Source organism: Eurosta solidaginis, chromosome 2 (assembly GCF_040869045.1).
Source record: "Eurosta solidaginis isolate ZX-2024a chromosome 2, ASM4086904v1, whole genome shotgun sequence".
In the NCBI taxonomy this organism is placed as follows: domain Eukaryota; kingdom Metazoa; phylum Arthropoda; class Insecta; order Diptera; family Tephritidae; genus Eurosta; species Eurosta solidaginis.
This window is the reverse complement of record NC_090320.1, coordinates 302,493,255-302,757,798: the sequence shown is the minus strand read 5'-3', so window position 1 is coordinate 302,757,798 and position 264,544 is coordinate 302,493,255. Positions and strand designations below refer to the sequence as shown.

Sequence of the window (264,544 nt, the reverse complement as noted above, 5' to 3'; positions counted from 1 at the left end):
TCCGAGCGTGATATATCAAGGTATGATTGGATATTTCTTGATAGACCATCATTCTCCGACCATGCGTATATCAGCTTCAACATCCCCCTAAAGAGGGTAGAGAAGGGAGGAACCTTTAGAAACCCTAGGTCAACGAATTGGACTAAATTCCAGAAACATGTAGAAACAAAACTGGGGCAACCCAAAGAGGTTGCTAATGTAGAGGAACTGGAGAAGTCGAATGAATTCCTAACAAGGACGCTTATGACTGCGTATAACAAAGCTTGCCCTCTAAGAAGATTCAGAGGAAAAGCAAAGCCGCCATGGTGGAGCAATGAGCTAAGTTTTCTAAGAAGACAGGTTAAAGAAATGTTTAAGCTCGCAAAGACCGCGGAAAGCGAAGCGTGTCGGGACGAGTACAGGGATCTACTGAGGATCTGCAAGCGTGAAATTACCAGGGCGAAGAGAAACTCATGGAAAAGTTTCTGTACGGACATAGAGTGCTCCAGCGAAACAGCACGGTTGAAAAAAGTCCTAGCAAAGGGAAACATAGTCCAGGGACTAATAAAGAAAGAGAACGGGGAATGGTCACGTAATAGTGAGGAATCCCTTGAGGTGCTTCTCGATACACATTTCCCATCGGGAGACGGTTTAGAGGAGCCAGCAGGCATCACTCACACTTCGATCACGGAGCCAGTAGTGCCGGGCTTGGTGACCGATACCAAGATCGAGTGGGCAGTGAAGACGTTTTCTAAGTTTAAATCGCCGGGCCCAGATGGTATATTCCCGGCCATGCTACAAGTCTCAAGTAGAGCAGTCGAGGAATGGCTTAAAATAATATTCGATGGGTGCATACGACTGAATCATGTACCGCACTCTTGGAGAACTGCTCGTATAGCTTTTCTACCAAAGGCGGGGAAGATCGGTCACATGTATTCCAAAGACTATAGACCCATTAGCTTGACATCATTTCTGCTCAAAACCTTTGAGAGGCTGATAGATGTGTACATAAAGTCCAACGTGGATGAAAAGCTGCTCTCCACAACACAGCATGCGTACACCAAAGGCAAGTCGGTAGACACCGCATTGCATAGGGTGGTAATAAGCATAGAGAAATCCCTGGAATATAAGGCGTATGCTCTAGGAGTCTTCTTGGACATTGCCGGGGCTTTCAATGATGTTGCAAAATGGGCGATTATGGATGGTCTTAATTACATTAAAGTACATCCTGCCTTAATCAGATGGATCGGCTGCATGTTAAATTGCAGAAAGATTACATCACAATGGGGATTGTACGAGGCCACGAAATCAGTGGACAGGGGCACGCCGCAGGGAGGAGTGCTATCACCTCTGCTGTGGACGCTGGTCATCAACCAACTGCTCAGGCAATTCGATGAGGGACCCGTAAAACTTACGGCTTACGCAGATGACGTTGCAATTGTCATAAGTGGAAAGTGCCTTCCAACGATTAGTTCTTTGATGGATCGGGCGCTTCGCGATATTCATACCTCGGCATCTAATGTCAGGTTGAAAGTCAATGCGGAGAAGACGGATATGGTCTTGTTTACAAAGAGGTACAAGGTCCCAAATTGGACCAGGCCTAAGTTAGGAGGTGTGACCTTACAGGAGAAACCTTGCACAAAATATTTAGGAATCATCCTAGACAGTAAGCTGTCATTGTCTTTCTCATTGGGTTTTTACAGCGATTGTAAGCCCTATTCTATACTATGGAGTTCTTGTTTGGTGGAAAGCCACACAAAAAACACCATACCTCAAAAATTAGAGGGGTATGCAGACTATCGATGCTTAGCATTACGGGAGCCCTGAAAACAACCCCGACGGCTGCACTGTATGCCATTTTGCACATCCCACCTGTAGACCTGGTAGCAAAGAACAAAGCGTTAACGACCGCAACCAGGCTCGGTGCTTCGGTGCAGCTTGAGCGCCGACCATATGGCCATAGTAGTATAGCGTCATCAATCACAAGACGAACAGACTACACGATTCCCTATCTGCGCTTCGAGGGAGATCTTAAGGCCACAATAGAGGTGGACGGTTAGCGCAAGGGTGCGCAAATGGCGGACGAGGCGATACATGTGTACACCGATGGTTCCAAAGTAGTGGAAGGAGTAGGGTCTGCGGTATACTGCGCTGATCCGGAAATAAGCAGATCCTACAGGCTGCCGGATTACTGTAGCGTTTTCCAAGCGGAAATATTAGCCGTAACCAAAGCAGTAGAAACCCTGGAAGAGAATAGCTTAAGCTGCAACCGTGTTAACTTTTATATTGACAGTCAAGCAGCAATTAAGGCAATAATCTCGCATAGCACAGCATCTAAATGCGTGTTAAGAGTGTAAGCAGTATCTGCAGAGAATCGGGACAGGGAGAAGCATACATCTATATTGGGTCCCAGGGCATATGGGAATAGATGGGAATGAAAAAGCGGACGAACTAGCTAAAAAGGGCGCATCCCTTGAAGCTTGCTCCGTACATGTCCCAATTAGATTGGGCGAGATTAAGCGATGGCGAGAGGTGCACATGATCAACCAAGCGTAAAAGGCGTGGGTTCAAGCGCGGGGCTGTAAAGTGTCGAAGATTATGTGTAGGTCTTACAACCTTAGACTAACACAGTTGCTTCTATCATTAAAAAGAGAGGACTGTAGACTCATGACGGGTATTCTGACTGGACTCTGCCTTCTGGCGTCACATGCCTTTAAACTAGGCTTGGTCAGTGATAGCAGATGTAGGAAGTGCGGGTTGGAGGAGGAAACGGTCGAGCACGTTCTGTGCTCGTGCCCTGCACTTGCCAGGCTAAGACTCCAGCTATTAGGAGTGATACAGCTGTCAGATCTAGAAGCAGCAAGTGGCTTAAGTCCTAGGAAGCTTATAGTATTTGCCAAGAGGACGGAGTTATTTTATAACATAGGTCCTGGTTTTTGATAGAGTTTTTCAGTTTGGTCGTTAAAACAAACTTCTGGTAACACTACGGCTCAATCAGTATATGTGGTGTCCTCATGGACCGGCCAGTTCAACCTACCTACCTAGTTCATTTAGTGTCTCAGTGTTACACGGACTCTTTCCTGAAAATTTGTTACAATCTAAGTCCTCAATACATAATCCTTAGTCGACTCTGCGCCAAGTATGCTTGTCCCTCCTCCAACTACAAAATATTTTCATGCTACTTCTACCTGACCGTATGTAATATTTATTCAAAATATGATCCAAATCGGACATCATAGGTCGCTTTCTATTCATTTATGTATTATGTGTTCCAAATATGAGCCAAATAGGACCACAAATACCATTTTTGTGAATATCTCGATCCTTGCGCCACCTAGCGGCGACTTTTTTATTGCATTGTCAATGGGTTCTGAACTATATTCCACGTTTCAAGCTTGTAGCTTATCGGGAAGTTACTTAAATTTCAATTACAAAATTCGTTCACAACGGCCGTGCATGCGGCCGTGAGGCCTGCCTGTCAAGTCAAGCTAAATGAAACCGTTTAATAAAATAAAATTGATTAATATAAAAATAATACAACGCAAGAAAAACAATTTTATTATTATTTTATTTTATCATCTAATTTATAATATTTAAAATAATTTGGTTTTATTCTACTTAAATATATCGTTAGCTTTATGTGAAAATGTGCTAAATCACTTTTTACGAATTTTACAGGAGACGAAAAAACTGAATAATTTTTGAAATAACCTTTCTTTTCAAAACTGTGAATGAGAATACCTTAGTCGCAATACTTTTGAGTGTAGAAGCTTTGAAAAAGATAAATATAAATCATGTATGCTAATCCAGCAGCTATTTTATGACTTAGCACAATTTCCTCACTCAAAACTGCTGACTTAGCACTTTTTACTCAATATGTTTCCCCATCACTCCTCCCCTTTAATGATTGATATATAACACTAAAACTATGTATTTGACAAAAAATACTATTTGTTTGTCAAACTATATCTAACGGTTCTGATCTGGACTCTTTTGGCGGATGGTGCGCAAACAATAATTTATTTTTAAATTCAAACAAATGCTGTGTTGTGTCTTATCCCAAAAAAAAAACCGCCGCATACTGTATCTACAAACTAAATGCTAAATCTCTTAATCGTTGTCAAGAGAGTTAACACTTGGGTGTAATTTTTGACTCCAAACTCTCTTTTTCTAGTCACATTGACTACATTGTTTCAAAATTTGTTGTAATGGTTGGGTTCAGTAGACGTAAACCAGTGACCTTAAGGACCCTATGACGTTGAAGGCACTTTATATATCCTTGGTCAGAAGTGGTGTTGAATATTGCTCAATAATATGGAATCCTTTCTATGAATCTAGCTCCGATAAAATTGAGGGAGTTCAAAATTTTTTTACAAATATTGCTTTACGTATGCTTCACTGGTCAGACGGCCTCCCATCACATACAAGCAGGCACAAATTGCTTGGACTTCAGGCTTTGCATGACAGAAGAACTTTTATCTCACTCATGCTTGCCTATAATGTAATAAAATTTAGCACGAATTGCTCTGATTTATCTAATTTATTCATTCCATATATTCCCTTGCGAGATCTTCGGCATAATAGATTACACAGGCTGACAGCATCTCAGACCCAGGAACCGGATTATATATTTTCGAAAGATTTAATGCAATGAATCGAAATCTGGCCTCAAAATTGCTCTATCAGCTCTGGTTTTCGAGATATCCTAACCCAAAAGTGCAAAAAACACCGTTTTTGCCCATATTTGAGGTTATGTAGCCTTGCAGATGTTTTCTTTCACCAAAATTAAAGGATGGCATCTTTGAATACAAGTATTATTCTTTCAAAGGCGTTGAGTTTGCTCAGTGGATACGGATGTTGATTTAACAGTAAAGTTGGTTGGCCCACTAGTGGTGTGAGATATCTAGATAAATAAGACTTATTTTAGCAAAAATATGCGAGTAAACGCTGTATGATAGGGGTTGTTTTTAGGGGTTAGGGCTGTGTGTGACTTGATACCCGAGGGTTAGATAGTGTAGGGGTGTGGTGAGTTAGCAAACTTATGGTGTGAGACAAAATTTTAAGAAAAATAAGACTCAATTCAAGAAAATTAGTAGTCGAATATATCATGTCTATGTTATCTCAATCGATTTTCAGGTGTAGGGAAATTTAGAAACTTGAAAATTTCAAAATGCGATATCTCAGCGAAAGAAAATGATATTTGAGCAAACTCAACGCCATTTGAAAGAATAAAGATTCAAAGATGCCATCCTTTAATTTTGGTGAAAGAAAACATCTGCAAGGCTACATAACCTAAAATATGGGCAAAAACGGTGTTTTTTGCACTTTTAGGTTAGGATATCTCAAAAACCAGAGCTGATAGAGCAAAGCCAGATTTGGATTCAGCGCATCATAAACCTTCGGAAATATATAGTCTGGTTTCTGGGTCTGAATAATGGTTGAATTTTGTCGGCCTGTGTTATTTATTGAAATAAATCATAAAACGAATTATGCTATGAATGAACCTATAACTAGGACTATACATCTACATAGCAAATAAATTCAGTAGTGTTATTAATTTTAATAACAGCTTAATTAATAATCTTGAATTTTTGTCTATTTTTAACAAGTCTGTGAGAAAGCATGTAGTTATCGACATGTAAAAATTGAGGGAAATAAAAGTCAGCGCAAAGCATTTATCAAACACCAAAGGCATGTCTCAATTGGGTGAATCCAATTTTAAGGGGTTGCGTTCGCAACTCTCTCAAGGGGTTGCCAGTGCAATATATAGCTTCTCCAACCCAATTGTCAACCTCACCTACCCGTGGCGAATCATGTTTCATTCACAGCCAAGACTCTGGCGACCCCAAGTTCCTCATGGAGCTAGGGGGTGGGGAGGGTGGGATGGCCTGGAAGGTTTAATGTGGTCATATAAATCGTTCCCGAGATGGTCGGGCTAGTACCTTAATAGTGCTTTGTTACCGGAACGTAGCGGATATATATCCGGCAAGGCACCATCAACATCGGCCCAACGCCTTCGGGGAGTGTCTTTTCCGTTAATACAACAACAAAGCATGTACTTTTTGGCTGAATGAATTAAATAAGTAAATAAAATGCGCGCACAAAGAAATGACTAGTAATTCAGATTGATATTATTGACTGGTTGACTTAGCACATTTTTTTTGAACAGCTGACGACTTAGCACATTTACACATCATTGCCCACAATTAAAATATTTTTTTTTGTGATCGTTGTATTTTGAATTCAGTTTTAAAACTGCAGTAAAATACAATTTCTCAAAAAAGTGACTTAGCACATTTGCACATTAAGCTAACGATATTTGGTTTTTTATTATTATCTATTCTACTTTATTTTGTTTTTTATTTTATTTCAAATTGATTTGATTAATATTGTTTTATTTCATTTCATTTTACCTTATTTTATTTTAATTTTATTTAAAAAAATAAATAAATGTAAGGCGCGATAACCTCCGAAGAGATCTAAGGCCGAGCTTCTCTTTCAATTTGCGTCGTGCTCCTCCTGATTTTCCCTACAAATTGGCCGGACGGGACCTACATGTTTTATGCCGACTCCGAACGGCATCTGCAAGGCAGATTAGTTTTCACTGAGAGCTTTTCATGGCAGAAATACACCCGGAGCGCTTGCCAAACACTGCCGAGGGGCGACCCCGCTTAGAAAAATTTTCTTCTTATTTAAAAACCTTATTTCTAAAATTTTGATGTTGCTTTGCTCGGGGTGCGAACCCAGGGCATACGGTGTGGTAGGCGGAGCACGCTACCATCACACCACGGTGGCCGCCAATTTAATTTTATTTATCTGTATTTAATTAGCGAGTCCTGCTCATATTGCTTTATACAGTTGTTTTTGTTATTGAATTTCACTTCTTGATCAGCTAGCTTCTCTAGAGCTGAGTATTGATTAAATACAGATGATAATATTGATTTTATAGTTAAGGACGGAAGTTCTGCTAATAAAAAGCAAGGCTGTAAAAATCCATTGTTACTAAGCTCTTAAGCGCGCCTAAAAACATTCCCCACAATTAGGATGAAATAACCCGTACCAGACACATATTTAGCAGGCGAGACTCTGGCGACCCAAGGTTCATCATGTAATTAGAGTCATAGTGAATCTGCGTTTTACCAAAACGTACCGGACCTAAATCTGGTAAAGGACCATCAACATCTAGAACTTTCCTTAAACTTTCGGGAAGTGTCTTTATCGCTACAAATACAACACCAGCAACAGGTCCACCAGAAGGATTTGAGTAATTGTGTAGGGCTACCCTCTCAAGTGGTTGCCAGCGCACTCGCACCCGTAGCGAAGGAGGTTGGATGACATAGAAGGTTTAATATGGTAATATCATCGTCATCGTTTCCACGATGATCGAGCTAGTTCCTTAATGGTAACGTAAATATGCCGCAAAGGACCATCAACATCGATAAAACTCCCCAGATCCTTTGGGAAGTCTCGTTAGCGCTACAAGAATATGAAGATGTAGAAGAAGTTCCACCCACCGTAGGGGAGACAGCACACACTCTTCCGGTATACCTTAGCATGCTCTTGTCTCGATTTTCGTTCCAACCTTCCCCGCTGACACAATTCTGCTGGATAGAAGTTTGTTAATGAGTTCAACCAGAGCCCTTAAACTCCTAAACAAAGCAGGGCTGATTCGTTAGCCCCACGTTGAATACTGATAAACGACCCATCGATGTGTATGGACCGCTGTATTTTTTTCACAATCAAATGGAGAGCTTTTTCCGTTATTTTGCCCCACAATAGATATAAAGCGATGCCGATGGCAACCTTCAAGGAATCTAGTTTCTAATGTAAAATCAATCACATCTCTTCGCGAGTGTTTCATCAATTCAAGGGACGGGAACATGCCCTTCATACGTACATACGAAGCGAGCAGTTTCCCGCTTGAAAGACGTTCAGTTGCAGTTCCACCTCTTATTGATCAGACAATATTACAATAAAGAAAACAAAAACAATTGTTAATAAATATATGTATGTTAGTATGAAAGTGCTTCCAATAGCACTCCCTAGCTACTAAAATTATCAATCCTGCATCCCAAAGGGGCGGACACGGAACAGACATCCAGGAGACACTTCAGTGAAGTCGCCAGAGACCACCTGCAAGTGGCCATAGTGGATGCTGACAGTCGATCGCCAGCAACAATTCAGCAGAACTGGGTGGAGATCGAGGTCGGGCTGTCGAAACTTGCCATGCGGCACGTGCGCGACAGCCGGACTGGACATCTCCCAGTCTTTGACTCCTCCGAGACCCTGAGAGGATACAGGATAATCAGGTACGCGGATCAGGTCTCGTTGGAATTTCTGACAAGGTGTTTAGCACAAATTAGCGGAGAGGTAAACAACCTCCAGCTAAGGCTAATACCTGTCTCAGAGGTTCCGAAAAGACCTCGTGCGCGCATTTGCCTCCCCCCCTGGAGGACGCGGGAGAGGAGTTGCTGGACTGCATCAAGCTTTACAACAGCAACATTCCGGCCATTGCAGAATGGCAGCTAATAAAAGAGGAAACGCCGTCGAAAACCAGCAAACCAATCCTGGCGGCCATTTGCGAGGAGTCCCTAGAGGCTCTGGCCAAGGCGGACTATAAAATCGCATTTGCTTTTCGCATGGCCAAGGTAAAGGTATTCCGCGGCGACACAATCCCTGATGAAGACGACCCTGATAAAGTTGAAGGGGCAGGTAATCTGCTGCAGGGTGTAAATATCAGGGACGGGGACACAACAGAAGTCTAAGTGTATGCAGATTAATCTGCAGCACTCTAAAAGTGGTACAGATAATCTTAAAATCCTTCTAGGTGAGGAGGACATCCACATCAGCCTAATCCAAGAGCCCTGGGTCCACAATCAGGAAATCAGAGGGCTAAACATCAGCACACACAATCTGTTCTTCAAAACGGATGCAGGCAAGCCAAGAGCAGGCATTTTAATTAAAAAAGGTATAAATGCTTTCTTATGTTCAAATTACAGCATATCAGACCTAACAGGGGTAAAGCTAGAGGGCGTGTCCAACGAGGCCATCTACGTGGTCTCGGCCTACATGGCCCATGACAGTATGGCTCCACCTCCAGAGCTGGCACACTTTATAAACAATAGCGGCGGGTGCAGCATAATTTTCGGGTGCGACGCCAATGCAAGAAACACGATATGGGGCAGCTCCTCAACCAACGAGAGAGGTGAGTCCCTTCTACACTTTATTCTTAATTCTAACCTCAGTATTTGCAACAGCGACCAAAAGCCCACTTTTATATTCCCTAGTTCAGATAGGTTTCAGGGCTGGGAGAAAGTCCTAGATCTAACTTTGACAACCGACGATGACCCGGCGCTAGTGGAAAACTGGAGAGTATCAGACAAAGCCTCTCCCTCGGACCACTGCTGGATCTTCTTCGACATCAAATTTGGATTTGGCCAAACTCACCGTTACAGAAACCCAAGAAGAACAAAGTGGGATAAATTTGTAAGGCTATCTACGCCAGCTTTAGAAATAAGCGAACCTAACATAAACAGCCCGCAAAACCCCGATGAGCTAGTCGGCAAGGTAGAGCTCGCGTTAACTAGTAAAATTCTGTCCAAAGAACACCACAACAATCACTTCGTAATAAGTGAGGCAGGCCTATGGTCAAACTCAGCAGAGGACTCCCTGGGCACACTCATCAATACTTACTTCCCTGGATGCGATCTAGCACCAGTAAAAGAATCTCTCTGCAGGGACTCTCAGCCCTCAGAAGGCTTACTGGACAGGATAATAGACAGTGAAAAGATCAGGTTTGCCATAAATATCTTCCCTCCATTCAAATCGCCCGGTCTGGATGGAATTATCCCGGTAATGCTACAAAAGCTAGGTGATCCAATGATCCTCTGGCTGGAAGTGGTATACAGAGCGAGTATCGCCCTGACCTATATCCCACCAAGCTGGAGAAAAACAAAAGTAATCTTTCTGGCAAAAGCGGGCTGACGCACACACGAAAATTCCAAAGACTACAGGCCAATAAGCCTCACATCCTTCATGCTCAAGGTCCTTGAGAGGCTTCTGGATATATATTAGATCAATAATAACAGGACCAAACCTGTCAAAAGCACAGCACGCCTACATGAAGGGAAAATCTACGGAGGCCGCCCTCCATGAGCTAACGGGTTTTGTGGAAAGATCACTACATTACAAATAATTCACACTAGCAGCTTTCCTAGATATAGAAGGCGCCTTCAACAACATCAAAACCGGCACAATTGTGAAAGCCCTGCAAAGGGACGGAGTTGACAACCACATTTGTGGATGGACTCAATCAATGCTGGAAAACAGAACCATACAAGCGGGCTCAGTGACAATGAGCCGCAAAGTGGGTAGATGTACACCCCAGGCCGGGGTCTTCTCGCCACTACTCTGGGTCATTGCACTGAACGAGATACTACTCGAACTCGACAAGAATGGTGTTAAGGCAGTATCATACGCAGACGACGTGATCATTTCAGTCTCGGGGCTTTTCCCTCCACGCTAAGCGACATCCTTCAGGGTGCGCCAAGCAGGCTACACACCTGGGCGGCATTGTGCGGCCTCAACATCAACCCTAGCAAAACAGAACTGATACTGTTCAGTAACAGAACGAAAATACCAACATTTCGACTGCCCTCACTAGATGGTAGGGAACTCTCGCTCTTAACTAGAGTTAAGTACCTAGGCGTCGTAATAGACAACAAGTTAAATTGGAAAACAAATATTGAAAAAAGAGTAGAGAAGGCGTATATCGCATCCTACTCGGGCAAGAGAATAGTCAGCAGAAATTGGGGACTAAAGCCAAAACTCATGATGTGCCTCTATACGGCGGTCATAAGGCCCATCCTGACGTACGGAGCCATAGCATGGTGGCCTGCCCTGAACAAGCAATACAACACTATAAAACTAGACAAAATACAAAAGGCAGCATGCGCAGGGGTAACAGGTGCACTTAAATCGTGCCCGACGGACGCACCCTAAATGTTATACTAACCTGCTGCCACTGGCCCTCCACATCAGATATACAGCGACCAGCTCAGCCATCAGGCTAAGGGAGTCTAGATGCTGGACAGAAAAACCATATGGCCACAGTGACATCCTAACAAGGCTCGCCGATGTGGATTCGACAACAGATTACCTCTCAAAAACACTGATCTTCGACAGAAATTACAAGGTGCAAATACCCTCTAGAATGGATTCGTCGGCCGACAAAATTGGCAGGGAGGGGTTCACATCACTCTACACTGACGGATCCAAAATGGAGTGCAGCGTCGGCGCAGGTGTCTTCTCCAACCAACTAAATGTCGCAATCCCCATCCGCCTTCCAAACACAGCTAACATCTTCCAAGCAGAGCTGCAAGGAATAGAGAGGGACTGCATCTTCCTGCTGCAGAACCGGATAGACGGTGAAGTAGTCATATACTCCGACAGTCAAGCGGCGCAAAAAGCGCTAGAACCACCGCACACATCCTCAAAAGCCGTCGATAACTCTAAGAGGGTGCTACGTGAAGCAGCTAACCAGGCGGCTATCACACTCAGCTGGGTACCCGGCCACAGTAACATTGACAGCAACGAAAAAGCGGATGAAATAGCAAAGGCCGGAGCATCGTTAAACTTCACGGAAGCAGTCGCATCGACCACTCACATCAATTAAAAGAGACATTTTCACCTACCTTAGGAAAATAGCAATCCATGATTGGTACTGTACGGACACCTGTAGAATCACCAAACTAATCTGGCCAGAGTACAACCAGAAAAGAACCAATGATCTACTAAATAGGTCTAGGCAGAAAATATACAGAATCACGGCCACTATTACAGGACACTGGCCGTTTGGCCCGCACGCGAGTAGAATGGGTATCCCCTACAATGAGAGGTGTAGGAGCTGTAGACAGGAGGGTGCCGAGGAATCGGTTATTGACTTCCTCTGCGAGTGCCCAGCCCTCGCCAACTTTCGGTCCCAAACTCTAGGCAACTATGTGCTTCCCGACTTAAGGGCGGTGTCAAACTGCCGCATCAAGGACATCAGTAGGTTTACAGTTTTAAACAAGTGGTTTGAGTAAAGCATTAGGCAGGGTACATCTGCCAACATATAATTGGTTCCAGGAGAAAGTGCATCAAAATGGCGCCTAGAGCGCTACTTGGGCCCGGCTCCATAGCCGGGCAGCACAGCAACTAACCAACCAACCAAGCCTGCATCTAATAACATATAACCAAGATCGACAATCTCCAGAGGGACTTCCCTCCACTATGTTGAGCATTTCCTTCAAAATAAGTTGACCGCAGTTTGTTGAGTTTGAAATGAAAATATGTAGGGTCCGCAACAAAATGCGAGTGGTCCTATTAAGAAGAAATAAATAAACACTAATAAACAAAAGCATCGTGTCAAATGCACGCCAGCTACAAATACAACAACAAACACACAAAAAAGTTGAATTAAGTAGAACAACAAATGAAGTTTTGAGATCCTTGCAGCTTGCACTTAAACAAACAAAAACAAAAATTACTAAGTTCCATTCTTTTAGCTTCAAATCGTACTTGCATAGACTCCTGGAAGCTGTGGCGAGAAACTAAACATTTTTTTAGAAAAAGTAAAAGTACCACCAGAGGAGCAGTGAGACGCCAAAAGCGGAAGTCGGAGTAAACGCAATGGAAGTGAAAGCGGAAAAGTTAAATTATGTTTGTGCCAGGCTGCCGAATTGTTTATATTGCTTTGAATGTTTTTGTTGTTTGCATTATTGTGCCTCTAGACAATCACTGAAAAATACCAAATAAGTACAAGCAAAAACAATGCCACTGCACGACGACATATGTCATTCGCATACTAACAATGGACTTGCGGACAAGCGCCCAACTTAGCCTCCAACTTTGCTTTCAACGATAAACTCGACGGGTAAGTTTCCATCTGCTTGTCAGATGCCGTTCGGAGTAGACATAAAAGATGTATGTCCTTCCCGCCAATTTGTAAGAAACACTAAAAAGGAGCACGACACAAATTGGAAGCAAAGCTTGGCCTTAATCTCCTCAGAGGTATATTGCGTCAAGTATTCATTTATTTTCGGCGAGCTACGCGCAGAATTTTCTTTAACGTGAGGGTCGAGAAGATAATCTTAGCAGCTGTAACGGCGTGTGATTTCGGACGTATGCTAATTAACCAAATATTTCCTTATTAGTCTTCAATTAACCACTTTCGTCCCTGTATGCACAGATTCACATATGCGCAGATTCACCTTCCTTACGTCATCCAGATTGTCGAAGATCTGTAAGTCCAGAAATCGAAATCGATGTCACATTGCATGCAGTCTAGGGCATTGTTAGAGAAATTTATCTATAGGCTCCGTTTCCTCCTCAGTTTGAAAGCTTCAGCAGTGGGGGCACGTTCGTACACGTCATTGTCGAAGCACCTCCGCGATAAAACAGTAATCTGTGTTGACACCCGCAACTATTTTTTGTTTGATAGTAAGGAAGACTATTCCCTTTCTATTCAAACATTGCCATACGGTTATTTAGACAGTTATCCCGATAGGATTACATCAAGCTCGTTGCTCAGCCTGTTTTCCAGGAGGTAACCAAGTGGTGATCGCACGGAGCCGTTCGCATCGTTTATATAGATTTTGGAACCTTTCCTGAACATCTTGTCAGCAAATTCATTCCCTTCAATATTGCAGTACCAGGGGACCCATCATAGGGTAACACTGAGATGTCCCGTGGATACCAGCTCGACATGTCCGTATGATATCCGATTTTATCAAGCTCGAAACTAACTATATTATGCTGTCAAAAGACAGAAAATCGCGCTTCTTCAAATTATAAAAAAGGTCGGCCTTAACACAATAAATATTCCAGAAATATATCCGGATGAAGTTTTTTCATATTTAACGTCTTTGAAAGAATCTTACAAGTACGGTCCTGATTTAATTCCCACTTGTTTTCTTAAAAAATGCGCTGAACACATTTATCAGCCTCTAACTGATTTATTCAATATGTCCCTAAAAAGTGGAGTCTTTCCTTCTGCTTGGAAGGAATCTTTTCTCATACCCCTTCACTAAAGTGGTAGTAGGTTGTGGATTATCGAGGAATATCAAAGTTGTCGACCATCCCAAAGTTGTTTGAAGCTATCGTTACCAATCAGCTAACATTTTCCATTTCTACTTTGATTGCAGAACCGCAACACGGATTCTGTAAAGGCAAATCTACCATTACTAATCTACTTGAATTCACAACTCATGTTTCTAAGGGATTTAGAGAAAATCTTCACACAGATGTTATTTATACTGATTTCAGTAAAGCATTTGACAAAGTATCCCACTCCTTACTTATCTACAAGTTGGATCGGCTTGGTTTCCAACCTGGTCTCACCCAGTGGATCTCGTCGTATCTCTGCGGTCGAACGCAAAAAGTTATTTTTAAAAATACTTTTTCAAATGTCATCCATGTTCCCTCTGGCGTCCCACAAGGCAGCCACCTTGGTCCAATTCTGTTCTTGCTATTTGTTAATGATATCTGTACCACTATAAAATATTCCAAAATCTTAATGTATGCTGATGATGTAAAACTTTTTAGGTCTTATGCGTCTATCGAAGAACGTCCCTTGCTCCAAGCGGATCTAAACTGCCTAGTTACTTGGTGCAACGTAAATTCAATGCCGCTGAACCTCAATAAATTCAAATTTATGTGCTTATCTCGAAGATCTTTGCCAGCAGCCTCTTACGTAATTGATAATTTTTGTCTGCTATCAGTAAACTATTTTGAGGACTTGGAAGTCACGATGGATGTTAAACTTAGTTTCAACCTTCATAATAATGCTACTGGTGTTCTTTCACTCGTGAAACGGTGGTCAAAAGAATTTATAGAATTATGTAACTAAAGCTCTTTTGCTGTTGTTGTTGTAGCAATGCTCGCCCCACCTAATAGCCGCGACCGATCACAAATTGTCATCAATATCCTCTAACGGTAGTCCAAGGAAACTTGCCGTTTCAACAGGGGTGGACCATAAGGAAAGAGGTGTTAGAGGCGTTGGTTCCACATTACAATTGAAGAGATGGTTGGTGTCATTTGGGGACACATTGCAAGCTGGGCATACATTTTGTATGTCAGGGTTGATTCTGGATAGGTAAGAGTTTAACCTGTTACAGTATCCAGAACGAAGTTGAGCAAGAGTGACACGCGTTTCCCTGGGGAGTATGCGTTCCTCTTCTGCAAGTTTTGGATAATTTTCGTTAAGTACTGGGTTCACCGGGAAATTCCCGGCATAAAGGTCCGACGCCTGTTTATGGAGTTCACCAAGGACCTGCTTGTGTTTTTTCACTTCATACGGCTGGGTTCTCAGGTGCCGTATTTCCTCAAAATGCTTACGGAGATGACTCCTTAAGCCCCTAGGCGGTGCTGGTTCATCAATCAGATGTCTGTTGGGATGCCCAGGTTTCTGGGTATTCAACAGGAACTGTTTGGTCAGCATCTCATTTCTCTCCCTGGTGGGGAGTATTCTCGCCTCATTATGCAGATGGTGTTCTGGGGAAATAAGAAGACAGCCCGTGGCGATTCTGAGAGCAGTATTTTGGCAGGCCTGTAGTTTCTTCCAGTGGGTGATTTTTAGGCTTGGCGACCATATGGGTGACGCGTAGCACGTAATCGGCTGGGTAATTGCTTTGTATGTAGTCGTGAGCGTTTCTTTATCTTTTCCCCAAGTACTGCCAGCGAGGGATTTGAGGATTTTGTTACGGCTCTGAATTCTCGGAACAATTGCGGCTGCGTGCTCACCAAAATGTAGATCCTGATCAAACGTCACACCCAAGATTTGGACAGTCGGTAGCGTAGTGCCATCGACGTGGATGTTCAAAATGGTCGACATTTGGGGCGTCCATGTCGCGGAAGATTTAGTCGGTAATAATGCCAGTTTTCGCGAGGCGAAAAAACTGGAGAGATCAGGGAGGTAGCCGTTTATTTTATTACATAGCGCATCGATCTTTGGGCCTGGGCCTGTGGCCATTATTGTGCAGTCATCGGCGTAGGAAACGATTGTGACTCCTTCCGGTGGTGAAGGTAGCTTAGATATGTAGAAATTAAACAAAAGTGGGGATAGGACACCACCCTGTGGCACCCCCTGTTTAATTCTCCTTGGTTTTGATGTTTCGTTTCTAAATTGCACCGATGCTTGCCGACCACCCAGATAATTTGCGGTCCACCTTTTAAGACATGGGGGAAGGGTAGACCCTTCCAGGTCCTGCAGTACCGAGCCATGGTTGACCGTATCAAAAGCTTTTGATAGGTCTAGCGCTACGAGTACTGTTCTATGGTGGGGGTATTGATTTAAACCGCAATTTATCTGGCTGCTAATGGCATTCAGCGCGGTGGTAGTGCTATGGAGTTTTCTGAAGCCATGCTGATGAGGGGCTAGCTGCAAATTTGCTTGGAAATAAGGGGGCAGAATGTCTTCAAGCGTCTTTGGCACTGGCGATAGGAGAGATATCGAACGATACGACTAACCTATGTTAGCTGGTTTCCCAGGCTTTAGTAGCGGGACCACCTTGGCCATTTTCCATTTCTCAGGTATGACAAAGGTGGAAAGAGACAGATTGAAGACATGTGCTAAATATTTGAACCCCTCTTTCCCTAGGTTTTTAAGCATCGGCATGGCTATGCCGTCTGGGCCCACTGCTTTGGATGGTTTAGCACGACCAATGGCGTCCTCAACCTCTTTAGCGGTGATGGTGATTGGTGACGCGCTGAATTTGTGTTTATGTGCGCGTATATTGGCTCTCCGTCTATCTTTGTCGACCGTAGGATGCATTATATATTGTCGGCAGAAAGCGCTCGCGCATTTTTTCGCGTCCGACAGCACTTTGTCGCCAAAGGCGATGGAAACTTTGTCTGTGTGCTTAGTCGGATTCGATAGGGACTTTACGGTGGACCAAAGTTTACCCACACCGGTAGAGAGGTTACAACCTCTTAGGTGCTCCTCCCATTTCGCCCGCTTGTGTTCATCTACAAGCAATCTGATGCGTTGGTTTATATCCCTTATTTGGGGGTCGCCTGGGTCAAGCTGTCTTATAAGGTCACGTTCTCTCGCTAAGTTTGCGGCCTCCGCCGGCAAGTGGGGCCGGATTTCGGGAATTTTCCCGGCGGGAATGAAATGTGCCGAGGCGGATTTAATGACCTTACGGAAGGCACGCTCCCCTTGGCGTGCATCAGTCGGGATAGGGAGGGCAGCTAGGCGGCTGTCTGTAAAGGATTTATATTCTTCCCACTTTCCTTTTTTGAAGTTTATGAAAGTGCGTTTTTCAGTGACGATGAAGTCGGCGTTACGCTCAAGCGAAATAAGTATGGGCAGGTGGTCGGATGCCAATGTTACCATCGGCTGCCAGTTGACGCAGTTTACGAGTTCTGCGCTCACGATTGAGATATCTTGCGAGCTGTGACAGCTTCCTACCATACGTGTGGGGGCGTCTCCGTTTATTGTGCAGAACGTCGTTTCTTCTATTTGATCCGCCAACATCTCACCCCTACTATCCGCCCGCTTGTTTGAATGCCATAGATCATGATGGGCATTGAAATCGCCTAAGATAATGCGATTGTTGCCAGTGAGTAAGGCCCTGATATTAGGGCGGTATCCACTGGGGCAACAGGTGGCAGCAGGGATGTAGATGTTGATGATTTCTAGGTTTGCATCGCCTGACCGGACAGATAGGCCTTGACGTTCTAAGACATTGTCCCTGCGGTCGATGCCAGGATCAAATATACAATATTGCACAGAGTGGTGTATGATAAACGCGAGACCGCCTCCATTTCCGCTTTCGCGGTCTTTCCTGTGGACGTTATACCCAGAGCAGGTCTGCAATGCAGATCTTGCTGTGAGTTTAGTATCTTGAATCGCAGCAATGCGGATGTTGTGCCGCTTCATGAAATCGACTATCTCCGTAATCTTCCCAGTTAGTCCATTACAGTTTAACTGCAGAATTCTGAAGTGCATAAGGGGAGACGTCGCCACTCTGGGGGTAAGTGACGGGTGACTACGCCTGGGTTGGGGAAGGCCAGGACGCAATTGCTGTTGTGGCCCTAGGACTGGGCGTCCTTGGGCAAGCATTGGGGTACCCGGATGATTTGGGTTTGCGGCCTGGCAACATGGCGCGATGAAACCCGTCGGGGGGTTGCCGTCGCGGAGACCAGAACATCTAGGGAAGTGGCACCACCCAAGGCAGGAGCTACATTGGGCGGATGTCGCAAACATATATATTCTGTGCTGGCAAACGGTGCAAACGGAGGTAGGGACTAAGAGTCTGTTTCCCTGACCTACACGATTGCTCCGGAAAAGAGGGGGGGGGGGGGGGGAAGACGGGGGCAGGGGCTGCTGCTCAGCATTGCTTCCAACTCTACAACGAAGATTGTAGTTATGAGTGGTAGCAGCTGTTTGAGTTGTTGGCGCCGTGGGGCGCGCGCAGCAGCGGGTACTTGTTGTGGCTTGCTGAACAGCGGGGCTGCTGGAAGGTAGTGGGGGGCGCTTAGACGTAGACTACGGGACGCCCTCGGGCGTGAACAGCAAGGAGCCACAAAAGATTTATAAAAGTTACGTGGACGTCGGGTTTTGGGATCAAGCCCAGAACAACCTGTCCGATGCAAGCATCCCTTGCACGAGACACACTGAACAGAGTATGACCGTCCTAAAAAGATTCTTTTCCGGCAGATGCAGCAAAACCATTTCTCAGGACCGGGGTCAGGAGACGGACCCGGATTGGATTCGATGCCTTCCCGGAGTAAGAGAATATGGAGCAGTCCTGCTGCAAGGAGCTGCTGGGAGGATGACAATTTGTGGGAGGGACGAAACAAATTAGATGGGGTCACACTGAAATGACAGTCCTTGGTCGGGAAAAATCCCGAGTCGCTCCGGTACATAGAACCGACTGCCTTGGAAAGCTCTTTTCATCACTTTAGTTAGACCGATACTAGAATACGCATCAACAGTCTGGAATCCACAATATCGAGTTCATGCAGATAGACTTGAATCAATACAAAAGCAATTTCTACTTTTCTTTTTAAAGAATTTTCAGTGGGACTCTGCGTATAATCTTCCACCTGTTGTTGTTGTTGTTGTTGTAGCAATGCTCGCCCCACCTAATAGCCGCGACCGATCACAAATTGTCATCAATATCCTCTAACGGGAGTCCAAGGAAACTTGCCGTTTCAACAGGGGTGGACCATAAGGAAAGGGGTGTTAGAGACATTACAATTAAAGAGATGGTTGGTGTCATGTGGGGACACATTGCAAGCGGGGCATACATTTTGTATGTCGGGGTTGATTCTGGATAGGTAAGAGTTTAACCTGTTACAGTATCCAGAACGAAGTTGAGCAAGAGTGACACGCGTTTCCCTGGGGAGTATGCGTTCCTCTTCCTCGAGTTCTGGATATTTGTCTTCAAGTACTGGATTCACCGGGCAATTCCCGACATAAAGGTCCGACGCCTGTCTATGGAGTTCACCAAGGACCTGCTTGTGTTTTTTCGCTTCATACGGGTGGGTTCTCAGGTGCCGTATTTCCTCAAAATGCTTACGGAGTTGACTCCTTAGGCCCCTAGGCGGTGCTGGTTCGTCAATCAGATGTCTGTTGGGATGCCCAGGTTTCTGGGTATTCAACAGAAACTGTTTGGTCAGTATCTCATTTCTCTCCCTGATGGGGAGTATTCTCGCCTCATTATGCAGATGGTGTTCTGGGGACATAAGAAGACAGCCCGTGGCGATTCTGAGAGCAGTATTTTGGCAGGCCTGTAGTTTCTTCCAGTGGGTAGTTTTTAGGCTTGGCGACCATATGGGTGACGCGTAGCACGCAATCGGCTGGCTAATTGCTTTGTATGTGGTCATGAGCGTTTCTTTATCTTTTCCCCAGGTACTGCCAGCAAGGGATTTGAGGATTTTATTACGGCTCTGAATTCTCGGAACAATTGCGGTTGCGTGCGCACCAAAATGTAGATCCTGATCAAACGTCACACCCAAGATTTTGGGGTGTAGGACAGTCGGTAGCGTAGTACCATCGATGTGGATGTTCAATATGGTCGACATTTGGGGCGTCCATGTTGTAAATAAGGTCGCGGAAGATTTAGTCGGTGACAATGCCAGGTTTCGCGAGGCGAAAAAACTGCAAAGATCAGGGAGATAGCCGTTTATTTTATTGCACCTTATACTAGTCGGTTGAAGCTTATCAATCTTCCAACTCTTGCAAGTCGTAGAGAAATGCTAGGCGTTATATTTATGGCTAAACTCCTGAATGGACTGATTTCTAGTCCAATTCTTTTGAACGAAGTAAATTTTAACGTCCCATCACGGGTGTCAAGACATTACAAACCTCTTCTTTTGAGGCAGTGTAGAACTAATTTCGAATCAAATGAACCTTTTCGGTGTTTGTGTCATAATTTTAACACACATTCTAATTCATTTGATATAACGGATTCACTTTTTACCATAAAGAAAACTGTCTTATCCTGTCTTAACTCTTACCAAAAAAAAAAAAAAAACAAATCAAATAAATTAAAAATGTTCACTTTTTTAACAATGTAGTATATGTATAATTTCTAACTGTTATATAATTTCTAACTGTTATGTATAGTACTCAGCTGATGATTTTTATTCTGTAACTGAGCAGTTTTAGATCTCGACGCTTAACAAACCTTCGCTTATCAACGACTCGGCAATAACAAATCCGTGCGTCATGCGGATGCACCCCTCGCGCCGGTCGGGCCGGCTTTGGAGGGTATTAATCCGTTGGGTATTATTATTATTATTATATACTACATACCTCCGCGGGAAAGACACTGCAAGAAATCGATAAGACTGTTAGTCCGCAGAGCTATCTGCGTCGACTGTAATAACGAACCACTGTCTCAGTTCTGCTACCACTACTGGCTCGAAGAGTTCTAAAGATGGAGGACACCAATCGTTGTCCTGGACGCTCCAGCACACAGTGTTGCTTTCGACAACCGTATTTGGGTATTCCACACCCCTACTGAATAAGTAACTCTTATGCGAATATCTGTCGATTAAGTTCTGAAACGCTAGAATTCACACACTTATTCAACTTCTGGTAATGTTTACGCAATCCGTGAAGGTTTTGGGGAGTATTTTCGATGTTGATCGTTCTTTGATAGATATTGATCCGGTATGTTTCGGTCGTTTGCACCATTAAGGTACCAACCCAACCTTCTTGGGGACGATTTGTTATGACCACGTCTAACCTTCTAGGACATCCCCACCCATTTACGTGGGGAACTATACCAGAGCCCCTCCTGCGAAATTAATAGGACACGCCACGCGTAGATGAGGCAATTGGATTGACAACTCAGCAGGAACTGCCGATTAAGCATATCGTTCTACTCGTTTATATTTAGCATTTGTTCTCCGCTATGTAGTTGATGTTGGGCTTGGTAACTGACAATTGTTATAGTTGTTTTCATTTTTATTTCATTCGCTTTAATGATTTTAGATACATATACTGATGAATTATTATACACATATTAAACATATTTTATATTTTATATCATTTTTTTTTAAACTAATCGAAGCTAATTAACTCCGCAGTAGCAGGTTCTTCTGGAGCGGCTGGTAGGGCGACCGGCTCCGGTTCCGTTTCTGGTGGTGCTGGTGCAGCAGCAATGGCTTGAATCTGAGATTGCTGTTGTTGTTGAGACTGCTGTTGTTGTGCTAGTTGTGGTGGAGCTTGCTGTTGTTGTGAAACTTGTGGTTGTTGTGGCACCTGTTGTTGTGGTGGCATTTGAACAGCTGTCGATATAGGTGGGTGATTTTGCAACACAGTTTGTTGCTGTAACATGACGTGGGGCAATTGTGGTGGATGTTGTTGCTGCTGTTGTGGCCCCATAGATCCTAAAGATGAATTCTGTTGTTGAGCTAAAAAATAAATCAATTTTTTAATTGCTTATGCCACGCACAATTACTTAAATGATTCTAAAAATTATCTCACTTACTTTGCATATTCTGCAAGCCATCAGTCATAAGTGGTGCACCTGACAACATGCCTTGTGGTGGCGGCATAGGACCTTGCTGCAACATCATTCCCGGATGTTGTTGATTTGTTAGGACTCCACCCGGCGCATACATTCCTTGCTGCTGCATTGAATTGGTACCACCCAATGAAGGTGGACCAGCCGAATTAATAATTGCGCTGTTTGCATTGAATTGCGCACCGACTGAACTTATTGTTCCCGGTGAGTTCGGATTAAACGCGTACGGATTGTAAACATTATTTAATTGATGTGAAGGTGAACCCTGTGGGCCAGCAACAGCACCTGACGGCATAAACGGAAATGCAGTCTGGCCCATTAGATATTGTGCTTTCTGCTGTTCTTGACGTAACTGCATCTCACGCTCTTGCTCTTGGATACGTTGTAATGCGAGTTGACGTTGATATTGCAAATATTCTTGTTTCTTTTTACGCATTATTTCCAATTTCTGTGCCATTTGAATTTGACGTTGACGTTCCTGCTCCTCGGCAAGACGACGTAGTTTCTCCACATGTTCTTGTCGTAGCACATCTAAAGCTGCGCGTGAGTCTTTAATTTGTGCCAATTTATCTTGCAATTGCTCATACCACATGCGCTTGTCATCCATTTCTTTGATATATGAAAGTTGCTGTGAATGCAGCGAAGTTAAATTCATGAATAGTGTTTGCACTGAAGAATCATTCGAAATGCTACGACCGCGGCTAGAGTTGGATTTCATACGATTTACAAATATATCAACTTGTGCGCGCATATTAGCGGCGAATTCATCAATTTGCACCTCATCAGCGGGCTAAGGAAAGAAGAAATATCTTAAAACAAATGTATCTAGAATAAATCATACATAAAGAGATTTTTTAATAAAATGGAAAATCAGAGGGATTTTAGAGTGTTGCCGACACAAAAACATAAATTATATATAAAATACGGTTAATAGTCACCTTTGGTTGAGCTGGTGCTTGCTGTGGTTGCGGTGTTGGCATAGGACTCGGTGCCGATGGGCTCGCCAAGGGTGATTCATTTACTTTACGTTGCTCCCAATATGAACGATTCAAATATTTGGCCAAATCTGGATTAGTCTCCTCCTGTTGATATTCCTTAGGCGCTGGTGGCGCCTCTGGACTTGGTGTACGTTGTTGCAAACGATAGGCAGTCATGGACTGAAATTATTATTCATTTATTTTTGTTGTGTTAATATTGCATGACCTTAAACTCACACTCTGTTGCTGCTGTTTTTTCTTTTCCTCAGCTTCTGATTGACTCAAAGCTAAAGCTAATTGAAGCTCTTCTTCCTCTTTCAATTCTTGTTCTGTTTTCCGTGGTGGTGTCTGTGAATAAACAAAATAGTAAGAATTTTTTTATTTAGAAAGGCTTCAACGCAAATTTTTATTGTTTTATATTGGTTTGGCACATCATGCGAACCTGAACTTGCTGAGCAAGTGAGCTGTTTAAATACTCTGCTGGCAAATCACTATCCGCAGTGCGCAACGAAGCTTTCGTTGATGGACGTTGCAGCGAAGCATAGCAACCATCACAAACGCGTACCTATTGGAATTTTATAATGAATGGTTGCAATCGATTTTGTTAAATTACAATAACATACATCTTTCTCGATTCCATATTTTGGTAAAGGACATTGTTTGGCTGTGCACTGACCACAAAAAACTTGTCCACAATTACGGCAATGATGTTTTCGATTTGTAAATGTAAATTCTACACGACAGCGATGACACACTTTACCATCAGACCAAATTGGTGCTGTATCTGCGGTAAACATTGCGTCTGCTTCTTTCAGTTCAGGAAATGTATATCCTTTAGCTTTTAGAATGGTCATGGTATCCTAGAATGAGAATTGTATTAATGTTTGTGCCGAGTTGTGTTTCCAGTATTTGAAGTTCTCTTCGTCATCTAAGCTCAATTCTGATTCAGAACTCATTTTTATTTTAGCGTATATCCCAAAATTGATATACAAATAAGCATATATCAAAAGTAGTTTCTTAAAAAGAGCGCTAATTAAAATAGATTCTGCAATGCACTTTGAACGAATTCTCACTCATTTGCACTGTACATGGTTTTTATTTGTTGTACATTCTTTACTCGTTACATACCTATGCTTAAGTATTTACCTTTATTGCTTGATACCTCTCTGATGACCGAAAGGCATAAGCCCATGTCTGCACCAATTCCAACATTTTCTGACGGACATTCTCATGCGGTGTCTGTTCCAAGAAATTACTAAACATTTCACAATTCTCTTTAGTAAACACTTCATCATGTACGGGTGAACCACAGTTCTTTACAACACTCTCCAATACCAGGAGTGCATAGAAAGCAGAATGCGGATTTGGTGAATTCATTTTTTTCTTGATAGCGGCAAAAGCGTTTTTGGCTCTTTAAAAATAAAATAGAATGGCGAAAATTGAATGCGCCTTTACATATATATGTAGATAATATGTTCACTTACGTTACATCTTTTTGATTGATTTCATCACAAATCAATATAATTGAAGGCCAGTCGGGCTCCAGCCGTAGATGGCTAGTAGCATTTTCTGTAATTGTAAATCGAAAAGTCGGTTAAAAAAATTGTGTGATTGTTGTTGTTGTATCGATAAGGACACACCCCGAAGGCTTTGGGGAGTGCTATCGATGTTGATGGTCCTTTTCCGGATGCAGATCCGGTAATTTCCGGTACCCAGCCCGACCATCTCGGGAACGATTTGTTATGACCACATGCGACCTTCTTGGCCACCCCCTAGATCCATGAGTTCGGGGTCACCAGAGCCTCGTCTGTGAGGTGAGGTTGAAATTGGGTTTGGAGAAGCTATATATTGCGCTGGCAACCTGAAAGGGTTGTGCTACACAGCCCTTGACTCTGGTATTTTATTCGTCTCTTACGACAGGAATACCTACCGCGGGTATATTCTGACCCCCTAGGGTCTCATAGTTTCCTAATTGGTAATACACGAAACAACTGCAGCAAAGGTGGTTCCCTGACCCACCCGCCTGCATTTGTTATCGAAAAATTTCATTATCTGATGAGTCACTGGGTTATTGGTTAGCAATATTAATTGCTCTGAATTTTTACCAAATGTGTTGCTTACCAAGATTCTTATCAAAACTCGATTTAAACATGTTTATTTGTGCTAAACATTTATTTTCTCTAGTATATGAAATGCACTTTTCTCTCGTTTCACTGCAAATTCTTTTCTACTTTTGTTGATTTGACGTTTTTGACAGCAACAAAAACATCTGGCAAATTGTTATAGAATTGTACAGAGTTGTACTGTACGTGACTACCAGGTTAACCGAATAAGTACCCTACAAAAAATTAGGTCACAAAACTTACCCGCGCCCAAGCAAATGTGATTATGAAAATAACCTATGACTGTCAAATGACTAGTCAAATGACGTGGAATGACGAGAGCGTTTTTGCAGGGTAACATCAAATAGTAAACATACGTTATCTCGGAACGGAACATTATTGAATAACAAAAAAGCTGTTTGTGTTAATGTAATTTTTCACAATTGACTAAAGTGCACGAGAGTGCAATAAATTTTTTGTTTCAAGCAAAACTGCATTTGTTTACATAGGGCATTGATAAAATAATTCCGAAGAAGCTTGCAAAACAATTTATATTCATAGTCGATTTAATTTACATTGATTTTAGTAAACATTTGAAAGGCTTCCCATTCCATACTCTTACTCAAAATTGAGCTGTACTGGCTTTCTTCTTATTTGAATGAAAGCAAAGACCCAAACATATATAATAATTGTTGATCTCAATTCATTAACGTAACTTCTGGTGGTTCACAACGCCGCATTTAGCTCCTGTTGTTCATTAATGACCTTCCGAGAGTTTTGAAGCACTGCATGCCTTTGATGTATGAATATGAATGTTTTGTTGAATGGTGTAATGTACACGGCATCCCTGCAAAAATTGTTGGATTACGTGTTCCATTTTCTTCATGTTGGAGTACTCTAATAATACTCCTTTGCAATGCGTTTGCGGACCACCATCAGCCGATCATTGCTCGTTTTTTAACGACCGTGATCACGACACGATGACGATCGAACAGAGTTGCCAAAAGTAAAATATTGCATGCAAATAACTGATAATAAAATTTTACTATGGCAACTCTGATAAAATGCGCACTGGTTTTATGTATACATACTATAGTATAGAGAGATATTAGTTTCTTTATTCACGCAAATGCTAAATAACATAAGAATATTCGTAGTAAAAAATATAAAAGTTGTATTGCCCCTCTTCATTTACTTTCATTTTAAATTAAATTCACTCCGATAATTCTTTCCGACACATTTCCTCATTAGTACTTTGGCATATGATCCTCTGTGGGTGCTCCATGGAGTACAACAGTGAAAGTACTTTGGAAAGTACTCTCACGTATGTACTCTATGGAATACTCACAAACAAAGCGAGAGTGGGATCACCTACTCCTCTCCTAGGATATCGCAATGTTAATTGGAGCACATTTTTTGTATGAATACAGATTAGTTTTGGAATACTCCTATACTCCTAAAGGAGTATTCCTTACATTATTTATGGAGTACTCGCGTTTTTTGAAGGGATGTCACTAATACCAGTGCGAGTTTAAAGGGCCAATTAAACTTCCTTCACCCTAACGCCATAGTCGTAACCATACCCATATCCATAACCATCTCCAATGTGATCGATTAAAGGTGCCTTAACCTAAAAATCGTAAAAATTTCATAAAAATGAAGAAAACGCAAAAAATTACAAACCTATTCCACAAAAAATAAGTCTCTTAGTCATAACTTATCCAAAACAATGAATAAAATATACAAAAATTTAATAAATTCACCAACTCAAATATTTTTAGGTTATGGATATGGCGGGAAACCAAAAACCAATTGGTTGGCTATGGTATGGTTATGGCGTTAGCGTTATGTTATGGCACCATTAAGGGCGAATTAATGGTGAATTATAACCATAAAGCCCTAACCAGATAAAACAGCTGATCGAACCTACCTTATGGAAATCAGTGTAATCGATTAATGGTGCCATAACATAACGCTAACTCGATTACATTGATTTAGATTAGGTAGGTGTGATCAGCTGTTTTATCTGGTTATGGCTTTATGGTTATAAGTCACCATTAATTTGCCCTTTAATCGATTTCATTGATTTCCATAAGGTAGGTTCGATCAGCTGTTTTATCTGGTTATGGCTTTATGGTTATGTCACCATTAATTCGCCCTTTAACCATAACGCCATAGTCGTAACCATACCCATATCCATAACCATCACCAATGTGGTGGATTAATGGTGCCTTAACATAAAAATTGTGAAAATTTCATAAAACTGAAGAAAACGCAAAAAATTACAAACATATTTCACAAAAAAACAAGTCTCTTAGTCATAACGTATCCAAAACAATGAATAATATCTGCAAAAAGTTATTAAATTCACCAACTCAAATATTTTTAGGTTATGGATATGGCGAGAAACCAAAAACCAATTGGTTGGCTATGGTATGGTTATGGCGTTAGCGTTATGGTATGTCACCATTAATCGATTACATTGATTTCCATAAGGTAGGTTCGATCAGCTGTTTTATCTGGTTATGGTTATAAATCACCATTAATTGGCCCCTAAACTTGCCACTTTGGTCTATAACGTAAAATGCGATTGGCGAAGTAACTTTTTTGACCTAGGTGTTACAATGGACCCTAAATTCATATTGAATATTGCGTAAATAGAGCTAAAGATACTTTGGATTTTGTTAAATATTGATCTAAAGAATTCATCAACCCGTATGTTACAAAAAGTCTTTATATCATTGGTCGGGCCTATTCTAGATTATGCTACGATAATCGAAAATCCGCGTTATCAGATTCATTCTGACAAGCTGAAATTGGTCCAGAAAAACATTTTTGCTATGTAACAATATGGAATCATTCAAAAAATCTTCCCCCCTACTGCAACCGGCTGAAGCTATTACAGTTGTTGTAATGAAATACCGTTATTTATATCGTACATGTTATCTTTAAGTCCTAGTTTTCATATTTGGCACGTAATTTAATTTTTAATTTGTACAGCCAATTCGTAATTATATATAGTCTGATTAATTGCTAAATTTGTAGACTAATAAATAAATAAATGATACATCTGCTCAGCGCAGATAAAATGCTACGCTTGAAAAAAATTTGTGAACGTATTTTTTAATTTCAACTTAAATTGAAATTTAATTTTTTACCCATTCGCAACATTGGAACACTTACCGCGGCTCAGCGTGTTCATCCAGAGGCTTAACTTATTCCGGCATGTAAAATATTGGGAATTCTTTGATTATTCCAAACCAAAGCGACAGCAAAGGCCAAGGTATGTGATAAAAGGACCTCAGATCTGAAGAACTGTCTCCAGTTAGCTCAACGATGAAGCGACTGGAGCGAGTTATTGGACGACCAAAATGGTTTGAACGGTTTAACGCCATTAAAGTAAGTCAGTAAGATCATTCTAGCTATCACTGTACTACGTGTTTTGAGTTAAAAGCTTTTTGCATCGGTTCTTTCATCTACTTAATAGCTGCACTACTGCGAGATAGGAGTTTAAAGTTAGTAAGTTGTATAAAAAGATCGCCAGTCACAAGGCTGAGGACCTTAAGAAAATATTGGTAGTTTTTCAGTTAATTTCTAAACTTCGGGTCAGCGGAGCTCGTTTTTTTTAGAAAGGCTAATTTTTTCTACAAAGAAATGTTTGTAAGACTAGTCAAAGGGCGAATTAAAAAATATTCGGAACTTTGTACATCATTTCGCTAACAAATCGGAAAACTGTAACAAATTAAGAAAATATATCATGTCACTACTGAATGAAGTTAAAATCCCCGCCTTACAAGGCAATAGGATCTCATTTGACCAATTCTTGAATGAATCGAAATGAAATTGTGGACGAGGAGACAAGGAAATGCCCTGAAATAAAAGCCGAAAGGGACATCGACCATCATAAAGCGATTTCGAGAGAAAGATCGAAGAACACCCTGTTGGAACAACGAAGTTGCTATGGACCAACTGGAACGATTGCGAGACATAATTCCAATGCTATTCACTTCCTTCTCAAAAGCGGTCAGTATGGGGATTAAGAAGAGTCGCTTCGTCACTTTCTTTGCCTATGTCCAGCACTACAAACAAAGCGACTTAGATTTCTGCGCCCACGTTTTTTATTTGTACTCCCACTTGTTAGGGAGGTGAATCTTTGTTGTAGTTGGTTGTTGTTTTAATGATGAAGACACCCTTCGAAGATTTAAGGTATTGTTATCAGTGTTGATGGACCTTTGCCGGATATAGGTGTTAAACGCTACAGCCCGACTATCTCGGGCCATCACCTCCCCCTATTTTCGCGATGAACTTGGGGTCGCTATTGCCTCACCTGACAAGTGTAGGATACATTCATATTTCTAAAAGGATTCGCTTCGAGTAGATGAGGCTAGCGATTGGGTTGGAGAAGCTGTGAAGGTATGAGGCTTTGATTGTACATAACAACCCTTTGAACACCGACGTGGTTTCAATGGAATTAATTAGGAATTGTCTGGTGCGACGAATGTACCCCAACCGGCACTCACGGTTGTGCTGCAGGGGATATTCTACTCAGACGTCGATAAAGTATTTTTTACGCTGTTTAAAAAAAAAACGTTTGTGTAAAAGTAGACGTGGCCGATGGGTGATTTTGTCGATTTATGATTCCTTACAAAATTTTTTATTTCATATTAAGGTAGGTTGGTTGAACTGGCCGGTCCATGAGGACCTCACATAGACTGATTGATTGCGTAGTGTTACCAGAAGTTTATTTTAACGACCAAACTGAAAAACCCTATCAAAAACCAGGACCTATGTTATAAAATAACTCCGTCCTCTTGGCAAATACCAGAAGCTTCCTAGGACTTAAGCCACTTGCTGCTTCTAGATCTGACAGCTGTATCACTCCTAATAACTGGAGTCTTAGCCTGGCAAGTGCAGGGCACGAGCACAGAACGTGCTCGATCGTTTCCTCCTCCAACTCGCACTTCCTACATCTGCTATCACTAACCAAGCCTAGTTTAAAGGCATGTGACGCCAGAAGGCAGTGTCCAGTCAGAATACCCGTCATGAGTCTACAGTCCTCTCTTTTTAATGATAGGAGCAACTGTGTTAGTCTAATGTTGTAAGACCTACACATAATCTTCGACACTTTACAGCCCCGCGCTTGAACCCACGCCTTTCCCGCTTGGTCGATCATGTGCACCTCTCGCCTTCGCTTAATCTCGCCCAATCTAATTGGGACATCTACGGACCAAGTTTCAAGAGATACGCCCTTTTTAGCTAGTTCGTCCGCTTTTTCATTCCCATCTATTCCCATATGCCCTGGGACCCAATATAGATGTATGCTTCTCCCTGTCCCGATTCTCTCCAGAGACTGCTTACACTCTAACACGCATTTAGATGCTGTGCTATGCGAGATTATTGCCTTAATTGCTGCTTGACTGTCAATATAAAAGTTAACACGGTTGCAGCTTAAGCTATTCTCTTCCAGGGTTTCTACTGCTTTGGTTACGACTAATATTTCCGCTTGGAAAACGCTACAGTAATCCGGCAGCCTGTAGGTTCTGCTTATTTCCGGATCAGCGCAGTATACCGCAGACCCTACTCCTTCCACTACTTTGGAACCATCGGTGTACACATGTATCGCCTCGTCCGCCATTTGTGCACCCTTGCGCCAACCGTCCACCTCTATTGTGGCCTTAAGATCTCCCTCGAAGCGCAGATAGGGAATCATGTAGTCTGTTCGTCTTGTGATTGATGACGCTATACTACTATGGCCATATGGTCGGCGTTGAAGCTGCCCCGAAGCACCGAGCCTGGTTGCGGTCGTTAACGCTTTGTTCTTTGCTACCAGGTCTACAGGTGGGATGTGCAAAATGGCATACAGTGCAGCCGTCGGGGTTGTTTTAAGGGCTCCCGTAATGCTAAGCATCGATAGTCTGCATACCCCCTCTAATTTTTTGAGGTATGTTGTTTTTTGTGTGGCTTTCCACCAAACAAGAACTCCATAGTATAGAATAGGGCTTACAATCGCTGTAAAAACCGAATGAGAAAGAGAGGGCGATAGGCCCCACGTACACCTCAGCATTCTTTTACATGCGTAGAGTGCCGTTGAGGCCTTCTTGACCCTCTCCTCCACGTTGAGCTTCCATGACAGCTTACTGTCTAGAATGATTCCTAAATATTTTGTGCATGGTTTCTCCTGTAAGGTCACCCCTCCTAACTTAGGCCTGGTCCAATTTGGGACCCTGTACGTCTTTGTAAACAAGACTATATCCGTCTTCTCTTTCATTGACTTTCAACCCGACATTAGATGCCCAGGTATGAATATCGCGAAGCGCCCGATCCATCAAAGAACTAATCGTTGGAAGGCACTTTCCACTTATGACAATTGCAACGTCATCTGCGTATGCCGTAAGTTTTACGGGTCCCTCATCGAATTGCCTGAGCAGTTGGTTGATGACCAGCGTCCACAGCAGAGGTGATAGCACCCCTCCCTGCGGCGTGCCCCTGTCCACTGATTTCGTGGCCTCGTACAATCCCCATTGTGATGTAATCTTTCTGCAATATAACATGCAGCCGATCCCTCTGATTAAGGCAGGATGTACTTTAATGTAATTAAGACCATCCATAATCGCCCATTTTGCAACATTATTGAAAGCCCCGGCAATGTCCAAGAAGACTCCTAGAGCATACTCCTTATATTCCAGGGATTTCTCTATGCGACTTGCCTTTGGTGCACGCATGCTGTGTTGTGGAGAGCAGCTTTTCATCCACGTTGGACTTTATGTACACATCTATCAGCCTCTCAAAGGTTTTGAGCAGAAATGATGTTAAGCTAATGGGTCTATAGTCTTTGGAATACATGTGACCGATCTTCCCCGCCTTTGGTAGAAAAGCTACACGAGCAGTTCTCCAAGAGTGCGGTACATGATTCAGTCGTATGCACCCATCGAATATTATTTTAAGCCATTCCACGACCGCCCTACTTGAGACTTGTAGCATGGCCGGGAATATACCATCTGGGCCCGGCGATTTAAACTTAGAAAACGTCTTCACTGCCCACTCGATCTTGGTATCGGTCACCAAGCCCGGCACTACTAGCTCCGTGATCGAAGTGTGAGTGATGTCTGCTGGCTCCTCTAAACCGTCTCCCGATGGGAAATGTGTATCGAGAAGCACCTCAAGGGATTCCTCACTATTACGTGACCATTCCCCGTTCTCTTTCTTTATTAGTCCCTGGACTATGTTTCCCTTTGCTAGGACTTTTTTCAACCGTGCTGTTTCGCTGGAGCACTCTATGTCCGTACAGAAACTTTTCCAGGAGTTTCTCTTCGCCCTGGTAATTTCACGCTTGTAGATCCTCAGTAGATCCCTGTACTCATCCCGACACGCTTCGCTTTCCGCGGTCTTTGCGAGCTTTCTTTAACCTGTCTTCTTAGAAGACTCAGCTCATTGCTCCACTATGGCGGCTTTGCTTTTCCTCTGAATCTTCATATTAAAAGGCCAAAAGAAATTGTGCCATGTCCATTTTACAAATATATGTATATATTGAAATTGAAGTTATTCAACATGAGCTTAACTGTTTCGACGACTGTTGTAGACGACATAAGCTAGTTCTAAACGTTGACAAATGTTACTTCGTAACTTACCACAAAAGGCGAATCCTCTTATTTCATTTCGAATTTTGCTCTAAATTATCTTACCAAAATTAAGGATATTGGTGCTGTGTTCGATTTCAACTTCTCTTTTACAGAGAATCTTAACTTTATTATACCTAAGGCTTATGCCGCTCTTGCTTTTATAAAACGGAATAGTCGTCAGTTTAAGGATCCCTACACGAAAAAATTACTTTATTATGCTTGTGCTAGATCGGTACTGGAATATGCGGCCATAGTTTCGAATCCCTTCTACGCTATCCATTCGAATAGACTTGAACGTGTTCAAACAACGTTCCTTCACTTTGCTTTGTTCCAATTAAGATTTGACTTGCCTATTCCGTCATATATTTCGCGATGTAGAATGATTGATATGCAAACTCTTGACGTTAGAAGGTCAATTTCTGGACTCTTGTTCCTGCATGGCCTACTCAACCGGAATATTGATTGCCCTCCTTTGCTAGAACTCATAAAGCTTAATGTTCCATGTAGATCTTTACGTCACTCTGATCTCTCTTATATTGATTATTGTAGGCGTAATTGTGCTCAGTATGAGCCAATAACTCGAATGCTTACTGACTTTAACTCACTTTACTATAATAATATTCATGTGGATATTTTTTCCAATTTTTTCTATTTTTAAGTCCCTGCTTGTTTAAAGTTTTTTTATAATTGTAAGTCAAGTTTTATGGTACTGTTATTATTGTTATCTAGTCTGTAAGGTTTTGTAATACCATAGACTAAATAAATATAAATAAATAAATAAATCTCGCTTATAATATGACGTAGTCAACTTCCCTGTCAGCCGGAGATATCAGCTTTTGGGAGAAACTGTTCCACCAAAGCGAAACGAAATTATTATTAGTGAATTACCCTCATCCCCCAGCACTGATCCTTCATAATAATAACACGTAATTACCTCATCAAATTGAGTGTGTTGCTAAATTTTTCTTTTAAAATGTTGTATGCATTACATTACTCCGACGTCATTTTATTTTGTAATAAAGTCGAATTACAATACAAAAACTATATATTCATTTTTAAATCGTCTGTTGATTTATTTTAACATTTGCGTGCCGAGCGTCATTTTTATGATCGTTTAACTATTACACTGCATTTTGTTAGTAATTTCGTTATTATTATCCAATAAATTTTTGTAACTTTTGCTTTGACTAATTTTAAATACATATCACACATATATTTACATATAAAAGTAAATGCATGTTTGTATTATATACATATGCATGTGTGTACAGTAGTAGGCAGTAAGTATTTAGGCACGAACGTCTGTCGTATCACACAAATTACAAATAATTCTTTATTAATCGCATTTATTTTTTATTTTGTAATTTACTTAAAAAAACTTATTGTAGTCTTAGACATGTATATTAACCTGGATCGATTTGTATGGACGAAAGTTAACCGATATCGCGCCATCGATTTTTCGATAGGATTTGGGCTCAGGAAAAAGAGTTCCACTACGCATACCCAAAAAAAAAATAATTTTCGACCCTGTGAAAGAAAAAATGGCGAAAGGGTAAATTTTTCACTTTCCAAAACCAAAAAAATCATTTTTTTTAAACTGTTGTAAAAACGTTGCCGATAACCGTTTTTTGAAAAAAAAAATATTTTTTGGGTTTTGGGGAGTGTTTTGGTCGAAATAGCCCAAATCCTATCGAAAAATCGATGGCGCGATATGGGTTAATAAATCTACACAGTCTAATGGACATATATAACTTAATAATGAATTTAATAAAATTTTAAAATTATAATACTATCACAAGTATGTTTTGTTATTTGCTTTTGTATCAATTAAGTATTTAGTTTGCGTTTGTATTTTTTTCTTCTTATATATATGTAAGTGATTTGATTTTTTCTTTAGTTATTTCTAAATGAGCGATGGCTTTTGATTTGATTTGTAACAAAGATAATGCATTTACTTGGTATGTACAAAATTTGTTGTATACATATATTTCTATGGCAGCAACGCAGCACAGTAGTCACCGGTCGCAACAACGCTGTGCATCACTGTTTTAAGGCTATTTGTTTTAGAATATCGATTTCTTTAACTTGCATTCTTTCTAATTTTTGGCTGATTTCTCATTATACATTTATATTGGTAAATAAAAATACCTAGCATATAAACATTTACTTTTTGTTAATAACGGTTTTCTCACATTTCAAAGCCACATAAATATCAATGTATGTATGTAAATAGATAAAATAATAAAATACACCCAAAAAAAATTTTACAAAAATATTTGTTATTTATGTATATATTTACATATCTGTATATAAAGGTATGTAGGTACTTAAGTATAAGTCGACGTATGTATAAATTTAGAATCTAATTTATGATCGAATTTTACGTTTAAGCGTAAAGTAAGCTAATCCTTTGAATGCCGACAACTGCAGGATCATAATTAAAATATTCATGCCGAAATTGCCATTTTCCATGCCGAAGCTACGTAATACAGTCCTGGGATTTCTATGGATAATAAATATGAAAGTTGCTTTTATAATGCAGCATTAGCGTGATTGAAATCTATAAGCAATACAATTACTTTGCCGGCGACCCCAAAATAAGGGACATAAACCAATGCATCAGCCAGTTTGTGGACAAATAAAAGCGGGCGAAATTGGAGGAGCATTTAAAGAATTGTAACCTCTCTGTAGGTAAGCAATGGTCTACCGTAAAGTCCCTATCACACCCGGCTTGGCACAAAGACAAAATATTCATCGTCTTTGGCGATAAAATGCTATCCGCCACATAGTTCGAAGAAGCCATCAAACATGCTAAAACACCCACGGCAGTGGACCCAGACGTTATAGCCATGCCGATGCTTAAAAACCTTGGCAATGAGGTATTGAAAAAACTAGCACATGTCTTCAACTTGTCTTTAGCCACCATCGTCATCCCCGAAAAATAGAAAATAGCGGAGGTGTTACAGCTACTAATGCCTGGAAAACTAGCTATTGTGGGAGACTCATATCGTCCGATATCTCTCCTATCGCCGGTATCCAAGACACTCGAATCAGACTTATAAAAAGCCTTTGATACAATCAAGAAGGGCACGTTACTGCAAGACTTGGAAGGATCCACTCTTCCTTCTAAGGAAGGAAAATGTGGAAAGCAAATTAACTGTCTGGTAGAAAAGCATCGGTGCAATTCAGGAGCGTAACATCTAAACCCAGAATAATTAAACAAAGGGTGCCCCGCTTTTGTTTCACCTCTACATATCGAAGCTGGCTTCACCACCAGAAGGAGGTACCATTGTATCCTACACTGGCTAGGCTACCGACATTTTGGCTAGCATGCATCCGCAACTGTACCTAAAACTCAGAGCCGTAGTAAAATTTTAAAATTTCGTTACCACTACCCCAGAACATATTTACCCAGTGGGGCGAGAGTACTCCCCATAAGAGAGAGAAATGAAATGCTGAACAAACAGTTTCTGCTGAATACCTACAAATTTGGGCATCCCAACAGGCATCTGATTGAAGATGTCCGGCCTCCCAGAAACTTAAGAAGTCATCTCCGCAAGAGTTATGAAGAAATACGGCACCTGAAAACTTCACCGTATAAAGAAAAAGAGCAGAAAAAGGTCCTCATAGAAACCCCCAAAACGGCGGACCTCTATGCCTATAAGACGCCTTTTCCTCTTATCCGCACTGTTGAAATTGCAAGTTTCCTTGGACTCTCGTTAGAGGTTATATTAGGTTGATACTGAATGTGTCCATAGTGATTCAAAATCAGTTTGACGACCAAACGTAAGAACCCCAATCAGGAGCCAGGACTAATGTTGTAGAATAAATCCGTCCTCTTGGCAAATACTAGAAGTATCGAGACCTGGCAACCGCGCCGCCCTTATTAGCTTCTCCCCCTCTATGGTTCCCCTCCTTTTCATCGCGCTCTTTTGCTCAATTTTCCTCTATAACTCAATCCTCGTTCACCGGTTTCCTATTTACATTCCTGCTTATTACTTTTTCCCCTTGTTACGTTCAACTTCTGGTAAATATATATTTTTTTAAGAACGATATATGATTACTTACTTAAAATGACAATACATAACATCTATCGGACAAGCAATATTCTCACGATCATTGGAATACATTGCCAACACCATACTTTCCAGAGCATAACGAATCGGTGAGAAATACGAAAGGACACGCATTAAACTGGACATGTGCGTGAGAAGTATAAGAAATCCGGAGAACATAAGCATGGTACAAGTCAATATGGCGCCAATAAACGTGCCATTCTGTAAGAAAATATAGACGTTATTCAACACACACTTTTTGTTAAGCAAGCTTTGCCTCTTAAGTATTTTCATATCACATATTTCCTTTAGTACTTCTTTTACATAGAACACTGAGGTCTAACATTATTATTATTAACGCATTTACTTACTACTGGGTTTAGTAATGTCCCCAAAAGTATACCCAATCCATCGGCGCATATAGTCACTATAACAGCTGCCAACATAAATTTCACATAACGTTCAATCTCGAATGGCTGATCTGTCATTAAGTAGGCGACCGTTATGTAAGTCATGGAAAATATAATCTGTGTAAGAGAAGTTCAAATATGATAAGAAGATTTGTATATCGTAGTCTAGACCACATTTATTATGATTAACTAAAAGTTAAAATAAATTTCAAGGTAACCATTGTCGCTAAGGCAGCAATGTAAAGCTCACTTTGCAACAAGACTGCCAAAGTCGGTTAACGCTAATAAGGGTTTGGTTATTTTTGCAATATCACTAAAATGCACTAGCCACTAAAAATTTAGTGATAGTGAAAAATACTTAAGTTATAGTAAACAAAAAAAATTTAACTATCACTAAAAATTTTGCATTTCTTGACCATTACCAAATAAAATTGGGATTCTAATAGGTAATATTTTGGGTATAAGTGCAGGTAATCTACATTTATACAAGGATGGATAGTGTTGTTTATGATGTGCTCAATACTATAACCTTTTTTTTCGTGCAAATAAAAACTGAAGGCGGTATTACACGTGGAATGGTAAAATAAAAATTTAGAGGTCAAATCCTCTCATTCGGTGTTAATTGATTCAGCACCATGTTTTTACTAAATTCGGGTTTTTCGCTCACCGAAACAGAGAATCGAAGACAAATACATAAATAAATAAATACAAGGTAACAAAATGGCAATGGACATTGCTAAGAAAATTATGCTTTAAAGATCTTATTAGATACAGAATAATTGAAGTTGGTTCATTCCATTTCAAGACAACCGGTCCGCGCGGGACATGATTTTTGATTTCGATGAAATTTTAATATGTTGTTCTTTGGTCAAAATAATGAAACACGTGTTGTTGTTTTTCCTCATAAAAATTTTTTTCCGCATTTATCGACAATTGAATTCGATAAAATGCAATCGATATTTTATTCACCTATTTTTTCAACTGTCAATAACTTTGTCAAAAATTAACCGATTTTCATGACTTTTTCTTTGAAATGTTCGTTATTACATTTGCTTTGCATAAATTTGTAAACAATAGCATATAGTTTAAAAATTTGTTTTTTTAGTATTTAGTAAAAATGTATGAGATTTTTCAAAAATTAATATCTCAAAAAAGATTATTTTTTTTTGTTTACACTTTTTCTATATTGAGTGAACAGTTTATATTTCAACTTGGCTATTGCGAATTAGCCAAAACTCTTTGTTTTCGAGAAATGAATTTTTTAATCTTAATCATTCTTTCCCCATTTATTGATGCAATGCATATCAGCATACAATTGCTTTGTCAAAAATTAACCGATTCTCATTATTTTTTCTTTGAAATGTTCGTTATTACTTTTAGTTTTATATAAATTTATAAACAATAGCATACAGCTTAAAAATTTATGATTTTTTTTCAAAAATTAATATTTCAAAAAAAGGTTTTTTTTTCGTCTAAACTTTTTCCATACTGAGTGAACAGCATATATTTCAACTTGGCTAAATGCCCATTAGCCAAAATTCGTTGATTTCGAAACATGAAATTTTGAATATTAAACTTTTTTACCATATGTGACCCGGTCTATGAAAAAGTAGCATTGATGCAATACATATCAACATACAAGGCGATCAATGCCAAAAAAAAAATGCTATACTATACTATATGCTATTGTTTATAAATTTATATAAAAGTAAATCCTGTCGGATAGCCAAGCAGCGATAAAAGCGCTTTCCTCGCCACACATTAACTCAAAATTAGTGTGCGCTTGTAAGCGACTCATATCCCAGTTATCCACCAATCTAGAACTACGCGTTCTCTGGAAACGAGAAAGCCGACGAGCTAGCACGCAGGGGCTCATCGGAGATGAACGAGGAAATAACCAGTGTCGAAGTAGGCATACCCTTAGCAGTAGCCAAGGGGAATATCCAAAGCTTCTACTTGAAGAAAGTACAAACAAAGTGGAATAACATCACCACCTGTGCAATATCAAAATCCATTTGGCCAAACTATGATGGAAAGAGGACGAGAAGTCTTCTGAACAAATCCAGGGCTAACACACGCAAACTGATAGCAGTATGCACCGGCCATTGGGCAGTAGGTACGCATGCGGAAAAGATGGACATTCCATATAACGACTACTGCAGAAGCTGCAAATATCCAAATGCCAGGGAGACAGTAGAACACTTTATGTGTAATACATTGACATTCCGTAGGTTTTTAGACGAGTTACATGGCATCAAAACGGCTTTAAATAGCTACTTGGGCGACCAGGGTCGCAGCCATTTCACCTACCTACCTAAATGCAATAACGAACATTTCAATGAAAAAATAATGAGAATCGGTTAATTTTTGACAAAGTTATTGACAGTTGAAAAATTAGTTTAATAAAATATCGATTGCATTTTATCGAATTCAATTGCCGATAAATCTGAAAAAAAAATGTTATGAGGCAAAAAAACACGTGTTTCATTATTTTGACCAAAGAACAATCATCGAAATCAAAAATCATGTCCCGTGCGGACCGGTTGTCTTGAAATGGAATGAGCCAGTTGCAGTATGACCAACAATAAACTTTAAGCATTAAAATAAGAGCTAAAAATGGCCTGTCCACTTCGCTAACAAAGTAGTGAATTATTTGGACTTGAAAGTAGGTTCCTTGTGGTCAAGCTTTAAAATATGTTTATCTGTCAAATAATTTCTAGAAATAAGAAATCGGCCTTTGATTTGTATACTCACATGCACCGGTGTCGAGGTGATAAGTGTTGCCATATAGTATGTGCGCAATTTATACCAATTGTTAAAAGTTTCTTTTTTGACGATGTCAATTTCTTGAGGAACTGTGAAGTAATTCAAAATATTAGCAATTAATTTAAAATCGATTTTTTTACATTTACGTACATCTTAATAGGCCCGGCATCATAGTCGTATACCACAAATACACACAATGTATTGTGAATGAACCTAAGTTTGCAATCTGTTTTGTTGCATTTGAACCAGAGTCGCCAAAGAGTGCACCAATCAACACAGCACAAACTACATGCACGGCTAACTTTAAGTAGGTCACCGTCTGTGATTTGCAAGTAGGAAGAAAGATAATACAAATTTATAAATAACAACAATGTGCTTAATCAGCGAAGACCTTTCACTAACCCAATCTCTAAAAAATTGTACATGACAACGACCGATCAACAGCCACAGACGTATCCATTCTGGCGGAGGGTAAATATGTTTTGTAGCTGACAAAGGCTGGGCTGATGTTGTTGAGGGGCGCTTTTCTTTATGAGTTTTCATCATTTTAACAATTTGTACACCGTACAAATCGCCTGATTGTAGTTCTTTGTCATGTCGCCATTTAGCTTGTCTGGCAGCAGCCGCTAAATGATCTGTGTAATCGCCATATTCTCCGTTCACGCACTCCATCACTAAAAAAAATTTTTTTTTAATATTTAAAACTGTTAATTTATCTATTTATATAAAGAGTTGCATGGTCTCAAGGCTTATCTACAATATTAAGAAATATGGATGATATCAATTCGGAGAAGTACATACAATTGGACTCTTTTTCACATTTAATTCGAAAATACGGAAAACTGCCTGCGCTAATGAGCGCTTAGTTTTTACTTAGCTCGATAGTATGCATTTCCAAATGGATAGGTTGGAGTAAGCTTGGCTTAGACGTAGGCGTGCGGTATAAAGATCCTGGCAAAGCTGACATAGTCATAATACCTTAGTCATGACCATTAGATTGGGTCGATTTATTAACCGATATCGCGCCATCGATTTTTCTATAGGATTTGGGTTCAGGAAAAAAAGTTCCACTACGCATACCCTAAAAAATAAATTTCGAGCCTGCGAAAAAAAAAATTGCGAAAGGGTAAATTTTTCGACCAAAACACCCCCAAAACCAAAATAATACATTTTTTTTAAATATGTTATCGCCAACGTTTTTACAACAGTTTTTAAAAAAAAAATATTTTTGGATTTTGGGGGGTTTTTTGGTCGAAAAATTTACCCTTTCGCCATTTTTTTCGCAGGCTTGAAAATTATTTTTTTGGGTATGCGTAATGGAACTTTTTTTCCTAAGCCCAAATCCTATCGAAAAATTGATGGCCCAATATCGGTTAACTTTCGTCCATACAAATCGATCCAGGTTGATGACCATATTTTTACTTAACCATATCTTTTGGCATCAGTTATTGGGTGCCCTAACCCTAAAAATTTGACAATGTCATAAAAAGCAAAAAATTAGTAACAAATTGCAAAATGGATAAGTCAAAACGTATCCAAAACAAAAAATTTAATATCAAAAAGCTAATAAATTCATCAACTCAAATATTTATAGGTTATTGCGAAAAACGAAAAACCAATTGTTGTTACTGTTGTTCTTGTTCTTGTTTTTATAGCGATAAAAGCTCTCACCGAAGGTTTTGGGAGTGATGGTCACAAACACTTAAGGTACAAGCCCGGCCATCTCAGGAACGATTTAATATGACCACATTAAAACTTCTAGGTGATGTCACTCGCCACCCCTAGTTCCATGAGGAACTTAGGATCGACAGAACCCCGCACTGTTGAAGAAACAGGATTCGCCACGGGTAGATGAGTTGACAATCGGTTTGAAGAAGCTATACATTTCGCTGGAAAACTCTTCAAAGGGTTGATCTACACAACCGCTTAATTCACGTACGTATTTTAAATTGGCTAATAGATTGGCTATGCTACGGTTATGGCTAGAGCTTTACGGTATGGTACCATTAACCAATTACATTAATTATCATAAGGTTGGTTGGATCAGCTGTTTTATATGGATATGGATATGACAAGTTTGCCAGACGCTTAACAATCTCAAAAAAAACTGAATACTTATAAACATAAATAATTTTTGTTTTACTATTTTTTAAAGCTCAGCATTATATACTTACAAAAATCAGCTGGGTTGTGATAGGTTGGACAATCCAAACCGACGGTTTTTAAAAACTCGATTGTATTCTGCGGCGTACCTTGGTACGTGCAACACCCCTTACTCAGCACATAAATTTGGTTAAATAAATTATAAATAGGGGACGAAGGTTGATGAATTGTACAAACAATTGTACGGCCCTCATTGGATAGAGTTTGCAAAAGTTGTATGGTATCGAAAGAGGCCGAGCTATCTAAACCCCTTAAATTGGAGAAAAATAATTAATAAAAGAAAAGTGATAAATCAAAAAAATTTAGGAATATTATTTAAACATGTGCACATATATCTACGAAAATATATACATTTGTATGCATATTAGGGTGAAAAAAAATTTTTTTACCTGACATAACTTCAAACAATTTAAACCACTCGACTGATAAAAAAGTTGCATTGTTAAAAATAAAAGAGTATTTTGAATTACTTATTTCGAGCGTTCTTATCGGCATCACAGCCATGTGCTCTAACTAAACATTAAGTTACGGCACCCGAAAAAATTTACTCGAAAACCTTTAATAATTCGGGACACTATCTGAAATTGAATTCAAAGTTTTCAAAATCATCGTTTTATTATATAAAATATTCATGAATTTTCATGGACAATTTCTTAGTTAGATAAGTAATTTCTTCTTAATTGGCAATGCTGAAAGAAATTGGGATATCTCTTTATATCATTTGGAGCAACCGAAAGATATAATTTTTTGAAAATTCTATTATCTTTTGCGTTTGCATAATTTTTTTCGCAAAAGGTTAGCGAAATATTGTGCAAGTTGGGTGTTTTTTGATTCATAGGACATGGATTTTGAAATTGTTGGTATCTATCCGGTTTTTATAAAAAATCTGAAATGTACCACTGCCAGAAACACAAACTTTGAGCTACGACTCATTATGAAACGGTGATGGGATATAACATTTTTAGAATTTTCAAATATCTAAAATCTTGGGAGGATGTACTAGAACAATTACGATTGCACGTTTCTGGGAACAGTTATTCCTCGAACATATTTTAATTATTTTAACACTATTCAGCCCAAACCAGTAATTTATCGATATCTAATCTTTTGATATTATGCCAATGTAAACTTTTTCACTATGAAGTGATAAGTGCAAATCTTAGAATCAACATTGCTATAATGTAGAAAATACTTTAAAAATGTACGTACATGAAAACGTCAACATTTTTTAACATTAAAACTACATGCCACGAATTTGAAATGTCACCGAAAAGGCATTTCGAATCTATAATTTTAAATGTAGGTGAAACGGTGAAAATTGTTATTGTAATGTGAAACATGACATTATTAATTCTATATTTCTGCTGTGAATTTAACGGGAAACACATTAAGTAATTAAGCACTATTCCTACAAAAGTTTATAATTTTTAACTTACATTGCAATTAGCATGAGGAATTGTTGCCTTTACACTGTCATTTTTTTCGTGCAGTGTGGCATTCCCCTTCCCCACCACTGGTTTTTTAAATCTTTATATCTATGACGCTATCTGAGCTATACTTTTTTATAAGGGTTATATAGATGAAGCTACATATAAAAAATTTCAGAAAAGTGGTGGTGGCACAACAACATCTAACGACATGTCTCGCCGAGCTCATAGTGTACCTATACCAAGTGTGTTCACTAAGCGATAAACGTCAAAACTACAAACAGCCTCGCTCACCTGATGGAAATCTCAGGTCTAGAGTCGCATTTTTGGTCTCAACGACAACATTTTTGACTACCAATCGTATCGATTTTTTCAATTTTTCAATCATTCGGCGCACTCGGTAATGGTATCCATTTTGAATTCGCTGTCATTCCGAATCCAGCGAGTGCCTGTCAGAATGCTTGACAGATAAGTCAACACACTTGTACTTGTACACTATGGCCGAGCTGGCTGTGAGAATAACTCGGTCTTTCACAACCACACGAAAGATCAGTAGCAAACAAACCACCAAGCGATCATAAAGGCCGTGACACAATGACATTTTTCATATAGATGCGTTTAACAAAAGCTTATGCATTCCAATAACATCGGCACAATCAACCAAATGGCAATTGAAGTTTATTACGCCTTGCCCATTCACATAAAAAATTTCGCGAATCACTGTTATAAACATTCTCCTTATACAACAAAAATACTTGCTAACATTTTTGTGTCGTATTCGATTGCTGTATTGCAGTTTTTAATTGCGAAAAATGATAGAAAATTTACCAACCAGTAGGAAAAATAATTTCACTTGCAAAGTGTGCCAACACCCTTAGCCAAAGCAAATGTCAAATTCTTCTTCTTATGATTTGCTTGGAACAATATTTGGGAGATGGCTACTTTTCAATATCAGATGGCGCCACTGTCGCTCATTTTACCGTTCTCCATAAAAATACGTGCAATCTACTCATAATGCATAAGCTTGTGTTAAACTCATCTATATGAAAAAGTACTTATGTGTCGGGGCTTTAAGTGCAGTTCGTTTGTGCGCGGATGTATGAAATAACCTACATATTTCATGTATGTATATATGTGTTTACTCAAATATGCGAGAACAAATTTCCTGTTTTTCTTTTGACCGCCCTAATGTACTTCAAAAACGAATGAAAGTAAAGCTCACGTTGTTGGCTCATCCAAAAATAGCACCGCTGGATTGTCAATTAATTCCAAGGCAATTGATAAGCGCTTCTTTTGACCGCCAGACAAATTTCCGCAGCGCGTTAACTTAGTTTGTGATAATTTTAAAGTATCCAATAAGTATTCGATCTAGATGAAAATAAGGAAATACATTCATTTATTTTTGTATATTAAAATATTTTTGCAACAATTTTATTATTCAAGAATATTACAACTAAGTTAAGTTTCGATCCCACAAAATTAAGTTTTTTGGCCCAAGCATCGGGGATTTTTTTAGCTTTCTAGCGACAAATTTATCATCTATATCGCAACTTAGCGACACATACTGCGTTTTACGTATTCTGTAAAATTTACCCAAAAAATTGTATCATCAGTACTTTTTAATAGTAACGCAAAGTTTATTGCGGGAGAACATAATCGCTGGATCAAATGAAAACACAGGCCGAAAATATTCAAAAATTTTTCAGATCCAGAAATGACTTGATAGTTTTCTAAGGGTGTTCGGCCTTCTGAATATGAATATCGACTAAGATTTTTCCATTTGAATCTGCTTTTCGGGATATTTTAACATACATAAAGGTACGAAAAGCGTGTTTTTACGCAATTTTGCCACGAAAATTAATTTTCATTAAAAAGCTACGTATTCCGGTTTAAATCGTATTCATTTAACTCATATTTAATCGCTTTTTCATTTCTCCGATATTCGATAACAAAAGCAATTTTAGGCAGATTTTCTTATATTGGGTTTTGAGTTGTTTAGGAGTAGTCGATATAATTTTCCTTTTAGCTTAAATGTTTAGTTTCATTAGTTTAATATAATTTTATTTCAGGTATGAATCTCCCTACAAGCAGTTACTTACACCAAAAAGTAGAATTCAAATTAGTGAAAAAATTTTCTATGGATAAAATATCGCAAACTCAATCCTACAGTTTTTAAAGAACAATATCTAAAATCGCAAAGGGAGCATTCCAAAAAATAATACTACATTTTCAAGCAAAATGTTTGCTTTTTCAAATGTTATTCGTTTTTTTTTTTTTTTTTTTTGTAATAAAAAGAAGTATTTGTAGCGAAAAACACAGTGAATGTAGAAAAACGTGTTTCCAGCACTTTCAAAGAAAACCAGAACCAATCCAAAAAATCTGACCCCGGTTTCAGCCTTTACAAAAATACAAGCTCTTTTCTGGGTCTGCAATTCGTCCACCTGAGTAATCGTTCGCCAAATAGGTTAAAGAATTGTACCAAGGGTCTTTCATTAATACCGTCACAGTTCCAGATTTGCTAGTAGCATCAATAAATTACAGAACCGGCATTTATATGTTTTATTTTTATCTTTACTTACCAACATTTTCTTTTCCTTCATATTCATTGAATCGTTTGAGATTTTCAATTGTGCTGCCAGCAGCATTGTCTCCTCGACCGTGAACCACGAATGAAAATGATCGTCTTGCATTATGTAACAACAAAGTTTACGTGACTTTGTCGGTGAATCGCCAAAGTTCACATTACCGCTAACGCCATTTTTGCTGTGGGTCAATAGAAAAGACTAACTTGAAGTTGAATGATACATATTAAGGTGGGTATCTGTTAGCTGAACCGTATGATATTTTCGAATTATATAGAAGCTTCTAAGATAAAATTTGGAATAAACTATAGTTTAAAAAAGAGCTTTGACTTCGAGTTTTTTTAAATAAAAAAATGTTTGTACATATTTTATTACACTCCAGCTAGGTAGGGCGTTCTCTTCCTCTTTTATCTGCTATGTCTTTTAAAACACCTACCAAAGTACATACGTAATTTATAAGTACTTTACAACGCATTACAAAATTTGGCATATATTAATATTACCTTGCCGTTTGAATACATATATTTATTTATTAATATTTTCTTAATGTTACAAGTTTATATGATTCTTTCCTTAAAACCGAGTAAATATTTGTATTAAATTATAAATCACAATTGTAAGTGATTGCCAACATTTACAGATGCAAAAATAACATTACTATTGTCTCAAAAATATAAATTTTATAAAGTTGTTGCAGTAATGTCGTAAGGTATGACACCGAATAAAAAAAATTTTAACCTAATGCTATTTTGTTAAAACGCAACAAAATAAGTTTAGCCATGATTATTTCTCTTTTTTATTATGTATTCATTCAACCGACCAAAGTTATAATATATTTTTTTATTAAAAAACATTTATGTTTGTATATAATTTGAATATATCAAACGAGTTAGCAAACATATTTTGTTCAAAAAATTTAGCCCACCTTAATAAATAAGAATACATATGCATCAGGGTGATCCGCATAAATGAAGTAAATAATTTTGTCCACCCACATACCCCCATTCTAAACAAAAATTCCGTGCGAGTTTTTCCCTTCTCCCATTCTTCGTATTCTAAACAAAAATTCCGTGCGAGTTTTTTCCCTTCTCCCATTCCTCGTATTCTGAATAATGTTCGAAAAAGCGGAAAGCGGTTATGTAGAACTCAGAATATTCACATTAAGAACCTTGGTTCAAATCATTCATACGAAATCCGAAATTTTAAATTTAATTTCAGAGAGTTTAAATTCAAATAGTCCGATATGGATCAAGTAATCAATTTGAAATCAAAAAATTAAATAATATTCAGAAGTTCTGGTTCAGAACATACATTCGAAATTTTTTCTTTAAATTTGGAGAGTTTGAAATTGAATTTCGAATTCGAAATAGGAAATATTATTTTTGTTTTCAGGAAGTTTGGAACATAAAATCAGAAATTTAGTTCAAAATTCCAAGAGTGCTAGTTAAAATTCCAAATTGTATGATCAAAACATCAACTCGAAATTCATTTAAAGTCAAAAATTACAAATGAAAGCTCAAAAACTCTATTCGAAACCTTCAATTTCAGTTCAAAACAATTTCAAATTTAAGTTCAGGAACTTAAAAATAGGTATTATGAATGTGAGGGAGAGGGAGATTTCTCTGGCATTTCATAGGAGTTTCTCCACTTGTTATATTAAAGGGAATGCATTAAAATAGTTAAAGGAAATTGGTTCTTTTAAGAAAGAATACTTATTTGTAAAAAAATTTGTTCTAAAATATGTATGTATATTCTACCACAATATTCTCACTGTTAATATAAGAACAACAACAACCATAATATTCTTTATTTTAAGTCGAAAAGTATATCATAAGCAACGGGAGAGCTCTTCGTATATTTGATGCAGCCATCCAGAAATTGCGCAATGATTTTTTAAGAAGGATTAAATAGATTTTGGCATATGGCGAAAGGCGAACACAATTGGACTTGGCCGCCAGAAAATTGCTTTGCTGGATGAAAGCAGGCAGCTCCGGCGGATTTGTGTTATCCTGCGTCTTCTTCTTATGCTGCTTTGTTGATATTGCTGTGGCACCAATTCATTACTCATTTCAGTGAATACCACATGAAATGGAATACTGCGCAATGTTTATATTTTATTTCTTAATTTCAAACAAATTCGCAACAATAATTAAACTCTTCTATTTTTTAAACAAAATAAGAAATGCGTAACAAAATTTCAATTGACAAAACAGCTGACTTCGAAAACTCGAAATTCCTATTCCCCAATTATTGTTCTCCCTAGGAGAAAAGACTTGGAGGAATTTTTCCGCGGGAATAAAAAAATCCGCGAGCACAAAATTCCGAGGGAATATTTATAACCGGGCTGAATATCAAGGGCAAAAATATCACACACACGTTTTTTTATCGAATGAAGATGGCTACGGCGTGTGGAACTGTGGTCAAATTTATAATTTTTTATGGGGAACTCAAAAAATTAATATACATATGTATTCTGTCTTCATAGGGCAATCTGAACTTGAACTTATATCGTCCACTATACTGCCGTCCATAGCAAAAAGGCAGTCAATGGACTTCCTTTCAGGAATTTTAATACCTAAAACTTTCTGCGATTACAATTTACTAATCAACTTAAAAAAATGATAATAAATACAACACGGTTTTAAATTTGATGTTTACTTCAAAAATCTTTAATTTCCCAATTTTAATTTTTAAATTTTCTCCGATTTGACTTTTTACACTTTACTGACATTACTGCCTTTTTGCTATGGACGGCAGTATAGTGTTATTGATTTTGGGTATTAGATACAAAAATTTACATATATTGAGAGTCCATAGAAAAATCTTAATTTTGACCCCTGTGCGACAGCCCTTAACCGTCACTATCCCGGACTAAAATTTATATATACATATATATTTTTGATCTTACTATTACCGTTTGAAGGGATGAGACTAGTGTTGTTACGATACGATTAGCTATGCGTACTTTGCGCATGTACCAAGATTTTTCGTAAGCCAATTACCGCAAAATCATAACCTGAAAAACGTTCGATTTCAAGTATATTTCATTCTGCCCATATGTATATTGGTTCGCATAAAAAAAACGTAGGAAAACTCGTTTCCCATTTAACCGGCACATAAAAACAAACGTAGGCTGTAAATTTGATCTTTCATATACTGAAGGAAATTCAGAGAAGTGGGAAATCGAAGGTAATAGTGAAATGTATGGGGCAAACCGCAAATGTACCCTTAAATTTACAATTGGGTATCCATAGGCGCGTACTCATTCCAGGATTAAGAATCCGAAGTTTGAAACCAATTTTGTTTTTTTTTACAAAAGCTATGTACAAAAAACCGTTGCGTCAGTAAAGAAACTTGTTTAAGTATCGACTCTTTCCCTCGATTCCTTCAAATAAGTACAGGTTTCGAGCACAAGGCGGTATCGGAACAACACTAGGTGAGACTGAAACATATTTTTATTTATAAGGATCACCCTAATGTACATATGCTATATATTAGTTAATGTATTGATAACAATAAGAATTAAGTTTTAATGTATGCATTTTCTATAAATCAATTAAGCAGTTGTTATTTTAATAACATTTGAACTTGCGCTAATGCTTAGGTCAAGAGTTATAAAAACAAAAAAACTAAGTAAATTAATAAAGTAAGTTAATATTAAATGACATAAAATAATGTGTAAGTTTGTACAATTTTGAACGCTTTTATCATAATTTCATCGAAGCACTTACGTGAGACCTGTCAAAATATTCATTAAGCTGGATTTTCCAGCCCCTGAGGGGCCCATTATCGCAGTCAATTGGCCGGAATGGAAAGTGCCTGAAATTCCTTTCAATATCGCTTTCTTCGCTGAAAATATTTAAAGAATGAAATTCAGTTGAAGAAAATGAAAAACGAAATGCGTAAAACATAGCTAATAAAAAAGTTGTTCCTAAGCGCTAAACAAATATTTATTTTTTAATAAATTGCTTCTAAATTAAATTGGCAAAAAAAAATTTAAATAATAAAAAAAATTAAGGCGCGATAACCTCCGAAGATATTTTATGCCGAGCTTCTCTTCCAATTTGCGTCGTGCTCCTTTTTTTAATTTTTCCTACAAATTGGCGGGATGGGACCTACTTCTTTTATGCCGACTCCGAACGGCATCTGCAAGGCAGATCAATTTCCACTGAGAAGCTTCTCATGGCAGAAATATACTCGGAGTGTTTGCCAAACACTGCCGAGGGGCTTATAGGATTTTAACCTCATTTCATAAAAAGCCTGCGTGAACTTACATACATACATACAAGCCTTACACATGAAATGTGTTTATGATTTAAATAAATAAACAAATCAGTTTATTATTTCTTCAATGAAATTCGAAAATAATGTTTAAATACTTTACAAGCGTCGAAATTACATTCATACACAAAAAAAGTCAAAAATATTATGTTTACATGTTTTAGGTAAATAAATAAATATTCTAATCATCATGACTAATCAGACCTTGGTGTCTATAAAATCCGTACTAACGGCTATTCTTTTTACCTTCAACTTGAAATTCAACATTTTGTTATTATATGAATGTATGTACCTAGTTTTTTTTTTTTATTGATTTGTATTTTAGCAGACACGTTTTATTAATACTTAAAAAAAAATATGTATGGAATAGCATTTAAAGCCAGAGTTTAATGGGCAAAGTCCAATATAAGTTTCAATATCAATATACATGTGACTAACAAAAGTTTGTTAGTGATCCAGAAAAAATAATGTTTCGAAATTAAACTCAATTTTTGGCCACAATAGAGATGGATGGTTGGCGCAAGTGTGCTCAAATGGCGGACGAGGCGATACATGTGTACACAGATGGTTTCAAAGTAGTGGAAGGAGTAGGGTCTTTGGTATACTGTGCTGATCCGGAAATAAATAGATCCTACAAGCTGTCAGACTACTGTAGCGTTTTCCAAGCGGAAATATTACCCGTAACCAAAACAGAAGAAACACTGGAAGAGAATAGCTTAAACTGCAACCACGTTAACTTTTATATTGACAGCCAAGCAACAATTAAGGCAATAATCTCACATAGCACAGCATCTAAAAGTGTTTTAGAGTGTAAGCAGTCTCTAGAAAGAATCGGTGCTGGGAGAAGCATACATCTATATTGGGTCCCAGGGCATATGAGAATAGATGGGAATGAAAAAGCAGATAAACTAGCTAAAAAGGGTGCATCCTTTGAAGCTTGCTCCGTAAACGTCCCAATTAGATTGGACGAAATTAAGAGAAAGCGAGAAATGCACATGATCGACCAAGCGGGAAGGCGTGGGTTCAAGCGCGGGGCTGTAAAGTGTCAAAAATTATGTGTAGGTCTGACAACCTTAGACTAACAAAGTTGCTTCTATCACTAAAAAGAGAGGACTGTAGACTTATGACGGGTATTATGCCTGGACACTGGCTTCTGGCGTCACATGCCTTTAAATTAGGCTTGGTCAGTGATAGCAGGTGCTAGCCCGACCATCTTTAGAACGTCTGACGTACATTTCCAATTCATATTGAGCTATCCATATACCTACAATTTCTTTTTAAATAGCTTAGTGAAAACTATTGGTTATTATTTTTTTTTTTTTATTATTGCTTTTTGACGAATATATGTGAAAAAAGGTGTTGGATTTTCAGAAAAGTTAAAGCAATTTACATTTTTTACGAGAGTCCTTAAAAACAATATTACCAGAAACACAACTAGAAAAATTTAAAAAATGTAAAACGGATTTAAAACAAAGCTTAAAAAACAGAAACCTTTTTCGAAGGGTATACAATACGGCGGGTCAAATTGTATGGGGAAAAACAAACTTCAGGTGCACATCCAGTTTCTGAATCTATGGGTCACACTAAGTAATATTGTCCGTGTGACCATATATCAAAATTTTCTCACTTGATTAGGGAGGCTTGAAATTCACTTCAGACCTATGGTCCCATGGGCAATATTACTCAGTATGATCCATAGATTCAGAAACTGGATGTGCCTTTTCAACAATAAATTTGGCCCGCTCTAGTATACAAGTTTTTTCAAATTAGGCAGATATGTTGATGCACAATCCTTATTTAGTAGGTATTGGAAAGCCCCAAACACAGTAACAACAGTCAAAACCAACAAAATATGATCCATCGGTGAAGAAGACGTTAATCCAATCTCGCTTTAAATTCTCTCTGGCCCATTTAAGTTAAATTATCACTTCCGGGTATTTAATTTCTTAAATCTGCATCGGATAGTAGCTGCAGATACTGCAACTCCCTTTTATAATAACCTTCCTCATTCTCCGCAAGCTGCCCCCTTACTTTCAGTTTTCTATTTTTGTTCAAAATGTTTTGGGGTGTACGACCTATGCACACCGCAGATTCGGAGTCGTCAAAATACTTGCGGCAACGTGAGTCTGGTGACTTTTCCAAAAGCAGTTTTCTCAAACATTTGCTAGGAAGCATTGTTATACGAAAACGAAAAAAAATTGATATGTTGGAAATATTAAAATAAAACTAGGCGACAATTTTCAAATCCAAAGTTCTAAAAATGCGGAAGGCGATAGTTAAACGTGCGTTTTGGCATAAATAAAAGTAAAAGGTTGATGGATAGAAACGAAAGTCATCATATCACGGATAGGATGAAAGCTAGACGCGTTGCAATGCCTTAGTAATATAGAGTTGTGAACATTATTTTTATGGAAAATTGTCAAAGTAATCGTTGTGCCATAAGCTTGTCAAATATAAGAACAAATATACCGTTTCACCCTTAGCATAGCATAGGATACAAATAATAATATAATTTACTATAATATAATTTAGGGTGAATTTTCACCCTAGGCTCTTTCCCCATTTTGACCGATATTTTTGAAAACTCAACTATTTCGTAAAACGATTGCTAAAGGTAAGGTCTTTTTGTGCTCAAAATGAACTAAGCGAACTCTTGTTAGTGGCCCCGAATTTTTTATTCTGCGAAATGTTTGTACATAGGTATTTGTGCAACTTATACAGAAAAGGTTATCCGAGCTTAACATGAAAATTAAAAAAAGTATAAAAGTAAGAAGTACATACTTCATTAATTATACATTATTAATAATCCATAGCAGCCAGAACTTGCGATCTTTTAGCTATAATTTTATTTTACTTTAAATTACCGTAATGACGGCCCGATTGGCTTTACTGATTTACGTTATACGTGGAAGTTTATATAAAAGTTTGAATAATTCTGTATTAAGTACATATATATATTAAATAATCAAAAATCAACGAATTCTCTATTGACCTTCATCTTTGCTTCTACAGATCTTCACAGCATAAACTCTGTGCCGAAAGACTATGAAGTGAACAGTCAACGAACTGAATAGACCTTATCAATTCAATGCGGCCGGTGTAACTCACAGTGTACAAGTACAAGTGTGTTGACTTCATTCTGACAGGCACTCGCTTATACGGCCCATACATTACACAAAAACCTTGCGCAAATTTGTGCAAATGAAAATTTTTACATACTCGTATAAAAAATTATTATTTATTATTGAATTTGTGTGAATTCCTGTTACAAGCTAGAGATGGTCCTTGCGCCTTCGATATTAACCAGGGATGCACCTTAACGTTAAGCTAATCGTTTATCAAAAAATTTCCACCGTTTCCGTTGAAACACTTCGAAATATTATCGATAAAGAAATTATCAAGATAAATTGTATCTCGTTTTTAACCGAAACGAAAAGCTTTCGTTAACGTTAAAAACGTTAACAAAAACGTGATACTTTATGTTTGAATTGTGCTGGCAATGCTATAGCCATGGTGAAGCCGTAAGGTGGCAACAACGAGCGCACATACACACACAAACTCTATGTAATTTGTTTGTGTAATTCGTTGGTGGTAATGTCAAAAATACTCTGAGAAATGTTTGTACTGTCAAAATTCATGAGAAAAGTTGCAATCAGCTTGGCTAATGCTTTCACCTTTAATGACTCCGCCATCAATGAGCTTTGCCAGCATAGTTTGAAATTAATAATCAACATAAACGATTTGATTTCGTTTGGATATGGCAGAAAACGAAACGAAATCATTTCGTTAATTTGACGATCTTAACGTTAATAAACGAAACGAAATGACTTCGTTTCGTTTATTAACGTTGATTATCGTAACGAAATGATATCGTTTCGTTGGTTAAGCATGCCTGATATTAACATTTTAAAGCAATATTTACTGATGTTATATTATCAGGAACCACAGGTAAACTGTGTAAGATTCACCACACACGAAGAAAAAAGCATGTGCAATATTTGCAGACATGCGTAAATATCAAAATCGTTTTGATTTTAGCGCAGTTTTCTGCGCAAATAGCGCAACCAGTGCACACACCGGGCAAATCATTGTGCAAATTGGTAATTGGCACAAGGATACTTGAGCCGTGTAATTGGCGTATTAAGTGATCATAACGGGAAAATCTGGGTTGCCATGTGGCTCGGTTGAAAATGGTCAATTAGGGTTCTGTGCAGAGACGTAAAAGATTGAAACAGGGTTAGGGGGGGTCAGAATATACCCGCGGTAGGTATGCCTGTCGTAAGAGGCGACTAAAATACCAGATTCAAGGGGCTGTGTAGCGCAACCCTGCAGGTTGCCAGCGCAACATATAGCTTCTCAAAACCCAATTGTCAACCTCACCTATCCGCGGCGAATCCTGTTTCACTAACAGACGAGGCTCTGGCGACCCTAAGCTCCTTATGGAACTTGGGGTTGGGGAGGGAGGGGATGGCCTGAAGGTTTAATGTGGCCACATAAATCGTTCCCGAGATGGTCGGGCCAGCACCTTAATGGTGCTGTGGCACCGGAGCGTACCGGATCTGTATCCGGCAAAGGACCATCACATCGATAACACTCCCCAAAGCCTTCGGGGAGCAACCTTATCGCTACAACAACAACAACAACATTGAAACAGGGTTTATGTAGTCACAAAATTATTGCTCCTGTCCACAGCATTTTAATTTTATATCATGGCGAAAAGTGTTCAGTTCAGAGTTATTGATTTTCATTAAAAGTTTAATTTATTACGGAGGGTTACTCCTTTAAGTGTAAAAAGCAGAGAAAACGTAGAGTTTTTCAAATTATTGTGAAAAACTTTTTAATTTGAATTTCTGTACCCAAGTTCACTATATTTGTGTAACACAAGAATCTGGAGGTCAATTCCTTAACTATGAAAAACTTAAAAATGTACACTTATTTAAAACTCATTTGCACACACAATTTACACTTTGAATTTAGTTGTGTTTTTACTCACAAAATTTTGAAACTAAAAACAAAATTTTCATTTGTCAGAAAAAATAAAGAAAAAACGGCCTAATGTCAAAAAACCCTATCGAAATACAAACTGGTTTGTTTTTAATGAACTACGTTGTATTTTTCTTGTATTTCGTTAGTTTTTTTAAATATAGTCCACACACTTACACCAGTACTGAAACCTTATTGGCTCCCTCGACAAAAAATATAACAGAAAATACAAGAAAAATACATAGAAAACAAAGTAGTATCATATAGGAGTTTGATTTGTTTGCACTTACAGCACCATTTTATTTGCAGGAGACTTCCACAGCTACAAAAATTAAGGCGGATTTACACAGACGCTTTGGTTGTGTTGCATTCATTAATTCATCTGTCGGGCGAAGTATCGAAAAATTTACATAAATGTTTTGGTTGCGTGACTACGCTTTGGCAACGCCATACGAAAAACAGTGAAAAGCTGGAGACATTGGTGCTTTATCGGCAACCGTATCGGTAACCTTTTAACAGCTGATTCGACCAACCTTATGAGAATCAATGCAATCGATTATTGGTGCCGCTAAGGTCGTAACCGTATCGTAGCCAACCAATTGGGTTTTGGTTTACCGTCGTAACGATAAACAGCTGATTACGTTAGGGATACGGATACAGCGATACGACATACGGCACCAATGACTCCAGCTAAACGCCGTACGTTATCTTTGCTTTGAAGCGACCAAAGCGTTTATATAATTTTGCCCTTATTCATTTGTGTAAGCAGCCTTAGATATGAAATTTTTCGATGTTACACGTGTGGCGCTTTATGTTTTGACTCTAATTTAAATAAATTTTGCTTTCCGTATGTTTCCGCATTGTTGCAGGCTACAAATCTTCTAGTATTCTTATTTCCGCGGAAATATATGCATCTATTTCATCTTTAAATACTACAAAGTTTTATTAAGCTATCAAATACAACTCAGCTTGAAGTACTCTTACGTACCAAAAATGCAACTCTAGACCTGAGATTTGCATCAGGTGAGCGACGCTGTTTGTAGTTTTGATGTTTATCGCTTAGTTGACACACTTGTATAGGTACACTATGGTGTAACTAACTGAGCTTCTAAAGCTAGAACTTAAAGCATCCCACAATTCTTGTACCTACTTGTATGGTTGTATGGTTGTATTAATGCGGTATATAGGATATGATATTTTGGCATCCCACAAGCAATTTTAAAACCCCGAGCCATTGTGAATCAAATTAAGGGTGATATCTTCTGCACAGACGTTAAAATTCCAAAGTGATTGGATCACCTGATTTGTAATTGACTATCGCTGTCTCATTCTGTATCTCTTTCTATCACCCGCTGAAGATAGCCGGCCATATGCTCCGCCATATTGAACACACTGTCAAAACGCTAAAAGTAGCCATATTGAACATGCTGTCAGGCAGTTGACAGATAAGATATCACACTTAGTTTGATTCACAATGCCCCGAGCAGTCAAAAATGGCAAACGTTTAAAATAAATATCGAGTAAATATTTGCTTCTCTTACTAAGAGTGAGTAAACTAAATACTTACTCCGTATCATGATACAAAAAATGGAGGTAGTTCCATTTAGTGTGACGTTAGCCACTTGACTTTTGCGGGGACAATGACAATTTCACCAAAAACAAGCTACCAGATTGAAAAATGTAGCGAACTTTTCTAATTTTGATGGATTTCAAATTAACAAATACGACTAAATTACTTTCTCAGTTATTTTAAATACAAAAAAAACAAATTAGCCGCATGCGTTGGAAATATTTTAATACGCAATATCAGCCTAGAAAAGAAGGTCTTTAATAAGTTTTTCGAGCTCCCGAAAATTGTTTTGGAGGAAGAAACATGGATCGAAGTATGCAAAGCAAGGGAATATAGCCTTATTAAGTGTCCGTATGTTTGCTCAGAATATTTTGACAAAACATACACGTTTGTCAATTGCTTCCTTAAAGGTCCTTATAGACCGACACCACAATTTCTTGATAAATTGGCTAAAAGTCCACATTTTTTTTATTTATTGTATAATAATTCAAGCGTTGCGCTTGAGGAGGGAGTTGTTAAACCATTTATTAGGGAAAACATTACCATGTAGCTCTGCAGGTTAGCCACTAGGTATGAGAGTGTTTTTGCCCGTTGTACCAGGGGTCACCTTGAGGCAGCCCCGCCTATACACATTCTGTGCCCTTTTAGCATTGACATAGATGTGTACACTTTGGAGGTACACTTTTTCTCAACATGCTTTGAGAAATATCTACTGTAGGGGCATGATAATAGGGCTATGCTAGAACAACCGGATTTTTCGTGTATTTCTTTCTGTCTAGGGGTCTATATCTTTGAAAATTGTTAGATATTTTAATACCATAAAATTGAAATTCAATATTTATTGAAAAATTCTTATTGCTACTAAAATATCAAAAAGACACATCCAAAAATTTTCTTTTAAACCCTGTAACATAATTAAAATAAATTTCAAAGTATATACCAAATACAGTAAATACCAATTGTATAAAATGAACAGGGTGAAGCTGCCATAAAGATATGAGTCATTAACCAATTTATTATTAATTAAGTTTTACTGTATTCTCAATCGTTATGTATGCACATAAATCGTGCTAAAGTATATTATTATTGTCTCAGATGACCATTGCGTTTTCATCCTAAAAGAAATTTCCATCCCGAAAAACCACAATTTCGCCTTAAACAGTAACGGTATGGCAACGCTTCTGGCAAAACAACAAACATTATGAAACTTCAAAAGTCCCCAAATACGTCAAAAAATTTTGAGTGGAACTAACTTCTTTTTTGCATCATGCTCCGTATAGGTATACTGCTGAGTAGAATATCAGTCTATATCGGCTGTCATTTCTCAAATTTCCCTATTTCATGATTTGCTTCAAAAACACTTTAGAAGAGAATTCTGTTCTTAGAAATGAAACACAGATATAGTTTCATAATACTTACATGGCCGCTCTTTATTTTGTCTGGGTTCCAAGCTAGAAAAACTGACGAGACTTTATCGGAACTTCAAAATACAAAAAAAAAAAATTTACCGTGAGAAAGCGAGACAACTATTCCCCCAAAATTAGTGAGTTTGACATGTTTAAGTTTATGTTTTAAATTTTTTTTTTTTTACGTTAACATTTTTAACAATAAAATGCAAATGACACGGGAAAATTATTTCGGTCTCTAATGGTACACTTTTTTCACAAGAAAGTTGACTTTAGTTGTGTTTTTGTGCACAAAATTTTCAAACGAAAAACAAAATTTTCATTTGTCAGAAAAAATAAAGAAAAAACGAGCGAATGTCAAAAAAACCTATCGAAATACAAACTGGCTCGGTTTGTTTCATGGCGGAACGATACAAGGTGGCAGCATGGTGACATACCTACAAACATAAATACAATTTCCATGTACTTTGTTTTTGTAAATTCGATGGACAAATGTCAAAATCGTACTGAGCCGGAAGTTGATGTATCAAATCAAATAAAAAAAATGTATAATCAGCTTCCCATGCTGCCACCTTGTATCGTTGCGCCATGGTTTGTTTTTAATCATGATGAAATGAATATTGACGTTTCCCCTTGACAAGTTCGGCATGCATATTTTAGAGGGTTGTCTATCATGCAGAACTGCCTTTGATTTCTACTACGATCGGAGTATATTTTACTATGCGTTTAGTAGAAAGGTATAACTATATAAGCCGCTATTGGAATTTTTTAGCCAAAAACTTTAACGTAACTTTTGTGTTCCCCAAAAGAATACCTATAGAAAAAATTTTGCAGAAAAGAAATTGTCAAGCAATCAAAATTTAATACTTTTGTAATATACAGAAGGAAATACTGCAAAATAGAGCTACCGAAAAAGTGAGGCTATGTTGTTGACATCACCTTTATTATTACATCATAGTTTTTAATGAACTAGGTTGTATTTTTCTTGTATTTCGTGAGTTTTTTGAAATATAGTTTACACACTTACCCCAGTACTGAAACCGTATTAGGAGGGAGGGCGACAAAAAATATAAGAGAAAATACAAGAAAAATACAGAGAAAATAAAGTAGTGTCATATAGGTATTATATTTACAAATGTAGCATTTTGCGCGATGGTGACGAGGTTCACTTTTGCACCAAAACTCGTGAACATGACAAATTTCATTTTGATGCGGTCATTAAAGATAATCCGCGCATTCCAATGAACAGTCGTCATCCAGATAAAAATTTAACATGCAAATGTAACAACAAATTGATCTATATGGATCACATTGTTGTTGCATGTTCATGCTAAATTTCTATCCGCATCTGGATCACGCTTCATTGGAACGCAACAAATAATGCATATTCCACTTATTGCATGCTTTTTGCAATATTTTGAAGGCGATTTCTTATGGAATTTTTTTTTCTTTATAGCTAAAATAAGTTCAGAATATTTCCAACAACTTTTATTCAGACAGTTTTTCTTTTTTCGAATTCGTTTTAGTAGAAAAAAATTTTCAAAAAAAACCTATATTTTCAAGTAATAAGCAAAAATTTTTTTCTACTAAAACGAATTCGAAATAAAAAGATGATAAAAAAAATGTTAAGGACTACCAAAAATGGACCAAAAATAGAAGGCAATTTTTCCTTTAATACAACTCAGTGCACGTCCTTGCATACTTTTAGGCGTACGCGACTTTCACCACGATTCCTTTAGATTTTCAGGCGTATGCGAATTTCGCCACGATTTTCAGATGTGCAAATTAAGTAGCTGACAAACGAGGTGGAATTCTCTTCTTATGATGCGAGGTGGAATTCTGTTGTTTTCGCCAGTGTTGTCAGAGAAATTCCTCTAATATTCTTAAATCTTGCTATTTTGAACAAATAAATAAAGATAAGAATTTTCGCTTAGGAATTACTTACATTACTAATCAATGTTGTAATTGCCTTTTTGTCGGCAGTACGAAAAAATTGAAAATAAAAAGATGATAAAAAATTTTAAGGACTACCTTTATATAAATGGACCAAAAATAGAAGGCAATTTTTCCTTTAATACAGACACAGTCTTGTTGAATTTTGACTAAAAAACTTTAACAATAGCTCTTGTAAAAGAATTTTGGGATTTAAAACTATAAAGGTGGAGCGGAATCTTTCAATTTAAGGCAAACTATATACGTGGGATTAACTAATTGATTATTAAAATTTAAACACGCGCTCTACCTTTATAATTTTAAATCCCAAAATTCTTTTACAAGAGCTATTGTTTAAGTTTTTTAATCAAAATTCAACAAGACTATGTCTGTATTAAAGGAAAAATTGCCTTCTATTTTTGGTCCATTTATATAAAGGTAGTCCTTAAAATTTTTTATCATCTTTTTATTTTCAATTTTTTCGTACTGCCGACAAAAAGGCAATTACAACATTGATTAGTAATGTAAGTAATTCCTAAGCGAAAATTCTTATCTTTATTTATTTGTTCAAAATAGCAAGATTTAAGAATATTAGAGGAATTTTCTCTGACAACACTGGCGAAAACAACAGAATTCCACCTTGCATCATAAGAAGAGAATTCCACCTCGTTTGTCAGCTACTTAATTTGCACAGCTGAAAATCGTGGCGAAATTCGCATACGCTTGAAAATCTAAAGGAATCGTGGTGAAAGTCGCGTACGCCTAAAAGTATGCAAGGACGTGCACTGAGTTGGGCCTTCAACGAGGTGGAATTCTACAACGCCTGCAACACTCAGGAGGCTACCCATGGACGTATAGCGTAATCTTCTAAGTAGTTCGACTTGTGCGTTACGTAGCTCACATTTTTTGATCAAACATTGCACTGTCACCGAGTTTTAAACTATATTTCAGGTTTCAAGTGTCCAGATATCCAGCAAGTTAGTTAAAAATGCTCAGATTCCCCTCGTTTTTTAGGGAGTTTTAATTATCTCAATTAGCGCGCCACCTAGCGGAACTTTGTTTTCTATAAATTGTATTGTCACCGGGTCTCGAACTATGTGCTAAGTTACAAGTATCTAGGTAACCGGGAAGTTAGTTAAAAATGGATTGAAAGGCTCCCAAATTAATATTAATTTTCCTAATATCTCGATGCATGCGCCACCTAGCGAAATTTTTTTGATCAAATATTGCATTGTCACCGGGTTTTGACTCACGACCCAAGTTTCAAAACTCTAGCTCACCGGGAAGTTACTTAAAAACCGATCGCAAGATTCCCTGCGTTTTTCAGGAATTTTCAGTGATTTTCGTTTATCTTGATTCGTCTGCCACCTGGGGCATTTTGTTTTCCACGAATTGTAGTGCCATCGACTCGCGAACTATGTGCTAAGTTTCAAGTCTCTGGATCACCGAGAAGTTAGTTAAAAGTCGATCGTAAAATTTCCAATTTAAAATTAATTTTCTGTATATCTCGATCCGTGCGCCACATAGCGGACTTTTTTCACTTGCATTGTGATGTCTCCCAGATCTCAACTATGCTCTAAGTATCAAGTGTCTAGCTCAACGGGAAGTTACCGAAAAGGACTTTTCCGTGGGTCAAAAATTCGTATGGAAATGAGGGGACAAACATGAAAGGGACTTAATATAAAGGTAATAATAAAAAAAAGAAGAACTGAGTGAATGAAAGTGGTTGGAAATGTTCTGAACTTATTTTAGCTGTAAAGAAAAAAAATGTCCATAAGAAATTTGTTAAAAATGATAATATAGTAGTTAAAAGTTATTTTTCAAAAACACTATAGATATTAATACAGATTCTGAAATGTACGTAAAATACCTTTAAAGTAAGCCCAATATGATATTTTTCCTATAATTCTATCAGAAGCTATGAAGATTTTTTGGCCAAACCCTACATTCAAATGCAAAATATCTATTTTGCAAAAGTGGGGACCTCGAAATCGGACTTAGAGCTATGGTGTCTTCAGCAATTTTTCTTAGAATCATCTGCAGATTACGTTTTTGCTATACTCCTGATGGGCAAAAAATTTGACCCGCTCTAATGTATATATATTTATTATGCTTTGCAAATTAATTATTTCTAATATTGTAATTTTCAAACAAATTAAACTAATTACCAAGAGCAACAATTTATTATTATCATATAAATGTCTCTATTATAACTTTGCATCTAAATCATTGTTAATAACCTTATTTTCTACTTACTCAAAAGGGACTCTTCTACGTTATCACGTTTTCGCAAAACTTCCGAAACGTGACTTGGCTATCAAACCTATTTTTATGAGAATTTTGCTACAAAATAATGCATTGTTATTGTTTAAATGCTTTCTGGACGAGTGTGAACGCACTAAAAGGCAAATGACCAGCGTTAACCTACAATCGCTTTTATATATGAACTAAAAAGCAAAATCATTAGCTATGTACGTAATATGGATGAATGTATAATTATAAAATACATATAGATATGTACATAAACACATGCATATATATGTAATAGTAAACACGTTAATTGTACTGAATTGCAAATTTGTTCCGCCTCAATCTATATACATTTTTAAGCTATTGCATAGATTTTATCGCGGGCTTGGCGACTAAAGCCGTAGTCATTGGTGCCGTATGTCGTATCGCTGTATCCGTATCCCTAACAAGCCAAGCTAATATAAACGCACGCATGTCATTTTCTGTCAAAAATGTCTCATGCACATACAACTTGTATGAGAGCAACTCAAATTGAATTTACTGCGTGAAAACCTAACTCGATTTCCAATTTTTGTTCTGCGTGACATTTAGATTTGACGTTTGCACACATGCTTTACATTGTCGCAACGCATGCTTATTTGGGTTAGGGCAAAAAACGCCGGTTGTTTGCGTGCGCTAAAAAAACGCAGTGCGGTTTTATTAGGTTGGCTTGTAACGTAATCAGCTGTTTATCGTTACGACGGTAAACCAAAACCAAATTGGTTGGCTACGATACGGTTACGACCTTAGCGGCACCAATAATCGATTGCATTCATTCTCATAAGGTTGGTCGAATCAGCTGTTATAAGGTTACCGATAAAGCACCAATGTCTCCAGCTTAAATCAAAAAAAAAAACCGTAACGGATATATGTCAAAAAAGATCCGAAAAGGCTCGAAAAGGTTCGAAAAGATTCGAAAACGTTCGTAAAGGTTCGGTGTTAGCAACAGGCCAAATACATAATATTGGATCTCTATCATAACCAGCGGTGGGCAGGGGGTCAATTCTCTAACTGTGAAAAACTGAAAAATGTACACTCATTGAAAACTCATTTGCATACACAATTTGCATTTTAAATTTTCATGCGATTCTGTAAATTATTGTGCACATTGTTTTGCTGAATGAGTGCTGAATGTAAAAGCCGTATGTCAGTGAGAAAATATTCATCAAACGCCATGAAAACAAAAATGGCATTCTGCAACAGTGCGTATGAGTTTTGAATGTCATAAAAATATACACTGGCTGCCAAGAAAACTCACGAAGTTTTTATCAGTGAGTTTTTTTGTTCACAGTTTTGCTTTACAGAATCAGAATTTCAAAGTTTACACAGTTTCTTGTGTACACTTTAAAACTCACAGTTAGCGAATAGGGCCCCAGGTTACCAAATTGAGAATGTGTTAGTAAACACGAACGCGTAGCGAGCACGAAAGCAAAATTATTTAGTTTGATTTCAATAATGGCGCAACGATACAAGGTGGCAGCATGGGACAGCTGATTTTAAGCTTTTTTTATTTGATTTGATACATCAAAATACGGCGCAGTATGATTTTGACATTTGTCCATCGAATTTACAAAAACAAAGTACATGAAATTTTTATTTATGTTTGTGGGTATGTCACCATGCTGCCACCTTGTATCGTTCCGCTATGATTTCAATGCTTGAACGGTGAATATGTGTCACACGCACTCTTTGGTACTCTGTTTTAAGCGCGCGTGCGACACTTCTTCACCGTACGACCATCGAAATCAAACTAAAAGAGCTGTCGTTGATTTTCACGAAGTAGCCATTGTGCTATCGCTTATCGTATACATATATGGTCGCTTACAAGCCAACCTAATAAAACCGCACTGCGTTTTTTTAGCGCACGCAAACAACCGGCGTTTTTTGCCCTAACCCAAATAAGCATGCGTTGCGACAATGTAAAGCATGTGTGCAAACGTCAAATCTAAATGTCACGCAGAACAAAAATTGGAAATCGAGTTAGGTTTTCACGCAGCAAATTCAATTAGAGTTGCTCTCATACAAATTGTATGTGCATAAGACATTTTTGACAGAAAATGACTTGCGTGCGTTTATATTAGGTTGGCTTGTTAGCAGGTGCTAAGCTCACGCCCACCCCGGATCATAAAGTTAAAGTTAAAGTGAATGTTAAAGTAAAACCGAAAGTTAAAGTTAAAGTTAAGGTGAAAGTTAAAGTTAAAGTGAAAGTTAAAGTTAAAGTTAAAATTAAAGCTAAAGTTAAAGTTAAAAATAAAGTTAAAGTTAAAGTGAATGTTAAAGTTAAAGCGAAAGTTAAAGTTAAAGTTAAAAATAAAGTTAAAGTTAAAGTGAAAGTTAAAGTTAAAGTTAAGGTTAAAGTTAAAGTTAAAGTTAAAGTCAAAGTTAAATTTAAGGTTAAAGTTAAAGTTAAAGTGAATGTTACAGTTATAGCGAAAGTTAAAGTTAAAGTTAAAAATAAAGTTAAAGTTAAAGTGGAAGTTAAAGTTAAAGTTAAAGTTAAAGTGGAAGTTAAAGTTAAAGTTAAAGTTAATGTTAAAGTTAAAGTTAAATTTAAAGTTAAACTTAAAGTTAAAGTTAAAGTCAAAGTTAAAGTTAAAGTTAAAGTGAATGTTAAAGGTAAAGAGAAAGCTAAAGTTAAAGTTAAAAATAAAGTTAAAGTTAAATTTAGAATGAAAGTTAAAGTTAAGGTTAAAGTTAAAGTTAAAGGTAAAGTTAAAGTTAAAGTCAAAGTTAAAGTTAAGGTTAAAGTTAAAGTTAAATTTAAAGTTAAAGTTACAGTTAATGTTAAAGTTAAAGTTAAAGTGAATGTTAAAGTTAAAGTTAAAAATAAAGTTAAAGTTAAAGTTAAAGTGAATGTTAAAGTTAAAGTTACAAATAAAGTTAAAGTTAAAGTAAAAATTAAATATTAACTTCTCATTTATTCAATAAAAGTAAAAAATTTGTTTTCTTATCGGTCACCACGCTTAAAAAGGTTAACTTGAATTAATATCAAAGACAAAACTTGAATTAATATCAAAGAAAACAAAATGTTGCATAAATATTATAATTGCATAAGTTGATAATATGCAATAGCTTTACCGTGGCAGTCCCCGAGTGCCACACGTCCTTTTTTATTTTATTAAAAATAATGTTCCTTTTGCAATTCAGCATAACGTTTATGTTTCCTCTGTAGGCAATTTTCTTCCCTCTTTCCGCAACAATAATATAATAGCTGCTCACATAGACCCATGCCTACTTATTTTGGCAAAATATTTATTCAGCCCATTAATTTCTCCGTTAGTATTTTTGTATGTGCATTGAAGCAGCTGACCTGTAACGGCCACTCATTGATGCATATCGCTTCGATATATGATTGACCTTAGCGCTAATTTCAATTAGATTTTCCGAAAGCCACACAACCCTTATACACACATATGTATGTATTCATGAACTAAACTTTTTTAACAAAAATCAGTGGATAGATTTATTGGAACTGATCATTTTTATTACATCAATTCGGTGGTGTTACTACAAAACCATTATTATAAAAAAATAAATCATCTTAAGCCAGGGCGCAGGAATATTTCTGCAATACACAGGACATGATATCTTGTTAACAGTTACATATATTGTGTCTACTATATTTCTCTACTCATAACATAACCTTAAATATTTATTTTAGCAATCCAAAATGCTGACTCTGCTCCAATCCAGTTTCCGCTTCGGTCTCGATTGCGTTTCTGAAGAGGCAATATCAACCAAAAACTATTTTTATTGACAAAAATAGGAGTATTCTCTCTGTCTAGAAACCATAAAAAACGTTGAAAGTTTTATATTTTACTGTCAAAAGTTTTCTACACGCAACAACAAAATACATTTGAGAACAGTTTTATACGGTGTCTACCTTTTCCATACCCACCATGTGCATGGGGGAATCACCAGGTGAAGTAAATAAAACAAGACATAAGATGTACGCTATCTTAAACGGTAGGAATATATGTATTTCGAACGGGCAGAAGAGGATAAAATGTTTACCCGCTTTGAAAAAATAAGAGTAGAAAAATAAAGACCTTGCTACGAAAGCCATTACAGAAAAACTATGATGAGCAGAAATATTCAATTGATGCGACCAAAGTAAACTGACCTCAATTTCAACTGCAGTTGAAACTTTCATTGAAAGCCCGAACATAGAAGGAAGAGGTGTTATGTATTTGAACTTTACTGCTTTTTGCGGCACTTCGAAAAGTTTTACAGTCAAACTTGGAACTGATGGTTTTAAATGTGTTTTTGTCCCGAAAAATCCAAAAAATTTATTTTATGCAAAATTTTTTCTATATTCTTTTGGGGAACACAAAGTTACGTTAATCCTTTTGGCTAAATAATCCTATAAGCGGCTTATATAGTTATTATATTACTAAACGTGTGGTGGCAAAAGACAGTGATCTGAACTTCACAAGCCTAGAGTATTCTATCTTTGGGGATACGACTAGCTTTGCCAGTTTAATGTCGTAATACACTTAACATCCCAGCCCTTGTCTTTTTTTTAGTCATCACGTTCATAATAGATTTGAATCTTATACCCTTCTTCCATTTCTGATTTCGGTATCGATTCCGATAAGCAATTTTTTAAATTCTGAAATTAATGTAAGACTGGAATGGGGCATAGAAAGTGACTAATCTTCTTTGTTTGACGATTATTGTGTATCATTCCATTTTTAAAAATTGAAAGTTTCAAAAAAGATGTTACAATATTTCTTGAATATACTTACTATACGGCACTAACGCGTTAGATATTTTATCTGACTACCGTTCTAGGTCATCCCACCGCTATCACTCATTGATCAAATAGACAGGTTAGGTTAAAAAAATAAAACATATTACACTGTTTTACAGGGTGCTTAAAAAATGTGTTTTCCAGTGTTCGAAGCCCGTGTTATTGCGCTCATATGAATTCAACCAAGTAGTTACGCGTTAGACGCTCGATTCTTCATCGATACTTCTTTCTTACATACGGAATTTATAGTTCGTGCCATTAAGTAATACACACTTGCCCACGCTTTTTTATCACTGACTCGTACTTTATTGCTATTGGTTACTATAATCAGTATTATTTTACACTGGTCGACGACACAGGTTCTGTTGCATGGGATTTTATGCAGGATTGCTTGTTATTATCTTACAGTGACTTAAGAGTTGATTCAGGAGCACTACTCTAATTGCTCCAGCAGTAATCAGCTAACATATGCGCGGTCCAGTGTCCTTGATATCGCTCGTCCATAGTGCGGAAGTCCAAATGAAAACGCTCGCACTAATCTTCACTGATATCGCCCAAATTTTCAGGAAAGCGGTCCATGTGGTTATAGAGAAAGTGCATTTTGATACATATGAGTATCTTTACATCCAGTTTTTGAAATTTGTTGAAATTATGCCCAGACAAGCTAGACAACTTCCTGTTTCTTAAGTAGTTTTTTACAACCTAAATGAACGGATTTTTCAGGTGCTTTCGCGCAGCTAGCAAACTTTGGATCACAAATTAGTTTTCTTATCTGTGGGCCATCGAATGAGATTCTCACTTTTTCAGAACTCAGTTTTGAAAATGATTTAGAAATGTATTTGAAACATATACCACTTTTGTCTAAGGCCTTTATATATGGGTCAGTTAGTGGGTTGGGATAAAACCATTTAGAGTAATTTCTGCGGTTAATTCCTATTATGTTTACCAAGCAGAAATACCAGTCGCTGTGATGGTCCTACGGTTCACGCCGTATCACAGGAGTTTGGTACTTGAAATGCTTTTTTTCCCCATAAGCGTTATGACTCAACACAACTTTTACATACGAAACTAGGGACACAGTGTTTTTATAAGTTTCATAAGGAGAACCGAATAGGTCCACATAAGCTCATTTCACTATGTCTGACGGTTTCAAATGAAATTCCTTCAACATATACGCGCCACAAATAAAACAAAAATTATTTGGATTGTTTACACGCATTCTCTTTGATGAACTCATAATAAATAACGCAATGGATTACAGCAGTTACCACATCTACTTTGGTAATATGTCAATTGATCTTTTGCATGATACCCGAATTTCAAAAACTCGAGCTGCTAGATTTGACGGTAGATTTGATATCAGCGACTCCAAATTAGTGAGAAACAAAAGAAGAACTCCATGCAACAGACAAAAAGTGCTATTTTGTCCACCAGTGTCATTGAAACATGCTGGTCTATTTTAAGTTGTTAGTCTAATCGACTTCCTATTACAACACAACTACATATATAAATCTTTTAACTAAATGGATGAACCCTTTACATTGTAGTAGTCAATTACAAAAAAAAGATAAAAATTACTTACTCTTTTGTGCTTGTACATAATAGGACAGATCTTTGAATTGAATATTCATGGGTTTGACGCGATCTTTCAGCAATTTACTATTTGATTCCAGTGACATTCTTACGACCTTTCTTGTATTTGTATATTTAGTTTTTTTTATTATATTTTAGTTTCAGTTTTATATTTCTTGTTTTTTTATCTATTTATTATAGTTTATTTGTTGTTTTTATTATGTATGATCACAGCTTATGAGAAGTTCTTGGAATATTTGAATTGAATTTAATTGCCCAATATTTGTGTTAAATAATATTTTAATCACAGTATTCTTTTTACACTTTTTGTTTCGTTTATTTCTCCATTTCTTTTTGCTTTTATTTGCTGTATGAACTTTTCTGTATATTTACATTTAAAAAGATTATATCGAATTCATTTGTTTCGAAATTTTGCTAGGAGGAAAACCTTTCTAGCTGCTCATCGCATAGAAACCTTTTGCCGGCGACAACAACATTCACCCTGGGTTTACCTATAATGAAATGAAAAGAAAATAAAAAATAAGTATTTACATTAATCATTCATAAGAAAACTAAAACGTGAATTCCTAGAATTATAAAATTCACACGCTTATATGTATGTACATATATAAACGCACATTAGATTGACCCTCTATTTAACCAATCATCGGTTGTCCACCAGTCTTTATCATATTTAGTTCGGAGGCAAACGGGATTTCAGTACGGAAGTCCTCGATCCATACTTGACAACCGACGACGGAAAGTCGTACGTGGGAAAAGTATACCTGTCTAAAAACCAACAAGACAAACCGATATTTATCGAAAAACTAAGAATTTGAAAAAAACGTAAGAGTTCACGCAACAAATTTTTTAAAAAGTTCAAAAATCAAATCCCACGTTTTATTGTTAACTGATGTAATGCAAAATTTTCATTTTTGGATATATTACTTATGATATATTTTTATAATTGACTGACGGACGACATTATGTTCAGTCTCATTTTAAACCTAATAATATTGTAACGAATTTACTGCAATTCTCCTTATTTGCACCCTTCTGCTAACGTTCGAATCACTAAACTGTTGAATAAATAACACCACTATTCAATAATGCAAAATGGCACTTATTAAAGTACTTTCAAAAATAACACTGCTACTGCTCGACAGATGCAATGCTTAAATCAAACTGATTTTCGTGCCTCTACTGTTGCGGCCTTTTATACTCTATGATTTCTCGTTTGCATTCTTCTAGGCTCTTCCAGAATTTACTTAGTTACTGCTATATAATTATAACTACAGATGCACGTGTATAGCTCTCATATGCGCGTGTATTTGGGAGCGTTGCTTCTCCGCTGCGTGAACGTACATATGTGTAGACATAATGATTGAATTATTGATGTGCATACAAGTCACTGCTTAGCATCGGCTTAGAGATGATAGTATCCCTTAGTGCTGCTAATATTCATAATAGCGGAAATAGATTTCTTTGCATCTTCATTTTATAAGTTTCGGCCACTGAAAATGCCTTGATTTTTGAATATAAGTTGAATTAATACCAAACAAATATTTATTCCAGTTAATTTTTTTTTGCTTTTATATGCTACACTGATGTATTCAAAAATACTCCGTATGAATTTGTTTTGGCAGAATAATTTTTTTGTAGTAAAGTGAATGAACTTTAAATGAAAAATGCAAAGAAAAAATAAATCGGATTCCACAAAATAATATCAATGTATTTTTTAATAATATATTAATCTCATAATTACAGTTTATCCTAGAACCTTTTAAATTGACGTAGCTACTTCAGTGCCCCAGAAATTAGCCGCAGAATTAAACTATCTAAAACGACAAAATTGCGTTTTTTCATTTTCCCACAAAACTAAAATTTTGCGTTATATCTCTTTACAACGTGAGTAACTCTTTTTTCATAAAGGGAAATGTTATCAATACTTGAGAGTTGAAATTTTTCAGTAAAGACGTGAAGCTGAAATATGTATGTACGTAATTTTAAGCCGGATATCAAGACGAATCCTAAAGCTTTTTGACGTTATATTAAATCTAAAAAAATCTGGTTCTAGTATTCCCTCCGTTGTATTGTACAATAAGGCGCTAGCAGACTCTTTACTTTATGCTGCAAATCTATTTCGAATTTTGACTCAAATAGGGCTCTACCTTTTGATTCTGCTATAAACTTCGATGCTCTAGAGCTTACAATAGATTATGTTGAAATAGGGAATCGACAAATAGAAATGTCATCATAGACTGACGTGGCTGGCTTGTCGCTTTTAACATTGCTTTGCCCGGGACTTGGGCCCAGGATCTTCGGTGTTGTAGACAGAGCACGCTACAACCACACCACGGCGGCCGATATATGTATAAGTTATTATTGAGCAGCATACGACACCAGTATGTGCCCTCTTGCCAGAGGACCAACTAACGAGGTTAAACGACACCTTGAGGCCTTTTCCTTATTACCACCACAATCTCGGCAATAGCAATGAAAACGGCTTGTCATACAATGTCAAATGCGTTTGCCGTCCATTTTTACCACAAACTGACACTTAAACTGGCCAATTTGTCAATTGCAAAACGGTATGACGAATTTAACCTTAAAGCTTCATTTGCCAAAATATGGGGAATTTGTTATAGTTTCCAACTGCCGTTGCGTCGTAATGATGGAATCGAAATAACCAGCGGGTCGGTTTAAGGTAGTTTTTGACGACTGTAATTTTGACAAATAATTTAGGTGAAGTTTGTTCGAACTATGTCAATAAATTTGTATTGATTTTCTGAAGGCGCTTGATGATTGTGAAAAGCTGTTAAAAAACATAATGCAAGTTTTGAAATAAAAAGGTATAACGCGCGACTCGTAGGCGATAAGTTGGTGAAATATTTATTAAAGCTTTTACCTTTGCAATTAAAAATATTGGCAGAACGTAATGCGTATAATTGGTAACTTTTTAACAAAAATGATTTAAACAATTTCCATATATGTATGTGTGTCTTCTAGACCTACTTTTCTTTGCAAATTTTGGCTTAATGTGCTCTGAACTTCAAAAAAAGAAAAAAATGGTATTTCTAATTTTGGCAGTCACTATAGATTTTTTTTTATAAAGTTTAGTCGTCTGTTCAAACTGGTGCAAACTGTAATTTGTTTATGGGAAAACCATAGTTAAAGTATATTGGAAGTTACCCATTTAAGCAGTATCTATTAGACTGAGTCGATTTATTAACCGATATCGCGCCATCCATTTCCCGATAGAATTTGGGCTTGGGAAAAAAAGTTCCACTACGCATACCCAAAAAAAATTATTTTAGAGCCTGCAAAAAAATGGCGAAAGGGTAAATTTTTCGACCAAAACACACACTCCTCAAAACCCTAAAAATATGTTTTTTTTTTCAAAAAACTGTTATCGCCAACGTTTTTATGGATGTATTTATGTATTTTCATATCATATCAGCTTGACATATGTGTGTACATACATATTTATGTGTTGTTGCCAAGTTAATGCAACATAAATGGTTAAGAATGCAAACATCTCTTGAAAAATACTCTTTCGTTAAAAATATTGAACATTTCCTTAAAATTCTTAAACAAAAGTTTTATTTTTTGGTATTTTTGCATGTATATGCTAATATTTGCGCTCTAAGGAAATTTAATTCTTCAATATATTTTTTATGCTAAGGTAATCCTGGGACGTGTTTGTACAATATGGCTATCAAATCGAAGCTGTTTATGAGTACATTGATACGAGGAATTTTTCGTACCCCTGGGTGACTAGGGTCTCGAGATATAGGCCAAAACGTGGACCCGGGTACCCCCAGAATGTGTTTATACAATATGGATATCAAATGAAAGCTGTTGATGAGTGCTTTAGTAGAGGGAAATTTGCATACCCCTGGGAGACTAGTGTCTCGAGATATAGGCCAAAACGTGGGCCCGTGTACCCCTAGACAGAGTTTATACAATATGGATATCAACTGAAAGCTGTAGATGACTGCTTTAGTACAGGGTAGTTTTCATACCTATTGTTGACTATGTTCTCGAGATATAGGCCAAAACGTGGACCCGTATACCCCTAGAGTGCTTTAGTAGAGGGTAATTTGCATACCCCTGGGTGACTAGGGTCTCGAGATATAGGCCAAAACGTGGGCCCGTGTACCCCTAGACAGAGTTTATACAATATGGATATCAAATGAAAGCTGTTGATGAGTGCTTTAGTAGAGGGAAATTTGCATACCCCTGGGAGACTAGTGTCTCGAGATATAGGCCAAAACGTGGGCCCGTGTACCCCTAGACAGAGTTTATACAATATGGATATCAACTGAAAGCTGTAGATGACTGCTTTAGTACAGGGTAGTTTTCATACCTATTGTTGACTATGTTCTCGAGATATAGGCCAAAACGTGGACCCGTATACCCCTAGAGTGTGTGTGTAATATGGATATCAAATGAAAGAGAGAGCTTTAAAGTAATTTTCATTGTGATATTCGATTTAGTCGCATCAACCTGGCAATACTGATAAATATGCATGCGAAGTCGAAATAAAGACATGAATTAATAATACCCACATACCTATTTACATACGTACTATTCGATTTGCCTGACATTTGGTATATAAATTTGCCTATATTTGTATTTATGATCCTTTTTTCCGGGAAGTAGACCAGAGACGGACTGGGACTGGAATTAGGATTAGGACTGGGCCTGAGACGCGGAGTGGTACTGGGACTCGGAATGGGACTGGAATAAAATAGATACCACCCTCTGGGACTGGCAATAAGGGATGAAGAAGAATGAGAAGAACTTGAGAGAAGAGAAAAGAGGGAAGGAGAAGGAGACTGAGAAAGAGATAGAGTGAGACGAAGATAGAGATAGATAAAGCTAAAAAGACGGTAGGAGGAGTGAATAAAAGGATTAAGAAAAAGTGAAGAGGGGGGAGGGCAGAGTTAGACTGAAAAAGATTATTAAAATGTATGCAGATAGACCAAATTTAGGGCAGAACAATGTCTGCCGGGTCTGCTAGTGATCTTATATGTAGTTCTGTTATTGAGTGGCTTGACTTCACTTTTCCCTAATGTGAAAACGAATAGAATATATTTAAAACTTGCTTTTGCTTTGCATTTCGATAAAATCAGCTAAAGACTTCCCATTAATTATTCAAAAAGAACAGATATGGGAACACTAGTTGTAATGCGCTCGTCAACATTTGTTTCGCAAATAAATTGTAAATATTTAACTGGTTTTACTACCCTTCATTTACAATATATCATAATAAATAAATTACAAAACATTCGCAACAATAAGAAAAATCTATAAAACTGATGCTAACGGCTTGCAGTGGCGTTAAGAAGTTTGATGTAAAGAGAGCTAACACAACATTTCGACTTTTGAAGTTAGGCAATATACGCTTCAATTCTGGACTTACCGAGGAAAGTCTTGATAAAATTTAAAAAAATTCCTGTAGCGGATATGAACGCAGCAGTCAGTTTAACGCATTTTCTGAACAAAGTCTTTTATTTTGATTTGACAGCTATTTGGATCTAAATTGGCTTTGAGTTATTTAAGTAGATTTATGCATTACATAAACATGTCAATTTCAAATCAACTTTACTAAGTAACAATGCTTTTTGAAAGGTCTTAATTAACAGTTTGACATTACAACATTGCAGGTATGAATATTTGTATAAATAGCAATTAGGTACCTCTCATATTTTTTCTGTAGCAAGGTTTATGATAGTAAATGCCCACTAAAAAACTTGCAATAAAATTTACTGTTATTTTTTTATACTCAGTTGAGCAGAGCTCACAGAGTATATTAAGTTTGATTGGATAACGGTTGGTTGTACATATATAAAGGAATCGAGATAGATATAGACTTCCATATATCAAAATAATCAGGATCGAAAAAAAATTTGATTGAGCCATGTCCGTCCGTCCGTCCGTCCGTCCGTCCGTCCGTTAACACGATAACTTGAGTAAATTTTGAGGTATCTTGATGAAATTTGGTATGTAAGTTTCTGAGCACTCATCTCAGATCGCTATTTAAAATGAACGATATCGGACTATAACCACGCCCACTTTTTCGATATCGAAAATTTCGAAAAACCGAAAAAGTGCGATAATTCATGACAAAAGACCGATAAAGCAACGAAACTTGGTAGATGAGTTGAACTTATGACGCAAAATAGAAAATTAGTAAAATTTTGGACAATGGGCGTGGCACCGCCCACTTTTAAAAGAAGGTAATTTAAAACTTTTGCAAGCTGTAATTTGGCAGTCGTTGAACATATCATGATGAAATTTGGCAGGAACGTTACTCTTATTACTATATGTACGCTTAATAAAAATTAGCAAAATCGGAGAAGGACCACGCCCACTTTAAAAAAAAATGTTTTTTAAAGTAAAATTTTAACATAAAATTTAATATCTTTACAGTATATAAGTAAACTACAGGGATGCACCTTAACGTTAAGCTAATCGTTTATCAAAAAATTTCCACCGTTTCCGTTGAAACACTTCAAAATATTATCGATAAAGAAATTATCAAGATAAATTGTATCTCGTTTTTAACCGAAACGAAAAGCTTTCGTTAAAGTTAAAAACGTTAAGAAAAACGTGATACTTTGTGTTTGAATTGTGCTGGCAATGCTATAGCCATGGTGAAACCGTAAGGTGGTAACAGCGAGCGGACATACACAAACAAACTCCATGTAATTTGTTTGTGTAATTCGTTGGTGGTAATGTCAAAAATACTCTGAGAAATGTTCGCGCTGTCAAAATTCATGAGAGAAGTTGCAATCAGCTTGGCTAATGCTTTCACCTTTAATGACTACGCCATCAATCAGCTTTGCCAGCATAGTTTGAAATTAATAATCAACATAAACGATTTGATTTCGTTTTGATATGGCAGAAAACGAAACAAAATCATTTCGTTAAGTTGACGTTCTTAACGTTAATAAACGAAACGAAATGACTTTGTTTCGTTTATTAACGTTAAATATCGTAACGAAATGATATCGGTTCGTTGGTTAAGCATGCCTGGTAAACTATGTCAAGATTCAACTTCAGTAATGATATGGTGCAACAAAATACAAAAATAAAAGAAAATTTAAAAATGGGCGTGGCTCCGCCCTTTTTCATTTAATTTGTCTAGGATACTTTTAACGCCATAAGTCGAACAAAAAATAACCAATCCTTTTGAAATTTGGTAGGGGCATAGATTTTATGGCGTTAACTGTTTTCTGTGAAAATGGACGATATCGGTTGATGCCACGCCCAGTTTTTATACACAGTCGTCCGTCTGTCCTTCCGCATGGCCGTTAACACGATAACTTGAGCAAAGATCGATATATCTTTACTAAACTCAGTTCACGTACTTATCTGAACCCACTTTATCTTGGTACGGAAAATGAACGAAATCCAACTATGACCACGCCCACTTTTTCGATATCGAAAATTGCGAAAAATGAAAAAAATGCCATAATTCTATACCAAATACGAAAAAAGGGATGGAACATGGTAAGGTAATTGGATTGTTTTATTGACGCTAAATATAGCTTTAGAAAAAACTTTATAAAATGGTTGTGACACCTACCATATTAAGTAGAAGAAAATGAGAAAGTTCTGCAGGGCGAAATAAAAAACCCTTAAAATCTTGGCAGGTATTACATATATAAATAAATTAGCGGTATCCAACAGATGATGTTCTGGGTCACCTTGGTCCACATTTTGGTCGATATCTGGAAAACGCCTTCACATATACAACTACCACCACTCCCTTTTAAAACTCTCATTAATACCTTTAATTTGATACCCATATCGTACAAACTCATTCTAGAGTCACCCCTGGTCCACCTTTATGGCGATATTTCGAAAAGGCGAACACCTATAGAACGAAGGCCCACTCCCTTTTAAAAATACTCATTAACACCTTTCATTTGATACCCATATCGTACAAACAAAGTCTAGAGTCACCCCTGGTCCAGAAAGGCCCACTCCCTCTTAAAATACACATTAACTCCTTTCGTTTGATACCCATATTGCACAAACGAATTCTAGAGTCACCCCTGGCCCACCTTTATGGCGATATCTCGAAACGGCGTCCACCTATGGAACTAAGGATTACTCCCTTTTAAAATACTCATTAACACCTTTCATTTGATACCCATATCGTACAAACGCATTCTAGGGTCACACCTGGTCCATCTTTATGGCGATATCTCGAAAAGCCGTCCACCTATAGAACTAAGGCCCACTCCCTCTTAAAATACTCATTAACTCCTTTCGTTTGATACCCATATTGCACAAACGAATTCTAGAATCACCCCTGGTCCACCTTTATGGCGATATCTCGAAAAGGGGTCCACCTATATAACTAAGCCCCACGCCCTTTTAAAATAATCATTAACACCTTTCATTTGATACCCATATCATACAAACAAATTCTAAAGTCACCCCAGGTCCACCTTTATGGCGATATCTCGAAAAGGCGAACACCTATAAAACGAAGGCCCACTCCCTTTTAAAAATACTCATTAACACCTTTCATTTGATACCCATATCGTACAAACAAAGTTTAGAGTCACCCCTGGTCCACCTTTATTGTGATACCTCGAAAATGCGTCCACCTATAGAACTAAGGCCCACTCCCTCTTAAAATACTCATTAACTCCTTTCGTTTGATACCCATATTGCACAAACGAATTCTAGAGTCACCCCTGGCCCACCTTTATGGCGATATCTCGAAACGGCGTCCACCTATAGAACTAAGGCCCACTCCCTTTTAAAATACTCATTAACACCTTTCGTTTGATTCCCATATTGTGCAAACAAATTCTAGGGTCACCCCTGGTCCACCTTTATGGCGATATCTCGAAACGGCGTCCACCTATGGAACTAAGGATCACTCCCTTTTAAAATGCTCATTAACACCTTTCATTTGATACCCATATCGTACAAACGCATTCTAGAGTCACCCCTGGTCCATCTTTACGGCGATATCTCGAAAAGGCATCCATCTATAGAACTTAGGTCCACGCCCTTTTAAAATGCTCATTAATACCTTTCATTTGATACCCATATCGTACAAACGCATTCTAGAGTCAACCCTGGTCCACCTTTATAGCTATATCCCTAAATGGCGTCCACCTATAGAACTATGGCCCACTCCCTCATAAAATACTCTTTAATGCCTTTCATTTGATACACATGTCATACAAACACATTCCAGGGTTTCCCTCGTTTCATTTTCCTACATGGTTATTTTCCCTTATGTTGTCACCATAGCTCTCAACTGAGTATGTAATGTTCGGTTACACCCGAACTTAACCATCCTTACTTGTTATTACTAATAATGACTTCAACTTATATCTACAGCTAATAAAGAATTAAGTAACACTTGCAATTGTATGTACGATAAGGTTGCAAACAAAACTTAATCGAAACAAAATAATAGATAATTAAAATAATCGTATTGCATTCCCTTGAAGTCAAATGAAAAGAACCTTTTACTTAATTATCAATGTTGCCTAATGTTAAGCATACGCTGCAGGAAAAAACGCAAGCTGCAGATTCAATATAAACTGGTTCATAATAGCTTTTCTCCAGTTAGAGCTTTATTCGCCATTTAGGCATCTGAAAGGATTTAACGTTAAATCTTGCAAGTTTTATGACGTAAAATTAAATCTCGAAACGCAGAACATTTAAACTTAATCTTCATTAAATATTCAATCATTAAAGTATTTAAGGTATGTTTACCTACAATTCATATCCCAAACGTGAGTAAAATAATAAAATTTTCAAAACAGAACATTCAGATATTTGTTTGCTTTGGGGAAATGTATGTATCTGTATTTAATTAACGAGACATGCTCAAATTGTTTGATACAATTATTGATATACACAATATTGAACAGCGGAAGTACTGCTTGTAAAAGCAATGCTTTAGACCCAATGTTACTAAGCTCTTAGAGCGCGCCTATAATTATTCCACACAATTACGATTAAAAAGCATATAGAATTAGTAAGTACTTAAATGGTGAATAAAGGAATAGCAACATAAAGGCAACACTAAGAGACCAATTTCAAAGCGTGCAGCGGGGCATTCATATGGCTGAGTGCCATTTGCCTTTACACTAGTATAAAGTATGAATGTTGGAGATCTCGAGTTCAGTACTCAGCTCCCGAAAAGCTAGCTGATGAACAAGTGAAATTCAGAAATATGTCCTAGTAACCATCGCCGTTTGTAAAATTTTGTAATTTTTCTCTAATATCAATAACGAACATGTATGTATTGTAAGGAATTTACTGCAAATACTCTTATTTGCAACCTTCTGCTAAGTTCGAATCACTAAACTGTTGAATAAATAACTCCAGTATTGAATAATGGAAAAATGGCATTTATTAAAGTACTTCACAATAACACTTATACTTTGCAACTAGCTTGCTTAATAACCAAACTGACTGATAGCTTAAATGAAACTGCTTGTAACGCCTCTACCGCTGGTGCTTTTATACTCTGTGATTCCTCATGGCATCTTCTAGGCGCTTCCAGAATTTACTTAGTTACCGCCATATAATTATAACTCCAGATGCACATATATAGCTTCTCATATGCGTGTATTTGTGAGCGACACTTCCACAATTACAATTGCATACTTTTGGGATCATCTCAGATAAGATATCTGCATGTGTTTGTCCATCTCTTCTCTGCTGCGTGTACGTACATATGTGTAGACATAATGATTGATTCGTTAATGTAGATACAAGTGACTGTCTGCTTTATTGTTGTTGTGACTTCATTTAAGCTGGAGACATTGGTGCTTTATCGGTAACCGTATCGGTAACCTTTTAACAGCTGATTCGACCAACCTTATGAGAACCAATGCAATTGATTATTGGTGCCGCTAAGGTCGTAACCGTATCGTAGCCAACCAATTGGGTTTTGGTTTACCGTCGTAACGATAAACAGCTGATTACGTTAGGGATACGGATACAGCGATACGACATACGGCACCAATGACTCCGGCTTTACTTAGCATCAGACTAGGGATGTGAGTATCACTTAGTGTCACTCATATTCGTCACAGTATGTATATAATTCGAAAATTAAAATTTTTTTTGTGGCTGAAAAATTTCACAAAAGTTGAAAATGTAGAGATATGCTATAAAACCAAACAATCTATTGCTACTTCTATGCCATATAGTATTTAAAAAAACCAATTATCCTAAGTTCGACTCCCTCTGTGTAGGAATCAATCTGCCTATCAGTGGGGAAAATCCACGGAGACAGCTATTCATAGCCCCCCGCGCTTTTAATGATATCTCAGGGGATTAAATAACACAGTACATCAAGCTTCAAGCAAGTTATGATTGGCATTTGGAGAGGGTACTTCTTCTCTCTTGTGGACCCTATTCATAGATGAACTCCTTCAGTTACTGAGAGCCAAACAGTGTCCAATAGCTTACAACAAGCCCTGCCAATCATCAAATGAATGTCTATCAATCCCAACAAAACTGTTCTAGTGCCTTATACCCGGAGGAGAAAACTGAGAACTGTGCCTAGCGAACTGAAATGTGTCTAGCGAAACGTCAAAAATATGCACTTTTTTAAAAATGTCTTTCGAAAGAATTAAATTCAATCAAAATCATACCAGGATAAACCCGTAAGAAAGTGGATTTTAGGTTTTTTGGGTAATATTTTTATTAATCCATCTAACGTTCATTAAGTAGTTAAGTTTAAGTTTCAATATTTAATCAGCTCAAATCCAGATGTTTATCCACCTTTTAATCGGTTTGTTCATGATGCAATAAAACCAGACAGGTGAAGTCAATATTACAAAATGGAGTCACATTTGACAATACTCACCCTAATAAGTTCAAGTGTTGCTTCTACATACATTTTTCCTGCTCTCATGCCATTCTGGGGTATGAATTAACGTACAGGAAAATAACGCCTGCGGGCTGTAATTCGCTTCGGGCGGGAGCTATATTTCATTTTTATTTATGAAATGGAGCCAGGTGGCACTATTTCCATTTTCCAGGCGTTCATTCCGCGGCCATTATTTCATTGCACCAGAATTAGGAAATGACAAATGTTTGTTCAGTGGGACTGAGTGGGTGGATCTTCAGAGTATCACATTGTCCACAACTAAAAAACATGGACACAGACCGTCGACATCTATGAAATGACTGACAATTTGGAACAATATCATGAAGGTGCTAATGAGAATCTGGGAGGCCTAGAATACGAAAACTCGGAATTGAGGTGTACAGATATAAAAAGCGGAAGATACGAAAACTCGGAATTGAGGTGTACAAATATAAAGCGGAAGAGATTTTAGAGCAACAATGCTTCATTATTCTGACTTTATCTATCCATCGGCTCTCATCTCTCCTCCTCTCCCCACCGCGTTTTCCATCGTAATATTATTCTTGCTCTTCCTGTTAACCTCTTATTTCTACTTTTTGTCAAACTTCCTCCTTTTCCCTTTACTCTTCCGATTTCTTTACATTTCCTTCCCCTGCTGTACTAAAGTAGAAAAAAGTACCGAGGTAGTACTAAATTTTCCTTCCTGATATTTTAAAATTCATACATACATAAGCCATAGTCTTACAATATTTTAGCCATAACTCAAGCTATGAATTGTTGTATTTAACACAAATTAGCAATGCAAATTTATAGACACAATTAAGATAATTGAAGAATTTTGTTGTTTTTTTTCACTTTTCTGCTATAATACTACTTTTTTTAAGTTCCCTTTTAACATTTCCTGTTTACTTATTATTGTTGGTATCACAAACTTTTTTCATTATTTTTATTATATTCATTATTATTATTAAACAATTATCTTTAAGTCCAACAACACACAATTTGTATAAACACACAATTAAAAGTAAATTAATCCCAAACTAAATATTTACTTGTCAAAGCAAAGACAAATCAAGCGCGACCGAAAATAAAAAGCGCAGTCTAAACACGAACTCGTTTAGCAAGTACCCGCTGCAACATCAAACTGCCGCGTGCTAAAAAGGAAACGAACCGTCTTACCTGGTAACCGTTTCGCCAAAACTACGGAAGCGAATCCAACACCGAATTGCTCAAAACCAGATGATTTCTACCACCTAAAACAAACAAAAATTAACAAAACAAAAAAAACAAGTAAGGAAGTCTAAGTTCGGGTGAAATCGCACATTACATACCCAGCTGTACACTTGAAATGCTGCTGTTTCTTTTGTGTGCTTAATCATGCGCGGTTCCAGGGGGGGGCGCACTTTTTTTGTATTGACTGTATTGAAGTATATAATACAAATATACATAGTAGTTTCTTATCACAAAACGCATTTTTACTAATTTTTAATTTTTCTTGCAATACAAACAAACCCTCCCCCCCCTGGAACCGCACATGGTTTAATAGTGTTACAAAGCTGCGCAAAATACATATACATATGGTTCTATTCTGAACTAATTTTTCATCGAATTATGGCTCCCGAAACATAGAAAATTGCGGAGTCATAAAGGGGCGGTGCCACGAACATTTTTTTAAATTTGAAGTTTTTCCTATTTATTGTTATAAATCCACTTTGGAAATAAAATACCATCGATATAAAGCGCCTTTTTGCAAAGATATAGCTTATTTCATTCGTCCACGACCCTTTTAAAAATCTTTTATATAAAAGTGGGCGTGGTCCTTAACCGATTTCGTTAATTTTTCTTCAAAGCATTCCATATAATAAAGGCAACCTCTTTGCCGAATTTTGTTACGATAAGTTTAACGATTTTTGATTTATGATTAATAATAATTGTAAAATTTATTTTATCACAAGTGGGCGGTGCTACGCCCATTTTAAAAAAATTTTCAAAATTTTTATCATGCGTCTCAATATCAGACCACACGTCAAATTTCAACATTCTAGGTGTATTATTTACTAAATAATCAGGTTTTTTGTGTTTTCCAAAATGTTATATACATATATAAAAAGTGGGCGTGGTTATCATCCGATTTCGCTCATTTCCAATACCAATCTATTCTGGGTCCAGATAAGTCGCGTACCAAATTTGGTGATGACATCTCAATATTTACTCAAGTTATCGTGTTAACGGACATACGGACGGACGGACATATGTAGCTCAATCAAATTTTTTTCGATACTGATGATTTTGATATATGGAAGTCTATATCTATCGCGATTCCTTTATACCTGTACAACCAACCGTTATCCAATCAAAGTTATAATACCATGTGTACAAGTACAGCTGGGTATAAAAATTAAATAAAACCCAAAACTCGGAAGCGTAAAAGCCTAGCATTTTCAGCACTTCCAGCACATTTGTTGATGCAAAAAATATTGCCAGGTCGAAGTAGCAAATTGCTTACAAAGAAAATATAAAAAAAAAATGTTTATTAAAATAATTCGTAAGTAAACACAAAACATACAAAAATAATAAAAAACGTAATGAAAATCAGAAGTGTTATATACACTTCTGTATATGTTTCTTCATTGTTGTTGTTTTATTTCTTATATTGGTGCGTTGATTTGTCAAGAATACAACGGCTAATAAGTCAGCATAAAAATAAAAAAACAAATATTAATAAGCCAACAACCTTCAATAAGCAAGGCAACTATGGAATTTCAAAATGATTTTAATTTAAATAAGAATATATGTACTTATAATTTATATATGTACATGCATATATAGTGTATATAAATATTAGGGCGGGTCGATTTAAAAATCGCTCATTGCTCTGTGAAAATCGTATTCTAGGGATCAAAATAAGAAACTTTGCCGAAGGAACTATACCTCTAAAACGAATTCTGATGTCCCCCCCTTTGGGTCGAACTTTTGGGTAGGGACAATTTCAATTCTACCTCCTGTGTGTTGTGGTGGCTTAAAAAAAACAAGACAAGCAATTTTAGGATCTGCAATTGTGTCACAGTGATACCTTCATTTTTTAAAACGGTTGAATAAAAAACCCACACAACTATATTTACGACATGCAAATGCATTACAGTGATGCGTTTGTTTTAAAAGGGGGTTGTATAACTAATTTCTAATAATTTTTTTTTATTTATTTTCTATTACTAAGTTAAATTCATTTTTTCATGTACATATGTTCTGACTAAATGAATTTCTAAAGAGAAAAATAATCTCCAAAAAGAAAAAACATAGGCATTTCAAAGTGGGATTTTTCAAAATTTGCCCCTACGACCCAAAGGGGGGACATCAGAATTCGTTTTAGAGGTACGCTTCCTTCGACAAAGTTTCTTATTTTGATCCCTAGATTGATTTTCACTGAGCAATGAGCGATTTTTTTGCCTCCCCACAAATCGACCCGGCCTAATAAATATACTTGTTGTACATACATACATATGTAGGCAATACAAAAGGTTAATTGATATAAATACACAATGCAAAATGATGCATTGCCAAAAAAGCAAATTATATAAAACTTTGACGGATTCGTTAAAATAAAGAAAATCCCACCGTTTCTAAAGATAATGCAGAATTTACAAAAAACGTTGAGAATGTAAAGAATGTTAATGGTAAATATGAACTTGGAGAATTATGCATATTAATATATAGATAAAAAAATATGCACGTAGAGGCTTTAGGGTGGTTCAAAAAAATGATGTTGGGGTTTTCAAACGTTCTTTTCTGAGTTTCTTTATTTTAATTGTTGCACCTTTATCTTAGAGGCTGATGAGCCCGAAAACTATCTCAAAATTAATCAAAGAACTGCCGAAATTCTCACGCAATAGTTCAGAAATCGTCCCGAAATCAACCCCGAAGCAGATCCGAAATTTCTCCTAAATTTTATGATAATTTCTAGAAATATTTAAAAATATTTCCAAAATGATTCCGGAATATTTCCGCATATATCCCGCAACAGTCCTGAAATGATTCCAAAATCATCCCGATATTATCACAAATAAAATCCGAAATGGTGCGAAATAATTTTTGGATTATCTTCAAAATAAGTCCAAAATGATGCCTCAATCGATTCCAGCACAGAATTAAGTTTGGGAAACGACCGTGCAGCTTTGTCTGTCCTTGTGAAATAACGTTGAGTATCAACATCAGCACCATACGGGTAGGGAAGGATTTCTTCTACATATTCAAAGCCGAAAGGGGATTCAATGCTGGACAGGTTCATTCTAGCAGCAGATCTTAACGGCATAGGTCTATCTCGCTAAAACAGCGTATACTTGCTTGCGCATGCATTGACCTTAATACAAAATGGGTATTGTAGTAAACTAGGACAACACTAAGTACTTGTTATGATCATAAAGATCGGGACATTGGGACCTTAGCAGCTATGTCACGGTTGGCGAGTATAAATTCGAAACTTTGAGGGACACCGTTTATCTGGTTACATGTAAAATCAGCGAAAACAATGTCAGGCCACGAATCCAACGAAATTTTAACCTTAACAACGAGTGCTACCTTGAACTGAATAGGCAATTGAAAAGTATGTATGTATAAGTCTCTCATGATATCTGCCCTGTTATATGGCTGAGAACAAACTCATAAAATAAACCAGGCATGCTTAACCAATGAACCGATATCATTTCGTTACGATAATCAACGTTAATAAACGAAACAAAGTCATTTCATTTCGTTTATTAACGTTGATTTTCGTAACGAAATGATATCGGTTCGTTGGTTAAGCATGCCTGAAATAAACTGCCTATGTGGAAACGTTGCCTCCCAGTGTATCACCGATGGACACAAAAAAAGTTGCTGAGTTGAACATCCTCTAACTCGGCCGCCGTTTCGAAAACACCCTGTCTCAGAATTAGTTTCAAAAACGCCCTTTTTGAGCATAAATTCAATATATTTTGGCAATGGTGTGGAGCGTTTATAAAAAAGTCCTGAGATAGGGCATTCTTCAATCGAATTCTGGGAAAACCCCATTTTTGAAACAAATTCTGAAATAGGGTATTTTTGGAAGATATTCTCAGACAGGGTGTTTTGAACTGGCAGCCAAGATAGGGTGATATTCCACTCAGCCGTTGATTTACCATCAAAAACTATAGGTGGCACCCATATTTATGTTTGGGTATGTTAATCCAGTTAGAGTAATAATTTATACCCTTGAAAAATTTTCTTCTAATAAAAAAAAAATTTTTCAATCATTTGATGTTGCTATGCCCGGGGAGGGAACCCAGGATATTCGGTGTGGTAGGCGGAGCACGCTACCATCACACCACGGCGGCAGTCAACAGATTAAAATCATAACTAAACGCTATTGTTTTTTTAAGCATAACTAATGTTTTTTTTTTCGTTTTTTCATAGGTAAATCCAAAGTCTGCAGGACTATGGAATTCTGAGTTGGTTAGCGGACTTAAACTCTTTAAAGGACACTCCACGAAGGCCTTGGGGAGTGTTATCGAGTTGATGGTCCTTTGCCGATGCAGATCCGGTACATTCCGGTACCAAGCCCGACCATCTCGGGAACGATTTGTTATGACCACATGCAACCTTCTAGACCATACCTCGCTCCCACCCCCTAGATCCATGAGGAGTTCGGGGTCGCCAGAGCCTCGGCTGTTAATGAAACAGGATTCGCCACGGATAGGTGAGGTTGACAATTGGATTGGGAGAAGCTATATATTGCGCTGGCAACCTGAAAAGGTTGCGCTACACAACCCCTTGAACCTGGTATTTTAGCCTCTTACTACAGGCATACCTACCGCGGGTATATTCTAACCCCCTGACCCGCTGGGGCCCCAACTGTATATATCTTTCTGTTCCTTGTTTATGCATTGGAATATTAGCATTATCTAGTGTTGGCTCATTATAATCTAAGAATTGTACCAAGTGATCGTATGGAATATTTCTTGTGAATGCGTGTTCGATAGTAAATATCTGAAGCATTAAAATGGATATTACATTTTTTGTAAACTCTGAATTTAATTAGATCAAGTATTTTTTCTCGATAGTATAACATTTTTTTGATAACTCTATCACGTATGGCTTTTCTATCATCAAATAACATTGTTAATAAAATGTTTTCTGGATGAGCGTAATATGAATTATTTTGGATTACACCATCTACAATATTAAGTAGGTATCGTGGTCAACGAATAAACTTTGATAAATGTACACTGCCGTATACAAAAGATTTATAGTATTTTACATTGAAATACATTGGCACATAAATTCTAATAATATAAACTGCTAGAGTTTTCAAATTTTCCGATGGTGTATTAGTTGTTGTATATAGACGTAATACCATGCTTGCTTTGGTTAGCCATCGAGAATGTACAGTTGTTAACATTTGTTTCCAAACGTGGTATAGAAAAATAGCGTAAAGGTGTTATGGCTGTTATAGCAGAAAGTCGTGAAAAACAACCACGAATGGAGAGCAAAAAAGATTTTAAAAAATAATAACATAACATTACTTTTATTTTGAAAAATACGTTAAAATGGTCATTTCTAAGTAAAAAAAAAATAATTTTTTAAATAAATTACATTAAAATTATAAAAATTAGATTCTGAAATGTACGTAAAATACCTTTAAAGTAAGCCCGATATGATATTTTTCCTATAATTCTATCAGAAGCTATGAAGATTTTTTGGCCAAACTCTACATTCATATGGCAAAATATCTATTTTGCAAAAATTGGGACCTCGAAATCGGACTTAGAGCTATGGTGTCTTCAGCAATTTTTCTTAGGATCATCTATAGATTACGTTTTTGCTATACTCCTGATGAAAAAAAAATTTGTCCCGCTCTAACATACACATAAATAACTCCACTTTTCAATAATGCAAAATGGCCTTTATTAAAGTACAATAACACTACTATTGCCCGACAGATAGCGTACTTAATTCAAAACTGATTCTCGCGCCTCTACTGTTGCTGCTTTTATACTGTGTGTTTTCCTCTTTGCATCTTCTAGGCGCTTACAGAATTTACCTAGTTACTGGTATATAATTATAACTACTCTCTTCACTTCCCCAATTACAATTGCATACTTTTGGGAGCATCTCAGATAAGATATCTGCATGTGTTTGTGCGTTGCTTCTCCGCTGCGTGTACGTACATATGTGTAGACATAATGATTGATTCGTTTATGTAGATACATAATGATTGATTTATGGATATGCATACAAGTCACTCTTAGCATCGGCTTAGAGATGACAGTACCCCTTAGTGTTGCTAATATTCGTAACAGTATTATATGCATATTCACATGATAATATTCCATACTCATTCATTTTTTTTAAGTTGAAATTACATATGATGTTGACTGTGGCGCACAAAAAATTTCCTTTGCTGCAGGACAAGTAAAGTAAACACAACTTTTATGAATCACATTTCGATTATGAAAAAGTCTCATGCACCACCGATTGCGCTAGACAGGCATAAAAGTTCTGTTCAGTTTATTCATAGATCTACTGACTGCATTTCCATATGCTCTTTGTAGGTACAACAGATTCGACTTACATGGGTTCTGTAATAACTCTGTAATGCCTAGTTGAGTCTAAGACGTCCAAAAAGGAGATTAGTTCACTCAAGCTATTCGACGAAACAAACGGAATTTACACATAAAAACATAAGAATAAAAAGAATTCCTAAAGGGAAGTTCCATGGTCACAATTAGTATTTCATCTTTTTTGAGCGATTTTGGTAAAACCATCCGGGGATTTCTGGTTCTGAAAGATAAGTTGAAACGATTAACATTCAAATTATAAGAAGTTTTATGATATAAGTTTTGGGACATACAAAGACGCTATTCAAGATGGGAACCCAATAGCGTAAAAGTAAGTAATTTTTCTTAAATGGTCTTATTGCTCCAATGTAAAATATAAGAGTCACGGGTTGTATATCATTTGACACGGGTGGGACATATTGAAAGAAGAAGAAGAATTTATTAACAGTAAATGAAGTATTCCAAAGGTTCAGAGTATGGTGCACGTCAGGAATCTTTTCATGGGCTAAATAAATTTAAGTTAAGGAAAGTTATAAGAATTTTCACTTTCATTTTTACATTTCAGATACAAGGTTCATGTCCCCATGAAACCTACTTCATAGATGACGTATTTTGATTAAAATTTCTACTGAACGTAATTATTTGATGTGTCTATTAGGATTATAAGGCCAACTTTTTTCTCACAACTGTTTCTGCTGACTTGTCACTGGTGGGACATACTTCATTGTTGAATAATTCCTCAACAATATAAGCCAAAAATTAGTTTTTGCACAAAGTTAAACCAGGTTTCTAAAACTTTGTAATAAAAAAGAACTTACGCAAATTTTAAAAGAACAATTTTTAACTTTTCTTGTCACGGGTGGGAGAAAGTCAATACTGTTCAAAAAATCTAATAATAAGAATGCAGGGGTTATTTAAATCAGCTTGAATAAAGATAGATGACGGTAGTTATTTTTCCTATTGGTGCCTCGATGGGTAAATGACAAGTTGTTTGACAGCTGTTTCAAAACAATCCATTTCAACCTACATATTTAAAACAGATGAATCTTTATTTTAAGAAGTTAATAAAAATTAAAGTTTAAATTTGATATTTTTGAGTTGACTGAAGGTTTTTACAACATTTTCAATGCTATTTGTAGTCTTTACCAAGCCCTCTCTAGTTGAGTGTAACCAATATTTAATAGAGTATATACATATTAGTGGGTATTCGATTGGGAAGTATGGGTAGTATGCATAACTTCAAAATTTCAGATTTTTGACATAACTTTCTGTTGATCTAGGTGTGTGACATGATTACCAACAAATTAATAGTCCCATTAAAAAAAGTAAAAAAAAAACGATGACGCCTTATAAGAGTTTTGTTTGACCGGTCTTATTATGGCATCATTAAAAAAATTTATATGATGATAATATCCACTTTTAAATAATTCTTTGTTTTCAAGCAAAAGGTGTGTCCTAGCAAAAGGCTCGCCTTATTGATGTTAAAGCAATCGTGTTTAAAGTATTGTGAATGAAAATGACTATGACAATAATGGCATATGCGAAGATCTTGGAAATGGAATTCGAGATAAATAAATGCTAACTAATTAACACCACCTGCCGGAAAGAAAGGGCTCCAAATATTAAGATTTTCGAAGAGGAACCTCTGTACTCAATTTAACCCAGATATCCCGAGCATATAGTAGTATTACACCTGTTATTTTCAAGATATTTCGTAAACAGTAATTTAAACTAAGTAACCAACCTGTCGCTGTGCTACTGTACAAAACAGGCATCATAGTTGGATTTGAAAAAAGTTTCTGTTGCAATTCCTTGATTGCCTTTTTTAAAATCAAAAATGCGAGTTTTGTGAAATTGTCAAAAGTGTGAAGATGTCGCGTAATATTTAAGAAAAAAATATTAAGCCCATTTTGTTTTGTTCTGTTTTTTGTATATTTTTATTAAAAATAGTTGTAGAAATTGAGGTACACCAGTAGTGGAAGTGTAAAACTCAATTATATGTAATTTTGTTGATTTATTTGCTGGCGTATTACATGTAGTACGCTCGGCACTTGAGTACAAAAAAATAAAAAAATAAACAACACATTTTTTTTTAGTTTTTAAATTTAAATGAAATAATAAGTACTCTAGTAGAATAAACACGATTTTTCCTCTATAATCAAAAATTACTACTTTTCCCTTGTGTATGTGCCTAGTGCACTACATGTAGTAGTACACCCTACAAAATCGTTTCAAAAATATTTTTTTTTAATTTATCTTAATTTTTGTAATATTTTATGTTAAAAGAACGGTACTAATAAAAATTGTGGAAATTGCTTCACCAGGAGGTCCGTCGGAATATCTGGGTTAAAGCCAATCGGTTCCCCTTACTAAATCTCAAGATAATCGCCCCATAAATAAGATTGAGTGCAATATGTCGGGCCATGGTCCACTCTCCGGAAAGAAAAGTTTCTCAAATATTAACTTGGTCAATGAAGCACCGCTGTAGCGAATTTCAAGCAAATCGCACTATACACATACTTTTTGGAAGAGATCGTCGAAGTTTCTCAAATAATAAACTAGTCAAGGAAGTAGTGGAGGAAGTTACCCTGTACAAAATTTTAAGAGGTCGCTCCATAAATTATTATTTTTTTTAAATAGGTCGGCATTTTATTCGCTCTCCGGAAAAAATGAAAACGGACCAAATTGTGAATCTAATGCATCATCAAATGCGATCAAACACACATAAAATTTCATCGAAATCCGTCCAGTCGTTTACGAGGAGTTCAGTCACAAGCACATATACAGAAAAAAGTATATAAATAAAGATTTTTATCGACTAAGTTTTATGCCTTCTCGCCCAGCATAGCTAATATCGAGCACTTTGCCGCCAGCCTTAACTGATTCGAGTCATAGGCAAGGTTTTTCAGCACTAGTTTAAACTTCAGTTAAAGTTGAAGAGAGTTTAACATTGTGAATCAACTAAGGCAAGGTGCACACGAGGCTACACGTCATAGACGCTGCAGGCGAAATTTGTGCACGTTGATGCCGAATACATGTATTTGAATGGAGAGCTGCATACGAGGCGTCAGCTGCATGAAAGCGACAAAGCATGAAATTTTCGTGTAGCTAAGCGTACAGCAATGTTGGTCGCTGAGCGTACGTACGCTTGAAAAAAAGGAAGAACAAGATGTTTGTTTACATTTTTTGTATGCAAATTTGTGTAATTAGTTAAAAAATGTTACTTTAGTTAATAAAAGGGCGTGAAAGGTATATTACTTATGCGAAAAAGAGTATTAAACACCACAACAGCTTGGTTAGACATTGTTGAAGCGTTTAAAAGGCTAAAAAGTGTTGGAAAATAGAAATCACCCTTTTATCTAGTCCGCGGTGGTTTAAAATTACCTTTCATAATTTACAAAGGCACGAGGATGCAAACAACGTTTAATACCTATTTTCCTTTGGTTTGGGGGACGGATATAGCTGAAGAAATTTAATTTTTTATTTTTTTCAATAATTGTTTGCTTTTTGTAGCGACGCTCGAAAGTAGCTTCGTGTGCAGATCTTGAAGCGTAGAGAAATTGTAGCTATATGAAATATCTTGTACGGGTCTATGACGCGTAGCCTCGTGTGCACCTTGCCTAAGTGTTATATCTTCTGCATAGACGTCAAAATTCCAAAGTGATTGGATCACTTGATTTGTAATTGACTATCGCTGTCTCATTCTGTATATCTTTCTATCACCCGCTGAAGATAGTCGGCCCTATGCGCCGCCATATTGAACACCCTGTCAAAACGCTAAAAAAGTAGCCATATTGAACATCCTGTCAGGCAGTTGACAGATAAGATATCACACTTAGTTTGATTCACAATGGAGTTTAACTTTGCCACTTTGTTCGATAACATCAAATTTTGCTGCTCATATCAGCCTTTGCGGCCTAAGTGGCAGGCTTAACCTCTAGTCAAATTCAACTGGAGTTAAGGCTCGCACTGAAAAACCGGGCCATAGAAGCAAAAGAAGTAAAATTTCCAGAAACCGATGAAATTTGGAAAAAAACGCTAACAGCCCATTTCTAAACGAAAATTCCGTGCGAGTTTTTTCCCTTCTCCCATTCCTCGTATTCTAAATAAAAATTCCTTGTGAGTTTTTTCACTTCTCCCTTTCTTCCTATTCTGAACAATGTTCGAAAAAGAGGAAACCGGTTATGGGAGAAAAGTAGGTATTATGAATGTGACGGAGAGGGAGATTTCTTTGCCATTTCATAGGAGTTTTTTCACTAGTTAAATTAAAGGGAATGCATCAAAATAGTTAAAGGAAATTCGTTCTTTTAAGAAAGAACACTTATTTGTAAAAATTTGTGCTAAAATATGTATTTACATTCTACCACAATATTCTCACTGTTAATACAACAACAACAACAACCACACTATTCTTTATTTTAAGTCGAAAAGTATATCATAAGCAACGGAAGAGCTCTTTGTATATTTGATGCAGCCATCCAGAAATTGCGCAAGGATTTTTTAAGAAGGCTTAAGGCCAGATTTTGGCATATGGCGAAAGGCGAACTCAACTCGACGTGGCCGCCAGAAAATTGCTTTGCAGAATGAAAGCAGGCAACTCCTCTGTTGATGTTGCTGTGGCATCAATTCATTACTCATTTCAGTGAATACCACATGAAATGCAATAATGTGCATTGTTTATACGTTATTTCTTAATTTCAAACAAATTCGCAACAATAATTAAAATTTTCAATTTTTTAAACAAAATAAGAAATGCTCAAGGAAATTTCAATTGACAAAACAGCTGACTTCGAAAATTCAAAATTCCTATTCCCCAATTTTTCTTCTCCCTAGGAGAAAAGAATTGGAGGAATTTTTCCGCGGGAATAGAAAAATCCGCGAGAACAAAATTCCGCGAGAATATTTAGAATTGGTCTGTAAATAAAAATAAACGTTTGTTTTTGCCTTAACTTTTTTTTTGCGTTGTGCTACAATGCAGTACATTGTAAGCTAATAGCGCTGATAACAAAATACAATCATCATACGATTTTATTTAATAACAAAAATTAATTAAAAATGGACCCTAATGAACATAAAACAAGCACGTGTTATCAAATGTATAATATGTTTGTTATTGTTGGTGCTTCTCGATCCTGTGAAAGGTTATAATATATGTATGTAGATATCACCGAACAATTTACAGTTATTATTTGAATATTTCGACATTTTAAGGCGAATGGGATCTCTTAGTCATTCATTATACTTAGCTGAGCAGAGCTAGGGGGAATCATGAAAGCATATAAACTTATAAGGTGTAAAATTATATCCATTTACACACGCTGTTATATGAACGCACCTAGTAATACTCTTGATAAACTTGATTGTTTATCAGCTGTATTATTGCCGAACAAAATTTTTTTTGATGTTATACAGATTAAAAATTGCCAAGATTAAGTGAAAAATCAAAACTAAAACGCATTTACTTGCTGACGTTGGAGATTTCTGATGAAAATGCCTGCTGTAATGTCTGCAAGGTTGCATTCCTTTGAGTTTACCGCGTTTACACAATAGGGGGACTCATGTAACCGTATAAATGCCTTATATAATGTGTAAACGTATAAATTTATCTAGTTTACGCAGGAGCTGTCAAATTTTGTATGAAAAATCATTTACACAATTTGTATAAATTTACGCGCACATTTCATTGTGTAAACGCGGTAAACTCAAAGGAATGCAACCTTGCAGACATTACAGACGGCATTTTCATCAAAAATCTCCAACATCAGCAAGTAAAGGCGTTTTAGTTTTATAGGCGTTTTAGTTTTGATTTTTCACTTAATCCTGGTATTTTTTAATTTGTATAACAATCAAAAAAGTTTTTTTGGAAATAATACAGCTGAAAAACAATCAAGTTTATCAAGAGTATTACTAGGTGCGTTCATATAACCGCGTGTGTAAATGGATATAATTTTACACCTTATAAGTTTATATGCTATCATGAGTCCCCCTAATGAAATGTGCGCGTAAATTTATACAAACTGTGTAAATGATTTTTCATACAAAATTTGACAGCTCGTGCGTAAATTAGATAAATTTATACGTTTACACACTTTATAAGGCATTTATACGGTTACATGAGTCCCCCTATTAAAGCCGGAGTCATTGGTGCCGTATGTCGTATCGCTGTATCCGTATCCCTAACGTAATCAGCTGTTTATCGTTACGACGGTAAACCAAAACACAATTGGTTGGCTACGATACGGTTACGACCTTAGCGGCACCAATAATCGATTGCATTGATTCTCATAAGATTGGTCGAATCAGCTGTTATAAGGTTACCGATACGGTTACCGATAAAGCACCAATGTCTCCAGCTTAATTTTGTTCGCATAACGGTAATCCTTTTAAAATACTCATTAACACCTTTCATTTGGTACCCATATCGTACAAACAAATTCTAAAGTCACCCCTGGTCCACCTTTATGGCGATATCACGAAAAGGCGTCCACCTTTAGAACTAAGGCCCACGCCCTTTTAAAATACTCACTACCACCTTTCACTTGATTCCCATATCGTACAAACACATTCTAGAGTCACCCCTGGTCCACCTTTATGGCGATATCTCGAAAAGGCGTCCACCTATAGAACTAAGACCCACTCCCTTTTAAAATACTAATTAACACCTTTCATTTGATACCCATATCGTACAAACAAATTCTAGAGTAACCCCTGGTCCACCTTTATCGATATCTCGAAAAGGCGTCCACCTATAGAACTAAGGCCCACTCCGTTTTAAAAAACTCTTTAATACCTTCCATTTGATACCCATGTCATACAAACACATTCCAGGGTTACCCTAGGTTCATTTTCCTACATGGTAATTTTCCCTTATTTTGTCTCCAAAGCTCTCAGCTGAGTATGTAATGTTCGGTTAAACCCGAACTTAGCCTTCCTTACTTGTTTTTTTTTATTTTTCAAAAAGTTGGATTATTAATGTATACTACAACTAGGCCATGGTTCAATTATGTACAGGTTGGCTCATCTCATCAGCTGATTTTATTTATGTCATTGCATGGTCGAAGGGATTGTCAAAAGGAGATGGCAAACTCAAAATGAAACCAACACATTGGCAACATTTTACTTACACATACAAAAACTGCTAAGTTTTATGTTTCCATTCCATACCATTCGCACCAACACCAATACACAGATTTTGACAATTTGAACAGACATATTTTGTTGCTTTACAGATGAGCCAACCTGTATATAGTTGAACCATGAACTAGGCTTGGCGCCAAACACCGGTTGCGGCGTTCTGTCTGACCAAAGTTCAACAATGCGTAATATCTGCAAATCAGTTGTATAAGAAATACACAAAATGTATTAAACAAAGTAGCAGTGAACTTGACAATTTCCTCTTCTCTGTAGGAGTTCTTGCGTCAAAGGTACGGATTAATATTCTCTTCCTTTTTGCCATTTTTCTTTAAACACACACACTTTTTAACCATTCAGCTCTAAAAAATTTTTAAATTATGTCACAAAATACAATAGCATAGCGCTCTACGATTGGCTGAAATGGGCTTAAGTAATTTTGATTTAAAGTTAAGGTAGGAATTAGTCAGCTTTGAAAAAAAAAATGGCTAAACTAGAATACATTTTTTAATCAATACTCATTGACAATGCTACCACACAAGATGGTACATAAAGTAAAATTAGTTTAACACTAAATATTTTAATATTTAATTGTGATATTTATGTTTGTAAAGAAATGTAACGATTCCGGGAAACAGCAATTTTATTAAATAAATTGTATATACCCCTGAAGAAGCTAATAACCATTAGCGAAACGTTGGGTTGAAACAGTGGAATTTACATGTTTTATTCGCATTAAAAGACATATTAGATCGGATTAGCCTACATAATTGGATACAAATAATTCCTAAAGAACCGATCGTACATCCAAAAGCATATAACTTGGTTATATTTGTTTATTTCAATATGATTGAGATTTGTCCGGTCAGTATATACCGCAATAAATATCTCGACAAATACTATATGCGGACTTAGGCAGTTTTGTTATGTATCGACTCAAATAATAGCATTAATTATTGAAATATAGCAAAAACTAATAACGTATGTGTATCCATTCTAGGAGCGCGGAATGAACTGCCGCCTACATCGAGCTCATCAAAGTAGAGCGTCAAGTGTGGATAGCCTCCGGCAGATTGACCTTTCAAGGTTTTAGTGCTATTGATTGGATGCTATTAGTGCTATTTTTGCTGACAGACAAGTGCGCTTATGTTCTGTGGCATTTGTCCACTATTCTAGTGGTAGGATCAATAGTCAGCGCAAACAGTTTCGAGTTGCTGTTACTGCAGCGGGAACAATTTTGTCTAGCCCCTGGAACTTTTGGGTCTGTGAATATGAACGCCCGCCATCCTGGAGATCATCGAGCGTTTTCTTATCCGTTATACCTTGAACATAAATTGTAACAAATTCACCTTCGAATAGAGCTATGCTGTGAAAACTGTTGGCTTGTGGGGAAAATATGCAGAAACGTCGTTTGTCGGAAGAATTTACTTTTAATTAAAATTTTTTATTTAGAAATTACTTTATTTCTAATCATCTCAAAGTTGCAGTAATAGGCAGGAGATATTCTACGTTACAACTATTTCTGAGATTATTCGCCCAAATAATTCTGGTTCTCAACCAGAAGAAGCCCAAAGAATTTATATTAATGCCTTTTGCGGCTTTATCAAATGATTTTTGGACGACCCAAAATTTATAGTAATCCCAGAAAGGGTTAATGCGCTCGTTTAGCCTTTTTTGGAGTAAGAACTCCTACAACAACAAAATATTTCAGGTGTCACTTTTACCTTGTTTGTTTTGCCTTGGAAACACATATATGTATTATAAGGAGGACGTCGATCTTGATGATTTTTCAAGGAACAATCTCTGCTATGAACGTAAGCTTCTAGCTGTTGAAATGTTGAAATGAGAAAAGTATTACGAAAACCCTCTTATCTGGACAATCGGTTGTGTGGTCCTGTCGGTTAGAACAAACGTCTAATCAGACATAAAAATATACCCAATTACCAAATGTGATTAAGCTATCTCAAAGACTGAAGGACTACAATAATAATAATAACAATAATAAACCCAACGGATAAATACCCCCCAAAGCCCGCCCAACCGACACGAGGGGCGCATCCGCATGACGCACGGATTTTGTTTTTGCCGAATTGTTCATAGGCGGAGGTTTGTTAAGCGTTGAGATCTAAAACTGCTCAGCTACAGAATAAATATCATCAGCTGAGTATTACACATAACAGTTGGAAATAATACATATACTACATTGTTAAATAAGTGAACATTTTATATAAACATTTTTTTTTTATTTTGTTACGAGTTAAGATAGGATAGGACAGTTTTCTTTATAGTAAAAAGTGAATCTCTTATATCAAACGAGTTCGAATGAGAGTTAAAATCAAGTCACAAACACCGAAAAAGTTCATTTAATTCGAAATTAGTTCTGCACTGCCTCAAAAGAAGAGGTTTGTAATGTCTTGATGCTCGTGATGGGGCATTGAAGTTTACTTCGTTCAAAAGAAAGGGGCTAGAAATCAGTCCATTCAGTAGTTTAGCCATGAATAATACGCCTAGCATCTCTCTACGACTTGCGAGAGTTGGAAGATTGCGAAGCTTTAACAGACTAGTATAAGGTGGAAGATTATACCCAGAGTCCCAATGAAAATTCCTTAAAAAAAAAAGTAAAAATTGCTTCTGTTTTGACTATAGTCTATCTGCATGAACTTGATATTGCGGATTCCAGACTATTGATCCGTATTCTAGTATCGGTCTAACTAATGTGGTAAAAAGGGCTTTAGTTAAGGGTCACTAAATTCTTTAGACCATCGTTTCACGAATGATAGAGCACCTCTAGCCTTATTGACAGTAGCCATAAAATGAAGGTTGAAACTAAGTTTAGCATCCATCGTAATCCCAAGTCAACAAAATAATTTACTGATGCAAGACAAAAATTATTAATTACGTAAGAGACTGCTGGTAAAGATCTTCGAGAGAGGCACATGAATTTACATTTATTGAGGTTCAGCGGCATTGAGTTTGCGTTGCACCAACCAACTAAGCAGTTTAAATCCACTTGAAGCAAGGGACGTTCATCAATAGACGCATAGGATCTAAAAAGTTTTACATCATCAGCATACATTAAAATTTTGGATTTTTATTGTGGTACAGATATCATTAATAAATAGCAAGAACATAATTGGACCGAGATGACTGCCCTGTGGGACGCCAGAGGGAACATTAATAACATTTGAAAGAGTATTTTTAAAAATTCCTTTTTGCGTTCTACCGCAGAGATACGAAGAGATCCACTGGGTGAGACCAAGTTGGAAGCCAAGCCGATGAATCTTGTGGATAAATAAGGAGTGGGAAACTTTATGAAATGCTTTACTGAAACCAGTGTATATAACATCGGTGTGAAGATTTTATCTAAATCCATTAGAAACATGAGCTGTGAATTCAAGTAGGTTGGTAATGGTAGATTTGGCTTTACAGAACCCGTGCTGTGAATCTGTAATCAGCGTAGAAATGGAAAATGTTAGCTGATTAGTAACAATGGCTTCAAATAACTTTGGGATGGCAGACAATTTTGCAATTCCTCCATAATTTTCTACACATGAACTACTGCCGTTTTTATGAAGGGGTATAAGAAAAGATTCCTTCCAAGCAGCAGGAAAAACTCCATGTTTTAGGGACATATTGATTAAGTCAGTTAGGGGCTGATAAATATGTTCAGCGCATTTTTTAAGAAAACATGTGGGAATAAGGTCAGGACCGTATTTGTAAGATTCCTTCAAAGACGTTAAATGTGAAAAAACCTCCTCAGAAGATATTGCTGGAATATTAATTGCGTTAACTGATTTAAGTTGATACGGGTATTCATTAGACAAGGAAATTAATTCAGGGGAATAGTTGGAATTGAAAAATTGTGTAAAGAAGTTGGCAATATCTTGATCGTCGCTAGAGGAATCATCGCGGTATTTCATATCAGAAGGAAACCCTTTAACCCTACGTTTAAAGTTTACGAAGTCATAGAAAGCTTTCAGCTTGAAGGAACGCGATTTTTTATTTTTTAAAGATTTCAGCTCTTTGGTAAACCATATTTGGACTAGTACAGTGGAAACACGTTTACGCTTAGGTACGTGTCTTTCCAGAATAGCGTGAATGATGGTATTGAAGTCCGAAACGCTTTTGTTAATATCTGCACGGTATTTGGGCCAAACTACTGTAGATAAAATTTGGTTAAGTTTATTAAAATTAGTCTTCGCGAATTCAAATCTAAAACTAGAGTCGTATACAGTGGTAATGCAACTCCGAGAACTTTTTTTCAATTCGTAAACTATTTCCAGGGAAGGATGGTAAGGGTCTTCAGGTACAGTAAGAGGTTCACTCCTCCCAAGAGTGAATTTTGATGCATCATCAACAAATACCAAATCAAGAACCCTCCCGGACATGTTTGGAACTATATTTATCTGTCTAAAGCAAAGGCCAGTTATTTCGGCTAAAAAGTCGTTGCTGGACAATTTGGAGGAAACAGGCACAATATCATGGTCAGATGTGGTCCATGAAACATGCGGAAGATTAAAGTCACCCAAGACAATTATAGAATCAATAGGTTTCATCATTGAGTTGATAGCCTTCAGCAACGAAATATAATTCATGTACACCGAGGGATCAGAAGATGGGGGGATATAGCAAATGGCAATATAGATGAAACCTATTCCCAGCTGGATTCTAATGCACTTAAATTCCGTTGCTTCTATAACAGGTAGATTAACCTCAGCAGAAGTTATAGAAGAATGTACCGCGAGCAATACTCCACATCCAACTCTTCAAGCGGTCATTTCTATATATTTGGTAATCATTGCAAAGAACCTCCGAATTAAAAATATGAGGCTTTAGCCAAGTTTCAGTAAGAGCTATGATATTGTAATTACAGTTAAATGATTTCAAGTACAGATCAGTTAGTTTAGTGTTTAGACCTCTTACATTTTGATAAAATATATGAAGGAAAGATTTAATATTTAGTTTTTTGCTGCAGTATTGTTAAGAGGAACGGTAGCAAGATTAGGAATATTTACGTTACGTCTATGTTTAAATTCACGTACAAAAGCACCGGGCAGCCAAAATGAATTATTTAAAATGGACGAAATGTTTCTAGGATAATTAAAATTAAATTTACGAATAGTCACATTTTCAGATTTAAGTTTATTTATGATGTATGACTTCAGGTCCTCTTCTGTAGTGTCTCTCTCGAATCTGGACACGAAAATCGACTTTTTAATGGGGGCAGTAATCAATCTATTAGCCGGCGGATCCGATTCCGTAGAGGGGTTGTGGGAAACCTGGTTCCTTTTTATGGAGGGTACAGTAGAAACAGTTGAAGTAGCCATCGATGTCGATGACAGAAGCACTAAATATTAAATGTGACCAGAACGGAATATAATCGAATGTAATTTTCTCTTGAGTATTCGAGCTGCCTAAAGCGATTGAGAAAGGTTTTGATCTATTTTTGTATATGTTGATTTAGCATTGTTTATTGAGAGTATTTCAATTATTTATATTGGGGCAGTTTGCTTTTAATGTCATCGAAAACACGAAAACGTCACATACGCGAAAAATGCTCTATGAACTATTTTGAGCTAATTTGTTTAAGACATTACTGGTCTAAAACCATATATGTATGTAATACTTCTATATTGCTACAAAAATCTAGGTACATTCCCAAACATCAGAGTGCCGATATATTGCTGTTTAAACGTTTTTGTTTTTGTATTCAATAATCGAATGTACCTAAATTTAAATTTTTTCTTGTCACACTTATGCTGCTACAATCAAATTATTAGGCTGTGTTTTCATTTCGAATTAAAAACACATTGCGAGCATTTTCTATTAGCAATATAGGAGTATTACATATATATCTAAAACCGACTTCAATCCCAGGATTTTTAAGAAAAATATTCTTTTAATAATTTGGAAAAAATTTAAACAACGTGACATCAGTACGGACCATGGTATAAAAAGGAAGGTAGTTCAACTCACAAATTTTTGACGTATTTGGGGATTTTTGAAATTTCATGTTTGTTGTTTTGTTAGAAGCTTGCCAAACCGTTACTGTTTAAGGCGAAATTGTGTTTAATGACTCATATCTTTATGGCAGCTTGACCCCTAGACAGAAAAAAATCCACGAAAATTCCTGTTGTTCTAGCATGACCCTATTATCATGGCTCTAGAGTGGATATTTCTCAAGGCATGTTGAGAGCAAGTGTACCTCCAAATTCTGCAGTGAGTGGTAGGTATTTAATTTGTTACGTTTGTGGGACGCCAAATCCATGTCAATCTGTATAGGCGGGGCTTGCCCCAAGGTGACCCCTGGTACAACGGGCAAAAGAACTCTCATAACTAATGGTAACCTGCAGAGCTACGGGGCATGTAGATTTGTAGCCAATTTATCACCATTCAATTTCATAAAAATTGCATTTAAGTATGCTAAACTCTTTAGAAATTGCGGTTTCGGTTTTTAAGGATCTCTTTTGGGCAACCAATTGACAAACGTTTATGTTTTGTCAACATGTTCTGAGCAAACGTACGGACACTCAAAAAGGCTATATTTCTTTGCTTTGTATACTTCGATCAATGTTTCATCCACCACAACAATTTTCGGGAGCTCGAAAAACTTATTAAAAACCTTCTTTTCTAGGGTGATACTTCGTATTAAAATATTTCCAACGCATGCGGCTAATTTTGTTTCTTTTGTATTTAAAATAACTAAGAAAGTAATTTAGTCGTATCCGTTAATATGAAATCCATGAAAATTAGAAAAATTCGTAAAATTTTTCAATCTGGTAGCTTGGGTTTGGTAGCTTGTCATAGTCCCCGCAAAAGTCAAGTGGCTAACGTCTCACTAAATGTAACTACCTCCATTTTTTGTATCATGGTACGGACAAGGCCACAGTTGTCACGTTCTTTAAATTTTTCTCAAATTATTAAATAAATTATAAATTAAAAATTGATTCAAGTAAATGTTTTCATACATTTAAAAGCAATGAGGGCAATCCCCGCTTAATTCAGACGAAAAAGATTCTTGTTGGGCTTTGTAATTTATTTTACCAATTTTCTTATTCTTTTATTTTAGGTATGCAGTTTTATAGATCATTAAGTTTTAGTACAATGAAGTAAAGGTTTCACTCGCTAGCAGTTCTCGTTTTAATAACAAAATAAATTTTAAAACCATACTGTTCTTAGGGAAAAAGCGACCCTCCCTAACAAATACAAATACAAAAACCAGCTAGATTGTGTGCACCGCATAAGTTGAATGTTGTAATTTCCTTGAACTTGTTGCTCAGCCACAATATACATATGTATGTACGTAAATAGATAAATAAATAAAACATGAAAAAGCTCATAAAATAAAATTAACTTGTTTGGCGCACGCTAAAATCTAAATTACGAATGTAAACAAAACCCGGCATGAATACAGAAAGAGGCGTAGAAACTAATACACAAAAAATAAAATAGTAAAAATTTTGAAAACTAAAGCACGGTGTGGTGTAAAATTGAATGGCCCACAGTAAATGACAAAAAAAAGCAACAACGTTAGAGGATTAGATTTAAGGCTTTTTTTGCCTCCAATTATGGGTGGACGGCTATTAAAATCAACCAGTTGCACAAATATGTATTAACTCACAAAATTTAAGCGAGTTTTTCTTTATTCATACGAAGATGAAGTGGATTTGTTCTAAAATAATTAGGTAAATGCAAGGAGATAAATAACACACATTTTTATATAGTTCACATACATATGTATAATGCAAAAAGGAATCTAGCTAGATTCTTTTATAATCTGCCTATATAGAAAATTCTATCGAGATGCTCTATGGACTATGACTATACTGAACCAGTTGTGGAACTGTTGGTATTTCTATTGTCTCTGTCGAAATGTACACGCTTTTTTTTTAATTTTTTGTGATAATTTCCATATAACAATATTCATTCCAGCATTTGACTGCGATTGGTGCCAATGCAAAACCTGGCGGCAGAAAAATTTTTATATAGGAAATCCGTGCCAATTACCGATGCACAAATCATTGAAATAGTTCCACACCATCTGGAGGTATTCTAGAAGGCATATCGCTATTTAGAATGAACAAAATCAGACGATAACTACGCCCACTTTTTATCTACATACTTATATAATATTTTGGAAAAATTAAAGAAAGTCTGTTTTCCACTTTTAATAACAATAAGCCTCGGTTTTACGGTAAAAATTCAATTCCGTTTGCCAGTTAAATTACGCCTAAACTAGTTATGCAGTTTTTCAATCAACTTAAACTGAAGTTTAAACTGAGCTTAAGCAGCCAATCTGGCAGGGTTAAACTCCTAGTTAACCTATTCGCGTTTTTGTTTGTTTCGATTGCAAAATATTAAATTAAACACATTCAAAAGTTACAGCTGACGAAGTGATCATTGTAATGCTGAGCTAAACTAATTAGCTTATTTATGCACAAATATTTTAATTTATACTTTTTACCTATCTGATAACAGCGTTTTTTCTGAGCAATGGCGTCAAATATGTTATAAAAAAAAGCCTGCTGTTGTTGCATCAATAAATTATTTAGATAATGAAAAACCAGTGCAGCCGTACAAAAAATATTACCTCGAAGGCGGCCTTAAACTGCACGCCCTGACAAAGTTGGCATATCCATATCCAAATCTATATAAAACACCTGATCCAAACAACCTTATAGAAATCAATGTAATTAGTCAACGGTGCCATACCATAACGCCCCAGCCATAACCATACCATACCAACCAATTGGTTTTTGGATTTTCGCCATATCCATAACTTATGTATGTATAAATATTTCAGTTGGTTAATTTATAACTTTTTGGATATTTTACTTATAGTTCTGGATACGTTTTGACCAAGTGACTTATTATTTGTGGAATTCATTCATATTTTGCATTTTCTTCTTTCTTATGAATTTGTCACACACCTATTTTAGGTTAAGGCACCAATAACCGGTGCCAATTGATATGAATAAGTAAAAATAAGGTTATGAATATGTCAACTTTGCTATGCCCTTGTGACTGAAAGGCTGCCCTCTAGTTTCACTGGAGCTTAAATTTGGCTAGAGTTAAAGCAAAGTTAGTTTAGCTTAACCAACTACTGGCAACCCAGACCAGGGGTGTCAAAAAAACATTGCAATAGAAGCTAACAACTGAGTATATAAAAGTTCGATTACAACAACTTACACTCCCTTGCTTCTTCCATTTATTATCTAAAAAATTACACAAATTGGTACAAGAGCATAAAATACTTTGCTATCAGCAAATATGGAATTTAGTAATTTTTGTTTCGTGCATTCAAAATTATAAAATACATATGTACTTTATTCGGCACATTCGCACCTACTTAATAAAACACCAGTTCAGCTTCAAAAATATTACTGTTTTACACTTGCATCACTAAGTAGGTATGTTACACTGATTAATTACTCATTATTAAAAGTAATTTAAGTAGCGCTCGTAAAACCGTAGAAAAGTTGTTTTTGAAAACGAAATGAATCGCCCACAAGTGCGTCTCTACTGTTGCTGCCACACGAAGCGGCCTAAAGAAACTAACTACTGAATTGGTACTTAGGATTGATGAACACATCAAAGTATTTGCACACGTACATACCATTCGTATATCTATTTTTGCAAACAGTGTAGCGCAAAACTTTATCATTTTATTTAAATTTCGCAAAACTTCCAGCAATCTTGCTTATAACTGAGTAAAAAGTGAAATGGGACAATTTATTTCGAAGGTTGTGATTCTAATAGTTATCTGGAACACTACGGCCTCATTCAGTCTATGCGAGGTCCTCATGGGCCGGCCGGTTCAATCTAATAGTTATCTGGATCACTAAATTAAAAAACAAATATTCATTTTGACAGCTGCCTTTCGAAAGCTGTGAAACCGCATTTTTTTAACGCACTGCTATTTGAGGCCCTGGAGACGACGCGTCGCGACGTCAGATTGTATGCGCCCACTAAAGTGATTGGCTATGTTGCCAAAGAAAGGCAAGTCATTGGTAGGTCATGTAAGACTAACATCACCTTAAATCCAAGTGTGGTAATGTTATACATTCGTACTATTATTTTGATCATAAGTGTAGGAATAGTCACCATGCAATTCGCGTAAAGAGCAAAACCTCTATTGTGTATACTATGTATGCATGTTAGAGCGGGTCACATTTTTTTTTCATCAGGAGCAAAAAAACGTAATCTACACATGATTCTAAGAAAAATTGCTGGAGACACCATAGCTCTAAGTCCGATTTCGAGGTCCCGATTTTTGGAAAATAGATATTTTGCTATATGAATGTAGGGTTTGGCCAAGAAATCTTCATAGCTTCTGATATAATTATAGGAAAAATATCATATTTGGCTTCGTTTAAATGTATTTTACGTGCATTTCAGAATCTGTATTAATATCTGCTACTATCGCCCGTGGTCGAAATTCGACCAACTTGTATTTTTTTCAACTCACTCTATGCATCCAGTGTTGGGGTAGTGCAATAATGCGTTAATAGTTGAGCAGTGGGTGGAAATATAGCAAACTGATCTATCTTACTTAAAGTTCTCATTAAAATTTTGAATTTGATCTAAGACGTTATAATCTTTGATTGTATTTTCTTAAATTTTCTACAAACTTTTCAAATGTAATTATAAGTTTTGGTATGGAGCTCCTTAAAAAAAATATAACAAATATGTAAAATCAAATGAAATTTACATAGAATTGTGGTGAAATTACTTGAAATTGAATTGAAAATTTGCTTTTTCCACACCATCCGGGAGATACGCCGTTGACGCGCTACCGAAGTTAGTTTTCGATGCTCGGTTCCCCAGTAGGCCTATATCACCAATATAAACTACATATACATATATCGCCCATTTACTTCAATAGGGTCATAATTCAAAAAATACGAATTTTTAGTTAAGAACGAAGAAATGTGCTAAAGGAATTTAACCTATTTCACACCACCGGTTAGGTATGCAATTGGCGCTTTACTATTACATATGTATTTATAATTAATTAAATTAAATTATAATTAATTAAATTAATTATAAATACATATGTAATATGTAAACGAAAACGAAAATTTCGAATAGAATAGAAGATACCTTCATAAAAAATAAAATAAAAATATAAAAATAAATTAGCATAAAAGACAATATACAAATTTTAATGTAATATCTTTGTAGCAAATTTAATATACAACGCGATAAAAGATAATATAATAAAATAAAATAAGAAATATCAAAATCAATTAGCATAAAAGACAATATACAAATTTTAATGTAATAACTTGTAGCAAATTTAATATACAACGTGATAAAAGATAATATAATAAAATAAAATAAGAAATATTAAAATAAATTAGCATAAAAGACAATATACAAATTTTAATGCAATATCTTTGTAGCAAATTTATTTATTTTTTGTTCACTATAAGACGTGCCATATCTAAAATGAGCATAAAATCTGGAAATGCAAAAAACATTTGGGTCAAATTTGCACTTAATAAATAAATTTAGTGAGATTGAACAAAAGTTGACTCATTATTTCTGATTTCATTTTTTTTAAAGCGCCTAAAATGAAAAACAAAGAATCTGTTAAATAAAGACCTATGCTTTTACGTGTAAGTAAAATTTGTCCAAAAAAATAGGCCGGTTAAGTTATTACTTCTCTTTAAAGTTTTTTTGTGCGCTAACAATTATTTTAGAACAATTTTTTAAGGATTTTTGTACAGACCAATATAGGTAATTGGCAACAATGGGAAACAATATTTTATTTCAACAGAAAATGAGCGAAGCAGTAGTTCTCTCACCGTTTGGCGTGTACAAATATATACATATGTAGAGATGAAACATTTGAGGAACGCTACAATTGAGAATTTGGAGCTATGTACTCAGGGGGATTTGTGAACATAATGCGTCCTACAGATGGCAATTTCGATAGTTGCACAGATTTTCGAATTTACAAAAAACTTTTTGTATTAATTATAAACAAATAGAGTAATATTTGTTAACAAAAATAGGCATATGCCTATGCCTATTTCCTATTGTATGGAAATTTTGTTAGCGTATTAATATATAGATAATGTTTTTCAAATTTAGTAGAGATATCACGCTTAAGATATGATAAATTAGCCTAAAATAACCTTTTAACTAATATATTATCATTTTTAACAAATTTCTTATGGAACCTTTTTTTCTTTACAGCTAAAATAAGCTCAGAACATTTCCAACAACTTTCATTCAGACAATTTTTCTTTTTTCGAATTCGTTTTAGTAGAAACAAATTTTCAAAAAAAAAAACTATATTTTCAAGTAATAAGCAAAAAAACACAATTTTTACAAGTTTAATGTAATTTATTTAAAAATAATTTGTTTACTTAGAATAATATTCTAATAATATAAACTGCTAGAGTTTTCAAAATTTCCGATGGTGTATTAGTTGTTGACGTATGACCATGCTTGCTTTGGTTCGCCATCGAGAATGTACAGTTGTTAACATCTGTTTCCAAACGTGTTATAGAAAGAAAACGTGAAGGTGTTATGGCTTTTACAGCAGAAAGTCGTAAAAAACAACCACGAATGAAGAGCAACAAAGATTTTAAAAAATAATAACATAACATTACTTTTATTTTGAAAAATATGTTAAAATGGTCAACTCTAACTAAAAAAATTTTTTTTAAATAAATTACATTAAAATTATAAAAATTATATTTGTTTGCTTATTACTTGAAAAAATAGGTTCTTTTTTGAAAATTTTTTTCTACTAAACGAATTCGAAAAAAGAAAAACTGTCTGAGTGAATGTTGATGGAAATGTTCTGAACTTATTTTAGCTGTAAAAAAATGTCCATAAGAAATTTGTTAGAAATTATAATATATTAATTAAAAGTTCTCATAATTTAAGCCTGATATCTCTACTGAATATCAAAAACACTATAGATATTAATACAGATTCTGAAATGCACCGAAAATACATTTAAACGAAGCCCAATATATTTTTCCTATAATTCTATCAGAAGCTATGAAGATTTTTTGGCTAAACCCTACATTCATATGGCAAAATATCTATTTTGCAAAAATCGGAACCTCGAATCGGACTTAGAGCTATGGTGTCTTCAGCAATTTTTCTTAAATCATCTGTAGATTACGTTTTTGCTATACTCCTGATGAAAAAAAACAATTTGACCCGCTCTAATGCATATATATTTGGCGACTTTTTTATTGCTTTTTATTGTATACTTTCTGCTTTTTTCTCCGGTTTATGTTGTTTCTTGAAAACTTTTTATTTCTTTTTATCGCTCTCGGAGTCAAATTGATTCTAACGCGCTCATCCATTCATAATACACGAGTGTCACAATCAAAGAAATTAGAATGCTTATTGTTTAAAATAGGGTGAGCCTTATTTTGTATCGAGGTTTTTCAGGGACCTGAACTCTTATTCCTTTTATAAAAGAGTCCTTCGGAAAAATTTTTTCCGGAATTTGATTTAAAAGTCCTAAAATAAATCTTAAGTCCGACCTTAATTTTTTAAGTACAGTATAAAAGTCTGGAACGATTTTTTTCTACAGAGTCCTTATTGTTTCAACCGAAAACAAGGCAATATTGCAATTCGATCAAACTTTAATACGAAAAAACAGGTGCAAGTTTACTATGGTAAAGTATAAGTATGGTACTACGAGAGTTGGTTTCAGTTTTTCTATGACAAATTTCTAATATTAGTAACACAAATTTCCAAATGGCTTTATATATAAGTTTCAAATCTAGATATTTAGAAGAAACTATTGGTGAAAAATTCGTTTCATTTGTATAAGCCTCCATACATTCTTACTTATTATCCAAAAACCATTGAGAATTTAGTTGGTTTTACTATATTTCTTATCACTTCTTTTCTTTACTCGAAACTGAAAATGGTGGAGATTTCCGTCTTTCAAACCATTGTGTACAATACGAAGTGTGTCAACTAAGTGATAAGCGTCAAAATTACAAACAGCCTCGCCCACCTGATGCAAATCTCAGGTAAGTAAGAGTATTTCAAGCTGAGTTGAATTTGATAGTTTAATAAAACTTTGTAGTATTTACAGATGAAATAGTTGCATATATATCCGCGGAAATAAAAATAATAATAGATTTGTAGCCTCCAACAATGCGGACATACGGTAAGCAAAATTTATTAAAATTAGGGGCCCATTACTGATACTTAGCATAGACTTGACTTGGTTTGAGAACTGTCACTTACAGTTCTGTTAAATGAACATTGCATTTTACTGATTACTCAAAATTTAGCAACACTTAACTTGACTTAGAAGTCTGTTGAATTTTGATTTTCTATGTAAGTTCAAAGTGACGTTTACATTTTGAGATGCCATTTGTTTGTTTCCATTTCATTTTGACATTTTGTCATACAAATTGACAATTATTTAAAAATAAATTTCAACGCTGATTATGATGTCAGGTTGTATGCGCCAAGTGGAGTATAATCGTGGCTAAATTGCCAAGTCAAGTCAAGTCAAGTCTATGCTAAGTATCAGTAATGGGAGCTTTAGAGTCAAAAAAGTCTAGATAGACTAGATATAAAGCGCCACACGTGTAACATGTTTCCTTCAGGAAAAATTCCACTTCTATTGCTGTTTACACAAATGCTTAAGGGAAAAATTATATAAACGTTTTGGTCGCTTCAAAGCAAAGATAACGCAAGGCGTTTCATTGCTTTTCATATGGTGTTGTCAAAGCGTAGGCACGCAACCAAAGCGTTTATGTAGATCTTTCGATGCTTCGCCCAACAGATGAGTTAAATTTATGGCAGGTCCTATATCTTGCTAAGCAAAGTTTGTTGAATGTTAAGGGACTCAAAAAGTTGAAAACTCTTTCGTCGATTGGCAAGGAGTCTCATTCTTATATTATGAACCTGCCAAAGCGTCAGAGCGATACAACACAACCAAAGCGTATATGTAAATCCGCCTTAATTTCTGTTGCCGTGAAAGTCTCCCGCAAATAAAACGGTGTTGTGAGTGGAAGCAAACCATAGGAGCAGGCAAAAATATGAATGAATGAAAGTTTGACTATTACATACGTTTTGTTGCAATAACATTGTTTTTCATTTAAAAATTCTGTTATCAGATTCTTGTATCGCACAAATGTAATGAACTTGGGTACAGAAATTCAAAAATCTTAGAAAATAGTTTACCGATATACTTTGTTATTGAGTTTAAAAAGTTTTTCACAATAATTTGAAAGACTCTACGTTTTCTATGCTTTTTACATTTAAAGGAGTAACCTTATGTAATAAATTAAAATTTTAATGAAAATCAATAACCCTGAACTGAACAATTTTCGCCATGATATAAAATAAAAATGCTTTGGAACAAGAGCAACACCTTTGTGGCTACATAAATCTGTTTCAATCTTTTGTCCCTGCACGGAACCCCAATTGACCAACTTAAGCGAGTGCCTGTCAGAAAGAAATCAACACACTTGTATTTATCCACAATGTTTCAAACTAGCCCCTTCATATAAATATTATACATACGATAAATTTCATTCATATGTAGGTATACATGCGATATGACTGATTTACTATAGTATTTAGTAAAATTGCAACTAGTGCTTCAATTCACAGGAACGTCATTTAAGTATATTCAGGAATAGTTAACCTAGACCAAACAATCTAATTTTGTTGTGACAGTTCGTTGACGTCAATCAATGATTTATCGTAATCGAAAGGTAATCACTAAAAAAAGATCTTTTCCCCGAAAATCTACCAACAACGGAAAACGTTTTACTGATTGAAATGGCGGAACTCTTTGAAAGGAGCGTACTGATGCCCGGCCACGGTAACGTTAACTTAAAAGGAAAGACCTGATGTATCGCTATATCGTTTTGCATTCTTTGCTATGGTCATATTAAACTAGCAATATTTTGCCTAAGTGATTTTAAAATAAGTGGAAAAGGCTTATACCAAACGCACACAGAAACTAAATTTTTCTTTTCATACAGGGCCACTTCATTAAGCGAAGATCTGTCAGCATCTGCCCAAAAATATCACGCTTTTACAAAAATATTTAACATGGATAGCAACCGTTTCCTCGTTAACTATTAAGGAAATCAAAATAAAATACATGCGCAGCAACTCATAGATGTCGCACCTAACAAAACATGTGCCTATTTATTAAAAAGCCATATTGTCTTTTACTGCGAAATGCAGCAAAAATAAAATTTAAATATTATTTGGTGTTTTTCTATTTTTCGTAAATTATTCAAAACAATTATTTTTACTGTCATTTGTTACATTGACAATAAAATCCGAGCCATTAACCAAAACCTACTAGATTTTTCACTCCATTAGGCATTCAATTAAGGCGAATCTATAAAAAGTGATGACTAGGCGAATTCAACAGATTCAAGTCAAAAGAAAATTTTCATTGATTTCGATTAACTGACATATTGTCAAGTAAATATTTTTATCGGAGCCCGCCTATGGAAGCAGACGAAGAGGGCAGGCCCTCACTCAGCTGGATGGATCAGGTGGAAAACAATTTAAACTCCCTTTGCGTGACCAATTGGCGGAGCGAAGAAGCGACTGGTGCGCCTTGTTGGAAGCCCATAATCGTTTGAACGGTTAAGCGCCAATTAAGTAAGTGAAGGGCCAATGAAACTTCCTTAACCCTAACGCCATAGTCATAACCATACCCATATCCATAAACATCTCCAATGTGATGATTAATGGTGCCTTAACCTAAAAATCATGAAAATTTCATAAAAATGAAGAAAACGCACAAAAAATAAGTATCTTAGTCATAACTTATCCAAAACAATGAATAAAATCTACAAAAAGTTTTTAAATTCACCAACTCAAATATTTTTAGGTTATGGATTTGGCGAGAAACCAAAAACCAATTGGTTGGCTATGGTATGGTTATGGCGTTAGCGTTACGTTATGGCACCATTAATCGATTACATTGATTTCCATAAGGTAGGTTCGATCAGCTGTTTTATCTGGTTATGGTTTTATGGTTATAAGTCACCATTAATTGGCCCTTAAGACGGTTCAGTGCAAACAAAACAATATGCCATTTCATATGGCACTTTGATTAATTTTTAAATGATTGTGTTTAGAGAAACATGAATTACAATTAAATAAAAATAATAATAAGTAAATATGTATATAGGTATGTATATCTAAATCTTAAAACTAAAGAAAAGTAATAAATAAATAATAAAAGACAAAAGTAGTGGTAATAACCATTGGCTGATTGCAGATAGATAGTATTTAACAAATAAAGAACAAAGAAGACACAGAGAAACGAAAAGGGAGTTAGAAATGAACATTTTAACAACAAGTTGAGATCCACTTAAGAGTCATTAGAAAATGATGTTATCTCTTTTTTGAAGTGCAGAACTTAAGAGTCGGAGACTTGTAGGTAGGGAGTTCCAACCATAGATGGTTCCAACGACGTATTACAGTAACAAAGAATTGGCGTTCAGACTTTAGAGTGCGCTATCTAATGTGCGTAAGAAGAATCACTGATCTTGATGATTGCAGAAAAATAAGCTTACGATATAGGTAGTCTGGAAGGAAGGACAGTGTTTTGAGCATAGTACAGGTCTACAAGTAGGATATGTAGCAGCGCGCACATACAAAGCCACGCTCACCTGATAAAATGCTTGTTCTTGTTCGTTTTTTGTGTGGATGCTATTTGACACTGTTGTACTTCTTAGGTCCAAGAAAAGTGTAGTTGCTGCTAACGAAAACTGTGTAAAATTTTTATTGTAAAATTACAAAGAAATATCCTTATTTACTTTCAAACGAGCACTTGATTACATCTCTCCTTAAAATCCATATATTTTCGACACTTTTAATTAACAAATTGTGATACTTTATTACCGGGGACGATTGACGCGTTTTTCCCTCACTTGTAATAATTCGAATACTTTTTCGCCTTTGGACTATTGATAACAGAACAAAACGCGTCTGCCACATTTTTGTACGGGTTATTGCAGCCGACCTCGGTTTCAAACTGTTTTTCGCGGAGAACTATTGAACGGGTCGAAAAACTTAGCACCCGTGTTTGTATTCTTAATACTGGAATTACTACGCGTCCTCAGATACCCCAATTCAAGACTTTTGTATAATTTTCTGTAGGACCCATATAGGTGCAGTACATTTTCATACTAAATTCGTTCAAAAAAATTCACAGCAACAACCCATATCTGATATTCCGCTCCTTGTTTTGTTTCCCTGCATCGCTTTCCACGACAGCAACCCCGGTAATTTTGACACTTCGTTCAGTGTCAAAAGCATGTTCCACGCAGGTTTCAGTGAGTTCCACAATAGTTTGACACTGACTGAAGTGTCAAACTGCAATGTGTTAGAAAGAGAAAGGAATTGTTTCCTTCTCATACATATCATACTTGTAAACCTGTACTATGGTTTTGACTTTTAAAAGATTTTCGAAAGAAATGTTTAGCAACCTTTCAGCGTGATATGATATGCGTATGTGCATTTCTGTAAATGTTTTTAAAAGTAACTTAAAGTAAACTTGCTGTGTTAAACGATATATGAGCGTTTTCAATATTAAATATATTTTAATGTTTTCCAGAAAACATTTTGTAAGCGTTGAGGGTAAATGTTTATAAATATTTTAACTTTGATTGTAAATTGTAAAACACGAAAAATTTCTTTGTCAACTTTTTTCAACTTGCAAAATTTTTAAATTATTTACATAAACGTTTGTATATGAAAGAGAATGGCTTCATTTAAACCGCTTCTTGAATTCTCAAAAAATGCGTTAGAATTGCAGCTAAATTTGATGTAATGTATGAATGAAACGAGTAAATTATATATGTGTACATATTGGAGATATATGTACGCCACCGCCGCCGCCGATTTTGGTCGTTTTTCGCACGCCGCCGCCGAATGTCAAAAATATCGGCGCGGCGGCGGCGTCCGGCGCGTTACTATATTTTCTACTCGTTTAAGACTGTTTAAGCCATTTATTGTTCATGTCGCAGATTGGACGGAAGTGGTATCAACAGATCGCATCACTGCCAGTTATAAGAAACTAAATGCGAAATTTAACTCTTTCTAACTGTTCAAAAGTTATTTAAAACAAGTAACGAAGGTTAAGTTCGGTTGTAACCGAACATTACATACTCAGCTGAGAGCTTTGGAGACAAAATAAGGAAAAATCCCCATTTAGCAAAATGAACCTAGGGTAACCCTGGAATGTTTTTGTATGACATGGGTTTCAAATGGAAGGTATTACAGAGTATTTTAAAAGGGAGTGGGCCATAGTTCTATAGGTGGACGCCATTTCGGGATATCGCTATAAAGGTGGACCAGGGGTCACTCTAGAATGTGTTTGTACGATATGGGTATCAAATTAAAGGTATTAATGAGGGTTTTAAAGGGAGTGGCCCTTATATGTGAAGGCGTTTTCGAGATATCGACTAAAATGTGGACCAGGGTGACCCAGAATATCTTCTGTCGGATGCCGCTAATTTATTTATATATGTCATATTCCAAGGGCTTTTGATTTCGCCCTGCAGAACTTTTTCATTTTCTTCTACATAATATGGTAGGGTTCACACCCATTTTAAATAAAGTGAGATAAAGTGAGTTCAGATAAGTACGTGAACTAAGTTTAGTATAGATATGTATATCGATTTTTGCTCAAGTTATCGTGTTAACGACCGAGCGGAAGGACAGAAGGTCGACTGTGTATAAAAAATGGGCGTGGCTTCAACCGATTTCGCCCATTTTCACAGAAAACAGTTATCGTCATATAATCTATGGCCCTACCAAATTTCACAAGGATAGGTAAATTTTTGTTCGACTTATGGAATTATTGGCGGCCACCGTGGTGTGATGGTAGCGCGCTCCGCCTATCACACCGTATGCCCTGGGTTCAACTCCCGGGCAAAGCAACATCAAAATTTTAGAAATAAGATTTTTCAATTAGAAGAAAATTTTTCTAAGCGGGGTCGTCCCTCGGCAGTGTCTGGCAATCGCTCCGATTGTATGTATTTCTGCCATGAAAAGCTCTCAGTTAAAACTCATCTGCCTTGCAGATGCCGTTCGGAGTCGGCATAAAACATGTAGGTCCCGTCCGGCCAATTTGTAGGGACAAATCAAGAGGAGCACGACGCAAATTGGAAGAGAAGCTCGACCTTAGATCTCTTCGGAGGTTATCGCGCCTTACATTTATTTTTTTTTTATTTATGGAATTAAAAGTATTCTAGACAAATTAAATGAAAAAGGGTGGAGCCACGCCCATTTTGAAATTTTCTTTTATTTTTGTTTTATGTTGCACCATATCATTACTGGAGTTGAATGTTGACATAATTTACGTATATACTGTAAAGATATTAAATTTTTTGTTAAAATTTGACTTAAAAAAAATTTTTTTTTTTAAATTGGCCGGTTCGTCACCCGTTTTTACTAATTTCTATTTAGCACATTTATAGTAATAGGAGTAACGTGCCTGCCAAATTTCATCATGATATCTTCAACGACTGCCAAATTACAGCTTGCAAAACTTTTAAATTACCTTCTTTTAAAAGTGGGCGGTGCCAGGCCTATTGTCCAAAATTTTACTAATTTTCTATTTTGCGGCATAAGGTCAACGCACCTACCAAGTTTCATCGCTTTATCCGTCTTTGGTAAAGAATCATCGCACTTTCGAAAAAGTGGGCGTGGTTGTAGTCCGATTTCGTTAATTTTAAATAGCGATCTGAGATGAGCGCTCAGGAACCTACATACCAAATTTCATCAAGATACCTCAAAATTTACTCAAGTTATCGTGTTTACGGATGGACGGACGGACAGACGGACATGGCTAAATGAATTTCATTTTCGCCCAGATCATTTTGATATATAGAAGTCTATATCTATCTCGATTAGTTTATGCCGTTACGGATTACCGTTATGCGAACAAAGTTAATATACTCTGTGAGCTCTGCTCAGCTGAGTATAAAAACAGGCTCTTTCGATGTCAGCTTAACACGGATTTTGCATCACTCAATTCACCAAGTTATTAAAACAAAACACTAAAAGAAAAGTTATATAATAAATGTACATGCTCATTTTGCATATATTTTCAAAAAACTAATAATATGACCCAAGGCGAACATGCTTTAAAATTGTCCTCAAGTTGTATAAAAAAAGCAAATTACCCAAAAAAGGTGCCGATTTTTTAAAAAATTGTATATTGCGATTGGCCGAAAGAAACGAAATCAGTGATGCAAATCCTTTATTAGGTTCCAGTAGTTTAAACACTCCTTTCAAGTGATTCTCACCTAATACTTAAGTTGAAGATATATGTATGTAAGTACGTATGAGAAGGGTTTGAAAAATCACTTGGGCTTACATTCAAACATCTGTTGTTTATTTGCGTCTGTTAATTTTGATTTTCACACTTCATCCAAGTCTCCCGGTTTGACATTTCCTAAAGTTGGCGGCCCTATCCAAAACTAGTCCCTTGGAGTGAATCACGTTAATTATAGCCTATCAACCAAGTTTAAATATCACCTACACGTAGGCACATATATTTTTTACCAGGTGTGCTTTGTCCTGCGCACACTCAAAATGGTGAAGCCAAAAGCTTTCCTAATGACCGTGTTTGCTACTACCCTAACGTAGTGGACAGTCGAACTAGTATGAAAACTGGGGTGTTTATAAGTTTGAATGCGTACAGAAACTTCTTCGCTTCTTTTTAAAAAAGTTAATTTTTTTACCAGCTAATACCACAAACTATATGTTACACCTTGAATCAGGTTTATCGTCGCTATGCAGTCACACCTTATGCATTCACATGCTTTATATTGCGAGTTGTAGCAAATGAGACAGTGAGACAAGGGTCGTACTGGGTCAAAAAGTGGAGAAACGTTTATGAAAATGTCGACATGGTGCCTCTGTCTGACTTTTCTTCCGCATCGCTTAATATGAGCATACCAATTTTATTAGAGAAATTGATTCAAAAAGAGTTTGCAGACTATGCCGATAGTTCTTTTCAGTCGTCACATGATCTTTACTCCGACTTGCTCCCTATGTACTCTACCTATTTTAACGATGAGTATTCTGCGTACGCCATAAGTCTGATTTTCCGAGCAAGAAGCGGCTTGCTAAATCTTAATGCTCGAAGTTTTAAAAATGTTTTTTCCAAAAACTGTTCTATGTGCAATTTATGTGTAGCTGAAGACACCTATCACTCCATTGGGATTTGTCCTATATATAAAGACATACGGTTTAATTGTTTTGGTGGGAAAGTTTTAGATCTGCAGAAGGTGGTAAATATCCTTAAGGGTTATAACTATAATTCACTCTTTGTTTATATAAGAATTTGCCTAAGCTATAAGCGATTTTAAGACACACAACATTTATTGTTACTGTCTGCAATCTTTATTTATTTTTATATACATATTCGTAGTTTAAATTTATTTGGTTTTACTTTTGTAATTACTAGTTGAAAGAAAATAAATAAATCACTACTACAACTACTACTTATGATTTCGAGGGCGGCATCCTTGGCCGAATAGTCACTCCCTAACGTTTCAAGGTGTTTCTATGGTGTAGCTCGGCAGCATAGGGCAACAAAAACATCCGTTAGAAAGTCTTCGGAGCTACACCTAGAGCTTCTAGGAAATGACGTCGACGAAGTTACATTTGAGTTCGAAGTCGCAGTCTGTGCTGGCATATGGTGTGATGGTCAGGAGGCGTGTGTAAGGATAAAATCCCCCAATTTAACTTTTTAATAATCATCTGGCAACATCTCAATATTGTTACTCACAATGATATTTAATTGTGAATATTAAAAGAGAAAGAATAAAATATAAACATAATACGTCATGACATATTGTAATGTAGTGTGTAAGAGAGAATACGATATGTGGGGTGAAACATGAAAGTGACGAGTGGCAAGAGTGACATCGGCACTTTCATGTTTCACCGCCATTAATATAATTTTGGATATCAAAGTATGCAGACGCATTTAAGTGTACGGAAAAGTTTTAAATAAAGAAATTAAATTCAAGTTACAGAAAAGTAATTGTAGAGTTGTGATTTTTATGCTTTTTAAAGTGTACCGCAGACGGCCGCCGCGGTAGTGCAATTTTAAGCAAATGCACACCATGGCAACAATATGGAGGCGGCGCCCTCCACGTTTTCAACTTGTAACTTATATGGCGCTGGGACCACTTCCAGGTAACCGAGGGTGAGTCTGGGTCGGCTGGCGAAGCCGTAACTTATATGGCGACCGTGACAAAAGGCAAACGGATTTTTTCGACGAAGGACTGGGGGTGAGTGTGGAAAATTTTTTTAACTAAGGATAGTCTTTGGCTAGCGGTGAAAAGATAATGTGCGTGGTGTGCGAAAGCAAGGATAAAGTGCGTGGTGTTTAATATCAAATTTAATAAAAAAAATAAAATACAATTTTCACATCAGATTTAATAAATCTAAATTGCTAAAATTCTCAATATCAAATTTAATAAACTGAAATACAATTTCTAAACCAAATTTGGCAATTTCCTAGATCAAATCATTAAAACTACAATTTTCATTCAAATTTAATTCAAATTTAATAAAACCCCAATTTCAAAATCTAATTTAACCAAGAAAAAAAAAAAAAAAAAAAAAAAGGAAATTTAACACTTTTCCAATTTCAAATTTAACAAACTACGATTTTCAACACAAATTTAATAATTTTCCAAATCAAATTCACTAAATCTACAATTTCTAAATCAAATTTAATAAAATTATAACTTCTAAATTTAATTTCATAATTTTTCTAAATCAAAAGCTACAATTCTAATAAAGCTACAATTCTAAACCAAATTCAATATATGTAACAACAATTTTTAAAGCAAACTTAACAAATTTTCTAAATTAAATATATTAAAACTACAACTTCTAAATACAATTAAATAAATCTGTAATTCCTAAACCTAATTTAACCAAACTACTAATTTCTAAAATAAATTTCATTAAAACTATAATTTCTAAATCTAATCGACCAAATTAAAGTATTAGCTTGGTAATACCAGCGAGTCTGTACCTAACGGCACTCACATCACGCCACGCCACGCATAACGGACCACGAAAACCATTCCACCAAATACAACGCCATTTTGTCACCACCACCAGTAGCAGCAACAACACCAGCAGCGATTCAGGCCAGCGCAGCAGCAGCAGTAACGGAAACTAGCAGCAGCGACAATTAAGTATATATATGTATGTATTTAAAATTATTATTGCTTACGGGTCTTTTTCTTCTAACATATATACTTATATAAAACATTTTAATTACAATTATATGCAATGCATTCGCTTATCATATAATTAACTTGGATTGTTTCAATAGCATATAAATTTTGGATTTTGATATTAGGGTGGTTTTCGATAAAACCAACTAATTTTGTTTGATACATACGGTGGTTTTCGATAAAAACAATTAATTTTTTTTTGATACATACTGTGGTTTTCGAAAAAACGAATTAAATTTTTATAACATGCGGTGGTTCCGTGAAAAACCAATTCAATTTTTAATACATGCGGTGGTTCCGAGAAAAACCAAATTGAGATTTTTTGAATAAAGCGGTGCGTCCGTGAGTACATTTTAAGATTTTTACCTATTCATATACATAATTTTGAGCCATTTTAATATCAATTACTTTCATAGATCTTTCATAAAAATTCACTGCAGTTTCAATTAAGTTCCTCTACTAAATGGTTAAATATTTCCTTACTTTTTTTCTTCTTCGCTCTTTTTCCTCAACAATTTAACTTCGAATATAAATTCAACATTCAAGCAAGTGCTTTAGTAATTTCATATGTACAACCTTAGAAGTGGTAGACAAGTGAAAAAAACTTCAGATTCAGAATCCGATTCAGACAAATCAGGCTCAAGCTACGAAAGTTTAGCCTCATCTTCGACCGAAAAAGTCACAAACCAGGAAAATAGATTTTCTTTATCAACAGATTTTCCAGGCTTCGAAAATTCTTCCATTAAAAATTCAACTTCAACTTTAGCTTCAAATCTTAACGATTCAAATAGTGAAATTTTAACTTCTTCTACTTTAAAACAAAATCCTAACGACCCAAATAGTGCAAACTTAGTTAAGCCTTCTTCCAACGAAAACCCAGATCTTAACGATCCAATTAGTACAAACGTGGCCTCATCTTCTGCTAATTCAGCTCCAGATCTTAACGATCAAATCATGGCAACTCCAGAGGAAAAGAGAATTTTTATTAACACATGTGCTAATTCTATTAGAGAAAACTACAGTGGTGATCCACTAGCACTTGATTCTTTTATAGACAAAATTGAATTACTCGAACAATTCGCTACTGCAGATTTAACCAATACTTTTATAGCGTTCTTGAAATCAAAATTAGAGGGTAAAGCTCGTGAAGCAATACCAACACAAGTAGCTTCAGTCAACGAAATTAAAACAGCTCTACGTAATAGGATCAAACCAGACAACTCGAAAGTTGTAGCAGGGAGAATTGCAGCGTTGCACGTTAGCGGTAACAATTATACAGATTTTGCCAAAAAAGTAGAAGACTTAGCTGACTCACTTGAGCGGTCTCTTATTATTGAAGGGATCACTCAAACGAAAGCTCATGAAATGGCAGTCGAACAAACTGTTAACGTGTGTCGTCTAAATGCAAAATCCAATTTAGTAAAAACCATTTTAGCCTCAACGGCATTTACTGATCCGAAAGACGTAGTAGCAAAATTAATTGTAGAACAAAACAACGAAGTAACTGAGCGTCAGGTTTTAGCTTTTCGATCACGTGGTAACAGTACATTTAGAAATTCACGTGGTAGTTATCGAGGTTTTTACCCAAACCGCGGCTATACTGGTTATAGAAATAATAACAGTTCATTTTCACACAACAGTAATTATAACGGTAATAATAATCAAAGATACAGGAATTATCACGGAAATAGATATCAAAATAATAATGCGCGTCCAAATACCAACCCTAATCCAAACAATAGTAACAATAGAAACAGCAATTCGAGATCAGCCAATGGTAGAGGTCGAAACGCAAACGTTCGCGCTTTAAACGCCAGTGCCCCTCAGGAGCGAACACTGAGGGAGGACGAATTAAGCGAGTAAGCGAACTTCCCTCACCAATAGCCATCTATTGTTTAAATTTAAATTACTCAGATTTCATAGAATTACAACTAAACGAGTCACAAAAATTTTGTTCTTTCCTAGTAGACACGCAAGCCGACATTTCCTTAATAAAAATATCATGTCTAGACAGTAACATTTCAGTAAATACGAACGACATTATTAACATTACCGGTGTCACTTCTAATTCAGTTTCTACTTTAGGTAAAATTACCGCAAATTTAAATTTTTCAAACTTTTCTATTAAACATACTTTACACGTAGTAAATGAAGACTTTAATATTCCATCCGATGGCATACTGGGTAAAGATTTTCTGAAAATTAACAAATGCATTATTAATTATGAAAGAAATAGTATTTCCTTTTGGGTAGGTAATGAAAAAGTCGCGATACCAATCCTACACGGAACAGAAAGCGACAGTTGTATCATTCCACCGAGATGCGAAATATTCAGACTTTTTGATTTAGGAAATTCACCCGAGCCACTTTTCGTGGACTCGCAGGAAATCGAAAAAGGTGTTTTCACAGCTAGGTGCATTGTTAATTGCAGTAAGCCAATTATTAAAGTTATAAATACCACGGATGATATAAAGTGTGTCAAAAGAAAAAGTATTCAGACAGAAAAACTTTCAAACTTTAATGTTTATACAATTAACAAGACAGAAACAGAAGACAAACGTACGAAAAAACTAACTTCGATTTTAAAAAATCAAATACCTCAACATGCTCATAGTAAATTAATTGACCTTTGCATAGATTATGCCGACATTTTCGCTCTTGACACGGACAAAATGACTTTAAATAACTTTTACGAGCAAAAACTAAGATTGAAAGACAACGATCCGGTATATGTTAAAAATTATAGATTGCCATATTCTCAACGCGAAGAAATAAATCGCCAAGTAAATAAATTATTAGACAACGATTTGATTGAACCTAGTTATTCGAATTACAATAGTCCTTTGATTGTAGTCCCAAAGAAAGATACAAATGGTCAAAAAGCATATCGTATGTGCGTAGATTTTCGCGCAGTAAACAAAAAACTCATTGCTGATAAATTCCCACTAGCTAGAGTTGACGATATTTTAGACAATCTCGGTAGAGCAAAATATTTTTCCACATTAGATCTTTTTTCAGGATTTCATCAAATCCCCTTGCATCCTGACTCTCGTGACATTACGTCATTCAGCACTGATCGTGGCGCATTTAGATGGAAAGTGCTTCCATTCGGCTTAAATATAGCACCAAACTCATTTTCGCGAATGATGACCATAGCTTTTTCGGGTATACCACCCAATGTCGCATTCTTATACGTCGACGATATTATCGTCATAGGGTGTAGCGAAGCACACCACATTAAAAATCTTTCAAAAGTTTTCAATACTTGTAGATCTTTTAACCTCAAACTTAACCCAAACAAATGCAACTTTTTACGACCAGAAGTTACATTTTTAGGTCATAAATGCTCAGCCAAAGGTTTGTTGCCAGACGACTCTAAGATAAACGCAATTAAAAAGTATACGAAACCGACTGACAAAGACGCGGTACGACGATTCGTCGCGTTTGCAAACTATTACAGACGGTTTATACCTAACTTTGCGTCTCTGGCAGCGCCTTTAAATCGATTAAGCAGAAAAAGAGTTGAATTTGTATGGGATGTAGAGTGCGAAAGAGCATTTTTATCTTTGAAAGCAGCGTTACTTTCACCAAAATTACTTCAATATCCAGATTTTACTAAACAATTCATTATTACAGTTGATGCTTCCACAACTGGATGTGGCGCTATTTTAAGTCAAGAACAGCAAGGTAGTGATTTACCAATTTGTTTCGCTTCTAAAGCATTTAATAAAGCAGAACAGAAAAAGCCTATTATAGAATTAGAGCTTTTAGCTATTTACTTTGCAATCAAGCAATTTCGACCATATGTGTATGGTACCCATTTCATTGTAAAATCAGACCATAGACCTCTAGTATACTTATTCAACATGAAAGACCCATCTTCAAAACTTTCAAGAATAAGACTGGAACTATCTGAATATAACTTTACTATTGTATATATAAAAGGTAAATCAAACGTTTGTGCTGATGCACTATCGCGTATAACAATCGATGAGATTAAAGAAGCTAATAAACAAATTTTGGCAGTACAGACAAGAGCCATGACAAAAAAGGCAAACGACAAACATTTACACAGAAAAACAGACAAAACCGACGAAAAACAACTTACTTTACATGTCTACGACAAATTTTCATTCAATTTTTCGAAAAAAGTCCCACGAATAAGATCTGCAATTACGTACGATAAAAATAATAAAACAACAAATTTAAGAATTTTTGCGCATATTAAACATAAGAAACTCGAGTTACTTAGTTTTGAGCTTGTTAACGAAATAATGACTTTAGAGAAATTATTTTCGAGGCTTGAATCAGAAGCCGGCAAACGCAAAATTAAGCAGATTGAATGGCCTAAAAACGATATTATGTTCGAACATTATACAATTACGAATTTCAAAAATATTGGAAATAAAATTTTAAAATCATTAGAGATTATACTGACAGATCCAGTGGAGACAGTAACAGACGAAGATACAAAATTAAAACTTATGAAAATTTACCATAATGATCCCATTTCCGGTGGACATTGCGGAATGAAAAGACTTTACGCAAAATTGCGAACAAAATTTTATTGGAAGAACATGACTCGCGATATATCGAAATATATCAAAAATTGTAAAGATTGTCTCTTAAACAAGGTTAAACCTAAAACAAAAGAAAAACTTGTTTTAACACCAACTCCTTGTAAACCATTTGATATACTAGTAATTGACACAATAGGACCCCTACCTGAGTCCAAATATGGTAACAAGTTCGCACTTACCATGATTTGCGACATGACTAAATATCTGGTAACAGTCGCTGTACCGGACAAATCGGCAAAAACAATCGCTTCAGCTATTTTTGAAGGATTCATTTTAACTTACGGCACAATGAATGCCATAAAATCAGATTTAGGCACTGAATTTAAAAACGAATTATTTGAAGAATTAACAAAGCTTTTAAACATTAACCATAATTTTTCAACTGCATACCATCATGAAACTGTTGGCACGATTGAACGTAATCATAGAGTGTTTAATGAATACTTACGTGCATATCTAAAAGACAATTTTTCTGATTGGGATGTTTATTTAAAATATTTTACCTTCCTACACAACACTACGAGTAGCACAGTTTTCGACAATCAATTTTCGCCTTACGAGTTAGTTTTTGGAAAAAAGGCAACTTTGCCTAATGAATTAACAAAAGAAAAAATTGACCCGATCTATAACGTCGAAAACTATGCCAAAGAAGTTAAGTTTAGGATGCAGAAAACGCACAAAATGGCACAAAACCTAATTAACAAAAATAAATTACAAAGTAAAAATTTGTACGATAAAACGGCACGACCTTTAATTGTAAAAATCGGAGATAGAGTGCTTTTACAAAATGAACCACATCATAAACACGAAAATATTTATCAAGGTCCGTTCATCATAACCAAAATTAACGAACCCAACGTAACTATTTTCGATGAAGTCAAAAACAAAGAAAAAGTGGTACATAAAAACCGCCTTAGTAAAGTAAATTAACATTACTTTAATACCTTGATAAAACGTTAAATTCCATTGAAAAATAAATCCAAAATTTTCTTACTAGAATTTAAGCAGCCACGAAGGCTTAAAAATTGTTAATACAAAAAAAGTAAAATAACACACATTTTGTATATTCAAAAAAAACCTATTTCATGAAAATTGTTCGTATTTCTTAAGTTCAAACAAAAAAAAAAAACAAACAGAAAAAAAAAACTATTTCAAAAGCAGCAAAGATTAAAAATGTAAAACTTTAACAAATTTAAAATATATTAAAATGTAAATATCCACAACAAAAAGAAGAACAAACAACATAATTTAATAAATTAAAATCAAATTCATTCATTTGTAGTGATCAGTAATAAAAATGGTTCCGAACCAACGAATTAAAAAGGGGAGGTACACCCTAATATAAATATATTCGTTCGTTCGCAACAATTTTTATAAGTTATGGCCAAAGAAGAATGTGACAAAATTGATCACTTTGTCAATTCTTCTTTTCCCCAAAAAGGGTGATGTAAGGATAAAATCCCCCAATTTAACTTTTTAATAATCATCTGGCAACATCTCAATATTGTTACTCACAATGATATTTAATTGTGAATATTAAAAGAGAAAGAATAAAATATAAACATAATACGTCATGACATATTGTAATGTAGTGTGTAAGAGAGAATACGATATGTGGGGTGAAACATGAAAGTGACGAGTGGCAAGAGTGACATCGGCACTTTCATGTTTCACCGCCATTAATATAATTTTGGATATCAAAGTATGCAGACGCATTTGAGTGTACGGAAAAGTTTTAAATAAAGAAATTAAATTCAAGTTACAGAAAAGTAATTGTAGAGTTGTGATTTTTATGCTTTTTAAAGTGTACCGCAGACGGCCGCCGCGGTAGTGCAATTTTAAGCAAATGCACACCATGGCAACAATATGGAGGCGGCGCCCTCCACGTTTTCAACTTGTAACTTATATGGCGCTGGGACCACTTCCAGGTAACCGAGGGTGAGTCTGGGTCGGCTGGCGAAGCCGTAACTTATACGTGGATCTCGGATCTTTCCGAAATGGCCAAAACGTTGATTTCCTTAAATACATACAAACAAAACCTTTCCTAAATATTATTTTTTTTTTATATAAAAATCAAGTTTTTTAAAGTAAGAACATCGGCGTACGCCAGCGCGCCGCCCACGCCGCCGCCGCCGGTATATAACAGAGCCTACGCCGCCGCCGCCGATAAAGTGATCGGCGTAAACCTCTAGTACACATGTATTATACGTATAAATTATTGAAATAATTGATTTTTAACACTTTTTACTTATATATACGAAACTTTTGTTAATTGTCTGTAAGATTATTGTAAATCATAGACTGAATAAAAAATAAAGAAAGAAACAAAAACTATCGTTTAAAAAAGCATGAGAAAAATATTTATAAATGGCCTTATTTTAGCAATTTTTTATAAGCTTAAAAGCAAGGAACAGTTTCGATTATTTGATGTTTATTTCTAAACGATTTATAAACAATAAATTAAGGTTTTTTAAGCTTAAAGTTTTTTTGAGAAAACTTATTAAAAAGTTACATTACGCTTACTTTGCTTGTTGGGTTGTAACCCCGACGTGTGTGTTCAAAGTCAGCTGTTTGCGCAACGCAAAAGCCGAATGTGTACCGGCTTTAAGAAAAACTACCAAATTTATGTGTTATTGTACATACATATGTGTTATTGTATATACATACATTCTCTTTTTAATGTCATTATTGCTGTTTTATTGCCTGGCAACTGGCAATTAGAAAACACGACATAACAAAATATATATGTATATACTATTTAAATTGCTTTTACTCAAATAATGGCCAGGAGTTTTTGGAGGAGTTTTAACCCCCAAAATCCCCGCCTGGCTGCGCGCCTGATTATCCGGTCAAACTTTCTTACTTACTTACTTAATTGGCGCTTTAAGCCTCCATTACTGATACTTAGCATAGACTTGACTTGACTTGGCGTAAACTTGGCAACTTAGCCACGATTATACTCCACTTGGCATACAATCTGGCATCATAATCAGCGTTGAAATCTACTTTTAAATAACTGCCAATTTGTATCACAAAATGTCAAAATGAAATGGAAACAAACAAATGGCATCTCAAAATGTAAACGTCACTTAGAACTTACATAGAAAATTAAAACTCAACAGACATCTAAGTCAAGTTAAGTGTTGCTAAGTTTTGAGTAATCAGTAACATGCAATGTTCATTTAACAGAACTGTAAGTGAAGCCCCCATTACTGATACTTAGCATAGACTTGACTTGACTTGGCGTAAACTTGGCAACTTAGCCACGATTATACTCCACTTGGCGCATAAAATCTGGCATCATAATCAGCGTTGAAATTTATTTTTAAATAAATGTCAATTTGTATGACAAAATGTCAAAATGAAATGGAAACAAACAAATGTCATCTCAAAATGTAAACGTCACTTAGAACTTAAATAGAAAATCAAAATTCAACAGACTTCTAAGTCAAGTTAAGTTTTGAGTAATCAGTAACATGCAATGTTCATTTAACAGAACTGTAAGTGACAGTTCGCAAGCTAAATCAAGTCTATGCTAAGTATCAGTAATGGACCCTTGACAGTTCTCAAGCCAAGTCAAGTCTATGCTAAGTATCAGTAATGGAGCCTTAACCGTCTAAACGGTCAAACTTTAAGCGATGAAAAGTTGTGGGGCACCAGAAGAAAAGTATTTCTTAAACGATTGTGTTTAGAGAAACATGAATTACTCGGTCAAACTTTAAGCGATGAAGAGTTGTGGGGTATTTCTTATGCGTGCACTTTCCATTAACGTTTCGATTAAAAAAAGAAAAATATTTTCCAAAACAGACTTCATTTCTATCTCTGCAATTAGGTACATAGTTCACAAGATTGACTATTCCCTTGTAAAGTCTGAAGTTTCCATGGTTTTCAAATTGAAATTTTATTAAAACATAGCGGCTACGAAAACCTGGAAGAGCTTGCCACTTCTATAAATATTTTCGTAGAAGAAACATTTTATAATTGCGGTGGAAAATTGGCGTCTTTATGAAGTGGCATCCTAATGCACATTGTATGTACGTATGTGCATCAATATTATTTTTGCTGTTTCTTTAGTCTCACGAGACCATCAGATAATCTGCAAAGTATCCAAGGGCGTTTCCAATCTTTCACAAAGGGGAGACCAATTTTTTTTTTAATTTCAGATTCATATATAACGTATTTATAAGTATAAAGAGTAATGAAGTCTAGGTAAAAGCAAAGCCTGCTTTATAGACCCAGCTCTAGCAGTCTGTTAAAATTTTTATTTATTTATCAAGAGCTCAATAAAATTTCTACCATGTCCAGGATTTGGTAATTCAAAATTTGGTTGAATTAAATAAATTAATTTAATAGTCAGTACAAGATGTAATTACTTTAGAAATGTGATCCCCCAAGTGAGTTTCAGATTCAACAAAACTGTATTTTTCCACATACTTTATTTAGTAACAGAGATGTATTTTAAATTGCATTACTCATTCTCCGAGTATTAGAACGCAGCTGTTTTAATTATTCACGTGTAATCGATGCTTATCAATATTTTAAGAGCACAGTATCTGGTGCGTTTATGCACCTTATCAGTCTTATTGTTATTCAGAGTTATTTATCACTTTAGTTACTTTATTAATAAGAATAGCTAAGTATTATGTATGTGTATCTAGTTATTAATAAAGTTATGTAAATAAATATATTATTAAGTTCATAATTAAAAAAAGGCGAGGAACCAAAACCCTTTTATGCTGTTGATGTTTAACTTTCAGTTTTGTGTTCTTAGTTCGCGAAAGGGCACAACGGCCTCCTCCCCCCCGCCATACGCCCTTGAAAGTAGAATAGTTTATGCCGCCGGTAGAATGATTCACAGATATGGATTAATGCGCGTCGATACTTAATTTATTTTCAAATTTTCCTGTTTCGAACGCCTGCTGAAACTCTAACGTTGAAAAAAAGTTCTTTTTCATAATTATCTAAATAGTTATGCCCAGCGACCACCAACTTCGGCAAGCCTCAACATCAAAACTGTTTTGTCTGCAATGTTTTTCAACGACTTCCAATGAGTTTACAATTGATGGCCGCTTCTTCGGTCTGTTTAGTTTTTTTTTTTCCAATACGAATTGAATACATCTAGATTGCAAATATCAATTATTTATCAGCCAAAATTTTTACCAAAAATACCATACTCAAAGGGCAATGCTATCTGCATAAGGGTGCCTTCATGTTGGAGATTCGATGATAGATGCGAGTGGAGAAGAATTTCCAATAGAGCCTTATGTTTTCAAAATCTGATGTTGGAATGCAAACCCCCCTCTTTCTCTTGAAGTATGTATTGGCCAATAACTTTATATTATCGGAAGAAGGATGTTTTCGCGCTTTAAAGAAATCATTTTTATGTTAACAATACGAGAAATCTTAAAAAATATATGGCAAATTTAAATTTTTGCATCATTTTTCTATTTTGTATAGGAGGTGTCCTTGAGTCTTTTAATTACCAGTATATACAAAGGGTTATTTAATGAGAATCTACAATCAATTTAGCTTTCAACGAGATATGAATTTTAGAGGTTCATTATGGTTTGGTTTTTGTATGAGGGCATCAAAATAGCAGTAGGAAATTTTACCTTGCTATTTTTCTTTTGAATTTTATGAGTTTTTTTTTAAATTCGTAGATTTTTAACCAAAATTATTTGCGTCTTCTCAAGCAAAGTAGTCGAGAGCACGAAATTAGTATGTACTTCTTTATTTCCTAACTCTAGACCTTCAGGGTATGTTTGAAATTCTAATAACGCAAATTTTGTGTGCTCGACTAGTCCTGCCACTTGGGATATGTCCCGTAAAGACTATACTGTCACACAGAATAATTTATCTCGGTTTTTTTGTTTCTCTTGAAAAAAAATATTTATATTTCAAGGAACTAGACCGACCATCTCAGGAACGATTTAATATGACCATGTATTTAAAAAAAAGTAACTTATGCGTATTTGTGCATATCTGTTTGGTAAAAATGGTTGCTTTGGTGGTTAACCAAATATTTAGATATTTATTTTTTAAAAATATTATGTTATTTATTTGAAGTATAAAATATTATTTTTGTTTATTTTTGAGTTTAGATATTTTCCAACTAATTAGAATTTTCTTTTTTTGAAGTTATTCAAAATTTTAAGTTAACACGAAAACTCAATTAAAATTATTTTAAAAATTAAAGTAAAGAGTACAAAGTAGTTAACACTATATTTACTCCCCCTCCAAGAAAATTTGAAACAAACAAATTATTAATTAATATTAAAAGTAACCTTTTTTTGTTTTTTGTTGTTTAATGTATTTGTATTTAAATTAGTGTTAATAAGTATGTTTGCTGGTTTAAGTAAATCAATTGAAATATTTTTAATAGTATTTTTGTATTGAATTGTAAATGTTTTATTTTTCTTAGAGACAACTTTAAAAGGTCCTTCATAAGGTGATTCTAAATTAGATTTACGAAGAACTTTAACAAAAACATACTCACAATTTTCTAATTGTTTAGGAACGAAAAAATTTTCTTTATTATGATGAAACACTTTAGAACGAACAAGCGAAAAATATTCTCTTATTTTATGAAGAGCGTCATTAGAAAAATCATGTTCTTTATTACTATTTGAAATAATTAATTCACCAGGTATTCTAAGTGTTTGGCCATAAACAAGTTCAGCAGATGAACATTTTAAATCTTCTTTAATAGAAGTTCGTAAACCAAGTAGAATGAATGGTAAAATGTCAGACCAATGAACCGAGTCGTTTGATGCTATAATTGCTGCTTTTAAAGTTCGATGAAATCTCTCTATCATGCCATTTGCTTGGGGATGGTAAGGAGATTTATGAATTTTATGAGAACCTAAAAGTTTAGTTAATTCCGTAAAAAATTTAGAGGTGAATTTTGAACCTTGATCTACTGTAATATTTAATGGTATACCAAATCGTGGTATATAATTTTGAATAAAAGTTTTTACTATAGTATTTGTTGAAATATCTTTAAGTGGATAAGCTTCAGGCCAACGTGAAAATCTGTCAATAATTGTTAAAATATAACAATTTCCATTTGAAACTGGAAGAGGTCCAACAATATCCATATGAATATGTTCAAAACGGTCTGATGGTATTTGAATTTTTTGGATAGGAGATTTAGTATGTCTTGAAATTTTGGATTTTTGACAATTGATGCAAGATGAAGTCCAATCGTTAATCTCTTTACGCATGTTAGGCCAATAATATTTATTTTGAATTAATTTTCTAGTTGTTCTTATACTTGGATGAGATAATGAGTGAATTTTGTCAAATATAATTCTTCTCATAGAATGTGGAACATAAGGTCGAAAAGGTTGTAGAGAAACATCACACCATATGTTTAAATTAATAATTGGAATATGAATTTCTTTTAAATTATTTTTAGAATTTGGATCAGAAATGGTTTTTTGTAAAAATGTATCAGTTTGCTGTTCTTTATATAAAGTTTCTAAATTTATATCTTGAGTTGAAATTGCATTTATTTCTGGAATACGGGAAAGTGTGTCGGCAACTATGTTGTCTTTTCCACGTATATATTGAATATCATTTGTAAATTGAGCAATGTATTCAAGATGACGTAGTTGACGAGGAGATCTATCTACTTTAGAATTTAGAACATGAATTAAAGGTTTATGATCAGTATAAATAGTAAAAGTTCTACCTTCAAGAAAATGTTTAAAATGTTTAATTGAATTATAAATTGCCAAAAGTTCACGATCAAATGTTGAATATTTAGTTTCTGTTGTAGTTAATTTTCTTGAAAAATAAGCTAAGGGTTCTAGTATATTATTGCTAGTTTGTTGAAGAACTGCTCCAATAGCAACATTTGATGCATCTACTGCTAATGATAAAGTACCATTTTTGTCGAAATGTGTAAGTAAAGTATTTTTAGCAAAAAGTTTTTTAACATTTTCGAAAGCTGTTGTGGTTTCATTTGTCCAATTTAATTGTTTGAGTTTGTTTTTAATTGCATGTGTTAACATTTCATGCAGAGGACTAAGTTCTGTTGCTAACATTTTAATATATCTGTGATAGTAATTTATCATACCTAAAAATTTTTGTAATTTATTTATAGAAATTGGTTTTTCAAAATTTGTTATGATTTCAATTCTATCTAAAGATGTATTAATACCTTCGCCTGAAATTTCGTAACTTAAAAAATTTAATTTATTTACACCGAGAGTACATTTTGAAGGTTTGATATTTAAATTATATTCTTCAAGTCTTTTGAAAACTGATTTTAAATGATTTATATGTTGATCTTCATTATCACTGGCAATAAGAATGTCATCAATGTATGTAAATACAAAATCGAAATCAGAAAATACTTCATTAATAAAGCGTTGGAAAGTTTGAGCACTGTTTCGTAAACCGAAAGGCATTCTTACGAATTCAAACATTCCAAAAGGGGTAGTTATTGCAGTTTTATGAATGTCTTCTTCTGCCATTGGAATTTGGTGGTAGGCACGCACAAGATCAATTTTGGAAAAAAATTGTTTGTTTTTTAAATCAATTGTTAAATCGTGAATATGTGGTAAAGGATACCGATCTGGTGTAGTAATAAAATTAAGTCTTCGATAGTCTCCGCAAGGTCTCCAATCATATGGTTCTTTTTTAGGAACGAGATGAAGTGGAGATGCAATAGGAGAATTTGAGGGTCTGCATATACCAGTTTTAACTAAAAATTCAAATTCAGTTTTAGCAATTTTAAGTTTGATTGGATCAAGACGTCTGGGTTTCGAAAATGGTAAAATACCTTTTGTTTCTATCCTGTGAACCGTATGGTGTTTAACTTTTTTAGTATAATCTGGTTCACAGGTAATAGACGGAAATTCATTTAGTAATTTTGAAAACTTATTTTCGACAATAGGAATTTTGAGTGAGAAAATATCAGAAAATCCAGAAGATCCAGTAACTTTAATTTTTGTAGTAGAATCCATTATTTCTTTATTTTTAATATTGACAATAATACCGAATTTTTCTAAAAAGTTTGCTCCTAAAATTGGTGTATCAATATTCGCAATAATGAATGGAAATTCAAAATCTCTTCTTAAACCTAAATCAATTTTAAGTAGTTTTGTACCGAAAGTTTCAATTGAAGAACCGTTTGCTGCAGTTAAAGTAAGATCCGAATTTCTTTTATAAATTTTAAATTTAGAAAAAGGAATAACTGATACAACTGCGCCGGTATCGATAAGAAAATTAAGTTTATTGAATTTATCAAATATGAATAGGCGACGAGTAGGTTTAATAATAGTTCCATTATCCGTCACCGTCATAATGGATCGTTTCAGTTTAAATTTTGTTCGCAATTTGAATTATGATTTTGATTAAAATTGCATGGGGGTATACACTTAAGAGCGTTATTCTTAAATTGTTTGTGATACCAACAAATAGTTGTTTGTGAATTAAATTTACGATTGTTTGAAAAATTTTTTGATCTTGAAAAATTTCGAGATTTAGATCTATCTCTATCTTTAGATCTTGAACGGATTTGTAATTGATTAATATCATTAGAAATTTTATTTAAATTTTGATAAATAGCCGTAGTTAATTCAGTTAAATTTTTAACGCATTGTTCTAAAATATTATTATTTATACTTGAGACTACAGGAGATTTGGAAGAATGACGTTTGTTGATTAAATCAAAAAGTTTGTCAGCTAAAATAATTACTTCATCTTTATTTTGATTGTTACTAGAAGTTAAATGGATTTGTATTTCTTGTGGCAATTTACGAATCCATAATTTGAAAAGTAATTCTTGACTTACAATGGAGTCAGTACCTATAAGTGATTTCATAAATCTGAATAATTCAGATGGTGAACGATCACCAAGTTCAGTTTTTGAAAATAATTGTTCTAATCGTTTTTCTTCGCTAAGAGAAAATCTTTCACATATAATTTTTTTGATTGTATCATATTTATTAAAAAGAGGAGGAGGGTTAATAACATCTAAAATTTTAGATATAGTATCTCGTTGAAGAGTAATTAGAACATTTTGAAATTTTAAATTGTCATCATTGATATTGTTAATTTCAAATTGTCCTTCAACAAGCAAAAACCAGGCATCAGGACAATCTTGCCAAAATTGTGGTAATTTAATAGATTTAGTAGAAGGAAAATTTGTAAAGTTATCTTGTGTTGAAGTATTTTGTGTTGTATTAGAGATGTTGTTTTGTGTTGTATTAATGTTAGAATTTTGAGTTGTATTGTGAGTCATGATGTTATTTGTATGGTTGATATTTTGATTTTCTGCATTTGTAAATTTACGAGTTCGTATTGGTGAACGTAGAACCATATGAAAAGAAATTTAAATGAAAATTTTGAAAATAAGAAAATATTTAAGAATTTTTTGGAAAGGGAGTTAACAATTTAAATACAATATTTAATTTTATATAAAAAATAAATAAATTTAAATAACTTATATTAAAATTTTTAAGATATAAAAATAATCTTAAAATAAATTTGAAATTTAAAAGGTTTAAAATTTTAATTTAAATTATAATTGAAAAATTTTAAATTTAATATTAGAATAAAAATTGTACTTACATAAAATTAAATTTAATAAAAAAATATTAAAATTAATAAGTAGTTGATTGATGATTGGCAATGGCATTTACGTTATTCGAGAAATTTTGATTGTTGATAAATATTTTCGTTTTGATTGTAGTTGGAAGTCTGGCCAGTCTGGTGATTAGAAGGTCTATTGAGTTATGTATATCGATTTCTCTGATGAGCAAATAGCTTTCATACATGTAGAATGTACAAATTGTAAAAAATTTCATTACTTTAACATTTTTTTGCTTTCGCAAATCGCAAATCAGTTCGTGCACTTAAAAATGTTGTATGTACATAAATAACTGGTTGTTTGGTTACAAAGCAATTTTGTGTATTGCATAAAATGTTCTAGTTTACGAGTTACACTGGATTGTTTTCATTTTTCTTCATATATTTTTAAGTTGCGTTAAACAATTCATGATAACTTGAACCACACGTGTCTTTTATATTTTAAGTTTTGCATTTAATATTGGCAAGATGACGGTTGAAGACGGTTGAAACTTCGCATGAGCTTCTGTTGGTAGCTACTTTCAGCTAGATGAGAAAAATTGGTTGCGCGGAAGTACTACACCACTTTTGTCAAACGAAAATTATATCGTTCTTGAACTTATTGGGGTTTAATTGATTCGATTGCAGGATCGTTGGTAAGATCGCCAATATATTTGGTGGTTAACCAAATATTTATATATTTATTTTTTAAAAATATTATGTTATTTATTTGAAGTATAAAATATTATTTTTGTTTATTTTTGAGTTTAGATATTTTCCAACTAATTAGAATTTTCTTTTTTTGAAGTTATTCAAAATTTTAAGTTAACACGAAAACTCAATTAAAATTATTTTAAAAATTAAAGTAAAGAGTACAAAGTAGTTAACACTATAGTTGCAACTAAAAAAAAAATAAAACCTATATCGGTGATTTTCACATGTGTTTCATAAAATAGCTTACCAATTTATGTCCGAATTATATGTATGAATTCTGAAAAGTAATTGAAAGCTTCAAATTATTTTTTCAACTATCACTTTTTTAATCGGCTCCATGTATGCCATTTTAATTATTTCGCTTTTCAATAATATAGAATACTAAACCCGCGGCTCCTCCCGCGAAACAAAATTTTTCAAGTTTCATCACAAAAACATGCCTATGTTACTTCCAGGAATGCCTAGGAAAAACTACACAAAATTTCAGGTCATTCCATTGTGTGGTTCAAAATTTATAAGTGCCCAAACGAATAGACATTGAATTTTATAGATATAGATTCTGTTTTTTTAAGTAAACTTTTCAGTTACCAAAAAAAAATACAATATACCTCCGATACGATATACCTCCGGAGCGTTTTACGCCGAGGTTCTCTTCCAATTATCATAGTGCTATCTTTAAATTCTTCCTACAAATTGGCGGGACGGGCTTTCACGTTTTATGACGACTTCTAACGTCATCTACAAGCAGATGAATTTACGTTGAGAAGATTTTCATGCATAACGCCACCCGGAGTGTTTGTAAAAACCAATACTAACCTGCGATCCCGCTTGAACCATTTTTAAGATTTTATCGCGGGCTTGGCGATTAAATCAAAAAAAACCGTAACGGATATTTGTCAAAAAAGGTTCGAAAAGGTTCGAAAAAGGTTCCGTGTTAGCAACAGGCCAAATACATAAAATTGGATCTCTATCATAAAGTTAAAGTTAAAGTGAAAGTTAAAGTTTCATTAGTTATCTTGGCCGGAGAATTCAACATCAATTTCGCTGATAAAAAATCAGAGCGGTTGACAAGTTTGCTTTTTGGAAAATTCAATTTGAAAATAAATAATTATCCAAAAGAATCCACAGCAAAAAATGGGACCACCATTGACGCGGTATTTTCAAATTTTTAGAGGATATCAAGTCTCAAACGTATGTTTTCTATTTCAGCTACCATAAACCTATAATTTCAATTATAAATATTCCTGAATAACCTATGTATGTACATATCTTGTAAGATAATAATACAAATTTTTTAACCAATATTAACTTCTCATTTATTCAACAAAAGTAAAAAAAATTGTTTTCTTATCGGTCACCACGCTTAAAAAGTGTAACTTGAATTAATATCAAAGACAAAACTTGAATTAATATCAAAGAAAACAAAATGTTGCATAAATATTATAATTGCATAAGTTGATAATATGCAATAGCTTTACCGCGGCAGTCCCAGAGTGCACACGTCCTTTTTTTTAAGATTTTGATGTTGCCTTACCGGGCTTTAATCCTAAAACCTTTTGTGTGGTAGACGCGGCACGCTATCTTTACACCAATATATATTTGATAAAACTGTAACCACATAAAATATGTAATACCTTGTTTTTTAGTTATATGCACACTGTTATTTCACTTGATCGCAAAAAATAAATTTGCGCAACGCGTTGTTAGTATTTCCACTTCTATACATAAGTTCATATGTATACCACACAATTTTTCAAATTTCTTCGACATTAAAACAAATAATTGTTTTAGATATCGCAGTTGGATAAACTAACAACTTCCGTGTTCTAGAGCTAGTTACTGGTTCCGCGTTGTTCGAACGTTGCTCGTCGACTGACTTCTAACATTTTTAGTTAACCGCTAAAAAAGCAATATTAACATCAATACCAATTCACAAACAACCCAAGCTAAAGTGGTTGCCGATACGATGTTTCGGTTCATAGTCACTTTGATTACTGAGAATGAGAAACGCAAAAAAAGAAATAAAGCTTTTTATTTAAAACTGTGTAAGTATATTAAATTGAATATACATAATGTTTTTACTTACATTTCTCTATATATTATATTTAAACGTATTATTTACCACGATACTCTTGACAATCAACAAAATATGGGATTTAAGTTCAGGAAACACCGGTCGGTAACTTTGCGAGAGCGCAAACTCTCCAACCGGATTTCAATACCAGACAGACTGCAAATCATTGAAGAAAAGATCAATTAGAATTATATTTTTATGCTAACGACATTTAGACTATTGTCGTCATTAGGCAATTTTTTTTTATTTTTATCAAAAGATTTCAGTGATGAGAGACTTCAGGGCGAATTATTAAAAAAAAATGCATATTTCGCACCTTAAAGCCTTATAGGAAGAGCAAGGCTATAAAACTATCGGGCCTTGAAAGCAGTCTGTGTTAAAACAAGGCTCTTCAACTCGTTTACCCTCATGGACATGGGATTTTGGATTTGGGTTCTTCAACTCGTCTGCCCAAGTGGACATGGGATTTTAAGTTCGAGAGGGAGGTCCTTCGAATGGCATTAATATTGCTGCATGGGCAAAATACCACAATACACACTTAGACACCATACAGATAACACTAAAGGAAATAAATGGTACGCCAGTAAGAACCTCTACATCAACCCTTCTAAAAGCGCCTTTCACCAGATCCTAACAGGGCTGAGAACTATAGTCATAGATAATATGGCATTGGAATTAACATCAGAAGTGAATCACATTGTGGAGTGCAGCCCACCTGCCCTATGTATAAAAATATACTATTTTAGTTAAACCTGTTATAGTGTATGGTTCGATACATGGGCATCGAGAGCAACTAGATTGACAGTGAGGCAATTACACACAAAACTGCAATCCGTATGTTTGTATAAGAGAGGCCATGCACGCATTTTTCGCAACGGCTTTGGAGGTAATCCGACCTGGCTGCACTACACGTAGTGATATAAAAGTCCACCAAATGAACTCTTGTAAACATCTCTAAAGAAGGGTGATATAGGTGGGAGCCAAGCTATAAGTTGGAAAAAACGCCCAATGGGGAAATAGGGCGTCATATATTATGGAAAATAACGCCTACTTCCCTATTACCATTTATAACTTACTATAAACATTTCCATGATCACATTGGAATAAAATGGAAACAAAAAATAAATTACAATAATACAAGATAAAAAATATTAAGCAAAACATAACAAAAGTAGAATAAAACAAAATAAAATTAATTTAAAAAGAATTTAATGAAATAAAACGATATCAAACAAAAAAATATAAAATAAAATAAATAACAAAATAAAGTAAAATAGAAGGTTGGCTATACATTAAATACGATTTTTATGAATAGCTCTATCCTTGCGCCACCTAGCGGCGATTTTTTTCTTATTATTGCATTGTCATCGGGTTCGGAACAAGTTTCATGCTTGTAGCTTATCGGGAAGTTACTTAAATTTCAATTACAAAACAAGTGCTGCCTGTACAACCAGCCTGTCAAGTCAACCTAAATAAAACCGTTTAAAAACGCGGCTTCCTTATAAGCGCAGTATTCGGGATATTAATATAATATACATAGACTATTCAAAAATATTTTTAATTTTGATAATTCGTCGAATCTTGTAAGAATTTTTAAGCTAAACGGGCTTTTTATTTTCTTAAATAAGCAAGTTTCGTTAAGGTACAAATTGAATCATATTTTCTTATTAAACCACATAGTACAGCCAATTTTGAAAAATTGTTATAGTTCGTCTGAAATTGGAAAATGAAGTCATTCACTTACAAAGGCGGGTGATTTCGTAGCATTTCCTGAGTGTAATTTTCTATAGATTTTTTGGGTTTCTTTTGAACTGCAATCTCTTTAAATGGTAATTTTTCGTGTTTATTACACACCTAAGTTTAATATTCCATTACTTTCGTATCAAACGGGTATACAATTAAAAAACTTGTAAAATTACTAGTTAAAGAGAAATTACGTAAAGTTTGATGCAAAGTCGAGTCAAAAAATTAATAGCAAGCGAAGCCTTTGATCAATTTTTTGCTTGGAAATTAGCATGGTTCAAATATCAAATTATGTCTGTTCAAATCATTGTAAATTTTACCAAGTAGCGCAACTAACAGCTGATCGGTGAAAATTCGCACATTCACACGCACAGTTCTCGACTCAGTTTCAAAAAAAATTTAGATTATTTAATTCAAATTTTAAAGTGAGATAATCCTTACAAATTTATGTATACAGAATATATATGGCGTTTTTGTTGTTACTAAATCAATAGTTTTATTTATTATTAAAGCTTTTATAATTTTTTTTTTAACTTTGAAAAAACTCCGAACACCATTCCTTCATTATATGTCATTCGACTGCCTAGTCCACTGCCTTCCATTCTATTCGCAACATAACCTCTACTTAAGCTGCCAAACTATATAGTAAACAATGGTTCAAATTGTCAAAATCTGTTATTTGGTATTAGGCGAATGGAATGAAATGAAAACATAAAACAGCAGTTTTTGTGTGTCGTAAGAAAATGTTGTCAATTGCCGTCTTTCAGTGAGTTTTACAGCTCCGGCTCACGCTCACTTCTCACGGGAATGCTCTGGATCATTGAGACTTGAAAAGCAGATGTCGTAAAATTTTCGCACACGTGAAATGTGATAGGCAGATGTTGCCGCTGTTTTTCATTTAACTCATACGGCGAAAGGCTAAGCAGCGACATCTATTTTTGAAAAAGTAGGTTTATTAAGGGCAGCGTTGCCAAACTAAAAAGAAGTAATTAACAAATTATCTGGCTCATAAATTGAACCAGACTTCTATCTGGATTTATCTGGCTCAAAAAGTTATTGAGGTATTTACATGCAAAATTATTTATCTGGCTCAGGATTTTGCCACCGGATGATAGCTAATGTGTTGGTTTCGTTTTGAGTTTGCCATCTCCTTTGACAATCCCATCGACCATGCAATGATAAAAATAAAATCAGCTGATGAGATGAGCAACCATATTATTGAGCCATGGAAATTAGTTAATTTTTGTCATGGTTCAATTATGTACAGGTTGGCTCATCTCATCAGCTGATTTTATTTATGTCATTGCATGGTCGAAGGGATTGTCAAAAGGAGAAGGCAAACTCAAAATGAAACCAACACATTGGCAACATTCTACTTACACATACAAAAACTGCTAAGTTTTATGTTTCCATTCCATACCATTCGCACCAACACCAATACACAGATTTTGACAATTTGAACAGACATATTTTGTTGCTTTACAGATGAGCCAACCTGTATATAGTTGAACCATGATTTTTGTCCAACCCTGCAGCAACACTGGATATGAATCAGAGGCAACTCTAAAACAGCGCGTGGATATGCTAATGCGACCATTGGCATACTTAGCTCTATTCAAGCGACACTCAGAAGGATCATATCATGCAAAATTAAATCAACATTATTCCTGGAAAGCGTAGAGAGGGTGAGGCGCCTAGGAGCCCGCAAAGCTATTCTGGTGGCCTGTACAGCTTGACTAGTGTTGCAGCGGATCTTGGACCAGTGCCGCCTTTATCACTTGAACCCCAAAGAGCTCGGGTGAAATATTGATAATTTTTTGTACAATTTTCTGACAGTTTTCCGATACGTTTTCTATCCTTTTTTTACTTTTCTCGCACGTTTTTAATATGCAGATTGCGCACATTTTCGGATCCATTGTCTACATTTTTTAATCAAATTTCACATAGATTTTTTACTTGATTTTTACTTAGATTGAACTAGCCGGTCAATAAAGACCTCACATATACTAAATGTATCTATAGTGCTACCAGAACTTGTTTGACGACCAAACGGAAGAACCCCAATCAGAATATATAGAATAACTACGTCCTCTTGGCAAATACTAGAAGCTTTCTAGGAAATATTTTAATAGATGACTCGAGTTCTGGCAACTCTGCTACCCCTTATAGCTGCAGCCTTGGCCTGGTGAGCGCAGGACACGAACACAGAACGAGCTCAACCTTTTTTCCTGCAGCTCGCACTTCGTATACCTGCTGTTACCGACGAGGTCAGCCTTATAATCATGTGACGCCAGAAGGCAGTGTCCAGTTAGTATGTCCACCGTTAAGGCTCCATTACTGATACTTAGCATAGACTTGACTTGGCTCGCGAACTGTCACTTACAGTTCTGTTAAATGAACATTGCATGTTACTGATTACTCAAAACTTAACTTGACTTAGAAGTCTGTTGAATTTTGATTTTCTATGTAAGTTCTAAGTGACGATTACATTTTGAGATGCCATTTGTTTGTTTCCATTTCATTTTGACATTTTGTCATACAAATTGACATTTATTTAAAAATAAATTTCAACACTGATTATGATGCCAGATTGTATGCGCCAAGTGGAGTATAATCGTGGCTAAGTTGCCAAGTTTACGCCAAGTCAAGTCAAGTCTATGCTAACTATCAGTAATGGGGGCTTTAGCCTTAAGTCTTCTTTCTGCAGAGATGATATCTTGCATTCTTTTGCATGCATACAATGCCACGGAAGCTTTCTTTGATCTCTATTCCAGATGAAGTTGCCATGACAATTTACTATCTACTATAATTCCGAGATATTTTGTGCTATATTTTTCTTGCAAGGTTACCCCTCCAAGCTTATACTTAGTCAAATTAGGGGCCTTATATTTCCTAGTAAATAATACTACATCTGCCGAAGAACCGCCTAACCAATTGGTTTAAAACCAACCAACCAATATCGACTTCAGAATCCATCTAAAGAGGGTAGAGAAGGGGAAAACCTTTAGAAATGTGTACCAATTTATCATTCAAAACAAACCACTGCTGTGTAGCTTGCAGTGTGCCTAAAGCGTACTGATGATGAAGTCTTAGCAACCTTCGAAATGGACCTATGTATATGCGCAGCTATGGCAACTTGTCTCAAAAATGTTCTACCTTCTATTCCAAAAGTTTTTCAATTATAGAAAAATTTAAAAACAAATCAATAACTATCATAAACATTATTGTTCTGGCCTTGAGCTCCAATCGAAGATAGAATAAATAATAATAACACCGTGTAAAACGGAAAATCATACCATTTTTCTAGTAGATCTCGAAGATCTAAGAATGTGCTAAGTTATTGTCAAAAAAAAATTATTTAGTATTAATTTTTAAAACTTCAAAAAATTTTCGTAAAAAAATGTAAAAAAAAAAACCACGAAAAAGGTAGGTATCGAGAAAAGTATTTGCGGTTGCATAAATTTTTTCAAAGATTCTTTTTATGCTCATTGCTGATGGCTCTTCTTACGGATGTATTCAAATACATGATACAACATCAAACCAAAGGAGCTACTAAATTTTGTGTAGGAAATCAGGTTGAATGGGGTGTTATGAATTAAAGTACATATACAAATTTTTACAGAGATTTTTAATGTTTCGTTTTTTATCAGTGGTTTCGGAAAATGATTATTGCCGTACGCCAGTATTTTTAACTTTTAGCCGCAGATCCTGCTATCCCTTTGCCATCTCCAATATCTAGCATACTACAGGTACTAGATTAATTATGATAATTGTCCGTAATTCTATTTTGGTTGATCAATTTAACTTAATTACTATAAAAGTAATTATTAAATCAATTTTCTGCAATTTTTGAAAATTTTTTGTAATATTTATAGCAGCTCTTGAGCATTTACAACTTTTGTGGCATTCTCGCACTCTTTCTCTTTCTCAATTGTGGACCGATTGAAGCTGTGAAAACTATGGCTAAAAACATTATTTAAGTGTTAATACATACTGATAGATACTTAAATTAGTATTTCTATTGAATAATTATATGAATGAATTAATTATCTACTCTGACGAACAACCAACTACAATACAATAAATATATAATCATAATCCGTTTGTGATTATATCAGAGATTATATCAAATTAAAAGTAATGAGAATATAATTAATACTAAAAAACAAGGTAATTGAATCTGCAATTGCTGCCGAGCACTTAACATTTCTTTGATATCATTACATACACATTAAATATAGCTATAGCTATATATATCACTATAGTGAGTGCTTCGTTCAAGTTTTTTCATTATTGGGGGATAGTTATTTTGTTTCCTGATTGGAGCTATACCCTGTTGTTGCATTGGGCCAAGTTTTTTTTTGATAAATGACGTCAATTAACAATTTGCTACCACTGAATAACAGTAAATTACTCCAGTAATTTGATTTGCTCTACACCCCTCTTTGTGAACGTGAAGATGTGGAGCTGTGGTGAGTTTTAAAATTTTTGCGCATGCGAAACATTGCGTCTAAATTCTTTGGCACGTTCACGTACTCCTGTCAATTGAGTCCATTAGCGGTAAAATCTGGAATTCAACTTTCCCCCACTGAATTACTGGTAGTAATTTAATCTATACCCCTCTTTGCGAACTTGAACGTGGAGCTGCGGTAAGTTTTGAAATTTCTTCAAAGGCAAAGTATTGCGTTTGAAATCTTTGCCACGTTCGCAAAGAGGTGTATGAAGTGTCAACCGGAAAAATCGGTAGTCTCAACCAAAAACCAAGTTCTATTCGTCAGCCTATTTGTCTGAGGGGTTCATCATCACACATTTTTTTTGCAATTAGGGTAGAGGCCCCACTTTTAAGAAAAGCCGCCTAATTTTAAAAATATTAAATTTATACCAATAATTTTTATTAAAGTAGCTAGTTCAATCTTTTAGCTTGAATTATTATTATTTTTTATCCTATCATACACAGTTTTTGAAAAAATTAGCTTTTCGTGAAACCCTTTTTTTTTTTTGGATAGATGGCTACCTGTATGGATAGTTGCCCTACCTTGAAAATATTGAGAGGGATAGATGCCTACAATGCAGAATAGATGCCCCAAAACAAATGCAAGATAGTTCTATTCCTACTGCAAAAACATAATAAATCATCTGCAAGGCAGATGAGTTTTCACTGAGAGCTTTTCATGGCAGAAATACACTCGGAGTCAGGCGCGGATCTACGGGGGGAAATAGGGGGCAGATGTCAAAAGACGCGTATTGACCAACAACAACAATAATCCGAAGGCGGAAAAGAAAAATCGTATCTCTGCCGGGAGACATTTGCAGTTGAAGTTGGCTATTTTCGTGTTGGTGTACCCACAAAAAAATTGTAAACATAAGTGTTTTGCGCGGATAGAGTTTTGGTCTACAAACCGGTGTTGGACCTACCCAGGGTAATTTTTTATAAGCGCGGTCGAAGACACCAATGCAGAAAGGTGTTCTGAGCAAAAAAACTATGGATACCACCACCGGTTTCGGAGGGGCCCCGGGTCATTTTTCGGTTTTTGTTTAATTTGAACGAGTTAAAATTTTTCTTTTCCACCTACGGATTATTAATACTGAGGTAAATACGCTTCGCTTGACACCCCTCTCGATAGTTTTGGTAGCGTATTAGCAATCGACCCCTCAACTAGACTTTTACCTATCGGCTGCGATTCAACTTTAAAAGAAAAAGGGCAAAGAAAATTCAAATGGTGATAATTAAGGATACAGTATTTTTTGGAAAAATCGGAGACGAGCATTTGTTTCTATTATCGATAGCTATCAAAAATTGTCGTATTTCAGTGAGTTTTACAGCTCCGGCTCACGCTCACTTCTCACGGGAATGCTCTGGATCATTGAGACTTGAAAAGCAGATGTCGTGAAATTTTCGCACACGTGAAATGTGATAGGCAGATATTGCCGCTGTTTTTCATTTAACTCATACGGCGAAAGGCTAAGCAGCGACATCTATTTTTGAAAAAGTAGGTTTATTAAAGGCCGCGTTGCCAACCTAAAAAGAAGTAATTAACAAATTATCCGGCTCACAAATTGAACCAGACTTCTATCTGGATTTATCTGGCTCGAATCGTTGTTGTTGCATTTACATGCAAAATTATTTATCTGGCTCAGGATTTTGCCACCGGATGACGGCAAATATCTTTGTTGCTCAAAAATAAATTCTGACGTTTTTCGGTGATCACTTTCAGAAATTTTCACTCTGTGTCTTTAGACATAATATTTATTTACATTGTTATTAGCCGTGTTTTTTTTTTCACATGCGTATACGTTTACGTTTGCGCGTAAACAAAACGCATATCCTCGCTTAGATAATGCTTAGGAGACCCATCTAGCGGCAGTGGTTAAATAACTAGCTACAGCACAGGGTGTACCGAAAAGCGGAGACACAACCCTCTGATGGCCATAGGGTATAACATATAGCTGAATCAGTTGCGATGAATTGTGGACACGCATAGAATGCATAGAATTAGTGTAGAGGGTGAAACATAGACATATATTTCAGTTACATCTGAGTATAATGCGTATTGAAATTTAGTAGGACACATTTTATGCGCAGCAATCTCAGAGGTGTATTTAAAGTTTGTCGCTTAGCAGTCCATATAAAGTTTAAGCGTAAACGTAAGTAGAAGTAAAAAAAACAGCTATTAGCCGTGTTTTTTAACACGCGTATATCCGTTTACGCTTAAACTTTATATGGACTGCTAAGCGACAAACTTTAAATACACCTCTGAAATTGCTGCGCATAAATTTTGTCCTACTAAATTTCAATACGCATTATACTCAGATGTAACTGAAATATGTGTCTTTGTTTCACCCTCTACACTAATTCTATGTATTCTATGTGTGTCTACAATTCATCGCAACTGATTCAGCTATATGTTATACCCTATGGCCATCAAAGCGTTGTGTCTCCACTTTTCGGTACACCCTGTTGCTGTAGCTAGTTGTTTACCCACAGCCGCTAGATGGGTCTCCTAAAGCGCTAAATAAACGACACGAACATTTCCATACGAACTTTTGGCCGAACATTAGTCCTCTTTCAGACAGCGATGAATACGGACAACAATTGTGCTGCAGCAATATTGCTCGCTGTGGCAATTAAGCGTAAAAAAAGAGAGAAGATCGCAAAAAAAATGGTTTAAAAAACGAGCAGTTCTTGGACAAAGTGAGCTTATTAAAGAACTGGAATTCACGTCACAAAATAATTTTAAAAATTACGTTCGTATGAGCAAGGCAACATTTGACCAACTTTTACAAAAAATTTTGCCACTCATAACGAAACGGGATAAAATAATGAGAGAAGCGATTCCCCCTCATCACCGCCTTGGATCTACTTCTTTTAATTTTTCGATTAAAGTCGCATAATCATTATTCTTTTTAATTCTATTACAATAATCTTTGCTTTTACTTGCCACAATAATGGCAAAGATTTATACATTTCAATAAATTCACTCAGAAATTTTTTATTGTCCATTTTACTTTTCCGCGCACGTATGTTCCGTTCAGAAATTACTACGATTATAAGCTATTTCGCCATACACGCACGAACAGTTCGCGCAAATGTTCGCCAAAAATTAAAATATTTTGATTTTTGGCGAACATTTGCGCGAACTGGCAAACACCACCATACACGACAGAAAAGGTCGCAGAAACATGACATAACGGGAATGTTCGTGTCGTGTATTTGGCGTTTAAGCCATAGATTAGATTGATACGAATCTTTTGTTTACGCTCTCATATTTTCGCTCTCACGAGGGATTTATCTTCTAGTTGTTGCTGGCAACAATCACAAATAAATCCCTCGCGCCAGCTGAAGCGGGTGCCAGAACACAAAATGTGCCAGCCAAAACAAAAAACGTGCCAAAAATTCTGGTAAACTTTAGTTTGACCTACAACTGTAGAATAGCGTTCAAAAATTATGGGAAAGAGGATAAAAAAACTTGTTTTAGTGTAAGTATTATTAGTTCGAAGGCGGAGGGTAAATATTATTCCCCATTCAAAAGTTATCACTAGAAACAGGGTTTGCAAATATGAACTCCCGATGCAACCATTCCATTTTGATCACAGAACCTGGGACGCCAGACATGTAGGATGAGCCCTATCCATTAAATAGTGTTAACTATAATATCATAGGTCCGATTTACTGAAATTTCAATAGAATATATGGTTTTCACTGCGAGTTAAATGCGTTACAATATTTGACTAATTAATTTAATCGAAATGTTAGTTTTACTTAGATTTGTTTATATTTAACTCTAACTAGTGGTATTATTGTAAAATAACTTTAAGGAAATAAATATTTTACGACTATCATTTTATTAAATGATTGAAACTATAATCGCCGAAATGTATGTCAAAAATCCCCATTTTCAGATCTAATCATTTTTGTTTGGTGTGGCATCATTGATAAATGTTATAAAAAATGTGCATTTTGACAGCGCTCTCTCGAAACAAAGAGTTGCAAATCCATTCATCTATGGTTTAAGCATTATCCATGGTTCAATTATGTACAGGTTGGCTCATCTCATCAGCTGATTTTATTTATGTCATTGCATGGTCGAAGGGATTGTCAAAAGGAGATGGCAAACTCAAAATGAAACCAACACATTGGCAACATTTTATTTACACATACAAAAACTGATAAGTTTTATGTTTCCATTCCATACCATTCGCACCAACACCAATACACAGATTTTGACAATTTGAACAGACATATTTTGTTGCTTTACAGATGAGCCAACCTGTATATAGTTGAACCATGGCATTATCTAAGCGAGGATAGGCGTTTTTTTTCACGCGCAACGAAACGTATACGCGTGTAAAAAAAAAAACACGGCTATTATTACATTAGGGGAACTCATGTAACCTTATAAATGCCTTATAAAGTGTGTAAACGTATAAATTTATCTAGTGCGTAAACGAGCTGTCAAATTTTGTATGAAAAATCATTTACACAATTTGTATAAATTTACGCACACATTTTATTGTGTAAACACGGTAAACTCAAAGGAATGCAACCTTGCAGACAATACAGCAGGCATTTTCATCAGAAATCTCCAACATCAGTCATTTACAAGTATATCTTAGTAAAGACGTTTTAGTTTTGATTTGTCACTCAATTTTGACATTTTTTAATTTGTATAACAATCAAACAATTTTGTTTGCCAATAATACAGCTGATAAACAATTAAAATTATATAAGTATAATATGTACACACCCAGAGATGATAAAAGTTCTAAATAAAAAATACAAAAATTATTTAAAAACAGAATACATACATACTTTCGAGAATACTTTGAAATCGAAAGCTTACATTTTGGTATTATTAAGAGCTGTACGCAGATCAAAAGCAAACATTCAAGAAAAATTTTGCATTTCACAATGCATGGCAATTTTTACATAAATACCGCTTTTATAAATATAATACAAAATTTATGAAACGTTTTGATACCATTCCCCGCCCATCCCCCTCCCCTCCGCCCCTGCTCGGAGTGCTTGCCAAAGACTGCGACCCCTCTTAGAAAAATGTTCTACTAATTGAAAAACCTTGTTTCAAAAATTTTGATGTTGCTATGCCCGGGGCGTGAACCCAGGATCTTCGGTGTGGTAGGCGGAACACGCTACCATCACACCACGGCGGCCGCTATATTGCTAATAGAAAATGATAGCAATGTATTTTGAATTCGAAATCAAAACAAGACAGCCTATAAAATTTTTGTGATTGTAGCAGCATAAGTGTGACAAGAAAAAATTAAAATTTAGGTACATTCGATTATTGAATACAAAAACAAAAACGTTTAAACAGCAATATATCGGCACTCTGATGTTTGGGAATGTACCTAGCCTTTTGTAGCAATATAGGAGTATTACATATATGAATAACTCAATACTTAACAGAATATTTCCATGCAAAACAAAAAACTATGTATGAATTTAAAAAAAAAACAAAAAAAAAAATAACAGGATTAGCCTGGTTTCATCGGGTCACTTGAGGGCAGTGCGCTGCCACAACGTCCGAGAAAAAAAATGATAAAAATATTAGAAGGTAAAACCGGCGGCCAGAATGATTTTTTTGATTTTTAAAAAATGTTTAAATAGCGCTCTGAAACTTTGTGGAAATGCTAAACCAAAGGAAACTAACAAAAATAAATGAAAGTTTGACTTTTTCAGATTCCAGATAAAATATTTATAACCAACAGAAATTTTGTTTGAACTATTTCCAATTAAGATTCCTTGCTTTGTAGTGAGCTTTACGCTTCAATTTTGTTTGCAACTTCCTTAACCTTCCGAGTGTAGTGAATGGCAAATAGTGGGTAAATTTTCTGGTAGCTTTGACTTCTTGTTTGGCAAGATTTTTCGAGGATTGGAAATCCGGTGCCGGCTGAAAAAGTTTGACGAGAATCGTGAAAATTTCATAAAAATAAAGAAAACGCAAAAATTACAAACATATTCCACAAAAATTAAGTCTCTCTCTTAGTCATAACGTATCCAAAGCAATGAATAAAATCTACAAAGCGTTATTAAATTCACCAACTCCAAATCAAAAGCCAAAAATCAATTGGATGGCTATGGTATGGTTATGGCGTTAGCGTTATGGTATGGCACCATTAAGGGCTAATTAATGGTTATTTATAACCATAAAGCCATAACCAGATAAAACAGCTGATCACAACTACCTCATGGAAATCAATGTAATCGAGTTAGCGTTATAATATGGCACCATTAATCGATCAGCTGTTTTATCTGGTTATGGCTTTATGGTTATAAGTCACCATTAATTCGCCCTTTAAGCTGGAGACATTGGTAACCGTATCGGTAAACTTATAACAGCTGATTCGACCAACCTTACGAGAATCAATGCAATCGATTATTGGTGCCGCTAAGGTCGTAACCGTATCGTAGCCAACCAATTCGGTTTTGGTTTACCGTCGTAACGATAAACAGCTGATTACGTTAGGGATACGGATACAGCAATACGACATACGGCACCAATGACTCCGGCTTTAAGGTTCATGCACATTATACGACGCGACATGTAGCGACAAAATATTCTTCGCATGTATTCTTATGGAGCCATGCACACCTAGCGACAGTATTACGACACGACACGACGAAGTTGGCCAACTAGTAGGCAAAAATGCCGCGAATATTTTGTTGGAACGTGTTGCTATATGGCGCGTCGTAAAATGTACATGAACCTTAAATCTATCCGTATCTGGTTTATGTTTCATTGGAAAACGAGGAAGATCATGACGCAACAATACAAGGTGGCCACAAATCACACAAGATTGTGATTTGTGCAAGCTGGCAGCATGGTGACATACCTACAAACCATGGTACAATTACAAGGTGACTGTGGCAGCTTCTCTTTCTAATCCGCCATCTTGAACTCCCACTCTGAAATTCAATTTGCCTCTTTGCAAAACTACTTTTTCATTCAGAGGAAAAATCGTAGTAAAAATCACACAAATAAATTTTCCTGGAAAAATATGCAACGCATCACTTTTTTCTCTAATTCTGTTTTGTGTTGACTTTTATATGTTTCGAAGTTGTGACAATTTTCATAAAATAATTTAGTTTACCTAACAAAATTATAGAAATTTGAACATTTTTGATAAAAAAATGGAGGTATTTTGTTTTACACACACATTGTAATGCGGTCCATCAGAAAAGCTTCAAATAAGTTATGACTGAATTATTTGGCTGGATTTAGCCTTAAACACATCATTATACTGATGGCCAGTTTCATACTTGTGTGCATTTTTTTATTAAGGTTTAACATTCTTTAACTTTTAGCCCCGCAGATAAGGGGTTGTTGTTGTTTTTGTTCTTCGGGGCGAATGTCAGATGGGGCAGTGAGACATTCGCCATATGATATTGCAGTCACACGATTCGACGTGGCAAACTGCAATGATCGTATTGGAGCCGGCTGCTTGAGTAATTTTGGTAATGCCCAGGTTGCCGGGTAGTTGGTACTCCGTAATAACTCATGAGCGGATTAATTTACAAATACATACCGTTATCTTTATTCAGAAAGGGCCAAACAATTTGTCGAAACTACATTGATCACAGATTTTGCGTAATTCTCGGGTGTCTGAGTTTTTTGGTACTCGAGTAGTACCCGGGTACTTCATTACTCAGGTAAAATTATCAGCCCTACCTCCCATCAGACGCATGGCAAACTATAGGAGCACACTGGTATTTTCATCGTCAGCGCCTCGGTATGGAACCTTCTTCCCCCACTGCATCTACAATCATACGTCATCTTGAAAGGGAGCTATCGCTGCTCTTTTAAACGTCCGAGATAGCGAAAGTTATTTCGGCAAAGTAGCTGCTTATTCTGCGTCCAGCTAACTCTAATATTTAAATTAACCGGCAGCATTAGGGCAGGAGTGTGGTCTTCATTAAGTTGCTCCATACAGTGCACTGTTTATTCTTCTTATAATTGACTAGCAGACCCGGCAGACGTTGTTCTGCCCTAAATTTAGTCTATCTGCATACATTTTAATAAGCTTTTTCCGTCTAACTCTGCCCTCCCCCTCTTCACATTTTCCTAATTCTTTTGTTCACTCCTTTCTCCATCTTTTCGCTTCATCTATCTCTATCTTCGTCTCATGTTATCACTTTCTCAGTCTCCTTCTTCTCTCTTTTCTCCTCTCTCTTCTTCTCATTCTTCTTCATCCCTTATTGCCAGTCCCAAAGGGTGATATTCCATTTGTTCCAGTCCCGTCCCAGTCCCACTCCGAGTCTCAGTGCCAGTCCTAGTTTTAATCCCAGTCCCAGTCTGTCTCTGTTCTACTTTCCGGAAAAAAGAATCGTAAATACTAATATAGCCAAATTTCAAGCAAATCGTATGTAATATAGGTATGTTGGTATTATTAATTCATGTCTTTATTTCGGCTTCGCATGCATATGTATCAGTTTTGCCAGGTTGATGCTACTAAATCGAATATCACAATGAAAAGTACTTTGAAGTTCTCAGCAACAGCTTTCATTTGATATCCATATTACAAGCACATTCTAGGGGTATCCGGGTCCACGTTTTGGCCTATATCTCGAGACCCTAGTCACCCAGCGGTATAATACTTACTCTGTACTAAAGCACACATCAGCAGTTTCAATTCGATATCCGTAAGGTAAAAACACATCCTAGTGTTACCCTAATCCACGTTTTGGCATCTTGAGACCCTAGTCACCCAGGGGTATGAAAATTACCCTTTACTAAAGCACTCATCAACAGCTTTCATTTGTTATCCATATTCTATAAACACATTCTAGGGGTACCCGGGTCCTTTTTTGGCCTATATATCGAGACCCTAGTCACCAAGGGGTACGCAAAATACACCGTATCAAAGTACTCATAAACAGCTTCCATTTAGTACCCATATTGTACAAACTCAACCCAGGATTATCCAGGTCCACGTTTTGATCTCAAGCCCCTAGCATTTGTGCGTCGATCACAAACAAACCTATGTAATAACCACTGCATGCGGTATACGCAACTTATGTGAAAGTTTGAACAAAATCGACCGACGCATTTCTTCAAACACCGGCGACCAACTAACACATATTTTAACCTTTCGGAACAAAAACTAAGCGACGCATCTCGGTTAGGGTCATCTTCATTCCGAAGGCCGGCAGGGGCTCTCATGTGTCACCTAAGGATTTCAGGCCAATCAGTCTCTCGTCGTTTCTTCTTAAGACGTTTGAGCGGCTGATTGACCTGTACCTACGAGAAAGGATACCTGGGGGGTTACTGTCGGCTTCACAGCATGCGTACTGCAAAGGCAGATCGACGGAAACGGCTCTCCATTCGATTGTAAAGCAAATAGAGGGGTCTCTAGAACATAAAGAGTATGCTCTGGGTGCCTTTCTAGACATCGAGGGGGCTTTTAACAATGTTCTACCGGGGGCAATCGAAAGAGCTCTGGTGGGTTTAGGAGTCGAAGCGGCTCTGGTTGAATTTATTAGCAAACTTCTATGCGGCAGAATTGTCGCAGCGGAGTGGGGAGGAGCCATAATAAGGAGGAAGGTGTGCAGGGGCACGCCACAGGGAGGTGTCCTATCTCCTCTGCTCTGGGTTGTGGTAGTCAACGAGCTTCTTGTGGAGCTGGAAGCCAATGGCTGTCGGGTGGTTGCCTATGCAGATGACCTCGCTATCCTAGTCAGGGGCAAATTTCTGGGCACCCTGCGCGATGTTCTGCAGGGATACCTGGATACTGTGGCTAGGTGGGCTGAATCATGTGGAGTGGCGGTCAACCCGGGAAAAACAGAATTGGTTCTTTTTACAAGGAGATATAAGATACCCGACTTCAGAACTCCTTCGATTGGAGGGGTACCGTTGGTACTTACTGACAGGGTTAAATATTTGGGAATTGTTCTGGACAAGAAGCTGTCCTGGAGGCCCAATGTGGAAGATAGGGCCAGGAAGGCCGCGGTTGCCTTGTACTGCTGCAGGGGGGCTATCGGAAAGAGATGGGGGCTCTCGCCAGGAGTAGTACACTGGCTTTATGAGATGGTGGTCAAACCGATTCTGCTATATGGGGTGCTGGTCTGGTGGAAAGCACTGGACACGGCGAGCACCTCCAAAATGCTAGTGTCAGTGCAACGGACGGCGCTTATCGGTATCAGTGGCGCTATGAGAACAACACCTACCTTGGCACTGAATGTCATGCTGAATATACATCCAGTAGATATTGCGGGAAAGGCAGCCGCGGCCCGGTCGTTGGTCAGGCTTCGTGATGTGGGTTATATGCTTTCTGATTTCGGACACTCTAGCCTTCTTACTAGTTTCGACTTTATCCCGGACAGGACGGACTATTGCATGCCGGTGGCCGCTCCCTATACAACCTTCACCCCAGTCATTCCCCCGAGGGAGGAGTGGAGAAGAGGAATTATCTGGGGCATGGGACCGGTTAACTTGTTCACGGATGGGTCGAAGTTGGACGGAAAGGTTGGCGGGGGGGTCTTTTGTCAAGAGCTAAATGTAAGCCGCAAGTTTAAGTTGGCTGATCACTGCAGTGTATTCCAAGCGGAAGTTGCTGCGATTAAGAATGCGGTGGATGAAATGCTATCCAGCGCTACTACGGTTAGGGAATTTAACATCTACTCTGATAGCCAAGCGGCTATAAAGGCCTTGAGCTCAACTACAGTGCGATCGAGGGTGGTCTGGGAGTGCCTGACCACACTTGCGATTGCATCGAATTATTTTACAATTAAGATTATCTGGGTCCCGGGCCATAGTGATATTCCGGGTAACTGTCAAGCGGATCTCTTAGCCCGAATCGGTACAACTGAACCGGATGAAGATGGCTGTAGGGATTTCGGGATTCCGCTAGCCACCTGTGGATTGCTCTTCCATAGCTGGGCCTCGAGTCAGCTCAGCAAACGTTGGGCGGACACTACGTCTTGTAGGATATCAAGATCTTTCTGGCCGAAAGTGGATGGCAGGAGGTCTGCTGAAATAATTGGGTTCCCTAAGGCTCACCTATCAATGGTCATTGGGGTTTTGACAGGGCACTGTCCCATGGGTATCCATGCGGTACGTCTCAATATATTGGAAACTCCATCCTGCTGCAGCTGTATGGAGGATGATGAGGTGGAATCACCAAATCACTTTATGCTTGACTGCCCAGCTTTTGCCAGAACTAGGCGAAAGTATTTCGGTCGTGACTCACTTGGATCTCCCGAGGAGCTATCCAAGGTTGAGATCGGGATCATTCGGAACTTTATCGTTGCTACCCAACGATTCTCTAAGTAGTTATATCTACGTCACCGTTAGTTTAGTTTATTATATGTGGTATCACAACGGACCGTCATGTTGTCCAAGTGAGCTTCCTCTATCAGGGAAGCTACCACCCAACCTAACCTAACCTAACATCTCTGGTTTTGCTATAAAAAGTTTCTGAGCGAGAACTTAGCAGCCCTAGCAGATGCAGTTTGGAGTTTTGATAAAACATGCAAGGCCGGCCACTTAGTGATATATCTCCATCATTTCTTCAAATGCTTCTTGTACCTAATATTCTTGAATTCATGTGTAGTATGGCAAACTTGAAGTATATTCGGAGAGCCTGTAATAAACTTGTATTAATATTTTAATGAAAAATGTAAAAAAATGCACTTAGTGCTTTGATACAAAAAAGTACCATATTTAATACTATTTCACAAAACGGCCTCTTCTGTTCTTCCCCTTTCTCTCATCATTCGTATTATATTGTAGTTCTCAAAATGAGCTGTCACTACATATACCATGGTTCAATTATATGGCTGGCTCATCTCATCAGCTGATTTCATTTATTTCATTGCAAGGCCGATGGGATTTTAAAAAGGAGATGGCAAACTCAAAATGAAACCAACACATTGGCAACATTTTCTTACCCATACAAAAACTGCTATGTTTTATGTTTCCATTCCATACCATTGCACCAACACCAATACACAGATTTTGACAATTTGAACATACATTTTTACTACGTTCCATTGGTGCGTGAACCAGATACGGATAGAAATTTAACATACAAATTATAATTAGCCGGTGAGATGAGCCGACCATATAGTTCAGCCATTGTAGGACTGAACTAAATATGTGTACATTTGTGTATACATAAAAGATTTCGCCATATTTAAAAGCCAAACATTCCGTTCTAGTCGTTTCGTCGGAGTGGTCGTGCGGGTCATCCTCGGCTCACCTGCAATTTGTGGGGCTTTTTAGTTGAGCCGAAAATTTAAATAGGCCTCAAGAGTGGCTTTGTGCTTCCTTCTGGCTTTTCGGCGGAGTTGGGAGATGCAGTCCTTCACTGACCTGGAGTCAGATGGTGGTGTTGCACTCCTAACAGGAATCAGTGAAATTATAAGTCGTCGCATTTGAAATATTGGAATTTAAAACATGGCATTGGCCACATAAAACCAACTCGCTTTGCATATAACGGATCGTAACGGGACAATTTTTAGCACATGGCAACAGGCCATATACTGGAAATTAAGAAAATTATAACGGAACAAATTACGGCTTATAATGGACAATTGATTGCTGAATAAGTAGCTCGTGTTAAAATCTATGCATCACTCAGTGCATATCTACATTAAATTGCAATTTGATTGCAAAAATTTTGAATTCACTTTTTGTGAACATTTATTAATAAATTCGACAAGTTGATTATAACCTGGCGTGGTGCCATTGAAACACCAATCTCAAATTAAATTACGAACAATTACTAAAATTGATACCAATTCGCAAGCTGCTAAACGTGCTCTATGGTATTACCATTGTGTACTAGCTGTGGAAAAATAAATATTAAAAACTTTACTGAATTTGTGACTGGCGTGGGGCCACGAAAAACCTATTGAAGTGAAAATACTGTCGGAATATAACCTGGTTTTATGAGGATCTTAAGAATCCTTACCACAGAAATTATATCTCTAAAAAAAATATATTTAAAAGCAAAAACACTGAAAGAGTAAACAACTTGAAGATGATGTAAGGAAAATAAATAGTTTTCTTACGTGCGACACTCTTTCAATGTTAATAATTCTATCAGTAACTTAAAATTTTGTGTACGTATCTTCTTATTTTCAACAAAACAGATGTTTTATATTAGTGCTTCCAGCTCTCATAAAGTTGATCCAGACCGGTCCAATGAGATTTGAGCCAGAGCCAGAGCTCGATAAACCAATGGAACGGCCCTATTTTGTTGCTTTACAGATGAGCCAACTATATAGTTGAACCATGGTTCAATTATGTACAGCTGATTTTATTTATGTCATTGCATGGTCGAAGGGATTGTCAAAAGGAGATGGCAAACTTAAAATGAAACCAACACATTGGCAACATTTTACTTACACATACAAAAACTGCTAAGTTTTATGTTTCCATTCCATACCATTCGCACCAACACCAATACACAGATTTCGACAATTTGAACAGACATATTTTGTTGCTTTACAGATGAGCCAACCTGTATATAGTTGAACCATGAGTTGAACCATGCCTACAAATATAAATAAAAATTCCATGTACTTTGTTTTTGTAAATTCGATGGACAAATGGCAAAATCGTCTCCGCCGTAAGTTGATGTATCAAATCAAATAAAAAAAAATTTATAATCAGCTCTTCCATGCTGCCACCTTGTTTCGTTCCGCCATGGCCAATATTTCAGTCATGGCGGAACCAGGAACGGCCACAGCCAAAAATCAGCTAATTTGTACATTTTTAGTATGATTTGACACTACCACTCTGGACTCAGTATGATTTTGACATTAGTGCATCGATTTACAAAAACAAAATACATGGAACTTGTATGTACGTGTCACCGTGCTACCACCTTACGTGGCTCCGCCAAGATTTCAATCATTGTAAATTTTACCAAGTAGCGCAACTAACAGCTGATCGGTGAAATTCGCACATTCACACGCACAGTTCTCGACTCAATTTCAAAAAAAAACTTTAGATTATTTAGTTTAAATTTTAAAGTGAGGTAAACCTTACCAACTGATGTATAAATATAATATATATGGCGTATTTGTTGTTATTAAAAGAAGCTTTTTATTTATATTAAAGTTTTTATCATTTGTTTTCAACTTTAATTTAACAATTTCATGCGTTTCAAAACGCATTTTTTAAAGCATTTTCGTGCATTGAAATACAACCATGTGCATATACGTTTTGACATTACATTTTATACACGTTCGTATTTGCCATTCTCATTGTTTCTAAATTCGTAAACAATGACTGCGGATATTCTGTGTGATTTTTCGTAAAAATGTATTATTTTTGTGAAATTTATACTTAATCTGTGGTATTGTGGTGGTCAAAAAGTTTTTATGCAAAAATACTTAGCCTCACAACGCGACAATGTATTTCGTAATGTCGAAGTACTTATATGTATATGTATTTTTTTTTTGTGGATATGTACGTATTCATTGAATACAGCTGGTCGGTAAGCTACACCTTATACACCATGTTACAAAAATGTTGTAGGGTTGCTTATGTAGCCAAAATCCGCCATTGGACGTTATTGGAGTGGATTTACAATATTATTTCATTACTTCATATATCATATTATTGCTCTAACTGATATACTAATTAATTCTAACATGTTTACTTAAATTCTACTTAAAATGTACATTTATCTTGTGTATATATTTACATTTGTATGTTGTTATGTCCTATAAAGGAATAACTGCACGCGCTTGATTTTAGGTTATACTATATAATAAAAACTTCAATTTATTTCACTTAAATAATAATTTTTATTTTGTAACTTAAATTACAAAAAACAAATGTAATTTAAGTTACAAAATAAAAATTATTATTTAAGTGACATTAAGGTGTGTGTTTTTTATTTTTTAGTATAAAATAAATGAACGTTGTCATTTACCATTCAATTTATTTGTATGAGGAATTTTACATCATAGCTATAGCAGCAGTAATTATATCAATATATGAAAAAAGGAAAGAGTATATATGTATATATAATAATAATGACAGTAGGAAAAAGAGGGCTGCCAACTGTTGGTAAATACATAACAGTCTCCCACGCTTAATAGAGAACATGGTCCTCTAAGCGTGCAGGAGGTCTTCGGACCCTACTCGATCTTCTTACAGTTTCGTCAGGCGTTGATACTGGATTGGGTTGTACCATTGGTATTTGTTGTGTAGTCGGAGTGGTAACGGTACTCTCAATGTAGATTTCCTCCTTTTTTGAATTTTCTTGCACGAGAGGTTCAGCAAACGTTACATGCTTTTTAGGTTGATCAACACCAGACTTGTACAATTGGTTTATATGTCGTTTCAACTCATAACCGTCATCCAGCTTAACTTGATAGTAGAGATGTCCGAATTTGCGTTTCACAACACAAAATTTCCAGCTAGGTTTATTCCTGTGAAACCACCGCACTTGAACTCTATCGCCTACACTTAGATGACGCACTTTTGGATTATGTGTTGCTGATTTCAATTGTTTGACTGGTCGCATAGCATCCAATTTAATTCTTAATTCACGTCCTAAATACATTTGGGCTGGGGTTTGACCATTTGCCAAAGGCGTTGCCCTGAATCGAAACAGGATTTCTCGTAGTTTGATATTAAATGGTAATTTTTCATCATCCATCGCTGTTAGCTTCCTTTTCAGAATTTGGACGTATCTTTCAGCCAATCCGTTTGTTGCTGGGTGTCCAGGGGCTATAAACTTCTGAATAATTCCATTTTCGCAACAAAATTCTTGAAACATTGCACTTTGGAATATCGTTGCATTGTCTGATACAATGGCTTGTGGTAATCCGTGTGTCGCACAAATATCTTGTATTAAATCTATAGTCTTTTCAGAGGTTGGGGCATCCCTTATTATTCGAATTTCCGGCCATTTCGATTTCCCATCTACTAGTATGAAAAAATATTGATTTCGAAATGGTCCTGCGTAATCAATGTGCACTCTTTGAAAATTTTCGGTTGGATCTTCCCAATGATGCGTTACAATTTTTGGAGGACTTTTTTTCACATCCACACAACTAGGACACGATTTTACCAGTCGCTCTATATCCGCGTCGATACCCTTCCAAAAACAGTACTTCCTAGCGAGCTGTTTCATTTTTACTATGCCCACATGTGTGTAATGTAGCTCTTTTAAAATTTCTGCACGTAATCTTGATGGTATAACAACACGGTCACCTTTAAATATGACGCTATCTTGCAACGAATAATTGGGATCACAATTCTTGCCATCCAGTCAGTCCTTCTTTAATTTTGCTAGTTCCACATCACGCTCTGTTTCGTTTGAAATAATAGTGGCGTTCATTGAAAATGTCGATATTTGATTGATCGTCCCGTCCTGAATATTGCGTACTTCTTCATCCAAAAAATGTTTAAACGTCGATATTTCGTTGTTAGGTGCTCTCGATAAACAATCTGCGTTCACATTATCTTCAGCTTTACGATGTTGTATTTTGTAGTTGAATCCCTGCAAGAATGAAGCATAACGAAGTAGTCTTGCTGAGGTCATGGCTGGTGTTTTTGCACTCTGATGAAATATTCTTGTTAGAGGACGATTATCTGTCAGTAATGTGAATTCTCTTCCGTATAAATACATAAAAAACTTATCAACGGCAAAAATAATTGCTAACGCTTCTCTGTCAAGCTGGCTGTAATTTTGTTCTGCTTTTGTTAATGCTCTTGAAATAAATGCGACGGGGCGTTCCTCTCCTTCAACAATATGAGATAGTACTGCAGCTATGCCCGTTGGGCTTGCGTCGCACGCTAATGTGTTATGGTTTCGCATTTACAGTGGAAGCAGTAAGGAAGGCGGTCGGCATGATGTGTTGGTGCACAGTGGCTAGTCATTGTCGGCTGGGGCGGGTCCTTGCCAACCTTACTGTTCCTGCGCCATAAACAGAAAAAAGTTCCTATCATGCCTATTCAACAACTCAACTGTGAAATTCAAAAAAAACTGACAGAAGCGCAGAGACCATAAATATTGTTTGGAATATGTATGCCCTGTTATCAGCCTATTTATAAGCTTAATGTCATAAGGGTCCATTAAAATTTGTTTATTATTATACCATGGTTTTTGGTGAATGTCAGAAACTATTGCTGCGAAATGAGTACCTTTACTATTGCTTATTATTTGAAATTCATTGTTCCATTCATTTGCTATAACTTTATTTATTTTTATTAGAGCTTCCTGTGGTGTGAGGGCAGTTTCTATAACTGCTCCTCTTGTAGCAGCTTCCTTGGCAGCAAAATCCGCCTTCTCGTTGAATGGAATTCCTACATGACTTGGTGTCCAAATAATGTAAATTTCATCAAAGCTTGAGTTCTGTAATGTTTGCTACTATGAAGTTATTTGTAGTTTTCTTTTTCAGGGCATTGATAGAGGATAAGCTATCTGTGAAAATGGCAATCTTATTACATTTTTCTCTAGATGCTATTTTTATTGCTTGTTTAATCGCTGTCAGTTCACCAAACACGGACGAGTATTTGTCATTGAGCTTATACATGTAAGATATATTTTTCTGAATGTCATGTATACTGCAACCTGTGCTGCTGTCTGACACAGATGCATCTGTTGCAAGTAGGAAAAACCCTTTTTTGTTTAGGTCATCTATTCTTTCATTATATATAGCTTTTAGTTGTTCCTTAGAGTATTGATTTTTTAAATTTTCGAGGTTGGTACCTAATAGGTATAAATTTGTATGCCTTAGGAAGGTGATATTCGTATTTATTTTGTCAAAAATCTCTTTGAATTTGTTATATATGAAGCTATAACTCGAGTTTATCTCAGGGGAACTTTGTAGATGTCGTTTGAGTGAATCATTTATAAACCATTGTTTGGTAAGTTCTTTGGCTGTCAACCATTTAGCCCTTACCAACGGGGGTAATTCTCCCGCCAGAGCATATCTACAATGAATCGGAGTATTGGGAGGTACTCCTAAGCACCTTCTAATAGTTTGATTGGCAATTGTTTGTAATTTTGAATTGTAGCCTTTAGGGGCGTTTGCAAATGTAGTGCAGCCATATTCAATCTTCGTTCTTACAAATGCTTTGCAAAAGTTTAAACTATGTCTTGGGCTCAGGCCTGCCTTAATTGTGGTTAGCTTTGAGATTAGATTCGTAGCGTTCTGTGCTTCTTTTTTTTTTTTTTTTAGCGACATGATCCTTGATCGTGGATCTAAAGTTCATGATTCTACCCAAAATTTTAATTTCCTCAGCCTGTTCAATCAGGGTATTATTTATACTAAGGTTGAAATGTTGTTTTTTTGCCTGATGTCATGTACATGAATTTTGTTTTTGAAAAGTTGAAAGATAAGTTTAGAGAGCTGCATACATTTTGAAATTGACTTATTTTGTTTTCTAGTCTGTTAATTGCCCTTTCTTTAACATTGTCATGGCTGATAATAACAAAACCATCTGCATATTGGTATAGTTGGGTGCACTCATCATTGATTGAGTGTAAGTGTCTAGTATAGAGATTAAACAAGATTGGAGATAGACAGCTACCTTGAGGTAGTCCGTTATTAATTTCTACTGATTGTTTACCTAACATGTAGTATCTTCTTGAAAAGAAATTATGAATCCAATTAATTATGATAGGGTTAGTTTGTATTTCTATGATCATGGTCTTTAGTATTGATAGATCTACACGATTATATGCATTACTCAGATCTAGAACACATATGAAAACATGGTGCTTCTTACTTTTTAGGTCAGCAATGTCATGTATTATTTCATTTAAACACATAATTGATGATCGATTTTTTCTGTAAGCGTAACTTTTGGCTGGTATTACCTGATTTGATTCCATATGCTCCACTAGATTTTCTTTCACTAACATGTTCACTGATTTGGCAATGACTGAAATAAGGGATATGGGTCGGTAGTTTGCAATATCATCTGGGTTTTTATTGGGCTTTAAAATGGATACTATTTTTATTCTCCTCCAACTGTCTTTAACATTGTTGGTATTAAGATGATATTCCAAAATTTTTGCTAGCGCAGCTTTAGCGCTTTGTGTAAGTTCCTTCAACATGTCATATGTTATTCGGTCCAGGCCCCCAGCCGTAGACTTTTTCTTAAAAAGTATTTCTTCCAACTTTGATTGAGTAAAGTTTATGTGGTCATCGCTGTTTGGTTGTCTGGTCACTGAAATGTTATGTGTCATGTCATTAACCTGTTCTTTTAAAAAGTTAAGATATGGAATGTTGTTTTCCTCTGGCCAGTTACAATGTGTAAAGCTGGCATTCCCTTTAACATTTCTAACAAATTGCCATGCATTTTTACTGTGGGGGTCTTTATTGAGTTCTTCAATTCTGTCCTTGTAATTTTGGCTCTTTGCTTGTTTAACTAATTTTTTCCATTTTATTTTTTCTTCTAGTGCATCATCTATGTCCTCAATTCGACCGATAAGTCTGGCCTTTTTGGTATTAGCAATGAGTATTCTATAGTACCTTTCCATTTCATCAGTCCACCACGCTTTCGGGGTATGCTTAAAAGTGTTCAGATTTATGGTAGCAGTTTTGATCGCATTTTTGATTGCTCAAGTTATTTTCAGCAGATATTTTTGCTAGTTCATTACACAGTTTATTTTTTGCGATGAAATGGAGCGGCTGTTTATGAATGTCTGCTGTGTCTATTACAATGGGGTGATGATGGCTTCCTCCAATGAAGGATTGGCTACAAGACCAAAAAACATTTCGATTGAGATTTGAAAAACTTAAGTCCAAGACGGAGCCCGTGCTTGACGCTGTGTTGTGTGTTATTGTACCAACATTATGGCATGTAAAATTGTATGTCCTAGCTATGTCTTCTAAAAATCGTCCTTTTGTCGTAGTTGTTGCGTCTCCCCATGTTGAACATCTTGCATTAAAATCACCCAGGATTACTACAATATCACACCTGGACAATGTGTCAAAGAGCTTTGTCAATTCTTGCTGAAATGTGTTACTATTAAAATTAGGAGGAAAATATATTGTGCATACTGTTATATTAGTTTGTAGGCTAGTGGTTTTCATCATAAGTATGTCATATGTTGTGGTATATTTGATTTTTTTAAAACGTATATTTTTTCTACAGCCAATTGCCAAACCTCCATAGCCATCAGGCCGAGTTTTTTTAATTTGATTGAAATCAATTAATTTGTGATTTTTAGTTTTATTGTCAAGTGGACGAAAAAATCAATGTAGTTTTTGTTAGCTTTCAAGCCTTGGCAGTTATGTTGTAGGATCCGCACCATCAATTATTGCAATATTTTTTGTGCCATATGACGCTAGTCTGTCATTGGCATTTTTCTTATAGAGGTTGTTCAACAATTTAACAATTGGCTCTTCTGAGTCTATTTGGAATTTTTGACATAAGAGTATCACTAATTTTTCAATTTCTGATACCTTAAACCATTCATTTGAGGCATATGAAGGAATACTTTTTGGAGTGTCATTTGTCCTGTGTATTTTCCCCATGTCCTTTTGTTCCTCTCTGGCATTGCAGCCACCTTGCTATATTTAATAGTGGTGAATTTTCTATTGACCACATGGTTCCTGTTGACAGTTTTGGGTTCTGAGGTCGGAAGAGTTGGAAACAATTCTTCATCAAGAATGTCAAATCTATTGCTGTAGTTGTTAATTTGAGTATAGGTATCATAAGCCTACTTTCTGGACATCTTTTTGATGGCCATGATCTCTGCAATATTTTTTTCTTGAGTCCACCTTTGACATTTGTTTTGGTTAAGAGAGACATGCCCATTTTGACCACACAAGATACATTTATTAGTTTTTGTTACGCACGCAGATTCGCATCCAGTTTCGTTTCCGCATAGTATACATCTATTCTTTGATTTACAAGTTTTCTTCGTATGTCCGAGTCTACTGCAGTTGTAACACTGTCTTACCTTAGGTATGAAGTGATGAACTTTCATATCCGCAAAGAATATATTTACTGATTCGGGTATGTCTACTCCTGCAAAACCTATTTTAACTGTAAATGTGGGTAAGAGATTTTCCTTGTTGTCTAAGTCTCTTCGAAGTAATCTTGTCACAGAGGTCACTTTTATGTCCGAGATTATATTTTCCCATATCTCTTTATCTGTAATGTCTTGAGGAACTTGCTTTATGACACCATAAGTCTCTACCATGCTTCTTGGTATAAAGACTCTGATGTTCTTTTCTTTCAGCTGAATATTGTCTACTATATTGTTTGCCTCTAAATGAGAATTGAAAAATACTTTGTATAGAGATCGTCCAATTGCTTTTACTGTTTTAATACCCTTAATATTGAATATTCTTATTTTATCCATTAGGAATAGTCCATTCTTAATGGACGTGTTGTTGAATAGATCACTTTTAGACGTATCAAAGAACACACAAAACTCACCTCTGTGGGATGTGTCATACTTGAAAACGTTCTGGGAAGCGTCAGATTGGTTATTAATGTTTATGTCACTTTTTTGTGGTGTATTTACTGCTTCCACAGTAGGAACATCTTTCGAGATATTAGTTGTTTCAGATTGTACTGTAAAACTGTCTTTGCTAACATCATTGGAAGCTTGCATTGAAATCATTTGGTCAATATTCTTGTTATAGTCAAGGGACTGCTTTTCTTGCGTTCTGTCAACATCTTGAGCTTCTATTTCATTCTTATTTTTGGTGGATAAGTCAGTAAACTCAATATCTTCCATTAATTTTTTGTAAGTTCCTCTCGGCACTAGCATACCCTGCATGGGAATCTTTGGTACGTCCGTTAAAATAGTTTCCTTTTTTTGATTTCTTCTGGTTTACATTAATTCCTTTATTATCCATATATGGATGTGTTTGACGCACAGCATTATTGTTTCTTTTGGAATTCTTCTTTGATCCTCCTTGAGCATCAAATTTTTTGCTTTCGGCGTCCGCCATTTTGTCCCCTATTAAATTGAATGCACGTTTTTATCAGAAATTTACCAATTTTAAGGTTATGAATGATGGCTAAGGCACAGCTTCTTTTTTTATCTTATTCTTTTCCTCTTTATGTTGATACTATTAATTGTATTGAAACTACACTATCCTCAATGAATAAAGAACTGTTTTAATCATACACTTATATAAAATACAAATTTTTTATCAATTTTTTTCTTTTATTATTTATCCACTCCTTGAAATTGCGACCAAATTTGCTTGCTGACGAAATTGCCTCTCAAATCTTTCTGATATGTATATGTATTTGATATGGAAGCTTGCATTTGAGAACACGGTTGCCACTTCAGCCCATTCCTTTCCACCCCTATATGATCCGCTGGCCCCTTTTTCTCAATTTTGGTTCTTTTTCGGCACGGATATGGTACTTTTATTTCTTTTTCACTGAAACAAAAATTCAAAACACTGCTAAAAAAATTGTCGCAAATCTATTACCCACATACAATTTTAAATTTACTCTAATGAAATTCTTACCACGAAACTTGCTCTATCAATAAAATGTAGCAGAACAATGCCATTTCACTTGGGAGATAATTTAGGCGAGGCATTGTCATTAATTTTTGATGAAACAACGCACTTATCAGAAAAAGACTTGGTTTAGTGTTTAGATATTTCGATCGGTATTCAATTATTATACAGTTGAAACCTTTAAGACGCTTCATTTTTAGTCTGAGTTCAAAACTCACACTTACTGAATCTAGGCTCTGGTATGAAGTTTAAACTGTGAGTGAAAATGAAAGCATCTATAAAAAATAGCATTAACACAAATGCTTAGTTTCATTTCCGATTTATTGAGTTTGCCACAACGCAAATTTTTTAACCTTTCCTTACTAAAACCTAACTGCGCTATACATTTTATTTCATTGCAATTAAGCAAAACTAGGTTCACAACGTTAGATTGGTGAAAGACATAGTCTTATCCTAAAAATTTGAAAATGTGATACCTAAAAGTACACTTTATTTTTGTTTGTGCAGTTTGAACTAAAGCCAAGTGTCTCCTTTATTAAAATTTTATATAGGACACCCCTGAAACGTCCTACAATTTTTACTTTTTACAACAAATACGATACTCTAGTAACTTGCCGAATTGTTTATATACCAATAAAATAAAACTAAAATTTGGTCCTTTTTTTTGAGGTCTGGTCCTTTTTCGATAAATTTTGGTTCCAAATGACAACATGGTTTAGTAACCGTGTTTGAGAATGCACGTGATAAGGTTGCATTTTTCCGAACTTAATTTTTTTTTTAAATAATGAAATAGTAGTATGCAAGCGTTTGCCATAGTAGTAGACATGTACATGAATATTATGAACAAAGTTTAAAGTTAAAAAAATGTTTTTGAAATATAATCTAAGTGAAGATGGACACGAGGCGTAGCTTCATAGATGCGTATTAGGCACAGCATAAGCAATCTTGAGGCGTAGAGAGATCTTAGCTGCATGCCATATTTTGCAGGCGTCTACGAAGCTACGCCTCTTTTGTATCTTGCCTAAGTTCAACTTTTTAGGAGATCTAACATTTTTAATTAATATTGATAAATAACACCTAAAGCAAATACGCTTAAGGTGACTTTTGTGTCGTTTTGGTACTTGCGTTTCGTCTACATCTGACTTTGAACACATGTGCTTTAATTGCTTCATTCCATAAGCAACGCAACGCCAACGTCAAAGCAACACACAAATAATTAAAGACTTACGTTCTTCTTGAAGTTTCTTGCATTATAGAAAAAAAAAACGATTTTCTATCGCCGTTCAACTAAATAAAAAACATAATTTTGTATTCATGTCGATTTCGTAATGGATCAGGAGAGACGGTGGAACATATCCTCCTGGAACGCGACGCAATCTGATGAGGGCACAATAGATCAACGGTCGCAGTGCAATCCCCAATAAATTTTCTATATATCTTCATGTTATAAAAATAGTTGTATTTCTCATATAAAATTTAATAGTTGTATTTCATTTTTCCCATGTGACAGGGGACATTTTAACGTCCGTTATTTTAAAGTAACCCTTATTTGACGAATCACTGAACGATTTCTTTCAAATAAAGTGTTTGTTAGCGTTCACCGAAGATGGTGAAAACGGCCCCTGGAGTTGTTAGCTTATATAGCCAAAGAAAGTTATGCATAAGCAAAATTTAGTCAGAACAAAACGAATTGTTAGAGAAAATTTAAAATATAATGCAACTTAAGGATCTCAGATCCTTTCACTCAAAAAAAATTAAGGAGCCAACTCGCTCCAAACAAACTAAGAAGTTGAAATTAAAGTTAACAAAATCTACTTTATTCAAAAATGGTTGTATATAACTAACAAATCGACTTAGTCGTACGGATCCCCGACAGCAACTGCCCAAACGTTCTTGGCGGTTTGCCAAAGACACCTCAGCGCCGGCGGCAGCGGCGCAACCCTTACGCAAGTTTGTTAGAATGCAGGTGAGAATGACCGTGGCCTTGATTTCCCACAAGCGTTGCGTTATGAAATTATTGGTATTGCATTTTATGATGAAATACAAATATGCTTACGCTGCAGCGCATGCAACGATCGATGGGAAACAAATGTGCTGACGTTGCGGCGCGTGTGTTGATCGAACGGTGGAATGGTATGAATGGGCAGTGGCTGAGCGTGTTAACTTGCATATGTATAAAATGCATGCAATTTATGAAATCATTTTTAGTATATAAAATTAGTTTGACATATCAGACTTGTCAATATTATTTTAGTCCTGCTACTTTTAACACATTTATAATATTTAAGAAGTAAGAAATATGATTAATGCTTACATATATTGTATATACATATATTATTGCATGCACATATGTAATATTGAAATTATTAATTGAAATAAAAATTATCGCTTAAAAGAAAGTTTACGATCCTACGCCTCGTGTGTGTCTTGCCTAAGTTTAACTTTTTCCGAGATCCAACATTTTGAATTAATAATGATAAATAACACGAGAAGCAACGAAGCTTAAGGCGACTTTTGCATTATTTTGGCGCTTGCGTTGCATCTACATCTGACTTTGAAAACATGCGCTTTAATTGCTGTGTTTTCAATCCATAAGCAACTCAATGCCAACGTCAAAACAGCACACAAATAATTAAAAAACTTACGTTTTTTTGTTATTCATGTTGATTTTGTGATCGATCTGCAGAGACGGCGGAACATATCCTACTGGAATACGACGCAATCTGATGAGGGCATAACAGACCAACGGTCGCAGTGCAATACTCAATAAATTGTGATTCTATCTGCGGCTGGGAAACTTTTAACGTGCTTTTTTTCAAAGTGACACTTTATTTGACAAATCACTGAACGATTTCTTTCAAATAAATTGCTTGTTAGCGTTAACCGAAGATGGTGAAAACGGACCCTGGAATTGTTAACTTATATAGCGAGAAAGTTAAGATATAATGCACAGGTATTAAATGCTTGCATGCATAAAATAATTTTTATTATATAAAAGTAGTACGACATTGAGATTTTAGTTCTGCTATTTTTAACACAAGAGTTATTTTTTTAACATAAAGTAAGAAGTAAAAAACATGTTTAATGACTACATTTATAGGTGTTTCATTTATTTTCATTGATGAATAAATCGTAAAAATAAAAATCATGTTATTATAAAGTATATGTGAAGCCCCATTATATATTACATTTATTAAATGAAAATCTCCTGCTAAAAAACTAACTACATTTTTTTCATTTTCGTACTTAACTACACTCCCTTTTGTGATTCAGGATTTCAGGCAAATTTTGAAAAAACTCCGAACATCAATTCCTTCATTATACTTCTACTATGCCTATTTCAACGGCCTTCGAGTGCCCTCCACTCTATTCGCAACATAACCTCGAATTAAGATGCCAAACTATGTAGTAAACAATGATTTCAATTTTCCCTCGAGTAGACAAAAACGAGAAAAATTTGCATAAACCATGCGAACTAATGTGAAAAGTGCTAGTGCTGAAGTATAACTGGAATTCCAGCATGAACAACATATTGATGACCTTTTAATTTAAATAACTTTGCTAGAATAGTCGCGGATCGCGTTGTCAAAATGGAAGCTCTTATTCCGGTCATAAATAAATTGCAAGATGTGTTCAACACAGTCGGCTCGGACTCAATACAATTGCCACAAATTGTGGTACTTGGAAGTCAGGTAAGCGGTAAAAATGTAATTATGTTTCTACTATTTCCTTAAAAATGTAACATTTTATTGAATAACCGATGAATATGTTCTTAAGTGGCATTTGATTGCATCGCTTAGCATGCGCCAATGTAGGTTTAGTTTGCATATCCTATTTTTCTGAGGACACGATCAACCGTCTCTAAATTATATAATGAGCCCAAATGTAGCCGGCACCTTGTTCATAAGAAGTGATCAGAATACAATTATAAATTCTTTATGTAATACATTATCAGATCATATTCATTTAAGGTAAATAATCAATACTGTTTGTATGTGTATATGATATATGTGGCGGCTAGGCATTTTGTTGCAATGACGGCAGCACACAGCTGCTTCGCTGACACATTCTGCGATAATTTAATACAGATCGTCCGCCACATATCTATGTATATTTAGTGAATTAATGGGCATTAGACTTATAAGTAACCTTTATCATGTACGCTGTAATAAAAGCTAATATATATGTATAATACTTGAATTCGGATTTACGAAAGGAAAGTTAATGTAGACGCTTCGGCCTCCTGAAGTTATTTCGGAAGTAAGATTAAAAGCTATGTTTGATGTCACCGAGATGGTCGGGCTAGTACCTTAATGATGCTTTGTTACCGGAATATATCCGGCAAAGGACCATCAACATCGATAACACTCCCCAAAACCAGTATCTTTATCGACCCCAGCGGGTTAGGGGATCAGAACATACCCGCGGTAGATATGCCTGTCGTAAGAGGCGACTAAAATACCAGATTCAAGGGGTTGTGTAACGCAACCCTTCAGGTTGCCAGCGCAATATATAGCTTCTCCGAACCCAATTGTCAACCTCACCTATCCGCGGCGAATCCTGTTTCACTAACAGACGAGGCTCTGGCGACCACAAGCTCCTCATGGAACTTGGGGGTGGGGAGGGGGGAATGGCCTGAAGGTTTAATGTGGCCACATAAATCGTTCCCGAGATGGTCGGGCTAGCACCTTAATGGTGCTGTGGTACCGGAGCGTACCGGATCTTTATCCGGCAAAGGACCATCACATCGATAACACTCCCCAAAGCCTTCGGGGAGCAACCTTATCGCTACAACAACAACAACAACAGTATCTTTATCGTTAATACAACAACAACATGCCACCAAAACACTCTGAACTGAAAATGGGGCCTTGAGTGTTTAGATTTGAGATTAACTATCTTCAAGTTTACTAATAGTTGGGCTATCTGGCCATGATTAATAAATCAACCGCTAGTCTGTGGATTTGAGACCAGCTCTCTCCAACTGTGCAAAAAAGGAAATCTTCCAAAATTTTTTTAACTGCACAAGTCTTGGTAGACGAAAAACAATAATAAATGTTGTGCGGAATGAAAGTCTCACAGTAATCGTTTTGAAGGCACCCGATAGAACTTTCCATCCATGTCTATATTATTACGATACCGACTGTCAAATACCCAAAGAATATATTGGGATTACGTTCAATATTAGTGTCAGTTTCCTTGCTCATGTAACGCACTTGCATCTAGCGAACAGAGGCGACACAAGATCCTCAGCTCACTGGCATGCAGCATTTGTGGCAAATATAAAGTACTTGCAAAGGCAATTGGCAAGTCGCTAATGTGCTACGCATTCCTATTACGGTTGCCTTACTTAAAACATAAACTAAGATAGGCTGCAGACATGGCAGGACAGTGCGATCAGATCGTCCGAGTTAGGGAATCAGTTACACAGTGTTCCTAAAATGCTCAACATAAAGGAGCGAAATGAAATATTGGAAAGGCAGTTTTTGTGCAATTACCACAAGGGTGCACATCTAAACAGACAACTGCTTATTGTATCCCCGCCATCCAGGCAAATTAGAGGTTTTTTCGAGAATATTAGCCAGAGATTCGCCACCTTAGAACACTGTAATTTTATCTTGAAAATCATAAAAATGCCCTTGGTCTCATGCTCATACGGTCCGTGAACCCCTTTTACCGAGTTACACCAGTGTGACCCCATCTAATATATTTCGTCCCTCCCACAAATTGTCATCCTCCCAGCAGCTCCTTGCAGCAGGACTGCTCCATATTCTCTTACTCCGGGAAGGCATCGAATCCAATCCGGGTCCGTCTCCTGACCCCGGTCCTGAGAAATGGTTTTGCTGCATCTGCCGGAAAAGAATCTTTTTAGGACGGTCATACTCTGTTCAGTGTGTCTCGTGCAAGGGATGGTTGCATCGGACAGATTGTTCTGGGCTTGATCCCAAAACCCGACGTCCACATAACTTTTATAAATCTTTTCTGGCTCCTTGCTGTTCACGCCCAAGGGCGTCCCGTAGACTACGTCTAAGCGCCCCTCCACTACCTGCCAGCAGCCCCGCTGCTCCGCAAGCCACAACAAGTACCCGCTGCTGCTCGCGCCCCACGGCGCCAACAACTCAAACAGCTGCTACCACTCATAACTACAATCTTCGTAGTAGAGTCGGAAGCAATGCTGAGCAACAGCCCCTGCCCCCGTCTTCTCTTCCCCTCTTTTCCGGCAGCAATCGTGTAGGTCAGGGAAACAAACTCTTAGTCCCTACCTCCGTTTGCACCGTTTGCCAGCACAGAATATATATGTTTGCGACATCCGCCCAATGCAGCTCCTGCCTTGGGTGGTGCCACTTCCCTAGATGTTCTGGTCTCCGCGACGGCAACCCCCCGACGGGTTTCATCGCGCCATGTTGCCAGGTCGCAAACCCAAATCATCCGGGTACCCCAATGCTTGCCCAAGGACGCCCAGTCCTAGGGCCACAACAGCAATTGCGTCCTGGCCTTCCCCAACCCAGGCGTAGTCACCCGTCACTTACCCCCAGAGTGGCGACGTCTCCCCTTATGCACTTCAGAATTCTGCAGTTAATCTGTAATGGACTAACTGGGAAGATTACGGAGATAGTCGATTTCATGAAGCGGCACAACATCCGCATTGCTGCGATTCAAGAGACTAAACTCACAGCAAGATCTGCATTGCAGACCTGCTCTGGGTATAACGTCCACAGGAAAGACCGCGAGAGCGGAAATGGAGGCGGTCTCGCGTTTATCATACACCACTCTGTGCAATATTATATATTTGATCCTGGCATCGACCCCAGGGACAATGTATTAGAACGTCAAGGCCTATCTGTCCGGTCAGGCGATGCAAACCTAGAAATCATCAACATCTACATCCCTCCTGCCACCTGTTGCCCCAGTGGATACCGCCCTAATATCAGGGCCTTACTCACTGGCAACAATCGCATTATCTTAGGCGATTTCAATGCCCATCATGATCTATGGCATTCAAACTTGCGGGCGGACAGTAGGGGTGAGATGTTGGCGGATCAAATAGAAGAAACGACGTTCTGCACAATAAACGGAGACGCCAGATATCTCAATCGTGAGCGCAGAACTCGTAAACTGCGTCAACTGGCAGCCGATGGTAACATTGGCATCCGACCACCTGCCCATACTTATTTCGCTTGAGCGTAACGCCGACTTCATCGTCACTGAAAAACGCACTTTCATAAACTTCAAAAAAGGAAAGTGGGAAGAATATAAATCCTTTACAGACAGCCACCTAGCTGCCCTCCCTATCCCGACTGATGCCCGCCAAGGGGAGCGAGCCTTCCGTAAGGTCATTAAATCCGCCTCGGCACATTTCATTCCCGCCGGGAGAATTCCCGAAATCCGGCCCCACTTCCCGGCGGAGGCCGCAAACTTAGCGAGAGAACGTGACCTTATAAGACAGCTTGATCCAGGCGACCCCCAAATAAGGGATATAAACCAACGCATCAGATTGCTTGTAGATGAACACAAGCAGGCGAAATGGGAGGAGCACCTAAGAGGTTGTAACCTCTCTACCGGTGTGGGTAAACTTTGGTCCACCGTAAAGTCCCTATCGAATCCGACTAAGCACAAAGACAAAGTTTCCATCGCCTTTGGCGACAAAGTGCGGTCGGACGCGAAAAAATGCGCGAGCGCTTTCTGCCGACAATATATAATGCATCCTACGGTCGACAAAGATAGACGGAGAGCCAATAGACGCGCACATAAACACAAATTCAGCGCGTCACCAATCACCATCACCGCTAAAGAGGTTGAGGACGCCATTGGTCGTGCTAAACCATCCAAAGCAGTGGGCCCAGACGGCATAGCCATGCCGATGCTTAAAAACCTAGGGAAAGAGGGGTTCAAATATTTAGCGCATGTCTTCAATCTGTCTCTTTCCACCTTTGTCATTGTTCAAGCGATATGACTCTATAGCAACGAGAATAGTAGGCATTGGTTAGATTGTTTAAGGAATTTTTCAATTTGTACAAAAAGCCTTGATATAAATTTCAGAAATAAAAAATCAATTCAACAGAAAAGTCGTTCTTCTTTTTTTGAGAAAAAGTAAAATACATTTTCTTCTAAAATACATTTTGGTCAATCGAGCCGAATGGGAAAAGCAGTTACAGTCAACTTGCTGGAAAAATAGCAGCGAAAGAAAATAATATATATAACTGGAAGTCGAACGTTCGTGCATTTTTTTTAGGCTGACTAATTTGAAAATATGATGCGATTGATGGCAGCGAAGGCGTTGAGAAGGGCAGAGCGGAATAGCTCTGGACCAAGCTCAAATAAGCGTGCAAAATTGTTACCTGTGAGCGGGGAACGAGGAAAACGCTGCATGCGAAGTAAATTTAAAAAACAAAAAATTCCAAAAGTGAATGGTATGTATGCATGTGCATGTGTATTTTTTCGAGGCTTGATTGTGGGTTGACAGCGACTTTGTTGCTATTGCAGCGTAGTTACACATTTTGATACAGAGCGATTTAAGTCCGAATTCGTAAGCCATTCGAAAAAGAAGCGAGACTGCTAATGCAAATATAACTGCGATTTATACAAGAATTTTGCTGCGACTTTCTGCATAATATATCGGCGAATTGTGGCATAGGCTCAGCGAATTGAAGTCTGACGTTTCAGTAAGATTAATCTATGATGGCATGCGATTTCGGACACTAGTTTCTGCGATTTACTGGGGTTGGGTACGCTCGTATATACTAAGGTTATATACATACGTTAACTTTAGTAGTGATCGAACACTGGGGAGTGATTTATAGGACAAGGATAATGCTAGTCAATCCAGCCTTCCGTTAAGTGCCTGATATTTTTCTCGAATTTTCTTTTAGGTGATGATAGAAATAACGTAACGAGTGTAGAGGAAGAAAAAACGGACCTAACAGTCGATATAGAAGATTCCCAACGGATGGATGTTCAAGCCATTAGGAGATGCAAGAGTAAGCATTTGGATTTAGATTATACTGCATTGCAAATTCAGCGGCAGTCCGACTGGTTGGCCTCTGCTTCAACTGATGATATGAACGTGGAAATTTTAAAGGCACGACTCGATATTTTAGTTAAGGCTTGGGAAAAATTTGAATGTGTATGTAGGGAGCTGCAAGGCAGCTCGCGCGATGAGGTGAAACAGGCGGATGATCTTGCTCGTCAGCAGCAGGTCGAAGATATATACGTGAAAGTCCGGGCCGAATTGTATCAAAAATTAAAAACAATGGAACCGACCCCTACAACATCGTGCATCCACGGTAATAACCACCCACTACAACATCAATTTGCAGAATTGCCTTTGGCAGATCGACTTCCCTCGTTCCAAGGTAATCATCGTGAGTGGATTCAGTTCCGCGATATATTTAGTGCTGAAGTGATTCAAAATCCACACCTTACCAATATGCAACGGCTTCGTCGCCTGCAGAGCTGTGTGAAAGACGATGCGGCTAGAGCATTGGGTTATTGGCCACAGCGAGACAACAGCTTCGTTGACGCATGGAAAACATTATGCATGACATATGATAATGAATATTTGTGCCATGCAGCCCATTGCTCAGCTATTTACGATTTACCAGTATGGTCACAGGCTACTCATGCATTGATTAGGGATATGCTTGATGTTACTAGGAATAGTATGCGAATGGTGGCAAGACAGTTGGGAGCTGAGGAACAACGCGATTTATTTATATTGAACTTTCTAGAGTCCAGATTAGATAGCGTGTCACATAGTCAGTGGGAATTGTTTCGGCCCACAGATCGAATTCCGAACTTGCAAAAAGATTTTTTCTCTTGGCTTGAGCGTCGTGGTAGCGGGCTGTTAAGCCAAAACATACCGGTCGTCGGTAAGTATAGTGAGAAGCGCACAAACATTTCTGTCATGGATCAGCGTGCAAAGTTAAACAGTTCGTCCATAGTTAAGTACAAGCCATGTCTCAGCTGCTCAGGCGATCATGCATTCCATAGATGCCCTACAATTGGACGCATGAGTCGTGACCAGAAAATTAAGCGAATTTTTGAGCTGGGGTTATGTCAAAATTGCTTGCGAAAAGGACATACAGCTCGGAACTGTCTATCTAGTCGCTGTCCCAGGTGTGAAAGAGCACCCCATAATAGCATTATTTGTCCGAAGTTAGGTCAGAACTCCAAGGGGGAGGTCCCGCATGAGTTAATGGTAGCAACTGTGGAGGCGAGTTTAGATAAGGACCAATAGCAACCAAGAAGCGAAGTGGAAACTGGCCTCGGGGTTTCCAGTGCTGTTACTCCATCAGAATTCTGCGGACCTGCAAATAAGCCCGTCATAATGCGATCATCACTTATCAATCCTTGCTCCACTCTATTGGCTACTGCTCAGGTTCGTTTTGTAACGCAGGGTGGTATGACTATAAGACTACGTGCCATATGTGACACTGGCGCACAAGTGAACCTGATCAGCAAGGATGTCGTAGCTAATAATCAAATTTGCACGCATCGAACAAAGGTTAATGTTTCGTCGGCTATTGGAGCGCAATCCCAAGTTTGTAATAAGGCAATATCGGGTCATCTTATGTCACTTTACCTGGACGATTTGAGCATCTTTGTCACTTGTCTAGTGGTTCCATCGATTTTAGGTAAAATGTTATTGCCTCAAACACGATTACGGAAGCAAGATTTGCCTAGCGATATATCAACGTTTTTGGCTGATCCAACTTTCGACCAACCATCACCAGTACAAATGCTTTTGGGCGTGGGTATATGGGCTCAACTGATGCAGGAAAATATGCGTCGATTAGCGTCAGGCTTTGTAGCACAGGAGACTTGTTTGGGCTGGTTTCTATTCGGCGAAATGTCGACTAACGCTAGCGTTGTGGCAGTCCATGTAGCAGAAGTGGTAGATAGAATGGAAAATGAGTATCAACTTGAGCACTTAGTACAACGTTTCTTTGAAGTAGAAAGCTTGCCTCCGTAGTAGAAAGCTTGACTCCGATTGGACGACGGAGCAACAGGAATGTGAAACCCATTTCTTGGAGACCCACACATTCGATCCACAGGAGGGGCGCTATACTCTAGAAATTCCCTTACGACGCGACTGGGATCGTATTGGCTCCAATCGAGTGACAGCGCTCCAAAGATATTTACGATTGGAGCAGCGATTTAAACGAGAACCAATATTGAAAGAAAATTATCAGAGCTTCATAAATGAGTATATAGCAAAGGGATGGCTAAAGCTGGCAACAACTTCACCGGAAAACAAACCCTATTATATCCCTCACCATGCAATTACGAAGAAGTTTCGGGTAGTGTTCGACGCATCTTGTATCACTGATTCCGGTGTTTCATTAATTGATGTCCAAATGATCGGGCCCAAGTTGCAAAAGGATTTAATCGACCTTCTTTGGGGGTTTCGTTTGCACGCATATGGGGTAACGGCAGATATTAAGAAGATGTTTCCGCAGGTGAAAATAGCAGAGCAACATTGGGACTTGCAACGAATATTTTGGAGGAATGATACAGGAGAGATAGCTGAATATTGGCTCACTAGAGTGACATTCGGAATGGCATCAGCGCCCTTTTGTGCCATCAGAGCGATGCAGCAATGTGCTAAAGATAACGTACATAGGTGGCCTTTAGGTGCACACGCTGTATTGCATAACTTTTATATGGACGATTGTTTGGTCGGAGCTGATACGGAGGAGGAATTGTTGCTCTTATGCCAGCAGCTGAAACAGTCTAACTCGGAAGATGTCTTACATTCCATTGGTTCGCAATTTGAAGTTGACGGTGAATGGCTGAATGCATCAGTGTTGGGCCTTAAGTGGATTCCTTCAACGGATGAGTTAACTTTCACAGTGAAATCACTGCCTGATGTAGATCCAGCTTGTTGGACTAAGCGAATGGCTTTAAGTATCACCGCTCGAATGTATGACCCGGATGGTTTGGCGTCACCATTTATAATCAAAGCAAAGATTTTACTTCAAAGAATTTGGCAAGAGAAATTAGGTTGGGATACAATTTTACCTGAAATGCTAAGGATCGAATGGCAGGGTATTTTTTCTCAAATAGACCAGTTCAGAAGCCTTCGTATACCGCGCTGGATAGGATACGCACGACAATATGATTTGACTTTGCATGGCTTTTCGGATGCATCAACCAAAGCCTTTGGCGCAGCTATATATGCTGTAATACAATACAAGGGAGTAGTGACATCCAATGTATTGCTAGCAAAATCGAGAGTAGCACCCTTACGAACGGAGACCATACCACGGCTTGAGTTGCGGGCAGCAACGCTGCTCAGTGAGCTAATGCAGCGCGTATTGTCTATTTGTGAGGGGCATCACCGAATCATAATCAGTTCGATTAATTGTTGGTCGGACTCCATGGTAGTTCTATACTGGTTGAGACGAGATAGCGGTAGCCTTAAACAATTTGTGGCTAATAGGGTACGACAGATAAATAAAAATACAAACAATCACGAGTGGAGATATGTTCCAACTGACAGGAACCCTGCTGATATGATTTCTAGAGGAATGGCGATGGATGAGTTAATCGCTTCTCAGCTGTGGTGGAATGGCCCAGAGTTTCTTCGTTTCCCAAAAAGCATGTGGCCGAAGCTTCCAGAAGGCAACCACGAAAAGGTTGAAATAGAAGTGAACAAGGAATGCCGCCAAGTAAAGTTAGACCGAGAAAATAGGTTACAAGCAACAGCAGGGCGGAACGGTGTAGAGCCGCTTGCGGCTCATGTCGGAACATTATTTATAAAAGAAGAATCACTGTTATATCGATATTCGTCTATTAAAATAAATAAATAAATAAATAAATGTAAGGCGCGATAACCTCCGAAGAGATCTAAGGCCGAGCTCTCTTCCAATTTGCGTCGTGCTCCTCTTGATTTTTCCCTACAAATTGGCCGGACGGGACCTACATGTTTTATGCCGACTCCGAACGGCATCTGCAAGGCAGATGAGTTTTCACTGAGAGCTTTTCATGGCAGAAATACAATCGGAGCGCTTGCCAGACACTGCCGAGGGGCGACCCCGCTTAGAAAAATTTTCTTCTAATTGAAAAATCTTATTTCTAAAATTTTGATGTTGCTTTGCCCGGGAGTTGAACCCAGGGCATACGGTGTGATAGGCGGAGCACGCTACCATCACACCACGCTTGCCAAACAATGCCGAGGAGCGACCCCGCTTAGAAACATTTTTCTAATTGAAAACCTTTATTTCTAAAATTTTGATGTTGCTTTGCCCGGGATGCGAACCATCACACCACGGTGGCCACCATCCGAGCCTTCCTTTGCTATATTCAGAAGAGCTCGTTTGGCCGACTGCTCTCCCGCTTTGTGTAGCGGAATTACGTCGAGGATAGCCCTCATCGCTACTGTCGGCCAAGAACACATGCAGCCTGTGATGCACACAGACGCTAGATTTTGGAGTTCTGTCATCGATTGTCTCGTTGTCAATCTAGTTCTCGATGCCCAGACCACTGGCTTACTATCAATGGTATACATCTACTTCAGGACATGTAGGTTGCAGCCCGTCGCCTGCATTGACATCCAATCAAAGTTTTGATTGCATAGGTATTTGGTGGCAATGATAGCCCCCAAGTACTTTACTTCGGTACCATTCCAGTGCCGCGCCTGGTAAGACCCTCCACAGATAAAGTGATGATGGCTGTCTTTGACGGGCTGATGCTGAGCCCCACACTATTATTTATTTTATTTTATTTATTTATTATTACGGTCTTTAAGACCTAGTTTAGGTTAAAATAAGAGATTAAACATAAATACTCATGTCACATTTAGTGACGTACAATATAAAAACAATTTTTCTTTGAACTTACTAATATTTTCACAGTCTTTCAAATCAGAAGGTAACTCATTATACATTTTATACCCTAAATATTCAAGAGACCTTTTGGCGTACTCAGTTCTTATTCTAGGCAGTCTTATATTATTACAATTTCTTGTTCCATAATTGTGGATTTCATGATTATAATGTATTTTACTACTCAGGTAATTCGGTAACATTCCTAACCTAAGTTGGTGTATAAATTTCAATGTGAAATAACTAACTGACTGTTTAATACTAAGCCAGTTTAATCTATTGAGCATTACAATTTTGGGCGTTCTTGGAGGACATTTTAAAATAAATCGCATTGCCTTGTTTTGCTGTATTTGAAGTTTCTTAATATATATATCATTACTTAATAGCAGAATAGTAGGACAATAAATAAAGTGTGGTTCAATAATTGAACGGTATACCAATATTTTATGACTTTGACTGATATGTTTACATGTTCTATACATGAAGCCTATTTTCTGTGCAATTTTCCTTTCCAGATAAGTTACATGCTCTCCAAAATTTAGATTATCATCAATCAAAACTCCTAAATACTTAATTTTGTCTACTCTTTGGATTTCCATGTTTTTTACCTTCAGCGTAGTATTATTTAAACTATTGTTACTTATGATATTAGTGTTTTTACAAAATATCATGAACTTAGTTTTTTCGACATTTAATTTCAGTTTTCTAAGGCATAACCATTTGTATAGCGAGTCCAGGTCTTCTTGTACTTTCAGCATGGCACATTCTGCATATTTTTCACTTATGATAAGCAATGCATCATCCGCAAATAGACGTATTTTACAATATTTTAAGCATCTTTTGATATCATTGATATACAATGTAAACAATATTGGCGCCAAGACCGAGCCTTGTGGTAAACCAATGTTAACATCCACCACTGATGAAACCTCCTTTCCAATTATCGTTCTCTGTTTTCTGTCACCCAAATAACTCCGGAACCATTCCAACGCCTTTCCTCTTATACCAATTTTAAGCATAACGTCCAATAGCTCAGATCTATCGACAGTTTCAAAAGCCCGTTTTAAATCCAAGAAGACAGACACCGTAAATTTTTTGTCCGCCATGTCTTCTTTCCAATCTGCAATTACCATATTCAACGCTGTTTCACAAGAATGGCTCTTCCTGAATCCCGATTGTTCTGGGATAATCACATTGTGCTTCTCTAAGTATGCCACAAGTTGATCCTTCACCACTGTCTCCATAATTTTTTCATCTGTAGGTAACGTGTTAATTGGACGTAGTTCCTCAGGTTTCATTGTATTTTTTACTTTTTCAACAGGTATTATTGTTGAAATTTTCCAGTAACTAGGTACAATACCGCTGTTTAAGGATTCGTTAATTATGTCTAGCGCACAATCTCTTTTTTATATATGTATAGTGCTCTCTGTATGATGTCACATAGTGTGGTCTCGAATTCGTATCTTGCAATAATTACAATTTTATCTTGTAAGAAGTACATCGTCTATCCATATTTGGATAGTCCTCTTAACTCCTGTTGTTGTTGTTGTAGCAATGCTTCGCCCCAACTAATAGCTGCGACCGATCACAAATTGTCACCCCAGCGGGTTAGGGGATCAGAATATACCCGCGGTAGGTATGCCTGTCGTAAGAGGCGACTAAAATACCAGATTCAATGGGCTGTGTAGCGCAACCTTTCAGGTTGCCAGCGCAATATATAGCTTCTCCAAACCCAATTGTCAACCTCACCTATCCGCGGCGAATCCTGTTTCACTAACAGATGAGGCTCTGGCGACCCCAAGCTCCTCATGGAACTTGGGAGTAGGGAGGGAGGGAATGGCCTGAACGTTTAGTGTGGCCACATAAATCGTTCCCGAGATGGTCGGGCTAGCACCTTAATGGTGCTATGGTACCGGAGCCTACCGGATTTGTATCCCGCAAAGGACCATCACATCGATAACACTCCCCAAAGCCTTCGGGGAGCAACCTTATCGCTACAACAACAAAATCACAAATTGTCATCAATATCCTCTAACGGGAGTCCAAGGAAACTTGCTGTTTCTACAGGGGTGGACCATAATGAAAGGGGTGTTAGAGGTGTTGATGCCACATTACAATTAAAGAGATGGTTGGTGTCATGTGGGGACACATTGCAAGCGGGGCATATATTTTGTATGTCGGGGTTGATTCTGGATATGTAAGAGTTTAACCTGTTACAGTATCCAGAACGAAGTTGAGCCAGAGTGACTCGCGTTTCCCTGGGGAGTATGCGTTCCTCTTCCGCAAGTTTTGGGTATTGTTTTTTGAGTACTGGATTCACCGGACAATTCCCCTGCAAAAATTGTTGGATCATGTGATCCATTTATGTCATACTGGAATACTTACCATTCTACTCCACTGTAATGCAGCAATGGGCCAACTCATGTTTCTACACGAACATCTTGTAAGCCGATCATTGCTCGTTTTAACGATTGTAATCAATACACGATGTTTATTGGACTGTAGGTACTCCATGGATTACTCTGATGTAATGCGGAGCTGGAGTATATGGTCCAGTCCTAGGACATCGCAATGTTAATTGGACCATATTTTTTGTATGAATTGTGGTTAATTTTGGAGCACTCGGTTGGTCCATACCCTCCAAAAATCGCGAGTACTCCATGCATGCATGTATGGAGTACTCGCTATGGACCAACGCAGTGCTCCAAAATTAACTACAATTCATACAAAAAATATGGTCCAATTAACATTGCGATGTCTTAGGACTGGTCCATATACTCCAGCTCCGCATTACATCAGAGTAATCCATAGAGTACCCACAGTCCAATAAACATCGTGTAGTGATTATAGTGATAATGCCAGGTTTCGTGAGGTGAAAAAACTATAGAGATCAGGGAGGTAGCCGTTTATTCTGTTGCAAAGCTCATCGATCTTTGGGCCTGGGTCTGTGGCTATTATTGTGCAGTCATCGGCGATAGTAACTCCTTCTTGTGGCGAAGGTAGCTTAGATATGTAGAAATTAAACCAAAGTGGGGATAGGACACCACCCTGTGGCACCCCCTATTTAATTCTTTTTGGTTTTGATGTTTCATTTCTAAATTGCACCGATGCCTGCCGACCACCCAGATAATTTGCGGTCCACCTTTTAAGACATGGGGGAAGGGTAGACCCTTCCAGGTCTTGCAGTAACGTGCCATGGTTGACCGTACCAAAAGCTTTTGATAGGTCTAGCGCTACGAGTACTGTTCTATGGTGGGGGTTTTGATTTAAACCGCAATTTATCTAGGTGCTGATGACATTTAGCGCGATGGTGGTGCTATGGAGTTTTCTTAAGCCATGCTGATGGCAGGCTAGCTGCAAATTTGCTTTGAAGTAGGGGAGCAAAATGGCTTCAAGCGTCTTGGCTACTGACGATAGGAGAGATATCGGGCGATATGACTCTCCTATGTTAGCTGGTTTCCCAGGCTTTAGTAGCGGGACCACCTTGGCCATTTTCCATTTTTCGGGTATGACAAAGTTGGAAAGAGACAGGTTGAAGTCATGGGCTAAATATTTGAAACCCTCTTTCCTAGGCTTTTAAGCATCGGCATGGCTATGCCGTCTGGGCCCACTGCTTTGGATGGTTTAGCATGACCGATGGCATCCTCAACCTCTTTGGCGGTGATGGTAATTGGTGACGCGCTGAATTTATGTTTATGTACGTGTCTGTTGGCCCTCCGTCTATCTTTGTCGACCGTAGAATGCATTATTTATTGTCGGCAGAAAGCGCTCGCGCATTTTCCGCATCCGACAGCACTTTATCGCCAAAAGGCGATGGAAACTTTGTCATTGTGCCTAGACGGATTCGATAGGGACTTTACGGTGGACCAAAGTTTACCCACACCGGTAGAGAGGTTACAACTAAGAGGTTAACTCCTATCGGCCGACAGCTGATATAGAGCTGTAGCCGTGGACGTGCAACCTCCATAGGCGTTGAAACTGCCAGTTTATCTGGACTTTGTTATTTTTTATGTAGCGAAAAGGACGCTCGCCGGAGGCCTTGGAGGGTGTTATCGATGTTGATGGTCCTTTGCCGGATGCAGATCCGGTACGTTCCGGCAACAAGCACCGAGTCCGACCATCTCGGGAACGATTTGGTATGACCACATGAAACCATCTGTACCAAAACGCCCTCCCACCCCCTAGATCCATCAGAAGTTCGGGGTCGCCAGAGCCTCGGCTGTTAATGAAACAGGATTCGCCACGGGTAGGTGACGTTGACAATTGGGTTGGAGAAGCTATATATACCCCAGCGGGTTAGGGGATCAGAATATACCCGCGGTAGGTATGCCTGTCGTAAGAGGCGACTAAAATACCAGATTCAAGGGGCTGTGTAGCACAACCTTTCAGGTTGCCAGCGCAATATATAGCTTCTCCAAACCCAATTGTCAACCTCACCTATCCGCGGCGAATCCTGTTTCACTAACAGACGAGGCTCTGGCGACCCCAAGCTCCTCATGGAACTTGGAGGTAGGGAGGGAGGTAATGGCCTGAAGGTTTAATGTGGCCACATAAATCGTTCCCGAGATGGTCGGGCTAGCACCTTAATGGTGCTATGGCACCGGCGCGTACCGGATTTGTATCCGGCAAAGGACCATCACATCGATAACACTCCCCAAAGCCTTCGGGGAGCAACCTTATCGCTACAACAACAACAACAACAGAAGCTATATATTGCGCTGGCCAGCCCTTGAGAGAGATTGCGCTACACAACCCCTTGAATCAATTTGGTATTTTAGTCGCCTCTTACAACAGGCATACCTACCGCTGGTATATTCTAAGTCCCCTAACCCGCTGGGGACCTTCGTCCATAATGATGATTATATACTCAGATTCGCCTTTTATTTTTAGATTTGTAAATCAGTCATATATTCCTTCTTATCATAGAGTTCCGGCAAGAGCTCAGTTATCGAGAGTTTAGTGGGGCGCTCCTTTCTACCACGCGGCACAGGCATTGTGACACGTCGACCATTAATTTTGCAACTAATTCATTGTCCCCTGGACGACAGGGAACATCGTTCATCTGATAGTGGTAAAGAATAATAATTGCTAAATATATTCCTGTGCAAATTAAATAATTCAAACCTACATATTTCTGTTGCAGGTACAATCAATGTTGATGAGTGGGGAAAATTTTTGCATACTAAAAAGATCTTCACCGATTTCAATGGTATACGCAATGAAATCGAAGAAGAAACTGATCGTGCAGCTGGTGCAAATAAGGGCATTTGTCCCGAACCTATAAATTTAAAAATATTTTCAACCCGCGTTGTAAATTTAACGCTCGTCGATTTACCTGGTATCACCAAAGTGCCTGTGGGTGATCAACCAGAGGATATTGAAGCACAAATTAAAGATTTGGTTTTGAAATATATTGATAATCCAAATTCTATTATTTTGGCTGTTACTGCAGCCAATACTGATATGGCAACAAGCGAAGCACTGAAATTGGCTAAAGAGTGTGATCCCGATGGTAGGCGTACTTTAGCTGTTGTTACTAAACTTGATCTCATGGATGCGGGAACGGACGCTATTGATATATTATGTGGCCGTGTAATACCAGTAAAATTGGGTATTATTGGCGTGGTTAATCGTTCGCAACAAGATATAATTGATAAGAAGCATATCGAAGATCAGTTAAAAGATGAAGCAGCATTTCTACAACGAAAATATCCTACATTGGCTACACGCAATGGCACACCTTATTTAGCGAAGACACTAAATCGTTTGCTTATGCATCATATACGCGACTGTTTACCAGACTTGAAGGTATATATTATAATGTTTTTAAATATTAGTTCAAGTACAATTAATGGCGTTTCTTTTTTAGACACGTGTTAACGTAATGTCATCACAATTTCAATCACTACTTCACTCTTATGGCGAAGATGTTTCGGACAAAAGTCAAACACTACTGCAAATAATAACTAAGTTTGCTAGCGCTTATTGCTCCACCATTGAAGGCACCGCTCGGAACATAGAAACAACAGAGCTATGTGGCGGCGCACGTATTTGTTACATCTTCCATGAAACTTTCGGCCGCACACTCGATTCCATACATCCTTTGGCCGGTTTAAGTAAAATGGACATACTGACAGCTATACGAAATGCGACTGGTCCTCGGCCGGCATTATTTGTGCCTGAGGTATCGTTTGAGTTGTTGGTAAAACGTCAAATACGGCGACTCGAAGAGCCATCATTGCGTTGTGTAGAGTTAATACATGAAGAAATGCAACGTATTGTGCAACATTGTGGTAATGAAGTTCAACAGGAAATGTTGCGGTATGTTAGTTATTTAAAACTTCACGAAATTAGAAAAAAAAATTATGTAAACACAATTTATAATTCTTAGCTTCCCGAAATTGCACGAAAAAATTGTTGATGTTGTTACACAGCTTTTACGTAGACGATTGCCAGCCACTAATGTTATGGTGGAAAATTTGGTGGCTATAGAACTAGCCTATATTAATACAAAACATCCAGACTTTCATAAGGATGCTGCACTTGTACCCAGCTTGCTGAAGGCAGACAATATTATTGAGCCATTTAGCCATTTGAGCGCACAAGTCCAAAGGCGTTCAAACACACCACGCAATTCAAACTCATCACCACAAGTATCAATGTCGCAACAACAGCAACAGCAGCAACAACAACAACAGCAGCAGCAGCAACAACAACAGCAACAACAAAATGATAATCAAGAACAGGTAAAATATCGGTAACAGAGGAGCAATTGTAAATCGTTTTCTTTCTAGAATCATATTGGTGAAAACGTTATTGGTAGTAGTTGGCTATCAACTTTATTGCCTCCGGCGCATTCTACAACGCCAGCAGTACGTGGACAAGAGAGTATGGATAATTCTGCTAATAATACGCCTTTACATAACAACATCCAGAGTCCAGTTAAACCGGTTAATTTACTACCTGATATGCCGGCTCATCATGGCTCAAGGCGCTTAACAGACAAGGAGCAAAAAGATTGTGATGTTATTGGTGAGTAAACCTTTGTATTGGTTGTTTTTGTAATGGCAAATATACTCTTTAAAAATTCGTGAGTGATGCTACCGCAACTGTCATTGACTGGATATGAGTAGGAGTCGTACTGCTAACATCCAACTTTAACTTAACTTTTAGCTTATTGCGGTCATACTCAAATAAAAATAAAACAACTATTATTATTGGTATAATTTTGCGTATTCCTGCTATATTTTCAGAGCGCTTAATCAAATCTTATTTTTATATTGTAAGAAAATCAATACAGGATTCTGTACCAAAAGCAATCATGCATTTCTTAGTAAATTATGTTAAAGATAATTTGCAAAGCGAGCTAGTGACACATTTATATAAATCGGAAAGAGCTGAGACTTTACTCAATGAATCGGATCATATTGCCGTGCGCCGAAAAGAAGCAGCAGATATGTTGAAAGTAAGTTTATCTAAAAATTTTCTTCGGATTGTAACTACCATTTTGATTGTTTATTGTAGGCGCTTACGAGGGCTAACCATATCATAAGCGAAATACGCGAAACGCATATGTGGTAGTTGGGAAGTAATACATATGTCCGGCAAAATGCGACTTAGTGATTTACATACTTCATAACAAACACATTATAATCATAATATTCACATACGAATTTCCAAGTTACATTTTTTAATAACATACATATATTTTTCGTTTGCGTCTTGTTCAAAGCGAATAAAATAAAATACATAAGTGAATGTCGTAGGCGTCTTATTACAATTTATATGAACTGTACTCACGCATAATTCACGTTGTTTAAATGATTAAGCTGTATTTTTATGTTGTTTATCCATAAAAATCTAATTGAGTAATAAAATATTTGTGAATTTAAAAAAACACACATGGGTTTCAAAAACACAATAAAAAGGCAAACTTTGAGTTTAAGCAAAAAATTTACTTCAAAGAGATTTTCAAATTAAATGACATGGATGGAGAAAAGTATGCTAAGATTATATATTAGTTAAATTGTTCACTGCTTAAACTCTTTCTATTAAAATACCAATTATTAATATCATTCACTCTTACTGTCTAAAAAGGAATATGTTTCACGCGTATTGTATGATTGCATTGTGAATATGAAATAAATGAATTACGTGTTTAAAAACAAACAGAAAACGAATTTATTGCACACCTAGATCAAAAGGGAGCTAACTCAATAATTGTCGACGTTATGAGTACCACCGCTACTTCCAATTTAATACCTAATGAACCGTATACTCGATTTTCTAATATCTCCACTAATCAGAGAGAAAATAACTTTTTGACACTTAAAACAACCAAAATACTTTTAAACATATTTAGAGAGTGTTTGGAATGCCTTCATATCCTCCCTCTCCTATTAGGTATTTACAGCGGATGGAAAGCCTTCTTTCATTGTTTGGTAGACAGCTACCCAAACTACTTCTACGGCAATTTTATATAATTACTAAGCGGACGGTTTTAACTCTTTCACTACCATGAGGATCATACATCCCAATAGAAGTTTTAAAATTTGGAAAACAAATTTTACACAATATTAGCATAAGCAAGCGTCCCATTGATTCTATAAGTATTTCCTTCTCACAATCAGTTGCTCCATCAATGAGCATGCATTTATGCAGGTTGTTTTTGGGCACCCATTGTGCAATGTGACCGTGTTATAGAAAATGAGTCCTCTTACGAATGGAAATGGACACACATATCTAGACCTAAAAAATCTCTTGTGTTAAAAAATTTAAGTGTCTTAAATAAGGCTAAAGTGAGTAAACGACGAATATTATCTATATGTGTGTGTGTTTTTTAATCGGGATAAAATATCCCATTGATACAGTTTATTCCACAAAATGGGAACATATCCCATTGGTGTACAAAAATGGTACAAGCTGTTGCTGTTGTTGTTGTAGCGATATGGTTGCTCCCCGAGGCTTTAGGGAGTGTTATCGATGTGATGGTCCTTTGCCGGATACAGATCCGGTACGCTCCGGTACCACAGCACCATTAAGGTGCTGGCCCGACCATCTCGGGAACGTTTTATGTGGCCACATTAAACCTTCAGGCCATCCCCTCCCTCCCCAACCCCAAGTTCCATAAGGAGCTTAGGGTCGCCAGAGCCTCGTCTGTTAGTGAAACAGGATTCGCCGCGGATAGGTGAGGTTGACAATTGGGTTTGGAGAAGCTATATATTGCGCTGGCAACCTGCAGGGTTGCGCTACACAGCCCCTTGAATCTGGTATTTTAGTCGCCTATTACGACGGGCATACCTACCGCAGGTATATTCTGACCCCCTAACCCGCTGGTACAAGTCGTTATATTTGAATAAATGATACCGATGGCCTATGTCCGAAACAACGGCTTGGTAGAAAATCAGTGCCATATTTATATGTTGAAATTAAGTTTATATTTTTAACATTTTAATGTTATTTAAATTAGTTGTTTCGGATATTTGCCCGGTAGCGATTGTATGTTTTTACAACGGAACATGCGTATAAAACAAAGGTTTTATACATATATCTTAACACTTCCCGTGAGTGGTTTATTTATTGATTGAAAATGTTTTATTTTCTTTAAAATTATTTAAAGCGAACATGTTTTATTGGCACGTAATGCTGTCAAACTACTTGCGTCTGGATTTCTATTCAACCACATGTTACAAGTCCCAATTATTAATTTGGCTGAACTGCAAGGAATTTCAGCACAACCTTAAACGACGAAATGAAAACGCGAAGTGATTGTCGTTTGTTTCGAATATTATATTACTTGATCAATTTATTAACTGACAAGCACAATATACCGAGCTCCATACTCAAAAGCTTTGTAGTAACCTCTATCTTGTAATTACAGCCAACTTGAAATAATTTGCAAGTTTAAAAACCAAGAATTCTTCTCCAGTAGTGCTGTGGGAGTATATAATGAAAAATAATTTTCCAAATATATCGTAAATATATCTATAAGTTTTACTCGGTAAGATTGTATGCGTTAGTTCTCTACCGGTAATGAAGCTTATGCACGATTCGTATCCGAAAGTACTCTCACAATACATCCAACACCACCTTTGGCAAATGCTTTCTCATGCCACTGCAACAAATGTCCACTTGAGCCTTCTGATGGTATTTCGAAGCCACGGTATATATACTTCATTAATACATCTAATAAATCATTTTGTTCGAGAGCATCTACGGCTTGATCCATTTGTGATGATTTGATGGAGAGTAATACTCGCAAAGTTATATTTAAGGCGTTGTCCTTTAATTTTAACACATGTATAAATCCGTGTAAAATTGGTCTTTATCTATTCTCTATTCTTACCTTTACATGCTGATGTTTGCAAAGCAAAGGCGCATTTTGTAGAACATTTACCAAAGCTTCAACAGATTTACCCTGGGTGAGGAGTGTTGTTATTTCATTCTCATCCGGACCAATAATTGCGGAAATTGCCTCGGCTTCATCCTCTTTAAAGTTATCCTCATTGTATTGGTCTACATCGATCTTGCGAAAAGCGGAACTGGCCGTGTTCTTCGCCATTACAATTGTGTAGCAATCGGGGTCAGTTTAAGTAAAGTGTGAACGTTGTAATATTCCTAGGCAGAATCTTTATATGTGATTCACTCAAAAATTTGTCAAAAGAAAGAAATGCTTTTTTGTCCTTTTACTTCTTTCTCTTCATGGGAACGTCAAACGTGATAAATTGTTTTGACGTTTGTTCTTGTATTTACATCAGGGATGCACCTTTACGTTAAGCTAATCGTTTATCAAAAAATTTCCACCGTTTCCGATGAAACACTTCAAAATATTATCGATAAAGAAGTTATCAAGATAAATTGTATCTCGTTTTTAACCGAAACGAAAAGCTGGCAATGCTATAGCCATGGTGAAGCGTAAGGTGGTAATAGGAGCGGGCATACACAAACTCCATGTAATTTGTTTGTGTAATTCGTTGATGGTAATGTCAAAAATACTCTGAGAAATGTTCGTACTGTCAAAATTCATGAGAAAAGTTGCAATCAGCTTGGCTAATGCTTTCACCTTTAATGACTCCGCCATTAATCAGCTTTGCCAGCATAGTTTGAAATTAATAATCAACATAAACGATTTGACTTAGTTTTGATATGGCAGAAAACGAAACAAAATCATTTCGTTAATTTGACGTTCTTAACGTTAATAAACGAAACGAAATGTCTTTGTTTCGTTTCTTAACGTTAATTATCGTAACGAAATGATATCGGTTCGTTGGTTAAGCATGCCTGATTTACATAGGTAATAACCATGGCGAATCTATATATATGAATTCGCCTTGGGTAATAACATAGATATAACATTTTAGCAATTTTAGCCTTCTAACCTCGTGTTCCAATGAAAAATGAACCAGGTACGGATAGAGGTTTAACCAAGGCGAATTCAGTCCCAGGTGTTGTTGTCTCAGCATTATTATTATTTTCCATACAACGCCTTGTACTTTAATATGAAAGTTAATCGAAACCAATTTAATTTTCTTTTGACTTGACATTCTTCTGCACGGCGAATTGGTTTAATTCACTTTGCCACCACCTGGTATGGATTCGCCTTGGATTTAATATGCAAATTGTTATTGTCCACTTGGGAGAGTCACCCTTGGAACGTACCAGTTGGCTAGTGATAGGAAAAAGGTAGGATTCACCCTCACTCATGTCTGCCTGGAGTGGTTAAAACAATTTTTTGTTAATTTCGCGTAGGTGGCATCGCGAAAGAATCCAATTGTGTGGAAAACATCCCAATAACGGCAACCACCATGGCGTAACTATGCAAGGTGGCAGCTGACTTGTAGTTTTTATACGATGTGACACTTCACCTTTCATCGCGGTGCGATTTTGACATTGGTCTACCGGTTCACAAAAATAAAGTATATGGAACTTTTAATGATGGCCGCAGGAATATCACTGCGACTACCACCTCGTAGGCAACCACCATGGCAACCACCCTGCAAAAATCGTTGGATCATGTGGTCCACTGGAGTACTTACCATTATACTCCATTGTAATGCAGCAGTGGACCAACTCATGTTTCTGCACGAACATATTGTAAGCCGATCATTGCTCGTTTTTAACGATTGTAATCACTACACGATGTTTATTGGACTGTGGGTACTCCATGGATTACTCTAATGTAATGCGAAGCTGGAGTATATGGTCCAGTCCTAGGACATCGCAATATTAATTGGACCATATTTTTTGTATGGCGGCCACCGTGGTGAGATGGTAGCGTGCTCCGCCTACCACACCGTATGCCCTGGGTTCACACCCAGGGCAAAGCAACATCAAAATTTTAGAAATAAAGTTTTTAAATTAGAAGTAAATTTTTCTAACCGGAGTCGCCCCTCGGCAGTGTTTGGCAAGCGCTCCGGGTGTATTTCTGCCATGATTGAAAGAGAAGCTCGGCCTTAGATCTCTTCGGAGGTTATCGCGCCTTACATTTATTTTTTTTATTTATATTTTTTGTATGAATTGTGGTTAATTTTGGAGTACTCGGTTGGTCAATAGCGAGTACTCCATACATGCATGCATGGAGTACTCGCGATTTTTGCAGGGCACAGTTAAATCATACGATTTAACGGCTCCGTTCCACTGCGCAGTCACAATAATAGCATGGAATTTGCTAGAATGCTATGGTCAGTTGGTGTTTGGACAAAGAAAAATAATGGGGCTTGATTTTGATGTGTGCCGGAAAAAACCTAAAAAGGACGGGAGGAAAAAGTAAATTAGCTTAGAACTAGTGCACGAGAAGATTAGCTGAGGCGGCGATGGACGTACACTCCAATGTGTTTATAATTAATTTTCGTTTAAAGTGAAATTCCAATTATGCGAAAATAGAAAATCGAGTGTGTACTACTTCGGCTGGGCGTTGCCTCGCTGCTTACGCTCGCTTCATTGGAGAAAATCGCCTTTCGTTTTCAAAGGATACAAAACATAAAATTCTGTAGCGGGTGGTTGTGGTGTTTTCATTGGTCAATTACACAAGGAAGTTGAAATAAACTTTTGTAGAAAGCTTGTATTCACGGTTGGCAAAACTTGAAGAAAAAAAAATGGATGCGCAGTGGCTTATGGAGATTAAGTGCGACAAAGCTAAAATGTAGCCATTGTTATAGTGAATTACCAATGAAAAGCAGTGGAAAAGATTATATGAGTTAAATTATGCATAATGCGTACAAAATTAATGGTAAAATTTATGCAAAATTTGATAGGGTACATACACATTTTATGAGGGTGACAACGGTCACCCATTCGATTTGATTTTGTTTAACAAGTTGCAGGAAGGCCCTAGCTTCTCGCGCTGATAGTGATTGTGAAAGGGGTAAAGACGGCACGTCTGGAAAGTTTAAAATAGCAATTTATTTCATTGTATGACGCTCCGTAGCGCATAGACATGTATTGAGTGAATATTATTCAGTTGTAGTAACTAATCATGCATTAATCAAATGCCACTGTTTTGAAGGTTATTTTCTGACGAATCTTGCATGTGATTGACCTTCCCCTTTAGCACTTAAGGTTAATTTGGGATTCATTGCGCGGCCGCCGGGGAGAATATCAACGCCACGCGACACCACCACAAATAGTGCCAACACCGCGCGCTACCACCATTTATCGCTCGCAACCACAAAACAGGCGGTCACGATAATAACATCGCACGCCAAAACCGCGCGCCACAACCATGGGCGCTAATACCACCAGAAGCGCCAACATCGCGCGCTACCGCTACCACCGTTCTCAGCGCAATATCGCGTGTCACCCTTAACAAAAGCGGCAACAAACCCGTGCGCTACAACCGCACAACCCTGAGAGCTAATACCAACAACAGCACCAATTACGAGCGCAACCTCCACCAATAGCGCCAACACCGCGCGCTACCACCATTAATCGTGCGCAACCACAAAACAGGCGGTCACGATAACAACATCGCACGCCAAAACCGCGCGCCACAACCACGGGCGCTAATACTACCAGAAGCGCAAAACAACGCGCGCTACCGCAACCACCATTGATCGCACAACCGCGAGCTACCACCAACAATTGCGCGTTAACACCATCACTGTGTGCAACACCGTACGCCACCATCGGCAGCGCCTACCAAACGCGCAACATCCACCAGGCTTACCACCAGCACCAGCTTGTACAACAACAACAGCAGGGCCGCTAAACATAGGCCTGCTGCAACACCAGCTTGTACAACGACAACAACAGGGCCGCTAAACATAGGCCTGCTGCAACACCAGCTTGTACAACAACAACAGCAGGGCCGCTAAACATAGGCCTGCTGCAACACCAGCTTGAACAACAACAACAGCAGGGCCGCCGAATATAGGGCTGCTGCAACACCACCAGCTTTACCCACACCAACAGCAGGGCCGCCGAACATAGGCCTGCTGTAACAGCACCAGCTTCAACAACATCGACGGTTGAACCAATGGGTGAGTTCGTTCCGTAATACGGATCACTATAATTTACTAAACGGAGAGATTCCAAACCAAATTTGATCTTAGGAGAATTTAAAAATCACATAAAAGAAAATTTAATATTTAAAATTATAGAAAGTAGTATACTAACTAGATTAAAGCAAACTACACACATACATTTACATTAGCAGATGCCCATAAGCATAAACATTTAAAAATACATTCAATTCATTTCACTAGCATTATGAATGCGCTGCTTTAGACAAAGCGCTTTGAGAAAGCCCTACGCCCATTAATTTTTGTTTTGCTTAATTGAATAATATGAATACATATTATATAATACTATTTCTATAAATGATTTGACATATATTTATCTTATTTTGGCTATTCTATTTTGTAATTCAAATGTGACTCAGGAATCAAAACCAATCTTGTTTACCACGTTCAATGAGTCCCAGGTGAACATATAGGACTATAAGAAATAATTTAAGTTTACGAATCAAAATAACGGTAAATTGATATATAAATGTCAAAAGCGTGTATAAGTGCGCTCTTTTGTTTAATTAAAGTTAGAAGTATAACCAAAAATTGAAGAAAATGAGAAAAAGGTATTAGAAAAAAAAAGAAAACATTTTTCGAAATTTTCTTTCACTTTCCTAAAGCTCGGATCTTTTGATATACGCTCACATAGAATTTACAAATAAAAATAACGACACGTTCGTACTAAGAAAGCGTCTTTAAGTTGTATAAAGAAATGAGTCACATGTGACTCATGAACTCATTCCAATACGCTATTATGAGTCACGTATGACTCATAGAACAGGGAAGTTGTTAATAAACTTCCATGAAGACTTTTTTTGAACTTCTAGTTTTTTTTTGCAATTGATCTGAAAATCTATATTAAAGCATAGTAAAATAAAATAAGATATAGTAAGATAATGGAGTGATAGCACTGTTCAGATAAACTAACATAAACTACAATAAAATCAACTAAATGTTCAAATACCATATGAACTAAAATAAAATAAAATAAACTGAGATAAACTAAAATAATTAACACAAAAATAAAACAGAAAAAAAAAACAAAAAAAAAATTTTTCAAGGAAAAGTCTAAAAATATTAATAAAAATAGTAATACTTCACCTTAAAGTTGAAACCAGGGATTTTCTAGCTTCAGCACAGTTATGTACAGCGCACACCTACAGTTTCAAAAAAAGTGTGCACATGTTTTTCTGCTTTTAATCGCGATTATATATAAGTATTGTTTAATAGGACAAGATATTTTTGCATCATTTATATCTGTATTTACACATATTTATCACCTATTCAATTTTTGGTAAGACAATTTGATTTTATAAAAGTTGAAACCGTAACAGAAAACTTATTTAAAACAAAAGCAAAAAAAAAAAATATAATTAAACACATTAGCAGACGTTTTTCTCTTTTTGTTTTATAATAAAACTTTCACTTATAACTAGACATTTTATATGACTACGTCAAAACGTATGCTAATTAAAAAAAAAAAAAAAAAAACAAAAAAAAAAAAATAAACGGAAAAGTTAGTTAGTCTTAATCTTAGAGGGTTATCTAGTATGGATTAAATATAGATATTGTCTAAGTCTTTCACTGCAATGAATTATAAATAAAGTGTTTGTAAAAATGGGAATGTTGATGATTCAATTCATTTAGAATGCATAGGGTATTCAGGTAAGGGGCCATCGAGGATTGGGTGCGTCGATGGCCATTGATGAGGGTGGGTCAAGCACCGAGCGTCGCAACAACACCCGCGGCGCCCCTTTATATATTCGGCCTTTATATTTCTGGTTTTAGTTTTCAGCCGTTTTTAGTTTTCTTTTGTTTCAGCGTTTGGTAACCGTATAGTTTTTTTTTGAATTTTGAGTTTGAAAGTTGTAACGGTCTGTCCGTGGCATCCGGTTCTACCGGATGTTGTTTTATTTTGAATTTGAGCGTTTTGAATTAGTTCTGCGCTTTTCGACAGTTGATTTTGAATAGGCATGATAGGAAATTTTTTCTGTTAATGACGCAGGACAGTAAGGGTGGCAAGAATTCCGCCTAGCCGACATGACTAGCCACAGAGCACCACTAGATCATGCCGACTGCCTTCCTTACTGTTCCATTAAAGATGCGTAACCATAACAAAATGCAACAACAATGTGACCATATGGATCACATTGTTGTTGCATTTGCATGTTAAATCTCTATCCGTATCTGGTTCACGTTTCATTGGAACACGAGGTAATGCATACCAGTAAATGCCGAGACACAGTCATCGCCACAATCAACCAAAACGTTGCGTTTATAAATATGAAGTAACTTCAGACTTGGCAATTGAAGTTTATTTCGCGAAGCACTATTATAAACATTTCCACTATACAAGAGAAGTACTTGGTGTTCTATTACAGCTTTTAACTGTGAAAATTTTATGCAAAAAAAATAATAATTTCACTTGCAATGCGTGGAAGCACCCTTAGCCAAATTCTTCTTCCTTTGCTTTTCTTGTAACTTTTGTTTTATAGAATCAGAATTTCAAAGTTTACATCATTTCTTGTGTACACTTTAAAAGTCACAGTTAGTGAATAGCGCCTGCCCCTGGTTATTTAACCATGCCTTCCACCTATATGCTAATGCTTTATTTTTGCTTCGGAATATTACACACGAAATACATTAGCGAGAGACACGGTTTTGTTCATTTTGAAAACTATATTTTTCGTAAAATTTTTGCACAATAAAATAGAAAAAAATAATGCTAGAGAATTATGGTTTCCTTGTTGACTTCGGCAAGGTGCACACGAGGCTACGCGTCATAGACGCGTACAAGATATTTCATGCCATCATCCGGTGGCAAAATCCTGAGCCAGATAAATAATTTTGCATGTAAATGCAACAAAGATTTGAGCCAGATAAATCCAGGTAGAAGTCTGGTTCAATTTGTGAACCAGATAATTTGTTAATTACTTCTTTTTAGTTTGGCAACGCTGCCTTTAATAAACCTACTTTTTCAAAAATAGATGTCGTTGCTTAGCCCATTGTACAGGTCTACAAGTAGGATATGTATCAGCACGCACATACACAGCCACGCTCACCTGATAAAATGCTTGTTCTTGTTCGTTTTTTTTGTGGATGCTATTTGGCACTGTTGTACTTCTTAGGACCAAACAAAGTTTAGTAGCTGCTATCGAAAACTGCTTAAAATTTTTTTTCTTATATTACAAAGAAATATACTTATTTACTTTCAAACGAGCACTTAATTACATCTCTCTTTAATAACCATATATTTTGGACAATTTTAATTAACAAAGTGTGATACTTTTTTACGGGGACGATTGCTAAAACACGACCAAAACCGTCGGGGGAGGTATTAATAGACGCGTTTTTGCCTCGCTTCCAATAATTCGAATACTTTTTCTCTTCGGACTATTGACAACAGGACAAAACGCGTCTATTCATTTTTCTTTCAGCTTTTTTGGACGGGTTATTGCAGTCGACCTCGGTTTCAAACTGTTTTTCGCGGAGAACTTTTGAACGGGTAGAAAAACTTAACTCCCGTGTTTGTATTCTTAATACTGAAATAACTACGCGTCCTCAGATACCCCAATTGAAGACTTTTTTATAATTTTCTGAAGGACCCACATGGGTGCACTTAAAATTTCCTACTAAATTCGTTAAAAGAAATTTACCATCACAGCAACCCATATCTGATATTCCGATCCCTTTTTTGCTTCCCTGTGTCGCTTTCGACGAAGCAACCCCGGTAATTTTGACACTTCGTTCAGTGTCAAAACTCATGTTCCACGCAGGTTCCACTGGGTTCCACGCTAGTTTGACACTGACCGAAGTGTCAAACTGCCGTGTGTTAGAAAGGGAAAGAAATTGTTTCCCTCTCATACATATCATACTTGTAAGCCTGTACAATGGCTTAGCCTTTCGCCGTATGAGTTAAATGAAAAACAGCGGTGGCATCTGCCTATCACATTTCACGTGTGCGAAAATTTCACGAAATCTGCTTCTCAGGTCTCTCAATGATCCAGAGCATTCCCGTGAGAATTGAGCGTGAGCCGGAGCTGTAAAAATCACTGGAAGACGGCATCATACAGCTACAATTTCTCTACGCCCCAAGATCTGCACACGAAGCTACTTTCGAGCGTCGCTACAAAAAGCAAACAATTATTGAAAAAATAAAAAATTAAATTTCTTCAGCTATATCCGTCCCCGAAACCAAAGGAAAATCGGTATTAAACGTTCTTTGCATCCCCGTGCCTTTGTAAATTATTAAAAGCAATTTTAAACCACCGCGGACTAGAGAAAAGGGTGATTTTTAGTTTCCAAAACTTTTTAGCCTTTTAAACGCTTCAACAATGTCTAACCAAGCTGTTGTGGTGTTTAATACTCTTTTTCGCTCTGGTCATATACCTTTCACGCACTTTTATTAACTAAAGTAACATTTTTTAACTAATTACGCAAATTTGCATACAGAAAAATGTAAACCATTGTAAATTTTACCACGTAGCGCAACTAACAGCTGATCGGTGAAAATTCGCACATTCACACGCACAGTTCTCGACTCAGTTTCAAACAAAAACTTTAGATTATTTAACTCAAATTTTAAAGTGAGATAATCCTTACTAATTTATGTACATAGAATATCTAAGGCGTTTTTGTTGTTATTAAAACAATAGTTTTATTTTTATTAAAGCTTTTATCATTTTTTTTTTTTTTTTTTAACTTTGAAAAAACTCCGAGCACCATTCCTTCATTATACGACATTCGGCTGCCTAGTCCACTGCCTTCCGCTCTATTCACAACATAACATCTACTTAAGCTGCCAAACTATATAGTAAACAATGATGTAACCAAACATCTTGTTCTTCCTTTCTTTCAAGCGTACGTACGCTCAGCGACCAACATTGCTGTACGCTTAGCTACACGAAAATTTCATGCTTTGTCGCTTTCATGCAACTGACGCCTCGTTTGCAGCTCTCCATTCAAATACATGTGTTCGGCATCAAAGCGTACAAATTTCGCCTGCAGCGTCTATGACGCGTAGCCCCGTGTGCACCTTGCCCACCCCATCACGTTGATTTTTGTTTTGTATTTATGCACAAATTTTTCCAAAAAAATTAATTTTTAATTGTAAAAAAAATGTAGAAAAAACAGCCGAATGTCACAAAAAGCTAACGAAATACAAACTGTCTCATTTGTTTTTAACAAACTAAATTGTATTTTTCTTGTAATCTCAAAGAAAATTTTTCTGTGTGCAGTGCTGCGAACACAATAATCGATTTTTCCACAGTCGATACTTCAAATATTGAAGCTTTGAAAGTAAAATGTTACCTCTTACACAAAATCAGCTGTTCGTGTCATCAAAGATTTATTGAGGTATAGATTGAAATTTTGTCATAAATCTCTATTTACATGATTCTTTTATAGAAGCAATGGCAAAATTCTTAGGATTGGACCGTCTCACCAAAATATTCAAAATGGTCCGCCAAGCGGGTGGAATAAAAAATGCATACATGAAATTATACAGGTAAAATCTGGATGCTATGAATATTTGAGCTTATATAAGATCTTTTAAGTAAACTAAAGCTTTTATTCAGCTATTAATTAATATAAATACAATTTTAGATATGATGATTTAAAACTTGGAACATTGGTAGGAACAGATAAGTACGGTAATCGATATTATGAAAATCCCTATTATTTTTATGGTCGCAATCGCTGGGTGGAATATGCTGATCATCTAAATCTAGAATACGATGGCTCACAAATCCCCGCAGATTGGTATGGATGGATGCATTACAAGGTATTAAGATCATGAACTGAACGCTTTTTCCATTCTCTTATAACTTTTTATTTTTAGACTGATTTGCCACCAACACGTGATGGTAGCCGCCCCAAATATAAGTGGATGGCAGACCACAGTCAAAACCTGTCGGGCACAAAAGGTAAAATATGGACGTATAGATAAGTAACATTATCCAAGAGCTACAACTACTTACATAGTAATGTATCAGTAATATTCCCGAAAATATCTGCGAGTGTTTTTATCGGCTAGGAACGACCCGAATCCACCAAACAATTTTTCACTATAACAAAAAAAATTGGTGCTATTGGAAAAGATTTTCACTACAACTAAAAAAAATGGCAGTGGAAAAATTTTTAGTGGTAGTGGGAAGTTATTAATCACAGTTTTTCCCAATAAAGTTTGTATAAGCCTATGGAAAATAGCAGAAAAAATCTGGTGAAGATAACTTTCGACTACATCTAAAAAGTTAGTGGTACTGGAATGGTATTTTCACTAATTTGAAATTGAGAAAAATGTTGAGAATTTAACTTTAGAGTTCCACTAGCTTATTCTTACTATTTTCTTAAGGCTTCAATAAATTTTGCTGAAATTAACTTTCCTCTACCACTATATTTTAAGACGTAGTGAAAAATGTGGATTCCATTCACTCGATACATTTAGCGCCAATATTCAGGTTATGGGCGATAGCACAAAGGACTCGTCGCATTGAATTTTGCAGTTTCGTGAACAAATTTTAAGAATTGGAGTTTTCGCGTGCAGCTACATTTAGATGCACGGGACCTCCTTGAAGTTATAAAAGAGGCTCCTCCGGCAGAGCAGTTTAGAAAAAAGGATCCGAGAGCTAAATCAGTTTTGGCCACCTTAATTGCCGATGAATATCTGGAGTATGTTGGGGAGAGAAAACATATAGAGATATGTGGACAGCATTGGAATCAGTTTTTGCGTAGAAGTCAGTGTCGTGTCAGACATTGGTACGTAAACAGCTAAACAGCTAGCCAATTTAAAAATGAAAAAAGGAAGGTAAGCGTACGAATCGAGAAGAGGGGCAAAGTGATGTTGTTAAAGTTGCAGCGTTTTCTGGAGAACTTACATGCCAACCTAATAAAACCGCACTGCGTTTTTTTAGCGCACGGAAACAACCGGCGTTTTTTGCCCTAACCCAAATAAGCATGCGTTGCGACAATGTAAAGCATGTGTGCAAACGTCAAATCTAAATGTCACCCAGAACAAAAATTCGAAATCGTGTTAGGTTTTCACGCAGCAAATTCAATTTGGGTCGCTCTCATACAAGTTGTATGTGCATGAGACATTTTTGACAGAAAATGACTTGCGTGCGTTTATATTAGGTTGACATGTAAAGAAGTTCACGGGTATTTGCCATCAATGCAAGAAGCGAGGACATATGAAAAAGGACTACCGTATAAAATTGCCGCTAAGTAAAGCTAGTATGGCATCGCGCTTTAATTCAGTTTGTTTTATAACATCTTTGTCATCGATCTGTGTGCAAGGAACAACTCTATTATTTTTAAGATTGACTCTGGGGCTACTGATCATATGTGTAATTTTGGTTGTTTCTCAAAACATTGGACGATTTGCAAAACCTGGTTGTCATAAGTGTCAAAGAGAAAGCATGTGTAGCGACTACCCAAATCTACACTTGCCGCAATATGTGGCAACATCATCATAGAACAACTGAGGCTTAGCAATTGCAGCCAACTTCAAGTAGTACTTTGAACTTCAACGTATAAACTCATTGGAACTTTCCCGTTCAAGCTTCATTGTAGTTTTTTTTTAGTTTTAATAAAGATTATAGAATAAGAAACCTTGAGTATTCTATAAGTGGTGACCCCGACGGCAGCAGAATAGTTCAACCAAGCATTGCTGAGACATGTTCAACATCATGCCCAACGAAAACGAAGAAACATTTCACGAGGCAGTAGCTCCATTCCAAATGACACATTGAAACAGAGATTGATCGAAGAATTGAGCAAATCAAAAGAAAAAAAGTTTAGGCGATTAGTCGAGTTGGGAGAATTGGGCCAGAGGAAGCCTACAGTTTTGTTACGAGAGATGAAAGATCTGGCAAACCAGCAGCTGGGTAAAGAAGTGTTGAAATCTTTATGGCTGCGACGACCACCCCTTCATGTATAGCAGATTTTAGCAATGATGGAGGGGGAAGTGGAAGAGTTGGAAAAAAAGCTGATGACATATTGGCAATTCCAACCATGAGTGGCAGCGTCGCTGCCGTTTACAAGCAAAGTGACGATGTAACAGCAACCATTTCAGAGTTGGTGAATAGGCTAGATCGTTTAGAGGAGGAGGTAATGTATAAACGCCAACGGATCGGAGCGGCTCGGCAACAAGCACGTCCGACCAGCTCACGCAGCGAGGACACACGGGATACAAATCGCGATTTCTGTTGGTATCACTGTATTTTCGGCGAGAACGCAACACGGTGCCGGCCACCATGCGCTTTCACACCAAAACTTTCGCTAGTCAGCCCTCCGTTTAAAGCGGCTATGTCGGAGGAAGATATGAACTCCAGCCGCTTTTACATTCGAGACAGAACTTCCTCAATGAAATTCTTCATCGACACGGACGCCGAAGTCTCGGTTGTACCCAAACGCTACGGTAAGAGTATGCAACCAAACGCCATGAAACTGGTTGCTGCAAAGAACACTACAATTAATACATTTGAGAAACGACATATAACATTAGATCTCGGCCTACGACGGCCATTTAATTGGTGTTTCATTCATAATCGTGGACGTGCATCCAATAATAGGTGCGGATTTCCTAAGACACTACGACGTGCTGGTGGAGCTAAAAAACAAAGCTACCACCGATCAAGCAACGCATACTCCGGCGCTATGCCAAATCATACTGCCGCCACATAGTGTACTCTCTTTAAAGGGAGCTAATCCATATGATGCGACCTATTGGAATTATCCATTGTCGAAACAAAGATGGCAACCCTTTTTTCTGTATTCTATTTTACTATTTTTACCTTCGTTAACTACAGTTGAAATGTGAAGTTTATAGAAGAAGCACTTCAATAAAAATTTTCTTTCCAGAAAAGCGAATTGTTCAACTGTTAATTAAACGTGTTTTCTTTTGTGCGCTTATCTTGTTTTATTCACTTAATTGGTTCGGTCAAAAGGACTTCTAAAACATTTAAAAGGTTATGTGCCCAGAGAGCTTCAGTGAATAAATTAAAAGAAATTAAAACAACTGAGTCAAGTCGTACTGTATAAAGTTGCGCGCACATTTAGAAAAAAAAGTCGTCTCGTCGTAGCGTTAATAAAATAGAGCATGTGGAAATATTTGCTGTGTTACATCGTCGCATGAGGTAAAATATAATTTCACTACCTTAAAAAAAAATTGCATCAACATTTATAGGATTCCCGTTATCACGTTTGTGCATACAATATTGTACATATATTCGTTCGCAGACTAGTAGGCACAATAACAACAAGTTTTATGTAAAATTGCTTTGTCGTCGCACAACTAAAGTTCGATTAAAATGGATGGAAATAAAAAAATATTTTAGTGGCCACGTATTAAATGGTTCAAACTATCGCTTATGGAAATTCCAGATAATGGCTTTCTTAAAAGCACGTAATTTGACCAAGAATATAGAAGGGATAGTACCGGCAGAAAATGCACCAGAGGATGAAAGGAATATTTTTGAAAGAAATGAAGGTAAAGCCATGAATGCTATATTTCAATCGCTGGATATAGAACGCGCACATCTTGTTCTAACATGCAAAACCGCTAAAGAAATGATTGACAAATGGGAGAGTATGTGCGAAAAAAATTCGGAAATTCGTGCCAAGACTTTGTATGAAGAATATTTTTCACTCAAGATGAGGGATGATGAAACTGTCGCTTCGTACGTAGCCAAATCAAATCAATTAGCATCAGAGGTTGAGCAACAGGGTGAAAAATTGTCCGACAAATTGAAGATGGTGCGTATTATTAGTAGTTTGCCTGTAAAGTTCAACAACTATAAAACTGTTTGGTATAATACAAAAGAAACTCGTACAATTGATACGCTTATGACATCTTTGCAATTAGAGGATGATAATTTGAATCGAATGATTCATCAGATGCGGCATTTGTTGCTAGGTTTAAACACAATAAACACAAAGATGGTGACCTACTGGATTTACGCAGCCATTGTGGATTTTCAGCAACAATTGTTGAACCAAAAACATTTGAAGAGGCAATGAACTCACCCGATGCACAAAAATGGAAGAGTGCAATGGATGAGGAGTTTAATTCATTGATCAAGAATCATACATGGGATTTGGTAGAGCCACTAGATGATCAGAAAATTATTGATAATCGTTGGGTGTTTAAAATCAAAGAAAATACTAATGGCTCAATTGAGAAATATAAGGCGCGTCTTGTTATTCGTGGGTTCACTCAGCAATACGGTGTCGATTACGAAGAGACTTTTAGTCCTGTCGTCAAATATACATCGATTCGTGCAATTCTGTCCCTATCGGCAATGAATAAAATGCCGTTAAAGCAGTTCGACATTAAAACTGCATTTTTGTACAGTGAGCTGAAAAAAACGTTTTTATGAAGCAGCCAGTCGGCTATAATGACAACAGTGGACGCGTATGCAAGCTGAAACAGGCATCACGATGTTGGAATGAAAAATTTACGTCATTTCTTTGCAAATTTGATTTCACATAAAGTGATTCAGACTCATGCGTTTTCACTCGGCCAAAGGATAAGACAATAACGATCAACGCGATTTATGTAGATGATGGGTTGATGGTAAGAAATAACATTACTGAAATTAATTCGATAATTTCACACTTGCAAGACAGTTTTGAAGTAAAAGTTATCGAGGCATAGCGATTTTTCGGTCTCCAAATTGAGCAACGTCAGGATGGTTCAATACGCGTACATCAGCAGGCTTATGCTAAAAAGATATTGAATCGGTTTGGTATGATTGAAAGCAAAACTGTATCAACTCCAATGGATAACAATCAGAACCTTGGTTATTTCGCAAGAGATGATCATGATGCTGTATATCCATATCGTGAAGCGGTCGGTGGCTTAATTTACCTGGCTATTGGAACACGCCTAGCTCAGCACGCGTAACTGCGGTGAAACGCATATTCAAGTACATTAAGGGCACGATCGATATGGGTATTGTTTATAAAAATGATTGTGTTCTTGATTTGGTCGGCCACAGGATGCCGATTATGCTGGCGATAGCGAAACAAGACGATCGACGAGTGGGTATGTTTTTCATATTGGGTCCGCTGTCGTAAGCTGGGCATCAGTAAGGCAAAAATCGGTCTCAACGGAATCTGAATATGTGGCGGATTGTCAGGCAATCAAGGAACTAATCTGGCTTAAAAGTTTTTTAATTAGTTTGTTGTATGAACCAAAACTAAAAACAACACTATATATGGACAATCAAACCGCAATTCGTTTAATTAAGAATCCCGTCTTTCATAAAAGAACCAAGCACATCGATGTCCAGTACCAATTTATCCGAGAAAAATTTCAAGATGGTCAATTCAACTTAGAATATATAAATACTTGTGAGCAGATCGCGGATATATTTACGAAAGCATTGAATAGGAATCGTCATAAATACCTGTGCAATTTGATGGAGATGACATCATAAGAGAACGTCGCCGATTTTGTTTACAACAATGAGTGGGAGTATTGGAATTATCCAGTGTCGAAACAAAGATGGCAACCCTTTTTTCTGTATTCTTTTTTACTATTTTTACCTTCGTTAACTACAGTTGAAATGTGACGTTTATAGAAGAATCACTTCAATAAAATTTTCTTTCCATAAAAGCGAATTGTTCAACTGTTAATTAAAGTGTTTTCTTATGTGCGCTTATCTTTTTTTATTTATTTAATTGTTTCGGTCAAAAGGACTTCTAAAACACTTAAAACGACCTTATCACGTTATCCTGATCTTACTAATGACTTGCACAAGGCCAATAGACCCACGACAGCATTCCATTACCATATAGAGATACGAGGGGTACTGGTAGCGCAAAGGGACGACTTTCTCCTAAAAACTGGAATGTGCGAAGAAAGAGTTTGAGTACCTAATCGAACGGGGAATTTGTCAGCGCTCAAGTAGTGAATGGGCAAGCCCGTTGCACATGGTGCAGAAATCAAACGGGACGTGGTGCCTTGCCGCGATTATAGGAGATTGAACGCGAAAACAGTACCAGATAACTATCCAATTCGGTATATACAGGACTTTGGTGGTGAATTGCTCGGGAAGAAAATTTTTTCGGTAATAGATTGCAAGAAGGCATACGACCAGATACCAGTACACCCGGCAGACGTGCCAAAGACAGCTATTCTGACGCCGTTCGGACTATTTGAATTTAAATATATGACCTTCAGGTTAAGGAATGCTGCCCAAACGTTCCAACGCTTCATCGACGAAACAGTAAAAGGTTTATCTTTTGTATTTCCATACCTCGATGATGTACTCGTAGCTTCCACGTCGCCAGAGGAACATGCGGATCATCTCAAACAGCTTTTTGATCGTTACCGCGAGAGAGGGTTTGTTATCAACGGTGAAAAATGTCAACTGGGTTTAGTGGAGTTTTTAGGACACTTAGTCTCAGCGGATGGTATCAGACCACTGCCACAGAAGGTCGAAGGTATTCTACAGTGCAAAAAGCCAAAGGAAGTGCACGAATTGAGGTTTCTGGGGACAGTAAACTTTTATAGGCGATGTTTGCCCCATGCTGTGGCCACCGAGGCGAGAGAAACAACAGAAGCGTTCGCGAGACGGAATTGGCAGAAGCGACCATTCTGGCGTTTCCCATGAAAGATGCCACAACAGCTTTAATGACTGACGCCTCCGACGTCGCAGTCGTCCGCTTTCATTATTTTCACGGATCATAAACTGTTGGCACATGCATTGGAACAGAAGTGGGAGAAACTTTCACCACGGCAGACACGACAGCTTAATTTCATCAGTCAGTTTTCTTCGGACATACGACACATCAGCGGTGCGGATAATATTGTAGCCGATATGCTCTCAAGGGTCGAGACTTTTTCGCTACCGACGCCAGTAGATGTACAGACAAAATGTAATGAACTTAAAAGATTATTCGACGGCGAACAAACCTCGTTGCAGTTAGTGGAACACCAACATCAACGCTCGGGCATTGTGATAATTTGGGATAACACAACCGGCACACTACGACCGTAGGAGCCAAAAGTATTACGATAAGTGATATTTAATGCTTGTCACGGCTTGGCTCACCCAGGGGCGAAACCAACTATTAAATTGATAACAAAAGCTGTGTATGGAAGAAAATGGGTAAAGACATACGCAGTTGCCCAGCTTGTCAACGATGCAAAATCTCACGGCACACGAAAGCAGAGCTAGAACAATTCGCAGTTCCAAAAGGAAGATTTGAGCATGTCAACGTGGACATAGTTGGACCCTTCACTCCGTCAAGAGGTTTCACATACTATCTCACATGCGTGGACCGTTTGACGGACATGACAGCGGAGACGGTTGCGAGAGAGTTTCTCAGTGGTTGGATAAGCCGGTTCGGTACACCGAAGATTATTACCATATACCAGAGACGCCAATTTGAAAGGAGTTGACACTTTAGGAGTCAAGCATATATATACCACCAGCTACCATCGCAAAGCAAATGGTAGGGTGGAAAGATGGCACCGAGTTGTAAAGGCAACCCTTAGATGTCACACGGCGGATTAAAATTGGCTGGAGGTCGTGCCTCTTGTCCTTCTGGGGTTGAGAACAGCTGTTAAGGAAGACTTGGAAGTATCTGTGGCAGAGATGAATTATGGCCAACCTATGCGGCTTCCGAATGACATAATTGGCTCGGAGGAGGATGGTCCTGTGGACCAACATAATTTTTTACGGGAACTACAACAGCATTTGGAGACGGTTCGATCGATACAGACATCACGGCATGGTAAACCTGCGGGATTCGTTCCCAAGGACCTGCGATTTTGTAGTCATGTTTTTCTACGCGACGACACAATTAAAAAGCCATTGAAAGCACTTTACGATGGGCCATCTCTCGTTGTTAACAGATACCCCAAGACATATACGATAATGATAGGTTCGAGGCCGGTAACCGTATCCATCGATATACTTAACCAGCTTATTTCCCTTGAGATGAATTAGCAGCAATAACACTAGCCACAAGTACTTATGCCTGTGCATGGGCGAATCTTCTGGAAAGGAGGTGGTGTAGCGACTAACCAAATCTACATTTGCCGCATGTGGCAACATCATCATAGAACAGCTGAGGAGCAAATGCAGCCAACGTCAAGTAGTACTTTGAACTTCAACGTATAAACTCATTGGTACTTTCCCGTTCAAGCTTAAATGTAGTTTTGTTAGTTTTAATAAAGATTATAGAATAAGAAACCTTGAGTATTCTATACATGTATCAAAGCAAATTCAGTGGGATGTATAAATGGTTGTTGAAACGGTGTGTATGTTACAATTAAAGATGTTTTATTTGTCCGAAACCTTTAAGACAATTTGCTATCAGTTCCTAAGCTGACATCTGTAGAAATGACAGTAACATTTTCAGTTGACGTGTCACTTATTCAAAAGAAGGACGTAACAATATTGAAAGCATATAAAAATGTCCCACGGTACTGTTGGCAGCCATAATTTCGAAATAGTAAAAGACTTCGTTTATTTGGAAACCAACATCAAAACTAACAACAACATCAGCTCTGAAATCCAGCGAAGAATGACTCTTGCCAATAAATGCTACTTTGGACTAGGTAGGCAATTGAAAAGTAAAGTCCTCTCTCGGCAAACGAAAATCATACTTATCGTACCCGTCCTGCTTATCGTACCCATCCTGCTTATCGTACCCGTCCTGCTATATGGTGCAGAATCATGGACCATGACAACATCAGATGAGGCGGCTCTGGGAGCGTTCGAGAGAAAAGTTCTTCGAAAGATTTATGGACCGCGTTGGCGATGGCGAGTACCGAAGAAGATTCAATGATGAGCTACACGCAGCTGGCTGGCCATGTTAAGCGATTGAAAGATGACGCTCCGGCCAAGAAAGTGTTTCTATCGGAACCCGTCTATTGAAGCAGAAATAGAGGGCGGCCCACTCCGCTGGAAAGACCAGGTGGAAAACGATGTAAACTCCCTTGGTGTGACCAATTGGCGCCGGTCGGCAGAGAGAAGCGACAGGCGCACCTTGTTGGACGGCCAAACCCGTTTAAATGGTTAATCGCCAATTAAGTAAGTAGGTTAGGTTAGGTTGCAAGGGCTGAGCTGGACATTATGGTAACAGCTCACTACTTAGGCCACCAATGGGCCCATTGTAATACCCTATATGGGGTCAAAGAGGCCCCTACCCTGCCTAAAGCGGGTCAAACCACTTCGTGGAAATTATATATTTTGCTAGAGCCTTGAATTCATAGCTTGAGACCTCAGCAAGGTCATGTAGAAAAGGTTTACCAAGGATGGCCAACCTACGCCTACTAAGCGCTGGACAATGACAGAGAAAGTGCTGAACATTCTCCTCCTCTTCTGTACATCTGCAGCTGCGAAAATAGTCGAAGGTCGTTGCCCCCATTCTATCGCCATGCGTGCCTTTTAAACAATGTCCTATTAGAACCCTTATCAGGGACGATAGAACTGATTTGTTTAAAATCAGAAGCGCTCCTGTGCGCCCCTTGTCACCAGGGCCAGGTTAGCCTGGATGTCTCACACGTTGATATGGCTGACCATAGTCCATTTGCAATTCTTATAGTGCTTGTGTTCACACCAAGCCTGAAATTGGCCATGGGTATACCTACCGAATCATTTCCCGGCCAGCTCGTCTGCTCTGCAGTTGTCTTCAATATCCCTGTGCCCAGGTACCCATATAAGGCTGATACTGAAGTGCTGAGCCATCTTGTTAACCCGAAATAACCCACGATTACCATATGGTAACGCAAAAGGTGTCGCTATATTTCCACGAATTAAATCTAAACTTCACAACAAATCCACAAACAAAGCTTTGGTCAGTCTGGTTTCAAATAGTGAAGATATCGTACGTCAAATTTAAGTGAGAAAAAAAAAGTGAAAATTCCCGTTTTTCAATATGGCACGTCTGTAAGTACGCGATTATAGTAATAATTTTTAAGAACATTTAAAAAACCTTTAAAAGTCGGTAACTAATGAAATAAGTTATTATATTTAAGTTAACTTTTTGCTGGAATTATTTAATTTCTAGTTCTTTTTTACATTTATTTAAGGCGTTACCATATGGTAACCGTGGGTCGGCTAGGGTACAGGTTTTTTCTTCGTATTTCATGGGATTTTCTATGCTAGGGTACAGTTTTCTACGCGTATCAATGGCTTTTCTTTGCCTTTTTGTAAATTTATCTGATATAATTTGCAGAATTTTTTAAATACTACGACTTTCAAAGGTTTATCGTCCCAACAAATACTTGATTATATTCAAGATATACCAACCACTCTTTATATCGAGCCTCCTGTAGGCAGAAACATATCTGGCGAAGAGGATCTGAAGATGATTGTCCCTTATAACGTATGCCCCATTTTAATCAGAGCGTACATATTGTAGTACTATCGAATCATAGCCGTTGTTCCGGTGAAAGATGCAAAGTTAATGGACGAACAGCATGTATGAAATGCATCGTAGGACTTTGTGTGAAGTGTTTTGCAAGTTACCATACCAAACCATGATTTCAACCAGTTCAGAAAATTTCTTTCTATTATATTTTTATAAACTTATTCTTTCCTTATTTACGGTTTAATAAAAATGTTCAAAAACGTCTAATATTTAAGAAATAAAATTTAAAAAAATATGTCCAAAATAGTGTTTACTTTCATCAAAAACCTGTACCCTGGACGACCCAGGATTACCATATGGTAACGCTAGTTTTCCGGATTTTCCGGAAAAGCGTAACAGTGAATTAAAAATGGACACCATTTTCGTGTTCAGGAGGTCAAAATCTTCTTTCCAACTAAATACAAGACAAAAAATTTATGGGAACTATCGGGTTAAGAGATCTGCGGCATTCAGTGACCGACTTTGCATTGTCGGCGAATGAGTCCATGGCCCTTAATGCGGCCTGGCTATCTGAGAAAAGAAATACCCGTTTACCATCCTTAGGCATAGACCCGAGATGGTTCACAGCTCTGTGTATTGCCAGCATTTCCGCTTGGTAAACACTACAGTGATCTTGTAGGCGAAAAGAGATCTCTAGACCCAGATCCGGGGAAAAGGGGCCTGCTCCCACCTTCCCGTCAAGCTTAGAACCATCCGTGAATATGTTGATGGCACCCGGTACCGTATGTTGTCTGGTATTCCAGTCTTGTCGCAATGGTATATATATATTTTATAGTTTTTAACGAAGACGTTCTTTGGCGTCCAGTAGTCAGTGCGCAACGGTATTGGGACTGGGGCGTTCGTGCCCAGGATTGTTGCGTGTCCACTAGATCCATTTGACCAGAGACCTGTTTCTCTTATGCGTAGAGCGGTGATGACCGCTATTTCCTTCACCACCAGGTCAAGAGGTGGAATGTATAGCATTGTGTTGAGTGCTTCAGATGGAGTGGAGCCGAGAGCCCCGGTGATGCAGAGCTCCGAACTCCGTTGCACCTTTTTGAAGCATTTTAAGATAGGTAGTTTTAGCTAGTGCAGGCCACCAGACCAAGACACCATAAAGGAGAATCGGGCGCATAATGTAAGTCCAGTAGGCCACCTTAGGGGAGAATCCCCAGGAGGTGCCAATTGCCCTCTTGCAGGTGAACAGCGCTGCTGCTGCCTTCTTGGATCGCTCCACTCTATGGTCACTCCATAATAGCTTCCTATCCAAATATTTTACTTGATCGCTAAACGCTAAAAACGTACCCCCAATTCTTGGCGGTGCTAGATTTGGTACTTTGTACCTCCTCGTGAAGAGGACGGTTGACTTCCAAACCTGTGGCTGTGGCCCAGTGCGTAATTTTGGATAGTTCCCCTTCAATTAGGTTGCAAAGGGTTTGCGGAAATTTCCCCCGCATGGTGACGCAGATGTCATCTGCATACGCGATCACTTGGTGACCTTATGATTCCATGAGGCGTAGTAGTTGGTTGACGGTAACCACCCAAAGTAGCGGAGAGAGAACGCCTCCCTGCGGAGTGTCTCTGCCGACCGGTCTGCGGATCATGCATCCACCTAGCTCAGTTTTAATACGCCTACGCGTAAGCAGATTGTATATAAACTCCACCAGGCACGCGTCGACCCCCAGATCGGTCAGCGCCTAGGTGATGGCCTCCAGGAGAACGTTGTTGAAGGCACCCGCTATATCTAGAAATGCCACCAATGTGTATTCCTTGAGGTCTAGTGACCTTTCGATAACGGATACCAGTGAACAGTGCACGGACTTTACCACTTTTTTGGTAGATCTACCAACTTTTTAGCCCATTTTCATTTCCTACCACTTCTACCACCAAAGCCCAAAAATCTACCAACATTTGCCTTTGTAAGGAAATTAAGAAACGATTCAATTTCGAAGACGAAAAGTTACACCTTTTGGAAAAGGTTGATGAAAAAAATATTAATTCTAGTCAAATGACAGTGATTGTTCCCTTACTTAAAGCTTTTCCATTTCACAAGACCTCCATAGAAATTCTTAACAACGAATGGCGATCATTAATGTTATATGATAAGGAAATAATAGAAAAGATATTTTCCAATGATATTCTTAAAAGATGGATAAAATTGGGAACTGAAAACTACCTCACAGTAGTGCAGCCGCAGAAAGGTAGTTGTTATCTATAATGAACGACATAAAAACCGCCAAGCGTAATGGATTAAAAATTTCAAGCATTTCCAATCAAATATTAATAAAAGAGTATTGTATAGATTTTATAAAAAATTTTACTTTGTAGAAGGTGATTTTGTTCCTTGTATTTAATAACACCCATATGGAACTAGATTTTTGTTTTGTTTTTTTCTGACATTTTTTTTGTTGAAATTCGGTTCTTATTTTGAAAAATTTGTGCACAAATTCAAACTAGAAATAAATTTGTTTATGAAAGAAATGTAGTAAATGAGCTCGCAAATATTTTCCTGCTATATTTTCATCATTTTTTTATGAATAATTTTGAAAGAAAATAAAAGTTTTAAGTAAACGATAATATGCCGAAGTCGGTTATTTTGCGGCAGAAAAATACTGGTACATAGGAAAATTGTTGTTATAATGAGACGTATTGGTAAAGTTTCCTCAGTATTTTAAGCTCAAAATACAGGAAAAAAGCAAGTATGATATAGGCATTAGCTATGTATATACAAATTTACATGAATTTTTTTTGTTTTGTTTACATTTTTTTAAGTGTTATTTCCGTGAAATGTGCTTTATTTTTTGAAAAAAAAAAAAAAAATCGACCAACTTCTACCACTATTTTAATTTTTCGTCTACCAACATTCTCTTTTTAAAAGTCCGTGCACTGTCAGTGACCTGCCCTTAGTATAGGCATGTTGAGCTTGCGAAGGAAGCGATGGCTCAATCCTTCTGATGTGGTCCTCTAGGAGTCTTTCGAGTGATTTAAGCAGAAAAGAAGATAAGCTTATAGGCCTATAATCGTTAGGTTTAGAGTGGGAGGGTTTCCCTGCCTTGGGGATAAAGACCACGTTGACTTCCCTCCACGATACTAGTACGCAATTGAGCCTAAGACAACTTATAAACATCCCTTTTATCCAGGGCCTTATAAGTTCAGCAGTATACTGTAGCTGAGCCCGAAAAATTCCATCCGGCCCCAGCGACTTATAGGGCTTGAAGGTCTGTAAAGCCCAATCTATCCTTTTATCATTTGTGATTTCGCTTATTAGCTGATCATAAGGTGACCCTCCGCTGACAATATTTGAAGACACGCCCGCGCTTGCTGTGCTGTGAAGTGTGTATCCATAAGCAAGTTTATGGTTTCAGCGCTGGAGTCCGTCCAGTGCCCATCCGGCTTTTGGACGTAACTTAGTAAGTAATTTAAAAATGCAAATGTCTCGAAACTAAATTTGACAAGGGATGACGGAAAATCCTTTAAGGGTAAGGGCGTTGCTACTTAAAAGCGGTTTTCCAAAGTCGTTTTGGGGTGAAGCAGCGCTTACTGCGACTTATATCTTGAATATATGTCCTTGCCGAAGTATTACTTTAAAGAAAACCCCAGATCAATTGAGCTTGTTATGATAGGGTTACCTCAAAACGGTGACAGACTTGGAAATGAAAATAAAGAAAAAATCGGTGCAGCTCGAGATGTTCGTTTTAACGAATTTATGTCCCGCTTAAATTTCAAAACGAATGAATGCAGAAACTACTTGCGGATCGACATGAACCATCAGCAAAAGGGGAAGTAGGTGAAACTCCTACTGTTTCTCATTTAACTCAAGGTGATGGGAACGGCAACTCTGACGACAATGTTGAAAACTCTAGAGTTGGAGAATCGTTTTTATGAAAGTGACACTAGCGTTCCTGATATTCAAGAAGGAGAAACGCAGCATCGGTGAAGTGAGAGAATCAAGAACAGATTTATGCAGAATATTTCAGTTTATTCTGCTACTTTGGATGAACCACGTGAACCGCTTACGTACGCAGAAATCAATAAGAGGTCTGACAAAGAATTGTGGATAAAGGCCATTAATGAGGAACTCAACTCGATGAATGATATTAGTATTCACGTAACGCAGTAACGGTTCTTTAATAATAATAGAATAATTAGTTCACAACAAATATACGATACGTATTTAGGAAAACAGTGTGTTTTGTCCACAACATAGTACAGGTTTAAAGTATGATATGTATGAGAAGGAAACAATCCGTTTCTCTTTCTATCACACTGCCGTTTGACACTTCGGTCAGTGTCAAACTATTGTGGAACTCACTGGAACATGCGTTTGACACTGAACGAAGTGTCAAAATTACCGGGGTTGCTGTCGTGGAAAGCGACGCAGGGAAACAAAATAAGGAGCGGAATATCAGATATGGGTTGCTGTGATGGTAAATTTTTTTAAACGAATTTAGTATGAAAATGTAGTGTACCTATATTGCAGGCATGCTTAACCAACGAAACGATATCATTTCGTTACGATAATCAACGTTAATAAACGAAACGAAGTCATTTCGTTTCGTTTATTAACGTTAAGATCGTCAAATTAACGAAATGATTTCGTTTCGTTTTCTGCCATATCCAAACGAAATCAAATCGTTTATGTTGATTATTAATTTCAAACTATGCTGGCAAAGCTGATTGATGGCGGAGTCATTAAAGGTGAAAGCATTAGCCAAGCTGATTGCAACTTTTCTCATGAATTTTGACAGTACAAACATTTCTCAGAGTATTTTTGACATTACCACCAACGAATTACACAAACAAATTACATAGAGTTTGTGTGTGTATGTGCGCTCGTTGTTGCCACCTTACGGCTTCACCATGGCTATAGCATTGCCAGCACAATTCAAACATAAAGTATCACGTTTTTGTTAACGTTTTTAACGTTATCGAAAGCTTTTCGTTTCGGTTAAAAACGAGATACAATTTATCTTGATAATTTCTTTATCGATAATATTTCGAAGTGTTTCAACGGAAACGGTGGAAATTTTTTGATAAACGATTAGCTTAACGTTAAGGTGCATCCCTGCTATATTGGTCCTACAGAAAATTATACAAAAGTCTTGAATTGGGGTATCTGAGGACGCGTGGTTATTCCAGTATTAAGAATACAAAGACGGGTGATAATTTTTTCTACCCGCTCAAAAGTTCTCCGCGAAAACCGAGGTCGACTGCAATAACCCGTCCAAAAATGTGGAAAGAGAAATGAAAAGACTCGTTTTGTCCTCTTAGTCCAAAGGCGAAAAAGTATTCGAATTATTGGAAGCGAGGCAAAAACGCGTCTATTAATACCTCCCCCGACGGTTTTGGTCGTGTTTCAGCAATCGTCCCCGGTAATAAAGTATCAAAATGTATTAATTAAAATTGTCCAAAACATATGGATTTTAAAGAGAGATGTAATTAAGTGCTCGTTTCAAAGTAAATAAGGATATTTCTTTGTAATTTGACGATAAAAATTTTACACAGTTTTCGTTAGCAGCTACTTCACTTTTCTTGGACCTAAGAAGTACAACAGTGCCAAATAGCATCCACAAAAAACCAACAAGAACAAGCATTTTATTAGGTGAGCGTAGCTGTGTATGTGCGTGCTGCTACATATCTTACTTGTAGACCTGTACTATGGTCCACAATGTAGGACAATCAAACTGAAAAAATATGACAAAAATTTTTTTCTTTAGACTAAAATTAAAAAGATTGCTATGTTTTATATACATTTGAATATGCAACGGTTGCTATGATTAAATGTATTTCAATACCCCTTCTCAATCTTGTAATCCTAGTTTAGAGCATTATGTGTTAAATCTATTTGCATCCAATGCTTTAGTACATATATCAGCCAGCTGGTTTTCTGTATTGATTGATGTTAATTTTATCATGTCCTTTTAAACCTTGTCTCTGATAAAATGGAGTTTGATATCAATGGGCTTTGTTCTTTTTAATTCCTAAGTATTACCAATATAAATACTACCATTGTTATCCTCATATGTATATTTCAACTGGTTCATCAATAATTTGTTTAAGATCCTTCAGTATTCCACGTAACCAAACTGCTTCTGTTACTACTGCACTTACAGCTACATATTCTGACTCACTAGATGATAATTCAACAGTAGTTTGCTTTTTGCTGGACCATGCAACTGTGCATCCATAAACTCGAAAAATTAAATCGCTCACTGATTTTCGATCCGTTGCATCACTTGCCCAATCTGCATCAGCAAATCCACCATGAGCTTTGTTTGATATTTCTTTAAATACCAACTTCTTTTGCTTAGAATCCTGCTGATAACTTAATATCCTTTTTAAACATTGCCAATGATCATTACCAGGATTTTGTTGATACCTTCCCATGTAACCAATCGCAAATATCAGGTCTTCCACAGAGCATTATGTACATTAAACTTCCCAACAATTCTCTGTAAGGCTTATGAAGTATAATTTGTTCCTTATTTGGTAACAGTTGCAGTCCTTTCTCCATGGGACTGCGTACATAATTACACTCCTCCATACCGAATTTACTTAGTACTTTATCAATACTTGATTCTTGGGACAATGTTATATAATCTCCAAAAGTTTCAATCTTTATACCAAAAAAATACTTCAACATACCACAATCGGATATTTAAAATTTTTTACTTAAAGTTGTTTTCAACCAATTAATGGACACAATGTGTTTCAACACTTTCAGGTACGTCCATGTACAAATATTCCTGCAGTTCACCATGTAAAAATGCCGTTTTTACATCAAGCTGGTGGAATAATAGATGATCATTAACTCCAACAGCAAGAACAACTCTGATTGTGGATAATTTTGCTACTGAAGCATACGTTTCATTATAATCCACACTCTCTTTCTGCAAAAATCCTTTTGAAACAAGGCGAGATTTGTAGCGTGTTGGAAATCCATTTTCATTTTCCTCAACGCGAAAAATCCATTTGGATTTTAGCAGCTTTGCACCTTTTGGAGGAGATACAATATCCCAAACTTTGTTTTTATTCATAGATTTAAGTTCTTCTTCAATTGCATTCAGCGAATTCTGTGCGTCATTTGTCCCAGCAATTTCGGAATAAGTTTCAGGATAATCTGAGTGTTATAAGCGCCAGTAAAGAAATCGAGTAACTTACTTGGGGTCGGCGAACTATTATTTTCAGTAGAAAGATCCGCTGTATCGTCAATAACATTTTCAGTATCATTTAACACATCATCAGATTCGTATACCGCATCTTCAAAAATATCTTCAGCTTCATCATTTTCTGCAATAGCTTCCTCTCCATCGGAATGCTAGTATTACACACCTCTACTGGCACGAGTACATCATATTCATTTTCCCCTTCTTGCTCGTGGCTTCGTCTTATTCGTATTTCCTTATATCATTGGATACATTCTCTTTGTATGGAAAAACTTTTTCAATCAAACTTTACATCTCGCGATATAAATGGCTTTTGATTTTTTATATTCCAAAGTTAAAACCTATTTGAGCGTAACCAATCATCACTGACTTGCTGCTCTTCGGATCAAGCTTCTTTCTTTGCTGACTAGGTATCCATGCATACGCTTTGCAACCAAATAAGTTTGCTTGCATCTGGCCTCACTCCATACCACATTTTAGCAGGAGTTATAGAACTACCCAACGACTTTGTTGGAATTCGATTTACTACACAAAGAGCAGCAGCATCGCGCCACGTTCTTTTTGGCACACTTGATTCGATTAACATACATCTAACTTTTTCCACCAACGTCCTGTTAAAGCGTTCTGCAACGCCATTTTGTTGCGGTGAATAAGTCACTGTTGGTTCAATTTGAATTCCTTTCTGCCTGTACCAATTTTCTTGAGCTTTTGAGATGTATTCCCGTCCTTGATCACACGTGAATTTTGATATTGATTTACCAAACTTCAAATACATCCGACTTATGTTTTATATTGTAATATATATATTGTATATATTGTAATGCAATAGGATCAATTTGTCCGCAGACATCGGAGTGAATCCGCTCAAGTAGCCTACTGGCTCGTTCACGATACCCATTGATTGAATGGTTCTCGACAATGCTTTGCCTCGACAGACACATCACAAAATTCTATTTTCTCCCTCTTTATTTGTACCCTGTTACAAGCTTCTTATTGATCAATTCATCGAATGACTGTTGACCAATATGCCCCAAACGTTTGTTCCACAGTTTCATGTTCTCTTGATTACATATCAATGCTGATGGTCGCAAACCATCACGTAGTTATGCTGTTGCCAACAGCTCTCCATTCTTGATGATATTAGCTTTATTTTTACAAAATATAACATCTGGTGTGGATGTTTTAGTAAGTTTACGAACAGATAACGAAGAATTGAGTGATAACAATTCTGATACAAACAAAACATAATTCATTACAAAATGCACTCCTTTATTACTAGAACCACTTATTGTTCCTGTATGCTTAGCAGTAAGAGTTTGCTATTCTTGGCAACGTCATTGAAAACTGGATTATCTAGTTTTAAGAGCTTTTTAAAATACCATTTCTCATTTGCTAAATGATCACTCGCTCCTGGGTCTAATTTAAATTTAAATTTTGAATTTTGTATCTCTTATGTTCACTTCCCCGTGTAGATTTATTTTTCTCAACTGCGCTTCGAGTATTAACGTTACGACAGTCTTTAGCCTTATAGCCCACCTTTTCAAATTTGAAGCACTTTCCCTGAAATTTCGAAAACTAGAAAACGCCGTATTTTCAATACAATGCATTTGTTGACGATCACATAACTTAATTTCTTCAGCAACAATATTTCTTTCACTAGATTGCTAGTCAACTTCGGATCACTGATATTTTGTAATGCCGTCACAAGAGTATCGAACTTCTCCGGCAAGGTCAAAAATAATTGTGCCAAAATATCTTCCTCATTCATGGTAGCAACCGCAATCTTTAATTGTCTCACTAAATTTTCGAATTTATTAAAATGAGCTGCCACAGAGTCATCTTCCATCATGCGAGCGTTGCTAGCTGCTTCCGCACTAAAAGCTGACTCACTATCGATTTTCTGCAAATCCCATCTGAAAATTTTCCCAAATCTCTCTAACCGTGTTTTTATCTCATATCATAACCTATTAGTACTTACGTAACGCAGTAACGGTTCTTTATTAATTATAGAATAATTAGTTCACGACAAAGATAAGATCCGTATTTAATGAAATAGGAAAATCAAACTGAAAAAATATGACAAATATTTTTTCTATAGAACATAATTTTTTGTCTTTTAATACACCTTGTTTTTTAATACACCTGACCTCGAGCCAGGTTTTACAAATTATGTTCTACAGGAATTAATAGGTCCCTGAAGAAATACATATGCATCAAATATTTTTTTCTTTAAACTAAAATTACAAAGATTGCTATGATTTACATACATTTGAATATGCAACGATTGTTATGATTAAATGTATTTCAATAAATGAAAATCACGTTATAAGCTCCACATCCGGCCAATATAAAATTACTTAAATCAAAATGGGTATTTCGGGTGAAGGAAGATGCTGATGGAAACCCTGTGCGTCACAAATCGAGATAGGTTGCTAAAGGTTTTTTGCAAAAGGCTGGTGTTGATTATGAAGAAAAATACGCTCTTGTGGCAAAGTTGCCAACTGTCCGCATTGTGTTGGAGATCAACTGATGTCGAAGCAGCTTTTTATACCCAGCTGTACTTGTACACAGGGTATTATAACTTTGATTGGAAAACGGTTGGTTGTACAGGTATAAAGGAATCGAGATATATCAAAATCATAAGTATCGAAAAAAAATTTGATTGAGCCATGTCCGTCCGTCCGTCTGTCCGTTAACACGATAACTTGAGTAAATATTGAGATATCTTCCACAAATTTGGTACACGAGCTTATCTGGACCCAGAATAGATTGGTATTGGAAATGAGTCAAATCGGATGATAACCACGCCCACTTTTTATATACATATATAACATTTTGGAAAACACAAAAAAACCGGTTTTTATTTAGTAAATAATACACCTAGAATGTTGAAATTTGACGAGTGGACTGATATTGAGACTCTTGACAAAAATTAAAAAAAAAAACTTAAAATGGGCGTGGCACCGCCCACTTGTGATAAAATAAATTTTACAAATATTATTAATCATAAATCAGAAATCGTTAAACCTATCGTAACAAAATTCGGCAGAGAGGTTGTCTATACTATACCTTACTTTTATATAAAAGATTTTTAAAAGGGTCGTGGACGAATAAAATCAGCTATATCTTCGCAAAAAAGAGCTTTACATCAATGGTATTTCATTCAAGTGATTTGTAACAATAAATAGGAAAAACTTCTAATTTTAAAAAATGGGCGTGGCACCTTTTTATGACTAAGCAATTTTCTATGTTTCGGGAGCCATAACTCGAAGAAAAATTAGTTCAGAATAGAGTATATGTATTATTGCGCAGCCTTGTAGCACTATTAAGCACACAAAACAAACAACAACAGCATTTCAAGTGTACTGCTGGGTATGTAATGTTCGGTTTCTAAGCATAATTATTTTTTCTATTCTAAATTTACAGCTAAAGACGTACTTTGTTTAATTTTTTATGTCGATGACGTTCTTAGCTGGAAGTAATTTAGAACATATTGAAAAACTAAAAGAATAACTTAGAAAATTTTTTTAAGATGTCCGATTGTGGTCCCTTACAATGCTATCTTGGTACAAAAATTGATTACGATAAGCAATGCGGCATTCTCAAGATGAGTCAAAAAAAGTCATATTGATAGAATTTTGAAAAAATTCGGAATGATGGAATGCAATCCTACAAAAATGCCGATGGAGAAGGGTTTGCATGTTTCCTTGGATAACGGAAAGCCTACTGAAAACCCATACCGGGAACTCTTAGGCAGTTGTTGTTGTTGTTGTTGTAGCAATGTTTCGCCCCACCTAATAGCTGCGACCGGTCACAGATTGTTATCAATATCCTCTAACGGGAGTCCAAGGAAACTTGCTGTTTCGACAGGGGTGGACCATAATGAAAAGGGGTGTTAGAGGCGTTGGTTCCACATTACAATTAAAGAGATGGTTGGTGTCATGTGGGGACACATTGCAAGCGGGGCATACATTTTGTATGTTGGGGTTGATTCTGGATATGTAAGAGTTTAACCTGTTACAGTATCCAGAACGAAGTTGAGCCAGAGTGACTCGCGTTTCCCTGGGGAGTATGCGTTCCTCTTCCGCAAGTTTTGGGTACTGTTCCCCGAGTACTGGATTCACCGGGCAATTCCCGGCATAAAGGTCCGCCGCCTGTTTGTGGAGTTCACCAAGGACCTGCTTGTGTTTTTTTGCTTCATACGGCTGAGTTCTCAGGTGCCATATTTCCTCAAAATGCTTACGGAGATGACTCCTTAAGTCCCTAGGCGGTGCTGGCTCATCAATCTGATGTCTGTTGGGATGCCCAGGTTTCTGGGTATTCAACAGGAACTGTTTGGTTAGCATCTCATTTATCTCCCTGATGGGGAGTATTCTCGCATCATTATGTAGATGGTGTTCTGAGGACATAAGAAGACAGCCCGTGGCGGTTCTGAGCGCAGTATTTTGGCAGGCCTGTAGCTTCTTCCAGTGGGTAGTTTTGCCAGCAAGGGATTTGAGGATTTTATTGCGGCTCTGGATTTTCGGAACAATTGCGGCTGCGTGCTCGCCAAAATGTAGATCCTGATCAAACGTCACACCCAAGATTTTGGGGTGTAGGACAGTCGGTAGGGTAGTGCCATCGACGTGGATGTTCAAAATGGTCGACATTTAAGTTGTAAATAGGGTCGCGGATGATTTAGTCGGTGATAATACCAAGTTTCGCGAGGCGAAAAACTGGAGAGATCAGGGAGGTAGCCGTTTATTCAGTTGCAAAGCTCATCGATCTGTGGGCACGTGCCTGTGGCCATTATTGTGCAGTCATCGGCGTAAGAAACGATAGTAACTCCTTCTGGTGGCGAAGGTAGTTTTGATATGTAAAAATTAAACAAAAGAGGGGATAGGACACCACCCTGAGGCACCCCTTGTTTAATTCTTCTTGGCTTTGATATTTCGTTTCTGAATTGCACCGATGTCTGCCGGCCACCCAGATAATTTTCGGTCCACCTTTAAGACATGGTGGAAGGGTAGACCCTTCCAAGTCTTGCAGTAACGTGCCATGGTTGACCGTATCAAAAGCTTTTGATAGGTCTAGCGCTACGAGTACTGTTCTATGGTGGCGCTTCTGATTTAAACCACAATTTATCTGGGTGCTAATGGTATTTGGTGGTGCTATGGAGTTTTCTAAAGCCATGCTCATGACAGGATAGCTGCAAATTTGCTTTGAAGTGGGGGAACAGAATGGCTTCAAGCGTCTTGGCTACTGGCGATAGGAGAGATATCGGGCGATATGACTCTCCTATGTTAGCTGGTTTCCCAGGCTTTAGTAGCGGGACCACTTTGGCCGTTTTCCATTTTTCGGGTATGACAAAGGTGGAAAGAGACAGGTTGAATACATGTGTTAAATATTTGAAACCCTCTTTCCCTAGGAAGCATCGGCATGGCTATGCCGTCTGGGCCCACTGCTTTGGATGGTTTAGCATGACCGATGGCATCCTCAACCTCTTTGGCGGTGATGGTAATTGGTGACGCGCTGAACTTATGTTTACGTGCGTGTCTGTTGGCCCTCCGTCTATTTTTGTCGACCGTAGAAAGCATTATGTATTGTCGGCAGAAAGCGCTCGCGCATTTTTTCGCATCCGACAGCACTTTGTCGCCAAAGGCGATGGAAACTTTGTCATTGTGCCTAGACGGATTCGATAGGGACTTTACAGTGGACCAAAGTTTACCTATACCGGCAGAGAGATTACAACCGCTTAGGTGCTCCTCCCATTTCGCCCGCTTGTGTTCATCCACAAGCAATCTGATGCGTTGGTTTATATATTTGGGTGTCGCCGGGATCGAGCTCTCTTATAAGGCCACGTTCTCTCGCCAAACTTGCGGCATCTGCCGGGAAGTGGGGCCGAATTTCGGGAATTCTACCGGCGGGAATGAAACGAGCCGAGGCGGATTCAATAACCTTGCGGAAAGCACGCTCCCCTTGGCGGGCATCAGTTGGGATAGGGAGGGCAGCAAAGCGGTTGTCTGTAATGGATTTGTATACGTCCCACTTTCCTTTTTTAAAGTTAATGAAAGTGCGTTTTTCTGCGACGATGAAGTCGGCGGGACGCTCGAGCGAAATAAGTATAGGCAGGTGGTCGGATGCCAATGTTACCATCGGCTGCCAGTTGACGCAGTTTACGAGTTCTGCGCTCACGATTGAAATATCCGGCGAACTGTGACAGCTTCCTACCATACGTGTGGGGGCGTTTCCGTTTATAGTGCAGAACGTCGTTTCTTCTATTTGATCCGCTAACATCTCACCCCTACCTGTCCACCCGCAAGTTTGAATGCCATAGATCGTGATGGGCATTGGAATCGCCTAAGATATGCGATTGTTTCCAGTGAGTCCATCCATGGCAGGAGCTGCATTGGGCGGATGTCGCAAACGTATATATTCTGTGCTAGTAAACGGTGCAAAGGGAGGTAGGGACTAAGAGTCTGTTTCCCTGACCTACACAATTGCTGCCGTAAAAGAGGGGGAAAGAAGACGGGGGCAGGGACTGATGCTCGGCATTGCTCCCGACTCTTCTACGGAGATTGATTGGTATGAGTGGGAGCAGCCGTGTGAGTTGGTGGCGCCGTGGGCTGCTGGAAGGTAGCGGGGGCGCTAAGGCGCAGACTACGAGACGTCCTAGGACGTGAACAGCAAGGAGCCACAAAAGATGTATAGTAGTTACGTGGCTGTCTGGTTTTGTGGTCTAGCCCAGAACAGCCTGTCCGATGCAGCCATCCCTTACACGAGACACACTGACAAGAGTATGACCGTCCTAAAAAGATTCTTTTCCGGCAGATGCAGCAAAACCATTTCTCAGGACCGGGGTCAGGAGATGGACCCGTATTGGGTTCGATACCTTCCCGGAGCAAGAGATTATGGAGCAGTCCCGCTGCAAGGAGCTGCTGGGAGGATGACAATTTGTGGGAGGGACGCAACAAATTAAATGGGGTTACACTGAAATGGCTGTCCTTGGTCGGGAAAAATCCCGAGTCGCTCCGGTACATAGAACCGACGGCCTTGGGAAGTAACTCTTAGGCAGTCTGTTGTATCTGATGTTAAGTATACGGTCACGGTAGGCCATATGGGTATATTCCAACAGCAACCAAGTGAAACGCATCGACAGGTATTAAAGCGAATTGTCAGATATATAAAAGGAAACTAAGGACAATTATTTCTTCAAACTGGCTCTAGGTCAATAAATTAAACAAGTTGTTGTTGTTTTTGTTCCAATATATTTCGATCTCCAAACTAAGGACTTGAAATTGGTGTACAAGAAAACTGACAAGGCCGCACTTACTGGTTACGCAAATGCTGATTGGTCGTCAGATCCATTAGATAGAAAATCGGTAAGTGGTTTTTTTGTTTTTGATACTTTGCTGTCCAGTATCTTGGAGTAGTCGAAAGCAACATTGGTTGCAACATCGTCAAGTGAAGCCTTAAGTCAAACCATTTCCGAAGGGTTATGGATTCGTGGAGTTTTGGCTGATATGAGGAGTGTGCCAGCTCAATCACCGATAGTTATGTATGAAGACAATGCAGGTCGCATTGGGATGGTTAAAAAACCAGAAAGTAGAATATCGAAACAAATTGATATTAGGCACCATTTCATTCGTGATGTTATTGCCAAAGGAAATGTCAAATTAGAATAAGTATTTAAAAGGTTGTGTTGAGAGGGGGTGCTGTATATACTTGAATTTCATATACCTTTCAAATTATGTTTTTAGCAATCACATATGAGTTTATAAAATACGTGTGAAGCTTTATATTACTTCCCATTGTAAAGGTTTACCTGTACAATAGGGCGGGTCGATTTAAAAATCGCTCATTGCTCTGTGAAAATCGTATTCTAGGGATCAAAATAAGAAACTTTGCCGAAGGAACCATACCTCTAAAACGAATTCTGATGTCCCCACCTTTGGGTCGAGCTTTTGGGTAGGGGCAATTTCAATTCTACCTGCTGTGTCTTGTGGTGGCTTAAAAAAAACAACACAAGCAATTTTACGATCTGCAATTGTGTCACAGTGATACCTTCATTTTTTAAAACGGTTGAATAAAAAACCCACACAACTATGTTTACGACATGCAAATGCATCACAGTGATGCCTTGGTTTTAAAATGGGGTTGTAAAAACGCTAATTTCTAATATTTTTTTTTAATTACTTTTCTATTACTAAGTTAAATTCATTTTTTCATTTACATATGTTCTGACTAAATAAATTTCTAAAGAGAAAAATAAACTCCAAAAAGAAAAAACATAGGCATTTGAAAGTGGGATTTTTCAAATTTGCCCCTACGATGGGACATCAGAATTCGTTTTAGAGGTATGGTTCCTTCGGCAAAGTTTCTTATTTTGATCCCTGGAATATGATTTTCACAGAGCAATGGGCGATTTTTTTGCCTCTCCACAAATCGACCCGGCCTACTGTACAATGACTTCTTCCAAAACTTCCAATCATATAATACCGTTTTCATACAGAAACTTAATCGAATCACAATTCTATTTAATGAAATAATTAAGTTTGCCTTTTCATACAGGGCCTTTTCCTTTATTAAGCGAACATCTGTCATCAGCCCCAAAAAAATATTTTGTTTTTACAAAAAATAGTTAAAATGGAAAGCAGTTCCTTCTTAACTATAAACACAATCAAAGTAAAATGCATGCGCAACTACCCATAGATGTTGGCCCTAACTAAATATGTGCCTATTTTCGAAAAAGCCATAATAATATCTTTTGCAGCAAATGCAGCGAAAATTAAATTTTGAATTTTTTGTGTTTTTCTATTTTTTGTAAATTATTGAAAATAATTTATTTTTTATTGTTATTTGTTACATTGACAATACAATTCGAAGCACTAAGCAAAACCGATTGGATGCTTTAATGTAGAAAACTTGACTAATTATTTCTGGCTGAGCGACTATTACACAGTCGTCAGCAGCCAACTGCGTCAACATTATATTTTAATAGCTAAGTTATACGAAACGAAAAAGACCAGCAGGGGGCCTACTCTGTATTGCGATGCGAAAGGCAGTGCGATGCGAAAGGTAATTGGAACTCTATAGCGCTATCGCATCGCTAACAATGCCGCTTTTTTATTTTTCGCAATTTTTTGCTTGAGTATGCATCACTGACCAAACGTCAAAGAAAGAGAACAAAAGAAACAAGGCGATTACAATTTCGGCAAACGATTAATTTTTGTTTAACAAATTAAAAAATGGATTCTGTTGCATTATGGGACGATTTAAATGAAGAAAGGATTGATAGGAGGATTATAAGAGATAACTTTATTACATTATGAGTCTCAGCGATCAAAGGTAATTTAAACGTTACAAAATTACTCACATACTATTGCTTTATGTTCTATTCATTAGTTTTGTGCAAAATTTTCGGCTTAATAAGGAAGCCTTTTTGTATGTGCTAAATAGCATTAAAAGTGAGTTGAAAACTCCATGGAGAGCAACGGCAGTTCCTGAAATATTAAGTTTCTACAACGTTGAAGTTGTTTTCGCGTTGGGTGTTTTAGTAACCCTTTGGCCAAATCTGGGTGTATTGCCATGAAGTCCACTAGGATTTCAAATTGTTGCTTTTGTGGTTTTGTTTTTTGAGTTGTCCTATATATTTTTAAAAGAATGTACAATGAATATAAAGATATCAATTTATAAAATCATCAATTAATACTTACATATTGGAACAATGCGAATGCCTATTATCTGTAGCAAGAAAAATGCGAAAATGAATGCTGTTTGACATTCGCTTTCGCTATACAGAGTGCTGGCAATGCGAAAAGGGATAAAAACTGCGAATGGGCAAAATGTGAATGCGAAAGTCAAAATATACATGCGAATGTCAAGATACAGAGTACCGATTTTGCGATTTCGCGTATTTTTTCTTTCGCATCGCAATACAGAGTAGGCCCCCTGGGACTTTCGCATTCACATTTTGCCCATTCGCAATTTTTCTCCCTTTTCGCATTGCCGGCACTCTGTAAAGCGAAAGCGAATGTCAAACAGCATTCATTTTCGCATTTTTCTTGCTACAAGTAATAGGCATTCGCATTGTTCAAATATGTAAGTATTAATTGATGATGTTATAAATTGATATCTTTATATTCATTTAAAAATATATAGGACAACTCAAAAAACAAAACAAACACAAAAGCAACAATTTGTAATCCTAGTGGACTTAAAATACATAAATAAATAACAATTAAATCGAAACCACTTTTTTATAAAGCATTTCTATTTAAAATCATGTCATTTTTTATTTGTTCTTTGATACAACTAGCAATATTTCCCATTCTATGATTTTCCACGTTTTCTGTATTTATCACGTTCACTTCTTCCAGTTCAATTTCTGAACTGGGAGGATTTCTTCATTTAAATCAATCCTTTCTTCATTTAAATCCTTCCATAATGTTACAGAATCCTTTTTTTAATTTGTTCAACAAAAATTAATCGTTTGCCGAAATTGTAATCGCCTGTTTCTTTTGTTCTCTTTCTTTGAGTTTGGTCAGTGATGCATACTCAAGCAAAAAATTTGCGAAAAATAAAAAAGCGACATTGTTAGCGATGCGATAGCGCTACAGAGTTCCAATTACCTTTCGCATCGCAATTTATTTTCGATTCGCACTGCCTTTCGCATGGCAATACAGAGTAGGCCCCCTGAATTTACCTGAATTTTATATTAAACATAAACTGAATTTGAACATGTACCTTATTTATAACCACTGTAACTAAGTTACATATATATAAATATGTACATTGAACCTTTTTATACATTACTATTTGATGTATAGTTATTATCTTTACGACTCATGAATTACTTTAAATCCATGAATTATATCTATAGTTATATCTATTAGAGTATAAGTGTTCACGTTTCGCCCCTCTGGCAACCCCAACGATGAGTTGACAGTTGACATGTACGTACATATGTACATATATATATATATATATATATATATATGTTTTGTTGACAATTCTTTTTAATTACTTAATTCGAATTCTTACCATCTCGTGTGTGACATCAAAATATACGTTGCTCACTTAAGTAAGTACACAGCCTTTCCTTCTTCCAAAATTCCTTCACATCTCTAAAACTATAAGCAGAGGACAATAATTTTCCAGTATGAAGTTGAGGTACTGCTTACACTATGCATTCCACTGCAAACCAACGGTATGTTTTGATACCATGCGCTGTGTACATTTGGTTGAGATGTTATCGTTTTTCACATAACAAAAGTTAGTACACAGCGTGCGTTTACTACGAAAATATCAAGAGATATGACAAAAAGAAAAAGCAACGTCATTTAATTTTGAAAAATCTCTTTAAAATTTTTATGTGAACTTAAAAAAAAAAACTAAAACGGTTAAAAAACAATTAGGCAAATAGATATTTTGATAATGGCTCCGAGAGGAAAAGAACTTATTATAAAATATTATAAAAACAATAAATCTATTAGAGAAATTGGCAAAATTGTTGAAAAGTCACAATACAGTGCAAAAAATAATAAAAAAATATAAAACGTCGGGTTCAGTTACTAATAAGGGCGACCAGGCCCAAAAATATTTACCAACACTGAAAGTCGCTTAATTGTTCGAAAAATACAGCAAGATCCGAAGGAAAGTGTTCCTAAAATTAAGACCGAAGTTCAAAATCAGTTTGGAAAAGATTGTAACCCCCAAACCATCCGCCGCATTCTATATGATGCTGGTTATCATTGCCGAAAAATACGAAAAAAGCCATATGTGAATGAAATCAATCGACGGAAACGTATAGAGTTTGCAACAAACCATCAAAAATATGACGAAAGCTTCTGGAATAATGTTATTTTTTCCGACGAAAGCAAATTTAACATCTGTGGGTCTGATGGGCGCGCAAAAGTTTGGAGAAAAAAGAATGAAGAGCTGAATCCAAACAACATGGCTGGTACGGTTAAACATGGTGGTGGTTGTGTGATGGTTTGGGGATGTATGGCGGCAAATGGAGTGGGGAACTTGGTCATAATTGAAGGGATAATGGACAAGAATGCATATTTGCGTATTTTGAAAGAAAATTTAAAGCAAAGTGCTGTAAAGTTGGACATTGAAGGGTCGTTTATATATCAGCAGGATAACGACCCCAAACACACTGCCCTTACTGTTCGTGAATGGCTTCTATATAATGTGCCAAAACAGTTCAAAACTCCACCCCAATCGCCTGACCTCAACCCCATCGAGCACTTGTGGGAGCATTTAGACCGGCAAATACGCAAACATGAAATTAGGAACAAAAACGATTTACAGCGAGTGCTTAAGGAAGAGTGGAACAAAATTACCTCAGAGACGACTAAAAACCTAGTGAAATCAATGCCAGCCCGACTTCATGCAATTATGAAGTCAAAAGGATACCCAACAAAATATTAAACACATTTTTTTTTTAAGTTTTTACTGCCTGCGTACTTACTTTTGTAATGTGAAATCCACCATATTTTCATTTATCTAACTGTAACTCATGTTTTATTATTTCTACTCATAATTTAGTTTATGTAAGTTTTAGTATATACTTTTAGTTGGCTGAAGTCACCTTTATGTTAATGCTTTTCATGTAATATAATAAAATATTTCGAAATGATTCCCACAATGTCTTGTGTGTACTTACTTTAGTGAGCAACTTAAATTGTAAAAAGGTTTTATCACTCGCAATTTTTGACCATCTCGGTTGTGACAAAGGAAAAGTAAAATCTCTTTATATAAATAAATTAGAAAAGAAATACAATTTATTGAAGTGTTAACAAAACCGGTGTAATCATTTATTAAGTTCTTTGGCACATATAAGCCCAGCTCGTGCATAGTAAAGTGAAGTTCCACCGAAACCTCGTTTCACGCAAAGCATAGAATAGCGCCAAATCCGTGGATAAGTGAGCACAAAAGCCACTCGCCACCGTGATCAAAGCACCACCACCCTCACCATATCACCACCACATCATCGCCATCACCGCCGCATCCGCAGCAGCCAAATCCAACAAAAAAGGAAAGGTAAATTTTGCTCCGCCTGCTCCCCTAACCAATTGCATTAAGCCTCTGTGTGAAATTTGCATACGACTGTTAAACTTTTTATAATATTAAATAAATTCAATTTCACTGCGGTATTTATATAATTACATCAGATTTTTTATCTTGATTACTTTATTTACTATCTGCCTAAGCTTCATTCGCTAATATATATAGGTCATAAGCTTAATTACCAGATTAGAGAGAATCAAACATTAAGATTTATCAGTCCGAACATAAACTACAATTAAAGTTTACTGGAGTTTAAGTTTGCACCTATGGTCCATAACACCAACAGTCAATTAATTGTAGTCAACTTTAACTGGAGTTTATTATCGCACTGAAAACCCGAATCTAATATGCAGTGGTGTGAAAAGCATCTGTGTAATGGCACCACTAACGATATGGCAACGCATATTAAAAGAATGCAATATCGATAGTGGGCTGGCAATGCCGTCATTCCCAATGGAATGACAATAACGGGATAGTGAAAATTTGGAAAAGCAAAATTCATTATAGATACGCGTTAGCCAGGAGTGTCACGTAAATTAAAATAGTGTTACAATATTATAAGTGCCTTTTAATATTGTAATTAGAAATCAAAGACGTTTTTAAATATATTATAAATACATATTGTATTTGAATCAAAAAAAATCAATTTTTTATAAGTTTGGCAAATACCAAGTGAATATCGGAGCAAATGGAGCTGCACCGAACAAGTGAGTATTTAGATGGCGACCGTGGGCCGAGCCGCAAAATGGCGGCCACTCGCAGAAAAAAGTATATAAGTGCAAATAAAAACGTAGCATATACTTGCGAGTAGCTAGCGTTTAACAATTCAATTTCATCGCCGTTTAATGAATTAAAAATTAAAAAAAACCGTTTAATGAATTTAATTTAAAAATCATTTAATAAATTTAAATTAAGTGAAATAATAAATATAAAAATTTGAAAAATCGCTCAAAAATTTGAAAAATCGCTCAAAAATGTGAAAATTAAGCATTCTTTAAAAATTGAACAAAAAAAAAAAAAATTACACAAAAAAAAAAACTAAAAAACCCTACAAAAAATTTAAAAATGTGCAAAACTTTACAAAAAAATTTATAAGATACAAAAAGAAAATTTCAGAAAAAAAGTAAGATGCTGTAAAAGCAAAATGAACTCATTTACAAACTTTTCTACTTAGACATTTTTTTATATGGTACAGTGGTGTAAAATAACACAAAATAACCATGAACTAATTTACAAATTTTTCATACGGCTCATACATATATGGTGGTGGTACAACCGTGCATATGGTACAGTAAAGTGCAAAAAAATAATACGTAAAACTAATTTATACGGAGGTAATAAAAATAAGCGAAATAACTAAATAACCTTTTGTAAAGAAAAACGCAGAGACAATCTACAAATATAACATAATCTATAAAACTAACCAAAACAGAGGTAAACTACAAATTATTAAAAACGGAAAATCTACAAAATTAATACACGAAAATAATTTGCAAAAATAGCGGAATTAATATACAAATTGAAACTATAAATCAAAAAACTGTACATAACGGGCCTAAAAAACGGTTACCATGTGCCACCATTAAATATACATAAATTGATATGGACGTCTAACGGCGCCTAACATCAACCATACCATAGCGGCGCAGAAACAAACATCAGCAGCATCAGAACGCCAGCAGAGGAAAAGTACCGGCAGAGAAGGCAATCAGCATCAACATATATGGTTACAGATTAGCAGCGGATAGCGGAATTTCAAACTCGGGTATGGCGCATAGTGTGCACACAATACATTATATGTACATGTAGACAACTACAAAACTTCAAATTATAAATTTATAACCCTGCCAACCAAAACTGCGTCAAAAACTGGATAATGACTGAGTAAAAAAGTGGATAAAAAAATTGATAATTTTGTATAGGCAGTGTGCGGATTTTATCCACTTTCCCCTTGAGCGAGTCGTGTACGTGTGATCGCGCATCCTTGTCACACTTATACCAAAGTGCCATAAGGAAAAATGCATAGTTGCTCCTCGCTAATTAAAAATTTCCCATAACACAGGGTTGTATTTTTGTAGCGATGTCATATTGGAAAAAATGTATGTCTAAAAAATGCCCAAAATTTTTACCAAAATACCCAAAAAATAACCAAAAAAAACTCCAAAATACCCAAAAAATCTCCAAACTTTTTTTTAATTTTTAATGAAAACGTTTATTTAATAATATAAAAATTCATTTACAATTGTTCTAAAGGCCGTTTTATCATAAAATGTTAACAATACATCTGTTAAAAGGACGTTTTACATTAAATTTGTCTTCATCGCACATAAATTTTAAGATAAAACGGTCTTAAAGTTATTAAATAACATAAATATAAATTATCTGTAATCACAACTTTTTTTAAGTATATACTAAACTTTAATATTTTTTATATAAATTTAAAATTAATACAAATAACATTGAAATAAAATAATTTTGAATAACAGCGTACTATTCGAATTTTTAACATTAAAATGACATTTGTTTATTTATCAAAATATTAATTCGATAATTGATAAAATATCAAAGCTGATTAGGTCGACCTTCTAAAAGGCAATTCCATTAAAAATCATTCAATCGATAAGCTAAATTTTTCAAATCAATTAAAACTAAGGATTATTGTGATAAGTATCTTTTTAATTCTATGATTTAATAAAGGAATTATTAGCTTTTTCATCACACGGTTTAAGAAAATTTGATATTTGCCAGAGAGCCAGTCAGTTATTTTTAACAAAAAGCCACAATGAATGAAAAATACTTGTATAACTTTGCAAACAAATTACTTACTACAGAGGTGTTTTTCTAAAATATACAAAATTTTGGAAAAAACTTTCTGATTCGGTTGACAGTACTATCAAAAGTACAATAATTTAATTATATTTCTTTTGGTATACGCTTAAACTTGAAACTCATTTGCAAGGAGTAAAAAACATACACTTTTCTTACAACTTTACAAAATTTTACCAAGTTTTCCCTAGCTATATACATGTATCTCTTATTTTCCAAAAATTTTAAAAAATCGGATATAGATTTAAACGATAGTAGTACCGAAAGAGAAGTAATCAAATTACCTTTCTTTTGATATATACTAGCATTTATTACTCGTTTACAATGAGTGAAAAATAGTCACTTTCGTTACAACTTTATAAAATTTCTCAACATTTTTACTAGTTACATATATGTGTATCTAAATTTGGAAAAATTTTCAGAAATCGTTTATCAATTTTAACGATAGTAGCATCGAAAGAAAAGTAATCAAATTACCTTTCTTTTGGTATATACTAGCATTTATTACTCGTTTACAATGAGTGAAAAATAGTCACTTTCGTTACAACTTTATAAAATTTCTTAACATTATTTCTAGCTATATAAATTTAACTAATATGAAAAAAAAAATATTTTCTCCGTTCCCAGCACATCCATATCAGCGTGAGTGGTTGTCATGCTGTCTCTTAGAGTGGTTGTCATGCTGTTCCTTATGCTCCCAAAGATATATTTGCTACTGGAAAAATAGAAAAAATAAAAGACAAAATTAGTTATTGATTTAACATAACTTCAGAGACGGGCTTTATTTGCCTTTTCCAAAGTCCTGCTATAGTTGCATCCTGTGAATAAAGCAGGTTGAAGTATTTTATTTCTAAGAAGAAGAAAAGAAAAGTAAAAGTCAAAATTAGAAATCAATTCAACAAAATTGTCTAAGTCTGAATCTTCCCTTTTTAGAGCTCGGGTTAACGAAAGACACTAGTGCTGAGGTGAATATTTGCTATGCTGAAATAAAATTAAAAGCCAAAATTAGTTATTGATTCAACACAATTTTTAAAAGCTTGATCTTCCCTTTTTTTAGAGCTCTGGTTAAATAATAGCGTTTTGAATTTTGCCAGTCAATTGCTGTGAAAAAATAAAAAGAAAATTCAAAGTTTGTAAAAAAATTCAGCGAAACTTTGTAAGACTTCATCTTCCCTTTTTTAGAGTTTGAGTTCAATCAAAATAGCCAAGTGTTAGTTTGCTTATTTTAAACATTAGAAGCATAAACCCAGGTTTAAAAGTTATTAAAATAAAATATTAAAATATGTATGACGTTTTTTTCCTAAAGCTTCAAAAGTTTTTCTGCTCGCTTAGAAAAAAATTTCGATTGAAAAGCAAAAACAAATTAAACAATTTAGAAAATGTTAATTTCACATTAGAATATACATATTAATAATTTTACAAATAAGTTAGAACTTTTTTAAATAATTATTATATTTTTTTTAATTCATATAATGCATATAATATTTTACTAAATATTTATTAATATATTAAAACTAATTATATATGTACAATAAATAAATAAATTATAAAAGCAACGTTGATTATGTGAAAAATTAAAGAGGAAACGGAAAGACTTAATAAATAGTAATAGAAAATGGTGAAACTACAAACTACTATTTACAACGGAAATCTTAACTATATATACATATTAAATAAAATATTATTGTAACTAAAAGCCTTAAAGATATATTTATTCATGTTGTTAGTAATGGTTAATTTAATAGGTAAAACATTTAAAATTATTTACTTTTAATTAGTACTATTATTTGTTTTTAGTAAGTTGCATTTAAAGTATAGTGTAACGTATAAGCAAAATTTCAAAACTTGCAAAAAATTGACAACTGTTTATTCACATTTATGAAATCAGTTGTACAAAATTTAAGTTTTTCGTTAAAATTTTGTAACGAGTTTTCAAAAATGTGAGGAAACAGTTGCAAACTTTACGCAAGTTTAGAAATATCCATTCAAATGTTTTCTGTTATATATCACACTATATTTTAAATGCAAAGTAATAAAAACAAATAACAAAACTTACCTAAGAAACGACTTTTCATTTTTATACCTATTAAATTAACCATTATTATACAAAATGTACTATATACAGTGGTGTTATGGAATCCAATAATCGCCGGAACCCAAATTAAGAAACCGATCCCGATGGCTATTGGCTTCCATAACACCCTGATCGAATTAAACCCTACTCCTTCCTTTCGCTACGTCTAACATGTTTATATCTATTATGACTTAAACTAACAAAATGCTTCACCGATAAAAGTTTGTCGGCATGCACACTTGCAAATGCAGCTATGATAAATTAATAAAATGTTAGTATATAAAAGTAATGTTACATAGTTAAAAAATATCCACATTTACCTATAACAAGCTCCACTACCTTAAGCGGCGCTAGGGCTTTTTTTGAATGCTTGCCCAAGTAGTTGTACTGCCAGACCAACTCATCCGCAAATAGGTGTTGCAAAACCGTTTCTATTGGCCCTTTGGTTGCCTTCAATTTATGAATAATACTTGTCTACAAAATGATAACAAAATATAAACGTTTATTAAATGAAGAAAACTAAGTCCTCAGCATAGCAACCGCGTACGCCTTATTTGTAAGGAGCTCCTCCACCTTACGCAGAGTTTCCTCCGATGACATGGGGAACAAACTTTGCAGTACATTTTGCTCGTCATCGGGCACGTCGCCTGTGAGCCTCCCCACGCTGCGTTGCATCTTTGCGGAGAGCACCTTACATTCTCTCAGCAATACCCTTTGGGCCTGTACTCGGTGCGTTCCGGCATCTGAAATTAAAGTACAGTTTTATTAACTAAAGCTTAAACTTTACTTAGAACTTATACGGACCTTCTCAGCAAGATATTTCTCAATTGCGATAATTCTATTAAGAATTTCGCCTTGTTGAGCCTCTATACGGCAAACTGCGGAACAAAGGTTCTGCAACAATTCGGCCAATTCTGTGCCAGAGTTTGCGGTTGGTTGTTGGGTGGCAGTACGCTGAGCGAAAGACTGCGTCACCTCGAAACGTCGCGTTCCTAAAATTGACAAAAGTAAAAAACCTCGATGTAATGTCTACGTAATGGTACAGCGATGGTGATTTTAACATATGACTATGAATATATAATACTTCTATATTCAGTCAATAAGGAAGTACTATATATACGCGTTATAGCCCAAAATAATATATATGTACTTCAAATAAGAAATTACCGTTAGTTTGGCTAGTTCCTGGCTCCTCATCCATTTGATATGTAAATTCCATGTTTATTTAACCTATGAAAATTTATAAAATAAATTATGTAGTAACGGAATTAAAATAAATCTAGGACCTACAGGTATAGAATAATACTTAAGGACTAAATCCTCTTTGTTTATAATGTGTATGTTCTCATCTATAAGTTCAGCTACTAAAATACCTAATCCAGATGAGGACTCAAGGGGCTCTATAAAAGCGTTTCCAACTTTTGTTAAAACTTGAACTACCAAACTATTTTCGTTTTGTTAGTTGACAATTTTTATAGAACCCAATGTACTACATAAGAAGAAACTGTCCTTATCATTCTTAAAATTTATTATAAATTTATCATTTTTTAAAATTTTACTACAATCCGTAAAATTTCGTCTTTCTTCTATCCTTAAAAACAATTGCTGCAGTATTGTGAATAAGTTTTTTAATGTATTGCATATAATTCTCAAATTTATATGCTGAAAAAGAATCTAACGGACCAAATTGTTTTACGCAATCGCTTAAATGCAAAAGGCCGTGGACATTGAAACTAATTAAATTCGCGCCAAAATAGTTACTAAATATAGCGCAATGCAACAAAAGAAAGTGATAATAAAGGTTATCCGGTATGCAGTCTTTTAAAACGAAAATTCCAGAATACAATAAAAACTGCCGGTATTCTGTCGATTTCCAGTTGCTTAATCGGTCTAGATCACGGCTACGTCTAGAAAACTCAGAGGGAACGTAATTATTCAGAAACATCAATTTTTCGTTCATTCTCGTTACGTTCCCTCTTTTAGTAAGCAACTTGAGTAGTTTTTTAGTTACTCCTAAGTCCACTAAATGCATGGGTTCTAAGGGAAACTGAGAAACCATGCCAATATTTACGGATTCTAGTAAAATCTCCCTCTGCTTATGGAATGACAAATCTAGCCTAGTTTTAAATGAATCATCTGTTCTTAGCTCGCCCACTTCTTGGGATAGGCACACCCGATCTAAGTGTTGCCCCATTTGCAAACATTTCGGGCAGCTATTTTTTGCTGTATGACCCTTTACCCCAGTTATAAATGCCCGAGCTGGTGAATCGCAAGTAAATAGCCTAACACTAAATTCCTTTAAAAATTGTCTAGATCCCACTTTCACCCCATTCTGAGCGAAAGTGCCTATCTCCACAAAATTCTTTTAAAAAATCATTTACATCTGGGGGCTTACTCATCCCTGAATAACAAGCTATCATAAATGGTTCCGAATTGGGGAAATCTACAACGTGGCCCAAAATTGGCCATAATACCCTGTTTGAACTTTTGAAAACTTTAAGCCCGTCTATCCCCACATCTATTGAGATTCGTTCTAAACTTTCGAGAAAATCAAAGCCTTTAAAGTAAAAATTATATTCAAACCCAAAATACAAAAACTCGCCCTCTGAAAAAGACCTAATACTTACTAGTTCCCTGCTTGTACCCAGAACTGTTCTAGCGTCTACTGGCAATCCCCTAAGTCCTGCTCCATCCAAAGAGTGCAAAAGATCAGAAAGACTACTCTGTGATGTTTTATTTCTAAATGCCCAACCTTTCAACGCTAAACGTACCCTTCCCGTCATTTCCGTAGGTCCTACCTCGTCTACACGCTCGTCTAGTTCACTATCTTCAAATAAATACCTCTCATATTCACTATCGCTATCATATTCACTATCGCTGTCATGACAGGAAGGAAGTTCCCCACAAGCGCACGGTGCATCATTGGCAGATGAAATATGAGACACCACCCCTCTACTTGTTGATGGTAAATAATCACTATCTAAAGAAGTCACTCCCCCACTAATTGATGGTACTTCATTTCTATCTAAAGAAATTGCCCCCCTGCTAGTTGATGGTAAATTATCGGTATCTTGTCCAGATGATTCATTTAATTTCCTAAATTTTTCTTTTAATCCCTCAAAATATGCTTTTATCTCCGTCCTATTCCCGTTAGCCTGCTTATCAGGTTATCTGTTTAAACAAAATTTGTCTGTCTAATGTATTTTATTTTTGTAATAGAGTAAAAAAGTAACTAAATGAGCTGATAACCTGATAGGGTCCCCAAATGATCGAAAGCCACGAAATGACCCCGACGAGATTACAAATAAGGTGAAGCTAATTATAAAAGCATGTTAATAAGGCAGCAGGTGCGAATGAAGAGTTACAAACAAACATACAGATAAAGCTAATAAAAGCGTGTCATTAAAAACAATTAAAAGAGGGCGGATGGCTGGAGGAGACAGAGGATGCCACTGCTCACTTTGTAAGCCCTCGACTTATTTCATCCATTGAGTTTGTAATATTGGTATACGTAAAGTTGTAATGTGTAAAAATAAACACAAACAGCTTCCATTTGATACCCATATTGTACAAACACATCCCCCAAATACATGATCTCTCAAGACCCTAGCCAGAACGGGATAAAAAGTATCCTATAACCGTCTCCTGGTTCTAGGCTACCTCTCCACCAACGTTCTTTTACATATATTTTATGATAACACCATAAAATCTTCCTGTACTTTGTCAGGGGCCTTGCACTGGACCCGTTTTGACATACACTATTATGTATATATGTACAGGCGCATGCATGCATATATATATTTTATGATAACACCATAAAATCTTCCTGTACTTTGTCAGGGGACTTGCACTGGACCCGTTTTGACTTACACTATTATGTATATATGTACAGGCGCATGCATATATACATTTTATGATAACACCATAAAATCTTCCTGAACTTTGTCAGGGGCTTTGCACTGGACCCGTTTGGACATACACTATTATGTATATATGTACAGGCGTGCATATATATATTTTATGATAACACCATAAAATCTTCCTGAACTTTGTCAGGGGCCTTGCACTGAACTGCTTTTGGTGTACGCCATGATACATAAATGCACAAGCGCATGTTCCTTTTTTTGGTAATTCTATACGAAAGCATGACACTGCTAATACGCGCCAAAAAATATCGACAGAGGTGTCAAAAGACGGGTCTTGACATCAGTATTAATAATCCGTTACCGGAATATAAAAATTTTTAATCGTTCAAAAGATATTAACGAAAACCCGAAAAATTACCCGTGGGTCCTTCCGAAACCGGGGGTGAAATCCATAGTATTTTTGCGCAGAACACCTTTCTGCATTGGCGGCCCTCGGCTGCGCTTATAAAAAATTACTCTGGGTGGGTCCAACACCGGTTTGGAGACCAAAACTATATCCGCGCAAAACACGTATATTCACAATTTTTTTGTGGGTACTCCAACATTACAACACCACATGAAAATCCCCAACTTCAACTGCAAATATCTCCGGACAGAGATAAAATTTTTATTTTCCGGTTTGAGATTATTGTTTTAGAGATTAATACGCGTCTTTTGACACCTCTTTCGATATTGGACGCGTGTTAGCAATGTCATGCTGTCGTATAGAATTACCCTTTTTTTATTATGGTCACACCACACAATCCTCCTGATCTTTGCCAGAGACATAACACTTTACTTATTTAGGTATTCATCATAATATATAGATGCGTCAGCGCAGTTGCATCTCTATATTATGTTGGACACCGTAATATATTAAAACACATTTTTTGATTTCTTACAAAATGTATGGCGGCAATGAAAAAGATGAATACGGCAGTTATTATCGTAAATGATCGTCAACAGTTCTCTTTTCACTTTTGTTTTTTTCAAAAGCACTCTTTTATCACTTTATTGTTTGTAGTTTTCACAAATTTTAACAAAATTGTGGAAATCACGCTTGAATTTTTAAAGATTTTTAACGTCAATGGCGCGTCAAATATTTTTTCTTTGTTATTTCCCTTTATTGGGATTTTTATAAGCAAGACACTCATGTTGTTTCATTCGCACTCATAATATTTATCGGACATTTTTTCCACCCTGAAAAATATCCCAAAAACTTGAATTTTTTGACACCGAAATTTTTTGATAGTGTTGGAATTTCGGGGGGAAAGTGGTTAAAAGTGGGTAGTCATGGTTGTCAGGGAATCTTTAAACCTATTTTCTCTTTAAAATACATGGTAGTTTTTGAAATCTTTACTCTATCTTAATATAAATTTGTAGCTTTGTATATCTTTACTCTGTCATAATAAGACACTGTACAATATGTAGCTACTATTACTATTTTTCAAAAAAATTTATTATTATTAAAACATTACATAACACAAAAAAAATTATGAAAAAAGGAAAAAAAACAAATACATTTATAAAAATTGTCTATTCATTTCAAAATACAATGGGTCACAGTGGGACAAAACCAAACTTAAAATTCAATTTAATACATTCGGTCAAATAAATTTCCCTTGTTCTACTTTTTACCATTCGGCAATTTCAACTGTTCTAATCATAACTTCAAAAATATGCAAAATTCAATTCCGTTGATTCTAAATACAATTGATGAAAAATTGGTGAAAAATTTCCTTTTTGGTTTTTGCCCAACTCACCCATATACGTCTGTACGTTTTTAAGCGTAACAATTTATTTTGCCAAGACAGATACGAGATTTTTGTTTTTTTTGGAAATACGGTGCGTCCGTAAACAAACATACATATATTTTTTGCATAAAGCGGTTGTTCCGTAAATAACCAAACAGATTTTTTTTACTTTAAAGCGGTGCGTCCGTGTATAAATATACCTTAATTTTTTTTTAATCCCGGTGCGTCCGAGGACATTTATATTACAAGTTTGAAAGATGCGGTGCGCCCGTATCTATAAAAATAAAGCCCATACAATTTTGATCAAAACGGTGCGTCCGTCATAACACAAACACATTGAGATTTTTTTTTTAATAAAGCGGTACCTTTGTTATCAACAGCCAATTCTTTTCTACCAACATAAAATATTTTTCTGTGAAATTAAATTAAATTACTTTAATATACATTCAATTTAAATAGTCAGTCTCTCATTAAATTGTCGGATAATTCTTTCAATTTCACATCAACATCCAATTCAATTTCAATTTCTGTTAAACTTTCGTAAGTAAATTCGATAAACTCGACTTTAAATCAGTCTAAATATTTCTTCTTTGCTTTCTACTACGTATGTTTCTTAGAAACAGGAAAGTAGTTTCCAGAATTTCAGAGCAAGACTCAGATTCCGAAAATTCAGATTCCAATTCCAAAAATTTTAATTCCGAAAGTTCCGATTCCGAAAATCTCGATTTTAAAAGCCCAGTTTCCGAAGGCTCAACCACATATTCGCCCAGTACAATCAAAAACCTTGTTGTTAGACTTTCTTTGTCCGGAGAATTTTACGGATTTGAGGAATTGCCCGAAACAAATTTCCAACTCCTAATTACGATACAAATATGGCAACTCCTGAGGAAAAAAGATCGTTTATCAGCATGTGTGCTGGTATCATGCGTGAAAATTATAGCGGTGAGCCCCTGGGTCTCGAATCTTTCATTAATAAAATTGAGCTAATCGAAGAATTTGTCGACGAAAATTTAACTGGCACTTGTATTTCATATATTAAATCCAAACCCGATGGTAAAGCTCGAGAAGCAATACCAACTCAATTACTTTCAGTTAATGATATAAAAATAGCACTACGTAACCGTATAAAACCCGACAACTCCAAAGTTGTGGCCGGAAAAATTGCGGCTTTGCAAGTTAATAATAATAATTACACCGATTTTGCAAAACGCGTCGAGGAATTGTCTGATTCTTTAGAGCGTTCGCTCATTATCGAATGGATAACTCAGGCCAAAGCCCATGAAATGGCCATCGAGCAAACAGTTAACGTTTGCCGATTGAACGCAAAAACCAGTTTAGTCAAATCAATCCTCGCTTCAACCAATTTTTCTGATTCCAAGGACGTAGTAGCTAAACTAATTGTACAGCAATCAAATGAAATAAAAGAACGCCAAGTTTTAGCATTTAGGGCGCGGAACAATAACAATTTCAGAAATTTTCAAAGTAATAACCGAGGTAGAAATTTCCAAAATCAAAGTCGTAACTTTAACAATTATAGACAAAATAGACCCTCCTTTAGTAACAGTAACTATGGCAACAACTTCAATCGCGGCAGTCAAAGGCAAAATTTCCGTTCCGGCGGCGGAAATCGTCATCAGTCTAATAATAATAATAGCAACAATAGTCGTACTAGCAATAACAACGGTCTAACAGTTCCAATAATAGAGGTAGAAATGCAAGTGTCCGGGCTTTAAACAGGGAAGCCCCTCAGGAGCGAACACTGAGGGAGGACGAGACAAATTACTAACTAATTCAGCTCACAGTTTTTCTTCTAAAAACGTTTATTGTCTTAACTTAAATTATTCCGATTTTATACAAATAAATATTACTGGCTCTAACAAATTTTGTACATTTCTAGTCGATACACAAGCCGACATTTCGTTAATTAAAATTTCTTCTCTTAATAATAATTTGTCAATTAATAACAATGATACAATCAATATTACTAGAGTAACTACAGATACAGTTTCTACATTAGGTACTTTTACAACTAACTTACACTTTTCAAATTTTTATATCAAACATACGTTGCACGTGGTAGACAATGATTTCAACATTCCATCAGATGGAATACTTGGTAAGGATTTCCTAAAAACAAATAAATGCGATATCAGCTATGCAACAAATTGCATTTCCTTCTGGATAGGCAATGAAAAGATCGCACTTCCCATCCTTCACGGAATGGAGAGCGATACATTTGTTATACCACCTCGTTGCGAAGTTTATAGAATTTTCGCCTTGGGAAAAGACTCAGAACCACTTTTCGTGGATTCTCAAGAGATTTCTGAGGGTGTTTTCACAGCGAAAAGTATAGTTGATACTAGTAATCCGATCATTAACGTAATAAACACCACAAATAGCGTGAAATACGTAAATAACCGCAACATTCAAACAGAAAAACTTTCTAATTATCACGTTTATAAAATCAATAACCCAGTAAAACAAGATAGTCGTATCAAAGAACTTAAAAGCATTTTAGAAAAACAAATACCTAATTATGCTGAAAATAAGCTTATTAACTTATGTTTACAATATTCCGATATTTTTGCGCTAGACAATGATAAAATGACAATAAACAATTTTTATGAACAAAAACTAAGACTATACGATACGACGCCAGTATACATTAAAAATTACCGCCTACCATATTCTCAACGCGAAGAAATAAATAAACAGGTTAATAAATTATTGGAAAACGATCTGATCGAAAATAGTTGTTCGAATTATAACAGTCCCTTGATTTTGGTACCGAAAAAAGATATAAATGGCCAAAAATCGTATAGAATGTGCGTTGACTTTAGGGCTGTAAATAAATAGGTAATTGCTGATAAATTTCCTTTGGCACGTGTAGACGATATTTTGGATAACCTTGGCCGTGCGAAATTCTTTTCTACTTTAGATCTTTTTTCGGGTTTTCACCAAATTCCACTTCACAAAGATTCAAGAGACATAACATCTTTTAGTACTGACCGCGGAGCTTTTCGATGGAAGGTGTTACCATTTGGTCTAAACGTCGCTCCACATTCATTTTCAAGAATGATGTCAATTGCATTTTCTGGTATTTCACCCAACGAAGCCTTTATGTATGTAGACGATATAATAGTAATTGGATGTAGCGAAGCACATCATCTCAATAATCTAAAAAAAAGTTTTCGAGACCTGTAGGAAGTTCAACTTGCGACTTAACCCAAAAAAATGTAATTTTCTTCGACCTGAAGTAACTTTTTTAGGGCATAAATGCTCAGCAAATGGGTTGCTACCAAACGATTCAAAAATTGAAGCAATTAAAAGGTATCCTAAGGCACGCGATAAAGACGCTGTCCGAAGATTCGTGGCATTTGCAAATTATTATAGGAGATTTATTCCAAATTTCGCTTCTTTAGCAGCTCCATTGAATCGTTTGAGTAGAAAAAATGTGGAATTTAACTGGGATACTTCATGTGAATTAGCTTTCGAAAAATTTACGCGCAGCCTAATGTCACCAAAACTATTGCAATATCCAGACTTCACTAAAGATTTTTTAATAACAGTAGATGCTTCAAAGAATGGTTGTGGCGCGATACTTAGTCAAAATCACAATGGTAACGATTTACCAATTTGTTTCGCTTCAAAAGCATTCAGCAAAGCAGAACAAAATAAAGCAATTATAGAACTAGAACTTTTGGCAATATACTTTGCAATTAAACAGTTTCGACCATATGTCTATGGTACACATTTCAACGTTAGATCAGACCATCGGCCGTTAGTTTATTTATTCAACATGAAAGATCCTTCATCTAAATTATCGAGAATACGTTTACAACTCTCTGAGTATAATTTCACAATCGAATACATAAAAGGTAAATCAAATGTAGGCGCTGACGCCGCTCGACAAAAAATATATTAGCAGTACAAACAAGATCTATGACAAAACAAAAAGAGGAAACACAGTTACAAAACGATGACAAAGAAATGCAATCAGAAACATTGCAAGTTTACGACAAATACGCCTATAATTTTTCAAAAAGAATCCCGAGGGCAAAATCAAATATAAATTATGATAGAAATGGTAAAATTAAAAATATACAAATATGCGCACATTTAAAACATAAAAAGCTCTAGTTACTTAATTTTGCGGTTGCTAACAAAATAGCGAATCTAGATGAGCTACTTTTGAGGTTGGAACGAAAGGCTGGCAATCACAATATTAAGAAAATAGAATGGCAAAAGGATGATACAATTTTTCATCACTTTAGTATTACAAAATTTAAAGATACCGAAAATAAGATTTTAAAACATTTAACTATTATATTAACAGAACCAGTTGAGACAGTAACTGACGAAGACAAGAAACTTAAACTCATGCAAATTTACCACAATGATCCGATATCAGGCGGTCATTTCGGAAACAAGAAATTATACGCGAAAATACGCACTAAATACTACTGGAAAAATATGACACGCGACATTGCCAAGTTTGTTAAGAATTGCGAAAAATGCCTATTAAACAAAGTAAAACCAAAAATTAAAGAGAACATGGTTCTCACACCAACTCCTTGCAAGCCTCTTGAAATTGTCGTTATAGACACGATAGGACCTTTGCCTGAATCAAACAACGGAAATAAGTTCGCTATTACCATGATGTGCGATTTAACCAAACACCTAGTTACAATAGCTATACCTTTGCCTGAATCAAACAACGGAAATAAGTTCGCTATTACCATGATGTGCGATTTAACCAAACACCTAGTTACAATGCTATACCGGATAAAATTGCAAAAACAGTTGCATCCGCAATTTTCGAAGGTTTTGTCTTAACCTATGCCATAATGAAATCAATAAAGTCCGATTTAGGGACAGAATTTAAAAATGAAATTTTCTCGGAATTGACCAAGCTTTTAAAAATCAATCACAATTTTTCTACACCCTACCATCACGAAACTGTTAGTACAATCGAAAGAAACCACCGAGTATTTAATGAGTACTTACGAGCTTACCTTAATGATAATTTTCCTGAGTGGGATGTCTATCTTAAATACTTTACATTTCTGCATAATACAACCCCATATACGGTTTTTGATAACAAATTTACACCATTTGAGTTAGTATTCGGTAGAAAAGCTACCTTGCCAAATGAGTTAACAAAAGAAAAAATCGATCCAATTTACAACGTTGAAAATTATGCTAGCGAAGTAAAATACAGAATGCAAAAGTCTCATATTTTAGCAAAAGAACTTATTGAAAAACATAAGCAAAGAAATAAAAAATTGTACGATAGAGATGCTCGCCCAGTAAATGTAAACAAAAATGATATGGTATTAGTTCAAAAAGAGCCTCGTGATAAACACAAAAATGTATATAAAGGTCCATACAAAGTGACTGAAGTAGACGGTGTTAATGTAAAGATTTTTGATAAAGCTAAAAACAAAAGGGGGACTCATGAAAGCATATAAACTTATAAGGTGTAAAATTATATCCATTTACACACGCGGTTATATGAACGCACCTAGTAATACTCTTGATAAACTTGATTGTTTATCAGCTGTATTATTGCAAAACAAAATTTTTTTGATTGTTATACAAATTAAAAAATGCTAAGACGTAAGGGAAAAATCAAAACTAAAACGCCTTTACTTGCTGATGTTGGAGATTTCTGATGAAAATGCCTGCTGTAATGTCTGTAAGGTTGCATTCCTTTGAGTTTACCGCGTTTACACAATGAAATGTGCGCGTAAATTTATACAAATTGTGTAAATGATTTTTCATACAAAATTTGACAGCTCGTTTACGCACTAGATAAATTTATACGTTTACACACTTTATAAGGCATTTATATGGTTACATGAGTCCCCCTAAAGAAAAGACCATTCATAAAAATCGTATACAAAAAATTACTTAAATTAATAAATGAATTCTAATTATATTTAATAAAATTTAAGATAAATATTAAATTTCCTTTTTCAACCCATGAAAAACGGTTATGTACTATTAATCTATATAATGAAAAATTAACGCCTGATAGTAATATAATTAATATAACTAGTAATATAATTAGTAATATAACTAGTGATATAATTAGTAATATAACTATTAATTAAAAGATTACAGTAAGCTATAATAAATTTTTATAAAGGTTAGTAATAAAATAGCTAGAGCAGAAAATTTAACTTACCAAAAAATTGATATGGATGGACGAGTTAAAGGGGGGAAAGAATTAAGCAATGTAATTAAAGAAATCTCCTTCCCCCAAATCAATTTACATCACTGCAGGGTAAAGGGATTTTTGCAAGACTGATCACCTTACAAAAATCTTTTCCCTAGGGGGATGGTGTAATGGCACCACTAACGATATGGCAACGCATATTAAAAGAATGCAATATCGATAGTGGGCTGGCAATGCCGTCATTCCCAATGGAATGACAATAACGGGATAGTGAAAATTTGGAAAAGCAAAATTCATTATAGATACGCGTTAGCCAGGAGTGTCACGTAAATTAAAATAGTGTTACAATATTATAAGTGCCTTTTAATATTGTAATTAGAAATCAAAGACGTTTTTAAATATATTATAAATACTTATTGTATTTGAAAAAAAAAAAAATCAATTTTTTATAAGTTTGGCAAATACCAAGTGAATATCGGAGCAAATGGAGCTCCACCGAACAAGTGAGTATTTAGATCTGCATAAACTGTTGCTATTACAACACGAACTATAAAGAGAGAAATTAATTAGTTAGTTTAAACTACAATTAAAGCAGGCTAGAGTTAAACCTTGCCATTTTAGCTGTTTACATAAAATTGTACAGCTCATCTCAATTTAAGGTACGCGCACATTACGCTGCGCGACACGTAGCGGCAGCGGCGCCTCACAGAGCGACATATTTTGGCAATTCACATTAAGCGGCAATCGAGCGACACATTGCGGCAAAAGTTTGTGTTTAATTTTGTTTGCAAAATGGACCACACAGTTTTTGAAGCTGTAATTATTTCATATTTGTGTGAAGAAGAGGAAAGGAAAAGAAAAAGGTCGTGGCTATGGGTCCAAGACATCTTATCCTCAAGATATGAGGAAGGAGAGTTCCACACTCTTTTGCCCAGATTGAAAAAAGATGGTGCAAAATTCTTTGCATGTATTCTTATGAGGCAATTCACACCTAGCGGCAGCCGCACTGCGCGACACTTGCCAACGCGGCATTTTTGCCTAGTTGATCAAATTTGCCGCGCTTTGCCGGGTCGCGCAGTGCTGCTGACGCTAGGTGTGAATTGCCTCATAAGAATACATGCAAAGAATATTTTGTAGTGCAGTGTAGTGCTGCGTAGTGCAGCCTAATGTGGCCTTACCTTTAAGCGCCCAATGAAGCAGGGTTGAACTTATATCAACCTTAATTGTAGTTTAAACACGCATTGATAAACGGGACCATAGAATATTGCAATATAGCTGCTATGTAAAAGATTTTCTATAATAAATGTCGCGGCCGCCCTGGTGTGGTGGTAGCGCTCTCCGCCTACCACACCTGCGTCAAAATCCCAGGCACAGCAACACCAAAAAATTAGAAAACGTTTTTTTAATTAGAAATAATAGGGGGACTCATTTAACCTTATAAATGCCTTATAAAGTGTGTAAACATATAAATTTATCCAGTGCGTAAACGAACTGCCTTCTGATTCGGATTTTCTTAAAAGCTTTCTTCTTTTAATATCTGATATCAATATATCAAAAACTACAGAAATCAACAACTTCCCTTTTTATTGCAGAACAATATATGCCTTACTCGACAACAACGGAAAAGGTACAAGCTTGGGATCCGAAAAAGTCTACGTAAATATTTCTCAACCAAATTGTGAAAAATTTAAATGATTTTAAATAAATAAACCCATAATAGAAATCAATAACATTATTTTTGGCGAGCTTATCATACAAATTTGAGTACATAACCATTGTGGATAAAACCACACTTGTCTTATCCACAATGTACATAACCGCAGGAGAAATTAAAGCTGGAGACATTGGTGCTTTATCGGTAACCGTATCGGTAGCATTATAACAGCTGATTCGACCTATCTTATGAGAATCAATGCAATCGATTATTGGTGCCGCTAAAGCTGGAGACATTGGTGCTTTATCGGTAACCGTATCGGTAACCTTTTAACAGCTGATTCGACCAACCTTATGAGAATCAATGCAATCGATTATTGGTGCTGCTAAGGTCGTAACCGTATCGTAGCCAACCAATTGGGTTTTGGTTTACCGTCGTAACGATAAACAGCTGATTACGTTAGGGATACGGATACAGCGATACGATATACGGCACCAATGACTCCAGCTTAAGGTCGTAACCGTATCGTAGCCAACCAATTGGGTTTTGGTTTACCGTCGTAACGATAAACAGCTGATTACGTTAGGGATACGGATACAGCGATACGACATACGGCACCAATGACTCCGGCTTAAGTCCCAGTTTTCACGACATTCAGAAAATTATAATTTGAGCAGTTTACTACTGTAAACATCATGATAAAAATACTTAGGCCCACTTACAGAGCGGCAAGTTAACTTTTTAACTCTGAGTTAACCTGGCATGACAAATGAAAAATTTTTGAAATTAATTCTGAGCTAAAAAAATAATTTTCCGTGCTGCCAAAGAGGATAGATATATAAGAGACGCCAATCGGCTATTCGTTTCTTTTCAGACATTTTTGATTGCTGAAATAATTTTTACTCGATGTTAAGCTTGATTGTAGCAGCATAAGTGTGACAAGAAGAAATTTAAATTGAGGTACATTCGATTATTGAATACAAAAACAAAAACATTTAAACAGCAATACATCGGCACTATGATGTTTGTGAGTGTACCTAGACTGATGGAGTGCAAGAGGCTAGTACAGGACGAAGGGCGCAAAGGGCAGTTGGTTGTTGTTGTTGTTGTAGCAATGCTCGCCCCACCTAATAGCCGCGACCGATCACAAATTGTCATCAATATCCTCTAACGGGAGTCCAAGGAAACTTGCCGTTTCAACAGCGGTGGACCATAAGGAAAGGGGTGTTAGAGGCGTTGGTTCCAAATTACAATTAAAGAGATGGTTGGTGTCATGTGGGGACACATTGCAAGCAGGGCATACATTTTGTATGTCGGGGTTGATTCTGGATAGGTAAGAGTTTAACCTGTTACAGTATCCAGAACGAAGTTGAGCAAGAGTGACACGCGTTTCACTGGGGAGTATGCGTTCCTCTTCTGCGAGTTCTGGATATTTTTCTTCAAGTACTGGATTCACCGGGCAATTCCCGACATAAAGGTCCGACGCCTATCTATGGAGTTCACCAAGGACCTGCTTGTGTTTTCCGCCTCATACGGCTGGGTTCTCAGGTGCCGTATTTCCTCAAAATGCTTACGGAGATGACTCCTTAGGCCCCTAGGCGGTGCTGGTTCGTCAATCAGATGTCTGTTGGGATGCCCAGGTTTCTGGGTATTCAACAGAAACTGTTTGGTCAGCATCTCAGCAGTTGGTCATAGACGCGGGTACAAATACGCACCACAATGCGTGTGGAGGAGGAGATACGAACGAGAGAGACGAATCTCTACTTTGTTACATCCTCCAAACCAATTTGCAGATAGCCAACAGCGGAAGTGTCCCTACATACATTGGTCCAACATCCAGCAATGTTCTTGATATTATATTGAGCTCCGAACAAGGTATATCAAGCTATGATTGGATGGTTCTTGATAGACCTTCCTTGTCCGACCATGCGTATATCAGCTTCAGCATTCCCCTAAAGAGGGTAGAGAAGAGAGGAACCTTAAGAAACCCTAGGTCAACGAACTGGACTCAATTCCAGAAACAGGTAGAAACAAAACTGGGACAACCCAAAGAGGGTTTGTCCCAGGAGGAACTGGAGAAGTCTAATGAATTCCTAACAAGGGGGCTTATGACTGCGTATAACAGAGGTTGCCCTCTAAGAAGATTCAGGGGAAAAGCAAAGCCACCATGGTGGAGCAATGAGCTGAGTCTTCTAAGAAGGCAGGTAAAAGAAAGCGGAAAGCGAAGCATGTCGGGACGAGTACAGGGATCAACTGAGGATCTACAAGCGTGAATTTCCATGGCGAGGAGAATCTCATGAAAAAGTTTCTGTACGGATATAGAGTGCTCCAGCGAAACAGCATGGTTGGAAAAAGTCCTAGCAAGGGGAAACATAGTCCAGGGTCTAATAAAGAAAGAGAACGGGGAATGGTCACAAAATAGTGAGAAATCCCTTGAGGTGCTTTTCGATATATATTTCCCATCGGAAGATGACTTAGAAGAGCCAGCAGACAGCACTCACACTTCTATCACGGAGCGGGTAGTGCCGGGCTTGGTGACCGATACCAAGATCGAATGGGCGGTGTAGACGTTTTCTAAGCTTAAATCGCCGGGCCCAGATGGTATATTCCCGGTCAAGCTACAAGTTTCAAGTAGAGCGGTCGTGGAATGGCTTAAAATAATATTCGATAGTCGTATAAGGCTGAATCATGTACCGCACTCTTGGAGAACTGCTCCCTACCAAAGGCGGGGAAGATCGGTCACGTGTATCCCAAAGACTATATACCCATTAGCTTAACATTATTTCTGCTCAAAACCTTTGAGAGGCTGATAGATGTGTACATAAAGTCCAACGTGGATGAAAAGCTGCTCTCCACAACACAAGCATAGAGAAAGCCCTGGAATATAAGGAATATGCTCTAGGAGTCTACTTAGACATTGGTAGGGCTTTATAAATGGGCGATTATGGATGGTCTTAATTACATTAAAGTACATCCAGCCTTAACCAGATAGATCGGCTGCATGTTAAATTACAGGAAGATTACATCGCAATGGGGATTGTACGAGGCCACGAAATCAGTGGACAGAGGCACACCGCAGGGAGGGGTGCTATCACCTCTGCTGTCATTATAGTTTAAATAAAACTATATATTTTTAAAATTATATTTATTATTTTATTTTAAAATATTAATATTCACATTGAAAATTTATAAAAACTGACAAGAAAATTTATAATATATTGTAACGAATTTACTTGCAAATCCTCTTATTTGCAATCTTCTGCTAAGTTCGAATCACTAAACTGTTGAATAAATAACTCCAATATTGAATAATGGAAAAATGGCCTTTATTAAAGTACTTCACAATGACACTTATACTTTGCTACTCGCTGGCTTAATAACCAAACTGATTGATAACTCAAATTGAACTCTACTATTGGCCGCCAGATCGCGTGCTTAATCAATAACTGATTGATTGCTCAACTCAAACTGAATTGCAGCGCCTCTACATCTGTTGCCTTTTATACCCTTTGGTTTCCTCGTTCGCATTTTTCCAGAATCTACTAGCATTGCCCATGAGCTCTCAAACTTCTCAGCTATAACTAAAATTGCACAATTTTATACATCTTTTAGGCGCTTCCAGAATCTACTAGTCCAGTAGCTCTCAAACTTCTCACATATATGCATGTGTTTGCGCATTGACTCTCCGCTGCTGGTATTCATACATGGTACATATGTGTAGACGCAATTATTTATTCGTTTATGTGCATACATAAAGATTGAATTATTGATGTGAATGTTTGTAGTTTACGGTCTCTCGCGCGCACATAGGCGTATAAGTAAATGCATCTGTGTGTGACATCTCTTTCGCTGCCTTATATATGTGTATACATGATTTGATTATTGACGTAAATACTGCTTGGCATGGCCTTAGCATCGCCTTAGTGATGGTATAGCTTAGTGATGCTAATATCCGTGACAATATTATTTAATAAAATAATTTACAAAAATATAGTATATTTAAATAAAAAAGATAACCTTACAGTCATCAACCAACTGCTCAGGCGATTCGATGAGGGACCCGTAAAACTTACGGCTTACGCAGATGACGTTGCAATTGTCATAAGTGGAAAGTGCCTTCCAACGATTGGCTCTTTGATGGACATCTAATGTCGAGTTAAAAGCCAACGCGGAGAAGACGGATATGGTATTGTTTGCAAAGAGGTACAAGGTCCCAATTTGGACCAGGTCTAAGTTGGAGGGGTGACCCTACAGGAGAAACCTTGCGCAAAATATCTAGGAATCATCCTAGAAAGTAAGCTCTCATGGAAGCTCAACGTGGATGAGAGGGTGAAGAAGGCCTCAGCGGCACTTTATGCATGCAAAAGAATGCTAGGGTGTACGTGGGGCTTATCGCTCTCCGTTTCTCATTGGCTTTTTACATCGATTGTAAACCTTATTCTATAATATGGAGTTCTTGTTTGGTGGAAAGCCACACAAAAAACAACCTACCTGCAAAAATTAGAGGGGGTATGCAAACTATCAATGCTTAGCATTACGGGAGCCCTGAAAACAACTCCGCGTAACTGTGCACGAGTATCGTTTTGTCGCTAATGAATTTAAGTTGACAGATACTACTCCGCGAGTGGTGGAAACATGGGAAGCTCCTACGCCAAGAAGGCTAATTGCGGCCGCTGTACGCTTCAATCGACGAAGTTGAACCATTCTTTCACTGATAAATGACAGTTCGGAACCTGGATCAATCAATGCGCGCGCTATGTCACGCACGTGCTCAACTTGAATTTCTACGAGTGCAGTTGCTAACAAGACATTGGAGCGTTTACAAGCTCCTGCGGTGGCATGGTTGATGACAGCAGCTTCCTCACTACTGTTTCACTGCAAATCACTCGATTGAACGGTTGATGATTGTAAGTCATCAGAATCTGCTGTCACGTGGTTGACGGTCGATTTGGTAGATTTTGGTGAAACGATGTGTAACAGCGTATTGTGGCGTTGTTTACACTTACGGCAGGTGCCTTTGGACGAGCAATCCTTTAACACGTGAGGGCCTAAGCAATTAAAACACAGTCGTTTCGATTTAACGAAATCTCTGCGTTCAGTAGGAGATTTTCGTTGAAAGGTTGGACATTGAATCAACTTCTGATTCTCGGAGCACAAACAACATCGCGATGAAGTTGACGAGGTTGTGGCATGACTTTTTGCCTTGTTACTATTTTGCGACTTAACGGAGTCATGACGATCGATGGTTTCAAGTGCAGCAGCACGAGCTTCGATGAACTTGGTGAGAGCTGAAAGGTCAGTTGGGGTTGCGGATGCACCTTGGTCAATGGCCCATGCTTGACGTGTGGTTGAGTCGAGGCACCGAGTCACAAGGTGGACAATCATGATGTCCCAAGAGTCGACAGGAGCTCCAAGAGCTTTCCGAGCGGACAGGGTTTCGGAGACAGTTGAGAGCAACCCTTGTAATCCCTTTGCAGACGGCTGCGTGAGCTTTTTAATCGTAAATAAAGCTTCAAGTTGAGTTTCAATAAGAACGCGTTTGTTCTCGTAGCGTGCAACTAATTTATTCCATGCGGGAACGAAGTTATCAGAAGTGATTGCGAAGGTGGCTAGCAGACGCGCTGCTTCCCCGGATAAACTTCGCTTAAGATACTGTAACTTTGTGACATTGTCAAGAATCGTACTCCGCCCGACAAGTGACGTATACATATCGCTGAAAGATCTCCAATTTCTGAAGTTTCCATCGAACGTGGGAAGAACCAATTCAGGTAATCTTGCTCGGGTGGATAGGGCAGGGGCTACTAAGGAAGTTTCGGCGAGCACAGATCCGTCGTGTGGATTTGCTGCGTTGAAATCAGCTAGCTTTTCTAATAAAAATACTTTTTGTTGATCGTAAACTTCGTACATACTAGGAAACACGTTGTTGGTTTTGTAATCGCTATCTTTTATAACCTCAAATTTCAATGCATATATTGATTCGTGTTCACGTTCAATTCTTTCCCAAGTCTTTTCCAGGTGGTCAAGGCGCGATTTGAATTTTAATTTTGGTTAACTCCGCTACAGAGGCCTTTAATATAGGCTCAGCGGCGATTTTTAATAATTCAAAACGGTGTTGTTGTAACTGAACTTTTTACTCGAGGGACCTGACTTCGGCCATGTTGGGGGAACTAATTTATCGACAGGAACCGTTGCTTCTATTAGATTAGCCAGATCAAGAAATCCGGCTCGAAGGACCAGCTTTTTTAATAATTCAAAACGATGTTGTTGTAACTGGACTTTGGACTCGAGGGACCTGACTTCGGCCATGTTGGGGGAACTAATTTATCGACAGGAACCGTTGTTTCTATTATATTAGCCAGATCAAGAAATCCGGCTCGAAGGACCAGCTTTCAAAATGGAAGGACTTTGTAGCAAATCGAGTGAGCTTCGTTCAAGAAAGACTACCAACGGCAAGTTGGAGGTTGTTTCCGGGTATAACGCCTCGTCAATTACATTCACACGAACTCTGGGGGAACGGTCCCCAGTGGCTTAAGTTGGATAGCTCGGTTTGGCCGACGAATAAGTTCACTCAATCCCAACAAGCAGAAACGGAAGCAAGGAAAAAGAAAGACAGATCCACATTTCACACCAAAACAGATGATTCCGAATCAGTATTACTCGACTACTATTCGGACTTAACCAAATTATTACGCGTCACCTCATGGTGTTTTCGATTCGCGAATAAGGCTCGCCGATTCCCAATGATCAACGATGACAAATAGCTATCAGTTGCAGAAATGCAGGATTCTCTACAATTTTGCATAAAATTCGTCCAGCAGATTGCTTTCAAGGAAGAAATAAAGCGTCTAGCTAAAACCAAAACCACGGTTGCAAAAACGCCTCGAAAACTCCGCATTGCCATATGGCGCAAAACATCCATATATTTTACCACGAAGGTCTAACTTAGCAAAACTAATTATTCGAGACACCCATCTTCGCACGCTCCATGGAGGCACAAGTTCCACGCTCGCTTTACTCAGACAGCGGTTCGGGATCTTGGGCGGCCGTGCAGCTGTACGAGAATCAATTCTTCGCTGCATCGTATGTGCTCGATATCGTGCTGAACGCCAGCAACAACTTATGGGACAACTCCCGTCGTCAAGAGTTAATAGCGCTCGTGTGTTTCAGCATACCGGGGTGGACTATGCCGGCCCATTCACTTTAAAGGAACGTCGCGGTCGCACTCGCACTACATATAAGGCATATGTTGCTCTTTTTATTTGTTCGGCGACCTCATACATAAATCTGGAACTAGTGACTGATTATACAGCTGAAGCTTTCATTGCAGCCTACAAACGGTTTTCCGGAATCTACGGTGTAAGCAAAACACTAACTAGTGATCAAGGAACGAACTTTATTGGCGCTGACAAAGAACTTAAACAACTTTTCAGTTCAGCATCAAGCGAGATGTCTCGCCTATCTCATTTATTATCAAAGGATGGAACCCAATGGCCTTTTAATCCACCATGCTCCAAACTTCGGCGGTCACTGAGAAGCCGGAGTAAAGTCAATGAAACATCACTTGAAACGCGTCATGAAGAGCTATTTATTTTCATTTGAAGAGTTTACAACAGCCTTACGACAAATTTAAGCTGTACTCAACTCTCGACCACTGTGCAGAATTACGGATGATCCTGATGATATGAACTACCTAACACCAGGTCACTTTTTCGTTGGTGGACCCATTGCCAGTTTACCTGAGCCGAGTTTAACTCAGGTGCCTCAATCTCGCCTTTAATATTGGCAACTAACAAAGCGGCTAACCGAACAATTCTGGGAAAAATGGCAAAAGGAGTACTTGCAGCAACTACAATCTCGTTACAAGTGGCAATTGCCCACAACCTCCATTCAAGTCGGTTCAATTGTCCTTCTCATCGACGAAAGATACCCTCCATCGAAATGGCCATTAGGGAAGGTCATAAAACTACATCCCGGTCGCGGGAGGTTAACCCGAGTAGTTACCGTCAAAACCGCATTCACAACTCTGGATCGTCCTATAAATAAATATGCTTACTTCCTAATCCTATGAATTAAACAGAAGAAGAGTCTGACATTCAACCTAAAGACAAACAACATACAATTGTTTTTGTTTTTATCGGCCTATTGATAAATCATTCAAGGTTCGAATCGATCTCAAGGCCAGAACAATAATTTTTTTCTAATGATAATTATTGTTATTTTTTTAAATTTAGAAAAATTAAAAAAATAACAATAATTATCATTAGAAAAAAATTATTGTTCTGGCCTTGAGCTCGATTCGAACCTTGAATGATTTATCAATAGGCCGATAAAAACAAAAACAATTGTTAATAAACCATGAGCACTTGGGAATGTCAAACAAAGTAATTGACAATAAACAAAAATCCAGCATTATCAGTGATTTGCACCAGATGGCGCAACACTGAATAAATATAGTTGGTAAAAAGGAATAAAAGTAGCAAATTTGCCAGTCAAACAAACCACCGCTGTATAGCTAAATGGTTAGCGCAGCATGCCTAAAGCGTACGGATGATGAAGGCTTAGCACCCTTCGAAATGGATCTATCTGCGCAGCTATGGCAGGTTGTCTGAAAAATTTTCTACTTACTATTCCAAAAACAAAATACAATTTTTCAAATTTAGAAAAATTAAAAAAATAAAAATAATTATCATTAGAAAAAAATTATTGTTCTGGCCTTGAGCTCGATTCGAACCTTGAACATACAATTTAATTTCGCCTTTTTCGCAGCTATGCATTTGCCCCTTTACTTGGTGCAACGCGGGGAGTATGTTTGACACATTATTAAATCATCAACAAAAGAAAAAAACACCGATTTATAATACTTGCCAGTATTGAGTAAAAATGATCTGATGGGCAAAACGAATCGGATGAGCCACAATAGAGGTGGATGGTTGGCGCAACGGTTTCAAATGGCGGACGAGGCGATACATGTGTATACGGTTGGTCCCAAAGTAGTGGCAAGAGTAGGGTCTGCGGTATACTGTACTGATCCGGAAATAAACCGATCATACAGGCTGCCAGACTGTTGTAGCGTTTACCAAGCGCAAATATTAGCCGTAACCAAAGCAGTAGAAACACTGGAAGAGAATAGCTTAAGCTGCAACCGTGTTAACTTTTATACTGACAGTCAAGCAGTAATTAAGGCAATAATCTCGCATAGCACAGCATCTAAATGCATGTTAGAGTGTAAGCATACTCTGGAGAGAATCGGGACAGGGAGAAGCATACATCTATATTGGGTCCCAGGGCATATGGGAATAGATGGGAATGAAAAAGCGGATGAACTAGCTAAAAAGGGCGCATCCCTTGAAGCTTGCTCCTTAGAGGTGCCAATTAGACTGGGCGAGATTGAGCGAAGGCGAGAGGTGCACATGATCGACCAAGGGGGAAAGGCGTGGGTTCAAGCGCGGGGTGTAAAGTGTCGAAGATTATGTGTAGGTCTTACAACCTTAGACTAACAAAGTTACTTCTATCATTAAAAAGAGAGGACTGCAAACTCATGACGGGTATTCTGACTGGACACTGCCTTCTGGCGTCACATGCCTTTAAATTAGGCTTGGTCAGTGATAGCAGATGTAGGAAGTGCGGTTGGAGGAGGAAACAACGTTATGTGCTCGTGCCCTGCGCTTGCCAGGCTAAGACTCCAGGTACTAGGAGTGATACAGCTCTCAAATCTAGAAGCAGCAAGTGGCTTAAGTCCTAGAAAGCTTCTAGTATTTGCCAAGAGCACGGAGTTATTGTATAACATAGGTCCTGGTTTTTAATAGGGGTTTTCAGTTTGGTCGTTAAAACAAATTTGTGGTAACACTACAGACTCATTCAGTCTATGTGAGGTCCTCATGGACCGGCCAGTTCAACCTAGCCTAACCTAGCCTGGCATGACATATGACAAATTTTAGAAATTAATTCTGAGCTAAAAAAATTACTTGCCGTTCTGCAAGTGGGCCTTACGAGGTGTCTTCTCTTCTGTTCGGCCATAATTTTTTTTTTTAGTTTTTGCGCAATATAAAATTTTAAGATCAATCTTAGAGCCAAACGGGGAAAAAACAAAGTAAATTATTCAAATTAGTTTTTGTTTGAGAAAAAATAAATATGTATGTGTGCAGTTCAGAAATTTGAAATTTTTTTTCCATGGCGGAAAAACATCAATAACATCAGAAACCGTTATACCTGGTAGGTGTTTTTATCATGGTAAACATCATACATATACTGCAGATTGGATGTTAAACTAAACTTTTTATGCTTTCGAGAGTTTTTCAGGGTGGGAAAATTATAATTTACTTTTCAAAATTCGCTACGAAATTATGATTTTTACTACGATAAATTTCGTAGTTTATTACGTTTTTGCACTTTCGGGAATTATAACCGCGGTATGTGTGAGGGACAACAAGGCCGTGGGCGCTGCGGAGCTATTCAAGTACGGCGGCGAGGAGTTGGTAAGGCGCATGCAGCAGCTTCTTAGCAAAATATTGGCGGACGAGTGCATGCCCGACGATTGAAATCTAAGTGTTCTTTGCCCAGTCCACAAGAAGGGGGATACTGCAAAATGCACCAACTATCGTGGAATCAGACTTCTTAATATCGCATATAAGGTCATTTCAAGTGTATTGTGCGAAAGATTGAAGCCCACCGTGAACCGGCTGACTGGACCTTATCAGTGCGACTTCAGACCTGGTAAATCTACCATCGACCAGATTTTCACAATGCGACAAATCTTGGAAAAAAACCCGTGAAAAGAAAATCGACATACATCACCTCTTCGTCGACTTTAAAGCCGCCTTCGACAGCACGAAAAGGAGCTGCCTATATGCCGCTATGTCTTAATTTGGTTTCCCCGCAAAACTTATACGGCTGTGCAAAATGACGTTGAGCAACACCATCAGCTCAGTCAGAATTGGGAAGGACCTCTCCGAACGAGGTTTCAGACAGGGTGATCCCCTATCGTGCGATTTCTTTAATTTGATGCTGGAGAAAATTATACTAGCTGCAGAACTTAACCGCACTGGAACAATTTTCTATAAAAGCGTGCAATTACTGGCATATGCTGATGACATTGATATCATCGGCCTAAACACCCGCGCTGTTATTTCTGCTTACTCCAAACTGGAAAAAGAAGCGGTAAAGATGGGTTTGATGTTGAATGAGGACAAAACGAAGTACCTTCTGTCATCGCGCAAAGAGTCAGCACATACGCGCCTTGGCAACCACGCTACTGTTGGCAGCCATAATTTCGAAATAGTAAAAGACTTCGTTTATTTGGGAACAAGCATCAACACTAGCAACAATATCGGCACTGAAATCCAGCGAAGAATCAATCTTGCCAATAAATGCTATTTTGGACTAGGTAGGCAATTGAAAAGTAAAGTCCTCTCTCGGCGAACGAAAATCATACTCTACAAGTCACTTATCGTACCCGTCCTGGTATATGGGGCAGAAGCATGAACCATTACAACAGCAGATGAAGCGGCTTTGGGAGTGTTCGAAAGATTTATGGAACCCTACGCGTTGGCGATGGCGAGTACCGATGAAGATTTAATGATGAGCTATACGCAGACATCAACGTATTCCAGCGAATTAACCCTTTACGGCGTCAGGTTTTAAATTTTATTAAATTTATATTTACTAGCTAGTAAATACGCTGTTATTAATAAAATCAACAATAAAAATAATTTTTTTTTTAATTTTTTATTAATTTTTCACAAAAAAATGTTTGTTGCAGAAATGCAACATGGCAACAATAGTGCTACATAAATAAAATCCAACTCAAGATGTGTGGAAATTTTTAAAACAGTTATTTTGTTTATTATAACACAAACCTACTCCGCATTTTTCACAGCTTGTTTGTGTAAAACCTTTGCAGCCAGGAAATTTGCACCTCATTCGCTTATCCATCAAAACCTGCCAGTGTCCGTATTGGTCCAACTTCACATCTTTCGGGGAAACGTGTTGAGCCGGGCCTTTCTTCCTTTTATTTTCGATGAGACATTCAACATCACTTTTACGTTTCAAACGGTTAACTGTCTGATATTTGCATAGTGTCTCTGCTATAGCTCCTCTGAATTCCGCAGAGTTTAGGACTTTACTGGTACTAGGTTTTTCAGCAATAATTCTCCGGTATAAAAACCAAGACATTGCAACGTCAAGGAAGTGGTGAAAGACTCGTATATACCAATGCTTACTACGTAGTTTAATTTTGTAGTGACCCATAACAGAGGCTAAAAAGCCAACACCCCCATATGCGGATTATATTCGGCTACGACAAAAGGACGTTCAATAGACACATATTGATTTCCTGACTTATCCCACCTTCGTACTACAGATGTTGAGTGCTCTCCAGCAAAATTTGATGCCAGAGTAACGATTTTATTATCTCTCCAAGCTACAACAGCTACGCCAACTACATTGCAGTTTCCCATGTATTCTATTGACGTTCCGCGGGGTTCTTTTTTTAAAACTTTATCATCAGGTAGCTTGCAGTTGGGAATACGGGTTTTCTTATTGTTCCTAGAGCCAAAACTCCTCGCTTCGACAATTATTCAATAAGCGGAATAGAGGTGTAATAATTATCGAAAAATAACTAATAGTTCTCATTGATGGGCACATCACGGACAAGGCGGACAACTACATTGGATGATGCTCCTAAATCAGGCTCGCCGGATGCACATATGTTTTCCTTTCCACTATACATTTCGAACTTATATCCATACCCAGATACACCACATATAACAAACAGTTTAAATCCCCATTTATGGGGCTTATCGGGTAAATACTGTTTCAAAGCATTGCGCGCTTTTGTTGAACAAATTTGTTCATCTACAGACAAATGCTCTTCAAATGGAACCTTTTTGAAATTATTATTGAGTGCATCTATCAATGGCCGGATTTTGTACAATAGATCAGAACCCATTTGTTCATATGGAACCATTTTACTATTGTCGTTGAAGTGTAATAACTGTCGAAGCAATTCAAATCGTTTTGAATTCATTGTCTCTCTTATCGGCTCGAAGCTAATATTTTCAGACCAATACATTTTTACATTTGGCATACTTACAATCATCATATAATATGCAAAGCCAATAAATTGACGTATTTCTTGAGCAGTTTCATTTACCGGCTTACTAGAATCTCTCTGCCCGGAGTACAAATTATTCTGATTCTTGATTAGATTGATCAAATCCTCAGTAAAAGGACAGGAAAAAACCTCAAATGGAGTATCCAAGCAAAGTATCTCCGGCGGTAGCTTATCTGATCCACGAAAACATAGTTGGTCGGCATTCAACTTCAGGTGTTTGGATTTCCATGTAATATTGCTCCTGGGTACTCGATTAGAGGTCCACTGAGGTGCTTCGGGTATATCGGTTAGCACAGCGGAGGCCGAATTTAAATGTGTTGCATAAGAAATAGTTTCAGCGGATTTTGCTAGAGTGGTAGTATCCGGAACATCATTTTCCAAATCAAGTGGTAAGTTTAGTTCTTCCTCAGAAGTGTCATGATAGTTAGGTTCAATATTATACGTCGGATCAGTAATATTGTCATCATCAGAAAAATCAAGGCCATCCTCACTGTCTGCCCATTCATCTAATATCTTTTCCAGTTCCTTGGTAGTCAAATTATGCTGACCACGTTTCATTTTGATCCTCAACGAGAACCTTTGAACTTGAATATAGCAATAAAAATGTCAACCACAAAGCGCGGTGTTGCATATATGCAACAAAGAAAAATAAGTAGAGAAATATATAAAAAAAACACGACTTTGCTAAGAAAAGGTTACTGATTGTCAAAATATATTCTCTTACCTTTTTCTGGAACTACTTTTAACTGCAAAATATTATTTTTTTCACAAATAAATCACCTATCGTAAATGTATTATAGGAGCTCGAGACTGATTTATACACGCTCGTCACTTAAATGCAAAAAAAAAATGAAAACAATTCCATGTGGTCAACCATTCTGTCATGTTACCGTTAGAATGCTTTGTTGCTAAACTACAACACAGAGCAAATGTGATCTACCGTCGTGTCATATATTTTGATTTGGATTTAAATGGTATGTTGCAGAAATGCAACAAGGCGGCGTAAAGGGTTAAAACGCAGCGGCTGCGCTGGCTAGGCCATGTTTGCGAATGAAAGATGATGCTCCGGCCAAGATAGTGTTTCTTTCGGAACCCGTCTATGGAAGCAGAGGTAGAGGGCGGTCCCCACTCCGTTGGAAGGACCAGGGGGAAACGATTTAAACTCCCTTGGTGTGACCAATTGGCGCCGGTTGGCGGAGCGAAGGAGCTACTGGCGCGCCTTGTTGGACGGCCATAACCGTTTAGACGGTTAAGCGCCAATTAAGTAAGTAAGTAATGTGTGAGGGAGGTTAGACTGTACATTAAGCTGGGTCGATTTATTAACCTATCGCGCCATCGGTTTTTCGATAGGTTTTGGGCTCAGGCATAGTACAGGTCTACAAGTAGGATATGTAGCAGCGCGCACATACACAGCCACGCTCACCTGATAAAATGCTTGTTCTTGTTCGTTCCATTTGTGGATGCTATTTGGCACTGTTGTACTTCCTAGGTTCAAGAAAAGTGTAGTAGCTGCTAACGAAAACTGCCCAAAGTTTTTATTGTAAAATTACAAAGAAATATCCTTATTTACTTTCAAACGAGCACTTAATTACATCTCTCTTTAAAATCCATACGTTTTGGACAATTTTAATTACTAAATTTGTTACGGTCTGCTGCTACGGTCTACGGGTACGGTCCATTGGGAGCGTGTTCGCGCGAGCACACCTAGTGATGGGGCGAAAGTGGCGATACCAAAAGTATCGAAAGCAAGGAAAAACCAGATCTGCGATCACTAGCAAAAATTGC

The 264,544-nt window shown here is 36.8% G+C and overlaps 5 protein-coding genes and 1 pseudogene across 14 annotated transcripts; 2 read left to right on the top strand and 4 right to left on the bottom strand.

Moving 5' to 3' along the window:
• Nucleotides 1-21,418: 21,418 nt before the first annotated feature.
• Hrs (Hepatocyte growth factor regulated tyrosine kinase substrate) lies at nucleotides 21,419-25,247 on the bottom strand. Its single transcript, XM_067770146.1, has 9 exons — nucleotides 25,100-25,247; nucleotides 24,463-24,547; nucleotides 24,125-24,389; nucleotides 23,602-23,838; nucleotides 23,421-23,543; nucleotides 23,216-23,326; nucleotides 22,940-23,158; nucleotides 21,966-22,791; nucleotides 21,419-21,888 (listed from the first exon to the last, which is right to left on the bottom strand). The coding sequence occupies exons 1-9, from the start codon at nucleotides 25,128-25,130 to the stop codon at nucleotides 21,536-21,538; spliced, it is 2,250 nt and encodes a 749-aa protein (XP_067626247.1). The 5' UTR covers nucleotides 25,131-25,247; the 3' UTR covers nucleotides 21,419-21,535.
• An 8,412-nt stretch (nucleotides 25,248-33,659) lies between these two features.
• Nucleotides 33,660-137,543, bottom strand: LOC137241331 (ATP-binding cassette sub-family G member 1). 8 transcript variants are annotated; one of them, XM_067768813.1, is made up of 13 exons: nucleotides 104,808-105,002; nucleotides 81,940-82,013; nucleotides 68,899-69,400; nucleotides 49,834-49,951; nucleotides 46,100-46,283; nucleotides 44,743-44,888; nucleotides 42,105-42,343; nucleotides 40,333-40,604; nucleotides 40,081-40,249; nucleotides 39,919-40,019; nucleotides 37,126-37,281; nucleotides 36,768-36,976; nucleotides 33,660-35,202 (listed from the first exon to the last, which is right to left on the bottom strand). In XM_067768813.1, the coding sequence occupies exons 3-13, from the start codon at nucleotides 68,993-68,995 to the stop codon at nucleotides 35,067-35,069; spliced, it is 1,827 nt and encodes a 608-aa protein (XP_067624914.1). In that variant the 5' UTR covers nucleotides 68,996-69,400; nucleotides 81,940-82,013; nucleotides 104,808-105,002; the 3' UTR covers nucleotides 33,660-35,066. The 8 variants fall into 8 exon arrangements, with proteins under 8 accessions (XP_067624914.1, XP_067624912.1, XP_067624911.1 ...); XM_067768811.1 differs by having other exon boundaries at nucleotides 104,812-105,002; XM_067768810.1 differs by lacking the exons at nucleotides 81,940-82,013; nucleotides 104,808-105,002 and adding an exon at nucleotides 137,223-137,543.
• A 20,627-nt stretch (nucleotides 137,544-158,170) lies between these two features.
• Drp1 (dynamin related protein 1) lies at nucleotides 158,171-188,336 on the top strand. The gene is made up of 9 exons (XM_067768808.1): nucleotides 158,171-158,368; nucleotides 169,608-170,026; nucleotides 185,087-185,231; nucleotides 185,304-185,968; nucleotides 186,030-186,481; nucleotides 186,552-186,906; nucleotides 186,955-187,192; nucleotides 187,414-187,625; nucleotides 187,685-188,336. The coding sequence occupies exons 2-9, from the start codon at nucleotides 169,925-169,927 to the stop codon at nucleotides 187,739-187,741; spliced, it is 2,226 nt and encodes a 741-aa protein (XP_067624909.1). The 5' UTR covers nucleotides 158,171-158,368; nucleotides 169,608-169,924; the 3' UTR covers nucleotides 187,742-188,336.
• A 1,592-nt stretch (nucleotides 188,337-189,928) lies between these two features.
• Nucleotides 189,929-190,889, bottom strand: Arpc5 (Actin-related protein 2/3 complex, subunit 5). Of its 2 annotated transcripts, XM_067768818.1 has the most exons (3): nucleotides 190,506-190,889; nucleotides 190,158-190,442; nucleotides 189,929-190,093 (listed from the first exon to the last, which is right to left on the bottom strand). In XM_067768818.1, the coding sequence occupies exons 1-2, from the start codon at nucleotides 190,719-190,721 to the stop codon at nucleotides 190,200-190,202; spliced, it is 459 nt and encodes a 152-aa protein (XP_067624919.1). In that variant the 5' UTR covers nucleotides 190,722-190,889; the 3' UTR covers nucleotides 189,929-190,093; nucleotides 190,158-190,199. The 2 variants fall into 2 exon arrangements, with proteins under 2 accessions (XP_067624919.1, XP_067624918.1); XM_067768817.1 differs by having other exon boundaries at nucleotides 189,929-190,442.
• A 9,073-nt stretch (nucleotides 190,890-199,962) lies between these two features.
• ND-B17.2 (NADH dehydrogenase (ubiquinone) B17.2 subunit) lies at nucleotides 199,963-249,724 on the top strand. 2 transcript variants are annotated; one of them, XM_067768806.1, is made up of 5 exons: nucleotides 199,963-200,019; nucleotides 200,071-200,170; nucleotides 200,269-200,446; nucleotides 200,504-200,588; nucleotides 249,587-249,724. In XM_067768806.1, exons 2-5 carry the CDS (start codon nucleotides 200,076-200,078, stop codon nucleotides 249,652-249,654), a joined length of 426 nt encoding a protein of 141 aa, XP_067624907.1. In that variant the 5' UTR covers nucleotides 199,963-200,019; nucleotides 200,071-200,075; the 3' UTR covers nucleotides 249,655-249,724. The 2 variants fall into 2 exon arrangements, with proteins under 2 accessions (XP_067624907.1, XP_067624908.1); XM_067768807.1 differs by having other exon boundaries at nucleotides 199,978-200,019; nucleotides 200,074-200,170.
• On the bottom strand, nucleotides 235,012-237,373 carry LOC137240188 (uncharacterized; annotated as a pseudogene).
• Nucleotides 249,725-264,544: the final 14,820 nt, after the last annotated feature.

Bases quoted from the DNA above. Each gene is read 5' to 3' on its own strand.
- Hrs (XM_067770146.1), bottom strand. From the start codon at position 25,130: ATGTTTAAATCGAGTTTTGATAAGAATCTTG. The intron at 23,159-23,215 runs GTGAGTTTAAGG...TAATAATTTCAG, and splicing joins AAAAACAGCAGCAACAGAGT to TCCATGACTGCCTATCGTTT. The intron at 22,792-22,939 runs GTGACTATTAAC...TTCTTTCCTTAG, and splicing joins AAGCACCAGCTCAACCAAAG to CCCGCTGATGAGGTGCAAAT.
- LOC137241331 (XM_067768810.1), bottom strand. From the start codon at position 68,995: ATGTCACTGGAATCAAATAGTAAATTGCTGAAAGATCGCGTCAAACCC. The intron at 40,605-42,104 runs GTAAGTATATAA...AATTTTTTTTAG, and splicing joins TCACAACCCAGCTGATTTTT to TGATGGAGTGCGTGAACGGA. The intron at 37,282-39,918 runs GTGAGTATACAA...TCTCTTACACAG, and splicing joins TCACCTCGACACCGGTGCAT to ATTATATTTTCCATGACTTA.
- Drp1 (XM_067768808.1), top strand. From the start codon at position 169,925: ATGGAAGCTCTTATTCCGGTCATAAATAAATTGCAAGATGTGTTCAAC. The intron at 185,969-186,029 runs GTATATATTATA...TTTCTTTTTTAG, and splicing joins ACTGTTTACCAGACTTGAAG to ACACGTGTTAACGTAATGTC. The intron at 187,193-187,413 runs GTGAGTAAACCT...CTATATTTTCAG, and splicing joins AAAAGATTGTGATGTTATTG to AGCGCTTAATCAAATCTTAT.
- Arpc5 (XM_067768817.1), bottom strand. From the start codon at position 190,721: ATGGCGAAGAACACGGCCAGTTCCGCTTTTCGCAAGATCGATGTAGAC. The intron at 190,443-190,505 runs GTAAGAATAGAG...TTAAAATTAAAG, and splicing joins GCAAACATCAGCATGTAAAG to GACAACGCCTTAAATATAAC.
- ND-B17.2 (XM_067768806.1), top strand. From the start codon at position 200,076: ATGGCAAAATTCTTAGGATTGGACCGTCTCACCAAAATATTCAAAATG. The intron at 200,447-200,503 runs GTATTAAGATCA...TTTTATTTTTAG, and splicing joins ATGGATGGATGCATTACAAG to ACTGATTTGCCACCAACACG. The intron at 200,589-249,586 runs GTAAAATATGGA...TTTTTATTGCAG, and splicing joins AAACCTGTCGGGCACAAAAG to AACAATATATGCCTTACTCG.